Below are 288,358 nucleotides of genomic sequence, written 5' to 3'. Positions count from 1 at the left end.
CTGTCTGTCTGTCTGTCTGTCTGTCTGTCTGTCCCTCTCTCTCTCTCTCTCTCTCTCTCTGTCTCCTCCCCTGCTCTCTGCAAGGTCCTAGCTCACTATATCTTGCGACTATAGCTCAGATGCATTCGAACATTTCTGTCAACTCTGTTCCGATGTGGTGGTTGTATTTAGCAGGGTGGACATTATAATATATAACCTTGGTCGCTCATTGATTTCCCCCTGTCACTTCACTTTTTATTCAACCAAAGGCTTGAGCAAACACCTCTGTACTGGGCTGAGAGTGGTGGAAAAAGTACTCACATTTTATGAGTATATCAATACTGTTACAGATACAGGAATACATAATATGTAGACTATATTATAGTCTGGAATTCAACATTTACTTGAGTAAAAGTACAAAAGTACTGGCTTCAGAATGCACTTAAAGTACCAAAAGTACTAATTGTGCAGAATGTCCCATTTTAGTAGTAGTAAAAGTATTGGAAATACTCAAGTAAACTACAAATACGTAATAATTGTACTCAAGTACAGTACTTAAGTAAATGTACTCCACTGCCTAGTAGTGCAGCAATTCCCATCCGGTGGTCTAGGGCCCATTGCTGGTCCGTCATGATACTGCAAGTTGGGCCCCAAATAGCTGACAAAATTAGATTTGAATGATAATATAAGTTAACATTTATATATATGTTCAGCAATTTATTTCTAAAAATTGGCAATTTTGGCCTAAGTCACAGTCTTGCAATAGGCCGTGTTGGGATGAGAGTGCAGTGCAGATTTGACCAGAGGTGGCCAGTGTCATGAGGAGCTGACTTTGGCCAAAAATATTTTTTTTCTCAAAACATTACTTAGGCCTTACTTACTCATTACTGTTAAATTATTTAGATCAGCCAATAACTCAATTTATCCCGTAATAATTCACAATGGAAAAATGTGTCTGCAGAAGATACTCTTCCAACGGTTTTCCCATGGGATATTCTTCTTCAAATGTAAAAGTGTGGATAAGTGGATGGCTGCGCCTGTGAGAACAGCCAGTAGCAAAGTGTTAACTTACTGCTTACATTAAATCAACAAAAGACAGTTTACCCAAGCAACTGCAGAATGAGCTTAGGCCTACTTTGGAAACTGACATTATAAGCATGCAATGATATTCGTATAATGGAGACCTGATCGACTGATTGGCTAACTGCAAATTAAAAGTGCTTGATTGGCGAGGAGTTCTCATGCTTAGACTCTTTTCAATGAAAGGTTTTGACAGCATGGGAACGTGAAGCGACAGTGGGATTCCCCACAAAGAGAAATGAAAGCTGAGTTAACGCATGAGATGAAAAGATCCTCCTTCGTGAAATTTCGTCTAAAGATTAAATGATGTATGATGTTTTTTGTTATGCCAGCTCATTGTGGTAAAATGCATGCTTCATACTGGTCGGGTATAAAGCTTTACAATTTTAGTCCATTGGTGTCTGTCAAGTCAGGTCTGAGAAACATGTAATAACCACAAAATCAGGTTGAAATGAACATTTTAAATGGAAATAATCTGTTTTATTCTTCTACCGTGGGAATATCTAGAAAGTAGGGGGTGGAAGGTAGGGGCCACACTTCAAAGACAATAGAGACCAAGCGATACACCATCGGAGACAAAAGAGAGTGAATTTAGTACCTCCATTCCACAGTGTAGTCTGGGACAGGTTTAGAGCTTACTCAATAGTCTGAATAGAGCTGGTGTGAATCACTCCTCTTCACCATTCTAAGGCATTCTATTCATTTTATTCTCATTTAATCTACAAGGTTTAGTTAAAAACAAAACTAATTCAATTCATACAGCGTAGCTATGATGTTCTGCTTTAATATGGAATCAAAACAATAAAATAAAATCACACCTGTGTGAATTGAGCGGTGCAACTATACATTTATTGTTATAGTTACTGTACTGTGGTCTGTATACTGTATTGTAGTGCACTGTGCTCTCTACTGTAGTGTACTCTGTGCCACTTTACTCTGTGCTGTACTCTACTGTCCACTTTAGGTGGTGCAGCTTTCCGTGCTTGGACATACATGTATACAGACACAGGGACAGACATACGGACACACACAGCTCCGTAATGGAGCAGAGGCACCACTCAAAAATCCGGAATAAATGCCATGGCATTTGAGCCACTGTTGCTCAGTCATCACTCATTCACATGCATGCACGCACTCTTGCTCGCGCGCACATAAGCTCGCATCGGGCACACACCAACATCAGCTACCAAATCCCCTTTAGCCTCAGCAGCACATCTTCCTCCAACCATCTGGTCCAGGCGCGTTGAGGGGAAGCATATACCTCTGCCAGGTATAGCACGACTCGCCAGTCTTCTCTGACAAATGGTGCTCAATCTGTGGCCCGGAGACCACTGGTGGGCTGTGAGGTTGCATCGCAAGTGGCCCGAATAATTGGCAAAACACAATCCGGGAACACAATCAATTGATTAATTACATTCATCAAGTTTTTTTCCTTCATTTTTGAATTATACTCTGAACGAGTCAAAGACAACACCGGGTAGGTTAACAATAGAAATATAGTCAATTCTTGGGTGAACTACTCCTTTAAAATAAACGCTGAAAATAGATGCGGCCCTGGCCCGGACAACTGGCGGTGGCTACGATGTAGCCTGACATTGTGTCATGGGTTCGAGTCCCGATCCTGACGGCCTTTGCATGCGTGTCACTCCCCATCTCTCTCTCCCCATTTCCTGTCAGCCTACTGTCCTATCCTTAATGAAGACGGATAAAAAGCCCCAAATAAATCTTTAAATCTTTTTTAAATCTTAAAATATTTTCCAAGTAAGAAACTATACTGTCTAGTTAGCTTGATTCCCAGCCAGGTCGATTGCCCATGTCGCCGACCCACAGTGGCACGGCATTAACCCATTCTGACCTGAGATCAGATTCATACGAGGTTTCCACTGGACACACAGCTGGTCTGATGAACCCCATTCTGACCTGAGATCAGATTCTAAAAAATGTCAGTCGTTCTTCGATTTTTCAAAAATAGCAGACCTACAAGCTCGTAGCGCGCCACTCGGTGGCGCGCTATGAGCTTGTAGATCTGCTATTTTTCAATAGCTAAAGCATAACATGATGCCAACACCAAAATGGGTGCCCGGTCAGAATGGGTTAATAATAATAACAATAATACCTTTTATGTGTGCACCGCCTGTGCACAGCTGAAGGATGCTTAACCTAATAAAATGGAGCAAAGTAAAACAATAGGAATGAACGTCAGTGGGGTTTATCTGTCTGTCTGCGTGCATCCGTGCGCGTTTGTGTGTGTGTATTTTGTGCCTTTCTGTTTTGCTTCCATGGCTTTGTGGGCTTGTAGATTGGCATTGGTAATGTTTGGCCAAAGAGATTTTGTGTAGAATGGTGAAAAATGTACAGTTGTATCTCAATTCTGCTTCTCTAAGACTATAGAGGGTTTAAGAGGTTTGGAGTGATTCCTGATGGAACACACAATGCAACAGAATAAATGCTTCACTCACCGGCGGAAATGACTTCCACCACTGCATGACTGCATTGCAGGAGTCCACACCGCATTGGTTGCGGCATGGAAGTGTGTGTGTGTGTGTGGGGGGGGGGGGCAATTGCATAGTGATTGAGATGATGGTTGCAGTATGGTGATCGCGGTCCCACGAGTGCCGGTGCCATGTCATTATAATTTGAGTGGACTCCAGTGCCTTCCTCCTGTGTGTTCCCTCCCGACACACCATGATCCCTCTAGTCATTGCTTACATGTTTCACAACAAAGCACAGCCTGTTGCCGCTACTGCGGCTGAGTCTATAGGGCTGTCAACGGCCTGAAATTCAAATGAAGGGGCACCTGGTGGCGTGCTGTGAGCTTTGGTGGCTGGATATTGGTCCCACGGCGACTCTCGGTGCAACCACTGCCACCACCCCGCCGACTGCGTCTCTTTCCTCGTCACTCATCACGTCCTTCACTCCCTGTCTTTCTTTACCTCTGGCTTCGTGTACAGCGACTTTCTTCACTCCACATTAACTGCAGGACTTCTGACACCATGTCGTGTTAATGAATAACATAAATAACATACGCATGAGTCCGACTGTACTTGTAACGTGGATAATGTTTATTGAACTCTCGCTGCATGAAAAGCTGTCTGTCTGTTCCTGTACTCATCACGCCATCGACTCTGTAGTCTTTCTATCATAACACAATCACACCACATGTAGATCCACTCACCCCAGAACCTCCCTCTGTTTTTACTAAAGGCTCATTCATAGTCTGGATTTTCGGTGGTGAGGTGACCACTGCTCCGGTGGTGAGGTGACCACCGGAGCTGAAATAACGTTGAGCGGTGGTGAGTAAAAACAGAGAGAAGGGCTGGAGAGAGCGGTGGTTTGCTCTTCACTGCGGCTCGAAAATCCAGACTATGAATGAGCCTTAACACTGCGGTGGTTAGGACCGTTATCACCTAAAAACTGGAGTATGTCCCGCTTTATCAGTTCAATATGGGGCACGTCTTTTAGTTTCCAATTAAGTAAGAGATGGTTGGTAACCCCTAGCTGAGTCGCATGTAGAGAAAGAAAAATATAATGTTCATTATTATTATGGAGGCAGGAGGTGGAATCTTGAGAGAAATTCATTAAATTCAAATTCATTCATTAAAAACAATTGAAAGAAAGAAAAAATATATAATATATCTAAAAACCCTGGCCATTGACAACAATACCCACTGAGGAGAAAGTCAAAGGACATGTTTATACATGGTGCCCCTGCATGGCTGAGGGGGAGCAGATGGCCGCTCTGTTTGAACACTGTGTTTTAATCTCTGTAACTGTGAAACTGGCCGGTCAAGCGACCCTGCCTAGCCTTATCGGAGCCGCAGCCAGCGCTAACATTTGGCTAAAGTTAAGGCATTAATTGTGAATCGCTCAGCACCCAACTGAAACCTCCACCGCCCAATACCCCCCCGCCGCCCAAAACCCCCGCCCAGCCGACTCGGCCAGCTCCACTCCTGCTAATGTAAACTGACATCCCATTTGGGGCCAGCTTTGTAATTTAAAGTAGAGCGGGCAGTCCACTCTCATATTGAAATGGACTTTAGGCGGAGCAGCAGGTGGAACAGGGTAGTGGGACGAATTTGGTCGGAATTTATTGAAGTGGATGGCCCCTTGAGATGCAGCATCTCGTTTTATAGGGGGTCCTATACGTAAGTAAGACATTACATACAATACAAATACACAATTTACACATAGGTAAAACATTATATACAGTGAAAATACAGTATACACACGCGTACAGGTACATTGCGTTAGCTTGCTCACTACACCCATCATCCATGCAGTCCTCATTTTCCTCAACTCATTTTAAAAATCTAAGTTTAATCAAAGTTAGAAATAACCGTAAATACAAGCAGTATTAACACAATCAGCGCCGGGATTTCTTTCAAAATAGCAGCTCGGGGTGCCGGGCAGATATGGCAGCTTTTACTCTGAAAGCCGGGGGCTTCCGTTCCGTACAAAAACCGGGAGGCATAATGTTGCTTGCTTACCTTGTGATCATTACGATAAAGTCTCTCTAGAAGCGTTGATATTCCGGGTGAGAGGCATGTTGAAGTCAGAAATGAAGACAGAAGTATACATCTGGTTAAAACCACGGAGGTCAAAACCACATTTATAACGAGTGTTATAATGCCTTGTAAGCCCATTATAATGCATTATAAATGTGCTATAATGCATTATAAAGACGACCTTAATATAAAGTGTTACCGAAAAAAACATTAATTTATGGAGTAACTACTTTTTATTCATTGTTAGTTATTTCTTTCTTTTTTTTTTGGCTAAGAGTACCTTAGCCAACAGAGGCATCTGTGGGTTCATATGCTGCTCACATATTGTCTAAATTTAATCAACATTAAATCAAGCGTCCTAGTGGCTGCCAGTGCCAGGCCAGCCCATTCATCAGTAGCAGCAGCCCCCGTCACCATGCACTGAGCTGTACATCACAGAAGGGCTGCTTAATGTAGAGTTGTGTGCATTTTATTAAATTTCAATTTACAATTTAGGCATTGTTGCAGCACGGTCAGATAGTTGTCCCAACTCCTAACATATGCTCTTATCTTGAGCAACTTACAAAGCACTTGCATTTGACTGATTGATTTAAAACTATATTAGTGAGAAATGGAAACAGCATACTGTATGGTACAGTAATTAATTGACATTAAAGCTAAAAGGATTTTTTTTTTAAGTCACAGAAGTAGTTTGATGTTGTTTCCTTTGTGAAACAAGAAGTTGAAGGATGTTAATGTTGATAATGTTGAACATTATTATTATCTCCACCAGGCCGAAGGCATGGGGAGAGAGTATGTTTTGCACTCCAACGATCTGCCCCAAAATGCCCCCACATGGATCACATGACCGCAGGAAAACAAAAACACTGAGCTACAGCGAGGGCTGGGAAGACGGTACACAATGCATTCCAATGACACGTGCCATTAAAACATGCATGCAGTCCTATGGCTGTGGTTTGGGACAGGATTGATCTTATCACACAAATTCTTTTTTGGAGCTGCAGTAGACCCACGCACACACCTTTTGAGGCAGATCGTGGCGACGCATAATATTCTAGGATTTTTCAAAGGTTAGTAGAAAAACTCTGAATTCCTGGCAGTTGGACAGACAATGTTTTTTATTGGCAGGGCTATTCAAAAATAGCGGATATACAAGCTCATAGCGTGTCACTTCATGCCATGCTATTAGCTTGTAGAGAATTGGCTTTGTATATTATTTTATTAAGTATTTATTAAATCTTAGCTTCTGGAGGTCCCTGGAACAAAATATTTTGAGACGCATGTCGACGGCCAAATGCATACAATTTTGGGTGGGCCTTGACGTGAAAATATTTTAGAAACATACGTTTTTTCAGAAAACCGTTTTTAGAAGACATTTTTTTAGAATCGTCTCCTCAGGTCTTAATGGGTTATGGCATGTCTCAGCCGGCCTGGCTCCTAATTACATTTTAGAGTGATTATCTTTTGAGCCTATATGCACAGCCTGATCTCCTCAGGCAGCGACCTTGCTGAGCAGACTGCTCCTGTAGTGGAGGCTAAAGACAAATGGTGACTATGCCTTTGATGTCGGTGACTCGGTGCCCTTCAGCCCTGAAGCGCTAAAACTGTGTCTTCTTTTGAAACCACTTCTTAAAACACACTTTTATCACAGTTTAATTCCATGAGTTATGTTGTTGTAAATGTTTGATTGCCTTTCTTCTTTTATGATTTGGAAGACTTGGAAGACAGTTTACAATTTACACAATTAGCAGACGCTCTTAAAGGAGTAGTTAAAACAAAAAATACTTTTTTTATATCAATTACAAACCCCAGGATGCCTTGAATTCATGGAGATTTTTTCTTTTTTGTCTCATTACTAGGCCAATAATGTGATGGCCGGTGGCATAGTCTCCTATATTGGATAGGAATGTGTCAAAACAAATGCAAGGCTTCATTGAGTGCATCATTGATTGAAAGTTAGTCATTTTTTGGGTGAACCTTTAATCAGTAATCAAGGTAAACACGAGGTAATGCATCAAATGCATAGTAATCTAGGATTATAATATAACCTATCATCAATCTAAACATTATAATCAGTGAATCATACCCGTGTGAAGTGAGTGGCGCTCTTATCATCGTACATCATCATGATGCAACATGTCTATTTGCTCAGACACTATGACGTGAAATTGTCCATTCATTGTCAATGGGAATTTTGTGTTGGACAAAAATAGACATTAAGCCAATTTGTTCAGACAAATATGACGTAAATTCTCCATTCAATGTCAATCATAATTTAATGTTTGTGTAGGACGAAAACAGACGATTTGCTCAGACACATAATGAGGTAAATTCTCCATTCATTGTCAATGGGAATTTAATGTTTGTGTAAATTGTAAATCTACACTAATAGCTCAATATAGGAGGGATTAGCGCCCCTTGAACATAATGTGTGCATTGAAACTACAAAAATACAGGATGACAGGTCAAGAGGAAGAGGCCACCCTCTGACCCCTACCTCTCTTAGAATCCCCCTAGAGTTGATCCGGGGCACGTTTCCATGTTCTGTATGTGGCGGACATGCCACCAGCATACCCCTCAACCCCCTCAAGGAAAGATTGCAACAACAGGAGCTTTGCCTTCTCATCGTCATTGCTTCTCTTTTCCCTCACCTTTCTGGCTCAATTGCTGCAGCTCTCTCTCTCTCTCTCTCTCTCTCTCTCTCTCTCTCTCTGTGCAAATCTTTGTGCTGTGTTGTGTCTGTGGTGAGTCACCAGGGTCCTGGCAGCATGGTGGGCCGAACTGACAGCAGGTATAACTAAACAAATAGCCTTTGATTAATCGCTGCTTTAAAAAAGACCCATAGAGACAAAGAGAGAGAGAGTCTACACTACAGTAGACTATATTTTATGGAGTCCAAACATCAAGCCTATATGCCTTCTCTCTCTCTCTCTCTCTCTCTCTCTCTCTCTCTCTCTCTCTCTCTCTCTCTCTGTGTGTGTGTGTGCACTCCATCCTCCTTCCCCTGGGGAAAGGGAACCTTCCCCTTTCCTTCGGTAATTCATTCACACATTGCCTTCCATTCATCCTTTTCCTATATCCTTTACCACTTTATCTCTGTCGTCTCTCTCTCTCTCTCTCTCTCTCTCTCTCTCTCTCTCTCTCTCTCTCTCTCTCTCTCTCTCTCTCCATCTCTCTTTCTGTTCCTTCTTGCCTTCCCCCCTCCCTCCCTTCGATCTCTCTCTCACTCCATCACATCACTCCATTCCGTCTGCTGGTCCTTCCAACTGTATCTTCCTTCCTCCTTTCCTTCTCTCCATTCACAACCTCTGCTCTCTATCCTTCTCTCTCTCTCTCCATGATTCTTTATGTCTCTCTCTCTCTCTCTCTCTCTCTCTCTCTCTCTCTCTCTCTCTCTCTCTCTCTCTCTCTCTCTCTCTGAGTGCAAGTAATGACTCTAGTTTGACAGACAACTTACACCCCTGGCTGTATCGACCTCTGGTCACTCTCTCTCTACCTCCCCCCCCCCACCCCCCATCTCTCTCTCTCCCTCTCTCTCTCCCTCTCTCTCTCTCTCTCGATCGCCCTGTATCCTGCAAAGGCACACACACACACACACACACACACACACACACACACACACACACACACACACACTGGCCTTCACGTGTGTCGATGTGATTTCCTTCAGTTTTCAAAATGGAGGAAGAGGGTGGTGGTGTTTTTTTTAGTTTGTTTTTGCATTTGAGTCACGGCAATGCTTTGCCACTCGGTCAGACACACACACACACACACACACACACACACACACACGGCAAAACCCACGTACAGTAGGCTTGTAGGCCTATATGATATGAAAACAATCAGCCAGGAATGGATTAGTACTGAAGTTGACGAACTACCAACAAAACAACAGAGCTCACAGCTGCATGTCTGCTGTAGAAAATCAAAAAAAGAAAATTAATAATAATATTAACGATTACTCGATTTTTGATTTACAGTGTCGACTACCGTTTTTCTAGTCGACTAGTCAACTAATCGATTTTTATGTTAATGCCCTAAGTCACACACACACACACACACACACACACACACACACACACACACACACACACACACACACGCGCACACACACACACACACACACACACACACACACACACACACACACACACATACACACAGCTGTGTAGGTCGGTCAAGGGTGATACACGACAGTGGTGGAAAAGCTTTACTCTACTCTCATTATCACAAGATGGATACAAATACCATGTAAAGGCCTGTGTTCAGAATTGTACTTAGTTAACGTCAGTGTATTCTGGCTACATTGTACTTGTATGAGGTGAATGCAGTGATACTCAACATGTGGGTCGGGACCCCAAGGAGGGGGTCCGCAAATGATTATGGGGGAACCCAAAATGAAGTGACAATTTGAGCATGGATATATCTTTATTATATATTTTCACAATATTTATCTGTGGAACCGATCGTGTAAAACTCCTACAAGTGCTTGTCAAGGTGGGGGGGTGGACAGTTTACATTGAAAATGCTGGTATACCATCCAACAGCTCCACCAGAGTGCTCCAGACTTACCTCTCCAGAGCAACATTAGTGACTTCCTCCTGGGGGATTCCGAGACGCTCCACTTGTTGCACCACTCGGTTCACACGGGTGTGATTTTTTTATTGCCGATGGTGTTTTGGTGCTTCTTGTTTCATTTTTTTGACTTTTTTTGATTTTACACTTGGTTGCATGCTGAAAATAGCCGATCTACAAGCTTACAGCGCATCGCAGAGTGATGCACTGTGAGCTTGTACATCTAGTATTCTCAAAGCACAACCAATCATAAAATGACTTGTCTTAGTTCTGCTGGATCTCTTTTCCACAATTCCCTCCCTTAATTGTCAATATATTACACAAATTGCCAATATATTTAGTCTCAGTTTTAGTCACCAAAAAAAAGGTAGTCGACGAACATTTTTCATCAACACTGGTCGCGACATTGTAAAAATGTCCCAAATGTTGAAGTACGGTCAGATAGTTCTCCCAAGCCTATAGTAGGCCTACCACATGAGACTGAGAATATGGCCTCTGTGAGGTGGAAACCTCACAGGTCCTATAGTCCTATAGCCTATAGTAGGCCTACCACATGAGACTGAGAATATGGCCTCTGTGTGGAAACCTCACAGGTCCAGAATATGGCCAAAACCGTTATCTTTCAGTATTCATGCAAAGTTATTTTTTTAAAGTGTCTGCTCGACAGAAACGCTATGATGATCTTACACTACTTCTGCCTCTGCAATTCCCCTGCATCATCAATAAAGCTCTATCTATCTAGTATAGTAGCCTATAGTATAACAATGTACTACTATAGTATGCATGCTTGCTTCATGCATTCTGCATTAACATGGCCACACACACACACACACACACACACACACACACACACACACACTCACACGCGCACCCGCCCACCAACATGGATGTATGCATGCTGTATCGTAATCAACACTATGGCTTGTATGCAGGCTGTTTTAATCATCATTACCTTAATTGGATTTTGAAAACATGTTGCAGAGGCTGAAGGTAGCAGAGAGGCAGGGTGGATGAAAATACTACTACATACTGCGGAAGAGAGAGAGAGAGAGAGAGAGAGAGAGAGAGAGAGAGAGAGAGAGAGAGAGAGAGAGAGAGAGAGAGAGAGAGAGAGAGAGAGAGAGAGAGAGAGAGAGAGAGAGAGAGAGAGAGAGAGAGAGAGAGAGAGAGAGAGAGAGAGAGAGAGAGAGAGAGAGAGAGAGAGAGAGAGTGTCAAAGAGGCGAGAAAGACAGGAAGAAAGGATGAAGGAGAGGAATGAATGAGACAAACGGAGGAAGCGAGTATGTGCCCCACTCCCTCATATATACTCTCTAGCCATTCTCCACACGGACATATTCCCTGGCCTGTATGCTGCATTCATCTCAGTTTAATATCTCTGTTTCCATTACTGGATTTGGCACCGCCGTTCAGCACAAGCTGCCAGTGCCACTATATAAAATGTACATTTCCCCTTCTTGGTGTTTCTACCCCATCCTTTCGACCGGGAGGATGGTCCTTCCCACCGGGAGGATGGTCCTTCCCACCGGGAGGATGGTCCTTCCCACCGGGAGGACGGGGAGTGACTGAGTTGCATCCCCGTTCCGTTGAAAATCTGCAAAAGCAGTGGTGGGGAAAAGTACTCAAATGTTTGACTTAAGTAAAAGTATGAACTACTCATACTGCAATGTAGAAATACTAAAAGTCTGGGTAATCAAACTTTATTTGAGTAAAAGTACAAAAGTATTTGCTTCAAAATGCAGAATATCCCGTTTCACAAGGTATAATAATGCATTATGTATGACATGTATTGAAATCTTTTGAAAATAGCAGCTATATACAAGCTCTATGTGAGCTTATAAGTTTAAATGGGGCTGAAGTGGTTAATGTATGTTTTGTAATAATAATTAAAATCTACAAAGTAACTAAAGTTTTCAAGTAGTTTTCGAGTAAAAGTACAATATTCATGCCTCTGAGATGTAGAAGTAGAATTATTGGAAAACTGGATATACTGAAGTGAAAATACCTTGAAATTGCACAGTAAAAAAAAGTACTTTCCACTACTGGTTTTCACTCGTGTTCCTTTGGATGTAATCTGCAGAAGTGATGATCAGATATGCATGAGAATGTGCAGAAAGGTTGGTCACAGGGCAGAGGGAGGAAGAACTGATTAACTTTTCACACTAATTGGGGAGCAAGGAGGAACTGATTAATTTCTCATACTGACTGGGGGACAAGAGAGAACTGATTAACCACTTAAGACGTCGTGTGACTGTCGTGGGCCTAAATAGTGGACGTAGCCAATCTGCAAGCATGCACACAACACATTGCGCTGCATGTTGTGAGCGTGTATCAATGCAATTTCTAAACATTTTGGAACATTCCTTTCACCAATAATTTTGTCCCCAAAATAGACATCCCAGGTTGAAACGGCAGTAACATTTTGATACTAATAGGACAAAAGGATGGACCCCGCAGAGGTTCATGAGCGGGGTTCCAGTATATATAATCATGTGTGTGTGTGCATTCGTTTTGGTTTCGTTTTTCTTATGAACATGATTTATGTTTGTCCACCCTGCCTCAACCCCCTCACACTCTCCTTCATAGCGTCATCCTCCTTATTACCCTCTTATGTTGCTGAGTCATCAGGAACAGCTGCGCTCTCTCTCTCCCTCCTCCCTTTCTGTCAATTTCCTTTGTAGTCCACAACCTCTGTCTGTCTGTCTGTCTGTCTGTCTGTCTGTCTGTCTGTCTGTCTGTCTGTCTGTCTGTCTGTCTGTGTCTCTGTCTCTGTCTCTATCTCTATCTCTATCTCTATCTCTCTCTCTCTCTCTCTCTCTCTCTCTCTCTCTCTCTCTCTCTCTCCAGGGCCTTCGTGTGTCTATCTTAATGACTTGGTATTTAGCTGTCTCAAAAGGTTCAACTTTGATCAGAGCTCCTTGTCTCAAAGTGCTCTCCTGGCAGCCACTAATGACAGACGCACGCACGCATGCGCCCAGCCCAACACTTGAGTCAAAACATAGACGCTCCTGTCACATTTGTCACATTTGTACTTGAGTTAAAGCACTTTAGTACGTGCTTTTAAAATAAATACTTAAGTATTTGTACACTTTCGAAGTTACAGACCCGTAAGTTGTTCCAATATGTTCCCGTATAACATCATTTGGCTGGCAGCCCGACACTTAACATCCCCAGTGGTGTGCTCAAGGAATGCCTCCGCCAGCTGCCAGTCCGTGCTAACATCAGACATCTTCAACATCTCCCTCCCCATGCTCCAGGCTGTCGCTCTCGCTTACTTCATGCTTCAAATCAGCTCCCATCATCCCAGTATACCTCCAACTGCTCACTGACTACCTACAGTGCCGCCCCTGTGGCGAAATGACTTTGGTCGTGGCTGGTTAATATAAGACGCACACTTTAATGCCTCTCCATCCCAAATGCACTGGACCCGCGCCACCGATATGCCTGTTGGCTGAACCACTCCACTGGGGGGGAGGCAATAGCATCCACCACCTGTAGCCCTGTCTCACCTGAAGGACGTATTGTATTCAAACTTTCTGTGTTTTTATTTATTTTTTCTCCTTTTTTTCCCTTTCGTATATTTTAACGCCCTACTTTATCACACAGCATCACACGAAGGCATCAAAAGTAGCAGATCCGCAAGCTGGATCTGGAGCACGGCGCGAAGCCACGTTTCCAGCTCGTCAATCTGCTACTATAGCTGCTTTTGAACTTGAATCCTGAAAAGTAACTGTCCCCGACGGAGATGATATACTGCATGGCCGTCTGCTGTTCACTGACGTTACAGCCCAGGATTTAACACCACCTCCACCCCCCAAACTATATGTGACAAATATAAGCCTAAGCTCTCTTGGACTGAGCACGTCCTCAATGTGTGATAGTATCTTCGAGTCTTTGACTATAAAATGGACACAGACGGTACACACACCAGGACATGTTTCACTGCCACTGTGAACACTGGATATGAGAACCCCAGGGATGTGTGCTGAGGCCCCTGCCGTACACACTGTTAACCCACAACTCACTGGAGCAAACACATCATGGAGTTTGCCGACGACACCACAGGCGTGTTGTTGGGGCTTATCACCGTCAATGACCTGCGTCCTGCAATCTTCCGCCTACAGGGACCATAGGGAGACGTACTGTTTGAGATCTGGTTCAGAGACAACAGCCACTCTCTGGGTTTCGATGACATCAAGGAGATGACTGTCACGCTTGTGTGGCGCAGCGGTAAAATGCCTGCCCACCACAGTGGAGGTAGCGAGTTCGAATCCATGCACATGGTGCCGTTTTCCCACTTGAACCCTTCATTCATCTGCTATTTCAAAATTGATAAACAAGCTTGTTGCAATGTGACACATTGTGCGCCCAAATAAGCAACTACTACGATTTCGAAACAAGTCCAAAAAACTGCAATCCGCAACTACTAATATTTACAGGCGACAAAAAAGCCCAAAGCAGACTTGCCAACACTATAGATGTGGTCAGCTGCAGACAGGGTGGCCTTGTAGCGGGTGGTACATCAATTGCCAGTTTCCCTGCCATATATCTACACAGAAATGTGTAAAAGAAAGGCCTTAATGTTTTATTTGAAGACCAACACCAGTAGGTAAACAAAAAACAGTCCGTCCGTCCGTCCGTCCGTCCGTCCCTCCCCCCACGGGCCGTAGTAGACTCCTGAACCATTCCACCTGACCGGTTCAGACAGACTTATATCTAGAACTTTCAAAACTTTAGCAGCCAGAAACTATGATCTACACTTTATTTTATGGGAAGTGTTAAGTTTGCTGCTCCTACTGTTCTCGTGTGTGATCCATTTTTTTATTGCTTTGATTTTTATTGCTTTTAATTTACAGTTTTATGTGCTGCACTATGGCCCCGGGAGCACTATATTCTGTTCTGGTCCATGCTTTTTTACACAAATCTGTAAGGAGAAGAATGACAATAAAACTGTGGGCGCGTGCGTGCGTGCATAGTGTGTACGTGGGTGGCCATTTCTCGCGACAGCCACAGTGGACAAAGTGTGTGCTATCTGTCTCTGTGAATTAATGGCCCATGTGGTTTGTGTTTGTCGTCCCTTGGAGAGGGATTACACCTCCTAACCTCCTCAGACAAGCTTTCTCCACAACTCGGTGGAAATAAAACCATATAAATCGGCAAGCACACTGGGTTTTGATCAATCACGTATGCCATGTGTGCGCTGCGGTGCCTCTGCGGCACTGCTTGGCTAGTTAGAACAGTGGCTATCAAACCTTTTCGTGCCAAGGACACCCAAAGTGATGTATTTGTGCACGGACCGCCCATCTCAAAATGTTTTGTGCCGCGGACACCTCCAGAAGCAACAAATTGAGTTAAAAATGTTCGCTGAAAAGTATATACTTTATTCAAAGATTTGCAAAAAAAAACAATAAAATAAGAATAAAATATTAGTATAATAGTATAAAGTATTAAAGTTAATAAAGTGATCGTGACACAGATGCTATATTAACACAACACATTTGGCTGGGGACCCCTGCCAAAACAAACTTTGACATGGCAAGGCTTTTTTGCCAGGTAAAAACCTGGCTTATGATCACTCATTTTCTTTTAGCGACCTTTTGAGGACCTTGTCATGATGCTGCCCCCGCCTAAGCCAATGGGAGTCTGAACCCATACTCTGAAACGCAACGTAAGCTGGGAGTCTGAACCACTAGTGCTTCTAGTAGGGACCTGGTCATGATTGGCTGCCTCCTAAGCCCTGAAACGCTGCAACGCGAAAGTCTGAACCCATACTCTGAAACGCCGCAGCACGGAGCGAGCTTAGAGTATATATTAATAGAGACGGCACCCGGAGGAAACCCTGAGGTGAAATGGACATAGTGGCCGTTGGTATTGCAGCTTGAGCCAGTGCTGGTCCGTTGACTATCATTGCGCACGTTCATGTTATTGGGGCATTGACATGTGAACACTGTTTAATACGTGAACGCGTGCCTTGATAATCAACGGCCAGCACGTTCACGATTTGGCCCAATCATCCCAGAATGCACTCTGTTCCTACCTGGAAAGAGGAGTGAAATCGCCTCATGCGCTTTTGAGCAACTTAATGCAAGTGGATGGGAGGAGAAATACAGTGCCATCTTTATTAATATACTCTAAGGGAGCGAGTGGCAACAGCAGCTGATGGAGCTATGGAAAGCCAAAACAAAACACAGTGATTGAATCAACAAAAGAACGTCGGAAACTATTGAAAACAACGGCCGGTTTCTCTGTTGTGACAGAGAAACATAGAAAAAAGGGGGGCCGATGCACAACGGAGACAGCATTTGTTTTACCTGGCAGTTAATGATACGCATCTCATTCTTGTTTTTTAAGCTTGTGGTGTTTTTTTGTTATCTCCGCAATGTTGTTTGTATTTCATTGCAAATGTATCTTCCTCATTCTTCTCCTTTTTCATCTCTCTTTTGAAGATGACACTGATTAAAACAGCTGTCAATTGTCAAGTATGTGATACGTGCGTGCGTGCGTAAGTGCATGAATGCGTGCGTGCGTGCATGCATGTGTATACATGTGTGTGATTGAGGAATGAATGAATGAAGGCATATTATACGAATAAACATTACACACTGTAGACAAAACAAAGACAGGCAGGAAACACAGGCGGACGTGGTCATGCATACACAGCTGCACATGAATTATGCAGCATGGCATATTAGCTACCTGTTGAATAACAACTGAACACACACGCGCACGCACCATCCACGCACACACACACACACACACACACACACACACACACATACATACACACACACTGCATCGTGGTTTAACCAATGAGAAAGTCAACTGAGCACAGCGACGTCAGCCAATGAGAAAACCAGCTGGACTAGACTACTAGAGGACTAGCTTGCATGTCGGTGATAGACTCGGCTTGCTATTTCATAGCAGGTGGTAAAAAACATGGAGACAAGTGGTTTCTGTCCGACAGCGACAATTTATTGACCAAGTTGGCCGGGGACCCCCTGGGACCTGATAGAATATTATGACAACCACCTCACCTTCTAGATTAAATATCTGTGGGAGACGCAATTCTCCCAGAGCACCACAGCTCATTTCTCCTCTTTGCTGTGTGTGTGTGTGTGTGTGTGTGTGTGTGTGTGTGTGTGTGTGTGTGTGTGTGTGTGTGTGTGTGTGTGTGTGTGTGTGTGTGTGTGTGTGTGTGTGTGTGTGTGTGTGTGTGTGTGTGTGTGTGTGTGTGTGTGTGTGTGTGTGTCGCTCGTGGGAATAATAGACAGGTACAAGGAAACAATTATCTGTGTCGAAGAGAGAGTTTCGGAAGCATTTCCAAGTCTTCTCTCAGGAAGGAATGCGTGGCCGTTTACTGTTGATGCCTGCTGTTGAAGTGACACTGAGTGACACAGTTCTATTATGTACTGTGACATGTAAGAGAAATTAATTCTTCTTTAAGCTATTCTCAGTGTGGAAACGCTTTATTTCACCATGTCACTTTTTACACTTCCGTAAGTAAAGGACTTTTTTTGCACCTGTCTTCAGCCCTAGTCTTGAGTTTAGAGCGCAAACTTCCCTACCTCTTCATTTTTCTGCCATTATGTTTGCCAACTGTGTGTGGGAAATGTGTTTGCTCACATGTTTGATGGGATTGTTATTTCATGCAGGGAGAAAAAAGCTTAAGTCTGAAGCCCGATTCATACTTTATCACACACCGCTGTCATGCGACTGGGCATAAATTAGGCTTGACAAAATATGGCTTTGCTATTATCTGCAATGGTAATTCTTCATGCATGAGGTTTCCACATACTACGTACGTCTGTGCAGAAGCTCTTTTGATTAAAATGTATTTATCCTCCGGGATGAATGAAGTACTTACCTACCTATTGCTTATTGGCTACTAAATATTTTTTCAACATTTACAGTAGTTTTAGTGAATAACTAAAACATACTAAACGACGAAGCAATTACTGTTTATATTTTTGGAGCTAACATTTTTGGTTGAGGTTGTTTTGGAGGTAAAGTTGTTTTGGGCTTCTTTTTGGAGGTGAGGTTACTTGGGGAGTCAGGGAACAGAGTGACATTCTTCTTTTTGGAGGTGAGGTTACTTGGGGAGTCAGGGAACAGAGTGACATTCTTCTTTTTGGAGGTGAGGTTACTTGGGGAGTCAGGGAACAGAGTGACATTCTTCTTTTTGGAGGTGAGGTTACTTGGGGAGTCAGGGAACAGAGTGACATTCTTCTTTTTGGAGGTGAGGTTACTTGGGGAGTCAGGGAACAGAGTGACATTCTTCTTTTTGGAGGTGAGGTTACTTGGGGAGTCAGGGAACAGAGTGACATTCTTCTTTTTGGAGGTGAGGTTACTTGGGGAGTCAGGGAACAGAGTGACATTCTTCTTTTTGGAGGTGAGGTTACTTGGGGAGTCAGGGAACAGAGTGACATTCTTCTTTTTGGAGGTGAGGTTACTTGGGGAGTCAGGGAACAGAGTGACATTCTTCTTTTTGGAGGTGAGGTTACTTGGGGAGTCAGGGAACAGAGTGACATTCTTTTTGGAGGTGAGGTTACTTGGGGAGTCAGGGAACAGAGTGACATTCCGATGCACTGCCATTCCGACTACGTGGTAAACAGGTTGCTTATTTTGTTTTGTGGGAGTTGGCAACACTGCACTCTAGTTATAACTTTACATAATACCTTCAAGCGAGTGTTAAGCTTCATAAATGTGAGCTACAGCTAAGTTAACGTAATGTACTGTCGGCCAGTGCATAAAATCACACCTGTGTGAACTCTGTGTGGGGTCCCCGGAAGTTCAGACCCATAGGAACGTGGCCATGGTGCTGGCTTGGTTCCGGCAAACCGCCCCATGTCTGAAACGGTTGAGAAATGACAGAGTTACCGTGTGGGGGTCCCCAGGGGGTCCCTCTACTGTACTGTACTGTCACTGTACTGTACTGTAACACCCCAAATCATCATATATACCAGGGGTTCTCAAAATTATTTGGGGGGGGGGGGGGTCGCCAAATTATTTTCAAATAAATAAATAAATAATAATTATTAATATATATATATATATATATATTCCCCAGCTAGGGACCCAGGGACATACATAGCTGTATATAGGAGTGGTCGCACCACTCAAAAACACAAAAAGTTATCTCTATATAAAGGTTTCTGTGCGACAGCGATGATATACTGTTTAATATACTTCCTCTACATGCCGGTCTCATATCGGAGGGCCATGCCCTTCACAACCCCTTCACTGCGCAATTATGATTTCCATACTGAAGCCGGAGTGTGGAATGCTTAAGGCGGATGCTTCCATTTAATAGTAAATTGGAATCCTGCACCGTTCCCTATATATAAACAAGGCAAGGGAGGGGGAGAAAATCAGCTGCAGAAGAATTGGAAGCAGCATGCAACGGGGGAAGGAACGGAATATGGAGTGTTTAACGCCGTTTGGGTGAAAAATTGCTGCGGAGATTTTGCGGCCCCATAAACTAATGATTGGCCTGTCATCAAGATCAATTCCAGTGGCATTTACCTTTTAAATGGCTTAAAGCGGGTCCTCTCATCCGCATTGCAGCCATTTAAGTGTGGAGCCGGAGAGAGAGGAAACAGATTCATCAACGTTCCGCATGATAGAGAACAAATGCGGAATATTGTCTGTTGAGCTGCGGTGTTATTTGCCCTGCCGATCCCCATCCAAGCCTGTCTAGCGCTGCCATTACCTGTTCCATTACCTGCATGACTATGAACTGTCTACTGCCACTTCTACTTCCATTGACCTGTATGTCGCTGCTGTCGGCCAGAATCCTCCTATCTCCCAAGTTTTTATTTTTTTATTTATTTTTTATTAACACTCTACTAAGCTTACTTGATCACACTACAGCGTCACACAAAAGCATGAAAAGTATCAGATTCACAAGCTTGATGAATGTTTAGCGGCGCTAAACAACACGTTTTGAGCTTGTAGATGCTACTACTTTTGATGCTTTTATATTTTAATCCTAACCGTTTTGGACATAGTATATGAGGTTTCCACCCAACAGAGACGATATTGTACAGTATATTGTATGGCAGTGGTTTTCAAAGTGGGGTGTGGGGACCCCCATCCTTGGGGCCGGGTGGTGGTTTCGGGGGGCCCCCAGCATAATTAGTTAATATATCATTTCAACCATATTTTATACCTTGGCTATTCTGCTTTTTTGAGTAGGAAAAAGAAAACATTTTGAACATAAATCTTCACTTCTGGGGATCCATGGCACAAACTATTTAGAAATGTTACTTTTCACGATTCAAGTAAAAAAACAGCAAAAGTAGCAGTTAAAAAATAATCAAGTAATGAATTAATTTCTGTAATATAATTAAGTTACAAGTAAGGCATTCATTTATGAAAATAAAACACAAAACGTTATAGATATGAGGTTTTGATTATATTATTAATGTGAGGCAATTTCTTTGGTTTCACTGTAAGAATTGAACCAATTTGCCCAAGTGAAATAACGTGATTTTGATACACAGGATAGTGCAGGATAGTGAACACAATCTCACGACTCATTTATTAATATTAACCTTCCTCTTTGTCCTTGTGTAGCTGTCAGTCAGAACATCTTTTGACCAGTGAGGCCTGCCGCCTGACCCACTGCATGGCTTGACAAAACCCCAGACTGACTGTTTCTAGGTCAGTGAGAATGCTTCCCTTAATGTGGCTTAAAGTCTAGACACATATTCCCAAAATGCTAATTATCTTCTCTATTCATAACATTGGCATGGATGGACTCATAGCCCTTTGAGATCAAACACAATATGCCTTTGACCTTTCTGTCTTTCTGTCTTTCTGTTGTGTTGTTCTTTGTTCTGAGCTTGATTCATTTTTTATTATAGTTTTTTGCCTCATGTTAATTTAAAATCATCTGTGTTTGCAAACCTTTTCTGAATCCGTGTCCGCTTGAATATCTCAATAATTTGTGGGCATAACTTTATACAAATATTGTTATCTGGAGAAACTCCCACTACATAGCGCCATCAGGTCACAGTCCGGTGGTCACTATCACGTGTAAAAACTTGAATAATTATCTTTCATATCTCACTGTTTCACAAAGCAATCAGTAATCTCATCATGAAAGCTCAGTGAGACAGGAAAGAAGGGACACGAGGGAGGAAAGGATGACATTGTGAGGTAAACTCAGGTGACAGGCTTCTCGCCCAGACCTTTTGATACACTTTATGAGTGAAATAAACATTTTGATTGTGAGTCAGACATTGGCAGGAGTCTCATCTGGGCCTGGGAGGGGAACAGTCGCATTATGAAATATGACATTGGCATTAATACATAAAAATCAACGTTTCCATGGTGATACGAGTGATATAGCACGTGCTATACAGATAAGACAGCCGAACTCTTCTCACATCCCCAATCTTTCCCTGAAAGCTCCATGAAAAGAAACATGTTTCCCTGCTGTTCAAACCTGATTAGCATTTGATAGTGTCTTCCCACACAATGATTCTTTTTACAGATGAATTATGCATGAACATGATCAATAAGGATGTAACAATACAGCGAGAGAGAGGGCCTAACACTATCCGTGTTGCCGTGTTGATACAGAATAAGGCCCCAATGAGCTGCTATCTGTTTGCACTTTCTTCTTGTTATTTTCCGACCTTGCTAGTTGATGCATGGATAACGATGGGAACAGATTTGATGCTTTGAACTTCACATCTCAAAACGGGACTCAAACCAAAGCATCAAGCATAATAGCATAATTTCGGGATGCTCTTGGTTAGGGAACGTGGTAATATTAAGCCATTGTAACATGTTGGTGCAAGTAAGTACTTCAAACCAGTGGTTCTCCAACTATTTCATGTCAAGGACCCCTAAATGTATGTATAGCGGATGTGCAGCGGACCCTCATCTGAAAAGATTTGTGTTAAAAATAATAAACAAAATACAGTTTTAAGATTTCTTTCAAATTTGTAAAAAAGAATATTGTACAGTAACATATCTTTGTTTTCCGACCTCCCGTTAGTCCGACCGATTACTAACACTAACCCTATAACCCTAACCTCAGTCTTAACCGGCCACGCAGGCCTGGTCTTTGGGGCAGGCGGAACAGTTCCGCAGGGTGCCTTTTCTTTTATTATTATTATTATTATTTTTTCTTATAATGCAAATAAAATTAATAAAATCTCTGGTGGGTGCCCAGGCGCCCCCTCCCCATTGAACAAATAACTTTAAGTGGTTGCAACCTAAAGAAAGGGCCGTGTTGTGGCCGAGGTGGAAAGCCTGGTGACGCGAGGTTATGTTATGTTGTATAGGTAGATAAATATGGAAGGACTCCTCGGTGCCTGGATTTATCTAGTTTTTGATCAAAGCAAGCTTTTTTTAACAGCCCAAACTAAATAAACAACCAATGGTCGCATTTATAAAATGTATATTCCAGGTGGAATAAAGACATGCGTCCACATGGCTTCTGCAAGCATGGATCCCTCGTCTGGTTCGACAAAAAACACTGGTGGATTAATTCATATACGTGTCTCACAATCTCACATTGGGTGCCGAGAGGCTCCCAATGCCCAACTCCCGGACTAACGGGAGGTTGGACTTATGGTCAGTCCCCGTATGTACAAGCTCGCAGTGCGGCCGGTAAGTGTAGATCTGCTATTTTTGAATAGCCAACATATGACTGGATAGAGTGGTTAAAATGATACCAGTAACTACTTTTGCTGGACACCCCCCTGGACATCCCAGGCCCCTGGCCCTTACTAGTCTAAACCTCCCTGTCAAACCTTTTGGCTTTGACAGATATTTTGACGATTATGGAGAACTGAAATTGTTCTCCATAATCATTGCCGTCTTGACACAGTATAAGGTCCCTATGAGCTGCTATCTGTTTGCACAAGTCCGTGACAGAGAATGTTGACTTTTATGGAGAACTGAAATTGAATGCGCAATTTGAGGGCAGACATCTTTCCTGAGGTAAAACAAAGCCAGGCCGAGAAACATTTGCATCTGAGTTGTAAAGAAAATGAAATAGCTCTCTTGTTCAACTCTCAGAAATAACTCTGTACGCTTCTAGCTTTTATGGTGCTTATTATAATTATTTTGCCTTCTCTCGAGTGGATCCGTCTATTTCCCCTTCCAAAATATGCAAAATATCCCTATGCTCCTCAACTATTCCCTGCCAAGGTTTCCAACCCTTCAGGCTCCAGGCCTCCAAATTCACCATCTATGATCACAATAATAATAAGTGAGTCTTCCAGGCCAAACCCCCGCTAAAACACACCCTAACCAGTCCTTAATACAGTATCTAGCGGAAAACCCACCAATAAGCCCTTATCCAACACAAATTAACTAATCTTTCTCAAGCTGCACAATTTAACTGGAGCACCCAGCATGAGACAGCAGACACATACAGTCCTACATGTCCCGACCCAAACACTGAGGAAGTAAACTTGTTTATAATGTGCTGGAATGATTCCAATTGCTTGTTATTTCTACGTCGATGAGGTATGTCATATGTGTCCAACTGTCCATACATGATCGCCTCGTTCGGCCAACAAAATATATCTCCCTCCCTCCTTACGCCACTGTACCGGCTCAGTGTTCTGCTGGCCTGCATGGTGTATATTGTGTTGCAGTGCACTCAGTTCTGTGCCTGGGCATGTGCAATGGGATCGATAGACAATGCGTGGTATAGCCTCTTAGTGTCAAACTTAATTCCTCTCTTCAAGTGCCTTAACTCTTACTTCAAGTGCCTTGGCTTCAACACTCAAACACTGAGTGTTGTTTTTCCCACTGGCTGAGTGATCCATGTCTGTATTCATCTCTATCCCATATAGTTACTTGTCGGGCAGAAACCTTATATCTCGTATTTCTAAAATAATATATATTTTTGGGTTATATTAAAGGAGTACTTCATCCAAATATCTCTAATGCAAAGTGCCTGCAGAGTGCTTGGCCACTTGGCTCCTAGCAGTTACACACGCACACATGCACGCATACGCGAGCACAGTAGCACACACAGGGGAAAAGATCCCGCAACCCACACAAACAGTTTGAGTGCGCCTTCACCCACATAGGCCCATATAAAGCATGCCATGTAGCCAACACGCATACACGCGCGGGCACACACACACACACACACACACACCACACACACACACACACACACACACACACACACACACACACACACACACACACACACACACACTCACACACTCACACACACTCAAACGCCCAAATCGAATCAGACCCGTAGGTCCCCCCATTCGATCTGCCTGACAAATCCAACAATTAGAATGCAACAACGTTACTGTCTTAGACCTTCAATCAAACCTGATCAAGGTCTCAGACAGAAAACATTGTTGCAATCCCATGAATGTAATCTAATGTGTGCATTTGAAGACCATGCGAGCGGGAGTTTCTTTTTTTTCTCACCGTTGTGGTTTGGGGGCTTGGGGCCCAGTTTTATGTTCTCGTACAAACCTGTCAATTTGTATTTGTGGCAAAGGCTTGCCTTTCCTCCATCAGTCTGACATGAAAAGACATTTTGGGGTAAATTAAATTGTCTAAATTAAAATCAATGCTCCATCAAGGACATGCGTTCAGCTTTGCTTGTGTCCCCCACCTGTCCCCTGAGCAAGGACACCTTTAACATCAGTGCTGTGTGGCATGTTAAACCAACCTGTACAAAGGACATGCATTGGAGCATTGTCTAAAAAGACTGTGATAGCGAACAACACAACAGGGCCAAGTCACTGTTGGACACAAACCTTGTACAGGATGTACAAAAAAGTGACTTTCTCACGAAATGGAAAGAGTGTTCCAATGTAACCACTGTAGTTTAGAAATCCACACAGACTGCTTAAACACATTTTAATTTCACTTGCAAAATGTATTTGAAATGAAGTGGCTAATATTGCTGATCTACAAGCTCAAAGCTTGTTTGTGAGCTTGTAAAGATCAGCTAATTTAGACACTTCTGTGTGACACTAGCTAGTACAACTGAGTAGAGCATTAATTTATCGTTTCTGTCGGGTGGAATATATGAATAATCTGCTACTTTTGATGCTTTGATGTGTTCATTAAAAAAAAACAGAACACATATACACACCCTGAGAACGAACGACAGTATGTTGTGTCCTTGTGGGTTTCTACTGTTCCTGCCCTTATGCAAATACATCCATACTTACTTACTACAAACCATGGCCTGCTCTGTGGATTCAAAGAGAGAGTCCAATGGGACTACACAGCAAAATAACCTGTTCATGTATATATTGTAAATCCCAAGAGTGTACAAAGTTACATTTGTGTGTCTGGGTTACTAGTGGTGTACGTGATATTATTTTGTTAACATAAAAAAATAACTGTATTTCAATAGCAATCAGCGCTATACACCATTTTGTTCAGTCTCTCCGGCTCTTTAGTAAACAGAACATTCATGTTAAGGTCGGAATACCAATTTTATGCAATCAGGAAAGAGAACTCACACACAGGATGAAGTGTAATTGCATGTGATTGAACGGAAAGAAGGGGGAGTAGAGGGGGGGTTGAACTGGTAGACTGGTACATTTGAAGCCGATGAAGGGTCTTTGCGGGGTACTCTTTCACTCTCCTGATCAGAAAGTAATGGTATCTCCACCTGAAATTGTATTATTTTTGAGGGGTGCTAGCTTTGAGGGTTTGTGTACTGTAAACACAAACATTGAAGAAGAAAGTGTGTCAACACAAGACAAAAGTGAGGACGCAAATTGGCCAGGATGAGATGATGTATGATGACGTATGATGATAAGAGTCCCCGTTACTTCACACGGCTGTGATTTTCTGTATACTAAAGAGCTGGAGAAATGAGAAGACCCCATGCAGTGCTGAACAAACACAGCTATAGAGACCCCACCATTGTAACCTAACCACTGGCCCGCAACATTTTTGTCAGGTACTGATCCCCCATCAAAAAGTGGCTCAGGAGGTAGAGTGGCGCTTGAGAATCATATGTTCCTGGTTCGATCCTGGTCTCCCCTGTGTCACTGTCCTTGAGCAAAACGTTAAACCCCTAACTGCAGGATCCTTGCATGGCTTCCTCCACCATCGGTGTGTGATGAACGTACATTCACCCGTAGGCGCTGTGGATTTAAAATGCACTAAATAAATGTGCCATTTACCCTTTACATTTTGTCCACTTCAACGATTCAAGTTATTCCAGGCCATTATACAAGCATTTTGTTTGACAAAACATGGGAGTGCAGTGATCAATTGCATGATCAAAAAGGAACCGCTTGTCTGAGAAAATAGAACATGGTGTCGTAAAGCCAGTGACCCTGGGGAAGCAGCAGACCATTGCTGGTTTTCATTCCATGCATAATGAGAGAGGCATGCAGCCACACCAGTTGAATGCAAATAACCGCCCGTCAATAGGAGAAAACTATATGCTGGTAAAGCTTTAGGGTAGTGGTTTTCAACCTTTTCCATAGATGCATTATTTATTTGGCATTTGAGCCACATACCTCCATTTGATGAGATTTAGCCGCTCAGAACGAAAGCTTGGATGAGATTATATATATATATATATATATATATATATATATATATATATATATCCTGGGTGTCTGTGGCACAAAACCTTTTTAGATGGCGATCCATGGCCATAATACATATTTTCACATAAAAAAAAGGTTTGAGAAGCATGAACTGATGTAAATGCACAATGGTAAAGGCCAGTGCACACTCACTCTCACATATTTTTTGTTCAACACTGCTGACCACCTGCAGAATGCAAGCTCTCCGTGTTTGTCAGACTTGCATCTCTGACAGAATTCAGAGCGCATCTCATACAGCGGCATTGTTGGATTTTTTCTTTTTTTACTGATACCAAACCAAAACATGTGAGCCAATTTCCAATTGCCACATTTATTTATTTCACAGGAAGTAAAATAACTTTTCTTCATCTAAGTAAAGTATTGATGAATGGGTACATTTCAAACGAAAGCACAGGTCAATACAAAAGCTGTTACTCCTCACAAATTATTAAGCACTCACACTTGTTTACAACAGCATTTTCAATTAATCAGAACATTTTGAGACGTACAAATATACACTTCTATGGAGTGCCACCATACTATACGTTTGCTCTTTTACTCAACAGGGATAATTTCAGGCTTTTTTGGCCTGAAAGTATCCCCAAGCTTTTCTTTGCATAGAGGGGCGGATCAAACTAGCGCTGGAAAACGGATGCCAACATATGTTTTGCTATGTTGATGAAATGAAGGACCACAATTGAAGTCCCATTTTGGTCGTGGGACCAATGGAAACAACAAGCATCAACACTTTTTTTGTGTTATACTTTCAGCCTTAATGACTTGTGCACCTCGTGCTGTAAATCTCTGAATAATGAAGTATTCAATCAATCAAGCAAATGGACTATGGTGTCTCTCTGTAGAGGCAGGCACCGCTGGGAGGGAGGCATACTATGGTCCGACGGAGCATTGGTTCCACGGCAGCGCCTGCTCCCATGCTTGCGGTTATGGTTAAGTTAGGGTTTGAGGTGGGTTGTCGTGTTTCGGACCAATGACTAGTCGGACCAAACACATGCACTCCCGCTGGGAGGGAGACTACCGTAACAGGCATGCAAATGAGTGTACAGTGTAATCAGATCCCAGACCAGTAGTACACAACAGTAGACAGGGAGGGGAAGGGGGGGTCCAAGTCATTAAGCATGCTTAATGTTGTATACTTATTGATGTTGAATGGTACACGGTTTTTGAAGCAAGGGGAGAAAAATCAAAGAACGCTAAATTAATTTCAGGGCGATTAATTATAAGGTATAGCCGGTGGGGGGAAGTGATCAACTGTGTGCAAAGCACTTGTGACAGCTAAATTAACTGGTGCTTATAGAGTGTTTTTGGGCAGAGGACATGTGCTGGATGAGGGATGGAAATGTCTGCGTCAGAACATTCGTTTTTTGTAGTGCCTTTTGCCTTTATTTTATATTTTTTATAAAGGGACAGACAGTAAGCTGACAGGAGAGAGATGGGGCAGTGACATGCAGTAAAGGCTGTCGAACCCACGGCACACTGCCAGACTGGATTACCAGCCAAGGTGTCTGGACCGCTGAGCCATGGCCCAGGCCAGTACATCAGCTATTGAACCAGCCAAAAGTGATCACTGACAGTTCTCTGGTGTGCACTTCGGTATGTCGTTGTCCCAACCGATGTTTCCGTTAGTCCGACCGATTACTAACACTATGCCAAACCCTAACCCTAACCTCTTAACCAGCCACGTAGGTCGCTAATGGCTCATATACACTACACAATATTTGCTCCGATTATGCTGTCGGGGACCATTTTTGGCGCTCGCTGAAAAGACTCCCGATCTGACGCAAGATCAGGCATTGATTGATTCACGCGATCACGTCCAGAGAAGTCCTGTATTACAGCCAACGAGAGCACAGGACAGCTGTGCTCACTGCTCACAGCACTGCTGTCTGTCTGTCTGTCTGTCTGTCTGTCTGTCTGTCTGTGTCGACTGTATCGATAGATGATCAGATGATATATATATAACCTTTATTCCTTGGGTAAATCCCTGTACTGTGTCGTACATGGTAGCTATATTAGCCCAATGTTGCCACACAACTCGTGTGTGTGTGTGTGTGTGTGTGTGTGTGTGTGTGTGTGTGTGTGTGTGTGTGTGTGTGTGTGTGTGTGTGTGTGTGTGTGTGTGTGTGTGTGTGTGTGTGTGTGTGTGTGTGTGTGTGTGTGTGTGTGTGTGTGTGTGTGTGTGTGTGTGTGTGTGTGTGTGTGTGTGTGTGTGTGTGCGGGGAGAGACGGAGAGTTATTTCATGAAAATTAAGATTTAACGTCCTGTCTCATTGCAGCCCACATATGCTACAGTACACACTGTCAGAAACATTTCGACCGTGTAGCCTGGCTATTCCTGTGTGTGTGGCATGCACAGAGAGAGATAGAGGCGTCCTCTGTGTCGGTCTCACGCTCGTATCACGGCATCCTGCATGCGTGAGCTGTAAAAATGAATAAAATAAAAACAAATGAATTTCGGGTCTGGATCACATCTTGGTGAACTCTTGCAGTGTGTGATGCCTAGTCTGCGACCAATCGTTTAGTGTGAAAGCCACAACTATATAATGACAGTGTGAAATACATAACGATCTGATGACTCACAGACAACTTTAAAACTAACCCTAACCATAACCCTAACCTGACACAATCTGAACCGTAAGATGGATGTTAGGTTCTTACTTATGAATGATTCGTGATGACTATTGTCTTTAATTTCTTTCTTTCTATATGTATTTGATGTATTACCAATCGCTCTGGATTAACAGCGTCTGCTAAATGCCTAAATTGTAAATTGTATTTTATAGCATACTGTCACGGTGACAGTGAGCCCCTTGGCATTGGTTGTGGGATCTTGGTGATCTACAGTGGGGATTTCAGCTTGTCCTTGGATCTATCCTTCAGCACTTGTTTTCCTCACCTGGGGATCCTGCACCATTACTGAATATCCCTGAGTCATTCCGGTGACAGACTGTACAGGGATATTAATCACATTGATTGTCAGGTGTAATGACTCTTAACCTTGCATTGATTGTCGTGGGCTTCGTGCAATGTTGGTCAGCTAGCATTCAAGCTTATTGTATTTAGGCACAAGTCCCTTTGAATTAGATCATCAAATAAATGTAATAGTGATAAAATAAGGTTATAGTCAATGGAATACAACCCACCCTAGGACTACTATCTACCGAGTAGACTTACTGTATAACTACTACACATAAACAGAGCTGCTACCTTAAACACATTTGAAATCTAAGGATTTTTTGCATACTATTTAAATAGCTTTGAGAAAAAAGGCCGCTAATTGTCACAACTGTATATACTTTCCCCATTTTCTTAAACTGTTTTTTATTATATTTTGACACTTGCTTTGGCAATGTAAATGTACATTTTCTCATGCCAATACACCAATGCACATGGAAAGAGCTATGAATGGTCTATCTTTGAGCGACACATACTGTATGCGGCATACAAATACAACCTGCCTCCTAACCAACTGATTACAAGCCTTGCGCTCCCATCTTTGCACAAGGCCTATCTCCTAGATGGCTCAGTCAATAAACATGAGGGATGCTACCACCAGAACCACGGAAATATAAGATAACATGATAACATGCCGTTGGAGTGCTGTCAGGGGCGTGGGCTGCTGAAATATCGCTAATCTGTGCCTGCATCACCAACACTGAAGAGAGTCTGGAAAGGTGGATACACTAGAGAGAAGAGGCATTCAATTCAGCATGAGTAAGACAGAAAACGTGTGTCTGAAAGAGGCAGAGGACAGTGAAAACAGTGAGAATGCAATGAGTAGGGGTGGAGAAGGTGAAGGAGTTTAAATACCTAGGGTCAAATATATCCAATGTAGTGGGGAGTGTGGAAGAGAGGTCAAAAAGGGAGTGCACACAGAAAACTGTGTTTTCGTGACAGAAGGGTAACCATGCAGCCAGAGTGAGATGGAAGATATATAAGACGTTAGTGAGACCAACCAGGCTGTGCGGCTTAGAAATGGTGGCACCGACGGAAAGACTAGATTAGCAATTTTTTGGAACCTGTTCTGGTTTTAGAGCTTATAGTTATAGTTTGTTTTGGGGCAGAGGACACAATGCTGGATGAGAGATGTAAAAGCCTGCGTCAGTACAACATCCTAGTCTTCATCCCATAGTAGAGAAACAGGAATAACTTGTCTGAGCATTGTATTCCAGCTACTGTAATCTCTCAAGAGATAGTCATAGGTCTGCTGCAGCTGAATCTGTCGACAACTCCCATTGTAGATTTAATTGTTAGTAGAAATGTAAACAATGACGCACCTAGAAGAGGAGGGCTGAAAGATAATAATAATAAGAAAATATCTGGTGGTGCGGCGGTTCCCTGGGCACATTTAAAGGATATGCCTACAGGTTCTCAGATTTGAAAAAAAAACCCCAACAACTACGATCTCAGGAGTACTCAGGACTCAGGAGGCACACAAAAAGAGGAACAGCCTTTATTTATTAAAAGGCAACTGTTTCGACCTTGGAAAGTGTTCATCGGGGTGGGGAAAAGGCTTCCCAGATTGCTACCGCTGTGACATTGAGCTTTGTGCCCCTTGGCATTGGTTGTGTGATCTTGGTGTAGGAAGTACAGCTTGTCCTTGGATCTCTCCGTTGTCTTCTTCACCTGGGGCTCCTGCCACTACTGTATATACTTGAGTCATTCCGTTGACAGACACAGATTTTAATTGCATCGATTTCCAGGTGTAATGACTCTTAACCTTGCATTGATTCTCATTAGTTTCTTGCAATATTTGCAAATGTCAGCGTTCAAGCTTATTGTGCTTTGGGCACAATTCTCTTTCTACTAGAGAACACATGTAATAAAAGTATAATGTAATATGTTAGTGTCTACCTTCATTTGTTAGATCAATTACATGAGGCATTGTGTGGTGTGCATTGCTTTGGCTGTTGATTTGTTGCATACCATACAGGTGATCAAATTGAGGCCATGCACTCACAATCCAGATCATAAATGAACAGGCCAGGAAATGTAAATGCACAACATGTAACAATAAAACAAAAAATACCATAGAAATATGGCCCAGTCTGACCACTTGTGGGGGAGGCATATAGCTTGGGGATTATACTGTCTCTCCACGCTGTATGCCTTGGAACATCTCAGGACATCCCATGGGAGTAAAGTGGCTAATGTTGCCCTGGAAAGGGAAGTCTAGAGCTCTCTGCTGGAACTGAACAAAGCCGCCGGTTGAAGATGGATGGATGATTCATTGATTGATTGGTCATTGATTGAAAGGCCATCGCTGGAAAGATGTTAACCCATTCAGGCCTGACGTCGACATTTTAAATAAACGTTTTCTAAATCATGACAATTTTTCAAAAATGGCAGACCTGCGCGCTATGAGCTTGTAGATCTGCTATTTTTCAATAGCTAAATTATAACATAATGTTTGAAACACCAAAAGGGGTTCCCGCCCAAAATGGGTTAAGAGTATGTGTATGTGTGCGCTGAATACTTTATTAGCCAGAAATGCAAACAGCATGTACGTACATACAGTAAGAGTAAGACATTGAGGCTAAAAGGATAACAACGTCCTGGAGATATGTTTCCATTGTAGTACTATGTATTCAATTCACCAATATATCATATAACACTAATTCATTTTCCAGTGTTTTAAAATGTATATATTGTATATCTTTTTTACATTAATTATTTGATATTACTGTTTTTTAACACGATGGATGGCAGATCGCCAAACCCGTCAGATGGCGTGTAGTGAGGGTTGTATTAGTACCATGCAGCCGAAGCTCAACACTAACCTTCCGTGCTGCCCAGGCTGCTAGACAGCGCACGTTCTTCCCAAGATCGTGAGGAACAATCGTGAGGATCCACTCATTGTCGTTTCTTTGTTGCTTGTTTTCTCCGAAAAATACTCCAAAGTTGTCCAAACAAGTCAGATGTAAACAGTGATTTCTGATCGCATCGTGCCAGCCATTTCACCGCTTGTTGTGAAACCTTAGACATAGTCGGTTGCTGCTCGAAAACGTTTTTGCGCCTCTACTCATTGTATTGGGCTGTATTGACGGTAATAGAATGGCGCCTATATAGGGGATAATGCTGGCTCCCTGCGGTCATTTCAAATGGCTCAAGTGTTAATCACTGACATAACAAATGGACCCCATGGCCCATCATGCATGCATGGCTGCATGGGAACGGCTGGTCTTCCATACAGTGCAGTAAGTACTGTATGTTGGGGAGGTTGTGTGAATGTGTGTCATAGCTGCCAACGGAAGACACCTTTAACGGCATGAGAATTCCATTTGTGGAGTGGAGCCCCCGCACTCAGTCAGAAGCCAGTTGGCCGTGACGGAAATTAAATTCCATTTCACGTGCTGCATGAGCCTCTTTGTGCATATACAGTTGTGCACATGTGCAGTAAAGAATTATTATATATACACGTGTGTGTGTGTGTGTGTGTGTGTGTGTGTGTGTGTGTGTGTGTGTGTGTGTGTGTGTGTGTGTGTGTGTGTGTGTGTGTGTGTGTGTGTGTGTGTGTGTGTGTGTGAAGATCAACATTCAAATGAAATTAAAATTATTAACAAAATTCAAGACACTTAAAATGGTTAAATGGATTGTGACGCTGTATTCATATATTTAGCTGGGGACTTTGATAACCACTGGAGTATAGGGATTGGGGACTTTGATAACCACTGGACTATAGGGATTGGGGAGTTGCGGTGGGGACTGTATTTATACATTTAGCTGGGGACTTTGATAACCACTGGAGTATAGGGATTGGGGACTTTGATAACCACTGGACTATAGGGATTGGGGAGTTGCGGTGGGGACTGTATTTATACATTTAGCTGGGGACTTTGATAACCACTGGACTATAGGGATTGTATTTATACATTTAGCTGGGGACTTTGATAACCACTGGACTATAGGGATTGGGGAAAATGACTGCGTGACAGTCATGAACCAGCGTGATGGATGGTGTTTTGGCATTCCTCTCTCCCCTGCTGTCCAGCCAAAGCAGCTTCAGACCACAGTGCTACTGTGCTGCCCGCTGAGAGCTCCTCGACACCTACAGTTGGAATGCACATTACTGGTGCATCGTGATTCGTCTCTGTCGAAGGGGGAAACCTCATTGTGTCCAAAACTGTTACTTTTCAGGATTCAAATTCAAAAGCGTCAAAAGTAGCAGTTCGACAAGCTCCAAACGTGTCACTTCACGGTGGGTTTCAAGCTTGTAGATCTGATACTTTTTTAGAGGCTTTTGTGTGATGCTGCAGTGTAGGCCGTTATTAATTTACAAAAATAAAATAAAACTAAAAAAGTTAAAACATGTATTAGTATTGATACATTTACTTAAGTGAAAATGCGATTACTATTTCCATCACTGCAGCTTTCCTATTGCTTCTCGTTGGAGGAGGATAGGAGGGTGTCAGTTGGAGTTGCAGCCCAATGTATGCTCTGTCGTATGATGGTTGATGGTGTCGTGCGCCGAAAATAGCCGATTCACACGCTCACGTATACGATGGCTATTTTTGAATGATGGAGGAATAAGTGGAGCATGCTGTCTGCATAATCACAGTTATATGTCTGACCGCTGGCTGTCATTAGATCATAATCACAGTGTATGCTGACCGCTGGCTGCCATTAGAAAGAGAGACAGTAATTGAACCCTATAACACCCACCTTTTTCCGGGGGAAATAAATATCCAATCTATGTCGCCACACGACACGTCGTGGGCTTGTAGCTCATTAAGTATTTGACAAAGACATTTGGTGTAGCTGCCTCTCTTGTGCTCTTTGTTTCCTCAACACTGTAGAGTGGAAAAGAGCACTCTTAAGTAGGAATAGTGTGCAGCCTGCATAGCTAGTTCAGGCAAACAACGCATGAGTGCATCTACCTGACCAGAGCGGCTATTTAAACTTCTCTGCCTACCTGCTCATTCCTGGCTTCTCTCCTGCTGTGCGGACGTGCGACGCTGCTGCTGCTGCCTCCCTGCCTCGCTTGCTGTTAACCTGCTGCTCATGAAGTTTTACAAATCCCACCGCCTCCCCAGCTTCCACCTGTAGGTTTCTTTCTAGATCCCCCTGCATGGGGGTCTTAATTCATTCCCTGTAATTCTTTTTGGCTTATAACTTAATGATGAGATGAGATGAGATGTACTTTTATTATCCCTGCAGGGAAATTGATACGCTACAGTAGCATGCTTGTGGCCGGACATGTTCTTCAGCCCTTTCCACACCTCCCGTACATTATTCCGTGCCAGACTCTCCTCTACTTTCCACTTTTGCCTCATTTATCCTCTTCTTCAGCTCCCTTTGCACATGCTTCAGTGCCGCCCTGTCACCAGCCTTGAAGGCTCTCTTCTTTTGGTTGAGAAGGTCCTTCAGTGACCAAGAGGGTTTGTTGTTCGAAAAGCAACGTACTGTTTTGGTGGGTACGACATCATCCACACAGAATTGTTCATAGTCAGTAATACAGTATGTCAATCCATCAATGCCCCCCCTGTGCCTCATAGAAAACTCCCCAGTCCGTAGCCTCAAAACACCCCCTCAGCACCTCATTGGCCTCTGGTGACCACTTTCTCACTGTCATAGTGGTCACTGGCAGTTGTTTTACCATGGGAGTGTATAGGGATGTGACATGTGAGGTGGACAAGGTTGTGGTCAGATCCACCCAGCTTGGGCAATGCAGTGCATTTATATGCATTCTTGACATAGAATAGATCCAGTGTCCTGTCCTCTCTCGTAGTGCAGCTCACAAACTGATAGAAAGTGGGCAGGGACTTTGAGAGTGGCGTGTGGTTGAAGTCACCTGACACTGCCATGAATGCACTTGGATGTTGTGTCTGCAGCCTAGCGATTGCAGAGTGAATGACGTCAGACGCTGCTTCCGCGTTCGCTGACGGCGGGAATGTACGAGGACATGAGAATATTCACGGGGCAAGGAATAGGGGCGCATACTAACGATCATCTGTCTGGCTGCCAGATACGCTCCTTTACCGTGATGTGCCCTGGATTACACCACTTGTTGTTGATCATCACCACAAGCCTGCAGCCTTCAATCTTGCGGCATAACTTTGTGTCACGGTCCGATTGCACCGTCAGGAATCCATTTACAGACACCACAGAGTCCGATACATCTCCATGCAGCCATGTCTCTGTGAAGATCATCACGTGAGGGCGGAGGCGTGCCCCTTGAAGTGCAGAAGCCACGCTGTCACTCAAGTGACTACTGGCCAATCACAGCGCGTCTTTTCTGGGACTTGTCAGACCTGACCGTCCACTCTGTGACGCACGGGGAACAGAAGCTGCTGTGAAGCACTGGTCTCGCATGGCAGACTGTTGCCTCTGAGAGGCCCTCAGAGACTCTCGCAATAGTTGTCTGGCTACACAAGACTATCATGAGGCACCAACGCAGAAGCATGCACACATACATGCCCTGCTCTGAACTGGATTTAGAATCCAAAGACATTATTTAAATGAAGACGCACACACACTGCTTTAGGTCAGTAAATTGCACCATATGATATGCTATAGATTATATAAGGAATGCATAGAAGGGTTCAAAGGGAAGGATGATTGAGAGGTGTCGGCATGGGATGCAGTATTTAATGAGTTCATGAATTAATGAATAGTGGCGGTATGATGGAGGACCGTGTGTGATGTGTCCATGAGAAAGTCACTGAACGCACGGCTCCCAAGGTTGGTGCCTTGCATGGTCTGTCTGTGTGTCTGTGTGGGTGTGGGTGTGCGTGTGTGTGCGTTCGTGCGTGCGCCCACAGCAATTGTTTAATTACTGACCACCAACAGTTTATTTCTGACCACCTCTACCACCCGCATGCAAAAAATTATTCTCACATAATCCCACACTATTAGCATCTAGTCCCACTGTAATCCCAAATCCCAAAACCCCAAAAGATTGATTGTTGAAAAGAGAGAGAGAGAGAGAGAGAGAGAGAGAGAGATTCAGCACCATGGACAGCTGGGCACGGCTGGACTTGTTGCTTGCCAGTAGGTTTATGCACAGGAACGTTTCAATATGACGTTCTCCTCTGCATTTAGCCGTGAGATAAAATTGTGTTCATATCAAGCTAAAGTCATTCATTATTCATTCATTAAAAGTCAGTGTGAAATGAAACCCTTACAGGTCCTTTTGATTTCATTTTACGCTCTCAAGAGTACATTTTGGTGAAACAACATCTGCATAACTTAACTTAGTCTACGCAATTAGATAATGTAAAATTGTTATTTTAATCAAAGTTTTCCCGTTATCTCTCCTATGATAGCACATCAATACAGCATGGAATTGTGGACCAAATCTTATCCAACGATAACAAAATATTCTAAGTTCTGGGTCCGAGAGGCTAAATCTCATCAAATGGTGGTCAAGCTTGAACTATTTTCAGCATGCAATCAAGCATAACATGACTGGTCTTCTTCACTATAATCGCCCCCTAACATTTTTGTCTAGTTTTTATTTGTTGACAAAATTGTCAGTATATTTAGTCTTAGTTTTAGTCATCTTGGCTTACTTTTAATTTAGTTTTCCTTAAAACAGACAGTCGACAAACATTTTCTGTCATCGTTTTAGTCGACAAAATCAACACTCCACCCCCACAAGCGAAGACATGGCGCCATGGCTGCCAGCGGTGAACGGGAAACCATGTAGAGGTTATGAAGTCAAACGCGAGAGCGGCCCTCGTTAAACGCGGGCGGGAGCGGTCAGGCGTGTCACTTCCTCTCTCTCTCTCTCTCTCTCTCTCTCTGGGGACAGTTATTTATCTTAATGGACATGGGCTTATAAACCGCTACAGTGAAGTCAGTGGCTAAAATGGAAATTGATTTTGCTGTATCCCTCGGTGGCATTCCTTCTGCACGCTGTTATACTGGAGCTTGATGACTGCCGAGGGTCAAGGGTGTTAGCCTGGAGTGATTGGTGGGGTTATCGTGTGTAGCAAGGAACTGCACAGTGCACTCACAAACACACTCACTCACGCACGCACATACGCACGCACACAGGTTTGTATTATATTTGTGAGGACATCAACATTATAAGATAGTGATTTTATAAATGGCACTTTTACATTTAAGTCTTGCCGTATTTGACAATAAACTTAAGGCCGAAAAATAGTACAACACCAGGACGCAAGTGTAGGAAAAAAAGTGAAGAGTAGTTTCCTATAGCTATAGGCTGCTATCCATTCTCATGCTCGGGAACAGTTTAAAGCTTTTCTGCAGACACAGTACTTCCTCCCATCACCATATAATTTCTGCAGACACAGTACTTCCTCCAATCACCATATCTTTCACCAAGTAACATCATACTCAGTGGCGTTGACATCAAACACAAGGTCCAGCTGATAGGTCCAGTAGTCCAGCAATGATATCTGAGTCTGGACTCACATACACCCCAGACAGGGGGGGGAAATCAACCTAACCTCCGGCCCTCTCAGCTGCAGAGGCAGAGGTAACTAATAGGAGACTCTCTGACACAGATAAAGTGTAACGTCAAGGTTCTTTAACCCATTGCGACTTAGATTTTCACCACTTCAATCATTATTTTATACTTTGGCTATTTAAAAATAGCAGATATACTAGTTCACAGTGAACTTGTAGAAGTCATTAGTAGAATTCTTTCTAAATGAAGGAAGCACACACGAGTCCTATTCATCTCAATCGCTTTGATCATTTTACAGGGTGCACGGTCGGGGAAGTAACTTTGAAACAGAAGAATACCGAGGACAGCACTCAGGGGACTGTCCTTTAAGGCACTTTATTATTATCATTGTAGGTATGGTATGCTGCAAGCAGACAGCACAGCAGTGTACGTGTTTCGGCGTCAGCGTTGTATGCTGCAGACAACCGAAGTGTCACACTTATAATGTCCGTGGTTGCGACACCGTTCAAAGTTCATGAAGTTTATACATGACTTTGCGAATCAATAGGGCACCAAATGTCTTTTTGCCAATATCTAATAATACAATTGTAATCTTCGCATGCGCACCCACGGGTTATGGAACCGAATGTCAATAGTTTACAAAAGGTACAAAAGGGTTTTATTAAATTAATACTATTGATCCGAAACCTCAATCCTAACCTAACCGCAAGCACGGGAGCAGCGCATGTCGGACCATCGCTTTTTCGCATCGCATCACATGTCCCCCCGCTTCGGATCTTCGATGTGTCGGAAAAGCGTGCGCACCCCGAGTGGCTGGATGGAAACTGAAAGGTTCAAACCCAGGCTCCCCCAGAGTTAGTGTAAAAGTGTTCTTGAGCAAGACTCTGAACCCCTAATTGCTCCCGATGTGCAGATTGGTAGGCTACCTTGCATGGTTTCCCCCGACATCGATGTGTGAATGTATGTAATGCACAATCGATGTAAAGAGCCTTGGATACATGCGCTATATAAATGCACCATTTACCATTTGTGTGCATTTGGTACAGTGATTTTAGGGATGATTAACCTTGTAAAGTCCAAATGTAGGGATGACTCAAATTGTTGTCACAGGAGGAGAAGTATTTTCCAGTCTAAATCATTTGAATGCAAATGATTCCCAATCCTATACATGTTCCACACCATTCACACTATACTGTAGGGGTAGGCCAGATGGATTCTATTTATCATACTAAAAGGATGACATGCAAATTGGGTTGGTCGATTCATTCAGCAATAGGGTTACACACCCTAACTGACCCATTATCACCTGTCTGTTTACAATGGGACAGACATCCCCCAAAACATTCCACAACATTCACAAACAGGGTCGTCTAACGCTTTTAATATTAGTATTGGTTTAAAAGAATCACATACAAACGAGACAAAGACATACTTTACAAATATCTGTATCTAACTAGTTAAATCATATCAAGAGTAACTGGTCAATCTGAAAGACATGTTTCATGTAACAACACGTTCAAGGTGTGTGCAGTTTGATTTCAGCATCAATAATCACAATAATACAAAACAAGTTACCATTGCCAACACATAATAATAATAATAATCCATCCGTTACAACATGTGCAGGGCACAATACTGGGTTTAGAAACACAGCTGAAACATGAAGTGGAGTCTGTCGAATCCCGCAATTTCCTTCTTCCCATATTGCGCTCTAGGATGAGCCGCGAAAGTCTAGTAAATACATATAATTGATGTTTGGCAACACATACTGTATAATGTCCAATTGTTTGTCTTATTGCTTTCTGTATGTCTTTGTCTATTCTTGTTCATGAAAAATGAATAAAGTTTAAGTTTAAAAAAAAAAGTTTTACATAAATAAATTAAACATTATTAAATGTGCTCAAAGGGCACAACTGGTTGAGTCCTTAAAGAGGACTAGCAAATAATAGACAACCATAATTATAATGTGCTAAAGTAGCTACAAAAAAGCTTATTATTTGATGAGAAGATAGGTTGAGCAACAAAACACAACTAGAAAACACGTTTAGAATTGATTAATAGAGGGCTTGTCTAAGCCTCTCTTCTCAAGAAATAAATGCACAATGAAAGTCCACCCTCTCTCAAAAGGTTGTCATTCACTCTACACATAACGGGACAAAAGCAGCCTACAAAGTTTGCTAGTTAGGGGCCTTATCCCAATAACCATTAATAGAATGAATAGAAGTAGCAACTCCAGGTTTTCTACTACACACAAATACATCACACCAATTCATAATTAAATGCATGCACGATACATGGAAAAGTCATACAGTTGTTTATAGAAGGGCTACTCGTGTCTTTAGTCCTCGGCTCGGAGTTTCACTATGGTATAATTAGGAATTGGCTGGAAGTTTGATAGTGTTCATAATATATTTGTAGAATCGTCCTCGGGTTTTAGTGGGTTAAGCATTTAGGGAAAGGGGAAGCAGGGTTGAACCTGAACGGAGTGTTCTTTCCGTCCGATGGTCTTTGGTCTTTAGCCTATACAGTTCCATGCTGAGTTGGGTTAAATTGGTGTAAACTGCACTCAACTTGCATGCACGACCTTCTTAGCACTTACTGTAGCATGTAGTCCTTAGTGGACCTAAGGGTGGCGATGACTGCTTGTTCCTTTGTTCTGCCTGATCCTCCATGCTGCTCCATGGTGAGTTTAAAATATATATAAAAAGGATTTGGTCCCTATTCCTTGGCGTGTTTTGTTACTGTATATTTGCACAAATGCATGCAATTTGTCCTCGTGTGACATACCTAACGCATACCCAATGCAAGCCAGAGTTCAGACATGTTATCTTGCAGGGTGGTTGGCTGTACGCCAGCAGGACTGTTTTAATTTTCGGCTGTGTAGATCATTGTATACTTGATGTTGGAGTGTTGTTGGCTCCCTGAAAGATAACTACAAGCCAAATGGCATGCCAACTTTGCCAAGTGCCAGTGGGTTCAACGCACGGCACTTCTGTCCTATATGAGCGATGCACTTTATACCCACTTCAGCATTTTAGCACTTCAAAGCGCTGCAACGGGATGCTTTGCCCCTGTTCTCCAATAATAATAGAAGAAAACGGGCCAGCTGCAGCACAGGGGTTGGCTTGTCCGTTTCCCTTGGCTTGCCACATACACAAGTCACGCACAGCCGAACACTACTCAGTAGTGTGTGTGTGTGTGTGTGTGTGTGTGTGTGAGATAGAGAGAGTGAGCAAGATAATTTTTTCGTTTTCCATTGGCTCTACCTGGATGATTTGTTTGCCCAGGCCAACACTCACTGCTGCCAGCTCTAGGAACATGCTAGCATAGCATGGCGGCTCAGCTAACATTGGCTAAAAGATTAACATGGTCCTCCTGGAATACGATTACCAGCAAATCCAGAGTTTACCTACCTGATCCGCAGCATACCTATAACCTATTCTGGGGGGGACAGAATAGGTTAGGTTTTGAGCTTGCAGGTCAGCTATTTTTTGTGATTTGGTGCGCACTGAAACTCAAGTCCATTTCACAAAGACTACAGGGTTAAAGTGTTTAAAGCATTGGTTCTCAAAGTGGGGTTTAGGTGGGTGGATACGTTGGTTAGACATATTAACAGTCCGACAGGCATTAGTCCGTCAACACCGTCACTCCCGACATGCGTGGCCGGTTTACATCTAACACGTGGCCGGTTAAAACTCACCCGTGGCTCCCGACATGCGTGGCAGGTTAAAATGATGATAGGTTGAAACTAACTCGTGGCTTCCTGTTAGTATAGGTTTAGGGTTTGGGTTTTGGGTATGGTGCATGTCGGACTAATGCCTGTCCGACTGTTAGTATACGTCAAACCAAACACATGCGGGTGGTTCCAGGGGGTCCCCAGTAATATGTGTTTAAACAGCATGACAATCATCGTATCCCGTTCATCCATTATTGTCTACGTCGGCTATTCAAGTTTGAGAAGCACTGCACTGCACTAGAGTGTTTAAGTGGCTAAAGCCTCTACAGGCTTTCCCCAGTGAGGAGGAGTTGTTGGAACATCCACAAATCCCTCTCTGGTTGCAAGCTGGAGGCTGTGTTGATGCTGTGCTTGACTAATGGCCGGGTGCCAGGGATACCACGGCCATCCATCACACACACACACACACACACACACACACACACACACACATGGGACCTTAAAGCTGCATGCAACTTTGAACCAGGTTGGCTTGCGCATTTGCTGACATTTTTACCATTGACCGAATGCATGCTTGCTCAGGGGATAAATGGAATCCAGGTCAAAATGATCAGATCGGTCAGATCCAGAGATCCTGTGTCTAGGTGAGACATGACCTTTGACACAATCTAAATGTCTCAATATGAGAGCAGGGCAACAAAATACAACCACCCAATTGTATGAGTTATATTAACATGCTCTACCATACAGATTGGACAACATTGCATTTTATTTATAAAACAAATAACATGGTGACCCCCCAACGCACAGATTGAGAACTACTGGCCTACAGCAGTATAGCCTCGCATAGCGACCCTAATATCAAATTAGTCTCGTCCCTCTCAGTGTTACATTATTTTCCTCCGTAATATCCTGCCCCATATTTGAATACTGGGCCCTGGTTAGTTATAGTCGCCGTTAACCGTGAAGGCCGTGAAGTCCTCCCACAATTGAGAGGGGCCAGACTTAATCTGTCTGGGGCAATATGCATTGAAATGCAGATGAAGGCTGGCTATACGCAAGGCTACTAAAAAAGATTCATATTTGAACTGACCCCCACCCCGACAAGCACTTGGAATGTAGAAGTTGACGCATGCCATTTTCGGTTCCACAGATAAATATGAAAAATTCAAAAATGTTGCCTCTTTCATATATTATTTGACATTTTGGCTAATGTTTGACCAGTTTTTATATTATATATTTTTTTCACTTTAATGCAGTAATGGTCTTTATTTTCTTTCTTTCTCTTTCTTTCTTTCTTTCTTTCTTTCTTTCTACCAATCCAACACACTCCAGTAGGGGTGCACCGTAGCAGCGTCAGAGCCAGGATGTGGTGGCGGGGTGTGAAGTGAACGAGCGAGAGAACAAATTGAATGAAGTCAGAGTGAGTTATATTAGCGGCTAGCAGCTGTGCCTTTCTGGGCACCCCTCCCAGAGCTCACTGTCAACCAGCAAGTTGGTCCAGCAACAACAGCACAATGTGTGCGTCTTGTCTTCTGCTGTCTCCATTTCACCATACGGTCCGTCTTGTCTTCTGCTGTCTCCATTTCACCACACGGTCCTCTCATCTTATAGTGATTGAGTACGTGTTAAGGCAGGGACGTCGCTGACGATTTGGTTTCCCTTCTCGCCTCCCGACGAGAGTGTGATATGCAGATTGGTTACTTTCGCCGCTTGGGCGTGCGTTATTATGCTTGTTTCGGCTTGGCACTTTTTGTTGCCCCCCTCGGCGTGTTGCCCTACTCACAGTGCGTATTGCATGTCGCTGTGGTAAGGATCAGTGCGCTGGTGAACAAAGTACTCGAACCCTGGCTAATTCTGCCAATTAAAGTATATAGGTACACCTGTGAAAATGCTACTCAACTGTACTGTACTCAAGTGAACATTGCTCAGTCAAATGTGTACTAATATAGTAAAGTAGATGAGTCCATGGCACCGTGCCCTGTAGGCCAGGTGTAGCTAATCAGTGCGGAGGTATAAAGCTGCGCTTAATGGTCCACCTCAGTAATGGCTACGCCCAGGGCACCCCTGGATATAGTAAAGTACAAAAGTAAAATGGGTGTTTTAAATTAATCTAAAATTGTTAAAGTGAGTGAGTTTACAATGGGTTTAGTGTCTGTTAACATGAATATCAAAATTATCTAAATACTGAATCAAGTAACTTAAGAACTGTCTCGGGGGGGGGGGGGGTATTCCAGTATAGGAATGTAAACACACAAACAATGAGTGATTGAGTGTTGACTTCAGTGTAGGGAGCATACCAACTGTGGGTTTGTGTAGGGAGCATACCAACTGTGGTTTAGTGTAGGCTAAAGTGGGAAATTGAGTACTCTAATGTTTATGTTTATATTATTATGTGGATAATTTGTTGAGTAATAATTATGTGAGAATGAAATGTGTACATGAATTGTAAATTACTGTCTCTGGACATTGGGAAATTAACTGGTAAATCGAGGATTGGATTCAGGTTTGGTACAGTCCAGTGTGATGGGATTAGCCTATATTTAAGTAGGGAGACCTGCCACTGCCTGGCAGTCATAGGACTGTGTGACTGGTGAAGTAAGTAAGTACATTTTATTTATAAAGCACCTTTCGAAGCAAAGCTACATGGTGCTGAACAATTGACACAGTACAAACAATAGAAGCACAGAAAACACAGAACAAATACAGTTGTGACAATATAAATGAGCAGAACAAGAACAAAACAAGGCAGAACAAAGACATAGGGCTATAAAATTACTCTGTAAATAGGCCTACTTCTTCTTCATTTTGATGACTTGTCTGTGTAAATAGGTGAATAGAAACCCACTTCATCTCTGCATCACCAAAAGGCAATTTTCCAGTATTTTTCCCATTTTTCACCCTGGCCCTTTATGGGTCCATTTGGTTCCATTTGTAGGAGTTATGGAGGTCCTTGAAGTTAAAAAGCAGTTTGAGAACCACTGTGCTACACAACATGGAACAGAACCTTCATTAGTATCATTGGTACCACCTGTAAAGGAAGTAAGGAAGAGGCCTCATAACTCATTTCTTTCCAATATGTGGCTGCCTGCAGAGCCTGTTTTTGGCAGTCACATAAGAAGAGACTGGACTTTTGGTTCCATGTGGATCCTCGGATTTCTAGGTTAAATGATTTCTTGTGAATTGACTTAACAGAAGACTGGTGGACAGATATATGGTAAGGGAAGACTTTCCTAATTTGCCATAACTTCTGCATAGGGTATGGCCTGGAATCATTTGGTTTATGGACAGTGACAGGGCGCTATTAGAGAGCTGTTGAGCATTTCCCTCTATACGAGCAGTTATCAAACACTGAAGTAGTGTGGTGTGTTTACCTGCAAAATGCTGTATTTTGGTCTTTTCACTGTTGCTTTGGTTGACAGGATGTTTTTGGACAACCAAAACAAACACCAACACACATGTACCGGTACTCAAACCAGTACTTATTGTCCACAAAGGACATTTGGTTTGGGCTTTCACCCCGCTGCAGCCGCACAAAAAACATCAGTGGGGGTAAAAAATAATCACAATTGAACTCCAGTAGCTGATAACTGCCATTATAGAAGGAAATGATTTGTCTTGTTATGTAAACACATGGCAACGTTACTGGCCTGTGCTGATGACTTTGGTCTGCCTTGGATCTTGATGATGATGATGATGATAACCAGTAAGACGCCCTAAGGGACCTGAGAACCTCAAGTGCATGCATCCGCCTGGGTGACGGCAGATGGCAGACTGCTGAGCGAGCGCTGGCGCTTTTACTGGCCGTATATGGGGCGTGTGTTGAGTGTACAGGTTTGGTTGAGAGTGGGAGTTCTGCTCTGGTTTTGGTGAAATATGAAGTAGTTCCGGTCATTTTGTGTGGGGCACAGGGGGTCACGCATTAAAAGTAAATGAATCCACAAAACTAAAGCCATTTGTATTGTTCACCTATTTCTAAAATATTGTTGTGTCCATATCACTACGCCCAAAAAATAGTTCCATGACGTGATAGAGGGGTCAAAGTTGAACGAAAGCTGCGCTAATATTTTAGAAATATATTTTAGATTAAAAGTTGTAATCTGTCAGTTGTTTTCTTTGGTAGGCCAGAAAAAATTGCATTACAGTAAATTACAGTAATCAAGCCGAGAGAAAACAAAGGCATGAATTAGCGCTTTTGCATCGTCCAACGACAGATAGGCTCTGATTCGCGCAATATTTCTAAGGTGATAAAAGCCAATCTTGGTAACATGATTAATGTGTGTATTTAAGTTCAATTTGGAATGAATTGTGACCCCCAAGTTATTTACTGTGCTCTTACTTTCTACAGTCAGGTTGCCAAGTCTACTTATTATTGATTATTCTGTCTCATTCTCATTCAGCTTGAGAAAGTTCTCACTCACCCAGCATTTGAAGCTAGACAGGCCAACAACGGGGGTGTGTGTGTGTGTGTGTGTGTGTGTGTGTGTGTGTGTGTGTGTGTGTGTGTGTGTGTGTGTGTGTGTGTGTGTGTGTGTGTGTGTGTGTGTGGTATTGAGATATATTGTATTGAAAAAGCAATGTGTAGGCCTACTGGGAGCGTGTGTGTGTGTGTGTGTGTGTGTGTGTGTGTTTTATGCATGGAGGACTACAATATATAGAAAAATCTTTGTGCGTGTCTGACCTGTACGTACTAGTCCTCAGGGTATGCAGTCTGACCTGTACATACTAGTCCTCAGGGTATGCAGTCTGACCTGTACATACTAGTCCTCAGGGTATGCAGTCTGACCTGTACATACTAGTCCTCAGGGTATGCAGTCTGACCTGTACATACTAGTCCTCAGGGTATGCAGTCTGACCTGTACGTACTAGTCCTCAGGGTATGCAGTCTGACCTGTACATACTAGTCCTCAAGGTATATGCAGTCTGACCTGAACATACTAGTCCTCAGGGTATGCAGTCTGACCTGTACATACTAGTCCTCAGGGTATGCAGTCTGACCTGTACATACTAGTCCTCAAGGTATGCAGTCTGACCTGAACATACTAGTCCTCAGGGTATGCAGTCTGACCTGTACATACTAGTCCTCAGGGTATGCAGTCTGACCTGTACATACTAGTCCTCAGGGTATGCAGTCTGACCTGTACGTACTAGTCCTCAGGGTATGCAGTCTGACCTGTACGTACTAGTCCTCAGGGTATGCAGTCTGACCTGTACGTACTAGTCCTCAAGGTATATGCAGTCTGACCTGAACATACTAGTCCTCAAGGTATATGCAGTCTGACCTGAACATACTAGTCCTCAGGGTATGCAGTCTGACCTGTACGTATAGTCCTCAGGGTATGCAGTCTGACCTGTACGTACTAGTCCTCAGGGTATGCAGTCTGACCTGTAAGTACTAGTCCTCAGGGTATGCAGTCTGACCTGTACGTACTAGTCCTCAGGGTATGCAGTCTGACCTGTACGTACTAGTCCTCAGGGTATGCAGTCTCGGCCCGACTCTCTGCATCACTCACTCCTCTGTATAGCTATTCCACGCACGCAGGCACAGACTGCGCATGATGCCAGTAGAAGAAAGGAAAAAAGACAAGAAACAAAGCTGGTTTAATCCACATTATACACAGCTATGTAACCAGGACAGCTGTACACACAGCAGGAGACTGTAATGTCTGATATATTTATTCGTTTGCTGGACTGGTGTCTCACATTGAAAATAGCCGATCTACAACCTGTCGCATCGCGATGCATTGTGAGTATGTAGAATTTGTCGTTTCAGTGAGCGACACTAGGACTAATTTTGTACAGTAAATCAGGCTTAACTGTGCTGTTTGTGTTTGCATTATGAAGGATGCTTCTTAAACACTTTAAACCCAGCTAAGCTGCTTGTCAATCTGCTGTTCTGTCGATTTGCTTTCTTTCGGCACAATAACAGTTAACAGAAAAGACACTAGTCTGTGACATTTCTAAATGTACGAAAAATGTATGCATTTTGTAATCTGTGACCCCCTTGAAAATGAGATATTGATCTCAGGGGTTATTCCTAATAAAGAAATTCAATAATTATGCTAATGTAGAGCCCTGATGGACTCCGGCCAACCAGCAAATTTAGTTCAGTGGTATTATAAGTGGTTAAAACCAAAGCCCCCAGAACTGCGGTAGAACAGTGAAGTCGTCGCCTGGTGGTCAAAGCTGAGATTGCAGGACTTCCGCTTGGGAATATTGTGTGGCTTGTGACGATCGGGTTCAATATTTTGTTCAGTGACCACGGGGCTAAAGAAAGGTTCAGCACTCTTCCATTGGAATGAATGCACTCCAAACCTGGCGTTGTCTCCTAACTGACAACGCATTGCATTGTGACGTCTTGTGACCTTGTAGATCTGGTATTTTTTCACTACTTTTGTGTGACACTAATTAATTTAGGGAAAAAAAGTTGAAACATGAAGATACGAGGCTTCTGCCCGATGACAAGGATATGATGGCCAGAGAGTCAGTAGGTGTGTAATTATATCGGTGTGAATAATGCCGCAGTTTAGCCGTTTGGATTCACTCAAGGCCATGGCTGCTCTGCCTGAATTACAGATATGAGGAGCACTGCTTTAATATCTTTTCATTCTCCTCCTCCTCTCTCTCTCTCTCTGTGTCGGTCTCTCTCTTGCCACTGAAAAGATAGCAACGACATGCACATACTCTGCTCCACAATTCTTGCTCATTATGTGAATCTCGATTTTCCTCAAAAAGAATTGAGATCATGATTCTCATTTTCTTTCTATATTTATTGTCTTTTAAAGTCTAATTCTCTTGTAACAAAAAGGGTAACTAAAATGAATTGGACAGCCAACTAGTGCTACACGATTCTTGCTAAAAATGTAGAAATTAGATTGTATCGTAGGATAATTATCTGTGTGATGTTTGGAGCACAAGGCTCTTCTTCAGACTTCATCCTCTCTCAGCATATTGTGGAGCACTAGCACTCTACCGGACGCTATCACTTGGTGTTACTGTCTCTCTTTAGGTCTTGTTTAACCACTTGACCCCACATATGGTTGAGCGGACTTCCTCAGGGCCCTGTGCTAGCGTATTTTCAGTTTTCTGTTATTGTGCTGAAAGCGTTCTCTGAAAATATCCGATCTAGCCAAGTATCTAGTTCTCTCTCTCTCTCTCTCTCTCTCTCTCTCTCTCAATCTCTCATGCTGGTATTATAGCTTCTACTTTCTGTCTGTGGTGTATCCACCAAAAACAGCGATGTGCTCTGAATAATAATTGTCTCTTTTGACGCATGTCTATCGACATCTTCCCTTTCTGCTATATTAAAATGAGCCACAGCCACTTTTCATCATCTTAATCCCTGCCATGGGTCTTGCCATGCATCCCCCTCCCTCCCTCCAAAGTCCCATCACAAGAACGAGAGGAGGAGGGGGGAGTGAGTGAGGCGAGGGTGGGTAAGAGCAGTGGTGGTTTACTTAAGATATCTGCATGTAGAAAAGTATTTACACGACGCTGGTTGCTTCCTGAGGCCCCCACCATAAAAGAATGGATAGATATAGTAAATGATACAGTATATATAATATGGAACAGATCACTTTCTCTCTCAGACTACAGAAGGAGAAATTTATAAAGTTTTGGTCTAACTGGGTGGAATATGTTATACCGTTGCCTGCAGGGACAAATGAACCCCCATGAGGGCCCCTGGGCCGGCAATATTTCGGGGGGCCCCCATAGCGCGTGTGCACGCAGAATCTTCAAGGGTTGGATTGGGGGTGGGAAGTGAGGACGCTGGCGTCGACTGTTCGCCGCTTCACCTCCCAATGTATAATGAATGAACCATTGTAAAGCGCTTTGAGCACTTGGAAAAGCGCTATAAAAATGCAATTCATTATTATTATTATTGTGTAAAAGTACAATAGTATTTCAAGTTTTCTATGTATGTATGAAAAATCTTTTGAAAATAGCAGATCTAAAAGCTCACAATGCAATGTATTGTGAGTTTTTAATGCATGTTTTGTAGTAACTATAATAACTAGTAACTAAAGTTTTCAAATAATGGTAGTGGAGAAAAGTATAATGTTTGCGTCTGAGATGTAGTGGAGTAGAAGTAAAAGTAGAGAACATTGGAAAAGCTCCAGTAGAGTAAAGTGGAGGCAGGGAGACGGGAAGCAATTTCAAATATGTTTGGGGTCACTCTGACACCAGGGTTGTCTTCACCACTCCAGACAGTTTTTAAGTTGCTTGATTCAGTATGTAGATAATATCCTGTACGTGCACCAGTGTGTCCTTGTTCATAACTTTGAGACTCACTTTGTCTAAGCTGGTCTTACTCTGGTCGTCCACGTACAGTATGTCTCCCCGTTGGGGTGTAGACCCTGTACTAGCTCCCCTTCCTCCACTGCAGCAGACCTCTAAATCCAGACTCCTTCCATCCAGAGAGGGATAGTCGGAGAGAGAGAGAGAGAGAGAGTGAGAGTGACGTCAGCAGACTGCTGCTTCAAAGCAGTGACATTAATGAGAAATGTCTGTAAGCTGCCAGTCAATATGGAAACAAGTTTAGGCGTGCGTGCGTGTGTGCGCAAGCATGTGAATTTGAAACTTATGTGGGTTATTGAGTGTTTGGCAAAGCTACTGTGTGTGTGTGTGTGTGTGTGTGTGTGTGTGTGTGTGTGTGTGTGTGTGTGTGCTTGCATCACACCACAGGGCTTGTTACAGAAACCATGTCACACATTCTGAATGGCTGTTTTGCCTATAAAGGGCTTTACATAGCACGCCACGACAGAATAGTTGATCTCATAACTAAGGACATATCCAAACATTTTGCACTGTCTGTGAGAATGTACAAACATTCCTGTGTCAAACCTTCCATGTTTCAACTCTGTACTGAAAATACTGACATTTTTGCACATCTCTCTGCTAACACACCAGATGTTGTTGTGGTTAATGAAGAGAACAAATCAGTTTTCATTCTTGAAATGGCCTGCACCTTTGACTCTAGCTTAGAGGAAGCCTTTATGACTAAGGTCATTAAGTACCAGCCGCTCCTCCAGTCCATCATTGAACTAGGCTATAGGTGCAATCTATATGTGTTTATCTTCGGCAGCCTAGGACATGTACACAGTTTGGTCGTAAGAGGCTTCCAACAACTTGGGATGCCGAAAAAAGCAGCCAAACGGCTTGCGAAATTCTGTGCAATATCTTCCACTATCGGTAGCCGCCAAATATGGCGAAGACGCTGTTACCTGTACCCCTGAAGGGTGTGTGGGTATTTATTTGTTCGGGATTTGCTGACTGCATTCTGTGCGGCACCTTGTAAATATTTGTGTCCTTGTATTTGTATCTCTTATGTGGACATAAATAAATGATTAAAATGTGTGTGTGTGTGTGTGTGTGTGTGTGTGTGTGTGTGTGTGTGTGTGTGTGTGTGTGTGTGTGTGTGTGTGTGTGTGTGTGTGTGTGTGTGTGTGTGTGTGTGTGTGTGTGTGTGTGTGTGTGTGTGTGTGTGTGTGTGTGTACCTTTTTATGGAGTGCTTTCCTGTAAATGTCCTGTAAAAAACACACTGTGTGTGTGTGTGTGTGTGTGTGTGTGTGTGCGTGTGTGTGTGTGTGTGTGCGTGCCTGTGGGGGTGGAAGGGTGGTGTTAATTAAAGAGAGTGAACTGTGCATGTAACAGAGAGAAGAGAGAGATAGAGTATGGTTGACTGATGATGATTGATTTACTACAAGTGCCTTATATTATTCCTTATGTTCATGTACACCAATGTCAACATTTTGACCCACACGCATGCACGCACCTGCACACACATTGCTTTTCTCAATACATCCATTTCACACACACATACATACAGGATACATCCTTCTGTAATTCCTCATTCAGAGACATACAGTACATGTGTTATTGTTGTCCTGGGCTCATATAGTAGGCTACAGGGTCCTCTTGGTCAATGGGTGTGTGTGTGTGTGTGTGTGTGTGTGTGTGTGTGTGTGTGTGTGTGTGTGTGTGTGTGTGTGTGTGTGTGTGTGTGTGTGTGTGTGTGTGTGTGTGTGTGTGTGTGTGTGTGTGTGTGTGTGTGTGTGTGTGTACCTAGTGTATGATGCAGTTCGAAAATATGTGCCATCTAGTGCAGCAATGTATAAACATTCAAGAGTGTTACCAGATTGGTTTAGCTGTGCATGCGATGTCTTTGCTAACATCCCAAATACACCTGATGCATCCAGGCATTCCAAGATAAACATTCTAAGTATCAACCATTAATTGGAAGTATAACAAACCTGGGGTATCTCTGTAGATTTGCCATACTGATATTCGGAACATTTTGCCAAACATCACACACACTCCTATCCTCCTGGTGGAGACCTGTGCCCAGAAGGGCACTTTTTCTAGATTGTGTCTGTGTACCGTACATGAGTTTCTCTGCACACACAGAATGTATACTCTGTGTGCTGGTGTGTATGTGTGTATGAATAGGTTACATTTTATATATAGGCTACTGTATTGATCCCCGAAGGGGAACTTCATAATGTCACCATGCAGTGCAGAACATGCATGTTTTCTTCGAGGTAAGCAAGCAAATGAGATGATAAAACACATCACAATCTTTGACAAAAGGGCCTTTCTGTGTGGAGTTTGCATGTCCTCATGTCCCCTGTAGGTACAGTAGGTACCCTCACAAAAACATGCAGTAATCCTGGTCTCTATACTGCCTCCCCCTGGCCAGCCGGGGCGCCTGATGGAGGGGAAGAAGCTGCTTGGACACGTGTAGAGCCCAGGATTAATAATTGACACTGGGTGAAAAAGGGGTTACAAAATTGTGGGATAATAAAAAATATATATTTTTTTGATCGAAGATGTATGGAGTAGAAGTAAAAGTATTGGAAATTGGAAAAGTACAAATACCTAAAAAAATTACTTAAGTACAGTACTTAAAGGTATATTCAGTGATTTCACTTAATTCAAATATCACATTTTGTTTTGTTGTGATAATCCTCCCTACTATAGAGTGTGCTGACCATATAAGGAGTTCATCCCTGTCCGCAGTTAACCCCTGGGGTAAAAAAAACGTAGGTTTTGTTTTTGACTAGGTGCCTTCATCCAATCAGGATAGTGAGGGGCCTTCCGCCAATCATGATTGAGCGTGTGTGCTGTTGGCCTGTCGCATGTCCCCCCCACTGTAGTGCCTGTGTGCGTGCATGTGCACATCTTGCTGCAAATCACTGAATGCTCCTTTAAGTAAATGCATGTACCACTGCCCATTGTCCACATCTCCTTTTCCGTCACATAATCTCTGTAGTTTATTACTGTATGTTGAGTTCTGTTGCAAGCTCCAACGCATCCTGGGGGCACCCCACTGCGCGCCCCACCGCCTGACTCTAATACACTGCTAATCACAGCAGCAAGATTTTATATCAATTAATTTCACTAATTAGACTTCTGATTATGTTCTGGCTCATCATCTAACATCTCAGAAAAAAAGAAAAAAGGCTCGTACGTGGCCAAACTTTACCCAGGGACCCCATGCCTAGAACATCTTTGAAAGGTTCTTCCCTGGCATTTATAGGGATAAGGATATAATGCAAGAGGTTTCCACATGCCTGGGTGAATGAAAGCCGCTGTAAGACTCCAGAAAGCTGGTCAGAACAGACCTTAACCACTTGAACCTTGCAGTTAATAACCATTCTGTTGGCCATTCAAAAACAACAGATCTACAAGCTCACAGCGCAATACTTTGTACCGTGCTGCGAGCTGTCGTTTGGTATCTTTTGAATATGTTTGAACATAAATCTTCTCTTCTGGGGTCGCTGGCACGAACTCCATTTTTAGATGTATTTGACGATAATATCCTCTACTAATGTGGGTCCGCGGCCAAACATAATTTTGGGGCTCCCACATGAAAAAGGTTTCAGAACTACTGTGATTTCTGTGGACGAGAACCTTTAGTTCGACACCATCTGAGCCTGCAGATTGGTTGACTTTGATGAGTCTTAACTAGTCTGGATCTGAACCTGAATCAACAGACAACATGATGCATTACAATTGCAGACAACTGGGCAAATCTGAACCAAATCTGCTGTTGCACTAATGAGGAATCATGCTGGTCAGATCTACTAAAACACATGTTTTGGCCTCTTTGGCATTTAACCATGTGAATTAGTGATGCACTATATTGAAATTATGACCATAATTTTATCATATCGGCCAATGACGATTCTGATACCGATATATTACAATGACTTACTTAATATTCATTAAAAAAAACTCCCACCACGGGACTCAAAGAATACCTTTGCAACCACTATATTAATGGCAAGTATTTCCAATTAGCATAGCAGTGGTGGCCATTTTCTGGTTCCATTGATCCAGACCCCATACATTTTTCCCATACAGAAAATATTTCCCTAAAAAAGATTATATCAATTTGTTTAAGCCTAGAATCAAGCTATCCAGGATCATGGTGAATCATGACCATGTGAAAATAAGAATAATAGTAATAAGAATAAGAATAATCATTAAACAATAAATGATCACATGATATTTGTCAGGTGAAAGAAGCGCTGTCTCCATTGTGTTCTCCCACCCCCATATTAGTCTGATTGTTATTTTAGGAACGTGTATGTTTGTGTGTCACAACCACACGTTCTGTGTGTGGTTCAATTACTGTGTTTTGTTGTGGCTTTGCATTGGCTGCGCTGCGTTTGTTTTGAAGTTATATCAAGTGACGTTCGATCATTGCAAACGTGTCAAATAACTGTATGCGCCATGTAGTTCCCTGTCTGCTTCTCTGCTGCGTTGCTCTGCACTGTCTGTCTGCAGCCTGTGTGGCTACCAGGGATATTTGCCTCTCTCCTTCCCATTGCCCAGAGGCCGCTTTGCGCACACACACACACACACACACACACACACACACACACACACACACACACTCACTCACTCACTCACTCACTCACTCACTCACTCACTCACTCACTCACTCACACACACACACACACTCTTTAATACTCACAGTGTAGCCTATTGACCCAGTGGTTCCCAAACCTTTGCAGTCTAGACTAGAGACTACGAAAGTAGGCTACCCTTAAGCACCATGGACAGTGACACTGTTATGAAACACACACTATTCAACTTAAAAAGCACAGTGTCTTTGCCCTGTGACTTTCATAAAAAAAACAAGTAGGCCTACATTCTCTCTCTCTCTCTTTCTCTCTATCTCTTTCTCTCTCTCTCTCTCTCTCTCTCTCTCTCTCTCTCTCTCTTTGTTTACTATCATGTCCCTCTATACCAGCAGCTATCAGCCGCTGAAGTAGTGTGGTAGTGTTAACCTACAAAAATAAAGGATGCTGTATTTTGATATTTTCACTGTTGTTTTGGTAGACATGGATGTTTTAGGGCAACCAAAACAAACGTGAAAAGTATTGTTTTTGATGAATTATTAGGTTTTGTATAATTGTTTTACTAAGTAAAACTAAGTACGTTTTTAAGACAGGCGATAACAATATTTACTGTGGGCCAATCAATGTCTCCCTCTAAATGTTATTCATGCTCACAAACAATATTCATTCATTCATTCATTCATTCATTCAAGTTTTATTTATTATCATAATTACACTGAGTAATTAAACTAATTTACAGTGTCGTCGAGTAATACAATATGATATAAAAAACATCACAATACATCAGAAGATCAGGAAAAGGAAAACAAAAGGTATACATATATGAATTACATACGTACCGGTAGGTTACAAATAGAAGCTAAGACAAATTTCAAAACAATCTAAAAACAGTTACATATTGTGGGGCTCTGTATGCTCACCAATGTTTTAAAACGACTCAAGGGTACCAATGTGGTCAATTGTAATGTAGTTTGTAGGTCATTCCATGTATTAGGGCCACAGATGCCAAAAGCAGATCTAACCAAGTTCAGAGTTAACTTGTGGTACCTTGAATTTGGGGAAATGACTTGATCTGGTGTGGTAGGGTTCAGAGTCCCATTTCAGAAACCATGAGATGTATTTAGGACGATCTCCAAACATGGCTTTATACAAGAACAGGTGCCAATGCAGTTGTCGTCTCTCTGTCAGGGAGGACCATCCAACCTTGTTATAAGATGTACCATAGCTAATAAATCGAATCCATGAGTGATAAACAGAGTCTAGGGATTTAAAAGTAAGTCTCTCATGAATCCAAATACCAAGATATTTATACTCTGTGACTCTTTCAACTCAACTGTATTGTTCAACTATGTCAGAAACTAAAATATTCATTTTATTAGGCCATTAAATAGCCTAAAATGACTGGCTGTGATGCCAAATTTTGGCATCACAGCCAGTCAACTGCATTTTCAACTGGTACCTTCTTATTGCTTAAAATAACATTGAGGCCGTTGTCACATCAAAGGCTTTGTGAGACTGGAGTTTTGTGTCACAAGCTATTTATATTTTGTAACCCGCCTGAATTGGCACAGAGGAAAAACAAAAATTAAGCATGATGGAAAGATGTTTGAAAATTGTCAGTGCTTCGAGGGGGATTAAACATTTAAACCATTACAACAACATAACATGTTGGCAACATAATGTTTTTCAGAAAACTCTTAGGATTTTGACTGTGGCTCAGGAGGTAGAGCAGGTTGTCCATTGATCTGTGGGTCGGCGGTTCGAATCCTGGCTCTTCATGTCCACATGTCGACACTGAACCCTACATTGCCTCCAATGAGTTGGTCGGTGCTAACTTGTTCAGCATTTGGCCCTGTCTGGTTAGGTGAGGTGTTTGGGGGATTGGGGAAGTGCTGGGGGGCTTGGGGTAGCCATGGGTATAGCCACCTCAGGCACGGTTAGGCTATACTTTGTCGTAAATTTCAGCACCTACACTGGAGACAGTATATCCTTGTATCCATTCTCAAATCAAAAGATAAATACAACATTATTTTTACAACTCACATTGCATTGAAAATGTGATTGTAGCTGAACCTCAGACCTTATACCGTAAGCACTGATGTGGGATCAGCGTCAGAAGGCAGACGATGCCCAGCAGAACAGCAGGGTCTATTGAAGGGCCTGGCACTCAACACCTCATGCATGTCTCCAGAAAAGTGCCTGGCGTCAGCTGTTGCTCCGCCGCCATCTGTTCCTCAGCCCGTTTTGGGAGTTTTGAGGTCCTGCAATAGGCACACACATGCACGTCAACATGCATGCGTATACATGCACACATAATAAATCTGCCCGAGTTAGAACCACAATGCTCTCTGATTACCTTGTATTTAGATTTTCCCACTTTAAGTTGGAGAGTAATTTTGTCTCCTTATTCTGAGCTTCTCCTTATTATTAACCCCATTAAGAACAGAGGCTTCTTTTTATGATGCCCTGTACCTCACAGGTACACAAACCCTACTGCCCCTGCACTTCCCTTGGTTTCCCGTGAGATTTAGAGGACCTGTAAAGAACGTTTCAGAGCATACTTACTACCTCCTCCACTACGACCACGTGATTTCCTGGTTTCAATAAGATTCAAACGGTGAATCATTGGTTAGCGAAGAGCGTCATCTAGTGTAAAACCACTGAAAACACATCATGACAAGCATCTCGTCTTTGGCAATGTGAGCCTTGGAAGAATTATGATGAGAAATCTTAATGTAGCCATTGCAGCAGGTCTTGGTAAGGCCACAAGACCACAGGGCTTTATTGTGTTTTTATCCTCTGTTATGTTCTCTTTTATATCCAAATACGATACATTAAATAAATCCTCTAATAGTAGTAACCCAGGCTTGTATTTTTCTCAACTGTATTGGATACCAGGCTTTATTGGAAGCAGGCATCTACAGTATAAGAAGGAGGCCTATATTTCAATTTTCAAACCGATCATAATGCATAAAACCACATTTTGTGTCAGTTTGAAGTTGAACCCAGTAAGATGTACTGGGCTGAAACCAAGTACCTCATGAATTATTAAACAGTGCAGTTACAGGTTGTCACTGGTCATTTTAATTTTAATCTGTATCTATAGGCCTACAGTTAGGCTAATAACAGTCAAGTTCAGCTGCAAATAATGAAATAAAAATAAAATATATGGTAGGCTATTTCCTATAATAATATCAATGCGGCTTACATGAACAACAACAGATCAATTTAACGCGTGCAAATTGTAACTTCAACGTTACCCTGTTGAAGTTTTAATTTGCACAAGTTAAAATGAGAGCGAGAGAGAGAGACAGAGAGGTATTTCACACAACATCAAAGCACACTTCAGAGTGCGGATGGAGAGAGAGAGGGGTATAGTTCTCACTTCACAGTGCAGCTTTAGCGCAGAGAGAGAGAGAGCAAACAGTATGCCTCCATTACTCACCGTTTGGTAGATTTCGTTCGCTTTGTTTTGTATAATTTTCCTTGTTTGTTGTCTGTCGCGCATTGTATAAATCCACTCTAAAAGTTGTCTCCACCTCCTCACTAGTTGCTACCTTTATTTCTTCCTCCCTCCTCTAGTTAGACGTTCTCTTTTATTGTCCACAGCCAAGTGCTTTGCAGGCGGCTTTGTTCTTTGTTTGTTCTTTGTTGTGTTGTGCGTGACTGGCGTTTTCCATAATATACGGAAGTATAAAGTTAGGCAGGGGCAACAAAGCGTACTATAACAGATGCAGAAAAATAATTATTATATTAGGAGGATGTTTGTGTGTGTGTGTGTGTGTGTGTGTGTGTGTGTGTGTGTGTGTGTGTGTGTGTGTGTGTGTGTGTGTGTGTGTGTGTGTGTGTGTGTGTGTGTGTGTGTGTGTGTGTGTGTGTGTGTGTGTGTGTGTGTGTGTGTGTGTGTGTGTGTGTGTGTGTGTGTGTGTGTGTGTGTGTGTGTGTGTGTGTGTGCGTGTGTGTGCGCGTGCGCGCGCGGCCATACACATTAGATTTATACGGCTGCCCGTGTGTGCTCTGTAGTCATGTGAGACATAACCATGAATCAGCCCTGGCTGTAATGAATTCTGATGGCTCACAGGAGAGAGAGAGAGGGAGGGGGGAGAAGAGCAGAGAGGGGGAAAGAGATGGGGGAGGTTTCCCATTTGAAAGGATGTCATTCACTGCCACCGTTTACATGAAGTATGCAATGAACCCGTTAAGGGGCAGAGAGTCGTGATTACTGTGGATAGGGAGGTGTATCGATCCATCGGATACCGGTGCTAAACCGCTATTTTTAAAACTGTGCCGATGCCTAAACGGTTAATACTTTTAAATACAAAAATGACAATAAAAAAAAATGAGTAGTTTGTTTTCTTACAGGCCACGGGGACTGTTGAGATTCACAGCTGTCTTTTAGCGTGTGTACCGTAAATATAGAAGGTGAAGATGTAATACAGCAGGAGGCATCAGTGTTGTGTTGCTGGATCTCAGACGACACACGTCAACTGAGCAGGTTTATTCCATCAGACTTATATACAGAGGACTTAACACTTAACACACTTCCGGTCTGTGTTTGTTACCTCACAATAAGAGTCAATACAATATATACAATTTAGATCATAAATCTTAACGGGGACACTGCTTCATTCTGCAAGTGTTGCCGCACCTTTGATTCTAGATCAGCCTAAATCATCACACAAGTTACGCAGCACTGTATAGTAGGCCCTACCATTTGGTACTATACTACTATACGGTGGTAGTGGTACATGTTCTAGTATAGTAGCAGTTCTCCTGCTATCAGTTCTAGCAGTTCTACTATGGTAACCCTATGGTAGTAGTACGAGTTCTACTATAGAGAGAGAGAGAGGGGGGGAGAGACGAGAGCAGAGAAGCTGAAGTCCCGGAGGTTTTGCACTCACACGCACGCGCGCGCGTGTGTGCACTGTCTGCCTCCAACAGAGACTATATCATTTCCCTGTGAAAAAAAGCCCTCAAAGAAATTCAACCTGCATTAATTTAATTTCCATTGCTGCATGTGTGCACCCAGCACGAGAGGAGAGGAGAGGAGAGTGCGGAGGACCGCAGAGACTGATGTTTCATTAACACAACCCTGTACCGTAACACACTAACATGAGGCAGCCCGGGTTATACTGTAATTAATATGTCAGAGAGAGAGAGAGAGAGAGAGAGATTATCTGTAGTATTCTGCTGCAGTGGTTCTCAAAGTGGGGGACCCAAAGGGGTCCTTGAAGCGGTTCCATTGGCTCCGCCTCCCTATATCAAACATATTTTATATACATATTACATCTATATATATCAGCTATTTGAAAAATATGCAATCTACAATCAACAAGTTATAAAAAGTACTTTTCTGTCTTTCTATTTAAGTGCAATTTCTATTTAGGCTACAGATACCGTATATATAATCTTCAGTGCACACCATTGTGATTCTCATCATTTAATATTCACATTTATTCTGTTCAATTGATTTATTTGTTTTTTATTGACATTTGACCAAATAAAAGCATATGCCTTCTATATTCTTAGTCAGATGTGATGACAAAATTGTGTCATCAATTGTTAGAGATAATTTTGTGCATCTGGCAGTAATGAGTCATTCTTGTTTTCTACTCAGATCTCGGTAACAAATGAAGTTAGTACAGCCCGACAACGCTTCCCACTCAATTTAAGCAATGTGTCATTACATAATTATGTTTGCCTCTCTAAAATGTCATACGCCACTGTGCAACAGTGTTTATTAGTGTGGTTTCCCAAAGGGCAAACAGACAAATAGTTATTGTCACACTTTTTTATTGTTCTTCCGGAGGAACCTACCACTGTGATTGGCCGAGTTTTGCATAGTGTTTGTAGTAATTGGCTGTTGTTGGTTACGTAACTAATCTATGTTTTACAATCGTTTATAAAGACATGAATTCCCTTTCAGGGGCAGAAGACCAAACTATTCAAGCGTTATAGAAATGTTCAAATTAGGGAGGGACGGCACAGGCGGTGGCGTAACCGTCTGGGCACCCGACTGGTAATCCAGTCGCATTGTGCCGCGGGTTCGACTCCCGAGCCCGACACGGCCTTTACTGCATGTCTTCCCCCATCTCTCTCCCGTTTCCTGTCAGCCTACTGTCTGTCCCTTCAAAAAACCAATAAAAGGCGTAAGCCGCAAAAAAATATAAAAAAAAAAAAAACATTTTGCAATTTTTCAAAAATTGCAATTTTTCTAGTTATTATTATTTAGACAGCAGGTCGCAGTTAACTATGAAATTGTGCATTTCCCGTCAGTCAGTCACGCCCCATGGTCATGTCTCGTGACCTGTTCTGACATTCCATATGTTGATCTGACCTCATCAAACCCTGTACACTCAAGACACGCTCCATATATGACCAGTACAGAATTCATTCCATTATGTTGATTTGACCCCCCCATGCCAAATGCCAGCCCTCGCCCAGTGGCCTGCTGTCACCCAGGCGGTTATGTTGATCTGACCCCAACTTTTTCTTTTTTCAATTGTGAAATACAGTCTTTCGAACAATATGAGTTTCCACCTCGACTGTGTGATGGTATCAATTTCGGCACACATGAGAATGTGTGAGAAGTGAGAGGCAACTGCTCTGCACTGGGATGGTTTTGTGGAGGAATGCAGTGAGCTGTGGCTGCCTGCTTGTTGCACTGATGATTAGATTGACACTCTCTTCTCCTCTCTCTCTCTCTCTCTCTCCTTGGCCCCCTCCCCCTCCCACTCCTCTCTCATTGAGCGAAATTCGCTCCATTCCCTTTTGCCTTTATTGGACTCTTATGTACCATGCCCCACCTCTTTACTCCGTCTCATTGCATCTCTCCCTCTATCCCTCTCTCTCTCTCTCTCTCTCTCTCTCTCTCTCTCTCTCTAAGCAGTTCCTCTGAGCATTGACGGAGCACTGATGGAGACCATTATTTCCTATTACCCCCACAACCAACTCACGTGCGCACACACACAGGCGCGTTTAAATGCACACATTCGGTACACAGGACGACAAAAGTGGTTACGCCATAACCTTGCACTCGCAGATGCACAGAAATTGCACGTCACGTGTGCATTTAAACGCGCCTGTAATCACTATACATCGCGTGTATGTGCATTGTGCGCGCACGTCTGCAATGGGAGACGCATGCGGGTGGTGCAGCTACACCAATGTGCATGTGGACACACACACACACACACACACACACACACAGCTCCAGGTATGACGTATTTCACGGGCCGTGTGCCATGTCTCCGGGCAGCTGCATCCTGACGGGCGATCAATCAGCCGTTAACTAAGAGCTCTCGTTGACAACTGGAGAAAAATAAATGAAAAAAAGTTAATCAACCTATAGCTGCAACGCGCACAACACTACTACTACCAGGCCAGCCCAGTATAATCAACCAGCATGTCTGCTCAAATTGGTTGCAGGAGTAACCATACAGCTGTGTCCATTACACTGATTCACAAACTGGGGGTCAGGACCCAAATATTTGTTTTGGGGGGAGGGGGTGTTCCCAGATGATTTGCTTAATGTCTAACATTGTTTTCTCACTCATCTGTAATAACCAAACCAACATACAGTATACAGGGTATGTGCACATTTCTAAAGTTGGAATTTAATGGCCTTTTTATCACCAAACCTAATTGTCAAATATTACATATAAGAAAGAGGCAAACGTTGTTAAAATTGCTTGCAGAGGGAGCACAGTGGTACAGTCGGGCGTGTTCTCTCCTCCATGTCATCAGTGCTCATGCCTCATACCCTATGTGGGGTTGACAAAACCTTCTGTGTGAAGTTTGCATTTTCTCCCCATGTTGCCTAGAGTAGGTACAATCACAAAAAACATGCAGCAATCCTGGTCTCTAAACTACCTCCCGCTGGCCAGGCGGGGCGCCTGATGGAGGGGAAAGGAACTGGTTGGAATAACATATTCCTTCCACGCGCTACATCCAACCGGGTAAACTCCCCCCTGTTAGGTTAAAATAAGCGGCTTGGACGCATCCTTCAAAAGCCTACCCCAGCAGGCACGAATTAGTGACATCTCGATTGGCGCCAGATCAAATCAAACCAACACTAGTCAGATCTGGCCCAGCATATCACCTGATTTCAACCAACATAAATTCTGCCCACTAAGACGGACGTCCCTGGATGAATCAGAGAGAGTCCGATCGAGGCCAGATCAACTTAAGTCATATAAGATCTGGCCCAGAATAAGCTATATTATTTCAACTGGTGAAGACGTCCTGGAAATGACGTAAAGATCATCCCAATATGGGCTGTCATCTGGCCTCGTCCTGAATGTCACCGGACGACGTTGTCATAACGTCATCATGACGTCATTTGGCTTGCTGGGACACGGGTTGTGCACAGACGCGCAGTGATTGGCCAGTAGCCACTTTGAGTGGCAGACGGGGCAAATGCTCTCACAAGGAACATTATTTACTATTCTCTGCCTATCAGGTCGGCCACAGAAGCCGGGTGTGGTTATAAGCACAAACCCGTGTAGGATTTAGAATGTCGCGGCTTGGACTCCTCATGCAGAGAAGGAAGCATGAGGTCATTCCGTTGCTTTCCCGAGGTTGGCAGAGGAAGTGGTTCTATTACATGCGTGCCTGGTCTATCTGGCAGTCGTCACCGCCACCTAGCGACTTGGCTGGTTTCTGTACTTGTACTGTAACATAGACATCTTGACAGTCATTTGAGGCCGTGGAGCTGCTGGGATTAATGTGACAGACATGCTGAGAGGCAGAGAGGCTTTGTGTTTGTTGTTTTTTCCCCACAACTATCAGGCTGTTCTGGGGAATGTGTCCACCACCCACAGACATCTAATCTCACCTAAATACACAAACACAGAGAAACTTTACGAAAAAATAAAATAAAGTAAAGCGGTGGACCTCAAAGTGGGTCCTAGAAGGGGCCACAGCCTTATATATCACACATCCACAAATATTGTGTAACGTTGCTGTCAGGCAGAAACCTCTTATCTCTTATATTTTTACATAAGTATAACTCTTGATGCATACTACAGCGACAAACAAGTATACGCAGACCTACAAGTGCGAAACAGGTGCAAACTTTTTGGAAAAGTAACAATGTTGGACATAATGAGGTTTCCACCCGACAGACGATAACTAATTCTGGACCCTTCCGGTATCCAATGAAAGGACCCCTTTTGGTGGTCCCCGGTCTCCACTTTGAGAGCCACTGCCCGACATAATTGACAAATTGTATCAAATATTCCATGCATAGCAGCTGTGGTCAAATCAACCTGTATCGACCAATGACAAGAGAGAGAGAGATTTCACTGGTACCTCCAGTACGAATGACAGCTCAGATATCTGCCCATGCAGTATCCAGGCAGCTGCCAGGCTGCTGGTGCAAGCAGACAGGCAGTTGACTCACATACTGCCCACGCACACTTGGAAATGCCTCCAAGACGGGCCAAAACCTTTAAAACAATTATGCACATGGTTAAAACCAAAAAAAGGCCCCTGTGGGTCCATTTACTTCCATTTGTACACTCTTTAGTGTTATATAACACCAAAGAAATGGACTGTGTGTGTGTGTGTGTGTGTGTGTGTGTGTGTGTGTGTGTGTGTGTGTGTGTGTGTGTGTGTGTGTGTGTGTGTGTGTGTGTGTGTGTGTGTGCGTGTGCGTGTGCGTGTGCGTGTGTGTGTGTGTATTGAGGTATGCAGAAACTGCATTTTTGTACTTCTCTCTTTTTTATTATGACCGAAATCCTATTTACAGGGTCATATCGACCTATGCTGATACCAATATATTACATTATTATATATTGAACTATTGCTTATTTATTACATTTTCTAAATTATATAGCGCCTTTATCCAAGGCGCTTTACATAGATTGTGCATCAATTCACACATTCATACACCGATGGCGGCGGAAACCATGCAAGGCACTAGCCAGCACATCAGGAGCAATTTGGGGTTCAGTGTCTTGCTCAAGGACACTTGGACAGTGGACACTAATTCTGGGGGAGCCCGGATTCAAACAGGAAACCTTGCAGTTACCATCCAGCCACTCTACCCCTGAGCCACCACCGCCCCCGAGCCACCGCCCCCGAGCCACCGCCACAGCAACTAACCGCTGACGCTCTTAAAGAGCAGACTGCAGACAATCAGACTGCTCTGCGAATACAACGCCATTGGCGGTCACATTATTATTGCGCCCTCAATATATATTCAAAATTCTGTACCGATCAATAGGCTACTGATTATACCGTGCATCTCTACTTCTTTTCCCCCCTTTACCACTTTTTCTCCCCAGTTTAGTCATTATGCCAATTATTTCCTCCCCAAACTCATTTATGTGTGTTGTCATGGCAGTTGTATCCTACTTATTCACCTGCCAGTGAGGAGCCCCCACCAGGCGGACGTAGGGCCTTTGTCCTACTCCTCCCTTTCAACACTCCCTGCTGACAGGTGCTGCTGGCCAGCACGTAGAATTACGCGCTCGTGTAGACACTCGACAAAGCCGGATGCACCACGATGGATTTGAACCTACGACCTCTGTGGTGGTGGGCAGGGACTTTAGTACTGATCCACCCAAGGTGGTCACAGTCTGCTGAGGAGAATGTCCTTCAAATAGAATTGATGCTTTAATCTACAGGCATCTCCCATGAATCATCCCACCTTTATTTTCTCCTTGTCTCATCATTTGGATGAAAAAAAGGATTGAAAGAAAAGCATGAAATAGAACCATTTCCAAAGTGCTCATCTAAAGACCATCATTAGCCCCTGAAGAGTTCATGAAAGTCATTTCCTTTCTATCTTCGTTTTCTCTCCTAATTTTAAAAGCTGTCACCCCATATTTTAATAATACAATGATTTTCCAACTAATCTTTGTGTTAAAGTGTATTAAACTCAAACTAGTTACATCTGGCATGCAGTGACTGGAGGTGGTCTCGAGACTCGAGGTGGTCTCGAGATTGGGGGTGGTCTGGTGTAGTGGTTCTCAAAGTGGGGCCCAGAGACGCCCAGGGGTCCTTGAGCGGGGTTCCAGGGGGTCCCCAGCAAAATGTGTTAATGCATTTAAACCCTCCATATTGTACATGATGGCTATTCAAAAATTGCAGATGTACAAGCTTGAAGGCCTATATCTGATATTTTTTTAGCATTTTAGAAAGTGTTTGAAACATTTTTTAACCCAATTCTTCTCTTCTGGGGTCCCTGGCTCAAAACAGGTCTGCCAAATGCATATGACACAAAAAAGTTTGAGAACTATACTGCCCTTGTCGACACCTACAGTATATCAAGGTTCTTTATTATTTGTCTCCCGAGGAAGAAATGTGTCTTAGACAAGGGGGTGAAGGGGCCCGCATGCAAGTGTAGCCCTTATGCCCATGTCGCCGCGGAGCAGTGCCAAAAATGGTTGTCAAGTTGTCAAATGGTTGTCAAGTATCCCCCACCTGAAGCTCATATGTCAAAACACTAGTTCTCATATGATGAATAGTGGAAATAGTCGATATACAAGATCACAACATGTCGCATTGCGAGCATATTGTGAGTTTTTTTTCTTTTTCACGTTTTTTGACAACACAAGTTTTGACCTTTCCAAAAAAGGGGATTTCAGGTTGAAAAGTGGATGAAATCAAGTGATGGTTTTTGTTCAATGTGGTTGCAAAATGTTGTGTTATTACCTCCAAACAGACACGGCCTCATGCTGTGTTCACACTGGTCAGACTCAAAGCGTTGGTTTTCAGTGAAAGCCATGCAGCAACATGACGATAACAAAGCGACACCCCACGTTTGTAGTTACTGGTAGAAACATCTACAAAGCTACAATTGAAGCTGAGCTGGCGTCAACTGCAGATACAAAGCCACACGATGACACAGTACGCTACAAAATTGTTGTTGCAGTCGTACTCTCGTCCTGCTTGTAATGGAGGGAAAACTAATGGGTTCCATCTGCTACTTACATCTTTTTAACCCGAGGCTTGTTTTTCTTTATATTTGTCTCGCTCGTCGGACGCACACTTTATGACCTTTTAATGAATGTCACTTTCGTCGACTAAAACTATGACAAAACCTTTCTGACTATACCTTTTTTCACTGACAAACTAAATATAAATTAAATAAAAACTAAGCTATAATGACTAAAGTATGACTAGGATTGACAATTGACAATGACAATTTCGTCAACAAATAAACTACTAGACTAAAATGTTAGGGAGGGACTAGTGGAGAAGAGATTCAGTAGAATTAAGACAAGCCATTTTAGTTTGTGCTTGGACGAAAATGGCAGATCTGCAAGCTCACAATGCGTTGCATCGCAAGCTTGTAGATCTACTATTTTCAGAGTGGAGCACCCTGTGTAAAATCAGGCATTATTATGACGAACATCCGGCGAAAAATGGTCTGTCGGCTTGTTATGATAATCAGCACCAGTGGCCATGACAATGCGATACAAGATCCGCCTCCACGAGGTATTGTAGTCCAGACCACTTGCATTGGATTCAATTTCCCAGAAGCCCTAGCAGCCCAGCGCATGGGTTGATTTCCGGTTTCGTCATCAGAACATGATGGCCTCGTCAACAGGTCCGCGGCAAAGCCGGAGTTTCTTTTTAATTATTAAAATACGGCGAGTTAAACGCATTAAACAAATGTCGGGTATAGCGTATTAAGCAGAGTCGATCGTTTGAATAAACAATTAGCGGCCGTCAAACTGTTAAAATTATGACTAAAATTAAATGATTTTTTATTTAAAAGAATAACATTTTAATACAGCCAGTGGGTTGGTAAAAAAAAAAGAAAAAAAAGATGCCAGTGTTAACACAGCAACACGCCCCCGCTGTGATCTTTGGCAGCCCCCAAGTACATCCCCTGGACGTGATGCATGTCACAGGGACTTAACCCCAATCCAACCCAGAAGGAGCGAGTGCATGCAAACACGACCAATCGCGTCTCAGGGCGGCCACTCTAACCACAAGATCGCTGAGCTGGTTAATCACTGTTATATTTGATAAACATTGTGGTTGCCACGGAAGATGACACACTGGGCTGTTTTTGTCATTAGAAGACGGTGAGAGAAAGGGGAAGCGATACTCTGTCAGATATTGACCGCTGGGTTTATTAGCTTCCACCATGCAACAATGACAGCGGAAATGAGGGGAAGACGTTTCGATTCCATCTCTCCAACGTGTTAGCAACACCTGTGTGGACTTATGCACACCTCAATGGTACTGCATGACTCGCTGTGTAATAATGGCAATGGTTCTCAAACATTTGCATGTCAAGGACCCCCAAATTATTGTAAGTAAGTTATATGTTTTGACAACGGGTTTGTTGTGTCCAAACTGCCCGGACACGGTGGTTGTTCTTGTTCTGCTGGGTGCTGTGTTCCAATTATTGTGTCTGTTCATTTTTTTTTGTCTTCCAATTGCACTTGTTTGATCTGTGTCCTGTGTTCTCTCTCCTGATGGAATGACATTTTTATACCAAACTGAAAATGCATTTTCTGTTTATTTTCTCAAAGTGCTACAGCAGTGAATGAAAGCAAAAGAAACAACACACCATTAAAAACATCTAAAAGAACAGGAAAAATGCTTTGGTAAAAAGGAAAGTTTTGAGTGCTCTCTTGAAAGCGTCTACCGACTGTGGGGCTCTCAGGTGGGCGGGGAGAGCGTTCCACAGTTCGGGGGCGACCGAGCAGAAAGCCCGGTCACCCATGGTCACCCATGGTGACCGGGCTATATATACTGTATATATATATATATATATATATATATATATACCGGTATATATATATTCTTTCAACCTTTTCATTGAGTTAATTGATTGAATACTGGGGGAAAAAGCACAGGAAAGTACAGTTTAATACAAGGTCTGCTAAGAGGATTTAAAACCCATGAAAGCCGATATACAGTAGCTCCCTATATATAAGTAGTTATATTATAGCTCATTCAGCTGGTGAACCCCTGGGAACTCCTCAAGGAACCCTGGGGGTCCTCGTGCTGTATGGGTTCCCTGCATGTGTTGTTGTGCATTACACTTCACAGGTCAGGATCTGGCACTGTATGCACGCACATACACACACACACACACACACACACACACACAGCAATTTACACGCTAGATTGATTTTGGTCACATACAGTATCCACTAGTCTGCACATGCCTCTCACACACTGGTACGCACGCACGCACGCACACACGCACACACACACGTGCACACACACACACGCATGCACAGCAATTTACACGCTAGATTGATTTCGGCCCCATACAGTATACACTAGTCTGCACATGCCTCTCACACACATGTAGATACACATCTCCACGCACACACGCACGCACGCGCACACACACACACACACACACACACACACACACACACACACACACACACACACACACACACACACGCACACGCACACGCACACGCACACACACACACAGCCTCTATTGGTTTTCTTCACTTACATTATCTGTTCCCAATGCAGCTGGTCTCTCGCTTGTTTACCCTCCTCCCTCTCTCCCTCTGCTCTCTCTCTCCCCCTCCATCACTCTTCTATCTCTCTCCATCCATCACTCCATCTCTCTCTCCACTTCCACATTCTGCTTGTTCTGGTGCATAAATTCCCTGTAGTGCTGCTCCTATAGCTATCTCATTCTTTCAGGGTCCAGCCAGACCCCAGGCAGGGATTTGCTCTCAAGTAGCCTACTGTACGTCAAAAGAAATTCCCTTTTTTCACTCGATACTTCTACTTCTATAAACTTAACTTCTGTGTCTACAAGCTCACAACATGTACTTATTCCACCACTAACAACAAATGACCCCCATGCAGACCGCGTCCATATTGCCAGCAATTTCCCATTGACAGCCCATTCATCCAAACAGAAAAGTCCTATTTGTAAATAATGTCATACCACCAACATTGCAGCTGTATGAAATTGCTTGAATTATCCTCTTTCCTTGCACGTGATTTGAAGAGTTTGGAAGTGCTCATTGGATATCACTCAACATCCATCCGAGAAAACAGGCTTGAAAGGTTCACTTCTGTGGTCTCTAACATTACACCTATAGCTACATGTTTAAGCATTTATTTCAATTTTACATGTCCATTTCAGATTAACATTTATTTCAGACATGCTCTAGTATGTGAAGAGTCTGCCTGTGCTATTAACTCATTATCTCAGTTTTTCTCCTCTGGTGAGAAGCTGGAGGCTGCACAATGGCAGCCCCTCAGTCAAATCTGGTCACGTATGACATCGTCAACTTGTGACGGGAGCGGTCCCTATTGAGTGAAAGGCAAACTATTTCTAAAATAAATAATATTTAAGGTGTTTTTAGTTTCAAATTGTAATTCTATAAGGAAATCATGATGTGTTACGGCATATTAGCCAGGGATCCCCTTTTTCAATGTTAACAAAGTGGTCAGATGGGTGGGCTATGCACAAGCACTTATGCGATATTCGAGTGGGCCCTCGTCCAGAAAAGTTCAGGAGCTGCTGCACTAGCACTATTAATACACTCCATCACGGTTTTATGCTCCTCTTTTGGTGGTGTCTTGCTTCACGGGATGGCTCGGCTGCAGCGATTGATTTCCCCGCATTATTCTAAAGTGGGGGAAACGGTCTTGATGTGATGTGTACCAAGGGATTTATGGCTTCTTCTATTTTATGCATAGGTCATTATGGGTCTATTGCAGTGGTACTCAATTTTGCTCTGAGGGAAATTAAGGCACATTGGTTCTGCACTTGGTGCTGCATAATGTCTGCTTATACCTTTGTTTGCCATTTTATGGGGGGAATTGCTCTAGAAAACACAAAAATGCTTGCTATTTGATATTAATTCATTAGCCTTCATCAGTGCAATTTCTGAGGTAGCATTTCTGGTTGTCAATACTTTACTCCACTACATACATCTCAGATGGGCCGAGCGACGCCACCACATTTTGTTTCTCATTCCAGCTGAAAAGGCCCAAGAAAATGGCTCACTAGAGTGGATTTTTCAGTTAAAACCTTTTAATACACGTTTGAAGCACAACAATAAAGACTTTTAATGTTTGTAAAAACCAGCATGTCATGAAACCTTTTAGTAAAAATGTGTTTCCACCACGGTCCACTGTCCAACATCCATGCTAGTTGAGGACTGATGTTCTGTCATTAAATTCCTGTTGGAATGAATCAGCAGCAGGCCTTCATGAGGATGCATGGTTTCATGAACCATGAGTTTTCACACCCCCAAAACACCCCCCAAACCTGTCATGGGGCATAAAGAGTGGAGCCTCTCCACAGCCAATGAATCACAGAGGATGCTGAAGGTGACAGAAAGCACCCATGGGTGGTTTTCCAGGGATATGGGGAGATTTTCTGCTTTACAGCGGCATTGTAGAGGAGAATTAAAGGATGAAGTCGTGGTGTGAAAAATCATAAAGTTCTGTTGATCCGCACAAGCGCCTTTGCACATTCTCTGCTGAGCAGATATACTTATTATCATTTCCCTCCTTTGCACCCTTATCCCCTGCATCATTAACCAGAATTACTTCAACTTTCTCCGCTAGGAATTGTCTTTTTGTATGCAAACTGGAATATTCCTTGGACTCTCTGTGATTTTCCCTTTGTGTGTTTAATTAGGTCTTTGGGTCTACTCTATTAGGGCAGAAAATATATCATAACCAACATTTAGAACCAAATAACGCAGAGCTTTGTGTGTGCGTCATCTGGCAGCTAAATCTATGGACTTTTTATATTTGCTTTTGTGCGTAACGTCATATTTGTTCATGCCCCAAAGGCGCCCCTCAATTCCCAAGCGTAGTACAAATAACAATAAACATAAATTAGTGTGATTACCTACTGTACTTACTTAAGCCACAACAGCTAAAATAGCCAATCTACAAGCTCACAGTGTTGTAATGCCTTGTGAGCTTGTAGATCAGCTATTTTCACCATTTTGTTTGTAATCATTAAATGATTACTAATCATTTAATCCATAATAGTTCATCACAGACACAGAAGGCAGGAGGTTCTTCTAAGTATCTCTCCCCGGACCCCCCCATTCATTCTGTAATAGTTAATCGTTAGTTAGTCATATATATTATATAGTACCTATACCACTAATCATTCTCATTTGCTTGCAAGCTAACTCATTCACGCCCACAATACAATCAGGTGGTCCTTTTAAGCACTACTGTACGTGCTATCTGAGTTGACACAGTGGCTATACGTTATTCAGATGTCCCTCCCCCTCCCCGGCCTCCTCCCTGTGGCATTTAGTTCCGTAATGGGTGATTCTCTGATTATAATGTGATTTATCGATTGTACTATTATGTGGTATCTAGTTCTGTTATGGGTGATTCTGTGATTTTAATGTGATTTATAGATTGTACTATATGTGGGGGTTATCAGATTCTGTGTCCTGGTGCACAGGTAATCTGTGTGAGCAGAGCCACACCTGCAAACTAAATGCAATAGCTTTGCAATAAATGGCAATGGACAATCCTGACCTGAAGAGTCTTAATGAAATCGTATCACGACTGCTTCTGATTTTGGCTAATTCCCATAAGGGGTTGCCAGAGCATATCATCTGTTCTGTTTACATATGCTTCTGTCCTCTGCATCCTCCTCCTCGGCCACTCCTCCTCCAGAGCATATCTGTTCTGTTTACATATTATGCTTCTGTCCTCTGCATCCTCCTCTGCCACTCCTGTTCTGTTTACATATTATGCTTCTGTCCTCTGCATCCTCCTCGGCCACTCCTGTTCTGTTTACATATGCTTCGGTCCTCTGCATCCTCCTCGGCCACTCCTGTTCTGTTTACATATTATGCTTCTGTCCTCTGCATCCTCCTCGGCCACTCCTGTTCTGTTTACATATGCTTCTGTCCTCTGCATCCTCCTCGGCCACTCCTGTTCTGTTTACATATGCTTCTGTCCTCTGCATCCTCCTCATCTGTTCTGTTTACATATGCTTCTGTCCTCTGCATCCTCCTCATCTGTTCTGTTTACATATGCTTCTGTCCTCTGCATCCTCCTCATCTGTTCTGTTTACATATGCTTCTGTCCTCTGCATCCTCCTCATCTGTTCTGTTTACATATGCTTCTGTCCTCTGCATCCTCCTCGGCCACTCCGGCCACCTGCATGTCCTCTCTCGCCACATCCATGAACCTCCTCTTTGACCTTCCCTTCCTCTATCTTCAGCTCCCAATGTTCCCCTCACCACATAATGTCCAAACCATCTCAACCTCCCCATATTTGTTTTATCCCCAAACCTTCTCACCTCTCATGTAATCATATCTGATCTTGTCCCTCCAGTCATAATGGGAATCATATGTACATCTTCACTATACTGCCAGTGCCACCTCCAGCTCGGCCTCCAGTCTTTCTGTCGGTACCACTGTTTCCAAACTGTTTCCAAGACATACAGTCTCACTACTCTTCTGTCACAAATCCCTCCTGACACTTTCCTCTGTCCGTTCCACCATGCCTACTTCACCTCTCTTGCACACTCCCCATTACTTTGGATAGCTGAGCCAAGGAATTTATGCTCCTTCAAGGACTAGTCCTATTGTAATCAAGCCAAAAGTTTATATAATCGTATTGATATGATGTTGATATGAAGTCACACATCACTCAGCCTTCTCTTCTCTTCTCTTCTCTTCTCTTCTCTTCTCTTCTCTTCTCTTCTCTTCTCTTCTCTTCTCTTCTCCAGGCTCTCCTCTCCTCATCAGGAAGTGAAGTGCAGCTAAGCCACCATCCCACCTCTCTCCTTCGCCCCTCCGTCCCAGGAACTCCAACCCCCACCCTCTCCGGGGGGCTACGCCCTCCCTCCATTATCTCCCGTAGAACCCAGCCAGTCTCCTCCACTCTGCAATCCCATCACCAATTCCCCCGTCTGACCTGCCGCTCCCTCCCCATAGACGGATGGCGGGCCCGCGGCCAGCCCTCTCCCTCCTGCTGGCCGTGCTGGCCTGCACGGGGCCCGGGCGCCCCTCGCCTCCCCTGCTGCACCGGCCCCGGGACAGAGAGAGGGACTCAGGCGGTGTCAACATCGCCGTGGTGCTCTCGGGCTCCTCTCTACTCCCGGAGACGGCGGTGGTGGGCGGCACGGGGGCCGGAGGGGGCGGAGACCCCCCGGGGCTGGGGCCCGGTCCCGGGAGCGGTCCGGGCGGAGGTGGGGGAGGAGGAGGAGGAAGGGGTGTAACGGCATCAGCGGAAGGAGCTCCGGTGGCGGCGGAGGGTGGTGGTGGTGGTGTGGCGTCAGCGGGCGGAGGGTCGTCGTTCACCGCCTCGCTGGTGGCCCTGAAAGGGGAGCAGGTGTCCACGCCGTCGGGGCCGGCCAACGTCATCTACCTGTCCGTCAACGAGAGCAGCCCCGGCAGCCTGCTGCTGCAGCTCTGTGAGCTGCTGGCCACCACGCCCTTACAGGTACAAACAGCAAATAGACTATTTTAAGTCATGATGATGTGCGATGATAAGAGCGCCCCTCACTTCACACGGGCGCTAGCCCCACCTATATTCAGCTATTAATGTAGATTTCCGTCCTACAAACATTAAATTCCCATTGACAATGAATGGAGAATTCTTTGTCATAGTGTCTGAGCACATTCTTTTTACGTCATGATGATGTACGATGATAAAGTGCCCCTCACTTCACACGGTGCTTTTTATTAATGCATTTAGCGGTGGACCCCCTGGAACCGCCTCAAGGACACCTGGGGTCCCCGGAACACTTGAGAACCACTGCACTGAACCATGCAAATGAAACATCAATATGTATCAACTGAAGAATATCTAATAATTGTGGATTCAAACAAAAGTCTTGGAGGATCATTTAGTATTTCTAGTATTTTAACCAGGTAATTTAAAGTCATGCGTGATCGACACAATAATTCTCAAAGGGCTACATTTATTTTGAACTGAATCAAAGTGAGATATCAAGTACTTAATATGAGTGTAAAGGTGATTGATGAGCATATTTCCATATCAAGGGTTTACTCTCCTCCTCTGATCTAGAATAGATCAGCGACTAGAGAGATGAAAAGAGAAGCATGCAGTTAACAATGGATCCATGGATATGTCCTGTAATACAGGGGTTCTCAACCCGTGGGTCGCGACGCCTCGGGGGGTCGCCAAATTATTTGGGGGGGTCCCCTTTTTTCTTTATTTTCTTGCAACTGAATGCCTGGAGAATGGAAATGAAGAGTTTACATAGTACACATACATTTCCTTAATGATAATATCTGGTTTCAGTATTCATTTATGTAGAGTACATGCAGCTCTTCACGGGTCCCTCGATTCCAAACTCGCGTACAGGTCTCGGACTCGAGACATGTACAGTACGCGTCCGTTTCTGTGTTTTTCCATAATCCCTCGGACCCTGGTCAAGTCCGGTTCTATTATCTCTAACCTCGGGTCTGTTCATCATTGTGTGCAATACCCGTGTGGATCCGAGAAGACCCGTGCTCATTGCTGATCGGTAGAGAAAAACATGAAGTGCTATGATGATTACACTGACCTGGAATCAGATTACAGCAGCGCAATATATACAGGGAAACAAAGTCTGCGCATGCTGTCATTTTTTTTTCTTTTCTTTTTTTTAAACATATGTTTATTCATTTTCTTTATATTGCACATAGGTATTTTCAACAATTTACATATATTTTTCCCCCCCCCACATCCCTCTGGCAGCACAAATACAAACAAAATCTTATCACGAAATGAATTGACAATAATAATACAAAACAAAAATAAATAATGACAAAACGAAAAACGAAAATAAAACACATTACATACAGTTAAACAAACAGATTCACAATGTCCATCACAGTTCCCTACCCCCACCCCCCAGCTGACTACTCAGTTAACCACTAATACTATACATCCAAAGCCTCTTCAATATCACCTCGCTTAATGAAGTCCAAGAACTTCTCCCATATCTTATAGAATACCTCAGGTTTCTTCCTAATTACATAAGTTAGTTTCTCATGTGCCAAACTGGTTGTTAAATTCCTCAGCCAAAAGCCGATCGTAGGGGCATTGACATTCTTCCAACATAGCGCAATTGAGCGTCTGGCCTGTAACAGGCAAAGGTCGGTCATTCTTTTTTCATTACTATTTAGTGTACAATTTAATGGATAAATACTGAGTATACATAATTTAGGACAAAGAGGAACTGGACCTGACGCAATCTGAGAGACATAATGGACCACAGACCTCCAAAATGTTTTAATCTCCTCACATTCCCATAAGCAGTGGAACAGTGTACCTTTATGTTCCCCACATTTATAACATAAATCAGGAATGTTTGGATCAAATTTATTTACTTTCTCCGGGGTTATGTAAGTTCTCATTATCCAATTATACTGAATTAGTCTTAATCTAGTATTGATAGTTTGCGTTTGTGCCTTGGAACATATTAAACCCCAATCAATTCATGCTGTCATTTTAGTATGAGCGGAGAGTATTGCGCACAGACTCGGAGCGCAAAATGTACAATTCAGTGTCATTGTCTGTTATGGTATAGGCTCCTATGTACTGTAGCTGCTATGGTTTCATTATGGGGTATAACTGACACCTTTCTTTTTTCATATAAAGCAATTGGTTAGATACTTTGTTACTTAAAGCAATAGGTACCTCATGGGTCCGAGTCCGTCTTTAAAAAAATAACATTGGGTCCACTCTGAACCAGTCGGGAAAAAGTTCTACTGTAGATCTATAGACGGTAGGGTTATAAATATGCAATAACACAGCATAGGCAGATGGACACCTTTAATAATCCCGCAGGGGAAATTCAGGCGCTAGAGACAGCACAGTGAAAGTTGCAGATAGACGCAGGCACAGTATACTGTAGGTACAGAAGAGTAACAACATCACATCAAAGACTAGTTTAAACAAATATGAATAAAAGTAGACTAATCTATCTATGTCTATGTAATCTATCTATTTACGGTACCATTTATTTACTATTTCAGTCTGTTGCAGGTACACAAAGACACTGTCAATAAAAACGGCATGCATACAGATGGATGGGTTCATTGATGGATTGATTGATCATGCCTGCAGTGTAGAATGCAGAGTGTTGTATTGGTTGTTGTGGAGGTTTGAGATCATTATCGTCTCTGTCGGGTCCTAAACTGTTATACTTTCCAGGATTCAAATTCAAAAGATTCCAGATTAGAGTTAATTGATGAATACGCACCACGGCATGTTTGCAATGTGTTTTATTGCCGAAAGCAAATTAACGAGTGAAATGAACAAATGCACGGATGAGTGAATTTATGAATGCGCAATTGCCACAAATAAATTAGCGGACCCCACGCCAACAGCTAATAATAATAACAGTAATATTGTGCCTACGTACATGGATGTATGGCCCTCGGGACCTCAGACAATGGAATGAACAAGCCAAGCATGCCATTACCCATTGAAAATGAGTGCATTGACATGCACACAGTCATTAAGGAAATGCATAATTCATGCAAATGGATCCTCCTCCTTACACTGTAAAAATCCTGAGTGTTTATCAAACTCTGAGATCGTACACATGGAACTGAAAGGGTTCATTTGTTTAGTTAGTCCATAGTTGTTAGTCGGGTGGAAACCTCAGTCATAATGTCAGAAACAGTTCAGGATTCAAATAAAAAAACAGCAAAAGTAGCAGATCTACAAGCTCGAAACACGTCGCTTCGCACAGCGTTTCAAGCGTGCAGAGCTAAAACCTATGCTTTTGTGTGACGTTGTAGTATGTGATCAAGTACAGTTACGAGAAAACTAATTTTAGATAAGAGGTCTCTGCCCGACAGCAACGATTGTTAATTTAACTCTCAGAGTTCAATTAAAGAGAGTGTATGACAGGTGCGCTGTAGCGTAACTAGGAAAACAATTGTTGTGCTGCTGATGAGTTTCTGGTGACGCATCTCAGTGTAATCATGGCCTAGCCCAGTGGTCTTCCCTTTTCATATGAAGGTCCATTATTTATTCAGTATTTGAGCCACAGACCACCATTTGATGACTTAGAATATTTTGTCATTGTTGAATACAATTTTGTACACAATTCCATGCTGTATTGTTGTGGTACCATATACATTCTCTTCTCAGTGTAGACTTGTAAATTGCCAATAATTTAACTAGAGCGTAAGATGAGGTCCATTTGGTTTCATTTTACACTCAAGAGTTAAACATCTACAAGGGTCCATTTGGTTACCAACTCTTCATCTTTTAGCTGGGGACCACCTGGAACCCCCTCAAGGACCACTGGTGGTCCCCGGACCACTGGTTGAGAACCTATAGGTGCTCAGCCCTATGTGGTCACATGGTCTTTTTTTTCTGCCACCATAAAGCCAAAGGCTCATTATGTATGAATGAATGCATGCATGAATAAATGGATGGATGGATGGATTGGTGGATGAATGAATGGATGCACCATCTATTCTATTCTTTTTACTTTAGTACTATAGTAGGGGTGTAACAGTTAGTCTAATTAATTGATTGTATCTAATATCTGTGTCTTCTCCCAGGGTTTGGTGTTTGAGGAGGAGAGGCCACCACCCCCTAACCGTGCCCCCCTGGCCCCCATGTTGGAGTTTGTCTCCGCCCAGACCGGCGTTCCCGTGGTAGCCGTGGGAGGAGGGGCCAGCCTGGGACGAGAGCCACAGGTAAGAACTCAAACATCATCCACGTTCAGGCCCGCTGATGGGAAGAGCTGGATGGATACAGCATGTGGCTGAAACTGCGGACATGTTTTTTATTTAAGACAAAATAGCACAATCAAACATGTTAACATAATTAATGAATAAAGAAAACAAGTAATACACATACAACAGCGAAAGAAAAGGAACACAAAAACAAACTACAAACAAACAATCCCACCCACCCCTCCCCCCCGGGACCAAAGATGTCACAAAATGCACACCCGTGCCAAGATTCCTATCACTGTGTAATAGGAAAATACAGTTATAAAGTAATAAAGACTAAATCATGTCCTTGACCATATCTGCAATGCTAGACCAAATATGAATGTTTTCCTCTTTTTCTCCATGTAACCTTGCTGTTGACATCTCCAGATAGATTATAGCCTCGGTCCCAGGCTTACTTATCTGCGAAAAGAAAAGCCTGGTCACAACCTAAGGCTGAGAAGCTATCGGCGGTTGTATCCTCCGGAATATCCGTCAGATGTATTTCCCCCGGATACGATATTTTCCCGACACTTGTTTCATTCGCGGAGAATGTAAACTGATTTGTAAAGCATCAACGTCATTTCTTTCGGCGATACTTCCGCTAAAATCCTGCACTTCCGCTGATAGTCTTTTCAGTCGCGGTCTTGCCCAGGGTGGATAGATTACATCTAGAAAGGTTAAAGCCCATTGGCGAGATGTCAATGTATGAGGAGGTTTCCAGCAACCATCTTTTTCAAAGAAGAAAATAAGGCCCGGGCGAGACATAATGCCATTAGAACTGGTTGTATTTTCACTAGCCAATAAGAATGCAGAGGGGGTGTCACTCCAAATGCGGTGACGTCAGTGTTCTCCGCTGTGTGAGGTTGGGAGCAGAGGGGGAGAGAGGGCGCGGGCACATAGCTTAGAGATGGTTCCACCCCTGAAAAGCCCAGAGAAGCCTATAGGTCTCTTCCAGGCTATGTGGCTGAGGACAGCCACACGAGTTTGAGAACTGTATAATTATAGGCCCCCTGAAAGGGCTACAATGGACATTTTTCTCCCGAATTTAGTTGTTATGCCATTTGATTCCTTCCCACACACATTTTGGTATGTTGTCATTGCTGTCCTGACTCACCAGCCAGTGAGGAGCCCCTATCGGGTGGACGTAGAGCCTTCGTCCTACTCCTCCTGCAGTGGTGGGTAATTCTACCACTGCGCCACCGGAGCGCCTAAGACGATAAATAACTATCTTAAAAAAAAAAAAAGATATTAATTTGATTTACACTGCAAAGATGAAACGCAAGTCGAGGGTCGAGGCGGGCATGCTTGGACCGTTGCATGGCAGCTTCCGACTGTATGACGGAAAGCGGAAGCGGATGGAAATTGTGTGAGGCGTGTGTGTGAGTGTGCGCGTGTGTGTGAGAGAGAGAGAGAGAGAGTCAGAGAGAGAGAGAGAGACTGCCTAATAAGAAAACAGGTCACCCTCTCACATGGACGAAGAGATTTTTCTGAGTGGCATGACACCTCAGGGCAATTTCAGAAGCATTTCAAAACTGTGGCAACAATTTGGCAATGGTGTCCTGAGAGACTATACCTACTAGAAGAATACTAATATGCTCCCTGAATGTATACTGCAGGAAGTCCTTTTAAGCTTGCTGACACCCTCTGGCTGTCAATCATCATAGCTCACACGCACACTTTGCATTAAAGCCCTTTTACGCCTTTTTTTTTTTTCAGCACGCCCCATTACCTTGCTACAGTATATCTATGGAGGGAAGGGAACTCCCCTTTCTTGCCTTGTGTTTATAGGACTGCGTGCTTCACAAGATCAATGTTGGTGTAGGTTCACAAAAAAGCAGAGATTTTGTGGTTGAGCAGACTTTTAATGATTTTGGCTAGATGGCATTCTTTCATGGAATCATGCACAATAATGCACATAATGCACATCATTTGTCAACAATAGCAGCTCATAACACCAAAGCTCATACACAGCGTGGCGCTGTGATGCATTGTGAGCTGCTGGTAGAGCGGATTTGAACCTAACGCTAAATCAAATGGGTTCAGATCTGAGCCAAGACTCATGCAGGATGCATGTCTAAAGCCTGTTCTGGGCAGGAGTGAAAAAAGTATACCCTGTCTACCCTGTAGTAGTGTAGTAGTGCCTTGTTTTTTGTTTTGTTTGTAACAATACCATCATATCATAAGCATTAATGCATTTATCCATGTGATTGTATCAATATTCTTGCCATAATAATTATTCTTATTATTGAGGCTCGAGTGAAAGACATAATAAATCTTTGTTCCTGTGGTCCCCACAATGGCGTCGATAAATATTAAGTGTGCTTTAATATTCCGTTTGACTTCCTAGAGGAAGTGCAGGACCAAATGAATACACACTGACAGACAGCCCTGGGATTTTGTGCTTAATTACTTTTGGGACGGCGTGCCACGCACGTTTCCCCGCACACACCAGGAATCAATCAACCTTGTGTCAACAGTATTTTTCAAGCCAGTGGGCCTCGGGAGGCTGAGCGAGTTGCGGGCGATATCTCTGCTGAGATCCCACGTGAGCCGGTGTGCCAAGTAAGAGAGTGGCTTTTGAAGAGACTGAATAACGTTCAACCCCTGTCTGCCGCTCGCACTACACTACACAAAACACATACACACAAAACACATACACATCAAATGTAGAAGAACACACTGGAGCATCTCAGACAATTACGCCTCTTTATTATGAATGTGCTAAGTATATAATACAGCAGACTAACTTTCAATGCTGCTCCATCTTCCTCAGACTCATGAATGGCAATGAAGATGCATGCAGCAGTACTGCAATCTTGCACTTTGTCTGTGTGTGTGTGTGTGTGTGTGTGTGTGTGTGTGTGTGTGTGTGTGTGTGTGTGTGTGTGTGTGTGTGTGTGTGTGTGTGTGTGTGTGTGTGTGTGTGTGTGTGTGTGTGTGTGTGTGCGCGCGCGCGCGCGCGCAGGGAGTACTAAGAGGTGATGACTCAGCACACAGCCCTGAGTGGATCCTAGCTGTGTTGAGGGTCAGAGAGTGTGATGTAATCTTGTCCATTCTCACCAGGTTGGGTGCAGGCCACTGAGCTTTGTGTCGAGCTTGGCAGAAACTATTAAGTTGAATGCAGACCTACAGTATAGGCCACAAACAGCATTTGTGCATCTGTTTGCCACATCCATCTTCTTCTTCTTTTGCATCTTCCAATTGCATCTGTTTTGACGATATGCAATTGTTCAGCGAGGTAGCACAGTTGCAGTCTCTCACCAACAACCCCTCAAGGCACGATAGAGTTGTGGGTGACAGGACTCCAGTCATTCAGACCTGGCCTCATGGGGACCTCAGCCTGCGAGAGAGAGAGGGAGAGGTTGAAAATATCTGAAAAGTTGGTCAAAGCACACGCTTTGAGGAATGCAACAGGACCCACTGGATCGGCCGGCCTGGAGAAGAAACGTCCAGGATGATGAACCGAATATCTTATGCCATGTTGAAGAGACAACAGCGCAAAGCCAAGAAAGAAACTGTGCCTGCCCCTCAGGGCTCTGCATCCTCTCTGACCTGTCATGTGTGCCACTGAGGATTCCAGGCTCAAAGAACGAGCATGAGAGAGAGATGGAGAGAGATGCAGTTTGATGTTTCCGTGTCAGACAGTGCAGGTATAATTATTGGGGCATGCCTCCTGATGGAGATTTGCACTTCACTGAGCACACCTTTCTAGTTCAGATTGCAATCAAAGTCAAAGTTTGTGACGAAGAAGAAAGCAAGACGCCACGGCTCAGAAAGGCGCAAACTTGCAATCTCACACCACGGCGACAAACAAGAAGAAAGCAATCCTTGATCTGAGAAATAAGCCACAAGGAAAGTTTCTTCCAGCAACTGAGAATATGTGACAGTTTGCCAATTTGATGACCCCTAACGCTGTGTTTACCTGCATGCGACTGCACTAATTTCCACCCTCATCCATATCACTTGTCTTCATTATACAATATAATCAACTGATTATATGAGTAATTATAATGGGTTGGTCATTATGGAAAATGTACTTATGCCTGACACCCTTACTAGGGTATAGGCCGTTGACAATGTGCCAGGTGTGTCCCGGACCGGTCTCTTGGTGTCTGCCTGGACATCCTGCCACCAGGTGTTTCTGGTCAGGCCTCTGTTTCTCCTCCCTTGAGGGTTCCAAGTCAAAGCCTGTCTGGTGGTGTTTGACACTGTCTGGTTTGCTTTTTAGTTTTTGAAGGGTTTTGCCATGTCGTATGTACTGTAGGTAAGTAAGGCTGCTGCATTGTCCTGTATGCCATACAGCCTCTGGGCTCATAGCCAACTGTTTGAATGCTTCAGGGAAGATAAATCAGGTCAGCAAAGATTTGTGCATGTAGATTAAACTTAAACTCTTTTTCAATGAAGTTACACTTTGGCTTCACTGCATGACAGTCATTCGACTTATTTTTCTTTTCTTTTTTTGCGGCTTTTTGCCTTTATTGATAGAAGTAGGCCTTCAGTAGATAGACAGGAAACGGCAACGTTTGTCGGGTTCGACGGGCTTGATACTCGAACCTGTGACACGCTAAGCCGGCCCAGGCCATCATTAGGCTTTTATAAAGTGAGCCTCTCTATTCATGCAAAATCAGTCCATATGATTATGGTGGTGGTTCCCAACCTTTTCTGGATCAGGGCCCAACATAAAAATCTCAGAAGTGCTATATTCTTTAATTGTAAAGTATAAAATATGGATAAAGTGGTAATGGTTGTGATGCTGTATTAAATAATTTTGCTGCTGACCCCCTCTGGAACCTCCCCAAGGACCCCTGAGGGTCCCCGGCCCCCACTTTGAGAACCAATACAACAGTGTCCATAGCGGCAGGCGGAGGTATAATTTCTGAACAAATGAGGGGTGACAGGCCACCCGCTTCCAATGTTATCAACTGATAATAACCAGTATGTTCTTATCAAGACCATGCAATAGAGGCAATATGGACATTTCCTACGTACTGCATACCGCACGTAGATGACTAGGAAACGCGGAAGTGAAATTACTGCTGCCGAAGCCAAAACATCGCAAAACTGCACTATACAACTTGACTTTATGTTTACTTACATGGCCGGTTAAGACGAGGTTAGGGTTAGGTTTAGTAATAGGGTTAGTAGTCGGGACAATGCGCCAAACGCGATGTCGGACATTGGCTGACAACGTCAACATAAAACAGAAAATGTCCATACTGGCTCCAATACATGGTCTTGATAAGATGACGGATATTAAATCATCTGATAACATCCAAAAACGCTAGACAGGCTGCTTACAGCAGCTAAAAACCTGGAGACGGACGAGCACATTACTAGGAGAGATTTAAGTGTCTTCTTCCTGGCAGAGAGACATTTGTACCACTTAACAAATGGATGAAAATTCTTCAGAGATACCTTTGGTAAGTAATGTTGGCATGCTGGCTTTAGAAGTTGGTAGAAGTTCGGTTCCCCATTTTCATTGTATTTAAAACAATTGCCATTGATCAGTATCGGTATTACTACTATGAGTTGCCACCTTGTGATTTTGTAGATTTATTTAGCTAGCTGTAACCATATCTCTTATATAATTGCTTTTAATCATACTTTTCCTCTACCCAATGGCTTTGATAACAGTTAGCTATAACCCTTGTTCAGCTGCTGTGTGAAACAATACCCTCCAGCGAGCCATATCAATCAAATATAGACATAGATTTTAATTGCAGTTGACATTGAATTTATTTTAGAGTTTCATAGAAACTTCTGCTGTAGTTTCTTAGTTACCGGTTCACTCTCCTAGTTGCTATGTCTGTTTATTGAGCTTATGTTGTCTCTGTTGAGTGGAAAACAGTTACTTCTCAACACTTCTCAACATGTTTCGCGACATGTTTCGCGACACCTTTTGAGCATATCTGCTACGTTTGCTGCTTTAGTGTGACACTTTATACTGTATGTCACAACGTGTGAGGGGCCTGGGAGAAGACAAAACACACAGTGAAACATGCTCAGATCCTTTCTTCCTTCTGCAGGCTCCAGTATAACTGACAGCAACAACAGCTTCCAAGAAAACCAGGGCGGAGAGCGTAATAATTTAACCACGGCCTTGCCTAAAGGTGGTGAAAAGCCCTGACCACTGCAACATCAGCTGGCAGTGAAGAAAATCTGATGCCGTCCTTGGAGTGCTGCCCATACACGTAAACATAGTGTGACTATTAAGCCTATATGATGCTTTAAGAGCTTCATTACTCTCTCTGTTCCCTCAGTCTGTGCAGAAGAACTTGGATTATTGGCATTAGTAATTTTAATCCTGTCTCTGAATTTAATTCTGTAACTTTGTTAATGTTGCTGCTGTTGGCTATTTTTGAAACATTTTGAAAGTGTAAGTGGTTGATTGAGTCTGTTGGTTTCATGAATAGTAAACCAATGAAATATTAACAAGAGCTTGTGTGACTAAATAAAACCAGCAGTGGATCCATTGGAACACAGCTTTTGAACATACAAGGTTTCCACCCGACAGCGATTCTTATTTGCAACTGTGGGCTGAAAAAATGAAAAGAAAAGAAAAGGGAAAAAAAGCAGCAACCAAAGGCCTCTTGAGGGACAGTTGAGCAGTTGAACAGAGCAGACGCTAGATTATAGGGGCAAGAGCCGAACACTGACAAGACTGTCGTTTAGTGTAAAAGTGTGTCTGGGTGCTCTCAGTCATGTCTTATGTATGCAGCTGAGTTTTCCGTCTCTATTTGGGGGGGGAGAAAGCACTACGCCCTGCAGGAGAGAAGGACACTTTACAGAATAAATTGGCTGACATGCACCACTCCAGAGAGGTGCCAGAGGCTAAACTGCACACCGTCACTTCACTGAGGAACCAAGGCTGCGAACAGTGATTGTGCCGTCAGCACGTGGGAGTGGGAGTGGAATTTAAGGGCATGGATCTTATGAGTGAACTGTGGGCCTACGCATGACATTGAATCACTGCTGTCAGACTGAAACAATAGTTTAAAAACAAAAATAAAAAAGGAAAAAATGCCATACTGTATACTGTACTTCGTCACACAAGATTGCGGAAGCAGCAAAAAGCTTGTCGGTCGGCTATTGTTGGTACCTTTGAAAGAAAGTCAAAGTGGTTAAAACGTTTTTTTTTTTTACTTTCCTCTTATAACCAGGCCCGAATACGCGGCCGCGGTGTTCAGATGAAAACTTCAGATGAATGAACACATTCATGTTGTAGTTTATTTTACCCTGAATTTGTGTCAGATCCTGTGTTTACATGTCTCAATAGAAGAGCAGGGAGATAAATTACAACCACCCTAAATGTAAAAGTTATATTGTATTAACATACATACAGTTTGGACAAATGTATTACTTGGACAAAATGTTTATATGTTTAGTGTTATTCTAAAAAGAAAAAATAACAAAAAAAACATAGTGTTTGTGGGTTTTATGAATAGTATCTAATAGTAGGCTATCTAATACAAACAACATTGGAATGCTGTTTATTTTTGTTTCTCCATTTCCTGAAAAGTTAACATGTTTGAACTGGAAGTTTTCGATACGACATCAACAATAATTGGTAGGTCTACTGGTTTATTCATTATGCTAACCCAGTCAGTGCAAGGGTAGATGGCTAGGTCAGAATTTAAGTCCACCGGTTTGGCAACCCTTCATTTTACGGTACAGTAATTACCAGGTAACTAATTACCTGGTAACTACCGTACAGTAATTATGAAGGGTTGGTAACCCTTCATTTTACGTTACGGTGATTATGAAGGGTTACCTGGGGTAAGTTTTCATGATGAGACTTTGCAGGATTCTAGATGTCATAGTGTTGCTGTTGGGCAGAAACCTCTTATCTCCATAAATTAACGGCCTACAATCTTGATCATACAGTACACAAAAGCATCAAAAGTAACAGATCTACAAGCTCGACGCATTTGAGCTTGTAGATCTAAGAAGTAACAGTTTTGGACATACTGTATGATGTTTAGGAGGAGACAATATAATAGGGCCTTGGTCTGTGTGTCTGTATTTCCGGAGCTAATCTCGCAAACCGGTCCACCGATCAGTGCCAAATCTCTTCCACACTGCCAGTAAGCCAGTACAGAAGGACTGAAATATTTCATTAATCTTTGTTGTATCTCTCTTCACTCACCTGTATCTGCCAATGTTTTTCTTACTGTAGTGCTGTGATGACACCTACAGTACAATACAAGCCTATCCAAATGGCATGCAGGGAGAGATAATGGATCCCTGTCACACTCTCTCTCATATATAAAACAAGAAAAAACTATCTGACAGGAATTTCTGACAAAAAATTGAAAATGTCTTTGATGAGAGAGCACCATGAAGGATGAAACTATTTCATCTTTTTGACAGGGAAGAGGTGAAGCCTGTTTTAACCAAACATTCATGCTGTGACAACTGTGACAGAAAATGTGACTGTGAGGCTGCATGCAGTGGAAATGCTGGTGCAAAAAGTCATAATGGAGAGATCAAAACTGTGTGTGTGATTGGAGAAAATATCAGGAGATATGGCAGAGTCACCTTGCACCACTGACCAAGATGGCTGCTGCCTAAAGGCTGATCTCTCGAGGAAGATAGGCTGGCAATACATTTACTCATGAAAGAACTAGGTTTAGTGGACATTTGGAGATTTTGATAAAATAGTAAAAATAATAACGGTCATAAGCATAAATCCCAGTCAAGAATAGATATATAATTTTTAAGTAGGATTAATTATATTGTTGAACGCAACATTGGTGTCATGCAACAGTGACATTTTGTCTAGCAGCAGCAACTGATTTTCACAATACATTGATGGAGGCAGCTATTAACAATAGCATTTGACCAGTTATTATCTCAGGACTTTTTACATTTATAAAAATAATAATGTCATATCCACAGAGACAATACTGTAGGTGCAGTGAAGTCTGGGAGGGTAAGACTATTGTGTATTCCAATGAGAATAAAATCTCAGCTAAAGGGAAAAGAAAACAATCGGCAAATAGTTACAGTGACTTATTACGTGTGCATACTTCTGCAGCAATTGAATGAATTGACTTGAATGAGATTTATCACAAAAAGGCTGAATATATCTCTATGGATAATTTTTTTAATGGACGAATATAAGGCACAAAATGTTGGTCAAACAGCTCAAAGAGAAAGAGGCCAGCTAAGTAATTCCTATGTTATTAATCAGTTGGGTAGTTAGATGCCCCATTTAAGAATAAAGTCAGAGGAGCTATTTAATGCATGAAACCTATAGACAATCTCCAGAATTAGATTGCTTCCCATAAGCCTTTCTGGATGGATGGAAGGCTGGATGGATAGATTCATCCACGCTGGCACTATTCAGAGGCAATTTTAAAAGGGCAGCTACCAAATATGCATATTATGCAATATATTATGATATGAAGTGAAGTCTAGTCGACACCAACCATTAAATAGGTTTAATGCAGCTTTAATATCATTATATCACCTCAAAAAGGATAAAAATCCACGCCTGTTAGTTTAGTCAATGTGGAAAAGCTTACTAAAGTCCTGGAAATATGGCTTGAGAATAATCTTTCCAGATATTATTGAACACCAGACAGGATATCATCACGTATGCTGACAATGGCATCGCACAACCTCTTCTCCATTGACAATGTCAGAATCGTCAGGGTCATTGACTTCAATTTCCTCTACATACAGTACACATCTTTGAGGATCTCGCATGTACTACATATCCCGAACCTATAACCTATATGTCCTGACACTTAACACCCCAGCCACAATCGGTTCACTCTGCTAGCACCATGAAGGCGGGCAACACCACAGCATCAATGTTGCAGAAGCAGCGAGTGCATGCTGGGGGGAGGACCGGCAGCTGCCGGAGTAGGTGGATGGATTATGACAGGTCCGTTCCGCTGCTCTGTCGGTCCGTTCGGCAGCCGTGCTCCAGCCACCGCAACAGCCTGCCCAGGCAGATGGTTGAGCTAACCGTCCGGGCCTATACGTTTCTATTTTATATCATGGCTTTTGGTTTTTATGTCTGGATTTATCAACTGGGTTCAAATGATCTATACAGTGCCGAGAACATTACCTGTCACCAATGGACAAAATTTCACCTTTCAAGAGGAATAAAGCAAGGACATCCAGTCTCGTCTTTATTACTCTCTTTAGTAGAAGCTCTTGCAATAGCAGTAGAGGTGGAAGAGCGAATCAAAATGAGTAAAGCCAGGATGCAGAGAACATTGATTGTTTTTTGTATGCAGGGGGCATTATTTGGCTATCCACAGGCCTTGGACACTCTGAAAAAGTGCTCACTGATATGGCTATAAAAACGTATTGGCAGTCTGAGGTTATGCTGCAGCAGTTCTGATTTAAATGCATACCATCACGGATGAGTGCTGACATGAATAAAATAATACGACTTAATATGATCCTGTTGCTTCATAAAATAAAATATAATCCACACAAATGAAAATCATACTCCTTGGTTGGGAAAAATATATTTCCACAAATTAACTTAATTTCCATTTTAAAAGGCAACTGATATTGTGTGTAAATATCAGAAGTTGCCCCGTATCTGTTGCCCTACATTACTTTTTGTATTCAGTATTACTATTGAAGATGTATGGAAACTTGGAAACAATGGATGGTTCACTAGGGATGTCCAGAGTATACTTACACCTTGTGATATTTTTTTGGACTTTTTTGTGTTATCCTTTTAGTCTTAAAGGGATAGCAGATTTTTTTGCTATCGATTACTCACCCCATGGAGACTTGAATGCTTTTGTCCTAAGCCAATAATTTGACGACTAGCAGTGGTTCCAGTAGGAGACACGAGACACAAGAGACACAAAGAGTCTTCTTTGTGTCTCCTACCGGAAACACAGCAGGTAATCAAATTATTGGCTTAGGAAAAAAAGACTGAACAATCTCTATGAATTCAAGTCTCCATTGGGTGAGTAATCGATAGCAAGAAGTCATTTTGGAGGTGAACTACTCCTTTAATCACTTGCTGTACCATGCGCTGTTTACATTTCTGACGAATAAAGTATTCAAAGCTTGGAAATGTTGGAAATTTAATTTTAGAGGCCTCCTTACAGTTATTACAGGATAATATCTCTTTGTGCTTTTTTACCTTTCTGGGAAGGAGCTATTGGGAAATTGGTTGAATGGCTTTAAAAGCTTCTTACCAGAATTGCCACCATTGTGTTTACTTGGAAATGGATCAAAGGAATATTTATAGCATAATAGCATGACAGTCAGATGATGTAACTAAGTACATATTTTTGAGGTAGCCTACCTTTACTTTACTGTAGTACTTCCAATTTTCAATGCTAAGTCTACTACGCTCCACTATATCTATAGGCAAATATTGTACTTTTACTTTTTAAAATATTGAACCAATGAAAAGTAGTAAAAAGCGCTTTGGACAAAACCTCTTAACTCCATTGGACCCTCAAACTGTCTGCTAAAGCAACTAACGCCAACACCTCTCCCCCTGTCATGGACATAATTGACAATAGGCTATATAAAGTCACAACACCAACTTTGATGAGGCAGTATATTTCTTTGTTTTCAAAATACTGCATACGTTTTTCTTCATTTCCTGAAAAATGTGTATTTTTTTAAATGAACATTTTGGAGTTAGGTGGTTTCTTCCCGACAGCAGAGATATATAGGAGAAGGATGTCAAATGGAATACAATGGAATACAAGCACATTAAGGATTAGGAATACAAACCATTGTGTGTACACTGTTTATCAAAAGCTAACGTCTCCTGGATGTATATTGTTTAACTATCTGACAGAAAATGCACAATCTTTTTTATATTTTCACAAGATAGTATTACCTAAAGTAAGGGGTGGCTCGTATCAATGGGCAATGGGGGCTCAGCCCTCCCTATCTTATGGAGTAAAGATGATAAATTATTATTAAAATGTTTTAGAATAGAAACTTTTATATTCTGGTATAATCTAAAGCAGCAACAGCATCAAAAAACACAAAATACGGTAGGTCAAAATGGGCAGATTTTTTACAGCCCAAAAGGCTTCCATTGGCTTTCATTGCGTTGAATGATTGACAGCTGCCAAGACACGCCTGCTTGGTTTAAGCCCCAGAGCCAGCCCTAATGCCCGCCTCAGACCGTGAGGTCATTGGCTATTTACCAATCACAGCACCTGCTCGTGTGTGGTTGTTTGTGATGAGGAAGAATGGCTGGTGGAAGTGTTTTAAATGAAATAAGTTTATTAGTTACTTTATAATACGTTTCGTCCCGTGTCCGTGGAGGGGAAAATTAAGTTAAGAGACTGGGAGCATGTATAGTCCGTTTTGGATATAACAAAAGGAAAGGAGACAAAGTACGTTTTCGTTTTGTGAGTTTGAAATTCTTCCTTGGGGCAGACAGCTGACCCGACCCGCACACCGGACCCACAGAAAGGTATTGTTGTCTGCTTGAATTCATTCATCTCACAAAGTTAAGAAACATAATCGCTGGTTTAATCACATTGAAAGGCTCGAGGCCTCGAGCTCTCATTGAGTTGGGAGAGAGAGAGAGCGAGAAGCTGTGTTTGTGTGCTGTGTTATTGTTGTTTCGGTGCCGTGTACGTGTGTGTGTACCTTGCAAGTTGCTTGCATCTTTATTCCATTTTGTTCGGTGCCGTTTGCGCCAGTTGCGCGCGTGTGTGTGCGTGTGTGTGTGTGTGAGTGTGTGTTGTTTGATTCGTCTCGGCGCTTGTGTGTGCGTGCGTGCGTGCATGCGTACTGTCATTAATGACAGTATAAGAGCTAGCTACATACAAACAATGTTCAGTGGAGTGTTTGTTGTGGGCATGCACTTTGTGGAGCACTTGCTGTAACAAAGTCTATAGGCCTGTATACTTTGATATCTGCCTGGAATATGATGCTATTGCTGCAGGTTGAACTAGTGGCATACAGCAGGGGTTCCCAAACTTTTTTGGACCAGGTACCCCTTTTGGGGTAGATATTTTTCCAGGTACCCCCTCATCCTCGCAACACGGATAACAAATAAATGTATACGTCTAAATGTAGACGTCTAAATGTATACAGACGTCTAAATGTAGACGTCTAAATGTAGACGTCAATGTAGACGCTAAATGTGTACGTCTAAATGTAGACGTCTAAATGTAGACGTGTGTACGTCTAAATGTAGACGTCTAAATGTAGACGTCAATGTAGACGTCTACATGTGTACGTCTTCTCTTATGGGGGTCCCTGGCATATCTTTTCAAATGGGGGTCCACGGGCTAAGTAGTGTCAATTTGGGGGTCCTTGACATGAAAAAGTTTGGGAACCACTGCTTGAAACACTTTAGCACTTTATGAACATGAACAAAATAGATGGGTCCCCCCTGGAACTCCCTCAGGTACCCCTGGGGGTCCCCGGACCCCACTTTGGGAACCACTGGCATACAGTATAAAGTCTTATAGCCTCCCCACCAAAAATCTCTGCCAGCCGCCACACAGCTCTGTTTACACCTTTATTTAATTCCAATTTATATCCAATATTTATTTCTAAATACATTGTTTTATTTTGATGTCTTGTTTGTTCCACTTCTGCTTTGGCAATGTAAACGAACAATAAAGCTCCTTTGAATTGAATTGAATTGATATATTGCTGTTATTTAGAATAGAATAGCCACTATTTCAAAATATAGTGGCTATATCTTGTGAAATGGGCTATTCTGCGTAATGAGTACGCTACTTTCTACTTTTGGTACTTTAAAGGACCACTTTTCAACCTATCTTCATAATAGGTCCTCACTAATAATCATGAAAAAATGGCGCAATTTATTTTTCCTACTCTGTGGGCAGTTTAGAAACCGTCCTCCCGTGACATCATCTATGGGGAATACAAGCTAATAGAAACTGCAGGCTTTCTAGTCCTGAAAAGTTGCAAAAAAGCCATCGTTCTCATGATAATGAAAATCTACACATTTTTGTAAAAAATCTTGTTTAAAAAAATATCTGCCTAATGATGATGTCACTGGAGGATGGTTTCTAAACTGCCCACAGCCCTTTGATTGATTGATTGAAATATTTATTAACAGTTTGTAGAATTACAGTACATTTCAAGCACAAACTCAATACAAAGACTGTTAACTGTGAGTGGACGACCCAATTAAGCGTTACACTTGTTTACAACAGGGTCCACATTGTTCAATTCATCAAAACATTTAGAGACATACAAATAGACACTTCTATGTAAACAGAACAGGAATTCATCATATAGGAAGCAAAAGGGGAAAAGATACATACAGTGAGGGGAAGGGGGGGGGGATTCAGATTTTACAGAAGCCAGTTTCGAATTGCAGCCATCCGTAGGTGCCCTTTGAGAGCGGTTTTGAAGGAGTCAAGGGATTCACATGTCTTAATGACTGTTGGTAGGGCGTTCCACATTTTGGTGGCATAGGAGCGAAAATAATTTAGTCCCTTGTTTGTGCCGAATCTGGGTTGTACATGGTTTGTTGCACTCCCTCTGGTGTTGTGGGTGTGGACTTCGTTTGCACAGCCACACTTCACCCGCCCCTATTGCATATGCACCCAGCGCATTGGTATATTAGTATCGCAACGTGAGGCTACCACAGCCCTCCTATGAGACACAGACTGAGTAGAATCTTTTTTTGCCATTTTATCATGATTACAGGACCTATTATATGAAGATAGGTTGAAAAGTGGTGAAGTGGTCCTTAACCCATTTTGACCTGAGATCAGATTCTAAAAATGTCTTCTATATCAGGACAGTTTTCTGAAAAAGCTATGTTTCTATGTCAAATCAAATCAAATCAAATCAAACTTTATTTATAGAGCACATTTTAAAACAACCAAGGTTGACCAAAGTGCTGTACATCAGTGGCAAAAACAGAGAACAGGCAGGAGGAAACACAGAATATAAACGAGAAAACACAATAATAAAAATGACAAGTCGTTCTTCGGTTTTTCTAAAATAGAAGATCTACAAGCTCGTGAGCTTGTAGATCTGCTATTTTTCAATAGCTAAAGCATAACATAATGCTAACACCAAAAGGGTTTCCCAATCCAAAATGGGTTAAAGTACATTTTCATTACCAAGCACATTTATAATTCCAGACAGAGCACTTCTACATTGCAGTATTGGTGCTTTTACTTAAGTAAGACATTTGAGTACTTGTTCCACCACTGATGACAGGTTTCAACAATGCAGCTAGAATTAGTCTATCTGCCACTGGATGAGACAGACTGGGGTGTGGGGCAGACTGTTATGACAGGGTTGAGCTGATATGACTGATAATGCCTTCTTTAAAATGATGGTAGCTAGATTGAATTATAACAAAGGGAGAAGTTTAGGGCCATTATACTGTATAAAAGAAGGCAATAGGTGCCTATTCGGTCCAATTTGTTTAGGCCTATCTCTCTCTCTCTCTCTCTCTCTCTCTCTCTCTCTCTCTTAATGTTGAGTAATTGCATTGATTTGGCTTGGCTCTACTGTTTTTGCTTATACCGTGTTTCCCGGATAATAATTGGAAAAATGATATGACAAACAAGAGCAAACATTTAATCGTTTGTTTAAGTTGTTTATTTTTTTTTCCTATTCATTTGACTTGTTCTTACATTTTCTGTACGTACGCCATTTTCTGTAGATTCATCAAAGTAGGCTACTCTGTTCATCATTGAGAAATATTGCTGCAGACATCTAATCATAATCATTTTCTTTGTCTTTACTCTGAACATAATGTACTACTGCTATGAGAACCAGAGCAAAGGTATTGTGTTATTAAATATACAGTAAACACTGATGCATATTTGTTATCCCTCTCGTGCCTTTTTCTGCTGTAGGTTCATCTGACTTTTATGTGATTATTTATCCATTTTATGAGTTATTTATTCAGTCTCTGTTGTAGAGGGTCATGTGTGGGTTTTTGTAAGTTATTGCAAGACCCTCGAGTCAGGTTGAACACCTGTTGCTCCCAACGAACCCTAACCATTGTCCTGATGTCTTCCTGACTTGGGGCTCATTTGGCAGTCCTCAACAATCTTTCATTAACTGTTTTTTAGGATTCCAATGGTCCTGCACATCTGTTGTGCAATGTTGAATTGGACATTTGCTCCATGCTCTAAAATGTGTTTGCTTTTTACCACACTTGGACTCTGAATTGCCTGTACATCTAATTGCCAGACTTAAGGCTTTACCACCTCATGCCAGCCATTTTAAAAAGCCGGCCATGTAATTAAAACGTCTGAAGTCTGTAAATTCTCTGGCCATCACTTTCCCTAATGGCGTCCTGATAGTTTTGCTCAACTTCATTGCCGATTGTCACAATGAACTGTGGCTGCTGAACTGTTGGGTTATTATTATGGCTCCCTGTTGACTTCATTCCTGCATGGACTCATAATTTCAGTTCCCCTAAATACGCACGCACGTATCCTTGTTGTCTCTGCCAGGCCGAAGGCCTTGCCAAGACTGTTGTTCCCCGTCTCTGTCCGTCCATGTGTCCGACCTGTGACAAACTTATACCTATTTATTGTATAATGCTGCTTTATTTGTATGATGCTGCTGCTATTCGTGTGAGTGAGCACACTAAACAAAAAGGTAGGAGCGCACACCAAGAGTAGGGAGGTGCTGATCACGGGAGATAAACTTTAAAATAGAAAGGAGACGCCGCATAACTCGTAGTCCCGATGCCAAAACACTTTTTATTTAACAACATTTCGACAAACAGGTTGCCTTCTTCATGGTATGATATACTGAGTACTGCTGTAACTCAATTATTTTCTTAGTGATTATTCTATTGATTTACTTTTTCGATTAATTGCAACAAATCTATTAACCACTTAAGCCATATTTTAAGTCTGTTGAAGATCTAATGGTCTAATCATCCCTCAGATAAGCCTACTCTGCCACTCCACTCCACCACCACCACCATTATGAACATCTGAGGTATACGGTACTCTGTGTCATCACAGCACTGTTGTTGTTGTTGTAGTTATGGAAATCTGAGGCACCTTCTCACCAATTGCACTTTATTGTCTATGGTCTAAATCACTGTATTATTGTTATATACAATGAACGTGAAAAGATACTTTATTCATCTGAATGCCAAAACTGCTTGAACTTGAATTATGTTGCAAGCTAAGGCCAATAATTCTCAGGTGGGATCATGTTCCCATGTCAGTCTGATGTAGCGTTAATAAATACGTGTTTTAATCCCATCTGTGGCCGTTTCTGTCGGAAGTTTGAGGCAGGGGCGTAACTACCGTGACGCAGACAACACAACTGCGTGGGGGCCCAGAGGCAAGGGGGGCACACGTCCGCCCACCCATGCCATCTGTAAAATAAAATTATTGTATACAGAGATGCAATGACAGTTGAGTTGAACAACGTTTGGCGGGGCCTGGTGGTGGCTGCTGCTAGCACACACAGTCACACACCATACCATATGCATAGGCACACATTTGACCTGCCTCCCAACAGCTCTCCTCTAGTAGAGTGTAGCCTCTGTCCCAGGCTGTAGGCTAATAACGTGAAGGAAGTCAGAACTTCAGAAGTGTCTGTGGCCAGTGTGCATTGGGCTTTCCCAGTCTCGAGTCCCGACAGCCAGGTACAGTGCCCCGCTGTTTATAAACCAAAATGCAGTTTGGGCTTGTTTTTACAGTCTGCAGCTGCTGCTGTTCACAAACGCGACAGGTACCGTCACAACTGTTACTACACAGTGCCCCGCTGCGCTGTTAAGCCAAAACTGTTGGGTCTAGTGTCGGGGGAACTTGCTGATCAGGGCCCACTGACATCTAGTTACGCGTCTGGTTTGAGGCTCTCCGGTATAGTAAGCACCTTATATTTTGTATTTGTCCATGTTCGGAGAACTGTGGGCTTTATGGGTGAGATTCCAGGGAGGGTGGAGGTGGGGGGACATACACTCATAGATATATAAAGGTCAACATCGAATAAATTAATCGCAGATAGTCTTGATCTAAGGCTAAGTCTGATGTAGTCTTAAGTAGGATATCGCTTGAGCATCAAGTCATTGACATTTATGCTGTAATGAAAATCAGCCTTCTGGATCGAATAATTCAATTTCTTCGTGGCATTTCTCATTGTTCTGAGGGTGGTATCACCATAAAGAGTGTATCGTGATAGACGATTGCCATCAATCTGCTCTTCATTTCAAACGATGATCATCCAGTTAGTATTTATTTTTCACTCCCTAATTTATCTGTGTCATCCGGTGTGGATTCACACCTCGTTGTCAATAGTTATGTATTAGAGAGAATGAGTCAACCAGGTGCTCACCGAAGACGTAATAATATTGAAAAAGTTAAAATGGCATTAGTAAAACCATAACCCAAAACATGTTGGCTTTGTTAGGGGCTATTATAGGGGCTATTCCCTCTTTTAACTTTGAGTGGCCGGATGTCCCATCTTTTATCTTGAGTTATCAGCAATGATGCAGTGAAACAAAAACAAATGTTAGTTTGTCTTTTTCAGTAATGGTACACACTTTCTATCTAATCTTTGCACCATATTGTCGCAGTCTTATGCTGGCATGCAGTATAAGACTTCCCCCCCGCCCCCCTGGCTTTGGCAGGTCTTGATGAAACGAACAAAGAAAGTTTTCCCAAGACAAAAAATGTCTTATACTCTCTGCAGCTGCTCGGATTTATGAACATTGCTCACTGTATCCAGTGCTGGAACAGCCAGTCTTTTTTTTTACCACAGATATCCTCTCTTTTTTTACACCAATGTCCAACGTTCTTTGACATAATTTGTTTCTGGCGACAGACACAGTAGACAAAGTCTGTGCTATCGCTCTTCGATCTGGTTGTGTTTGTAGTCACTCAGAATAGGATTATAGGTGTTTGCGTCTGGGGTGGATGGAACATTGCTGCACCACCCCAGACAGCATGGGCACCACCCCAGGCAGCATGTCTGGGGTGGATGGAACATTGCTGCACCACCCCAGACAGCATGGGCACCACCCCAGGCAGCATGTCTGGGGTGGATGGAACATTGCTGCACCACCCCAGGCAGCATGTCTGGGGTGGATGGAACATTGCTATGGAAATAAAACATCAACGACATCAATCACGAGCAAATTGGGTGATCCTAGCACACCAGTTAGTTTTACAACTCTCTAAGGGATTTGGGAAAAATCATTCGACATAAACAATGAGTTTTAAAGTGCTGTCATTTCCCAAATTCAATGTAATATGCATTGATCCTGTATTTACAGTAGATGGCTGTTATGACAGATGACACTGCTTGATATTTGAATATCATAATCCTTTTGTGTTTTGTCATAATTAGCGGCCTATTGATTATCCCATTATAAGGACAGGAACCCCTGGTTGTTGTTGTTACATACAGTATACAGTGTATAGCAACAAATTGTTTTTGTAATTTTTGAATAAATATTTGAAAAAAATCTGAAAACTTAGCTCAGGATTTAGAAGGCGCCTCAGGTCTAAATGGGTTATACTACAGCCTAATGAAAGCATTAAAAGTAGCAGATCCACAGTTTATGTTTTTCTGGACATATGAGGTTTCCACCCGACAGAGACGATATGTTACAAGGCCTAGGCTACTTGTATCCTAACCTAATGTATGTATACATTGATGTCTTTTACTATCATGCTCAGTTATGATAATTTTCCCATGTCTTAATTGTCAAGTCATTGACATTTACGCTATGATGATGATTGGCCTTCTGAAACCAAGCCTCCAATTGTCTTGATGGAGACGTGGCGTTTCTCTTCGATCGGAGGGCGGTATCAACTGCTTTACTGTACTGTACTGTTCTTCGTAGTACTGTACTATACTGTTGTGAGCTTGTAGATCTGTTATTACTGTACTGTACTTCATACTGTACTGGGATGTACTTCTGTTGAGCGCCACTTTGTCACGTGTTGTGCACGGCAACACGTTGTGTATGGAAGCATCTGAGAACAAAAAAAGATACTGTACTGTACCTGTGCTGTACTGTACTGTACAGTACTACTGTACTACTATATACGCTGTACTGTACAAGCCCTCCTCCCTGGCCTCTGTGTGCGAGTGTGTGCGTGTGTGCACATGCGTGCATGCATGTGGTAAATTAAATGGTGCATTTATATAGCACCTTTTTCCAAGGCGCTTTATATAGATTGTGCATTACTGTACATTCACCCATTCGGCATTCACACACCGATGGCAGAGGAAACCATGTAAGGCACCAACCTGCACATTTGGAGCAATTAGGGGTTCAGAGTCTTGCTCAAGGAGTAAGGACACTTCAACACTAACTCTGGGGGAGTCCGGGTTTGAACTGGGAACCTTGCGGTTGCCATCCGGCTGCTCTACCTCTGAGCCACTGCCACAATGTTCTGTGTGCGTGCGTGCGTGGTTTCTACTCCTGTTGTGGCTGAGTTCTTTGTTGTCCTATCGTCCAATATTCTTTGTCTTGTCCCATGTTTTTCTATTTATTTATTTTTTCTTTCTGGCCCCGGGCCAGTCCGAATAATTGGATTGGAGCGCACCTATGAACCTACAGAATGAACCTATTAATGGTTTACAATAACTTCTACATATTTATTACATGTTCTTCTGCTCTCCCGTCCTTCTGCTAAATGAGAGCACAAGGTTCAAGGTTACCTTATTTGTCCCATACAAACATTTCCCCCTTGTGTTTGATTGGTAACCCTGTAGCATCAGTAATCAGTATGATTGTGCAGCAGGTTGTGTTCTCAACTCAGGCCATGGGAGAGGTCAGTCAGTACGTTGCTAGTCTTCCTCAAATAGCATTTGCAGGAGGTACGCTACCTCTGTCCCTTCCCTTTCATTGCTGCGTTAGACCAGTCTATTTTATGTTCTGTTATTGTGCCTTAACTGTGATAGAATATCACAGAATGATATCATAACAGCAATACTTCTGTCCAACACCCTGAGTCACTCTGCACCAGAAGAATCGCTGTTGGATCCTATAGTGCATCCAGAGTACACTAGACAATATGTACAGAATGAGTTTGGGTAATACAACAGTTATGGAGCGATAGTGTCCAGATTTCCAGGATCCAAGAATATGTTTTACAAATGTTTTTGCATTCAAACTCAGTCATTTTGAGTGTATGATCGTACCAAATTTTCAGAACATATGTTTTGTTTTTTTCCTTTGTTTTCTGGTCATGAATCACCGTGCAGGAGCCTGGATTGCTTGGTTCTAGTCTTAAAATAATGACTATACATATTTTCGGAATTCTCTACGGGAACGATGAATGGAGTTTCTGTGTGTGGAACAACAAAATGGCCACCACTCCTATGTATATACAGTAGTAGTCATACAACATATAGTTTGAATAGTCGCATCGCTCGTAGAGATTCATAATCCTAGCTGACATGATGGTATGCTCGGTTGAAAGTGGTTGATATACTTCTGCCTGAGTACACTCTTGATACTCTTGATGCCTTCATCATCATCATCTCTCTAAAGTAAACCCATGCTTAACCTTTTATTGGTTTTAGTCCTGGGACTTCAACTATCCTATCTTACAAGTCAGAAGTGGTGCGGGAGTGGCGCCGTGCCCCAACTTTCCATGTTTGCATTTATCACACATCAGTAGCCACCAGGTCCATAATGCTCTCCAGCGTTGTACTGTGCCATTGACATTGCTCCCTGCAGTCCCTAACATTTCTATCTATAGACCGGTGCCCGGCTGTAGAGCACCGAGTCATTGCTCCCTGCAGTCCCTAACATTTCTACCTCTATAGACCGGTGCCCGGCTGCAGAGCACTACAGTCCCTAACATTTCTACCTCATAGACCGGTAATGGAAGTTCCCGCCCGGAAAATGGCTTCGGGACCCGTCGTCCCGGAGGTTTTTCTTTTTTTCTTGTTAGAAATTACACAAAAGGAGTTTGCACACAGTGCGCGTTTTTCCCCATATCTGTGAGTGGGTAAATAATAATATCCAATCTGAACCCAACCCTCCCATCATTTTTGATTTGAAACATGTTTGATGATATTTATATGGAATTATGGATCACACTCGAGGGCTGCAACAAGAACGGGAGCCAGCGGGACCCAATATAAATGTTGGCGGCGCGGGCGGTATTTAAATACATGCGGGCGATAAAATCAGCGGGACTCCGCGAATCCTGCATCCTCCCGCAATTAACCAGATACAGAGCTTATATAGGCTACACTTTAACCAAATATGAATGTCTGCGGAGAACGTATAATTTCCTCTCTGCGCTGGACAAGCACTCTCTCCAACAGACATCTTCAGGCACGCTCCCAAAGCTGCTGCGCCTGTCAATCATTAGTAACCTAATCACTCTGTGGGAAGTGTGTTTTTTACTGACGGAGCGAGGAGTTTCCTTTCCCCGTGATGGACATTGTCGCTTCTAATGGCCTTTTTGCTCTTCCATGCATGTGCGTGTCACTCAGCAATAACGTGAAACACAAACAAAGATGAGTAGGCTACAATTTGTTTTATAACCAGTAGGCCTATAACCACCAGCACGCAGCACCTCTCTCTCTCTCTCTCGCTCTCTCCCCAATATAATCAGTGTGTTGTGCACTGGCCGTGCTGGCTATTTTCACACCCAATCTGACTTTTCATAAAAAACAAAGCGAGATGATCACATTCTCAGCGGAGAAGGCGACCCTCACCCAGGCCCAGCACTGCTCAAAGGGTGAGACCATATAGCTAATCTATGTGAAAGACGTGAGGTTGTTTATTTATTTTTTCCGTGCTTCGACAGTCACATTAGTGCAAACTCCTTAAGTGTCACTTTTCCTGAATAGCGTAGTATAAAATTATTAATATTTTAATTACATTTTAATTTTAAATAGCTATATATAGGCCTACGTGTCCATGATCAGAACAAATCCATTCTCCACATGGCATTCAGACAGATGACAGTGGGATGATATTAATCTAAAAGACGGAATTAATCAATGCAGCTCTGATTAAAAAATAAATATTAGATATCTTTTTATACCTCTGCAAAGGTGTGAGTGAGCAATTGTTCAATAGAAAAGGCTTTATAATATAATTGCCAAGTAGCCGTGGTCCCAAACTTTAATAAATAAAAGACCAAGAGAGTTTGTGTGTCCAACATTACATTTTGTAGGTTAGGTTAGGGCAGCGCTACTCAACCATTAACATTACATTATGTAGGTTAGGTTAGGGCAGCGCTACTCAACCATTAACATTACATTATGTAGGTTAGGTTAGGGCAGCGCTACTCAACCATTAACATTACATTATGTAGGTTAGGTTAGGGCAGCGCTACTCAACCATTAACATTACATTATGTAGGTTAGGTTAGGACAGCGCTACTCAACCATTAACATTACATTATGTAGGTTAGGTTAGGGCAGCACTACTCAACCATTAACATTACATTATGTAGGTTAGGTTAGGGCAGCACTACTCAACCATTAACATTACATTATGTAGGTTAGGTTAGGGCAGCACTACTCAACCATTAACATTACATTATGTAGGTTAGGTTAGGACAGCGCTACTCAACCATTAACATTACATTATGTAGGTTAGGTTAGGACAGCGCTACTCAACCATTAACATTACATTATGTAGGTTAGGTTAGGGCAGCGCTACTCAACCATTAACATTACATTATGTAGGTTAGGTTAGGGCAGCGCTACTCAACCATTAACATTACATTATGTAGGTTAGGTTAGGACAGCACTACTCAACCATTAACATTACATTATGTAGGTTAGGTTAGGGCAGCGCTACTCAACCATTAACATTACATTATGTAGGTTAGGTTAGGGCAGCACTACTCAACCATTAACATTACATTATGTAGGTTAGGTTAGGGCAGCGCTACTCAACCATTAACATTACATTATGTAGGTTAGGTTAGGGCAGCGCTACTCAACCATTAACATTACATTATGTAGGTTAGGTTAGGACAGCACTACTCAACCATTAACATTACATTATGTACGTTAGGTTAGGGCAGCGCTACTCAACCATTAACATTACATTATGTAGGTTAGGTTAGGGCAGCACTACTCAACCATTAACATTACATTATGTAGGTTAGGTTAGGGCAGCGCTACTCAACCATTAACATTACATTATGTAGGTTAGGTTAGGGCAGCGCTACTCAACCATTAACATTACATTATGTAGGTTAGGTTAGGACAGCGCTACTCAACCATTAACATTACATTATGTAGGTTAGGTTAGGGCAGCACTACTCAACCATTAACATTACATTATGTAGGTTAGGTTAGGACAGCGCTACTCAACCATTAACATTACATTATGTAGGTTAGGTTAGGGCAGCGCTACTCAACCATTAACATTACATTATGTAGGTTAGGTTAGGGCAGCGCTACTCAACCATTAACATTACATTATGTAGGTTAGGTTAGGGCAGCGCTACTCAACCATTAACATTACATTATGTAGGTTAGGTTAGGGCAGCGCTACTCAACCATTAACATTACATTATGTAGGTTAGGTTAGGGCAGCGCTACTCAACCATTAACATTACATTATGTAGGTTAGGTTAGGGCAGCGCTACTCAACCATTAACATTACATTATGTAGGTTAGGTTAGGGCAGCGCTACTCAACCATTAACATTACATTATGTAGGTTAGGTTAGGACAGCGCTACTCAACCAGTGACATTACATTATGTAGGTTAGGTTAGGGCAGCGCTACTCAACCATTAACATTACATTATGTAGGTTAGGTTAGGACAGCGCTACTCAACCATTAACATTACATTATGTAGGTTAGGTTAGGGCAGCGCTACTCAACCATTAACATTACATTATGTAGGTTAGGTTAGGGCAGCGCTACTCAACCATTAACATTACATTATGTAGGTTAGGTTAGGGCAGCGCTACTCAACCATTAACATTACATTATGTAGGTTAGGTTAGGGCAGCACTACTCAACCATTAACATTACATTATGTAGGTTAGGTTAGGGCAGCACTACTCAACCATTAACATTACATTATGTAGGTTAGGTTAGGGCAGCGCTACTCAACCATTAACATTACATTATGTAGGTTAGGTTAGGACAGCACTACTCAACCATTAACATTACATTTTGTAGGTTAGGTTAGGGCAGCACTACTCAACCATTAACATTACATTATGTAGGTTAGGTTAGGGCAGCACTACTCAACCATTAACATTACATTATGTAGGTTAGGTTAGGGCAGCGCTACTCAACCATTAACATTACATTATGTAGGTTAGGTTAGGGCAGCGCTACTCAACCATTAACATTACATTATGTAGGTTAGGTTAGGGCAGCGCTACTCAACCATTAACATTACATTATGTACGTTAGGTTAGGGCAGCGCTACTCAACCATTGACATTACATTATGTAGGTTAGGTTAGGGCAGCGCTACTCAACCATTGACATTACATTATGTAGGTTAGGTTAGGGCAGCGCTACTCAACCATTAACATTACATTATGTAGGTTAGGTTAGGGCAGCACTACTCAACCATTAACATTACATTATGTAGGTTAGGTTAGGGCAGCACTACTCAACCATTAACATTACATTATGTAGGTTAGGTTAGGACAGCGCTACTCAACCATTGACATTACATTATGTAGGTTAGGTTAGGGCAGCGCTACTCATTAACATTACATTATGGACAGGGCACAGTCGGTATATTGTCGCCTCACAGCTAGAAGGTTCTGGGTTCGATTCCCGCTGGGGACGCTGTGGGTGCTGGGGGCGTGTTTTCTCACAAAAAACATGCAGTAATCCTGGTCTCTAAACTACCTCCCCCTGGCCAGCTGGGGCGCCTGATGGAGGGGAAAGGAACTGGTCGGAATAACGTGTTCCTTCCACGTGCTACGTCCGACCAGGGAAACTCCCCCCTGTCAGGTGGAAAGAAGCAGCTTGGACTCCTCATACATAGAAGGAAGCATGAGGTCAGTCCGCTGCCCCCCAGGTTGGCAGAGGAAGTGTAGCGCCCAGGATTACATTAGATAATTGAAATGGGTTACAAAATCGTGGGATAAAAATTATATTAAAAAACATTATGTAGTTCAGAGAAACAAATAGTTGAATGTGAGTTTTCGCATTTTCCCATTCAAGTGAATGGGGAAAGTTAATTCACAAATGAATTAATATCAATTTAACTATACAACGGATGTCTTAGCAAAATGATAGTACACCATTCCAGATGAAGCTGGTCAATTCGAGATATGGCGTGCGACAAAAACTGTGGGAAGAGTAGCAAATCTAAATAAGGTTTATACAGAAAGATAAATAAATAAATAAAAGGTAAGGGGAACAACAGTATGGTTGCCCAGCAGTAATATATATATATAAACGTGAGACTCTTATCGTGCGATAAAAATAATATCGGCCATAATCTATTCTCAAAGTTGGTCATGGGAGCTGGGTCTCACTTTGCACAGAGCCTCTGGGCAGAGAATTGACTTTTACCAAGGTCTAGCAGGCTTTGTTTCGTGAGTAGTTACGTTGTTTTGTTTATTTGCTGGGAATTGTAAACACTCGCACAGGAGTGAGAAAATCGCTAGAGGGCTGCGGAAGGGACTTCCACAGGGCGTCAGAGAGAGACTTGCTGTAAGCACTGGACCAGGGCTACAAGGCCAGGTGCATGATGGTACTACCATTATGGGATAATGGGAGGGCCGCAAAGCGCCAGAACCTCTAGTGAGAAAAAAGTTTAAAAAAAGAGAGGAAGGAGCGCATCTGTTTGGCTGAAGTAAACTCAAGTTTCTGTATGAGAGAAATTGGACATGTGTCTTCTCTCCTCTCTTTCACTGGACTGTCAATCTGCACTCTTATTGGCTGCATGCCTCTGTTCCTTCCTGAAGTCCATCTGTGTAGATGATGGCTGCTGAGTCTCTCTCTCTTTCTCCCCCTCCCCCCTTTCACACAGTTTGTGTGTGTGTGTGTGTGTGTGTGTGTGTGTGTGTGTGTGTGTGTGTGTGTGTGTGTGTGTGTGTGTGTGTGTGTGTGTGTGTGTGTGTGTGTGTGTGTGTGTGTGTGTGTGTGTGTGTGTGTGTGTGTGTGTGTGTGTGTGTGTGTGTGTGTGTGTGTGTGTGTGTGTGTGTGTGTGTGTGTGTGTGCACATTTTGTGTGTAATCCTTCTGTTTTCAGCTGCTCTTTCTGTGGCAGTGTTTCACAGCAGTGAAAGTTGCTCTACTCACTCTGTGTCTAAGCTCTGGTTCTTATCGTTCATGTAGCCCATCTGATTGTTCGGGGGAAGAAGCTATTTCCAGTGGCTTTGAGACTGAGAAACGTTTTCCATGCGGGAGCATGGGATGGCTTGGGTCCTTCATAGTTCCACGAGCTTTGCCGACACAACGGTCATCATACAGGGCTTCAATGGGGGAGATCACATCTGCTGATGCATTCGGCTGTGCGCACAACCTTCTGCATTGTTTCGCGGTTGAGGTCAGTGCAGCTGCCATAGCAGGCCGTGAAGCAGCCAGTCAGGATGCTCTCTGTGGTGACTCGATCTGTAGAAAGCTTTTAAGACTTTGGGGCCTATGCCAGCTTTCTTGAGTCCTCAGGGAGTAGAGGCGTGGTTGTGCTTTCTTCACCACCCGCTTTGTCTGTACTGCCCAGGTGAGATCCTCAGTGATGTTCACCCCAAGGAATTTGAACTCTCTTATCTGACCCTTTCCACTGCAGCATCCCCAATCTGGATGGGAGAGTGGTCTCTGGGAGGTCTCCTGTAGTCAGCTCTTTTGTTCAGCTCTTTTGTTTTGTCGATGTTGAGTCAGGCTGTTCTCCTGGCACTATTGCCAGGTTCTCCACTTCTCTCCTGTAGGCTGATTCATCATCGTCTGTGATCAGCCTATGACTGTGGTGTCGTCTGCAAACTTGATCACTTAAGATGAACGCAGTCATGGGTGTACAGGAAGTAGAGAAGGGGGCTCAGAACGCAGCCCTGAGGGGCTCCTGTGCTGAGGGTCAGAGGGACAGTGTGTGTGCGTGCAAAGCGGGTGCAAAGCGGGTCGTGCAAACGTGCGTGTTGCGCAAGAAGGGTCACACTATTGATGCTAATCGCCTTATGTTTACTAATGCACCATCCCTTGAGAACGACGCAAGCCTCTCTCTCTCAACGATCTGATGTGTGAGAGACAGAGAGGCAGAGGACAGTGCTTTGCTTGCTCCGTGGACCACTCAAAATGCATGTATCAAAAATAGGCTATGATCTATCTTCGAACGGTTAAGGACTAGTATAACGGCATGAAAAATAGACTGCGCAACACTGACATTATACACAACTTCTGCCAAGCAAATATTTCACCATCTGATTGCTGCCCATGCAACCTGAGAGAGGGTGAACTACTGTAATCAATTGAATTAAACAGTGTTTCTGTCTGTCTTAATCACAGCTGTCCCGATAAGACACAGTCACAGTTGTCTCATAGTCATCTGTGTGGGTGATCGGCAGAACGCCACTGGCCTTTTTTCCGCTCAAGCAAATTATATTGCACACAACAGAGAAATGAAAACAACAACATATAAGAATACACTGGAAATGTTGTTCTACCTCCAGAATTCACCGTTGCACAAAAAATACCCATAGCATGCATTTCTCTCTCTCTCTCTCTCTCTCTCTGCACACCAACGCTGTGAAAGAACCCAGCTAAATTTTAATGCATATAAAACGTGGCTAAAATAAAGGCTGTAACAATTTTTTATTTTAGATGAAAATACTGCTATGTTATTACATTTGTATTTAATATTTCAAGGAGAGTAGCTCCAACTATAATAACACCCTGTCTCTTTCTTTACTCCAATTCCAGCTATGAATATAAAACTGGCTCAGCTAGATTTCCCTGCATTTAATAAATCTAATATAAGGAAATTGGAAATTGGGGTAGTTTTACATTTTTCTAATATTTATTTTTTCCTGCGGGTGTCTGGTGGCTCAGTAACTCGGTGCACCCATCATGCTAATGAGTACGAGGACCAAAGTTTGAATCCGACTCCTGTCTGGTCTCATGTCTCTTCTCTCTCTCTCTCTCTCTCTTGGTTTTCATAACGGTATTACAAGAGGGGCCCTCAATGATACTCAGATTTGAATGATAACATTGATATAATTTTTTTTTTACCAATAAACAGGAACTTAAACTATACCGTTATTTGTTCCATTGATCCAAGCTGAAACCTAATCGATAGATAATTAGTCTTGTGTAGCCAGACAACTATTCCACAATCTCTGGATGATATATTGTGTGTGTGTGTGTGTGTGTGTGTGTGTGTGTGTGTGTGTGTGTGTGTGTGTGTGTGTGTGTGTGTGTGTGTGTGTGTGTGTGTGTGTGTGTGTGTGTGTGTGTGTGTGTGTGTGTGTGTGTGTGTGTGTGTGTGTGTGTGTGTGTGTGTGTGTGTGAGACAGTGCACTCTGTGTAATCTGTGAGAGGGTAAACGGACAGCAACACGTTCTAAAGAAATGTAAGCAGCGCCAAGTCCATATCCATAAGTTCTGGGACATAACATTGTACTAAATACTGTTAAACATGACGGCCTCCTCCTAGCGGTTGTGTGCTAAGCTAAATTATCATCCATGCATCACAACCACGGAACCACAACACCGCTTTGACCAGGGTTGCTTATTCAGACCAAAAGGCTGAACCGCATACACACACAAGTTACATACACATACAAGTTAAACACGAAAGGGCATCAAGTACAGTATGAGTGACAACTATATACAGTAGGACACATTTTACATGATTAGACCTGTACGTGCCCGTTGGCCACCGGCCGACTTGAGAAGAATGCAACAATGGAACCTAATAATACCCGTTGTCAACTTGTCATAGCACCCGTTTTAACTATCCGTCTGTGTCCCTTTTGTGCCCATACTGTATATGGAGATCTCTGTATCTGTTTGTCTGCCTGTGCCTGAAGAGTGCAAACTGACTGTGAAATTGGCTGAGGCAGAGACTGGAAATTGCACAGGTGAGGGGACTTGGGCTCATTAGGTCCACTAGCAGTCGCAGAGCCTGACCAGACCCGCAGTCCCTGTGGGGGTGTGGAACGTGCATGTGTCAAATTTGCAGAAATTGTGTGAGTCAACACACAGCTTGAAAGACCATCATTAACATAATCATGCTTTGAAAATGGACCACCCACCCACCTGACCATGCACTTAACGCTGCAGCCTGCCATTTTAAGTGGTCAGATGGGTGGGCAGCGAACACTTTTGAGGTTGGGAACCACTGCTCTACACTGTATCCTATCTGAAACACTGAAACACACCCTAAGCCACATTTATTCTGTCCTTCGGGTTCTTCTCAAAGGAGTTATTCCTTCTGCCTTCAGTCTGTATAGTTGCATCAGTATTATGATACTCAGATACAGCCTGTGGTTGCTTAAGGGAGGGAATTAACTTCTCCGTTGCAAAGTGTGCATACACTGTACCATAGGGGCCAGGGTATGTGATGCTACGATGGGTTTGAGAATTCTCTCAGAGTACAAAGACATCAATGGTGGGTGTTGTGCTCTGCTGAATGCTAATGCTATTGTTTCTGTGTCGGGCAGAAACCTGCAATCTACATATTTCAACTTTACACCTACTGTACTTAGCTCAATACCAGCTTGGTGACTTGGTTAGAGTGTTTTATGAATATTGAACCAATGAAAAGTATTAACAAGAGCTTGGGACTAAATAATAACTACATTGGATTGCATTGGAACAGAATTTCAGTTTTCTGTAAACATTAATACAAGGTTTTCTCTATCTCCTGATTGATTCCAACTTACTGTACCTGCAGGCCAGGTTGTAGTGCTGCATTTTATTCTGCAGTTATTACTCTGAAACACAGTGCATCTGTGCTTGAATGAATAATAGTTGGACACTCACATACACACATCGTCTTTGCGGGTGTAGAAGATGAATTAACATGCACTGGCTCATCGCCGCAGTTCCAGCTAGGAAATGCAAAATGGGACGTTGCTTTTTACGAGAGCGTCTCTGTACACACTGCACAGCTAGAATGGCATGACTGCAATAATACTTAACATAAGGCTGTATTTTCGTCTACCGAAAATCTCAACCCATCTTTTCGGTGGTTGCTCGGAGAATGGTTCCATTAACTTCACCTCCCCAGTAGCTTCAACTTGGCGTAAACAAGGCTAAGAGTCAACCAGGACAAAGTGGTTTGACCTTCCTGACCAATATTGTCATTTTAGAACCCCAAAAGCTTTAAAGAGAAAGTACCATACATACATAAAAAGGTGCTTTCAAATGAAAACAAGTTGACGTTTTCCTGGTGTAAGAAGAAAGTTCATGGGGTCAACAACATTGGTAGGGTTCACAGCAATCCAATCGAGCCAGTCGATTGTGAGGTATATTGTTTGGGAACTGGTGGATGAACAGACCAAACATCGCCATCACCATCTTTATAGAGCGAAAACATAATGGTGCATTGCTGCCCGGCAATTTATTCCTTTGTAATATTGCTTTGGTCTGACGAGGCTATTCTTTTTTAGAAGGCCCAGGTCCTTCTTTGTGTGCAATATAGAATGTTGCAGATATTCTCAGTCTGTAGTGTCCCTTTTTCCCTGCTGGGACCACAACCATCATTGTTTTTGCAGTGGTGTAAAGTAACTACAGTATGTACATTTGCTTAAGTACAATTTTGAGGTATTTGTACTTTAGTAGAGTATTTACAATTTCCAATACCTTTACTTCTACTCCACTACATCTCAGATCCAAATATTGTACTTTTTGCTCCTATAAGATTTTGATTATTATAACAAAACATGCATTAACCACTTCAGCCCTATATGCATTTTGGCAATTTGAAAATAGCCAATCTACAAGTGAGCTACTATTACATTTCAATGGGAGTCACATGGTTTTGGCTACTATTACATTTCAATGGGAGTCACATGGTTTTGACGAGACAGCCTTGCTTGATGGGTGGAGGGGGCAGAACAGAGACACGCTCTGTCGCTGTTTCGACAGTTCTGGATATGGGCGACAGCAATGTAAATGAACATAAATTAACTCCCTGCTCTCTCTCTCTCTCTCTCTCTCTATCCCCCCCTCTACCAGGAGAGCGGCTCCATCTACCTGCAGTTCACATGCTCCACGGCGCTGCAGCTGGAGGTGATCTTCGAGGTGCTGGAGGAGTACGACTGGACGTCCTTCTCTGTGGTGACCACGCGCCACCACGGCTACGAGGACTTCCTGGCCATGGTGGAGGGCTTGACGGACGGCTCCTTCATCGGCTGGGAGAAGAAGAGCGTGGTGGTGCTCAACGTGTCCGACGACACCACCGGCACGCGCACCAAGCGCCTGCTCAAAGACAACGAGGCACAGGTAGGCCTTTTTTTTGCAACCTGATTTTATTTTAATGATGTTTGGGAGACAAGAAACACTTTCCTGGGGGGTTTTATGTGCGTAACAGTGTTTTTAGATATTTTAGTCTAGGGTCCATGATGTCATGGACACTGGGCTCACTTCCTTCCTGGACTAAGGTTCCCCTAATACTTTGGCGCACTGCTCCTCCTTGTGGATAGGGGGAGGGGCTGTTTTACTGAGACAACATGTAGTCCAGGAAATAAGTGAGCCCAGTGTCCATGACATCATGGACAGACACTTGGAAATACAAAAATATCTAAACACTTATTACCCACATAAAAATGCAGAAAAAGTGTTTCTTGTCTCTCAAACATCATTAATACGATTTGGTTGCAAAAGTGTCCCTTTAAATAAAACATTCATATGTCTTCACTGTTGCCGGGAGAAATCGCTTACCTCCATCTATTTGCTTTTTGTGTTGTTTTTCCCCCCCGTAAATGAACGCCCTACTTGATCATACTACAGTGTCACAAAAGCATCAAAAGTAGAAGATCCACATGCTCGAAACGTTGATCAAAAGAGACACGTGTGAATTTGAATCCTGAAAAGTAAAGTATGATTACAACCAATGTTGCCATCGCCACCGCTGTCTACCTATTGCCCACACTGGGCTTCTGTGTGTCTAAACAGAAGTACTAGAATTTGGCGCAAGTAGTATACGTTGAGCTTTACAGATCTGTTTACATTATCTGTGCATGAAAGTGTTGTGATAGGTCGAAAAAGATAATAATGATGGAAGTCCCGCCCTATAGACACACTTTGCATTAGGACCTTGTTGCCTCGCACAATTTCCAAATAATTGTGTCATACAGCCTGGAGCATGGAAACTCTTTATCAAGAGATAAAGTGAATGTTTCCTCCCCGCCTCCTCGTCCTAATATAAATCAAAAATAATAGCTGCTTTTCAGAAATTGACATTCTAAAATTAAACGTTTAAAATGTATTTTGGCAAACAGATCTGACAGCTTCCACTGTGTAGTTCCAGACTCTATATAGCATTGGGATATTGTGGAATAGTTGTCTGGCTATGCGAGACTGACCAAGCTTTTATCCTCAGACTTTCAGTCTGGTCTCCTAGCTATAGCTTAAAAAGCAGATTGAGAGAGAGAGAGAGAGAGCAGAATTGTGCAGGTTTATTATTCATACACTGTTCAACAGCTCAATTTGAATGAAAACATTTTTGCTTTAATAGCAAAACAAGGTGACCCTCATTTTACCTAAGATCATGCAATTTTATGGTGGGGTACGCAATAATGTTGGCTGAAGGCTCCCTCCACAGTTAAAACTTGAGGGCTAATACATATTAACCCATTCTGACCTGAGATCAGATTCATACGAGGTTTCCACTGGACACACACTGGTCTGATTAACCCATTCTGACCTGAGATCAGATTCTAAAAATGTCAGTCGTTCGTCGATTTTTTTCAAAAATAGCAGACCTACAAGCTCGTAGCGCGCCACTCGGTGGCGCGCTATGAGCTTGTAGATCTGCTATTTTTCAATAGCTAAAGCATAACATGATGCTGACACCAAAATGGGTTCCCGGTCAGAATGGGTTAATAAATCAGGGTCATGTACAGTATACACTCTCAGAGTTGAACTAGGCCTACCACTCAGCATTTTAATACATGTAATACATAATTTAAAAAAAGAATGTTCAGAAACGTAGTTACGGTAGTCATTTTGACAGTAGCTTATATATTTAATTATTTATTTTTGAAAGTAGTGTCTTGAAGAGTCTTGAATAAAGTGGATAGGGACATCTGTGCTGACCTCAACATTTCGCCCACTTTGCCTTCTCATGTAAAACCTTGTGTGAAGCCCTTTTCACTAACATTGTTGGCCTCGGAGTGCACTGCATAGTAATCCATTTGTCAAGGTTTTAATCCATATTTGCTGTCGGGCAGAAACCTGGTATCTCTTATTTCAAATGAAAATAACAGATCTACTTTAATATCAACTCTGTCAGGTAGAAACCTTTTATGTCCAACTGTTACTTTTCAGGATTCAAATAAAAAAATAGCTAAAGTAGCAGATCTACAAGCTCAAAAGGTTTTTGAGCTTGTGGATCTGCCATGTAAGATTTTTTTTTGAAAGTCAGTACAAAGGAAGTGAACAGCCAGACAGAAGGGACATCTGCTCAGGTCAACACAGTGTGTCACCTGTGTGTCCCTGTACTGGCACATCTGATAGGAGACACAATGAATCACAAGGCACTGTGGGATCTCTCCCTCTCTCTCAATTCAATTCAAAGGGGCTTTACAGGCGGGAGCAAACTCAAGTTCCCTCAGCCTTATGTTCCCTCAATCCTATGTTAGAGAAAACATACTTTTACAATGCAGAGACAACACAGAGACATTATTATATGATCTTACTCATTCCATTGTTCCCTCTCCTGTTCTCTCCCTTCGCACACTATGCGATCTTGTCTTTTCACACACCCTTCCGTTCCGCCCCTCGTTCTCGACCCGTCGCCTTTTGTGACCAAACAACCTTGTTGGAAATGGAAGCCTGCAAAAGCAGGCAGAACTAAAATGAGGCAGAGTTGAAGAACAGACCTTCAGGAAGAAGTGGCAAGGTGTTATACATGATGTAACATAAAGAAACTACTCTGAGAGACTGACATACTGCATGGCCTATGAAGTTGTCTGGAGAGGAATTATGTATGAAGGTACAAGAGCGTGAGTGAAAGAGACACCCTCTCTTTGTACATGAATTCAGTTCACTCTCAATCTCTCAAGACTGCAGGAGAAAACATATTGCAGGTTGCATGAACCGTAGTGCCTTCCTGCTTTATGGGGTCGCGACCCCATACACATTGTGACCTCGTACATCTGCTATATTTTAGAAATATGAATTTGAAAGTAAAAGTTCTGGGTTCCCAGAAGAACTCGGGGTGAGCAGGGCGGCAGGGCCCAAATTAAGTTCTGAGAACATACTGTTAATCTGAGACAGAGTGCCGAAGCATAATACTGTATGAAAACAAATACAGAACGTTTCACCGTACAATTTGCTTAGTTCTTGTAGTCAACAAGAGCCATTATTCTCATGAAGTGAGATCATGGCCGTGCGCTACCCATTGAGCAGCACTGTAGCACAATACGTGAAAACCCTAACCCTAACCCCAACTAACAGCTTTGGCTGCGATGGTACCGTTTTCTACCCATTCTACCCGTTCTCACCGTATACCTGAATTGTAAATATTGCAACTGTTAGGTTAGGTTTGAATATGAGATGCATTGCCCACCTTTTGATCCGGCTCCGGTTGGCTTGGTGTCAGATTTGCCAGTAATTTGTGTAATTATTTCAAACAATCAGCCAGTGATCTATGAATGAAATATAGTCGTTAACAGAAAGTAATTTTGGGTAAGGATTTGGCTCGGGATTTGTATTGCCAGTTATTACAGTGGCACGGGGCGCAGTTCGAAGACAGGGAAGAGACAAAGAAAAACAGTAGAAACTAAACACACACCAAAAAAACAACAAGCTACTGTGTATGCCTAGACTGCAGTTGTATGTGTGGTATTGCAAAGTGGCTAGAGGGAATACAGTTTGTAACCAGAGTGTTGGGAGTTGTTTTGAGTTCCTGTGGTGTTCAATCGTGAATAAATATACTGACTGTCAGCACTGCCTCGTGTCCTGCATTTTGGGTCCTACTGTATAAACCTTGTTGGTTTCTGACAACGGGGGCCAGTTTTGAATTGCCACCCATAAGTGCCCTTTGAGAGCGGTTTTGAAGGAGTCAAGGGATTTGCATGTCTTAATGACCGTTGGTAGGGTGTTCCACATTTTGGTGGCATAGGAGTGAAATTAATTTAGTCTCTTGTTTGTGCCAAATCTGGGTTGCACATGGTTGGGTGTTGTGGGTGTGGACTTCGTTGAAGATAGGTTGAAAAGTGGTGAAGTGGTCCTTTAACTGAACTGACATTTACTTGAATCGAACACAATGCTACAACACATGTCTATGAAATATATCGATGAAATCTATGAACAACACATTTTTATACAATATGGTCCCTGCTACATGTATAACTGCATTACTGCAGAGGTATTTGATTGAACAAGGAGGAGGGGGAACATACTGCAGAACAGTGCATATATACATTCATTGGCCACCCTGCGTTATTAACCCCCCCCCCCCCCCTTCTCTCTCTCTAGCTCCTCTCCTCTACTTACTGGTTTCTCTGGGTCTTTCTCACTATTACAATCTCTCTTTTTCCCTTAATGGCTCTCTCTGGGTTCTTCTTCACTCCTTTCAACATTTACGATTGGCACGTGCGTGTGTGTGTGTGCGTGCGTGCGTGTGCGTGTGTATTTGCGTGTATGTCTGCACCTACTCTTCAGGGGGTCAGAGTGTGTTTCATTAGAAAAGGGAAAGGCTTTAATGTATGAACAAGCGGAATGTGTTGCATAAGTCTTTTGTTGTGAATGCAGGCAGATGGGGAGGAAGAAGTATTCAGATATATTTTTTACGTACGTATAAGTAGCAATACCACAATATAAAAATACTGTACTCTGTTACAAGTACAGTAATAGGCCTAGCAGTTTTCACACTATTTGGTGCCAGGGAGTGGGACCCAAATTGGAAGAGTTGTGTTAAAACTAAATTATTCAACATTATGTCAGTGGATGAAATAATTTTGATGCTATTGAAGCTCCTTTCATAATGTTCCCAAATTGCACATTAGGACTCTGCAATACAAACATTTTCAGTCGTAAGATTTTATTTTGCTTTAATCCATTCTTCTCTTCTCTTCTCTTCTCTTCTCCACCATCCCCCCTTGTACTGTAGACTCCTCCCTCATGTGTCCTGCACTCTGTGTCCCTCAGGGGGACAGTCACAGGGAGACCCTCAGGCTGTGTGACAGGCAGATACATATTCAGCTGTCAGAGGAGATGCTGTCCCTTCACCCATAGTCTCTCCTCTGGGGGTTAACATGACAGGACATTTTCCATTTTCTTTGCTATCTCACTGCAATAGACGTCTACCTAGCTAGACCTGTAAGCCCCCCGTGTCCAGTGGGCTCTTTATTCTCAGCTGAATGTGCCAAGGCAGGCGCCCGAGTTGAGAACATTTTAGCTTTCAAGCCTCATGTGTGAGCGGCGCAAGGCAAATTCGCCAAGCTGCATGCTAGAGTTTCCAAAAACGTGGAGCTCTAATGACCATTTACATTATATTATACACTTCACTTCACTTCAGAGTTTTTCTGAAACAGTCTGTGCACATGACAGCAATTATTTTTTTTGGCATTTATACTAATCTTTCAATACTTATACTAATCTTTATTTAGGGGGTGGCAGTGGCTCAGGGGTAGAGTTTCCGGATGGTAACCGCAAGGTCGCCAGTTCGTGTCGAAGTGTCCTTGAGCAAGACAGTGAACCCCTAATTGCTCCTGATTTGCTGGTTGGTACCTTGCATGGTTTCCGCCGCCATCAGTGTATGAATGTTTGTGTGAATGTAATGCACAATCTATGTAAAGCGCCTTGGATAAAGGCGCTATATAAATGCACCATTTACCATTTTACCATTTACTAGTCGTCTTTCTCAAAAGAAAGTCAAGAGTCTCTACTCTCATCGGGGTGGAGGGGGGTTTGTGTCTGCCCAAAATGTAATTCCTGGAAACGCCACTACCCTGTAGTCTGTTTCTACTGCCAAGTGCCAAGTTGAGAGGAGCTGAGCCTGTTTGGTCCAAATCATTCTCTGCTTCATATTTCTCTGTTCCTCTTAAGATTATATCTTCTGCATGTCTGCTTAACTTTTGAGTAAAAGTGAGAGAGACAGGAAAAAAAGTCAGAGAGACGGGATGGCATGAAGCAAAGTGCCTCGGGATGGACATTGTAAGGGCTGTTTTCTGTGGTATTGGAAAGTGGACATATACTCTGCCAATTGATATTCTCTGCATGCCTCGGGTCAAAATAACAATTTGGTCTACTTTGGGTTTTTGTTTCATCTGCCCAATGTGCTAAATATAGAAGATCTTGACTGACTCAGTTTTAAATCAGAGCTGATGGGTGCCTGCCAGTTGGGTTTACTGAACAGACAGCAAACTATAAAATGCACAAAACAGACTTTCTCGCACATAACTCAAGCTCTGTCTGGTCGATTTACTTAATACATTGTCTCTGTTGGGTGGAAACCTAAATTACAAACCTAATAAAAACCAAATAAAAATCGTAACAGGCAACATGCCATGTTGCCGGTTACAAATCACCCGTGACTCACGACATGCGCTGCCAACACTCCCCACTGACAGGTAGTTACCCCCCCCTTTTGATTTACATCAAAAGGGCATGTGAGCTCAAACACACAATTCAACATTTTGGTTTTAAGATGTTGATATTCATTTTGTATTCATCCTTAGGATCCCAAATCACACCTTAGAAAGCATGACTGTCTATTTCAGTGTTTTTTGACTGGGGTTGTCATATTTTGACAGGAGGAATTGCCTGTCATAATTTGACCCCCCAGTATTAGGATGTATTAGGATGTTGATATTCATTCATCAGCCAACACTCCCCACTGACACCCCAGGTAGTACCATGACATGCGCTGCCAGTTACAACTTCTGTTCAGGCCAACGCTTGATTAACACTGCAGCCAGTGCCAGTGAGTGAGGGAAGATGAGCTCTCATAGACACTGCCATGAGGGGCCTGGCTTTCACGTTCCAGGCACTGCAGAGACATGCCGTCATCACACTGCGAGTGTGGAGTAGGAGTAATCTGGATAGAAACGGCAAAGTCACTGCTATGGGAATTGAAGCCACGTCAGGTTATTATTTTTAAGCATGTCTTCCTGCCTTGTCATAACTCGACTGTCTTACTTAACCATTATGGTTGAGCGGAGTCCCTCAGGGCTATATGCTAGTGTATTTTCTGTTTTCATGTTATCGTGTGTATCAGTGTGTGTTCATGAGGCACTGCAATGGATGTTGTCATGTTGACATAAACTTTAAATGTTGTCGCTATCGGGCAGAAACCTTATCTCCATCAGATGAAGAGGCGCTGCATGGGACCGTGAATATCGCAAACTGCAAACAGGTGCTCTTTGAAAGGGTTAACTTCTAAGTTAAATTCCTTTGTAGGCGTCACAGTGGAAAACTATACAGTATAAGGCAGAACTTCAAGAGTGAAGGACCAAGGCAGCTCTGTTCAGTTCAATAGAAAATATTTTATAATTATTTCATAAAAAAGCAAGGGTTAAAACAAACAAACACACATACAAAAACATATCTCTGCCTGCAGAGTGTTTTCTTAGTGCGTGGAGTGTTTTGGAGAGAGGATGTATGCTTCCTCTTAACGTCTGGCTTTTGATCTGTATATTTTTCACGGGTGACTCACAGCTTCTCGGGGTTCACACTAGGTTTTCTTAAGCGCTGTCGGGGTTCACGGGGTGATTGATGAGAGCTCTCTATGGCAGCAGCCAACTCGTGGCTGGGTGTCATGGCCGGCAGTATAACGACAGATGTGGGGGTTTTAGAATAAACATCTGCCACCGGCCACAGTATCAAAGTACCACTTTGACGTGGAATTCTCGGCCGAAGGGTGCAATTTGACGGTTGTTTGGTGTGAAAAGGACAGGTTGAACATTGCATTTGTTATGTTTCTGGATTCAGCTGACAAGGTCAATGCTGTTGAGTGTGGAATATTTTTAGAATGACAATTTCCCTCCCGCTTAATCCTGCAAAGAAAATCAACTTGTCTAACTTGCCACCATTTTTTATGGGAGCTGTCAAGTGATTGTGAAACTGTGTCAGTGATGAATAATATGCTCTCGTCAGCTTGTACTGTAAATCACATTGTGTCTTTTTAAAAGACACAAGATGTAGCAGCATACACGATTCATAAGAATGACCATGTTGGCCTGCATGGCTTGATTCTAGGCTTATATTGTTATTATTCTTAATATTATAATATTAACAGTTTAACTGCGGTAATTAAACAATTGTGTTCAAGATCTCCCTGCCTATTTTTCACTCAAGATTCAAGATTTCAAGATTCAAGATTGCTTTATTTTGTCATCATTTCCAACTGTAGCAGCAGAAAAAAACGAAATTACGTTTCTCCTAGTTAAAAGACAGCACAGGCTCGTACAATAATAAATTATCAGTGCAAGACATACTAAGTATAAATAAATAAGTCCTAAAAACTACAGGGATCCATAAAAAGATTAATAGAATAAAAAACCATAAAATAACCTAAACATAAACTAACCTTTGAAGAGCCACTGCGCCGACTTGATCGTTGCTTTTCATGAAAATCCGCTTTAAAATGGTGTAAACGCTTGTTGTAGTGTTGAAAAATATTCCAAAGTGGCGATCACAACAACAGAGCAGAGAAGGAACACACGCTGCGTGCCACCGCTGCCATTGCAATGCATTGGGCCTCAATTTCCCAGAACCCTTTGCATGCCAGTGTGACTGATGTTTTTGCAATGACGTCACTATCCCACACTGTCCGATAGAAACCCTGTACAGTATGTCATAAATACAGCATAGTTTTACTATATAAAAATTAGATGTGCACGCTCGCCATTTTCAAATGCCCCCTCAGTCATTTCATACTTTTATAATAATTTGTGTTTTGCCAGTGGACAGCTAGTGCACCTACCTGTAGTGCGTATGTCAGTGCTTCTCAAAGAGCGGTCCAGGGACCCCCAAGGGTCCTTGAGAGTGTTCCATGGGGTTCCCAACAAAATGTTCTTACATATACTATAGTAACTATACTAATTGAAAATAGAAGATCTACAAGCTCACAGCATGTTGCGTTGTGATGCATTTTGAGCTTGTACATCTGCCCATTTCAAACAATTTTGAATAGCCTGGAAAGATTTTTGAAAAATCTTCGAACACTGAAAATGATTGTTGATGAGTTAAGGAAAAGTGTAAAGGAACGATGAAACTCTGATCAAAGTGTTTAACACAAAAAGAATAAAAAGGGGAAAAACCAAAGAACATGCCGTAAAGGCAAAGGCAGAAGATGAATTAGAGGATTTATTTCACTCTGACAGTGAACGAGAGTCTTCTTATTCGTCTTGCACTTTTTTTCAAATTAACTAAGGGGGGAAAAAGGCAAGTAATTATGGACGATTTCTTTCTCGAATCGATCTTTGCATTGATTTAGGTAAGTGGTTGATGAGATAGGGAGGTGCTGATGGTCTGAACAGAGCTGGATTAAGAAGACGATGGTGATCGGCTTTAAGACCCCCTTCCCGCTGAAAGTTAACACCAAATTATTTCCACACGCATGATGCACACACACGCATGCACACGCATGCATGAAAAGGCCAGCATAGGACTAGTTTGCAATGGGAAAAAAAGAAAGAAACGGAGCATGATTGATTGGCACTTGCGGGCTGTTTGGAGCTAGGGGCCCCGGGGCTATAGAGACATGCTAGTCTGTGCATACATACTGTATGGCTTCTGGTTTCTGAAGGACACATCGGTTTATATCGCCTTAGGGAATTAGTGCAGAAGGTGAGATGCATCAATGGGACCCAGTGCCTCCCTGCTTGGCCCTCAACATCAAGGTTGAGGGTCCCCAGGACATACTGGCGTCATGTCCTGGGGGTGTACTTGTACATCATGTCCAGGGGGTGCACGTGTACATCAAGCTGCTTCACGCTACAGAAACAGGAGATGGCTTGGCAAGGCTTACTTATCTGTGTGTGTGTGTCTCTCTCTGCTTTCTCAGTTTCAGCTGGACTCAATCACCTGTCCAGAAAAGCTGAGCACTTGAACTTGAAAGTGTGATGTCTCGATATACTTGTTTCCACGATCCTGGCCAGTAAAACTGGAAGACTTGTTGTTCTATGTCCGTGGAGGGGAAATAGTAGTATCAGTGACAAACCTTTTACTTACTCTCTTTTAAATTACTCTCAGTCAAGACAACTTAAGGGAGAGCAGGCAAAGAGTGCTATGAGCATTAACTGACTGATCAACACAACATTAATATTCAAAGAATGCCTGTACCTCTTCTTTGCCAGCTAAGAGACCGAGACAGATTACTCTCTTCTTTAGTACCTTAACTTTGCCTCATTTAGAGCACATCAGTGTCCTCTGCATATGATGTTTTTTATTCATTTCATTTCCCACTGCTAAATGCCCTGGACTAGATGGGGATTGCAACTGCATGAGTTAAATTAAATGGCAAAAAAAACAAAAAACAAACACAACTTTCTCTTTATGAGGCAGTTGTTGGACAAAAGGACAAAATATCCCATCAATCCTTCAAAATAATTGGCTGCTAGAGTGATGGTGATGACGTGCACTGATCGAGCGTCGCTCAGTGCTCCTGATGCAAAATAAATAATGAGTGAGGCTCATGTCTGGTGGACAACTATTATGTCCTAAACTGTTACTTTTCATGATTAAAAAACCGCGACTGCAGTGGGAAGCGCTATAGCCTTATTTATGTGGTATGCACTAGTCTTTCCGGCCATCGTAGTGCCAGCAATGACTTTATCTATTTGAACATTTAAGGAGGCTTGTATTTGGAAAGATTTTGGTTGAATGGATTGAAAGGATTTACCACGCTGCCTAAAGGTGGTTAGGTGACCACCGAACTAAAACATGACGTCACGAGTCGCGGTGAAGAGCAAACCACCACCACCGCTCCAGCCCTTCTCACTGTTTTTACTCACCACCACTCAACGTTATTTCAGCTCCGGTGGTCAGCTCACCACCGGAGCGGTGGTCACCTCACCACCGAAAATCCAGACTATGAATAGGCCTTAAATCTTCTGTCATAATAAATAATATCTCATCAGAGCCATTTAGTAGCGGCAGTGTGACAGGAAGATTACCTGCCCCGTTTGGTATTTAATGTAGCACTAAAACCTTTTTGGCAGTGAAGTGAAGTCTACATTATGGCATTCACAGAATACCAGTTGAGTATTCGTCAAAACACTATTCGACACTGTACATCAAAGGTAAATTATTCTAAATAAATTCATTTATTTTTCTACAGCAGACCTCCAACCAAGTACTAATCCATTCATGATGCATTGTTGGTTGGATGTTTATCAGCATTCAAGAAAGATTTTCTTAGGATAAAGCATGCCTCTACGCTCTATGGGGACAACACTGTAGACTGTAGAGTGTGTAAATACTTTACTTACTATTGGTGAGTTCATTACTGTAGTTTCTTCAACAAGTTAGATTGGAGATGTGACATGCCGTGATGACATTGTGGACTTGCAACTCTGATTCTAAACAGCTGTGAGTTTACTGTTTAGTCTAATCATAGTCTCCTCTCGCAATTTCCAAATGCTTCCGACATACTCATACAGTCTGGAGAACGGAAGCTCTGATGATGAGCAAGTGATAAAGCGGAAATGTATCCTAATATAAATCAAAATAATCTAAGCATACTGTGTAGCCTATTGCTTGCTGCCTAGCAGAAATTGAATTTAAAAGAAAATAATATATTTTCGAGAATGGAAATGGCAGCTTCCTTGCTCAGATTTCGGGGGGTGTAGTTCCAGACTCTGTATAGGCTACCATTCTGAGATTCTTAGAGTATATATGAATAGAGACGGCACCCGGAGGAAACCCTGAGGCCAAATGGACATACTGGTAGTGCAGCTCGAGCCAGCGCTGGTCCATTGACTATCATTGTGCACGTTTCTGTATCGTGAGGCGTATCATCTGTACATACATGACGCTATTATGTTGCAGGGATTTACCCCCCAAATTGAACCCTTGATGCTGAAGTATAGCATGGAATGGCCTTCCTCTGCGTATAAGGGATTGTGCTACATTTCCCTCTTTTAAATACAATCTGAAAAAATGGTTGCTTGAAAACCAAAGCTGCAACCATTCATGATTATTTTAGGTGTATTTATTTTTTCATGCTGTGTTCCCTATGTAATGTTATGTAAATGTATTCCACTGTTTGATTGTCTGTTTTTGTGTTTCCTGTGAGGACTGCGGATGACAATTAGCAACTGTGTTATATCCGGTGTAAACAAATACAGTAAAGTAAAGTGCCAAGCAGGGATGCGCTGGGTCCCACCTTTAACCTCAACAGGTGTCTGTAGTGTCAACCTCCCTAGTAGTCGATGTGCAAATGCACCAGAGGGTCAAGCGGGAGTTCAGTCATCCCAATGAACAGAACAGCATGGAACACATGGGGTGACGGGTCGGGCTTGATTGTGGAGCCATATGGCTTCTGGTACAAAGGACTGAGCAGGCCGCTTTGTTTTGTGCTGGGAGGGATGATGAGCATACGTCTGAATGTCCTTCCCCACTAGCTCATCATGGACGGGATGAGAGGGATCAGGGATAGCGGATAGAATTGACACATTTGTTCATTTATTTTCCAAGGATTCTACATATATCTATCAAATGTATTATGACAGCTTGGGAAAGGGGACATCAAGGCTGTGTTGCCCGATAAAATAAAATAAATATCCCATATTCATAGTTCACATTAATTCAGTTCAAAGTTATTCACCGGTTTTCATTATAATAAGGTCATGTTATTCTCTATTTTGTGTACTCCGATGTCAGGTTGTCTGAGTTTTAGGATTGTCTGGCAGGGACATGGCTCTGTGGCTGGATGCTCAGAGGGCCCTTTGAGTCTCCCGTGACTCATTCAAACAGCTGTATTGATGGGAGTAGTACTAGCAAACAAACAAACAACTGGAAGATAACAACTCCACCGTGCTTCAGAAACTCATTCTATGGATGAGTTTTGGTTATCCCCTTGCATAAACTTTGATTTATTAATGTAAAAGGTCAACATGAAACTCCTGTGACCGTTGGACTAACTATAGTAGTGCATTTACCAGTAGCTTGTGTGGGTTGGAGCAATATACTTTCTGAATGTCGTAGGCTACATTTCAAGTATTTAAGTGCTTTTTACATTTCTGTCTAAAGTATTCAATCAACGTAGCTTGACAAAAGCTACCTACGTCACTAACTCACTATTTCAGTGTCACAACAGATGTGGAATGGCACTCGTGAGTGACTTTGAGTTTGTCCATCATCACATTAAAGGGAGATTCTCCATTGGCTTCCACACAGTCATGTTTTATTCAGTCACTCAGGGCTGTATTTTGCGTGTCTTAAGTACCAGGTCTTATTACCTAACTTGAGTAAACTAAAGACCTGGAGTCGTGATCAATGCTCTTTGGCCACTCAGAATAGCCAAATGGCATTGAACACGCCTCCAGGTCTTTAGTTTACTCAAGTTAGGTAATAAGACCTCGTACTTAAGACACGCAAAATACAGCCCAGAGTGTCCTCAGCCAAATTACCAACCCCGTCAGAACACCTGTGTCTTGGTATCAAGCAGTGGTTTAAAGTAGAATTTACTCAAGTACTGTACAATGTTGTGGTATTTTCTTAACTTTTACTGGCCGGAGTATTTCCAAATATACCTATACTTCTACTCCACTACATCTCAGAGGCAAATATTGTACTTTTTACTCCACTACGATTTATTGAAATCTTGAGTTACCGGTACTATAGTTACTGTGTAGATTTGGATTAGAATTAATTACAAAACACACACAATTGACCCTCTTCACATGCACTCACACAACACATCGCATTTCTCACACAATCAGGTCAAATCACCCCAATTAGGAAACTGCATCAACACATGCACCACTGAGAAATCCACTTCAGCCGGTATTTGACAAAGGGAATGAAATGATTGTATCTGAATAGCCCCGGCCCCCACCCGTTAACTGTAGTGAAAACCAGAAATGCACGTGTCTGTCTTCTCCCATAATTATGTCAGGAACGCTGCGTTTAAGCACATCATTGCTTCATTGGTTATCATTCAGCATCATATGCTGGCTATCATTTTCTCTTGCCGTTTAAGCATAACATCGTAGGGCCTGCTCAAGGACTACAGATGAAAATGAGCTTCTGGCTAACTGGCCCATTTACATGGATATGAAAACTGACGTGTTGATTAATGCATTGTCCCTGATAAAAAAAAAAGTAAAAAAAATGTTCATGTCAATAAGGGAAACATGATGAGAAATGACTAATGAGCAAAGTAAAATAATATGGAAATGCAATTTATAATGAATATTATATATGAATATGAAACTAATAATAAAACGATAAGCTTAAATACTAAAATAGACATGATGGACATGTATAAATAGGCCAAGCATGTAGGCACTGGCTGTGAATAAGGAAACTTTTTATAAAGTGATGCAAAGTGTCATGAATGGCGGACTCATCTAAAAGTGCTGTCCCATTCCTTTCACAACAATTTGGAGCCCAATCACTTACACTGACGTCACTAAAGTCAATGAGAGTTCAGGGCTCAGGGCTTGAGGGAGGCAATTGGGATTGATCAGACCAAAAACAGGAAGTGGCAAGTATGTGATTAGCAATGAGCTTTAGACATTCTGTTAAATCAATATGTGTTAGTTTCAACCATGCTATTACATTTCTGTGTATCATTTGTAACCTGAAGTAATTGAAATGTATCTGAAATTAAATATGTAAAATGTAAATTTGGTCAGGATGTGAAAACAAAGTCCCTGATGCTATGTAGCTAGCATACTAGCATTCACATTGTTTGCTGAGTGCTGACCATGTGAGGCTGAAAATATAGTGAGAAAGTAGTATCTGTCTTTCTTTACCACACATGTATTTACCACTTCAGCCCTAAATACATTTTGGGCCTTACAGAGACACAAAATTACAGATGTATCACTAACAGCTGTGTGTTGTGATGTGGCACATTGTGAGCTTGTATAGCTGCAATTTGCAACACTAGATTTATTTTTATAATGGGATGAATCTAGAGTTGCAATACCCTCCATTGACAGCCATTGATCCAAAACGAACAGCTTGACAACTTACAAGCGTTACAAGCTGGTAGATCTGCAATTGTATTGTAGTTGTGTGATGCTATAGCATGATCAAGTAGTAGGCATTATTTTACAAAACGAAAAAAGAAACAGAACATGGAGGTGAGAGGTTTCTGCCCGATGGCAACGAAATGTACAGTAGAATACATTTCATCTGATTAAATGAATGAGTTAAAAACTGTCTGTGTGTGTGTGTCTCTCTCTCTCTCTCTCTCTCTCTCTCTCTCTCTCTCTCTCTCTCCAGGTGCGTCTGCTGTACTGTTCCCAGGAGGAGGCGGAGATGGTGTTCCGTGCGGCCTGGGCTGCTGATCAGGCTGGTTCCAGCCACATGTGGTTCGCCGTGGGGCCGGCACTGTCGGGTCTGGGCCTGGAGGGCCTGCCCAAGGCCCTGTTCGCCATCCGACCCCAGGGCTGGAGGGACGAGGCACGCAGGTAGGGTGGCGGGGTGGGGTGGGGTTTGGCTGACTGATGGGATGGATGGATGGAGCAAGAGGGGGACATGGGGAGAGAGTTGGGGAAACATATTGTTTCTGTCAGGCAGACACATTTTCTTTATCTCCATTTTTTTACTTTTTGTCTTTTTGGGGGGGGACATTATTTAACCCATTCTGACCGGGAACCCATTTTGGTGTTAGCATCATGTTATGCTTTACCTATTGAAAAATAGCAGATCTACAAGCTCATATCGCGCCACCGAGTGGCGCGATACGAGCTTGTAGGTCTGCTATTTTTGAAAAATTCGAAGAACGACTGACATTTTTAGAATCTGATCTCGGGTCAGAATGGGTTCATCAGAACAGCATGTGTCCAGTGGAAACCTCGTATGAATCTGATCTCAGGTCAGAATGGGTTAACGTCCTACTTGATCATACTAAAGCGTCACACAAAAGCATCCGAAGTAGCAGGTTGACAAGCTCGTCGATCTGATACTTTTGATGCTTTTGAATTTGAAATCCTGAAAATTACAAAGTTTTCGACATACAAGGTTTCTACCAGACGGAGACAATATTGACGTTGGCGTGTTTCTCTCGCTAGTTTCTCTTTTTAAAGATCGACAAGCTCAGAACGCGTCGCTTTGCGCTACATTTCAAGCTTGTAGATCTGCAATTGTTTTATACAGTAGCTGTTTGATCCTGTAGTATATATTTTTTTTTCTTTTTTCGATAAAAAACAAACGTAGAATATGGAGATAATGTACAGTAAGATGTTTCTGCTCGACAGCAATGACTTGTAGAATAATTTGTAGAATAATGTTTCCATCCCTCTCTCTCTCTCTCTCTCTCTCTTATGCTCTCTCCATTGTTCTCCCTATCTGTCTCTTTATCTTAAACATTCTGTATGTGTGAATCCCAAAGCGTTCTATATGGTTTACAGTCTGGAATGTTGCCCGAGGAGCTGAGAAATGTTTGAATTTATTATGCAGTGTAGTTTGTGCAGCGTAGTAGTATCTACAGAGAGTGCATGTCACTAATCTATCTGCTTAGACTCCAAGCAGCTGGAAAGAACAGTATGCACCTTGAATCTTTCAGGATGACGGGGCATACAACAACCCATTTGCCAGAGAATGTTACCGTTTAATTTTTCGCCAAACATCTGATGTGTTGAATGTCAACTTTGCAAGGCAGCTGTGCCGTCAGCAGGGGGCTTGATCCCTTCATGGTGCCCCCTGAGCGGGCCGTTGGCCAAGTGAGTGGCCACACTGTGTGGGGTGGAGCAGTGGTGGAAAGGCATGATTCTAAACTACGTCTGTCTCTAGACAAAGACCCGTCCATGGTGACGCCCGCCTTCATCAGGTCTCAGAGACCTGATACATTTTGCAAAGTTCTTAATTTGTCACTGCTGTTTGATCTGCAGCACTGATTAATGTAATTGCATGTGTAAACTTGAAACATTATTGTACTGGAAAAAGGTCCCTTTTCCTACTTTATCCTTTATACTTATAGTATAGTAGTATTAGTTTACTATAATTAGATAAATTCACGATAATCAACACAAACACTCATATTACAGCGTACGTGTTCAAACTATTATTCAAGCAAAGCAAACGGCCTAAACAATATTAGTAAAAAGCCTCTGTAAAAGTTACATGGCTGCATTCTGGAACGTTATCTGTCGCGCATGCCAAGCTGTCATTCTCTGTCCCTTGTATAATACCGTACTTAATATTTCCCACCACAGAGTAACCTCGCATCAGTGTCACCATAGCTATCCACATCGGAGGAAAGTCTGGTAAGACGGGCAGTGTCGGTAGGCCAATCAGAGGTAGGCGGGGTGTTACCATGTCTGGAGACGGACGTAGTTTAGAATGATGCAGTGGAAAGTACAGTTACTTAAGTACTGTACTTAAGTAAAATGTTGAGGTCCTTGCACTTTACTTGAGTATGTACTTTTACTCCACTACATTTATTTGACAGTTTAGGTTAGTAGTTGTTAGGTAGATTTGGATTAATATTACAGTAGTACATTAACCACTTCAGCCCTATACATTTTGGCCATTTGAAAATAGCCGATCTAAGTAACTATATAACTCTAGCAACAGTATTTCTATATAGTGCAGTATTGATACTTTTACTCTAATACAAAGACTCCTACTTTTTCCTCCACTGTTGTGAAGCCCGCTGCTACTGACTATTATTGTTAGATACCATTAAGTGAGTTAACAAACGTAAAATGACTTAATTCTACTGGATCTCTTCTCCACTAGTCCCTCCCTAACATATTAATTTGTTGATGAAATTGACAATTTATTTAGTCTTAGTTTTAGTCATCATAGCTTCGTTTTTATTTAATTGACAATTTATTTAGTCTTAGTTTTAGTCATCATAGCTTCGTTTTTACTTCGTCAGTGAAGAAAGGTAGTCGACAAACATTTTTCATCATAGTTTTAGTCGACAAAATTAGCACTGCTGGTGGGCAGGGCCAAATTAGCCATTGGGCCAGTGGGGCCATGGCCCAGGGGCCCTTGGCTCTCGGGGGCCCTTCAAGGAAACTGGAGTGGGGCGTGGGGGTTAATCCGTCCCTGCTGGTGGGCTGAGGTCGCCACTGGGAGCTTTCTCGTTTTTGTGAGGCCTTGAGATGCCTCCCAGCCCAAGGGCCCAGGGCCTTGAGATGCCTCACAGCCCCCAGGGGCCCAGGGCCTTGAGATGCCTCACAGCCCCCAGGGGCCCAGGGCCTTGAGATGCCTCCCAGCCCCCAGGGGCCCAGGGCCTTGAGATGCCTCCCAGCCCCCAGGGGCCCAGGGCCTTGAGATGCCTCCCAGCCCAGGGGTTCAAGGCCTAGAGAGAGTTGAAATAGAGAAAACGATCCGAGCACTCAAAAAAATGAACGGAGCAGAGGGCGTGAAATCAATGTACTTTAATCATATATTGCAAGAAAACTTTGGTCGAAATGTTTCGACCAAACTGGTAAGTAGCACAGAGCTTTGAGAGATCCCCCCCCCTCCCCCGACTGTCAGAGTCGTAAATGAGGACGTGTTAAATATATATATATTGTGAGCACTGAGCGGACACCAACACACAAGGCAGGATCAGAGTGGGCCACCACGGCCGTTTATTATGATAAGTGCGCTTCAGGCGTGCGGCATTAAGAGCAAACTCAGAATGTCTTAGAAATCCTCCTCTTCCCTGCCGTCTGTCACACAGGCAGGATCGGGCGGTCAGTTAGGGTCCTTTTCCCTAACTGGGCTTAGTGCGCCCTAATATAAATCACACTCAGAATCCCCGGGTTTGACATGTACTTCGTTCCCTGCATGTCAATATTCCCCCGGGGTAGTGGAACTCTCTCTCTCTCTGTAATCGCTATAGATTCGTCCGGGGCGGCGGGTTACCTATAGAGGAGGAGAAAGACGGACTTTAATATGATGCTCATATTAACATGGATGGCTGGTTGCCTAGAGACACCCCACAACACACACACACACACACACACACACACACACACACACACATAATGGAATGGAATGGAAAGTGACTCTTTTTTCTTATGAACTTATGACTTGGCACGGCTGCTGAAGATAGATGCAGGATATTTCATGCCTCTGCTTGTGCACTTTGTGACACAGCTGCTAAAAGACAAGATATCTGTATCTGGACGTTGCACCTGCACATTTGTGACACTGCTGCTTAAAGATAAGATATGCTCTAGGACAAGAAAGACTTGGACAAGTTCCCCAACCCTAACTTTTATTTTGATCGCATCCAGTATTTCTTTTATCTTTATTCATGGTGCTTATCGTTATGTTTATTCTTACTTTTTATTTATGTTTTGGGGATAAAAAAGCAGAGTCTCAATTTCCATTTTGCAGAAATGCACAGTGCATTATCTCTAGTGACCACCAAGCCCCATAACAATACACAGAAAAGAAAAGGTTGCTCATTATAAAATACAAGCCGCAACTAACCAGTGATTGATGGGCCACTGTATAGGGAGCAGACCAGACATCCACTCATAACAGCAGGTTAGAGGCTAGGTGGCCACTGAAACGGCTCAATCTGGGATATTTTGTCATTATTTGATGACTTGCCTTATATCGGGACATAATCTCAAACAGTGCTGCATTGGCTGAAGCAGACTTTGCAACGCTCAGCACGGCGAATCTCTCGCCTGACGGCTCACTCGGCGGTGTCTCTTTTGGAACAGAACCATCATCTTGAGTTTGAGAACGGCATTTCTGCGTGTCCAGGACGTGAGCATGGAAATGCTAACCCTAACATCCCATGGGGCAGCACACCTAAACCTAACCTTGACCCTCTCCCAACCCTTAGCGCACCCCTCAAGCGCACCCCTCACCAACCTTAATCCGGTCGTTTTAACTCACCCCTCACCAACCTTAATTTGGTCGCCTTAACCAGGGGGGCAGTCAGACAGATATTTTGTGAAGCCACAAGGAAATCGGCATTTCCTGAAAGTTCATATAAAGGCCTGTTGTGGCGCTGGCCCAAAAAAACCCCATAGCCCCATAGAAGTCCATGTATTTGGGCCCAACTTCACCTAGACTGTATTACCTTAATAAACATGGTCATGAATACTTTCTGCTTCCAGTCACTAGTTTAAAGTCTCATTTCTAATGTCATAATATTCTTTTTGGAAAATTATGGTCCCATTTATTAAAAAAATGACCATAAAGTCGCGCATGTTCTGAGGGGCGTGGCTACCGTTACAGTCTATGATCGGGATTCCCCACCCACTCGAGACAAAATAAAAACCAACTAAGAAGGGGGGAAGTCCCGCCTCGTTGTCTGGGCCAGCCAATGGGCCAGCTGGGCCCAAACGGATCTAGAAAGATGGCGACTTACAATTCAAGGACTGACGGGCTTCATTTTACGTTCATGTTAGACCCGGGGAACGCTTTGTCCATATTTTTTACAGTCTATGGCCTTAACGCACCCCTCAACAAAGCTTAATCCAGTCGGACAAATGCTATGTCTAACCAATGGTATTTCAAACCAAAGTATGCCTCCTGCTGGGTTTGCTTAAATGGTCACGCCACTCTCCCCTCCTACTAGTAGTATGGGATAAAGTATAGTTTTAGACAGCGACGGAGGGGAGGGGTGCCGTCGGGAGACACCACAGAGCACGCTAAAGCGTGCGAGTTGCCTTGTCGAACGTCGGCTTAGCCGACTCAGCCCCGTTCGAGTTGCGACCTGATATGGACTGAATTGTAAATCCTGTTATTCTGGCGAGAGAGTTTGCCCCGATTGCCACTCAAATGGCTACTGGCCAATCATAGCGCTTCCTTGCACAAATGCACTGGCCAATCACAGCACGTCCTTACGCAAACCCGGCCCCATTTCCCTGATCGTGCCCAGAATGGCACCAGCTGACTGGAAGGGTACCCCCTTCCAAACGTTTGCTCACATTTGTCCATAGAATTCACGGTAGGCCGTTTGAGGGGTGAGAGTGTGTTGCTTTTAATCTTTTAAACCTATGACCTCTTCCTTCAGGAAAGGATTCCATATAAGCCTTCTGGCTTCTTCCTTTCCTTGCATTGTTTTTTTGTTTCTTTGATATGTTATTGTCTATTTTTTGTACTTTATGCTAAATAAATAAACCTAAACCTAAACCTTGCTTTGGAAAATGTAACGTTCTCGATTCTGACCTCCGCCACCCAACCCCCTCCCGTGGGTTACTGTGTTGAAGTGTCCTTGAAGACACTGAACTTCTAACTGCTCACGATGAACGGGTTGGTGAACAGAACAGAATTCATCCCCCACCACTGGTGGAATGGTGGATGAATGTACTGTGATGCACACATTGTAAATCCCTCTGGATAAAGGACGCTATATAAATGCATCATTTACCATTTTTATCGGTGGTGTCCAGATATGGACTGTGTTAAACAACACCTGGAGTGTCCGTTCCGAAGATTAAAGGGTACCTTGCACATAAAACATTAATAGGCTACATACTGTATCTCATCCTGTCATTTTGCAAGACCCTTGTTATGCATACAGGAGTGACGCATACTTTGAGATGACCCGCAAGGTGTGCTTAAGATAACAAGCATGCTGCTTTTTCCCGGCTGGTGCGCCTGTTTGATAAATAACGTGCATATTTCTATCTGCAGAATGCATTCAAAATGAGACGCAGAAGGCTTACTAAAACTGGCCCTCTGTCTCGATTTGTCTGTTCTCATTTCACTCTGCACTGAAATACACCAACAGCAGGCTCCAGTTATTAGAATTGCAGAAACTGCTGTCGGGCAGAAACCTGCATGTTTCAACATATTTTTTTGCGTAAATTAATCTTCTACTTTGTCATTCTACACTACAGTGTAGACGCTAAAGTAGCAAAAACCAGTACGAAAACAATCGATAGTTGCAGCCCTACCCATGTCTGTCTGTCTGTCTGTCTGTCTGTCTGTCTGTCTGTCTGTCTCTCACTGTTTTACAACCCCGTTATCCTGAGCAGGAAGCTAAAATCTACCTCGGTTGAAAGAATATTAATAAATGCAGGACTGGTGAAACTAGCTGATCTGAGGCTGGAAAACAGCGGAAAACCTCAGTGAGCAGACTGATCTGAGGTCTGTTCGGTTCCTGCAGTGTCTGTTAAGTGAGGTGATCTGTTCACTAACCGGCCCACTCAGAGAGACATTGGGAAGAGGACCTGAGGGTGAACAGAATGAAAGGAGTTTGGATCTCCCAATCCAGAGGTCTCTGCGGCAGTAGAGGAAGGAGAGGAAGAGGAGGGTCTACTCCTCTCTTTTTCAATGCCTAAGCTGGGAGACATACGTGAACTGTCCAGTAAGACCCTATATGCTGTGAGTGTCAAGGTCATCAACAAGGACACACTGGTGGGAGTACAGGAGTCAAAGTGGTCAGAAGTGCTTGCACCAGGCTCCTCCCCACGGGGCAGCTGGAGGTCCATGTACTGTACAAAGCTCCAGTGGAGAAACCCACAGCGGATCTACAGTGGAGAATAGTGCATGGGGCCTACAAACAGACATGTGGCACACATTGACTCTAGGGCCAGTAGAAGTTGTCCATTCTGTCAGGAGGAAGAAGTCTGTTTGCACTGCTAGTTTAACAGTTTTAATGATAAAATGTTTATTTTTGGGCCAAAGTACAAAGCATCACAAAAGAGACGAGTGGGACTGCAGGTACAAATTAGCATCTGGCTCACTAGGAGCAGGAGGAACAAAATGCAAGGAGCAGGGACCCGGAACTCATGGCAAAAGGACTGATGGCAGCTCGTCTCAGAATCCAGTTTGCCTACTATAAACTGATTTCCTGTCTAGAACAGTTTGTTGAGATGTGGAGGCATGAGAACCTCTTGTGTAGCATTGAGAAAGAGTCCCTTGTTTTATCTCTTTAGAAAAGGAAAGACAAAAAATAAATAAAAATTAAAAATAATGTTTTTTTACATTATCGTGAGTACCCAAAGCATGTAATTTCTAGAAATGTCCTGAAGATTTTTTGAGTGTACACAAAATATTAAATAAAGGTGTCTCTCTCTCTCTCCCCCCCTGGGTCCTCCCTCCCCCTGGTTCATTGGGTTGTGTCATTAGCACACTAAGCAGCTAGTACACATTTAGCAGATGTCAGCCATTCTGGACAGAAAGTACAGAAAGCATTAAGGCATTAAGCATTTATGCTCTCCATAAAGCACAGTGACCATGTAGCAGTATACCCATAAGGCATGCCTTATATGGAGATGACCCCCGCCGTCACAGGCACTTTGGTTAAATGCTAACGTACCCTCTCCTAAACAGCTGTCGCCAATTCGTATCCTGGCACAGCATGTAAATTAGTTATTGCGCTTTAGATTATCAAAGAAAAATACTGCAAGTAAATTAATATATTATAAATGTAATGGCCAGCTGTATCCCTGGCATCAATAAAACAAACCCATCACTGGATGAAAAGAGTGATGGATGGGAAGCTGTGGGTGAATGTCATATTTACTGGCTGTTTTTTAATGTGTTTGGGAATTTGCTGTTGAAAGAAATCTTTGGAGAAATGTGTCTCACTACATTTTGAACATTGTGATTTCACCACCAGCCTAGTCCTGCTGGGCTTGAAGCCTTTGACATGCAAATGCCATCTTTGTGAAAATGGCTACACTGTTTGACTGTTGTTCTTTTGCCTCCATTGCTGGAGACATTATGCTTCTGGGTTGTTTGTCCGTTTGTTCATCAGTCTGTATGTGTGTACAATACTGTTAGTGTACAGTACTCATGTCTCTCCCATCAACCTTGTGAAGACAATATCTCACTAACGCCTTGAGGTGAATCTCATGACATTTGGCACAAACATCCACTTGGACTCAACTATGAACTGAGTAGAAGTAGGTGGTCAAAGGGAAACACTCAAGGTCACATGTGACGTCACATAACATGAAATTCCTTCAAATTAATTCACTACATTATCGTCTGTCGGGTTGGTCCAAAACTGTTACTTTTCAGGATTCAAATAAAAAAAACAGCAAAAGTAGCAGATCTACAAGCTCAAAAGGTTTAAGTGACGCACGGCATTTCGACCTTGTGCGACGCTGTAGTATGATCAAGTACAGTAGTAGGGGTTCGACTAGAAGCCACTTTAGACTAAGAAAATGGGCTGGGAGCTACAGCAGATGAAGATGAGTTCTGGGATGTTAGTTTAAGGAGTAATCAAATCATTTATTTTTGAGAGGTCTGTAGCTTTGTTTTGGGTTATAGGGGTGCTAGAATACCAGGAAGTGCATGCATATAGTCGAAATGACATTGTACTAGCACTGAGGCTATAGTATTTTCAGGACTCTTTGTTGATTTACATGAGTCGAGACTCTAACAAGAAATTTGTGAGTCATCTGTGAAAAAAAACGAATCAGTCACAGGCTGATTTCATTTCATGCATGTAATAAAAGCTGACCTAGTATTGGCTGGGAATCGATGATGTCACTGGTAGGCGGCTTTCTGAACTGTCCACAGCCCTCCTCTGAGACGCCTCTGAGATACATGTACAGACCAATTTGACAAAAGTGGTACCACTTTATAATGAGTATTTGTAAGGAGCAGTTATATGAAGATAAGGGTGAAGTGGTCTTTCCACCACTCATGTAAATACGTTACAGTATTATATCAGGACTGAATTCACCTCTGAGTGAATATCCTATGGACATCCTGTCCCTGTTTCCCTGGGCTTCACTGTCCAGCAGCCATCTAGGGCTGTCAAGATGATGAACCATTTGTCTCTCCCGCTGCATGCTTTACAGGACACTTTATTTTATTTTTAGCTCAGTCTGATACATCCCCAGTTGTGAAATTAATTTCTGGGCATGGTGATCGTGAGCTGTTATTCTATTGATGTTAGCTGAAAACCCCAAAAACTACTTATTTTCTATCAATTGCACACCTCATGAAGCCTTGAATTCATGGACATTGTGTCATTGATAGAAAATAATAATAATTCTTTAGTGCAACAAGCTCAATATAGCTTGTCAAATACGGTCTACTCACCCTGTCAATAATGATTAATGAATCATGATAATTATCCTGATTATTACACGGCTAATAGAAATTAATAAATTGTTAATTGCAATTATTGGACTGCCACCCCAATAGCAGCTTTTCAGTGCCTTTTCATATTTTGAATTCATCATTTTAATGCCAATAGAAAAATCTGTGAGATACAACTATCTCATTTTAACACGGTAATCCTATAGTATTAGAGACCCAGTCCTGATGGTGGCGGTAACTTCACCATTATGCTGATTTTGACCGAATAGAGCCCCCCCCCCACATTACTCTGAGAGTGTACAAATGAAAACAAATGGAAAAATCCACCCAAGGAACCACTGACATAAATATTTGATGCCAGACATTATATTGTGGCAACGCATCTCAAATGGAGCTTTGACTGTTTGTATAGCCTGGCTTCAAATAAGCCATGAGGGAAATGAGTCATAAACCTCTCTCTCTGTCTGTCTCCACCCATGCTCTCTTACTACCTGTATTGATGAAAGACATTTTTATCCCCCCCCTCTGCAGACGTATTGCCAAGGGCGTGTCGGTGCTGACCCATGGGGCCATGGCGCTCCGCAGGGACCAGGGGCCCGGCAGCCGTGGCCAGTACGCCGGCAACTGCCAGACGGACGGCAACCAGACCCACAGAGTGCCAGACAGAATCAGGTGAGCCAAGCCGGCAGGTGGGCAGGCTGGGAAAAATGAGAGGAGATGAAATGGTGCCTTTGAACTTCTGTACAGTTCCCCCGCCACAATATTCATCCACCTTGTCTGCAGAGAACCAAAATGCATGCAGCGACTGTTGTGTTATGAGATCCATTACGTTTAATGTTGTGTCAGTGAGAGAGGGGGCAGGTACACGCCACAGAAAAATAATGGCTTGCTGTCATAGCGTCGGCCTCTTTTCTACATGGATCTGACACTTTGGCAAGAAAGAACTTTCAAAGGGTCAATCCATGTGATTTACTGTATGACGTTGCAATCGCTCAAGCTTAAACAACACGCTTGATTCATCAATCACATCAAACAGAGGATAGATCAGCAATGAACAGCAATAATCACCTTGACTGGTTGCTTGAACTTGATACATCTCTCATTTGTTTTGTATTGGCCTGTTGCTGTGTAATTTGTATTGCCTGTTGTTGTATGGTGATTGATTGCGTAAGTCATATCAAAGTAGGGTGGTATTCATCGCACAGCCTATTGTAATATCTGAGCTAAAAGGTGGAAAAACCGAAATAAATATGTAGACCGCTTATTATTATTTCAGGTAACTGAAATATAATTTATTGCATGCGCCAGGATTGCACTGCCTGGCTCATACCCGATTCCAAGCCTAGTACCCCACAAAGACATTCTGGCTCCGCCACTGGGGGAGTCACAGTGTACTGTATGCTGCGAGCATGTGATGAGACGAGTGGAGATGAAATATGCAAGCTGAGGGGAATGTATAAAAGAGATTTGTTGTGGATGTTGTTGAGGTGGAAACATTATGTCCAAAACTGTTACTTTTCAGAAGTTCAAAAGCATCAGAACTCAAAAGTAGCAGATCCACAAGCTCAATGTGTCTCGTCTGACACAGGTGACACTGTAGTAATAGTATGATCAAGTAGGGCATTAAATTACAAAAAGTTAAATGGAGATAGAAATCAGTCACCCAGAGGCAGCACAGCCATTAATTAAGAGTTATAGTCAGAGTTCCAGGTGGAGAGGTAAAGTGTAAGGAAAGACAGTGCTGTCGTATTCAGCAATAGAAGTCAAGAAAAATAAAACAATTAAGAAGCACTGTCCAGTGTCCATACAGAATAACAGCATACAATGCCTGTACAGCTGCCCTGCACTATGCAGGAAAAGAAACAACCCGTCTCGATCAGTCTGTTTGAATTTCCAACCATATTTAGTCTGGACGACACTAATGAAATAAGTGAAGGGTTCGGCGGCATGGCATCGTTCCTCCCTCGTCCTCTGCTCTTGCGAGCAGGTCATGGTTCATGGGTAATATATACGCTTTGACAAGACCTGTGCAGTGTAACTGTATAGAAAGCTCTTATGGACACACACCAGCAGGATCAAACACAATGTATCGTGGCAGAAACCTCTTATCTACCGTAACATAACTTTAAGAATAAGAATATTAGATGTATCAAGGACATGACCTCCAATGGCAGTCTTGGGTTATGGTTATTGTAAACAAGAAATCCACTGTGAACACTGTCACTTTCTTTCACATTGCACTCATTGAACTGGTCACTATTTAGTTTTAGGACGGTATACAGTGAGACACTGTAACCTTGTGTTCTCTAATCCGTTATCTTGTGAAGGTGAAGAGATACATTTTGGGGCCAGATCTTTTCTCTTCCCGTCCTGAGCACTCTGTCACGCTCTGAAGCGCCAGCCTCTCAATCGGCTCATTTGTCAGCGTTGGCCGTCTATCACTCTGTCTGCCACTCCACTTGGTGGGACTCGCGTCGCTGCAGTCAAGAGTGACAGTCCTTGGTATGGCGTGTGTGTGTGTGTGTGTGTGTGTGTGTGTGTGGGGGGGATTTAGGATCATGAAAACCCCCTAGTTTACTGTATAGGTTGTTAATGTTACCCCAACTTTCAACAGTTGTCACAAATTTGGGTTGGAACAAATTGAGAGGTGATACTAGACACCTTTATGCACACATCTGTGAAGAAAGCTATGGGTAAGCATTCATTTTGCAGATTGGTCACACATTTGACTAACTTTCCCTAACTAATATGCACACACACTTTACTTTTATCTTTATGTACTAAAGGACTCTCATTACATAATGATGGTCCAAGCAGGGAGACAATGGCACTTCAAAAAGTGGTGTGGCATGGTGTTATCAGCAGTGGACTAAGAACATTTACTCAAGTACTATACAGTAGGTACTTGAGATATATATTTTTTCGATACTTCATTGTACTTGTTACTCCAGTACAGTCTTTTGACAACTTTTAATATTGATACAAATCATATAGACTGTAATGTTACTGCGCCGCTAGACCCCTGTGAGAGGGACAGTGCATCACATTGCATCACCTGCAAAACATTGTGAGCTTGTTAGATCGGCAATTTTCACTCAGCTTGAGTCAGCTAAGATATTTAAAAAACAGTTTGGCTGCCAGGATTAATGAATTTGCTGTAATTCAAGCTGGATTTCCCCCTGTTTTACGACTATTTTGAAGAGCCAAAACCCACGACCGGATGTTACTTTTGTTACTTACACTGTGTGTGTTGGCGGACCACATCCGGATCTACCGCTCAATGATGAGAAAGGACTACCCTAATTAGCAGTGCAGTTTTATAGTCCACTCAGGCACTCAGTATAATGTGTTCCCAAAGACTGCAGGTCTTTGGGAACATATAAAAATAATCACCTGGTTGTATTGCAGCATGAAATATTGAAACCCAAAAAGTAATGATCTGTTCCAGGGTATATTGGATGTTTAATGTGAAGTTAATTTACACAGAGGACTGTATGAAGCTCTGGCTGGTATTGCTGTGTATGATTATAAACACACTGATGACACAGTGCCACTAAAGTCCTCCAGCACTCTCACTGTGGTGCCAGCCGGATTCAGGGAGCTTTTATTCTGAAACTTTCCCTTCAGTTTCCCTATCCCCAAAAATCAGGAAGCGGAATCCACCAGTTCTACATAACTAATAACTTAGATTTTTCTTCATCTATTGTACTTCTACTCCACTACATCTCAGAGGTGAATATTGTACTTTATACGCCACTACAATTATTTGAAAACTTTAGTTAATATACTTTGTTGATTTTTTATTACAAAACATACATTAACTACTTCAGCCCTACAAGCTCACAACGTGCGGTGTGATGCGTTGTGAGCTTCTAGATCTGTTATTTTATACACTTTTATGCATTTTAGACTTTTGAAAACTTGTGAAATGGGACATTCTGCATATTAAGTACTTTTACTTTTGGTACTATGAGTACTTTTACTCGGGTACATTTTGAATAACGAACTTTCACTTGCAACAGTGTATTTTGTGGTACTGATACTTTTACTGAAGAAAAAACACGCGAGTACCTTTTTCCACCACCGGCGGGCAGCTACTCTGCTGTGCCACCCGACGGTCCCGAAGCTATAGTAGATCATTATGTTGCTAGTTTTACCACTGCCAGTGCTACTGATGAAATACATGTCAATGCATCTTTCATCCTTCCATTTCCAGGGAAGTGTTGTGTCTAGCATCTTCTCTCCCTCTCGCATAGCCTACAGTTTGTGCAATGCCGGTGAGGTGACACATTTTAAATTTAAATCTTCAGCAATCAGCCAACTCCCCATATTATGCAGAGTGAAACGCTATAAGTGCAAACATGAGGATTCGTTAACAGTCATGAATAACCATGATTACAAGTTGGAGCGCCGCCATTTGCTGTATCAGGGGACGACGATACCGAGGAATAACTGCATGAAGAATAGAGGAATGGAATGGCTTTTTCTGCCATAGTGCAGTTTAGTGTTAGAACAAAGCGCCGAGCACCTCTGATCGCGTTGCGTGATAGTCGCTAGAATTTCTAGCGACAACAGCATAAAATATTCAAATTCCTGTCTGCATTTCTACAGTTTAAGCAGAGAGGGCACAGAACAAAGAGGGGGAGGTGGATGGAATGCTGCAGGCAGGAAGGAAAGAGACGGTATTCTAATTGATCCATTCACGTGCAGTGACATTTCTCTCTCTGTTTATTATGAGATGCCTGCTCGCCTGCATTCTAGTTGTGGGTGGCATGATAGACAAGTTATGTTCTGACAGAATACTAAAAAGAAAAACGGTCCCATAAATTGCTGTTACAAAATAGAACATCACAAGAAAAGGAAAATGTCAAGATATAAAACAATGCAAATGTACCTAAGGTGTATAAAAAGCAGGCTTCTTGCCCTGAAAAAGGCCTGTGAGGCCGACACATTTTTAATCATAGAGGTGTGCAAATCAAGGTGTGAGGGGGGAGCGGCGGGGAGCTCCGCTCGTATTCCCTGCTCTAGATGCTAGTTAATAAAATATTGTTGCTGGCGGGAAGACACCTCTTATATCCATATTTTAACAGTTTGTGTTTTTTCGTAAATTAACGGCACAGTGTTACAGAAAAGTATCAAACAGTAGCAGATCCACATGCTCGATACGTGGCACGATGCGTTTTGAGCTTGTAGATTTGCTACTTTTTTTATTTGAATCCTGAAAAGTTTCGGACAGATGCGGTTAATTTCCACCCGTTAACACTCTAATCGTGTTAGTATTTATTTCCCCATGTTTTCTTTAATAGGGTTCATGGCATTTACAGTGATCTTGCACTTTGTAACTTTGCACGTTGTAAGTCACTCTGGATAAGAGTGTCTTCTAAATGCCAAATGTTGAAATTGTCTAAATTGTAAATCGCAGTAAGGAACCTGTTGGGAAACGGCCAACAAGCAAGCAGTACATCGGCCTGGGATAAAGACGGGCTGCCCTTTGAGTGATGTGAATGTCATCTAAGCCATTAATCAGCGTATAAAATATTACTGAGGAGAACAACCTATTTAGTCTTTAGTCAATGTTAACCATTAAACCCATTTGGTGCCCTTTATTCCTCGCAAAGCGGTGTAAAGTCACTCCCGCGGCACTGCACAACTGGAACATTGAGTTGGACTGGACTGAAATGCACTATGCATTGTATGCAGAAAGAAAAACACATGTAATCTTCATGTACATCCCGGTATGCACATGCACTGCCGATACAAACGTGACGCATGCATGTGGGTGTGTCATGACTCATGCAACAGGCCTGATTGCTTGACAAACAATAATTTCCTTAAGCTGAGACACAACCGGCCTCCATTTCACAATAAAGGTTGCAGTTAGCGATCAGCATATTGGAAATAAAAGGGACTGACTGTTTACACTGGTGTATAAATAATTTAATTGTATCTATACTCTGTATTTATACATATGATAAACTAGAAAAAGTGCCCCTCAGGGCACAGGTCTCCACCAGGCCAGGTCAGGTTGTGGCCTCCTGGTGGCGCTATAATAGGCCAATGTGAAAAGGGTGCCATTTGTTCTTACACCATTGATGGCAATTGGATGATTTGAGGCATTTTGTTCCAAAATGGTGTTTTGCAAAAATCCACATTGGTGGCGCTATGATTTGAGGCTTTTTGTTTCAAAACTGCAAACTTTGAAAGCCAATGTTAGCCAATTAGGATGTAATAAAAAATATCGGACAGATCCATCTTGAACACATGACTATAGAGATAGTGTGTAATATTAAAAAATTAGTTTTTCAAAAGTCGGCCTCCTGGTGGCGCTATAACAGGCCGTTCTGGAAATGTTGGGGCACAGGCTCATCGTTGGCATCCAAGGAGTGTGTGTGTGCAAAATTTGGCATCGACTGGGTTAACGGTGACGGAGATTAGCTGTTCACGGACGGACGGACACACAGACGGACGGACGGACGGACGGACAGAGTGCAAAACATACTCTCTCCCCATGCCTTCGGCCTGGTGGAGACAATAAACCTGAACCTGACAGGTACAGATATGGGCATATTAGTTTGGTCGGCAGTGCCACATGAGGGCCAAAAGGGGGCATGCCCATATATGGGCATACCGATGACATCAGTGATCTCTGTATATGGGCGTAAAATGAACAAGGGACAAGGACAGATCTAGGTCTATAAACTATCTGTAACAGGAAGCAAGGCTGTGTGGAGGAGAAGATGCTCCTTGTATCCTCAGTTGAGCTGAAGACATTTCTTATGGGTTTTCTGATCGCTGAAGTCATTGGATGGATGAATTGCAATTAAGTATTCAAAGGAATACGGATAAGCGGTTGAAGATGGATGGATGAATGAATGAAAGTATTTGTTCTTTTTTATTGTATTTATTTATTGTATTTTTCATCTATGCTGACTGTGGTTAAATTGAAAACAGAGAGGACGTTGATGGAACAGAGACAGGATATGAAGAGTACAAGTCAATTGTAATTCAATAAGGGTGTCTGCAAAACACACACACGCATGCACGCCCGCACGCACACACGCACGCATGCACCAAAACAAAGGGGCTGTGGCTGAATGATGGAATGAAACATACAGTACAAAGAATAACAACAAAATAACTGAAAGACAGAGCACAGAACAGAGGAGGTTGGTGGGGCAACTGCTCATCTGGAGCGGAGGAGTGTCGTGTCTGTCTCTCTCTATCTCTCTCTCTGTGATAGATATTCTTCCTCTCCCCAAGCCATTTTCTGTCATCATCTCCACTCTGCTCTTCTTGTCTTCAACAGTAGTAGTAATTCTACCTAGTCTAGTCTAGTATTCTAGAGAGGCAACGGTTGTGTGTCTGAGCTGAAGTGAGATGGATGGATGGATGGGGCATGGCAGAGCAGATCTGAGGCTGGCTGGCAGAGGATTATAGCTCTGGAGGATTGGCAGGTGAGAGGAGCATGCAGGCACGCCAGGTGACCCTGAGCAGGCAGATGAGGTGAGCACAGGCAGGCAGCAGGGAGTCCATGTTTGGTTTCACTGCTGTGATCTTGAACAGTTGTAGTCCTCAAACTTCAGCTTGTCAAGGTCCCCCAAATGAATGTGAATTTTGCCACGGACTCCCATCTGCAAACATTCTGTTACAAGGACCCCATACAAGATGTGTGGTGTTCCAAAGTGTCAAACATATTCAAACATTTTCAAGATTTTATTTACAATGTTTGTGTAAACACAAACATTGTATTTTCTACTACCGCCTATAGTTTTAATTGTTTGTGTAAAGAACCTAGAGTGTAAACACAAACATTGTTTTTCTACCGTTTCTTATGACTATTTTTGAGGCTATTGTGTAAACACAGGCTAGTGTGGAGGTGGTGCCATTGAGGATACTGTTGCAGTAGTCAATCCGGGATGCGATGAATGCGTGGATGAGGGTTTCGGCAGCAGGGAAGGTCAGAGAGGGCCGGAGACGGGCGATATTATCATATTCCTGAGGTGGAAGAAGGCGGTTTTGGTGATCTGGTTTATGTGGGGGAGGAATGAGAGGGTGGAGTCAAATGTGACACCAAGGTTACGGATGTGGGGGGAGGTTGTAACAGTGGAGCCATCGATGTTGAGGGTGAAGTTCTGGGTGGAGCTGGTGAGAGAGTTAGGGCAGATGAGAAGGATTTCTGATTTGTTGCAGTTTAAAAAAGTTATTTTGCATCCATATTTTAATATCATTGAGGCAGATGGTGAGGGTGGAGTGGGTGGAAGCAGTGATGGTCTTGGTGGAGAGGTACAGTTGTGTGTCATCGGTGTAGCAGTGGAACTGGAGGTTGTGGTGACGGATGATCTGCCCAAGTGGTAGAATGTAGATAATGAAGAGGAGAGGACGCCGTGGATGACTGGGGCAGTGGAGGAGTGACAGTTGTTAATGGATACATTAGCAGCTTCGAGCTGCGGAATTAGAGTGGCTGCGGTGTGGCGTTGTTGTTTATTTTTGGACCACAATGCTTATATGCAGTGGCGTAACTACCGTGACGCAAACAACGCGACTGTGTGGGGGCCCAGAGGCAAGGGGGGCACACGGCAGCCCACCCGTGCCGTCTGTAAAATGAAATTATAATACAGAGATGCAGCCACCACCAGGCGGAGTCTGGTGGTGGCTGGAACTGCTGCTGTCGGGGGCACTCGCTGGTCAGGGCCCAGTGATGTCTAGTTACTCCCCAGCTTATATGAAACGATTTTAAGATGACCCCATGTTATTCTCCATAGAGAAATGACTGCCGTGAACCAGGGGATGAGTGAGTGACGTCAGGACTTCGGCGCTCTATAGACGACGCTATCATCTTGCCTTGACAACTATAGTCATTTGTTTTACCTTAAAGAGTAGTTCAGGGTAATGTCACTTTAAAGCACGTCTGGTGACATTGTCACAGCTGGCTTTTGTCCCCAATTTACACAGTGTACATTTTTATCTAATTAAAATACTGGGCTCTGCCAACCTGGGGAGAGCAACGGACTGACCTCATGCTTCCTTCAATGCATGAGGAGTCCAAGCTGCTTCTTTTCACCTCACGGGGCTATAACAGGCCAAGCCCCCCCCCCCCACACACACACGTTTATATTGCTCCTAAACATTTTGCCAAACATCACACACACACACACACACACACACACACACACTCCTATCCTCCTGGTGGAGGCCTGTGCCCAGAAGGGCATTTTTTTCTAGTTTTTGGCTCTGAGATGTAGTGGAGTAAAAGTAAAAGTTTTTACAGTACTTAAGTAAATGGACTTAGTTACTTTCCACCACTGTAATTTGTATTCATTGTAAACTTGCTCCGATGATGTAAATAAAGAAATTGTCTTTTGCAAAACCTTATTTTGGAGTGCTTCCACCTCTGTGGATCTTTAATCTAAGTCCCGGAGTGATTCACGGTAGTTGAAAACAACAGTCTTGGAGAAGAGTGTATCGAGGACCAGAATTAGATACTGTATACTATGAGCGATGTAAAGGGAGAGTGGCGATCGCCGATGACATACCTGCTAACAATAGCTTTGAAAAAGAGGGAGATTACATGGGATATAATATTGGCAAATGGCCTATAGTATACCGTCAATTACCTGTGTGTGTGTGTGTTTGTGTGTCTCTCTCTCTCTCTCTCGAAAAATGATGATGATGGTGTGTGTGTGTGTGTGTGTGTGTGTGTGTGTGTGTGTGTGTGTGTGTGTGTGTGTGTGGGGCTATATAGGGGTAGAAAATGGAAGGTCTCTCGCAACGAGTGGACTGACATTTAGAAGTGTATTTCTCCATGGGAACGGTTTCATCCATTTTCACCTCTCAACTGAACAGAGGGTTTAGACGAGTGATTGCTCGTGCAGACAGGGTTGTGTGGGCATGTGTGCTGTGTGTAAAATCCCGATTAAAGGGAGAAATGACCAATCACAAGCATGGCGTCATGCACTGCAGCGGTCTGTATTCTGCTGCAATACCTGCTGAAGGAATTCATGCTCGTGCCACACGCGCACACACACGTAGGTCATTTGCCGATATTATCCCATGTAATCTCCCTCATTTTCAAAGGCTATTGTTAGGTATGGGGGGTGTAACTAGAGTCTCGGCAAAGCTGTGAAGAAGAGTTAAGAAGAGCTGTGTTTTGTCTTAAATATATATGGTATATATTGGTATACATATATACCATATATATATGGTATATATTGCATTTATGGTATGCAAGGTAGCAGATCTGCAAGCTCGAGTTCGAAACGTGGCGCCAAATGTCACATTTTGAGCTTGTAGAACTGCATGCTACTTATGCTACTGTAGTTTTGAATGAGGTTTCCACCCGACAGACGATATCATTTACTCTGACCTTGAAATTCCCTCATTGCAATTCCTTTTACTGTTTCCCTCTGCAACTGTCTTTCACTTACAGATAAACTCAATTAATTTTACTTCATTTGCATCAATGTTTGATGAACCCCAGATTTCCCTAAAGCATATTAACATTTAAAAATAAGGATAACAAGACTAGGTCAAAAAACATGCACTTCGGGAGCTTTTGAAGATACTTTTTGTTGTATTTTTATAGTCTGGAGGGCAAAGAGAGGTCTGTATGTCTGTCTGTCTGAACTCAACTTAAATTTATTTATATAGCACAGTCAACCAACGTGCTGCACAGGTTAAAATAAAACAAATCAATATAAACGGACATTAAAAGACAAATATAAAGCGGCATTAAAAAACAAGGAACACTCTGTCGCTCAATCAAAGCATTACATTTGTAATTCACGTCTGCAACCCTGCAGTCTGCGGGATGCTCATTCATTCATTGACATTCCTTAAATCATTCATTGACATTCTGTAATTCATGCATTGACTCATTCAGAGATTCATTCAGATAACAGTGAGTCGGTTAGACTCGCCCTCTCCTTCAATACATGCACAAACCACGTCACTGTTTTCCTGCACTCTTCACTCTCTCTCTCTCTCTCTCTCTCGCTCTCGCTCTCGCTCTCTCTCTCTCTCTCTCTCTCTCTCTCTCTCTCTCTCACTCTTTCTCTCTCTCTCTCACTCTTTCTCTCTCTCGCTCTCACTCTCACTCTTTCTCTCTCTCTCTCTCCACTCTTTCTCTCTCTCACTCTCACTCTCTTAACTCATTTAGGCCTGACATCGGAAAAAAAAGATTTGAGGCACATTTGAATGATTTTTCAAAAATAGCAGACCTACAAGCTCGTGGCGCGCTATGAGCTTGTAGATCTGCTATTTTTCAATAGCTAAATTATAACATAATGTTTAAAACACCAAAAGGGGTTCCCGCCCAAAATGGGCTAATTAATTCCCCCCGGCCCTATACTACCCCTACTCTCCTCTATCTCTCGTTCCATCGATGCGTCTATCTCAGGTCTTCCACCTCATCTCCACATCTCCTGGCTCTCCCACCGGGTGCCGGTTCTCTCAAAGTGCACCGGGTGCATCCTTCTGCAGTACATGTAATTTGGATAATTGGATACACACATAATGCGAAAGCACACAGAGGGAGTATAGGTAAAGGAGATGGAGAGCTGTATGTATTGAAAGAGACAGCAGTAGCACACTGCCACGCAGGCAGGCAGGCAGACAGAGACATGCTTGATATGCACGATAAGTTGGAGTCACACTCGATGCATTCATGCAAGCGGAAATGCAGGCAGGCAGGCACGGTATAATACGTGACCTGGCATCCTGGCTGAGAAACTCGACTGATAGACTAACGTATACTCATACACACACATGTTCGTTCGTGCGCGCACACACGCGCGCACACACACTGCACACTAAAATAAACAGCTGGTGTCTTATGCCGAGTCGTAGCTCTGTTGGCACACTGCTCACCTGTCAGTTCTCTGGGTTTAAGAATCCTCATCTGCCCTTCTTTGGCAGTGCTTGAAAGTATAACGCAGACACGTTTATCACACTTTGGATCGACACATTGAGGACACCAGTAGTATTGTCCCCAAATGAGATGCCATCTCCAAGCATTTGGTTTTAATGGTCAACATTTGTCCCCAAATGGCCTATGCGAGGAACGCACGCACGCACGCACACGCGCGTGCGCGCACTATAGAGCACACACTATTTCTACCTTAGGGGCCTTGTTGTTTACCAGTCAGTGGTTTTTCGTGTCAAGGACACGTATTAGCCTGCGGGCTCCCATTTGAAAATGTTTTGTGCCAGGGACACCTATAGAAGAGAAGATTTATTTAAAAAAATCTAAATTATTGTTTGTCCAAAAAATTTCAATATGTTGAAAGACTAATTCGAATTGTTTCCATTGTGGTCCTATGTGTTCAATTCAAAATTAAATTCAAAACATAGCATGACAATAACAAAGATTCATATCATAAACAAATACAAAACACTTAGATAAAAGAAGAAGAAGAATCGCTGCGTTGGTCTGTGAATATGGAAAAGTGCAAACCGATCTTTTTATGGGGAAAAATGAGTTTAGCTCCCCTTCTCCTGATACATGGATTTTAACCAATTTAGACCTGAGGCCGATTCTAAAAAAACATCATGTTGCTATTTACTGTACATATAGTGCGTTCCCGTCTTGAAAAGCAAAAACACAAAGAGGGTTTCCTGTCCTTGGTCTGTTTTGAAAGAAGCCAGTGATCCAAACAGTTTAAGGGATTGTCTCAGAGCATTCCACATGTTGTTGGTAGAGTAGTAGAAGGAGAATGTTCCCATGTTTGTTTAATAGCTGAGTGGTACTAGACCATTGCTCTAATACTGCCATGCAGTTGACAATGAAGACCATGTTTAATAGCTGAGTGGTACCAGACCATTGCTCTAATACTGCCATGCAGTTGACAATGAAGACCATGTTTAATAGCTGAGTGGTACCAGACCATTGCTCTAATACTGCCATGCAGTTGACCATGAAGACCATGTTTAATAGCTGAGTGGTACCAGACCATTGCTCTAATACTGCCATGCAGTTGACAATGAAGACCATGTTTAATAGCTGAGTGGTACCAGACCATTGCTCTAATACTGCCATGCAGTTGACAATGAAGACCATGTTTAATAGCTGAGTGGTACCAGACCATTGCTCTAATACTGCCATGCAGTTGACAATGAAGACCATGTTTAATAGCTGAGTGGTACCAGACCATTGCTCTAATACTGCCATGCAGTTGACCATGAAGACCATGTTTAATAGCTGAGTGGTACCAGACCATTGCTCTAATACTGCCATGCAGTTGACCATGAAGACCATGTTTAATAGCTGAGTGGTACCAGACCATTGCTCTAATACTGCCATGCAGTTGACCATGAAGACCATGTTTAATAGCTGAGTGGTACCAGACCATTGCTCTAATACTGCCATACAGTTGACCATGAAGACCATGTTTAATAGCTGAGTGGTACCAGACCATTGCTCTAATACTGCCATGCAGTTGACCATGAAGAGAGCTGTGCCACCATTTGGCTTTCGAGTCCTTGACCAATAGCCTGTTTGCTTGTTTAACTTCTTCCACCACTGTTCATTAAACAGGTCAGGTCAACATTATAGCACTGTGTTTGCTCAGACCAGAGCTGAGCTCACAGTGAAGAGCTTTGTTCAACAATCCCACTGCCCTTAATATGTCTCTGAATGTTTCCTCACACCTCAATAGACTCAATCAACGCAGACACGTTTATCACACTTTGGATCGACACATTGAGGACACCAGTAGTATTGTCCCCAAATGAGATGCCATCTCCAAGCATTTGGTTTTAATGGTCAACATTTGTCCCCAAATGGCCTATGCGAGGAACGCACGCACACACGCGCGTGCGCGCACTATAGAGCACACACTATTTCTACCTTAGGGGCCTTGTTGTTCCACATACTCTGCTAATGAAACAAGTCACCTCAACGTGACGACAAGTGCGAAGAGTGTGTGTGTGTGTGTGTGTGTGTGTGTGTGTGTGTGTGTGTGTGTGTGTGTGTGTGTGTGTGTGTGTGTGTGTGTGTGTGTGTGTGTGTGTGTGTGTGTGTGTGTGTGTGTGTGTGTGTGTGTGTGTGTGTGTGTGTGTGTGTGCGCGCTTATCGCTGTGTGAATGAAGCATCAAACTGAGACATTGTGTTGGTCGTGCCAGTGCTGTTTAAATTCCAGACCTCTTTTCTCCTCTCCGCTGTGATCCTCTCACTCTCCTCCTCATCTCTCATTCTGTCCTCCTGTCTCTCTGCCATCCTGACCGCCACCTTCTCTCCATTCATCCCCATCTTGTTTATTCCCGCCTGTCCCTCTTTCACCCGTCTTTCTGTCCTCTCTTTCAGATGTCCTTCCTTTTCCCTAATTTGCTCTCCTCCTATTACATTGCATTAACCACTCAAGCCCTGGAAATCCTTGTTCAGAGCGGAACATTAGCCAGATCTACAAGCTCACAATGCCTCACGACACGAGGCATTGTGAGCTTGTAGATTGGCTATTTTCGCCGAAGAGGTTTGATGTAGAGGGGACAAAAGAGCAGACCGAGTGCAGAGTCAAACGTCAAGTTTTACTTAGTATTGAATGGTTACGTGAAAATGTATAATCGGGCTAGGACTTAAACTGATTAATAATTAATGAATTTGATTACTGATTAAAACAAATAATCTTATTAAAATCATTAACGCACTTTACTTAGTTCTTGCTCACTGGACGAGTTCAGGCCTACTGATCATACCGGTGCACTTGCTTGGCCCAGTGGATACTGATTCACTTGTATACCAAAATCGGTTTTAATTGAAAAAAATAAAGCTTATCAGATCAAATGTGATTAAACATGCAATTCATTTTGATTAATTAATTTCAAAGCCTCTCATAATTAGATTATTATTTTCCCCAGGCTGCTTCATCTCTCTCTGCAGTTAAGGGGTCCCAATGCATTTTTCCCATAGACATTTCAAAACGTATTTATTTAAAGACCTTTTAAGCGTCGTACGAAGCTTGGACCAAACAAATAATTACAAAGAAGAAAAACAACAAAAAAGTGTTTCTACTTTCTAATTCTTTGTTTGACCCGGAAAAATTTGTTTGTTGTCATGATTTGTCACGACAAGAGTTGGCTTTGGTCGAGGCGTAAATGTCTTCAAATAAATACTTTCTGAAAAGTCTATGAGGAAAATTAACAGGAATTTATTTTCCGGGTCTCTCGAGGGGGCGGGACTGCGACGCTCTATAGTAACTGTCCAAATCACCGCTGCGTGTTCAGATGTTGGTGCTGGAGGCTTGTTGTCGTGGCCACAGCTGGCGCACACTGTCCACAAACACACACATCGCCATGACAACTGGGAGAGAAAGATGCTCTTAGAACTTAGCTGTCTTCTTCAGATTTGTGCTTGATGTGTATTGAGCCATATTTGTGTTTGTTTTAATTTGTATATTTTAGCAACACATGCTTTCACGTGTCATGCCATTGGTGGTGGAGCAGTGGTAGAGGGGAAACAGAGGTTGTTTGTAAAAGTGTCTGTGATTATGAAAAAGATGTCTCAACCACCAATGTTGCAGATGTGTCATTGGTTGTCTCATCACACTTTGGCCGGAATAAATGTTTAGTCAAACCAACCTTTGCCTTAATAATTGGGTTTAACTTGGCTACATAAACAAAAATGCAGCTAAACAGTACAGTAAGTATATGTGCCTGAAATCATTTGAGGCGAGGAATAGGCAGTGTGGCAACATAATCCTCATTCATGTTCAGCACTATATACAGTAGTTTGATCCAAGTATTGGTTGACGTCCACATGCACCATAGACCTCGCCCACTCCACTGAGCCATACTGCTTCTCTGAAGCAATTCAGTCTGATAATCAGTGTTGTAAATTAACTTAAGTACATTTACCTATAAGTACTATACTTAAGTACAATTTTGAGGTATGTGTACTTTACTTGAGTAATTTCAATTTCTAATACTTTTACTTCTACTCCACTATATCTCAGAGGCAAATATTGTACTTTTATTTGAAAACTTTAGTTACTAGTTACTTTGCAGATTTGGATTATTATTACAAAACATACATTAAACACTTCAACCCTATAGACTTTTACATGTAACGGAGTAGTTCTACATTGCAGTATTGATACTTTTACTTAAGTAAAACATCTGAGTACTTTTTTCCACCACTGCTGATAATCGGGCTACCAAGGCAACCAATGCAGGGACTTTAAAATTGGTGTAATGTGTGCTCTACGTTTGGTCTTTGTCAGCACGCGGGCAGCTGCGTTTTGGACCAGTTGTAACCGACCAATGGATTTTTTAGGTAAGCCAGACAGGAGAGCATTGCAATAGTCAAGCCTGCTGGTGATAAAACAATGAAACATTGGATGAGCTTTTCGGTGTCATTTTGGGACAGAAATGGTCGGACTTTGGCAATGTTTCTCAGATGGTAAAATGATATTTTTGTGGTGTTTCTGATATGAGCCTCCATGTTCAGGTCACTGTCAAAAATAACACCAAGGTTTTTCCCCTGGTCCTTGGTGTGAAGTGCTTTTGTTTTTAGGTATGGGGATAATTTTTCCCTTTAGGCCTTTGCAATGGGGCCTAAAATAGAGCCCTGGGGGACACCGCACGTCAGCTCAACGATATCGGAGGAGCATTCACCACCAACTATTGCCTTTTCGCATTGGCTTTATGTACCAAGCGTTTTGTCATTTGCTGCAACATATCAAACAAACGGGCCATCGTTTCCCTTAACATAAACAAATTAGCTGGAGGCGTTGGGATGATTACTTGACAGCTTGTTTCCAACGACGTCTCCAGACGCTTTGTTTGAGCATAAACGCCTCCGTCTCAGCAGACACTTTTCACTCGACGTCAACAGCGGTCTTATGATATTATAAAACAGCCTTCAGGGAAAGACAGACCAGAGCAGGGAAAGAGAGACAGAGAGTGTTGGGGAGAAGGGGAGAAAGGAGAGTGCTATGGCAGAGAGAGAGAGAGAGAGAGAGAGTGAGAGAGAGAGAGAGAGAGAGGGAGAGAGGGGGAGAGAGAGGGATTGTGTTGAATGGGATAGTTTCATACATGTCCTTCCTGATGTCCATTAGTCCCTCCGGGGGGGAGAAAAGAAATGAATGCAATTACTTGATCCTCAGCTCCACCATGCATATTGCATTCAAAGGCTGCTCTCTGGATGAATAATTCTGTATTTGTCAGCAGGAGCTCTCCACTCTTTCTCTTGAGGACATGAAATAATGATTGGCCTACAACTCGGGCCAAGGCTGATTCATCTTTAAGTTCTTTATCTTTAACCCACCGCTTTCATTTCTATTTCATTCATACTGTATGTTGTACTTCTATCTCTCTCTCTCTCTCTCTCTCTCTCTCTCTCTCTCTCTCGCTGTGTGTGTGTGTGTGTGTGTGTGTGTGTGTGTGTGTGTGTGTGTGTGTGTGTGTGTGTGTGTGTGTGTGTGTGTGTGTGTGTGTGTGTGTGTGTAATTACATGAAAAAAGCAGACCCGTCTGAACTAAGTGGTACTGTACTGTACTGTAATGGACAGTATTAAGATGTTGATATTGATTTTGTATTCATCGCCCCAAATCACACCTTAGAAAGCATGGGTGTCTATTTCAAACACAGGGGGTCATATTGTCTATTGCTGCTCAACAGTGCCATCCAGTGGTTGAAGCGAGGCGTTTCAGCTGTCCGTGCTTGGACACATACACATACAGTACATGCATTCCGTGCTCGGACACATACATTCATAGGGACACACATAGCTGTTTATAGGAGTGGCTAGCACCACTCAAAAATGAAATTAACGTTATTCCAGCTCAGTTTACGACCCCAACCAAACGTCCTCTCCCTGGCGGAATGGAAGTCAACCCCCAGCAGACGGTATAGTGTACGCAGCACACCAACATGTAGCTGGGTGATGCATTATGAATGGTGTTTCATGTAGCAGATGATGAATTATGAATGGTGTTTCATGGAGGAATCAATGAGCACATGAAGTCCACCAGGAGCATGAGGGGAAAGTAACCGAGCACATTCTGAGTGTTTTACTGGTAACATAGTAGCTACTTTTATATTCTGATATTGCTTGACCAGGAGACAGACAGACAGACAGACAGACACAGGCAGACAGGCAGGCCAGGCAGAGATGGATAATTGAATTGAATTGAATTGAATGAGAGAGTGTGCAGGATGGCAATTGGATGATTTGAGGCATTTTGTTCCAAAAATGTGTTTTGCAAAAATGTACCTGTTGGTGGCGCCATAACAGGCCAATGTGAAAAGGGACTAAATATATTATGAGCAACTACTCAGATCCAACAACATGACTGGAAGTGAGAGTCTTCGTTACAGCCACCCCAGATTTCACGTTGAAATCTATACCGTATCCAGAAGACTTGAACAATTTTAATTTATTTCGGATAAGTTCTAACAGGCCAGGCCTGACAGTTATCCAGCAAGGGAAATCCCTCAAGGATGTTAATATCTCTCCATTAGTCTGCTGACGATCTGTGAATGCTTGCGGCAGGAGATACCTCGGAAGATACAGCCACCCGTGCATGATTCTGATACGCAATTCTTCAGGTTGACCCTTCAATCCAACCTGCTTGGCAACTGTGTGTAACATTACTCTGCCACAATTGCAAATTAGAACTTTGCACACCTTTAACATGACATGTCTCCCTTTAGGTGGTGGATAGCCCACATGCAAGGACTCTCCTGCTATAGTCAAGATTGTAAAGGCTGGCTGCGGTAATTCCTCTATAAATCCTGTCCCATCTCGATCTTAGGTGTCCTAGGGTTCCGCAAATGTTCATCTGCTCTCCGGTTCAACCGGGTCCGGCTCATATTAATACTGTGAAAAGCCAGAGGGTGCCTTTTACCACAGTTCACTCCTAGTCTGTAGTTTACAGTCTCTTGCCTTGTTTCGTCTGCCCATGCAGTCAGCCTGGACCAAATTCGTATTCAGGCGTTTAAACTTGTCACATACCCCCAGATGGTGTGTACCGCAATCACAATAGGGCAATGCTACTTCCTGAGCAGAATACGGTCTCTCTGTAACCTCTATTCTACAGATATATTCCTTATTTTTCCTTTAAATAACCTGAAGAGTATTTACTTGCGCAAGCAGAGCGCGCAAGTAATAATTTCGCCCGGTCTCTTCAACGTGACAGCCGTCAACCATTTGATGTGTATGCAAAAGAAACAGCAAGTCTGTGCCTGGTTTGCTGGGACCAGACTACACAAATGACCATATGCCTTACGTCATCATTTAGATACGTATACTATACACATAATCAGTAAAAATAAAATAGCAAATTGTGCCTGATCTGCTGGGACCAGAGTACGTGGTGTGTATATGCTTGCGCACTAGTTGGCCATTTATGGCCTACTAGTGTGCAACAAGCAAGTATGCACTCGGCAGAGTGCAGTTCTAGTTTGAAACTATTTTGACAACAAATAAAATTATGGTAATTCATTTTCAACAATTAAAAAACATTCTTTCGTTACGTAATTAACACAAATCAATTAATTAATTAATAAGTAATGGAAATGCCTCTATGTCGAGATACATGTCTATGTAAATGTAATTTGTGAGTTGATTAGTGGTGTCATATGGGTGCTGCTTGTTGTCTTCTGGGTGTAGAGTAGTTTATAGGCGAGTTGTTCATCGCCCTGTTGCTTCTGTAGGATATGCGCAGGGTGCAGTCGAATGCGGTGTCTTTCAGGCTCTTTGCAAAGGTTGAGATTGCTGCTTTGCAGATGTGTACGTTGTCCCACAGGCTGCTGCCGTCAAGGTCTGGGTGTTTTGCAAAGTAGACTTTGTGCTTCGTGTCACAGATTCTGGAGATCTGTGCATTGATGGTGTCGATGTCATCATCTTTGATATCCCCTCTGGGCAGCAGTGCAGATATGAGTACTTTTGAGGTGGGAAAACTCAAGCTGGCTTGTTCTATCACTTCTTTGATAGACTCAACCAGTTTGTGTTCTCTTCTGTGCGGTTTCAGACCGTGTGTGCCTGTGTGAATTATTATGTGGCTGGGGAACCCCAGTTCATCTTCAGTCTCTCTCTCTCTCTCTCTCTCTCTCTCTCTCTTTCTCTCACTCCTCTATTTCTCAACATTTCTGTACATGTCTTTATATCTCCCTCGCCCCTCTCTCTCTCTTTGTCTCTCATTTGACCCTTTCTCTATCTCTCTTCTGTCTCGTTAATGTCTGTCTCTCTCCATTTCTGCTTCTGTGAATGAATGGGGCTTTCAGTGTGCACTGCTGTTGTCATGGTGACACAGAAAGCTTCTCTGCAGCAGTGTGCAAAATGCTGTGCGTCTTGAGTGACACGCACACACGTGCAGCCGTGCACACTGCACACACACAGACCAACTGGCCCACGCACGCACACCAATACAAACTGATACACAGACATGCTGATTGGCTATAGTGTGCTCCAAAATGAATAAATAAATCATATAGTCTAGAAAAATATGTACTTGTCTTGCATATTTAGTTTTTTGTACTGTATGTTATGTCTTAGCCATTGAGTTCTCACAGATGTGTACCCAGATATCGTAGGCTATTATTATACTACCTCCTTGCCACCCCCCAAAAAAGGCTTTCTCGTCGTTCCGGAGGCTGTCTTTGATGACTTGTGTAAGTAGTGCTGTACAGCACCTGGTCCACTGTCGACCTTACCAGATGGAAACCGGCTTATTCACTCTGTGTAGCCGTAGGTCCACCACTGGGTCGATGTGGCTGTGGATCATCCTCTCCGGAATCTTGATTGGGGAACGCAGAGCAGCGAGATAAGTCTTATGGACCCCTTGGGGTCTTTCGCAGGTTTGCTTGCCTTCAGAAGGGCGATAGATACAACTATACGACATGCGTCGTATCGTTTAGATCTCCGGAAGTGCGTCAAGAAGAACAATGGGGCGCTGGTGGATGATGAACTGCTTGGATGGATGATGATGTCATACACAAACATTTAGAAAGATGAGCATTTCGCTGTTGTCGGGCAGAAACCTCTCATTCCCACACTTATACAGACACATACATTTATAAACATGCACCCACGCACGCACATGTACACATAGACATACATTAATAAAGTCACACATTTATATTTATACAGATAGACACATTGGTTAAAAAAATATTTATTTAATATTTATACTGACACACTGCTGGTTTGAGCTTTTATGCTGTTTTTTGGAGGATCTTTGCGTCATTAGTCCCTGGCTGCCCACACTCCCTCCCTCACTAAAAGACACGCACACACGCGCACACACACGCAAACATACGCACAAAACATGCATGCACACACACACACACACACACACACACACACACACACACACACACACACACTTGCTTGTGGTTGTCCATTGTGTCCGATGATGAGCATCTTCTCCTATTTGTGAGTCTTCTGGTGGCTGTATTGTCCGATCCTGGCTCCACAGTCAAGGTTGCAGAACCGGGCATATAAAAGGGGGAACAGGGTTGGCTTTGCGGGCATGCCTCTGTGCATGCCTCTGTGCATGCCTCTGTGCATGCCTCTGTGCATGCCTCTGTGCATGCCTCTGTGCATGCCTCTGTGCATGCCTCTGTGCATGCCTCTGTGCATGCCTCTGGGCATGCCTCTGGGCATGCCTCTGTGCATGCCTCTGTGCATGCCTCTGGGCATGCCTCTGTGCATGCCTCTGTGCATGCCTCTGTGCATGCCTCTGTGCATGCCTCTGGGCATGCCTCTGTGCATGCCTCTGTGCATGCCTCTGGGCATGCCTCTGTGCATGCCTCTGTGCATGCCTCTGTGCATGCCTCTGTCCTGTGATGCCGAGGATCTTCTGGAGACATCCAAGGCCTCCAGGCTTCTGAGATGGTGGCTGTAGATGGTCCATGCCTCACATCCATGCAGTAGTGTGGGCATGCATACTGCTTTGTATAGAAGCACTTTATTGTGGAGATTGATGTCTCTGTTCAGAAACACCCTTCTCCGTAGAGGCTTGTTTAAGGCGGTTTTGGATCTCGTCATCCATCGTGCAGGTGTCAGCCATTGTGCTTCCCAGGTATTTAAAAGTGGGAACTGTAAGCAGCTGCTGCCCTCCTGCTGTGAAGGTTGTTGGCTGGCATGGGAGGCCAGCACTCAACTGACAGATGATCTCTGCTTTCTGGGCGTTGATCGTCAAACCCATTCTGCTGTATGCAGTTACAGCTGCAGAGAGAGTGCTCTGTAGGGCCTCTGGTGTGTGGACTACAAGGGCACATCGGCATACTGCAATTCGATGATTTCTTTCAGAGGTCAACTTGGTGGTTGCCTGCAACCTCCTGCTATAGAGCGTTGCAGTCCCTCCCCCTTTCAGAACAACGAGTGGCCCAGGAAATGAATCCCAATGATTTTTTCCCATAGGCATTTTAAGCGTTGTCGTGACAAATCATGACAACACAAAGAATTAGAAAGTCGGAAAAAACAGCAGGTTACAACACACATTTTTGTTGTTTTTCTTCTTTGTAATTTTTTGTTTGGTCCAAAATATTGTGTGTGTTGTCATGATTTGTCACGACAAGAGTTGGCTTCGTACGACGCTTAAAAGGTCTTTAAATAAATACGTTTTGAAATGCCTATGGGAAAAATGCATTGGGATTCCTGGGCCACTCGTCGTTCTGAAAGGGGGAGGGACTGCGACGCTCTATTGAACATGCAGGTTACCATCCATAACCCCTCCAAATTAATTGGCGAGCCCTCTGGGGGTCACGACCTTCAGGTTGTGAACCACTGCTCTATTATAACACAAAGTTCTGTTTTCATGATGCTGTTATTTGGTTTGCAACCCAATCCGTTTGGAAAAGATGATGGCGAGGTGCTCTGATATTTTGACATATTGACACTGAAACAAGCATTTTGGTTTAGTACTCGGCTCTATATATTGTAACTAAACTTGTTGACGAGATTGCTTGAAGGTGATAGGGCATGTTTTGCATTTTGTGAAGCTAATTGAAAATGACTCTGAGGCTGCCCAACTCAAATGAGATTTGATTGAAATGTTTTTTGGAGTCCATTTGGGGTCACCTCTGCAACCGAAAGACATTTATTTATTTTATTATTCATGTATTCACACCTCCATTATGTTTGGAAACAAAACATGGATCTTCAGAGCATGCCGAGCAATATAACCACGCATTTAAAAAGCACTGGTTCATGACACAGATTGATTATTGTTGTTTCTTATCTGAGTTGACTTTTCAACAATGTAGTTTCCACTCCCACAGAATGGCTTCTGGCAGCTTCAATAAGCCCTGTTATTGCCACCAATTCAATGCATATTGTAATGGCAGATATCGAGATATCGTCTGCTTGAAAAGATCATTACATGTAGTGTACTGTATATCATGGTTTCCCAAACAGTCGGTCGTGACCCAATTGTGGGTCATACTCATGCAAACTTTTGTGGTTCGTAGGTCCATATCCCTCTCTTACATCATGATTACATCCCTCTCTTACATACATTGAAAATATGTACTGTACTTACAATATTTACAAATAATTCACACCCATGTGAAGTGAGGGGCACTCTTATCATCGTGCATCATGACGTGAAACAAAAGATATTTGCTCATCGCACATGCTCGTCCACATAATGATGAAAGTTCTCCATTTATTGTCAATGGGAATTGACAACCCTTTGTGTAAGATGCAAATCTACCCTAATAGCTGAATATAGGAGGGGCTAGCACCCCTCAAGAATATATAAAGAAACATGTCTCGACCAAAACTGGATCTCATCCAAAAATGCACTCTCGTCTCATCTTTAAACAAAATCCCATCAACGTATAGAGTAGTATTTTCAGTATTAAACTGAAAAGCACCATTCCAGGTCAATTATTCTCACAGCGTTACCAGGGCCTTATCCGTCATCTTGTCCAAGAACATTGGGTTGTAATCGAGTCTGTGCAAATCTATAGCGGATGAAAGCATAAGCTGACACACCACTCTCAGTATGGAGGCAAAAGCCAGGCTTACTGTATAAGGAAGGCGAGGGTCATGCAGCGAGTTCACTGTCACAGCACCCTCCGGCGTATGTATGCCACCCCCCTGACAGTGGCAGAGACGTGGCCATGTTGGACGCTGTGGTATGTCTGTGTACAGATGTGTACTGCTCATAGCAGATAAGCTACAAGCTGTCTGGAGGAAGCCAAACAGAAAAAAGTTTTACTCTTACAGTATGTAGCTTACCTGTACACAAGATGTGACAATAAAGTACAACCTTGAACCTTGGAGCTGACTGTTACGGGTGTCGAGCATCGTTGATTTTGACAGAGAACTTTGATTTATTTTTACTCATAGTCTTTTGAATAAAATTCCATTTAGTTTTAGTCATATTTTAGAATCAAAGGTTTTAGTTTGAGTCTAGTTTTAGGTCCCTGAAGAAGGTCAGTAGACCGAAAGCTTGCAAAAGAAATACTTTGATTGTGTGCAGATCTGAGTGTGCGGAGCTTCCCTTTATTTTTCTCAGGTCCAACCGACTGAAATGTTGCATTAGAAATAGCATTAAATCAGTTGAAAGAGTTTAAAGTGAGTTTAAAGTAATAAAGTGAAGACAGTGTGCGGGACTGTGATTCCCCATAGAAAGGTTGATTCATTCATAGTTTTTCCCCATAGTATTTATAGTTTGTATATGTTGATGACATTGTAGCCTTAATGCCTGACTGTACCATTTTTGACTAAAGTATTCAAGCAATGCATCAAGCAATGCATCAATCAATCAGGTCTAGGGATCACCAGACCCTTATTATAATTGTGCAACATGGTTAAGTGAAAAACAAATACTACTGCACCAGTGTTCAGGGCCAGACTGGAGGAGAACGTGGCAAGAATGGTTGGTTTTGGCCTGGGCCATGGCTCAATGGTCCAGGCACCATGGCTGGTAATCCAGTCTGGCAGTGTGCCGCGGGCTCGACTCCCGATCCCGACGGCCTTTAGTGCATGTCTTCCCCCCATTTGTCAGCCTTAAAAATAAAAATAAAAGGTTGGTTTTAAGGTCTTTGCATCTGTAGCCGATTGCTTAGGCACCGGAACATTGCGAGCTGAATATATAGTGAAGTAATTGTAATTTTTGTCCACACTCTGGTCAGGTTTCACCTAACCATAATGAAGCCTGTGTCATTGGCTTTGAAGGTTTTGTATTGCATCTGAGCTCTGAGCAGATTTAGAAATTCATTGTTGTTCTAGACTCTAGCCTATAGTCTTTTGTTATTAGGGAACCCACCACTGAGGTGTTTGTCGGAGGAAGTGACAATAATGTCCACAGAGCTGTTTATGCATGATAGGACATACTATTATGCCCCGAGTCTTCGGTTGTCTGAATTACAAATAGGTTTCTCTTTTCTCTTTCACATTCTCACTGCATCTCTCCCACTCAAATTGTATTGTGGCATTCTCTGTTTTTAGCAGCTCACTTTCAGATGCTGCTCTATAAACACTTCGAGGAATGTATATATATATATATATATATATACAGTATATATACACGTATATATGAAATTGCAAAGAACAGAACAGTGGTGTAAAGAAGAGATTGTTATTCAGTGCTTGTGGTAGATGGCTGAAAGGGTTAGCAGGGTTTCAAGCCAGTAGCTAGGTTGTGCAAGAGTGTTTTAATGCAAACAAGGAGAAAATATTATAGGATAGGGGAGGGGAGGGAGAGGAGAGCGGAGAGAAGCTTGGCATCCACACAACAGTGAGTGTATATGACTTATGACCACTGCATTGCTATATGTCTTATATATCATTTCTGTGGGTGAAGGCTGGGAAATGGGGCTTGAAAATGAAATCAGCTGGAAGAGAGGAGATCCGCATTTCATGGACACTGCCACTGTGTCTGTAGGTGTGGAAAGACTCCTCTCTTTCCTGCATTAGTTCACTAACCAAGGCTGCGACCCACCAAAATAATCATATTTGAACTGGGGACCCCCCAACCCTGACAAGCACTTGGAATTGTAGGCCTTACATTTAGTCCACAGATAAATATTGTTAGAATAGTCGAACTACAAGCGTTGTGAACTTGTAGATCGGTTATTTGCCTATTTTCACAATGTAAACTACCGTAATTGTTTATTCATGTAACTTTTTCATTGCATGATTTGTTTATTTATTTAAAAAACACACACACACACACACACACACACACACACACACACACACACACACACACACACACACACACACACACACGAGTACACACACTTGAGTATTCATGACATTTGAGTGCAGTACATGTGTTAGGTCAATGCTACACAACTTACACAAGAACCTGACACTGAAAAACATGCTCTGTGCGAGGGATGGGCTTTTTCGTGCCTGCGTGTGCGTGCGGGGGGGGGGGGGGGGGGGGGTATTCTGACAAGCTCAAAGAGCATGTCAACATGTTGTTTGACGTGGCTTAGCTGCAGGCAGGCAGGCAGGCACTGTGCGTAGGACGATGATTAGAGTGGTGCTTTTTCCAGTTTTTTGTTTAGCTGCCGGGGCTTGAAAACCAGTTAGCACGCATCTGACTGCTGGCCTTGAATCTGATTCATTCAGCACCTGTGTGTGTGTGTGTGTGTGTGTGTGTCACTTGACAAGTCCACACCCCGCCCCCCCCCCCCCGTCCCCTCTCTCTTTTACCATGCTTTTACTGTCTCGCTCCACTGTACTGGCTAATAAAGCAGAACTGCCTTAAAGACAAAGAAACGTCACCTCTAACAGGTTGGAAAGAACAGCCTCGTTATCGGGGGTTATATCAGCTATAGGGTCAGCCTAATGGAACTGTGGGGATAAAATGGCTGACAGGCAGACGCTTTTCTCCTCACCTCAACTTAACCCAATACAAGCCAAGGAACGACAGGGTACGTTTTAAGCACTGTAATTATCCCCCCTGTGCCAGGACGTAATTTTGCGTCTTTTTTTTCTTCCTTTATACAGTGTATATATACAGTATATATTCCATGTCGAGCATAGACATGTAGCCCCGCCTGCCTCTGATTGGCCTTCCGACACTGCCCGTCTTGCCCCCACGGTCTGACCAGAATGTCATCCGAGACGCTATAGTTGTAATACATTAAAATACTTTATATTGTATTATACTTATTTCAGTTCTAATATTATTACAGTAATTAATATTGTAGTTAAAGGTGATTTGCATTGTATATAGGACAGTTTACCACTCATCTACATTACATTGTTAGGCAAGAAACAATGACCTCCACCCCTATGTCCTTACATTCCAAAGGGGCGTTGATTCTCTCCAGGAGGGGAGGGGGGCGTGCGAGGGGGTACTTTTTTGATGCAGTGTGGAGTGTTGTGATGTAGTGTGGTGTGGTGCTAAAGTTGCAGTCGAAATCCAGCTTTACTGTTAGTGAGAGTGTTAGTTAGGTGCACATGTGGGAGTTTTATTAGAAAGCTGTGATGTTCTTTTAAGCTTAATGTTTAATTAAAGAAGGAGAGAGAACCCTGTGATTATTCTTGTACAGTATTCTCTCATTGGACGTATTTAACCTCTATTTAATCATAGTCACTTGAGTTCAGAGATCTCTTTTTCAAGTAAGACCTAGAATGAACTTCTTTCTAGCCTGTGAAATTTAAATTAATCACTCTCCACAGTGCACGTACAGGAAGAAAATATATCTAGAGGGTCACAATAGTCACTTCACGACACTAGGGTGTATAGGCTAAGTGTCTAAACCGTTCCTAAGTTTTCTTGCTACCCCATATTCATGGAACCCCTGAAGGACCCCTGTGTTGTGGAAGTTGTGTTTTCTTCTCTTACAAAGCAAAGCAAAGTACTTTGTTTACCCAGGGAAGTGGACTAAGCCAAGGACTTGTTTACAGCCACACCCTGCTCATAGAACATTTCATGGTAGGGGTTCAATGCCTTGCTCAAGGGCACTTCAGCGGTGGTCATTTTAACGTGCCGGTCTGGGGATGCGAACTAGCGACCTTCCAGTATCAAGACCGCTCCGCAAACCGTTCGGCCACCGCTACTTCCTGCTCCGTTTCACTGTGTGAGCTATTGTTATACAGCTCAGTTATTTTCTACAAATCTCTCTTTCCATTCACCTCTTTGTGTCTCACCTCATTTCTTGCACCTCAACACTGTGACTTCCATTCCCATCAGGGCAAATGTGTTCTGTATTGAAGAAAACCTGATGTTTGTTTCCTGCTGAGGAAGGTCTCGGTTCCATGAATTGGATTTTGTCTTGATTTATTTTCTATTCTATGTCTCTGTATCGTGTTCTTTTATTTCTTTCCTAACAAAATGCAAACACTGCAAACTCGACAAATGATCCTTGATAGTATACGCCGGGGTATTTTATGTTAGCAAATCCAGCAAATGACTTGCTTAGCCTCACAGCGGATTCAGACAATTTGAGCTTGGATAAAGCTTCTACACAATCGATATTAGACAAAGCATCATTACTTTCTAAAGACAGCTTTGTTTCGTTAGTTATTTGGTGGTTTTGCTTACCGTCGTCAAATCTGGTTTAAAAGTAACCTTTTTCTCATTTAAACAAACTATTTTATGCACACCTTCCCTAGCACCAGAATTTTCCTTCTTTTGACATCAAGTCCATCAATCACTGTGCGCGGGATGATGATAATCCCAGCTACATGTGTTTGGTTGGTGGTGGTTTTCTTCATTTCGTGTAATTATAAAAGCTTTTAAAATTAAACAAACATGTACATTTTTATTAGGATCAACTGCTTACGTGTATGCTAAGGTAATACATAGCCACGCTTATGTGCACGTTTGGAAAACACCTGCAACGTAAGGCAGCCTTCGTAGCAGAGCCTTCGTAAGGGCTACAAGCAAGCCCATGCACAAGTTCTCTTTGGGAAACGTGCCCATTATCTTCGTGCTGTGTACTGTATTTGTGAAACATCAAACCCAGTTTGAAGTGATGGTTTTATTTCATTGAGCTATACAGCAGATTAACTAGAGAACCAATGTTAATGTCTTTTCAAAGATCGAAACGGCAGGTTGCTGCTATAATGTGCGCTGTGCGTGCATGCGTAAGTGTGCGTGCATGCGTAAGTGTGCGTGCATGCGTAAGTGTGCGTGCATGCTCGCTGTATCTTTCAGATTGTTTGTGTGTGTAGAATCACACTTTGTGTTCCCATCTGTGTTTTGAACAGTTGCAGGAGGACATCTCATGCTCATGGAGACTTATACAGTACACACATTCAGTTGTAGAAACGAGGAGCATCGCTTAAAAATATACCGTTTATACAGTGGTAAATTATATATTAACCATGTACTAATGTCTTATCTTCTTTCCCAGGTATTTTACGAACATATCCATCGGTGGGCGGGACTATTCCTTCAACAGTGACGGCTACTTGTCCAATCCCCTGCTGGACGTCATCTCCTACACCAATGGGAAAGGCTGGGAGGAGGTGAGTGACCCAGCTGCACATAACAAGCATTTACTCGAGTACAGTTTTGAGTGTGTACTTCACTTGAGTAGTAAAGTACAAACTAGGCTTTCATTCGAACAAAATAATATAACTGTAGTATTTACTGAATTACAAATTTGACTGAGAAACTTTAGCATGTACATATAATATTTTTTGCCCAGGAGGAATGCACAGGTATCTATAGCCTAGCCCTACTTTGAGTACTGTGGTTGAGTAGCTGTGTCCAACACTGAACCTGACACTAATTATATTAGCGAGGTGGCTAAACCCGTTTAACCGCAATTTCACACCCCATCAAACATGCTAACTCATCGCCTTTCCGTTGCCCTTACCCAATCCCCCACTGGGTTTATCTCTCTCTCTCTCTCTCTCTCTCTCTCTCTCTCTCTGCATTGATTACTGCATGTTTTTTGTGAGGGTACCCATGCTAGGGGACACGGGGAGAACATGCAAACTACACACAGAAAGCCGCCCCCCCCCCTCTCTCTCTCTCTCTCTCTCTCTCTCTCTCTGAGGTACAGTAATCTTGGATCTAAAGTCTGCTCTGAGAAAGGCTCATTCCTCATTCCTCACCACTCTTGTGACCTCAGTCGAGCAAATAAACCTTAAATTAGCCTTAATGACATTTAGGCGACCTTTGTCACAACTCAAAATGTCTGTCCCTGGCCCGGCGCCTTACGGCCTCCCATGTTTCCAAGCGGTGGGACATAAATTAATGCGCTTGCCAACAATATGTGTCCGAATGCAGTAAAATCTGATGAGGGTCATAAGAAAGGAACTGTAAAGTTGTCATACGGTATTCTTTATTAGGATCCCCATCCACAAGTGGTTCCTCGCTAGTCTTCCTGGGCTCCACAACTAGCAGATACTGCAGCGATGTGTAATATTCCAACATGAATTTGTATGCAGAGGTTGATTTTGTATGTGCCATGTGCAAAATCAAGGGAATGAGATAGATGTGAAACTCAAATTCATTTACTGTTGGAGGTTCTTGACATGGACATTTTTGAGAACCACTGCTATAGCATAAACATAAACATATTATATATGTATAACATAAACATATACAGTATGATTTTCAGTAAACTGTTAAGATTTAGAAGACATTTGTAGAATTGGCCTCAGGTCTTTCATTAAGGTCAGTCATGTTTAGATATTCCTCAATTGCCAGCTCATCTGAAATCTTCCTTCATCAGCCTTGAACCTTTTAAGAAAATGAACAGCTGCTCTCAATGCAAATCAAGACTTTGATGGCCTAATTTTAATAGTCTTAATTATACATTACAAGACGTGAATAATTTATTTAAATTAGGTGGCAGTTTTCTGCCGAATTTGCGTTGTCAACAACATCTCCCTGAACCACGTGGTGGAGGAAATGTACTATTTTTCTTCTTCTTCTTCTTCTTCCTGAAGTAAAAGTATCACTACCTCAATGTAGAAATACTCTGTTACAAGTAAAAGTCTGGAATTCAAAATGTACTTGAGTAGTAAAATGTACTCGAAATTACCGGTACTCATTATTCTAGATCTACATGATCTACAAGCACACAATGCTTCGCATAGCAACACATTGTGAGCTTGTACCGTTTGTACTCAAAAGCTGATACACAGACAGACTTTTGGAAGCAACTGAAAAATATTGTCTAGTTTTTTTGTTTGTTTGTCTGTTTTCATGGCAACTGCTTAAAAAAAGATTCAGTATCATTTCTGGAGAGCTCTGACTGATTTCATCATTCTTGCAAGTATCAGTCTTTTTTGGCACGACACGTATTTGTTTTCTTTTTGTTTGTTTTGTTTTCACTCAAGAAGTATATCTGGCCTGCATTTGTCAGTCAGGAGACATTATCAATGTTTAACGCTGCATGGTGTAAGCGGCAGGAAACTATCGCTGCCTCATCTTCAGGGAGCATTGGGTTTTGCTTCCTATCGTCTCCCCTATGCTCTTTCAAGGCTTTTCCACTGGATAATAGAGCAGTACAGGGTATTTTTGGGAGATTGGCAAACATAGTTCAATCCATTAAGCCCCAGCTGAAGCCGATTCTAAAAGCAGATATATCTAAAAACCATATATAAAATAAACTACGAAAGTAAAAAGACTAAAATCTCTCAAAATGTCTACAATTGTTTTGAAAAGAGCAGATCAAAAGAAAAAGAAAAAAAAACATGAATAAAAATAATAATGTGGTGAAAATATCTGATATACAAGATCACATTGTGGCGCAAAGCAACGCGTTGTTTGCTTTGGATCCGGGCAAACATTTAACTTTCTTTTGAGTCTCAACCTGAAGAGTTTGTGTACCACTGCTATAGGGTGCTTTGTATCAAGTTCAAGTTTTATTTGTCTACAGTATCAGGGAATACAGCAGCATTGGAAATGCTTTTATAGCCTTCTTCAAACTCCCATCTTTGCTTCCAATCGGGCTTCAGGCCCTACATTGTTTTTAAAAGCCTCATTGAGAAACATACTTTGTATCTGTCTGAGGTCTTGGAAAAATGAGAGCTGCACAAGATCTAATGTCTTACTTTTACTTAAAAAGCTGTGTTGCAAACGTTGGAGTTGGCAAAACCTCTCTTTCTTTGCATGTCCACGACTCTTCAGTGTGTTTTGAAGCTTGTTTCAATGCCATTGTTTGCACAGTTCAAATCCATGCACGCTCAAATGCAGTATTCTTGTTTAAAAATGTTCTAACGTGTTGACCCTTTGAAAGATTCCCCAGAAAACACTGATTGAATCTGCAGCCTTCGACATCACAAAAGGCTTTTTCAGCTTCACATTCAAACACAATGATTATATTTTATTCTAAAACCTTTTTATTTCGGCTTGTTACCAACATTGCATTTTAAGGCCAACATTGTCCAATATCAGAAGCAGAATCAGAAGCCTTTATTGCCATACATGTAAAACATTTTAGGAATTTGTAAATTGTTAGGGAGGAACTACAGTGGAGAAGACATCCAGTAGAACTAAAAGACGAGTCAGTTTGCTTGCACTTGGGGGTTGCACTCTGAATCTACAACAGATCTACAAGCTCAAAACGCGTCACAGAGGGACACGTTGTGAGCTTAATATGACTAAAAATGTTATTCAAAAGACTTTGACTTAAAGTAAAAAACTAAATTGCTGTCAATATCAACACTGCTGTCATGGGAGAAAAGAAGAGACTGCTGACTCATTGGTGTAGCAGAGAAAGACCTACATCCTCACACAGCCGGCCTCGTGCCAGCTGGGGGTGATGGGATTGACATTGACAGGAACCGCAGAGCACATGGGGGAATTGGCAACGACAAAATTAGGAATGAAAACATTTAATAAAATGAGACTTTTCCTGGCACGGTGAGATAAGACACCCAACCTAAAAAGTAATCACCACGCACGCACACGCACACAGTCACCGCACTGAGTCACTGGTTGGCCTTGAACCCAGGACTTGTTGCTCCCACACAGCTGTTTCAGTGTCAACGTCACTGTGTTTCAAAAGCAGTTCACCAACTCACAGCATGACCTTTTGCATAAGCTTTCCTCCACTGAGCTCAACACTTCTTCAGGGCTTCAGAGTGCTACTGAGAGAAGCCTTCTGTCTCTACATGAGCCAGCTGGATGGATGGATGACACTGTCTCTATGGGTCGGTTGCACACTTAACCTCTTAAAGGAGAATTCCCGACTAGCCGCTTTCTTGTGTGTGTACGGTTGTAATGCACGTAACTCGAGAACCGTTTGCCCCACCAACTTCAAATTTAAAGGACCTATAACATAAAATTCTACATTTTCAATTTATTTTGTGTTTTTGGGGCTCCCATAATGTGTTTTCTATCCCCACAAATAACCAGTTTTGAACAATCAGGCTTTCATATCATATGGGTTCTTTAATGGAAATTGCTCTCAGGAACAGCTCAACTGATTTTGTCAGTTTCTCATCGTGATGCAATGCCACCCTACTTTGTATAATTCCTCCTCTGCTTCAGTCTTCAGTTCCAAATTTGCATTTCCGTCTGCCATTGTTGATTTTCCAAGCTGGCATGGAATGGAAACAAGCCTGGTTTTATAGTATCAGTATTATACTGATTAAATAATCTGCATATCAGCACCCCCACCACCTCAGGACATTGTGGTATTGCAGCTAAAACTGCTTTCAAAGTCCAGAAAGAAATGGGGACTGCCATTAGAAATAAGTTTGAGGGACATAGACAATATGATATTAAATATTAAAAACAGTTTAAAAATGCAACACATGTGCCTTGAGTCGGTGGCATACACCGTCCAGAAACACCACAAAAGGGTGGTCAGGCTCTGCCAGTGGACCTAATGAAGCCAAGTCCCCTCACCTGCCAATTGATTACTTAACCAGTCCACTTTTCACACTCAGTTTGCACTCGTCAGACACAGACAGATACAGAGATCTCCATGTGGGACACAGACAGACAGTTAAAATGGGTGCTATGACAACGGGTATTGCATACTACAGAGATCTCCATATACAGTATGGGCACAAAAGGGACACAGACAGATAGTTAACTTCCACATTGACACAGTGACAAAAGACAGGAACAAATGCTGACGTCTTTTATAATGCGTCATTTGAAATATTGATCATGAATACTTTGCCACTAATTATTAAGCTAAAAGCAGCATATGAGCAGCACAGTTCTAGATCCCATCTTGCACCGTGGAACCTGGAGTTCTAATCTCCTGTCCTGGCCCTCTAGCCACACTGAAATTCTCATTTGTCTGAAGCCCAGCTATTTCCCAGGAGTGTAAAACTGCCAAATTGAAGTCCATTGAACTGAATCATGGAGTGTGTTTGCTGATCGCTGCTGAACATGGCTGTCTGAACAAGCTGTGGGTGCTCAGCTGGAGGTGGAAGAGGAACTCAGGTTGTTTTAACCACTTGAAACCCATACATATTCTACGAAGAACATCAGCCAAAAATAGCCGATCTACAAGCTCATAACGCTTCGTAACACAATGTAATGTGGCTTGTAGACCGGTGTACCGGCATATTTGTTGATTTTAAATTATCACCTAGTGTCGACGTCCGTATATACAATACGTACCAGGGGGAAAAAATAGTTAAACAGGTGTATAGAGACCACAGAAGTGAACCTTTCAAGCCTGTTTTCTTAACTCGCTATTTTCTGCAAGACATTACTCTATATAAGCCATATCTCCAAAACTGGTGGGTCAAACTGAACAACCAATGTGTCAATTTGAAGCTATGATTCCATGCTTTCATATGACACAAATGTGTCCGTGGCAAGACTTGACCTCGTTATAGATTTAGTCTTCACACACTATTATGTTCTTATTTTGATCATGAGACCCATGACACATTAGGAGTCCACTAGGACAGCTTTTCTCAAAAGGACTCTGAGAGTGTACAAATGGAACCAAATGGACCCTGTACAGTTACAGACATGTAATGGTCATTTAAGGCTAGCTCTTTGTGTTTGTCTACTCATTTTGTATGTCCATGGCAAACATTTAATTTCGACCAAAAATGTCCGCCACAAGCCAGCATGACGATGACCCCTGGGAGTCACTAATTATTCAACCTAGTTCTCTCCTGTCGTTCATCACAGAACTCACCTGAGAGCGCTGCGAAGGGCTAATTCAAAATTGTATTAATCAATTTTAAAATGCAATTAATCAGCATACTATATTGAAATAATGAGCTTCTTGCCAGACTGGAGAGAAGGCACTGATCATCACTTTGCACAAAATGTGACCCAGCACAGTTTGAAATGGGTAAAAAAAAAGAAAGAACAAGATAATCAGCTGAACACTGATTAAAATGACATTACCTAAACGTAAAAAAAAATGTCAAACAATATGCAGTAAAATATAAGTAAGTATACACTGTAAGGCTTAATTTGTCTAAAAGTTTGGTTGTGATTAGTCTGCAATTTTATTCTTGTCTCCAGTGAGACGTGTTTAGTTTTGTCTTAGAGAGGGGCAGTGGGAGGTTCATTCCCCTTCAGCAATATTGTACTCTGCTGAAATGGTGTCACAATAAGTAGCCTACTATAAACAGAGAAAATAAACAGTAGTATTTGATCCTAGGCTGCGATGGTGCGAGCGAGGCGGTGGCTTTTTGGCCTGCAGAGTAACTTGAACTTCGGGTCACTTCCCTCTCTCTACTCAGACTGGACATTCTTTATTCAGATGGACCCACATTAGCTGCCACCGAAGTAGAAGCTACTCTTCCTGGGGTCCATGACAAACAATACATGGAACACAACACAATAAAAATAACACAATTAAAACATGTACAATCTTGCAAAAATACATTCAGAATACAAATTTACATTTAAGACATTAAAAGTACAGAGAAATAAAAACAATAAACAAGACATCCCCTTAAATTATGTCAGCTAATTAAAATGAAAATTAGGGTAATTGATCAGGTGTCTTTTAAGGAGCCTCTTAAAACTATCCTTACTGGGTGCTTCCGTGATTAAAGTTGGTAACGTGTTCCAAATAGCCCTGAACATTACAGATCTGCAAACCACATTTGTTCTGGGTTTTTCTTTGACCATGTGGCCACTAGAAGCCTGCCTGGTAGCATGACTATGACGATCTCTCACATACTGTATTTGTGAATACAGACAAACTGGTTGTTTACTATGACAAATATATAAAGAAACTCACTAAATTGCATGCCAACCTCTCCTCTACTCTGAGCCATGAGAGACTGGCATGCAAACTCTCCGTACTCTGCCTCACACCCACTGGACAGTGCAGTGCAAGCCTTGCAGCTTTATTCTGAGCTATTTGAAGCTTGGACAGATGTTTTTTGTCTGCACCCGACCAAATTGTAGAGCAATAATCAAGATGAGATAGTACTAGTGCCTGTGTCAATAGCGATGAACACCTTTTGATGCATGCTATTCCTCTGCCCATTTTCTTAACAATATTTTCAATATGTTTCTCCCATGTTAGCTGTCCATCGAGTGTGACACCCAGCAAAACTGCCTCTTGAACCTGTTCAATATTTGATTCCTTAAGGGGTAGGCACAGCTGAGTAACCTCCTTAGTAGCATTTCTAGCAGTGAACATTATACTTAGTTTTGGCTACATTCAGAACAAGTCTGTTCTCAGATATCCAGTCAAGTAATAGTTTCAGTTCAGATTGAAGTGTGTTTTTTATCTCAAGTAAACTGTTCGATGCATAATAAACAGTCGAATCATCTGCAAATGCTTCACTAAAGTCTAGTAATACAGCTCCAACCATCTTTTTTTTTGTCAGTATAACCATTTGTCTACCATCTCTGTCAGGGCTGTGCCTGTAGAATGATCAGATTTATAGGTATGCTGAACATCTGAGTTTAATTGTTCAGTACTGTTCCAAACAAACAGCAACCTTCCCTGTGTTTCTTCACTGGTCCGATCCAGAAGAGCGCAGTTTGCCGGCCACTGCTACAGAGCTGTTATATCTTCCCTTCTTCTCTGGAGTCCTGCCTCAGGGGTAGAAAGCTGTCGTTCCCTGATGTCATCGCTAGGGACACATGCTTCAGTAGGCAGGAACTGGGGCCTATTGGATGAAATACAGTGAGCATGAGGCTGGGAGAGAGATAAGGGGTGATGGAAACAGTGAAAAAGAACAAAGACAGATGCAGAGATTAAGTGAGGTAATGATGAGACAGAGATTTGTGGCCTTGGACTTGCTGGCTGATGTGTTCTGCCAAGTGCACTAACATTTCAATTTGGATGCTTGTGTTAATGTGGTCGTCAACAGATGACTAATGAGTGATATAACGATGCAGATTGAGCGGGTGGGTGTGTGCGTGCAAGTGTGAGTGTGTGTGGAGACTGTATATGTGCTCTTGCGCTTGTTAAGGGCCAAATGCCCTCGCGGGAAATGACGCAAGATTAACCCATTCTTGGCAGGGAACCCCTTTTGGTGTTAGAATTATGTTATGCTTTAGCTATTGAAAAATAGCAGATCTACAAGCTCGTAGCGCGCCACTCGGTGGTGCGCTATGAGCTTGTAGGCCTGCTATTTTTGAAAAATCGAAGAACCGCTGACATAGAAACATAGCTTTTTCAGAAAACTGTCAAGGATGTAGAAGACTTTTTTTTTAATCTGATCTCAGGTCAGAATCGGTTAAGGAAAGTCCTGCAAAGTGATGATATTTTCCCAAAGTGGGATTTTTTGTGATCTCACTTCTGTGTTCCCCCTTTTATCTCCCAGTCTAATCACTATTATGCCAACTCCCTCAGATCCTCTACAGCAGTGGTTTCCAGGTCACCCCTGGAAATAACTTTTTCACCCAAGGCACTTTACATTAATGTCATTACGATAAAGATGTATGTATGTATCACGAGGAAAGCTTAATAGTAACGACAGACTGAAAATACTTACTTGACATTTCCATACATTTAAGCAGTTGAGACGAATAACAGTCTAAGTCCATAATTTGTGTGTGTGTGTGTGTGTGTGTGTGTGTGTGTGTGTGTGTGTGTGTGTGTGTGTGTGTGTGCGCGCGCGGGTACTCTCCAGGTGGGCTGGTGGGAGAACGGCCAGCTCCGGCTGCGCTACCACCCCTGGTCTCGCTACGGCTCCTTCCTGAAGCCCCTGGACGACACGCAGCACCTCAGGGTGGTCACGCTGGAGGAGAGGCCCTTTGTCATCGTGGAGCCGGCGGACCCCGGCACCAGCTCCTGCATACGGGACTCTGTGCCTTGCCGCATGCCCGTCAACACCAGGTACACAACGCCGCCCGCAATGCTCCGTGCATGGCCCCTTTTCCACCAAAAGAACTTTGGTTCTAGAACTGGTTCCGTTCTAGATTATTGGAACCAAACCGGTTCAACCCGGTGGAAAAGGCGCCATTCTGACTTCTTGGGATGGATATCCCGAAGAAGTCAAACGGTGACTGGAAGAAGGGGGTACCCTTCCAGTCAAACACCGCACTGGTGTGGAAGTGCAGTTATCAAACCCAAGACGTAAAGAGGGTGATGGGTCTGATTAAATAAAGAAATGCTAATTAAAACGAGAGCCACAAGATGCGAGCTGTCGCGACATTGCGAAGGCCGCTTGAGCCGACTCAGTGCCATATGCCCCGATAGGAACAGAATTGTAAATCATCGTCCCCCGGAAGGAAGGAAGGAAGGAAATATGTTGAGAAGTGGGGTGACATGAATGCCTCATGTTACTATACCGTACAAAAGAAAATATCGCACACAATAATACGTGTACATCTAATATATGGCAGAAATGTACAATGCAAACCACTGGATAGACACTGAAGACAACAGAGACCTAGTGCATGAGACACTGACACACCCGAGGATTCACTTGAATTTAAACCCCATTGTAACACTTTTGGTGTTCTTGATACCATATGGGTGATTATCCGACGCAGGTTTATTTCAGTCAGGCACTTTGATCAAGATAAGCGATTTATTGCAGCGATATCGCATTACATTTGGCAGCGGGACTCCGCTCCTGTGATATAGATTTTTATCTGTGCAGGCATAGCGCATAATCTGAGATCACAAACACCCCTTGAATCAGAGCCTTATGAGATACAGAGTTGTTACATGGGCATAACATTGAACCCTTCAAGGGCATTACTTAAAATACACAGATAGCATCATACATTCCACAGGAATCCATACATTAACATATTGACATAGTGAACTGAAGAACTAATTGCCACAAGGACTAAGCTGGGAAGGTATAGTAGTGGAGGAAGAAGTACTCACATGTTTTACTTGAGTAATACCACAATCTAGAAATGCAGTTACATGTACAATTTCAGTATTTAGAATTTATCTGAGTAAAAGTACAAGTATTGGCATCAAAATATGTGTGTAGGCGAACGGCAGGCAACATTTTTACTTCTGTTTAATTTCCGGTTGTGTCCGTTGCTTGCAACCTAGAACCATCAAAACGTTGGCGAAGAGCGCTATATCTATCATAAACCACTGAGCAGACAACATGACGGAGATCTCCGTCATCATCGGTGAAGCATTGTAGATCTCCGTCAACGGCAGGGAATGACTACGCTTGGCGCCATTGACGGAGATTTTCGGCAATTGGTACTTTTATAGTACTTTTGATTGATCAAGTCGTAATGCTACTCACGTTAGCATTGGGCTGCTAGCTGGTGTTGTCAATAACACTGGAGCGTGCCATCTTGAACTGCGCACGCACCCACGTCCGTTCTATCTGTTTCTTTCAATCGCCTTTATCGCCAATTCCTTGTTCCAGATGGCATCTCTGGTCAAAACTAGCTTTGGCACAGTCGGTAGTGCTGTCGCCTCACAGCTAGAAGGTCCTGGGTTTGATTCCCGCTAGGGGCGCTGGGGCGTGTTCTCTCCTCCACCTCATTAGTCATCGGTGCCCATACCCGAGGCGGGGTTGGCGAAAGGGCTTTTCTCTGTAGAAATGTTCTCCCCGTGTCCCCTATAGGGTAGGATTAGGTAACCTTACAAAAAACATGCAGTCATCCTGGTCTCTAAACTACCTCCCCCTGGCCAGCCGGGTGCCTGATGGAGGGGAAAGGATCTGGTAGGAATAACATGTTCCTTCCACGCGCTGTCCAACCAGGGAGATGCATAGAAGGAAGCATGAGGTCAGTCCGCTGCCCTCCCCAGGTTGGCAGAGGAAGTGTAGTATAGGGCTGAAGTGGTTAATGTATCTTTTGTAAAATAATCTAAATCTACAAAGTAACTATAATAACTAAAGTTGTCATGTAAATGTAGTGGAGTAAAAGTTCAATTCCTCTGAGATGTCGTGGAGTAGAAGTAAAAGTATTGAAAATTGTTAAATACTCAAGAAAGTAAAAAAAATCTATCCTCAAAATAAGTAGGCTACCTGAGTACATGTGCTTAGTTACTTCACACCACCATTAGGATGGAGGGCGTACGTGTTAGCTTGTTAGTGAATGAGATCCGAGGGTGACTGAGTGTGAGGAACAGCCTGAGTGCCGTGACTGTCTGAACTATCACGATGCTCCATTAAGCTAACACGAGTAAATGGACCACATTTGTACAATATCAATGCCTTATTTTCTAGTCATTGCGACCCCTCTAAAAGCTCTTTACGCACGCACGCACGCACGCACGCACGCACGCACACACACACACACACACACACACACACACACACACACACACACACACACACACACACACACACACACACACACACACACACACACACACACACACACACACACACACACACACACACACACAAAGACATTCAGTGAGGTGGCAAAAAAAACACAACAAACGGAACGCCGTGACACATTGTGTGTTATATTCAGTACACATTCAACGAACCAGCAAAGGGGGCAACCATGTAAGGCAGTGGTTCTTCCAAACCTTTTTCAGACCGCGACTCCCTAAAATAATCATATTTGAACTGTCCGGGGACCCCCCCAAAATAATCATATTTGAACTGGGGACCCCCAAAATAATCATATTTGAACTAGGGACCCCCAAAATAATCATATTTGAACTGAAGCACTTGGGATTGCAGGACATTAGATTTTGTTTGGCTTGCACGGTTCCTTATTGATTGTGACTGTAGGTCACGCATCCATATATGGTCACGCCTCGTGACATCACACCTCCATATATGGTCACGCCTCATGAAATCACGCCTCCATTTCTGGTCTCTATATGGTCACTCCTCGTGACATCACGCCTCTTGTCACATCACGCCACCATATATGGCCGTCTCTAGTATATATGAAGATCATGGCACTGACCTCAGAGGAAAGTTAGTAGTCATCAGCCAGGAGCCACGGATCCTGAGCCCCTGCCGGCCCTTATCCATGCTCATACACGTTTAACCCATTTTTGGCGGGAACCCCTTTTGGTGTTAGCACTATGCTTTAGCTATTGAAAAATAGCAGATCTACAAGCTCGTAGCGCGCCTAGGTCTGCTATTTTTGAAAAATCAAAGAACGATTGACATAGAAACATAGCTTTTTCAGAAAACTGTCAGGATGTAGAAGACATTTTTAGAATCTGATCTCAGGTCAAATGGCCGGGTTAATGGCTCGTTTGCGCTCACATTTCAGTCATTTGTCACTCTTGTCTAGAACAAGACGCACTGCGAGCGAGCATAGGCAGGAATGGGTTTTTGCTCAAGGACACGTTGACATTTTCAGTCATTTTTTAGTTGTGTCGCTATTATCCAGTCAAGAACACCTTTGTAAGTGACAGTGGGGGGGAAGCCCTATATTTCAGCAATTTGGAAAGAGCCAATCTACAAGCTCACAATGTGTCACGATGCGACGCATTGTGAGCTTGTAGATCTGCTTTTTTCAAAAGGTTTATATACATTTTGAACTTGTGAAATGGGACATTCTGTGCAATGACTACAATATGGTACTTTATGTATATTTTGATGCTAGTACACCTACTTGGAATTTACAAGTACATTTTGAATACAGGACTTTTACGTCTAACAGAGTAGGCTATAGGTAGTATTGATACTTTTACTTAAGTAAAACATAATGAGTACTTCTTCCATCACTGGTATACAGTAGACTGTACGTTTCACTGTAAAAAAAAACCGTGTCTTTGATGATCAAAAGATTTTGTTTCCAAGACGTAATAATATACATCAGCACTAGGTGTGTGTGTGTGTGTGTGTGTGTGTGTGTGTGTGTGTGTGTGTGTGTGTGTGTGTGTGTGTGTGTGTGTGTGTGTGTGTGTGTGTGTGTGTGTGTGTGTGTGTGTGTGTGTGTGTGTGTGTGTGTGTGTGTGTGTGTGTGTGTGTGTGTGTGTGTGTGTGTGTGTGTGTGTACATTTGTGTGCGTGCATGCGCACATTTGTGCTTGTGTGTGCGTGTGTGTGTAGCCTGGGCTTCTGGTATGTCCCTGATAAGCATGCCAGCTCGCAATCTGGCCAATAACGAGATAAGAAGCAAAAATCCATCAACTTTATTGGCCGAGACCCAGGCTCTCATGCTCGTCAAACTGTTTCTTTTTCTGCTTTTTCTCGCTTGCTTCCAGTATTCTCAGACAGGTTTATCTCTATCAGTCCTTTTTCTCATTTATGCAGCTGCGTGTTCTTTCTTATAGTTTTTTCTGCTACCTTGTCCTTGATCCTTAATGTACAGTAATTGATTTTCTTTTTGTCTTAATTTAATTTTGGTTTAGGTCTACTTATTTTCTTTTTAAAAGTCTGCAATTTTAAATTTACTAAATGTACTTTTTAATTTATAAAAGTATTGGTATATACTTAACCTCTTAAACGCCACGGGGGTCCGGGAGGGAAAATCTAAAATATCGGAGTTGGAACCTGAGACCTTGACCAGCCCCATTTACCCGCTGAGAGCTGTTCATGAGGTGGACAGCCGTCCATTTTTGGGCTCAAAAGGGGCCCAAAATTTGAAAATACTCATTATGCAAAATCACCAGAATGTCCCATTTCAAATGTTTTCAAATGTGTAAAATGTCTAAAAATCTTTTGAAATTAGCAGATCTACAAGCTCATTGCGAACTTTAGATAGGCTATTTTCAAATGGCCAAATGTATATAGGGCTGAAGTGGTTAATGTACAGTATGTTTAGTCATAATACAAATCTATAAAGTAACTTACTTAAGAAAACTCAAGTTTTCAAATAATTGTAGCGGAGTAAAATGTACAATATTTGTCTCTGAGATGTAATGTAGACAGTAGAGTTTTGTTTTGGAACTTCGAAATACTTTAGTATTAGACTAAGAGAAGTCCAGTCATATGTGGAGTGCCAAATCTTTTGTATTTTTCCAGTTTATTTTTATGTGGTGGGTATGGTGCGTTTGTTTGGGTTGGGTTGTTAACTCTAAACCAGTGGTTCTCAAACATTTTCATGTCAAGGACCCCCAAATTGACATGCATTCTGCAGACCCCCCCCAATCTACAAGCTCAAAATGGGCAGTAATGGGACACGTTTGTGAGCTTGTAGATTGGCTATTTTCAAAGTATAAAATGGGATTAAAGTGGTAAAATGTTCCATATTTTGCTGTGGACTGCCTGGAACTTCCTCAGGGACCCCTTGAGGTCCTCAGACCAAGTTTTGAGCATCATACAGAGGGCGCTGCTTTTCCTTTATGTTTTCAGATTGCACTTAACAAAAAAGGCACCCTAAGAGTGCTCCACAGTGTGCGTAGATTCTGTTCTTACCTACAAACAAATCACAGCTAAGAAAACATTAAGGGATCCCAAAACCTTCTTAAAAACTTCCTAAGTGGGTCTAAGAACACATTTCCTCTTAAGAACTTCTTAAGAATGGTTGGCACATCCAAGATCCCTTAACTTATCTGGTCATATTTGGACAGTATGTCCATGGCAAAAATATCATTTTGACAACAATGTCCACCACAAGCCTGCATGGCGATGAACCCTCTAAGGGACATTTTACACAAGCAGGCCATTAGGCTGCTTCTCACTTTGTGACAGCAAATACATTCCCTTTCACATACGTACCGTACATTTTATGCATGCATGATATCTGCTGCCAGCGTATTTGCGAGAGATGGAGGCACTCTGTCTTTATTACACAATTTATTTATATTTGATATTTGTTGTTCCACAACTCTTTCCGTTAGTTGCAAAAAAGCCGGGCCCCGTTGAGTTGCTAATCTAGTCTTTGGAACAGAGAGTAGCAAATCTGTAAGACTCTGTACCGCAATCTACATCTTGCTGCACAGGCAAAACAACACGTTATCAAGTATCCACTTAAGCTTCAAAGATTAGCTGTTCACAGACAGACATACACACACACGCACGCACGCACGCAGAGACAGTTCAGACAGACAGACAGACAGACAGCAGCTGGTCAGCACGTGTTCCACAGTTTGTAGTCGATCCCCACATTCGCAGTTGGCGCCGTCTGTGAGACACTACTTTTGCATGGCTGCACCAAAACGGCTCCCCACTAGACACGGAGTCACGGCTCTACGGGTTGTGCAGTTAACAGCGTTCACACAGTTTGTGAACTCATTCAACATTCAACAACAAACCACTTACAAAACAAGCTGCAGTGTGTTTTTTATTTCACATCTTAGTGACGTTGCTAGGGAACTAGTGCCGAGGGCACAATAGTTAAGTGACTAACAGACCGCCCGCTACTGTTAGGTGACAGTGGGTCTAACATGGCACGTAGTCTATCGACTTGTCCAATACTGACTTTTATAGCTTTATTAAATTAGGGAAAGTCAACTGAAGCATGGGCAGTTTTGTCTTTTTTTTTACAGCAACTCTGTTAAAAGAGCCATCCATTCATGCTGCAGGCGATTCCCACATGGGAGTCCGCTCAATACATCCACAATCTTCTATTGTCAGCTACTGAGCAGCAAGTGGAGCTTTGACATTAGCTGCTTAAGGATTATAATAAATCCATAAATCTGAGTTAGACTTGGTTGTGGTCAGAAAGTACTCAACTCCAGTAGTTGAGTCAAAGTGTAGAGATACTATACTTTAGTGAAATAGGCAATATATGAGAGTGGCTTTTTCACATAGGCTATTTATATTTATATATCACTATAAAAAAATCAAACTTAAAATATGACCTTTGCCCTTCCTAGAAATGCAGTCCAGACAAAAACTATCCCGATACGCCAAAATTATACTTAACACTTATGATGACGTCCACACACTAAATAAAACCGCGGGTGGACATGTCTTTCGGTCTTTTTTTATCAATATAAAAGGTGATCGCTAAAATCCAATGGCACAGTCGGTAGTGCTGTCGCCTCACAGCTAGAAGGTCCTGGGTTCGATCGGTCTAAAATTATTCAGGACCAGGGGACAAAGGGAGGGTTTCTTAAGTAGTGGTTGGACCAAGGCCTTCTTAAAGCTTGCTGGGAAAGAGCCAGTGGACAGAGAGCAGTTCATAATAGATAATATGTCTGGACCAACCGTATGGAGAATCTCTTTGAGGAATCTGGTGTGATTGGTGTCGAGTGGGCAGGAGGTGGCGCTCATGTGAGAGATTAAATCTTCTAGGATTGTCAAGGAAATCTGTTGAAACTGGAGAAATGTAGTCATTAATAGGGGACAATCTGGGGAGACTGTGGGTGCAGAGGAGATTTTCAGCCCTCTATTTTTTCCACAAAGTGGGAGACAAACTTGTTGACCATTTCTGGGGAGGCTTCTAAGGGCTTGGAGGAGGGCCCATTTCAGACTCAATTGTCTGGAACAGTACTCTAGGGTCATGTGGTTGTGAGGCAATGAGCTTTGAGAAATATTTGTTTGCTCTTTTTATTCTGAAAAAGATTCCCCAGCACCATAAGTGTTAAGTGTCATTGAATCAATCCCCCCAGTAGACACTAGGTTTATCTCACTTTGGCCGAGGTGTTCAGTTGGACACACACCAGCCTTATTCCCCTCATTTATTGGCATGCAGGGGCTGCATCTCACTTTGACTTCTCTTATCTTAGCCCAAAATGAACCCTTAGCTCGCCTAGCTCACTCAATAAAATGGCCAGGAGCAGACCGCCAGACAAAATACATTTGAGCCTGTCGTTCCCCGCTGAGCAGCCAGATAATCAGACAAACCCCTGCTGCCGCCCAAAATCACCACACACACACACACACGCACACACGCACACATGCACACACGCACACACACACACACACACACACACACACACACACACACACACACGCACACGCACACACTCACACATGCTGGCCCCTATACATCACTACATGGACTACCGCTGACCCCCACATCACCGTACGGACTCCCGCTGTGCCTCCAGATCGAATGTTATCAAAGTCTTCTCACTGGGCTGGGCCGGCCTAGCGGTCAGGTTCTTGGTCCTGACCTCCAAAGAGCCAGGATGTAATGCTGTTTCTGCTGTTTCATTGACAGAGTCTCTGCCCTCCAAACACAACAATACAACACTATGGGTGGATGCTGATTTCGATCACACTCTTGCATCCTTTTCCAATAATTCATATTGCCCTTCTCTGTCCCCTCAAACACTCAGTGTTTGCTGTGAACACGCCCAGCCGCCCACTTCCTCTCTTGAACAATATTTACAGTATACATCTCAGTCTGTTTATGACAAATCCCTTTCTATAATTCTCCCTCCTTAGTCCTTAAGTCTTAGTTTCCCACTACCTTCCCTCTTATGCTTCTGTCTGCTTGCATTTTACCTCATTCGACCCTCGCCGCTCATGCTGTCCACGTCTTCTTTCCTTATCCCCCCTCTCCTTCTTTAAATGCATCCTTTAGACAGGTTCTTCTCTCCTTATAGCACAGCCCTTAAGTTTTTACAAAAAGGTGGCTTTAACTACAGTACAGACTCATGTAGGTAATGACAGGAAGGCAAACAATCATGCACACACCACGCACGCATGCACGCACGCACGTACACAGATTCGGATTGACAGTCAGTGATTATAAATAATCCCTAGCCTTTTTGAGCTCATACATTTCAGACGTGAATATGCCCTTATTTACATATTATAGAGAGTGTGTAGTTCACTGTACTTAGAGCAAACAGACAGTAGGTAGGTATGTTGGTTACTAGGGGAGAATACTGTGGCATGGAGACAGACAGTAGGTAGGTAGGTTATTAGGGGAGAATACTGTGGAATGGAGACAGACAGTAGGTAGGTAGGTTACATGGGGAGAATACTGTGGCATGGAGACAGACAGTAGGTAGGTAGGTTACTAGGGGAGAATACTGTGGCTTAGAGACAGACAGTAGGTAGGTAGGTTATATGGGGAGAATACTGTGGCATGGAGACAGACAGTAGGTAGGTAGGTTATTAGGGGAGAATACTGTGGCATGGAGACAGACAGTAGGTAGGTAGGTTATTAGGGGAGAATACTGTGGCATGGAGACAGACAGTAGATAGGTAGGTTATTAGGGGAGAATACTGTGGCATGGAGACAGACAGTAGGTAGGTAGGTTATATGGGGAGAATACTGTGGCATGGAGACAGACAGTAGGTAGGTAGGTTATTAGGGGAGAATACTGTGGCATAGAGACAGACAGTAGGTAGGTAGGTTATATGGGGAGAATACTGTGGCATAGAGACAGACAGTAGGTAGGTAGGTTATATGGGGAGAATACTGTGGCATGGAGACAGACAGTAGGTAGGTAGGTATTAGGGGAGAATACTGTGGCATGGAGACAGACAGTAGGTAGGTAGGTTATTATGGGAGAATACTGTGGCATGGAGACAGACAGTAGGTAGGTAGGTAGGTTACTAGGGGAGAATACAGACAGACAGTAGGTAGGTAGGTTACTAGGGGAGAATACTGTGGCATGGGGTTTGATCCAAGACCAGCAGGTATATTTTACATTTAATTTTGCTCGTAGTGGAAAGCATTCTTAACCACGAGAGCTTTCTCGGAACCAGCTGGCGTTTCCAGTGTTAAGCAGAACCATTGTTAGAGTTAGAGAGCACGCCTGTGGAGTGGTATCCCCAGTTGCCAAATGCTATGCCTGGCCAGCGATGTGTCGAATTAGACCGGTCAAAATTTCCCTTTTAATTAATTTTTTTAAATGATGATATTTCACTCGCTTTTGCCATTGTCTGTATCGCATCTGTATCTTCCAAGCTGTAGAATACATGTCCACTTTAGTTCCCAGTTCAGGGTAAGAAACCAACTTTTAGGGTTCTGAACCAGTTTGTGTTCAGTGGAAACACAACATTAGGTAGGCCGGTTCAGCGCAGGTTGTGAACCACAGAGGGTGGGTTGGGTGATTTCCTATATTACCCACAGCACCATTGAGCTAGCTAGCAGATGGACAACTTTCGTGTTCACTTGCCAGTGCCATACAGTAGGCCTATATCCCTCATTTATTCCACTTAGTAAATCCTGAAAGGCATTCAAATCTAGCCAAGTTCTCTATTTCTACCAACAGAAGCTCAGCAAGGATTATAGTATCACCGGGGGAGCTCTGGAAGTATAATTTTCACCGTGGATCAATGCGATTAATTATTGCTACTGCTTCTGCAGCAAACTGCCACTTACCCTGACAGTTTCATTTATATTTGGATCGACAGTTGGTAATTATAAATCATTTCCGGCCTTTTAGAGCTTGTAAATAGCAGAAGTGAAGCGGCCCTTCAATGGGGTGTGAATAAGGTAATATATAATTCTCTCACACAGGGACAGGATGGTCGTTTAATAAACGCGTTTGTCAATGTTTTTCTAATCCAAAATGCTTAGTGGCAGATCAAAGCAGTTTTGACTGTTGTAATAGGTACTTGTCAGTGTCAGTGGATTCATATATGTTTTATTTAAAGGACCACTTCACCACTTTTCAACCTATCTTCATATAATACGATAATAAGACCTATTACATGAAGATAGGTTGAAAAGTGTCAATATTAGTAAGTATGTAAAAGTCCTGGATTTTTCAAGTTTTCAAATGTATATTAAAAATCTTGAAAATATCACATCTTTGAAAATGTCCAATCTACAAGCTCACAATATGCATTGTGAACATTTTCAAATGGCCGGAATTTATATTGGGCTGGAGTGGTGAATATGGTTTGTAATAATAATACTACCAGTAAGACGCGTTAACGCGGGAAGCGAACGCAGCTGTTGTGGCAGTCTGACACACACACACACACACACACACACACCCACACACACATACACAGACCTTTTTTCATTTTTATTTTGCGTGCATGCTTATTTTGTGTGTGTGATACAGCTGCGCCCTCTGGTGGCGGGCGGGTGGTGTAACAGCGGGACAGACAGACAGACAGACACACAGACAGACAGACATGCTCTGCAGGGTCTCAAAGTTAGTGCTCACTGCGTTCGCAATCACTGCGTTCGCAACAACTATTGAAAAAAGTAACTACAAGTAGTAAGTACAAGTAGTTTTCAAATAATTGTAGTGGTGTAAAAGTATAATATTTGTCTCTGAGATTTGCTGTAGTGTAGGCCTACAAGTCAAAGTACAGAACACTGGTAATACTCCAGTAAAGTAAATACAAGTACACATTCTACTTAAGTACAGTACTAAATGTACTTACACCACTGCATAGTGGCAGATCAAATCAGTTTTGACTGTTGTAATAGCATACTGTCATGGCTATACTACACACCAGAAGACTTTGAAAAGACTAAAGTCTGACACCCTCTCTACATCTAAAGAGTAAAGACACAATTATTCTTCAGGAGTTGTTTCAGCTTTAATAGCCACCCTCTGTGTAGTATGAATGGGATCTGTCTGTATATTAATAAAACTGTCCAAAGATGTGAAATAAATGTATTCTTGGTGTCAGGCTTGCCCGTAGAAAGATTAATCAATAGAAGTACACAGAACAATGGTGTAATGCTAATAACCACTTTATTAAAGAATCCTATTTGCATCGTTTATCAGACTATAAATCACACAGTGGAAGCAACGCAGCACAATAGATGATTGCAAGCATGGATCATTTCATCTCTGTGAATTAATCGAAAAGGCAATTGCAAATAAACCACTGATGCAATGCTTATGATCACAAACCTATGAAACCCAAATCTATCTATCTATCTATCTATCTATCTATCTATCTATCTATCTATCTATCTATCTATCTATCTATCTATCTATCTATCTATCTCTGAAATGAGATACTGTTTGGGCTTGTTTTCATAGACTTAGGGGTTGCTTATTTTATTTTATTTTCCTCCACTGTCCCCTCCCTCTCTCTCTGCCAGCGTGGTGGTGGACGGCTCCGGCCCCATGAAGCACTGCTGTAAGGGCTTCTGCATCGACGTCCTCAAGCGACTGGCCAAGATCGTGGGCTTCACCTACGACCTCTACCTGGTGACCAACGGCAGGCACGGGAAGAACATCGACGGAGAATGGAACGGCATGGTGGGCGAGGTCAGACTTTACTCTGTACTATAGTGTACACTTTGCACGTGACACAGTAAGAACTATGTTAACTCTGAAAGTGTGCAAAATGTAACCAATGTGTTACTACACATTAATACATGAGCCCATTTAGACCTGAGGCTGATACTAAAAACGACTTCTATGTCCTGACTTTAGTTTTCTGGTAAACTTTAGATTCCTGGAAAACACGGTATAGTTACGTATTGGGGTTCCCGGTCTAAGTGGGTTAACACTGAGGAAGTTTACTGTGTACCTAATACAGTACATAATAGACTAAAACAGTGGTAGAATGTGTATTTCAGGTCCAATGCGTGGTTTTCAGAAAAGTGAAAACATATTTGTAAAAATTCTGAAAACATTAGTTCCCTCATCTCAGTTTTTAAATTATGTGTTACAACTCGAACCCAGTATTATTATTTTTTCTGTTATCCTGTCATCCTCGCTGTTCCAGCAATTAGGCCTATCTTATGTAGATGTCCCTAGATTTATCTGCCATCGTCTGGCTACAGAGCGTGAGAGTAGTGCATTGTGAGAAAGGTATTATTTTTTATCTGCTTGTGTATTTCACTTCCACACTGTGTCTCTTCTGTCCTCTTTCTACGTTGCACCACTCCCCCCCCCCCCCCCCCCCCCACACACACACCCATTATCAAATCCGTTCAGGTCACAAGAGCAGTACCACATAATGCAGTCCACAAAAGAAAAAACGCTCACTTTGATATAGATTCCATAACATGCATAATGTATCAAGTTCCAGAGGGAGAAGTGCCGCATACACATGAACCCAGTAACAAGCATCAAAAAGGGTATTGTTGCTTTCATATGGCTGCAAATGAAATGAAACATTTACATTCAGGTTTTATGCATATCTGACAATGGGAAATAGAAACCTGCAGGGGAAGAGGGGGCACGACCATGCTATATGGGACTTGCTGTGGCCCCATGAAGCCCAATTATGTGGAATATGTCTTGGAATGCATGACTGGAGCTGTCATTAATAATGAAAAAATTAAATAATGTTTGCAACGAACGGACTGCCCTTGAGAAAGTAAAGCAATGTGCTGTTTGTTCAGTGTTCAATCTCTTGAAATCCTGTCAGTGCATCCTCTCCCCTACTGTGCCTCCGTTGCAGTGTTGGAAAGTAGTATTTAAGTACTGTACTCAAATTCAATGTTGAGGTACTTTTACTTTACTGGATTGTTTCCAATTATCAATACTTTCACTTCTACTCCACTACATCTCAGAGACAAGTACTTTTCACACCACTGCAATTATTTGAAAACTTTAGTTACGAGTTACGTGGTAGATTCCCATTATTATTGCAATAGCCTATGTTTAGCCTAAATTATCCACTTTAGCTCTATATACAGTATACTCTGACTATTTGAAAATATCCAATTTAAAAGTGACGAGTTGACGAGTTGTGAGCTTTCAAAATATTGTTATACATGAACCTGTGAAATGGCATGCATATTTTTATGCCTTTTTTACTTTTACTCAAGTACATTTTGATCACCAGACTTAAAATGTATTTCTACATTGCAGTATGGATACTTATACTTAAGTTAGAAACATTGAGCAGTTTTTCCACCTCTGTACTTTAACTGCCTGCATGCCTCCTCCTCCCTCTCCTGCCCACATTTGTACTTAAACTAAATGAGAGGAACAAACACAAGAAAAGACTATGAACCGAGACTCTGCAATAAAGCGAAAAGTGCTGCAGAGTCAATTAAGATCCACAAACCCAGGCTGCCCTGAAGGCTATAGCAGTTAATGCGTGGTAATTGTAATTTCCTTGGCTCACTCAAGACCTCTGTTGCATGTCATCTCCATTATCTACCCTGTGCCGGCTCTCTACAATAATGGCTCTATCTTAAACAGAAGAAAGAAAAGAAGTAGCTTCAGGTGACGGTATAAGCACATTGACATAATTACTGATACAGCAACAAGTTAAAGCAACAATCTGGAACTTATTTTACGGTACAGAAGATACAGAAGGCTCTGCCATTGAGAACTGTATACCTGTGGTTCTCAGGTCACCCCTGTAAATAAACCTTTCCTCCACATACACCAGAGTTACATCATTCATTTATAGCACTTTACATTTATATTATAACAGTATGTAGTGTTGTGGTATATAAAGCCTGGTCTCGACTCCACGTTTTAATTTACTCAGTCTCGTCTTGGCCTTGCACATCATTTGACGCGGCCTTGACTCGGTCTCGGACCAATGGACTCAAGACTCTTCCCCCACCGAGTCCGCTTGAGTCATATCACAGGTCAATATCCAATCAAATGATACCCATATTATGAGGAGCCCATTCACATTAACATTTTAAGAGAGCTGTCAGCTCTCGCAGTGTTTTCTGTACCAGAAATTTATTTTTGAGCAGCGGGCACACCATCTCCATCAAGTAGCTTTGTGTGTGTCTGTGTGTGTCTGTGTGTCTGTCTGTCTGTGTGTCTGTCTGTCTGTGTGTCTGTCTGTCTGTCTGTCATGACAAAAATAGAACCACAGGTTTAAACAAATGTCAAACATGCCATACTGCATACTGTAACGAGCGAACACGGATACCGCTATAAGTTGAAAAGATGTGCCAAAATGTTTGACTCTGAGCGAGTTCATTTCCGGACCCATTCGGTACAGTGTCAGAATTACAAATGGATAGGTTAAATTAACATTTTTTCTTTACTGTGTAGCAAGTACGCACAGTTTCAGAAATGGAAGCTTCAAATATATGCAGAGAGAACGAAGTGACTCTGGCTACAGTTAATTGCGTTTGAGTTTTTTTTTCTTTTTTGAGTATAACAAAATGCTGTGTGCCTTTCCAACTCACTCATTGGCACATACAAAATCTGTTTTATCTGAGCGCTGCAGTGAGGAGAGGAGGAGAGAAGGACTGAGAGAGAAGAGTTAGAGAAAGTTGAGTTAAAATAGCCTACAGTACATTACAACAAGTTGAGCTTTTGAGCTTGTAGATCAGATTTTTTGGAGTATAATGGGAATTAAAGGAGGGGGCCTAGTGTCGTGGACATTCCACATCTGTACCCAAGTGTGTGAGATTATGTGAGGAAATTGTGTGAGAAAAGCATCTGTGTTGGCTATTCAAAAATAGCAGATCTACAAGCTCACACAGTGTGTCACGTTGTGCCGTGCTGCGATGTAGATATAGAGCGCTGTTGGTAGAGGCAGTAGACTGAGGAGCTGTCCATCTACAGGGGTGCTGAAACCAATAGTCTGAGTAGCGGGTGCTGAAATTGTACTACTGAAGAACTGTCCTTATCGAGGGTGCTGAAACCGATAGTGTGTGTGTGTGTGTGTGTGTGTGTGTGTGTGTGTGTGTGTGTGTGTGTGTGTGTGTTGCCTCGTCCAAGCCCATGTTAAACAGGCTTTATTAATCCAGCCACCCTGGCAGCCTGGAAATTACACAGCATGCGTACTGCACACACACACACACACACACACACACACACACACACACACACACACACACACACACACACACACACACACACAGTAGTGTGGATTTGTTGTTTACCCAAACATTCAGCATGCAGGTGGCCTTCCATTCTCTGTCTCTCTCTGTCTCTCCCCCCTCCCCCCTCTGTTCCCTATAGTTGCCTCCTGTCCAGCCTTTGGCTGCTGCAACTCATTAAACGTTTAATCGCACACACACACACACACACACACACACACACACACACACACGCACACGCAGATGGCAGCTGACTGCATGTGAGAGCTGATATGTTTAATTTTGTCACCGTCATACCCTCGCAGGTCACCCTCTGCAACTCCAGGCAGTAATTACTTCCATCTAAAAGTATCTCTCTCTCTCTCCGGCCTCCAATTTACTTTTCACAATAAGATCCTTCATTATTTGCTATGACTCTCATTCTTTCCTGGATCAGGGACTCTTGAAAGCGTTTCGCGGCCCACCCAGCTGACCTCTTAGCGTGGCAGACCACCGGCTGGTACTGTACGTCCTCCCATTGGGGGCTCCTCACTGGCAGGTGGGTCAGTAGGAGACAACAGCAGTGACAACACAGATATGTGTGGGGAGGAATTCATTGGCAATATGGCTACAATTGGGGAGAAAAATGGGTCAAACCAAAACAACGAATTGTGTTAATCACTAAATATAAAATAGGACCTACTGCAAGTTATATGTTTTGTATTGGAATAATGGACATAGTCAAAAGTTAAATAAATTAATATGTGACCGCTCCCAGTGATTTCAACCACAAGTCGGCAGTAATGAAACTTCACAATAGTCCAAACTACTTTATATTTTATATTTTTTTATTTTTTTAGCCACATAAACACAGTTGGAATGTTATAGAATGTTTTTATTCCATCAGAAAGTCGTTTTAGTGTCATTAAGTCGTTGCACATTTTTTTTCTCTATAATTACAGATAATTTTGCGTATTTTGCGGCAAAGCAAAGTTCTTTGTTAATCAATGCTAACTAGAAATACAGCTTCCCTATTTTGTAAAAAGTGTGTTTATTTTCGGTCCTCCTAAAGCTAATTCATGCTAATGTTCCAGCTAGGGGCACTGGTCATCAAAACAATGGAACATGTTGAAATGGCTTGCTATTTTCAATAGCAGAAGAAGATGACTCGAATGTATTTTATGTAAACGTAACATTATGTCACCATAACGTGGTTATTATTAGTTGTTTTGGAATGTACCTGCCATGAAAATTAAGGTCATAATAACGCAGATCACTTGTTTTAGCTACAGGATTGATATCAATATATTAGCTTATGTAGCTAACAGCTATCGTTGCGGGGTTGCCAGATTCTGCGAGAGAAATAAGCAACCCGGTATATTTTTCTTTTAAAACTTTGCAGGGCAAATTCTATACTTTGGGATTTCGGGTTCAACAAGGTTCAGATGGTCATATCTTCTTCATTTCTTTTCCAATTTCAATGAGCAATACATCATATGAAAGGTTACAGTGTGCAGTTTCATAATATGTAAAGAACTGTCCCCGGTCACATATAATAAAATAAAAAACTCAAAAGTTCACTAAGTACAGTACTTTAATGGATGTAATTAGTTTATTTCTCTCTCTCTCTGTGTCTCGAGTTCCAGTTTGCACATTTAATAAACACTATATAAACACTAAGCATTCCACTGTGAACATTTCACAAATGCAGTCAGTGCACGTTTTATTGTATTTATTTTTATTTTCTTTACCAGGGAATACAATTCTCCTCTCCTCTCCTCTCCTCTCCTCTCCTCTCCTCTCAGTTTTGTGTTTTGGCTTTTATCTCATGCGTGCGTGCGTGCGAGCGTGCACACTGCAGCATAATACCCTTGTCTCTCTCCCATGGCCATCCGGTGGTCGGGGTGTGCACGTGGTCGGGGTGTGGACGTGGTCGGGGTGTGCTGCGTGTGCACGTGGTCGTGGACGTGGTTGCATAACTTTGCGTCCTTCACATTCTTGTCCAGATGTTGGTCCTGCTGTTTCATTTAGCTCCTTCCTGATAGGACATCACAGTCCAGTGAGTTAACGCTTCCTGGCGAGGGAAGGTGAACAACACATAAAATCACAGACGCTGATACTGACCTGCTTGAAATAATGCTTTTCAAGCCTATAAAGTAGATAAAGTGTGTGTGTGTGTGTGTGTGTGTGTGTGTGTGTGTGTGTGTGTGTGTGTTTAAAATACTCTGTGTTGAGTTCTACTTTTCTTTCTTTACACTGTAAAAATCCAATCCATTTTGTTAGATAACTAACTGAGACTTAACTCCAGTCCGTGTGTTCCAGGTGGTGAACAACATGACCATAGTAACTCCAGTCCGTGTGTTCCAGGTGGTGAACAACATGACCATAGTAACTCCAGTCCTTGTGTTCAAGGTGGTGAACAACAGAGCGGACATGGCCATTGGATCTCTCACCATCAATGAAGAGAGGTCGGAGGTCGTGGAGTTCTCTGTTCCCTTCGTGGAGACGGGCATCAGTGTCATGGTGTCCCGTAGCAACGGCACCGTGTCGCCCTCCGCCTTCCTCGGTGAGTTGACATGGCATGGAATGACATGGCACAAGTAGAGATGAAATAGAGTTGAGTTACGTTGACTTGAGTTGAGATGAAGGTGCTAGCTTCTCTTTTCTGGGCATGCATGTCAGGTGAACATTCAGAGTCGCCATTGGTATAGAGCAGTGGTTTTCAACCAATTTCATATCAAGGACCATTATTTATTCGGCATTTGAGCCACGGATCACCGTTTGATGAGATTTAGCCTCTCAGACACAACACTTTGAATATTTATGTTGTCGTTGGATGAGATTTTTTTCCTGTGGACAAAGTTGCTGCTGATTGATGTGGTACCATAGGAGAGATAACAGGGAAACGTTGATCAAAATAACAATTCTTCTAAATTCTCTAATTAAGTAATGCCGATCTTTAACAATACTTTTAACTCTTGAGTTAAAAGAGTAAAATGAAACCCAATTTCACGCGCTCAAGAGTTAAAGATCGGCCTGGGCCGTGGCTCAGTGGTCCAGGCACCTTGGCTGGTAATCCAGTCTGGCAGTGTGCCACGGGTTCGACTCCCGATCCCGACGGCCTTTATTGCATGTCACTCCCCCATCTCTCTCCCCATTTCCTGTCAGCCTACTGTCTGTCCATCTATAAAAAGATATATAAAATAAAGACGGAAGCGACAAAAAAATAAACCACGCGACACCACATAATTTGGGTTTTTGAGGGGCTAGCGCCCCTCAAAAAGGAGCAAACTCATGTGCCCACTGTAGTTGCCTCACTGTGTTTAGTGCCCTAAACAAAGCGTCCATAGACTTGGCTGGCACCCTGATCCATGAGTTTCGTTTGTGACTTGTGAGCGGCTGTGTGTGCACTCAACTGCATCAATGATCGAATGCCATTTGTTCAGCTTGTTTGGTTGATTGCGTATTGCCCATTCATCAGCAGCAGTTGCTACATTGTCCACATTTGTGCAACAAGAGCCAATATTCTATATTAATATTAGAACTTTTTAAAGACAGATTAATTGACAACAATGCAGCTGCGGGCGCAATGGGGCATCATACTGTGTTGCCTGCAGTGCAGAATGTAGGGGGCATCATACTGTGTTGCCTGCAGTGCAGAATGTAGGAAGATAACTTTCATATGATTAGCAATTACTCACCGAGTGCTGACATCGTGAAATGGAGGATGTCATGTAAGAACACACTTTTGTTGGTTACAGACCAGGGTAAATATGAAGTTTTGCCCCAAAGTCTTGTTTATTATATTATCCTTATGTCCAACAGTGGTGTGTTGTTTTTAAGCAACGTAACGTCAACGCACGTTGGACATGTTTGAGGGGGCCTCCGATGGATGACCGTCGCTTCAAACTGATGGGAGGAGGAAGCGACGCCCGCACGTCGTGGGCCCCTTCAAAACGACTGTCTACTTTTACTATTGGGAGGAAAAATCAACTGCTGTGTAGTTTGTGTGGCGGGGCATCGAGCGAGAGGGGAATTATTTGCTACATTTCAGTTCAGGGCGGAGAGGGCACTTTTCTCCGACGGCAGGGGCTATAGGGCCCCCTTTCATGTATTACTGTGCACTGGAACCCCAAGGAGGACCAATGGTGGTCCCCGGACTACTGGTTGAAAACCACTGGTGTAGAGGGACAAAAGGAGGAGACCATGGGGGCTGGCGGCCAGGCAGGCAGACAGACAGCCACTCTCCCACAAATGTGTGCACCCACGCACGCACGCATGTACAAACACCCAGCCACACTACTAGTAGTGGAGTAATATGTACAATAGTTGCCTCTGAGATGTATTGCATTTTAAAATGGAAATACTCAGTACTAGCCTGCTTTATTAATCATTTAAGATATGTCAGATCACTGACATCATTTAGCATTGGCTCTCACTATGCGCTTTATGAGAACAAGAGCCCATAACAAAGCGCTCGGCATTGCAACAAAAGGACATGAAAAGCAGACGCCAAACACCGAGAACACGAGGGACCTCTTGTCAGCACCACAAAATCAAAGTGTGCCTTTCGCCAACCGCCTTCTTTTACATGCATAACCCTGTGCCGTCGCTGTGTTGCCAAATGATCCCCAATTATGCCACGGGCCTTGATTTTCTCCCATCGCTTTTGTCTGTTACTTGAAAAGCATGATTTCCCTGCATCGACTTAGATCCACGTCTCAGTGGAGAACCCGTGGGTGAGGGCGAAAAAAAGCTTCTGTTCTCTATATTCAAATGAGCTACTATTCTTTTTATGGTATTATCCACACTCCATTATACTGGCTCAACTTGAATCAAGTGGACTCTCATCTGCTACTATAGGTACTTTGCTTAATCCTGCAGATAGTACACATCAATGCTCAAGGTTTCTTTATGTGTTACTGCTTGTGTATGAGTACAGAGGAGTACAATTATTTTGTTCTAGTTTCCATAAACCACTCGTCCCAGCCACCAGCTTAGTGGCCTGAGACATGGGGCCTGGGAGGTCGGGGTTGGATCTCCGGCTGGGTCATACAAAAGACTCTGAAAATTGTACCCAATGCATCTCTGCTTGGTACTCAGCATCAAGGGTTGGATTGGGGGTAAGTCCCTGTGACATACTAGCATCATGCTCATGGGGTGTACTTGTACATTAAGCTGCCTCACGCTACAGAAGCAGGAGATGGGCTCTGCTTTGCAAGGCTTACTTATTCTCCCCAGCACAGTGGAGGCTTATTCAGCTCATCCATCATTGACATTAAAATGCCTTCCGCTTTCATGAGAGTAGTGTCCTGCTGTCAAATGGACTCAAGTCATTCACTGCTGTCAGACCAAGAGGTGAGCTGTTTTATTAAGGTCGAACTGACCATCACTGATGATGAGTCCGTGGTTCATGTCGACAAGTGTCCTGATCAAGTCTCCGCAGATAATTGCTCTGATACTGTATGTCTGCGAGTCTGTTCCAGCAGTGCAATCCCGGATCAAGAACAGCTCAGGCACAGCTTGTTGTCTCGCTCCCTGGATGCATTGGTGCAGCTTGTCATTGCTGGCAGTGGCCTTGTGGAAGTGCCTGGCAATCTGTCGGATCCAAAGCAGGCTGCTGCTTGTACCCTGATGAGCTGATACTCTTTGACTGACCGACTGACTGACTGTTGTCAACTGGTCTAAATCTACAATCCAGGCAATTAACAAATGATTATCTTTAGCATGTTTCACATTTCTATAGTCACTTGGTTTGAAAACGTCAGTGTTCTTGCTTGAATTGCTACATAATACTGCACGTAACACTCACATTTTTTTGACACTTGAATACACAAAGACCAATCCCGTTATTAACGAAGTAATGTGACACACACACACACACACACACACACGCACGCACACAAATGGAGCAGATGGTCATTAAGGCCGTTTTTCCTCCATGTTACTCCAACGCTTCCTTCCAAAGGTTCGCTTTGGCAAAGCTGTTTATCTCAGGTCCGTGCTAATCAAGCAAATTGAATTGAAGGTACATATGAGAGAGAGAGAGAGAGAGAGAGAGAGAGGGAGAGAAGGCAGGGATTAATAAAGGATATAGAGTTATTAGATATAGAGGTTTTAGTCTGCTTTGTACTTTGTATGAGGTTTCCACCCGACAGAGACAGTTATGTGAAGCTACTGTATGTGAAATAGTAGTCAGCTACTTTTGATAATTTTGTGTTTTTTTGTATGGTCAAGTTAGAATATGTAGCAGGTTTCTGCCTGACAGAAACTATGTTTTAACATTTAGATTCTGCATGCATAATGACTACTTTTGGTACTTTAACTCCATTTTCATGCCAATACTTTTGCACTTTTACTCAAGTAAACACTGTGTTAATGTAACTAATGTACACATTAAGCTTGCAACAGTTAATCTAAATTAACCTATTCAGTTTTACTTTCAAAAATGGCAAAACTAAATTACAGATCTATAAGCTCAGCTCAAGCAAACAGCATTATCGTATCGTATCGTTTTGCAATGGAAATAATCAGTATCGAATCGTTTTGCTATGCAATTAATCGATTGTATCAATACTACGTTTTTGTGTGTGGTATTTAGCAATCTTTTGAAGAAAAATGAAAAAGAGGGGTTTAATTACTTAATTAAAAATAATGTCAATGTATTTTAAATAGTCACTGTATCGATTTCAAATCATTGAATCGGATCGCCATAATGAACTAATATCGTCCATGTATCGTATCGTCAACCATGTGTCGTGATACGTATCGCTGTTACACCCCTAATTTATATGTTTCACCTTGTGTTGTTCTTGCTTACTGTAAACCGCTCTGGATTAAGAGCGTCTGCTAAATGCCTAAATTGTAAATTGTAAGTCTACAAATGGATAATTGACCCCCCCCCATACATTTGAAGGCAACATGACATTAATTGCACAGTGCACAATGTATTTCTTCATCAGTTACTCATATAGTTACATGGGTGACAAAGATATTACACCATCTCATGTGATTGAAAAGTCACTGTCATTAACCGTCCATCATAACACCCCCTGGAATGTCACCTGTCTCCGAGAGGTCTTAGATCAAGTGTCATCCGAGTCTTTATTCTGTAGCTCACGTCTCCATCTTCCTCTTTCATCTCATGCAAAGGAGATATGCGCACATCCACATGGTTCAGATGCTGGTGCGTTGGATAGTGATAACATCAGCATCAGTTTTCATTCAAACTTGTCACGTTGAATACAAACTGATGCTGCTGAACAAGAGCAGCGTGCGGGACTTTTTGTTCATGGAAGATTGTCTTATGATTGCTTCGCCTTTTTCATCCCAGGAAAGAAAGAATGACTTTGAAAGGAGAACCACAAAAGGAATGAGGAGATCACTCTCCATTTGAAAACAAACTAACAAACAAACAAACCAAAAGTATATGGATCAAGCTCTAAACATTTGTATTTGTAGCCTCTTCTGGGCACTGTAGTTTAACCCATTAAGACCTGAGGCGGATTCTAAAAATGTCTTCTAAATCTCAACGGTTTTCTAAACATCAGTGATGCTATCGGGTCGCCAAAAATGATATGTATTTGGCTGTGAACCACCATCAAAAACTATTTTGTGACAGGGACCTCCAGAAGCAAAGAGTTAAAAATGTTTGCTTTAAATTAATAACATATATTCATATATTATGAACACAAATAATTTTCATGATTTTCCTAAAAGAGCAGATAAGCTCATAGTGCTTGCATGTCTGCATCATCATACCCAAAGGTTATACGGGAATGCCTACTGAGTGGCAAAAAACTACTTTCTGGCCCTGACAACCCATGCATCCAAACAGAAATGTCCTATCTGATTGCATTAAACTACATTAAACTCACTTTGCAAATTCTATGCATGTGCATAGCCTCTATAGTCAAAAGTATTAAACAATAGTTCTAAAGTGGTTAAAATCTAAAATGACAGATGCTTTCCGGGTTTCGCTTACAGCCACCTTAATAAGGGGAACATATCAGTTCCATTGTCTCTATAGCCACTGTAATACACTTATCCATCTGTCAGGAGAGATTTACGAGACTATCAGAAACATGTCATGGTTGGCTGCTGACAAGGGGGAACTCCCCATAGGCGGGTAAAGATATACCAAGGCTGTTCTATCTGACAGACAAGGAAGGAAAGATGGGGTGTGTATTGGAGAGGAGAGAAGCAAAAGGTTATGGGCGGGCGGAAGGGCGTGTGTGTATAGGAGAAAGGTTTATGATGATCCTCCTATAAAGTGTGGGAGGCAGGCAGGTGATTTTGGGTAGAGGAGGCACAGGTGAAGGAAGGAAGGAAGATAAAAAATAGAACAATGTGCAAGGTGTAACTGTAAAGTGTGTCTCCCCAACACCGATTTATAGAACTAGTCCTTACCCGTTCGAATATATGAACACCACATTATGTACAGTGTGGGTAATGCAATTTAATAGATCATGTTATTGATCTGAATGTATTTTGAGGCGTAATCAGTCTGGTCTCAGAGGCACTTGCCCGTCGGCCAAGTAGTAGAGGAAAGGTGCAATTCTGGGGAAATTGAGATTGGGACAGAATTTGTATAGGTGGACGAGCAAAGATTGTGTTTTGAAGAAAATTCCAAATGGCGGGAAATTTGGATTTGACGACCTACGGTTCAAGAGCTATGAGGCGAAATGTAAAGTTGGCTGTTCTAGTGCCACCATGAGGCTGACTGATGTAATTATGTATTACATTCATTTAATCATTATTAGCCTATGAACTGTAGCCCTTACGATTTCTGAGAGAAAAATACTTGAACATGAGTTTTCGCATCTGTCGTATACAGCAATCCAAGGCACGAATAACAGTACGAAGCAGCGTCAATACAGAACAACAGTATACATTAGTGTATACCTACAGTATACAACTATCCTGCACTATGCAGGAGAACTACAACAACGCAAGGTTACAGTTTCCTTTTTTTTTTAATAAATTTTTATCCCACGATTTTGTAACCCAGTTTTCTTTTCACCCAGTGCCAATTATCTAATGTAATCCTGGGCGCTACACTTCCTCTGCCAACCTGGGGGGGCAGCGGATCTGACCTCATGCCTCCTTCTATGCATGAGGAGTCCAAGCTGCTTCTTTTCACCTGACAGAGGGGAATTTCCCCGGCCGGACGTAGCGCGTGGAAGGGACACGTTATTCCGACCAGTTTCTTTCCCCTCCATCAGGCGCCTTGGCTGGCCAGGGGGAGGTAGTTTTAGAGACCAGGATTACGGCATGTTTTTGTGAGGGTATCTACCCTAGGGGACACGGGGAGAACATGCAAACTCCACACAGAAAGGCCCTATCGCCAACCCCCGCCTCGGGTATGGGCACTGATGACGCGGAGGAGGGAACACACCGCCATTTTAAAAGCCTCATACTGTTCCACCCCACATACAGTGAATCTGTTCATGTGCTGATAAATGAAATGTGCTGTAAAGTACCTCAGTGGTGCTGCCTGCGGATGAAAAGGTTATTTACGGTAGAGTCTGCAGCATGGCCACCACATTCACTACACCTTCAGTTTTATACATCCCATGTGTGCGTACAAATCTGCTTATCCTCACCTTCTTAAACTAATGGCCTTAGTCATTTTTTAAGGAAAATGATTTATTTATATGTCAGCTAGTGCTTTAATATCATATTGCTAAGCACTGAGGTGAGAGCTTATATAGGCCTCGCTGGCGGGGTGCATGCATAATCACACAACCAATATCCCCACAGATCCTCTAGTCAATGTCGACAGCAGCTCTCAAAACACCCTGCGCCGTTACCTCGCATTATAGTGCAATGCTTCTCCCAGGAATCCAGAGAGAGAGAGAGATAGATAAACAAATAATAATTAAATGTGTGTTTTCAGCAAACCACACAATACCTAATGAAGCTGATCCTCCGAGGCTATTTTAAACCAAACGGTAAAGTAAATTATGTAAATAAACCAAAACACGGCCTAATGCTTTTTCCCAGTTCGGGTTTTTACCTGCTGAGGCGATTTAGACGGGATTATGGTATATCTGGAAATTATTTCCCAATAAAGTTGGCGCCAAGCAATGCTTTATTTACATTGGCCACCTTGGGAAACTGGCAGAGACAAAAACAACCCAAACTAAATACTGTAAACAAGTAGAAGGCTATCTAAAATAAAATACATATACAAAATAAAAGAAGAAGAAAATGAAACTACCAGTATTTCTTCTGGGCATAGTCCAGCAGATGGCTGTTGCTAGTGGTTAGAGAGGCTGGTTAGATCCCTGCAGCACCAAGTAGAATGTCTATAACTTTATTCCTACCATCTGTCATACATAAAAGGCAGCCCCAAAGTGCTTTGCATAAAAATTGTTGATGGGTGAATGTTAAAAATAGTACGTTTAACTGTAGAGGTGGCTGGCTGCTCGCGGCTACAGATACAACTAAATACAAATAAATAAATAAAACAAAGTGGAAAAGGCGGCACTCCAAAGTAATACATGCAAGACAAGCTCAGATACACAGTCTTATCTATTACTTTGGAGTGCCACTTTTTCCACTTATACTTGTAAGCATGAGGGCTATAAGTGTTTTTCAGTAAAAGAACAGTGAACAGAAATAAATGTACATGAAAGAAAAACAAACATCTGTGGTGTAACACAATAGATAGACCTCCAACCTTATCATTGATTTTACAATATAAATCCGGGTCCCAGAGATAGAAATGCCATTAAATGGCGGTCCGTATAGCCTAATGCATGTCAAACCAGGGGGTCCTTGAAATTAAACGGGTTGAGAATCACTGCTAGAGCTGTAAAAATATTCACTTATGGGGGTCCCTGGCATATCTTTTCAAATGGGGGTCTGCGGGCCAATTAGTGTCAATTTGGGGGTCCTTGACATGAAAAAGTTTGGGAACCACTGCTCTATGGTTTATGTAGCTCAGTGCTTCCCCAGACAGTGTTCCAAGGCAGGTTTATGTAGCTCAGTGCTTCCCCAGACAGTGTTCCAAGGCAGGTTTATGTAGCTCAGTGCTTCCCTAGACAGTGTTCCAAGGCAGGTTTATGTAGCTCAGTGCTTCCCCAGACAGTGTTCCAAGGCAGGTTTATGTAGCTCAGTGCTTCCCCAGACAGTGTTCCAAGGCAGGTTTATGTAGCTCAGTGCTTCCCTAGACAGTGTTCCAAGGCAGGTTTATGTAGCTCAGTGCTTCCCTAGACAGTGTTCCAAGGCAGGTTTATGTAGCTCAGTGCTTCCCCAGACAGTGTTCCAAGGCAGGTTTATGTAGCTCAGTGCTTCCCTAGACAGTGTTCCAAGGCAGGTTTATGTAGCTCTGTGCTTCCGCAGACAGTGTTCCAAGGCAGGTTTATGTAGCTCAGTGCTTCCGCAGACAGTGTTCCAAGGCAGGTTTATGTAGCTCAGTGCTTCCCTAGACAGTGTTCCAAGGCAGGTTTATGTAGCTCAGTGCTTCCCCAGACAGTGTTCCAAGGCAGGTTTATGTAGCTCAGTGCTTCCGCAGACAGTGTTCCAAGGCAGGTTTATGTAGCTCAGTGCTTCCCCAGACAGTGTTCCAAGGCAGGTTTATGTAGCTCAGTGCTTCCCTAGACAGTGTTCCAAGGCAGGTTTATGTAGCTCAGTGCTTCCCCAGACAGTGTTCCAAGGCAGGTTTATGTAGCTCAGTGCTTCCCTAGACAGTGTTCCAAGGCAGGTTTATGTAGCTCAGTGCTTCCCCAGACAGTGTTCCAAGGCAGTCAGGTGAACTGGCCGTTGAGCACCTGGTTAGTTCTTCTTTTTCCCACATTTATTTAAGTACTTTACATTTTGTATATTTGTACTTTACTTGAGTATTTTCAATTTCTAATACTTTTACTTACTAGGAAATGCGCAATTCCATAGTTATCTGCGACCTTTGGTCGCAACTAAATCGCAAGATATCAGATCTACAAGCTCCTAATAACACTTCCCAAGGCGACATCTTCTGAGCTTGTAGATTGTAAAGCAATTTTCACTATGAATACAGGTGAGAAGTTGTGGAAATCACTTGATTTATATGACCTTCGTCTAAGCACACGGTGCCAGCTGCTCCAGCAAAGCTGGACAGCTCCCAGGAGGAAATATGTGTGATTGTGTGAAGCCAGGAGTCCCTATGAACAGCATCTGTGCTCACTCAACTTTCCCTGATTAACTTATTAAAACCGGAAAAGCATTTGTGTCATTTTCAATTTTAACCACTTAAAACATCATGCTACAGTATACTTTGGCTATTCAAAAATAGCAGACATACAGTACAAGATCTTTTAAAGCATTTTTATTTTCACTAAAATCTTTGCTTCTGGGGTTCCCTGGAACAAAATATGTTGAGATGGACGTCCGTGGCCAAATATAGTACATATGATTTTGAGGGTCCTTGACATGAAAAGGTTTGAGCACCACTGATATAGAAATATACATTTAGACATTTTGTAGAATCGGCCTCAGGTCTTAATGGGTTAAATGCAGGTTAAAATTACAGACGTTAAAGTCTTCAATTATGCACCAATTACAGTCTGTTGTCGTCTTGGGGATGCTAATGGCTCCTATGGCCTTCATTTCTCCAACCTTTCGAAGATATAGCCGGTATAGTATATCCCATTGAAATTCCTCTGGGCAACTGAGCTGTGTAGGTGAGTTGGTGGATAAATAAATGAATTAATCATAGAAACAATGCCTATAAGCTAACAACTGTCAATGTGTCCCCTGCTTCTCTGTGACCCAAGAGAAAAATTGCGTGCGTGTGTCCGTGCCTGCGTGCGTGTGTGGTTGTGTGTGAGTGCGTTCGTGCTTGCGTGTGTGTTTGTGCATGCAGTGCTTGCGTGTGTGCATGTATGGTATCACTGTTGAACTTTGAAGCAGGGTAGTTGCAGGGTAGGAGTAGGAGTAAACAACATTCACTGGGATGTGAAAAAAAATAGTAATATATATAGTATGGACCAGCAACTGCTGAATTCAGCAGAATGTCCAAAAAAAATTGCTGACAATGATGCAATGCACAAAGGTGGAGGTGTTGATGGGTTCACGCTTTCTCCATGGCAAGAGCTGATTAGCTCTTCAACTGCTGCTGTTACCGTTAGTTGTTTCTCGACAATAGCAACAAGTCCCTGACTAATGAGACAAAGTGCCGTCAGGTCCCCGGTCCCTAATATGGATCAGAAGGGGGCCACGGGGGAAGGGGGTAGTCGCACGGTATTCGCACAATCAGGTGTGAAACCCAATCGTACCAAAACAGAACAGTATTTTACTGGAAGTCAATGTCTGGCTGCTATTTCTATAGTACTATATCACTACATAATGTTATGTCATTGACCTAAAATGGGAGTTATATCAACAAGGATAGGATGATTGAAAAAGGTTATTTCTGTATCATAAATTACTTTGGACAGGAGGAACCGTGGAATACTTTAGTTAAACTTGCAGAGTGACGCATTACTTTACCTGGGTTACATCTGTCCTTGAATTTTGACTTGGAAAAAATAATTGACTTTTATTAGCCCACCGGTGTGTGTGTGTGTGTGTGTGTGTGTGTGTGTGTGTGTGTGTGTGTGTGTGTGTGTGTGTGTGTGTGTGTGTGTGTGTGTGTGTGTGTGTGTGTGTGTGTGTGTGTGTGTGTGTGTGTGTGAGAATGCTATACACCAGTGGTTTCAACCTATTTCATATCAAGGCCCATTATTTATTCGGCATTTGAGCCATTTTCCTCTCAGACCCAAAACTAGATAATTGTTATCGATGGATATTCCATTCTGTATTGTATCTCTAATCTCTAATCGTGTATGCTTCTTAATGCAGATGTTTAACAAACATTGAACTCTTGAGAGTTGACTCTCAAGAGTCAAAGATCTAATGGTCTACCTCGACATAGCCATAACCATTAGATCTAATGATCTAATGGTTATCAACTTTTCCATCATTTAGCTGGGGACCACCTGGAACCCCCTCAAGGACCACTGGTTGACAACCGCTGCTATAACACCTGTGTGTGTGTGTGTGTGTGTGTGTGTGTGTGTGTGTGTGTGATTGTGTGTGTGTGCGTGTGCGTGTGTGTGCACGTGCGTGTTCCAGAGCCCTACAGCCCAGCGGTGTGGGTGATGATGTTCGTCATGTGCCTGTCGGTGGTGGCCGTCACCGTCTTCATCTTCGAGTTCTTCAGCCCCGTGGGATACAACCGCAGCCTGCAGAGCGCCAAGAGTAAGATTGAGCCAAGAGACTCACACTACGCATGTCGGAACAGCACCAGCAGCGCATCCGTCAACACTGTCTCACTCCCCAAAAGGCATATTGTGACTTAGTGACCGAACGTCAACATGTGCCTTGACTTCAGGAAGTCCAATTATCAGCGTTTTTTTGGTGATCCATCAGAAATCGGTTAAAACGTTGTACACGCGGACTTGAGCCATGGGAATAGCCATTACAATATCCGACCGTAACAAGTAAACATAAAATAAAACATTACCTCTCAAATAAAAATATATATAATCCAGAAATTGTAAACGAAAGGCATTTTGCTTCTCTTCAGATTGAAACTCAGATGTGAAAACACGAAAAAAAACACCACCCGACCGTAACATGAATGAACTCTTTATTTTTTCTTCTCCTCTTGCCGTAAATAAAGCGTCATTTAATCGAGGCCTTATTACTTTTGATAATTGTAATGCTTAATTGGGTCGTCCACTCACAGTTAACAGTCGTTGTATTTAGTTTGTGCTTGAAATGTAGCCTACTGTAATTCTGCAAACTGTTAATACATATTTCAATCAATCAAACTCACAGCAGCAATGACGACTGTCACTCTACTCACTGCTGTTGGTTTGGATCCGATTTTCGTCCTTTGCTCCGCGAGCTGCATGCGTGCGCGTCGGAATTGCGGCTGTGAGTTTTGTTTTCGTTATGTTATAAGAGAAGTAATGCCTCTGTTCATATTTTCTGTATAGTGTTGCACTGATACTATTGTGTTTAATAACTCAATTCCTCCTTTGCTCCGCAAGCCGCATGCGTGCGCCTCGCAATTGCTGCTGTGAGTTTGATTGATTGAAATATGTATTAACAGTTTGCAGAATTACAGTAGGCTACAGATGAACCATCCAGATTTATCGCATGCACCTAAAAACATAATGATTTACAATTAGCCACGTGTCTAACCTTACATTAGCCAGGGGTATTATGTTTCGCCTCCGAAGCACATTTCGTTTATTATAATACTTGTTACAAGTGATTTTTCAAACTCGTCGTGGACTTGTGATACGCCAATTTCTTGTCCCATATTTGACACACTACTTGTTCTTTGTTGTCTTGGCATATTCTAAAATGCAACCACACTTTAGATTTATTTTGTGGCGGCATGACTGCAGGCTGCAGCTGTTCTGTGTGTTGACTCCCGTGCGTATCGATTGAACATCGATTAGCGTTGCGAAGTTCACTTTGAGCCGACTCGGCACCATCCGAATTATGTCCAGATAGGCACAGAATCATCCAAAAGTCATATTGTGTCTTTATTTTTGCCTCCCCTTCAAAGCACATGTTCACGTTTGGTCAAAATTATCCCAAAAGGTCAAAAGTTTTGTCTGTGAGACAGCGTTGCGTCTGTCTGTCAACACCACACACCTGTCAGTCTGCCATGTCACGTCACCGAACACGTCTAATACAACAGTCTCTCGATGCCTTGCATTCCTTATTTTGATGCATTTTCATCCAACTGTCAGCTTTCATCTTTCACTTACTTGGAGTGAATCCAACACTTTTTCTATAACTTCACACACTCTCGCGCGCACGGTCGCACGCACGCACGCACGCACGCACGCACGCACGCACGCACGCACGCACGCACACACACACACACACACACACACACACACACACACACACACACACACACACACACACACACACACTTAATACAGGCCAGCTGTCAGTCTTGCCATGGCTATGCGTGCAGATGATGTGCTTGAATTGGTGGGGGTGGGGGGAATTGGGGGGGGGGGGTTAAGGGGTGTAAAAATGTCTTGGGTTTCAGATGAAATTATGCAAATCGTGCCCACCCACATGTTAAAGCGACGTGACCCGCTCTACCCACATCAATCAAGATGTCGCTGAGAAGAAGTCGTTTTGAGTTATGAGCGCAGTGGGAACGAGGGGATTGTGTGAGCGTTGGAACGAGGCCCTGTGCCGCCACGTCAATCAACTCACTTACTGTACTGTAGCGTAGCGCCACTAGCAGTGATCCATTTCACACACTGACACTCCACTCTTACTGTACAGTAGCGTAGCGCCACTAGCAGTGATCCATTTCACACACTGACACTCCACTCTTACTGTACTGTACCGTAGCCAAGCGTAGCACCACTAGGTCTGTGTCACACACTGACACTCCACTCACGCTACATAGCGTCACTGTCGGCGCAGAAACCTTGTATCTCCGTATTCCATCTTTTGATTTTTGTTTTATTTTTAATGTCGTCTTCGATACTACGCATGAAATTAACTAAAACAGCATATCTAAAAAGCTCACAATGTGTCGTGGTTCAATGCGTTAATTGTTGTGAGCTTGTGCTGTAGATGTTCAGTTTATTAATTGTTTTGCTGCTTTTGAAAGATGATTGATGATTGATTGATGATGATTGATTTTCTTTATTTAAGCGTCATGCTTCCAAGGAAGCCCAGCCCAATTGGACTTTTACTTTCATTTTAGATAGACAATGACAATGAATCGACATGATAGTTCACAAACAATGATCAAATTAATAACAATCTAAAAACAGAAATAGAAAATACAGAAAGATTTTAAATGTGTTTTTTTGGCCTTTGAAAGTTAAGTAAATTCTGTCTGTGAGTGAAGGCTCATAACAGTTGCCTGAAAAGTAACTGTTTTGGACATACAAAGTTTGTACTAAAGTGAGGAAATGGCAGCTACCTCTGAGTGGCGGTGGGGTTGCAGGACGACAGGGTGAAGCATGGCATTGATTGGCCATGACAGACAGACACACACTCTTTGATTTAGATTATTCATGTATTCCTTGTGCCAATCTGGAGAAGCATAACACTTGATTAGCCATGACAGCTGGGAACACTCCCTCTTTAATTATTATTATTCATTTATTTCCTGTGTGAAATGTTGACAATAGAATAGCCTAATAAACTGGAACTTCTTGTTTATTAACCAGTTTTTTAACAGGGTAACATGCATCCTTTGTTAGAAAAAACTGGAAAAAGTACTCTCATTTTTACTTAAATAAAAGTACTCTGTTACAAGTAAAAGTTTGGTATTCTGAATTGACGAGTAAAAGTACAAAATAATTGGTATATGAAAATGTACTAAATTTTTTAAAAGTAGGCTACGCATTATGCAGAAATGTACCATTTAAAAAAAATCTAAATGATTAAACATTTCAAATAGCTGAAGTATATATTAAGCCTGAAGCCTGATTAATGCATATTATTCTGATTAATGCATATTATGTTGTAATAATTTTGTAGTAATACAAATAGTAACTAGTAACTAACATAATTGTAGTGGAGCAAAAGTACAATAATATTTGCCTTGATGTAGTGGAGTAGAAGTACACGTATTGAATATCGGAAATACTCCAGTAAAGTAAAACAATAAAAAATAAATAATAATAATACTAATAATAATGAGAGTAAATAATTAGAGTAAATGTACGTATAGTTACTTTCCACCACTGGTAAAAAATGGTGAATATGTCTAATATTTATTGTGAATCTCTCCAGCAGGACATAATGTGCACAGCAAAAACTCTTTCAAGCGGACGCTTTTCTTGGCCTCTGTGTGTCAGTCAAACCAACTCTTCTCATTAAGCAGCCACTGCTTAGTCTGTCAATTACAGAAGTGCTCGCGACAGGGGGGGAATTCATGCAAAGCTCAAATTATGCAAATCAACCCTGGCCATGTGTCTTCAAATGGGTTGAACATGACTTGGGACGTTAAAAAGCCTATCCCATGTCACATATTAGTGCACTGGCTTGCATAGATACTGGCGCAATGCCGCGATGGCGTGTTGTGTGTACATCATTAATAGATTATTGTGCAAACCGACCCCTCCCGCTAACTCAGATCAGCTAACACACGGGGAAGCTGTCAGAACCTTCCTAAAACATCCGTTACACCACTCCACACATCTCGGACTCTTCTCAATTTACAATGTAGGCATTTAGCAGACGCTCTTAATCCAGAGCGATTTACATTAAGCAAGAACAAAAGAACAAAAGCATGGCAATACATCACATACATAAAGTAGTTTTTTACAATGTAATTATAGTGCTGTCTACATCATATGCTATAAGTCTGTATAAAATGCTATCTAAGCCTACAAAAAGTGCTATCCAAGGGTCTAGGGTAAGTGCTACGGGCCATGATGGAGTCTGAAAAGGTGGGTTTTCAGACTACGGCTGAAGATTGGGAGTGAGGCTGCAGTTCTGATTGTAATGGGAAGTAAATTCCATAGTTTTGGAGCCAGAAGGGAGAAGAGTTTGGGACGTGTGGAGCGCTGTCCTGGTGTTTTTAGTGAGGGTTCTTCCAGCTTCCCTGTGTTGGCTGATCTGAGTGTGCGGGAGGGTTTGTAGGGTTCGATCATACTTGCAAGATATGGGGGAGCCATACCTTTGGTTGCTTTGAATGCCAGCATCAGAGTTTTGTATTCTATGCGGGCAGCGACCGGGAGCCAGTGGAGGGAGCGGGGCAGGGGGGAGACATGTGAGAATTTTGGCTGGTTGAAGACCAGACTCCTGGATGCGGAACAGTCTAATTCGTCGTATGTTATAGAGTGTGAACCTACAGGATCGAGTGACAGCTGTTATGTGTGTTTTGAACGAGAGCTGACAGTCCAGGACAACATCAAGGTTCCTTGCTGTTGGGACAGACGTTACCAGAGCGTTGTCTATGGAAATAGTTAGCTCCCGCATAGGGCAGGACTTTGCTGGGAAGAAGAGAAGCTCAGTCTTGTCTGGGTTCAGCTTGAGGTGGTTGGAAGACATCCACTGTGAGATGTCAGCCAGGCATGCAGTGATGCACTCTTCCACCTGAGTGACAGCTGATAGGTCTAGATTCTAGAAGAATCAGGACTCCCCTTTCTGGCTCCAAAACTGTGGAAGCCAACTCCCTCATTTCAGTTAGAACTGCAGACTCACTCCCAATGTTCCGTAATCTGAAATCTCACCTCTTCAGACTCCACTTTAGCCCGAAGCACATGCCCTAGCCTTGACAACCATGCGGTATTATGTAAACGTCAAAATGTAATTTAGATAGAATGTTATTTAGACAGATTCTAGGTTGATTTGTTAACCTGGCTATAGTTTGTATAGTTTCAACATACATATTCTCTATTTTTATGATATCGTAATGTTTAGACTGATGATTACTGAGGCACTACACGGTCTCCATGGAAGCCATTGCTCTCGCAATAATAAAAATACAAAATGTGAAATATTGTTTGAAAAAGAGAAGAAAAGACCCTGCCTATGATGATGTTCACTGGTTACAAGTGTCCGCAGCCCTCCTATGAGACCCAGGCAGATTAGGAAAAAAAAGTAGCATTTTATCAGAATTAGTGAAGACCAATTATATAAATTGTAAATTGTATCGGGGTGTAAATTCTCTATCCTCTCTCACCTGTCCTACCAGAGACCGGTGGCTCAAAGTTCACCATAGGGAAGTCCATCTGGCTGCTGTGGGCGCTGGTCTTCAACAACTCCGTTCCTGTGGAGAATCCCAGAGGAACCACCAGCAAGATCATGGTAAACCTCAGATATTTGCAGATCTGACATTTGGATTTATATACAGTAACAATTCATCAAATTCTCATATCCCACCAGTATGTATTTGTATCATACTAAGCAATATTTTGGGAGCGTTAATCGTCATTTAAAAAGAAACAAATACAAAATGTTCTACTTTAAAATAATTATACATATACATTTTTTATAGAATATTCGCCAAATGTGAAACTTTGTGGTTGATCTCACAACAGATGGGAAAAAACAAACAAACAAATGAAACAAAAAGCCCCATGAAGAAATTGTGTTTGCTGACCATGTTCCGAACTATGACGTGACCATGTTCAGATGTGGAAGATTGTCTATGACCTTTCCAATTGCTGTTGCTGCAGTCGTTCTGGATGTGGGGGAAACGGGTGAAGAGTCAGATCTTCTGTTGTCTCGGGGTGAAGGGGTCCAGCTGGTGAAATCAACCAAAACTCCCAATTCCACCTTTCTAAGAGCCTTTCCATACCAATCGATCAATAGGTGCTGCACAAGGCCTAATGAAAGGCCAAGAGTCACTTATTTTTACGTTTCTCCTGAAGAATGAAAGAAAAACTAAAACAAATAACTTTTAGTTCCCTTTATGAGAGAGATATAGTAGGAATTCTGAGAGGCAGACAGTGACAGAAAGACATGCCACTAAAGGTTCCATTGACACGAGACTTGATTCTTCCAATGAGGCGGGTTCTGCCAATGAGGCGGGTTCTGCCAATACTTTTCAATGGGAATGCAGTGGGTTTTTTTGCGTGAATCTCTAGGTCGTCCTCAGACGAGCCCTCCATCGTTGCTTCCAGTCATCCCAGTTCTCCATACATCTGGCCAGCTCGTTGGTGCTTTGCGCTCCTGCGTCTTTCTTGAGTACATGCACATAAGTTTATGTGGGACGTCCTCGTGACCGGTGCCCGTCGGTTGGTTCCCACAGCACTAGTTTGCTGGCTGGTAGCTATTGATTTCTTTGGCAGTGTCTTGCTAGTCTCATTCTCCTGGCTGCTATTTTCTGGCTCACCCTTGGCATTCCATCATACAGATTATTTTTGGTAAAATGTGTACTCTTTCTGGTGTAGCAGAAACAGAACAGATTCTACCGATACATAGAAGAAGCCGAGTTTGGTTTGACGGGGAAGGTTGGAGTTCTATTGGCCATGCTGTCACACTCAGACTCCACTCTGTTCAGGAGCTCCTGCATGAGCTTGTTCCACGTGATCGGGGAGCAGGCTGATGTCGTCTGTGTAGTCCAGGTCTGTAGGGACTACTGTGGGGTGTTGTCTCCACCTCCTTGGTGTTAAGAGTGAGGCCAAGATCCAGCTCCCGTCCATTGATAGCCTTCCTTAACGCATAGTCCAGGACTATGGCGAAGATGAAGGGGGCTAGGGTGTCCCCTTGCAGTACCCCGGCCAAGATGTTAAACTCCTCACTGTTGTCATCTGGGGTCACCACCTTGGCCCTTGTTCCGGCATACATGATCTCTATTGTAAGTTGGGAGGGACACCATCACACAGCATGCAACAACCCATTGAAAACCATTGGCAGAATCTGCCGCATAGACAAAATTAAAGTCCCCAACCTATTACACATTTGCACTATATTGCTTGTGAGCGGTTTTTTGTTCAGTTATCCAGTCAGGTCTTATCAAAATCTCCAGCTAATAGTAAGATTGGATTGCATTGCAATTTGATATATTGAATGAGGAGTAGCATGGTCCCAGCAATGCATAATTTACAGTGCCATACACATTGCGGAAAAATAAACCAAATTCTCCTCACTCATTTTATGTGCACAGCATAAAGCTTGCAATCCAAAACAAGTGCATGTTTGAACCACAGCAAAGATGGCAGTAAGAAAAGAAAGGGTATGAGAACACCAATATATTATTTACGACTAATGGAATTACTTAAAGTTACTAAAAAATTAATTAAGTGACCTTTGGGCGTTTGGCCCCTTCCTACATGATAACCCCCTGTACGCACCAACACCCCCCGCTTCCACGCACAGACACCGTTGGGCTTCCTGCCAGCTGTACCCAATCACCTTTGTGTGTGTGTGTGTGTGTGTGTGTGTGTGTGTGTGTGTGTGTGTGTGTGTGTGTGTGTGTGTGTGTGTGTGTGTGTGTGTGTGTGTGTGTGTGTGTGTGTGTGTGTGTGTGTGTGTGTGTGTGTGTGCGCGATATTATTTGTGAAAAGCAGAAGTCATTAGAGAATGTAGGTAATAGTTTGTATTAATATTTTTGAATGACTGACTTATAGGCTAGACAGCTCGCAGTATAAACAAAGTTGTCAGTTATTCCCTGCTAGCGGTATCTCCCACTGTCAACATTAGTGGTGAAAAGTAACTAAGTGCATTTACTTAAAGGGAAACTTCACCCTTTTTGCCAAAAAAATATGTTAATGACGTTTAGAAGTATTTTAGAATTTAGCATTGAGCCCAGTGTCTCTGATGTCATGGACACTGGGATCACTTACTTCCTGGACTACATGTTGTCTCAGTAAGACAAACCCTATCCACAAGGAGGAGCAGTGCACCAAAGCATTATGGGAATTGTAGTACCACATATTACACACATAAAGACCCCCAGGAAAGCGTTCTAAATCTTCTAAACGTCATTAACATTTCTTTATTTTTCGAGGTATTTCAGACTTTTACTTGTAGTATGTAGTATTTCTATTTCAGCATTGATACTTGTGTGTGTGTGTGTGTGTGTGTGCGCCTGCGTGCGTTCTTTCAGGTGCTGGTGTGGGCCTTTTTCGCTGTCATCTTCCTGGCATCCTACACGGCCAACCTGGCTGCCTTCATGATCCAGGAGGAATACATAGACACTGTGTCAGGGCTGTCGGACAAAAAGGTACTGCTTGGGCGGACGGAGGGTCGGACCAACCGTGGGTCCGACCAACTCGACACCGGGCACTGCACTCCCTGTGGCGGTGTGGAACGTGTGTGTCGAATTTCAAGTCGGTGGTGCAAACGGTGTACCCCAACCCACCCCCTCCCCCCCTCTCTCTCTCCATCTCCCCATAGCCTTTACTGTCTCTTCTCTTCGTTAAATGGTGTCAGTATAGACCCAGCTGCAGAGCCTGTTTGACTGGTGAATTGACACTGCAACAACTCATCACTTATCCTCCCCTTACTGCCACTTCTCTTCTTAAAACAAATCCTTTCCTTGACAAATAATCTGCCTCAGAGTGCACCACTCCTCATAACACAGCCTCCTTGCTCCCTCTTTGCCTTGTCTCCAGTGGAAGGTCTTTGTATTCTTTCTTTTCGGTGTTGATTTTGACAGCACATTTTGATTTAGTTTTTAGTCATAGTCTTTTGAATAAAATTCCATTTAGTTTACTTTTAAGGATTCTAATTTAAAAGTAGCAGATCCACAAGGTCGCTTCAAGCTTCAAGCAACTCTCTCTCTCTCTCTCTCTCTCTCTCTCTCTCTCTCTCTCTCTCTCTCGCCCCATGCAGTTCCAGCAGCCTACGGAGCAGTACCCGCCCCTGCGTTTCGGGACGGTGCCAAACGGCAGCACTGAGGAGAACATCCGCTCCAACTATCCCAAGATGCACCAGTTCATGATACGCAATAACCAGAAGGGTGTTGAAGAGGCCATCGACAACCTGAAGACTGGGTGAGGAGGCGAGGAGAGAACAAACAGATATCTCCGTCTTTTCAATCCCATCTGTTGACTGCCCAAAATGGAGATCTCAGTCTTTTAATTGCTTTATATTTGTTTGAGATCGGCAAGCGACACACTACAGTCTGTAATGAACAACATTCAGAACCGGAAGTCGTTGGTTGGTCGGCAAAATGATCCCCCCTCCATTATAACACAGATTACGATTCTAATCAAAGACGTGTTTTTGACGGCCCATCATGGTCCCGTCGCTCGTTGCGGTAAAATAATCCATGCCTCGTCGGTGATCGCACCGCAAATGTTTTGGTTATCCATTTGCCGTTCGTCTGTATAGGCTATCACTAACCAAATCAACCAAATAGCTTTAGGCTAAAGCTAATGTGGCGATCGTAATATTGGAACCGCGAGGCAGCAACGACTGAGTAATGAGCCACTAACATCAACGTTCTGTTCAAACACCTCACGCTGGAGGTGTTTGAACTGCTAGACGCGAGACCATTCTGAATCAATAAAGACCAAGAACACGTGTCAACGGCAGCACAGTAAAAGAGTTAATGGGACTCTTTCGTCCGCTCTTTCACTTGTAAACCATAATTGCTCACTCTTACCCCCACAGACAGGCCAAGAACTGAAAACAGCAGGCGCGCCAAGAACGATGTTACTTTAATACTGACACTAAAACAAGCAGATTTCTATTTCCTTCATCTCTCTCTCTCTCTCTCTCTCTCTCTCTCTCGTTTCCACTTTAATTCCAATATCCCTCGACATGGTGCGTCAATTAGCAGATGTTGTTTACCTGCTTGCAACCTGTTGGCACATATGACGAGCACTTTGCCTTAGACGAGCTCGGCTAACCGCCTGCTGTGCTTCCCAAAAACCTCAAGATCACGGTTAGCCAAAATAAAAACATAAATACTGTACAAATAAAGTGCAAGAGAAAAACATAATTTTTTAATAATGCATGCTATAGCAACAACAACCGCATGCGTTCGTGCACGTGCGCCATTCGGGTATCGCCTCATGTCATTTTACACACACGGTTTATTATGCACTCATGTCATCAGCAAAGTAAGGACCCCCATAACTCTGAGAGTGTATAAATGAAACCAAATGGATCGACCCATTTGATTTGTACACTCTCAGAGTTACAGACCTGTAATGGTAATTTAGGGCTAAAGCTCCTGACTCAAGTCCACTCACTAAAAAATCGCATTTTGACAAAAATGTCCACCACAACAAACCTAAATGGCGATGACACCCAGTGGTGTAAAGTAACTAAGTAGATTTACTTAAAGGGTAAGACCACTTTTGTAGAGGTTTAGGTTGTGTAGTTACCTTGCCGTGATCTAACTCCACATGTGGACAAGAAATTTAAAACAATTGCTCCAGTGATTAGAAATTGATAATTCAAAATATGCTCCTCGTTGACTTACATTGTACGCTGTAACAGCTCTCAAAGTCACTCTTTTAGTACGTAAACAAACACAAAGTTCATTCAGACAATATAGAGCATCACTACAACTCATATGTTTTTTTTTTCATAAAATTGTTAACTTCCTGTGTGAGCTAGTCATCTGCTATTTTGAACATTTGAACATTTTGTACAACTTTTTGGTACTTTAAGTACATTTTGATGCCAATACTCAAGTACATTTTGATTACCGTACTTTTACTTGTAACGGGTGCAGTACTTAGTTTAGACAGTACTTGGTTTAGACTAGTCATTGGTTAGACCAGTCATTAGTCCTACAACTACAACCTATCTCAAACACTCACCCTAACCCTAACCTCCCACGGGGCAGCACACCTAAACCTAACCTTAACCCATGTCTAACCAATGACTAGTCTAAACTAAGTATGCACCCCCTTGTAACGAGGCAGTTGTGCATTGTAGTATTGATACTTTTCCTCAAGTAAAACATTGGAGTACTTTTTCCACGACTGATGACACCGGGGCAGGGAGAACAATGAAAATGGAGAGGAGGAGTGAGAGAGGAAGCAGTTGGTACATAGAGCTATAATATATTTAGAGGACGGATTGAGGAGCGTTTGCCCCGCCCCCCGCTATTCACTTCAATGGAAGTTGCTCAGTGGCGTTTTGAAGCCATAGAAGAACGAGAAAGTCTTCCGAGTAGTACCCCTCGAGTGTGGATATGATTGGTTGGCTCCTATCATATAGTACCCCTTGCACTGTTCTTATTGTACCTCTACGTCACGTTTCATTCATAAATGTAACCTGGGCCCAGACATGAACTGCAGTACCACGTTTGACCAGTAGGGAGACGGCTTCAACGTTGCCCAGGCATTCTGAGGGCTTGGCATTCTAGGGAGAACTAGAACTGCACTCTGCCGAGTGCATACTTGCTTGTTGCACACTAGTAGGCCATAAATGGCCAACTAGTGCGCAAGCAGAGCGCGCAAGTACTTTCGACCGCTGTAAACTGTCACATCTCAGTATCTCTGTGAAGGAACGTTTGAAATGTATAATCATTAGGTGTAACTATTTGCTACCTACCTACTTTTTTACAGAAAAAACTAGAGTACTAGAGTACATGGTGTGTATATGTATGACTAGCTCTCAGTGATGACGTAAGAGAAAGGGTCATCTGTGTAATCTGTCCCAGCAGACCAGGCACAGATTTATACAAATTACAAATTTCAAATTACAACTACATATAGAGTATGTAGTTGTAATTTCATTAGCAGTATACTGTGGTTACTTGGTGCCAAAAAGTGACAGCCGTCTTTTTCAACCGTTTTTATGTGTATGCAAATCTGTGCCTGGTTTGCTGGGACCAGATTACACATTACGTCATCGTTGAGAGCTGGGACCAGAGTACCTGGTGTGTATATATTAGACTAGCTCTCAGTGATGACGTAAGAGAAATGGTCATCTGTGTAATCTGGTCCCAGCAGACCAGGCACAGATTTACAAATTACAAATTTCAAATTACAACTACATATAGAGTATGTAGTTGTAATTTGATTAGCAGTATACTGTGGTTACTTGGTGCCAAAAAGTGACAGCCGTCTTTTTCAACCGTTTTTATGTGTATGCAAATCTGTGCCTGGTTTGCTGGGACCAGATTACACATTACGTCATCGTTGAGAGCTGGGACCAGAGTACATGGTGTGTATATGTATGACTAGCTCTCAGTGATGACGTAAGAGAAATGGTCATCTGTGTAATCTGGTCCCAGCAAACCAGGCACAGATTTGCATACACATAAAAACGGTTGAAAAAGACGGCTGTCACTTTGAAGAGACCGAGCGAAATTATTACTTGCGCGCTCTGCTTGCGCAAGTAACAATGAAAATGGAGTGGATGAGTGAGAGAGGAAGCTGGTTGGTAGGGAGAGGGAAGGGAGCCATTGAGGGGAAGTGAGGAAGTCGATGTGGAGTCGATGCAGATGAGTTGGCAAAAGCTTAATGGGGCAAGCGAATGTGCTGTACATGAGCATGCACGCACGCACGCACGCACACTATTACTGAGAATCTGTGTACATAGCTCTAAGTTGTATTTGATGTTGCAATTTGTCTATCTATAGTATCTGTCAGGAAATGGAGCTAATGGTAAAACATATGGATTGCAGGTTTAATTTCACTCGGGGTGCTCACAGCAAGTGTCCACGCAAATAAGTTTACAGCATTTCTTACTGGGGTGTAAGAAATGCTGTAAGTGCACGCTAGTCGCTACTGCCTACCACCATCTCTCTCTCTCTCTCTCTCTCTCTCTCCGAGGGAGTGCCGTGTCCAGCGCTGAGTCGAAGAGATGGGCGGTAGTCCAGAGCCGCTGGTCCGACCGATATGCCCACCATAGACATATGGAGATCCGGTTGTCCAGAACTGCCGATCCAACTGATCAGTCAGACAACTCTTAGAGTGAATTCAGAATATATATTGAGCATAATTGAGCATAGATATATGAAGCATAGATTGGAGTCAGGGCTCTGTCCCTATTCATTCCCTGTGACATTAACATTTTAGTTAAATCATAAGCCAAGTAGAATTACAGGGAATGAATAAGACCCCCATCCAGGGCGATCTAGAAACAGGTGGATGCTGGGGAGGCGGTGGCATTTGCATAAAATGCATGAGCAGCGGGTTAGCAGCAATATATATATATATATAAAATATGGGCATAAAATGGACACAGACGGACGGACGTGTACCACAGATATTGCATAACTGGGTGGGGCATGCATTTTCAACTTGCATCGTTCCTGACTTGACTTGCAATGAGTTGTTTAAAATGATCAGACCTGATTTACATGCCAGGCCACATGTAAATGAAAGTCATTATTTCTCTTCACTATTATGCAAGTTGCATCTATTCAAAAAAGAATAAATTGCAATTGCGTTACTTCCCACAAATATCTCCCCTTTATCAGCAACTGCTCTTTTGCTTCTTCTTTTTTTACATTGATAATGATGCATTCCTTCACTCCCTCCCTCTCTTCCATCGCTCCTGCTCCCTCTCAATCCAATTATCTCACCTCTTCCTTCACGCTCTCCTCTTCTGTCCTCATCTCACTCTCACCTCTCTTTGTCACCCTCTCTCTGCCACTCGCTGTCTCTTCACCTCCGTCTCATCCTGCTTGCCTTTCTCAGCTCTCACCTCTCACGCATGCACACACATTTTGTATTTATCAACAGTGACATCACGCCCAGTACATTGACAGTCAGTGTGTTGGAGGAGTAGGATATGGCTCCTTTTTGTGGCTCGGGAACTTGAAAAACTAATTTTCATGTTGCAGCTCCCTGCACTACAATACTTAACCATAGTTTTGTGCTGGGACAAAACAAGTAAATAAATCATTCATCACTGTATACTGTACAAGTGTACAGTGATAGGAGACATCTCACAAACCCAACAATGCTGATACCGGTTGTATGTGTACCTCCAAGACAATGGCAGACTCGACCACGCCCCCGAACACCTGTTTCAAAGGATCATGGTTTCTTAGCCAGTTGTTATTCATTTGATATCTGTTGCTTAGGTGGCGCAGTGGTATAAAGTATACCTACCCACCACTGCGAAGTCCGGTGTTGGATTCCATTGCGGTGCAATCGGCTTTGTCAAGCACAATTGGCCCATTTTCAGGGGAGGGAAGCCGGGTGGGGAGGGTGATATATTTGTCTACGGGCTGGGGCAGCACCTGTCAGCAGGGAGTGTTGGGCGGGAGGAGTAGGCCGGAGGTGCCACGTCCTCCCAGTGGGGGCTCCTCACTGGCAGGTGAGCCAGGAGTACCAACAACAGTGACAGTGTGTGTGTGTGTGAGGAGGAAGCACTTGGAAAGCAGACTCAAATGGGGAGAAACCGTGCTGCAAACCAAAATTTAAATATGAATTAATTAACTGTTTAATGTAATTAATAGCTATGCTTTTTTTTAAATAGGCAAAATATTAGCGTAGCACCTCATTCTTATACTTGAGCCTACTCATAAGAACTGCCAGGAAAATAATAATGTCTTGAATATCTTGGAAGAACAAGAACTCTCTTTCATGTAATAATGATCTTCTTGACCTTGTAGCCATAGGGACATGTGGTTTTGTTGTAGTGGGAATCAAACAAATTGTCGTTGGTTTTGTGCTTATTGTTACTAATAAGTGGACCCAAACACAGACACAAAGGACACAAAGAGTGGAATGGAATCAGATTTTATTTAAAGTGGTTATTGTAGGAATAAAGGGGAACATAAATTATGCCAACAGAGTGGCAATTTAATTCTGTTGAATGCTTGCTTACAATGACAATAAAGGGGATTCTTATTCTGAATGAGGACAGCAGACATTGGAGAATATATATATAGCAGGCAATGGTTGAGGGCTGAGCTGGATGGTGGATGGATATGGCACGTGGCTGGCTGAGGATTAGTGTTTGTGATCCTGGGGCACACAAAAACACGATAAATACTTGTAAAGCCATAACACAAAAATAGCTCACAAAGTACTACTGCAGAGTTTCTGGAAGCAAGAGACTGCAGCAGTAGTTGAAGCAGCAATCAGGCGATGAGTGGGTGGAGGAACGGATGTACTATTTGAGCTGAGGAGTTGATGGAAAGCAGAACTCGCACTCTCTAGGTGATTAAGGAAGGTGAATGAACCAACAAACAAACAAACACACAGGGAAACAGGAGACACGAGGGAAGAATGAAACACAGAAAGACACGTGAGTGAGTGGTTGATTTAGACATGGGTGCAGTGGTATCGCGTGCTAAGAATGGCAGATCTACGTTTAACACGCTGACACGGCTCCACAGCGTGTTGTGAGCTTGTAGATCTGCCATTTTCGGCCTCTTGACACTGGCGCCCATGTAATTACAGTATATGTCAGGCTTAGAGGCACGGTAGGGCTGTGACACTTCTAGATAACTCAATGAGTGCTGCAATCAGGAACTCCAGTGCTGTTTGGCAGAAAGCACATGCTATTATAATGTCCTCTCTCTCTCTCGCCATTTCCCTTTCCGATTGCGTCATGCATAGTCTCTCCTTTCCTTTCGCTCACCCATCATTTCCCTCTCTCCTCTTTTTCCTTGTTCTCGCCATCTTCCCAGATTCCGCTCTCGGTGCTCCTTTAACAATGATCAATGTTTAACCCCACTACCCCCTCTCTCTTTCTATCCTGCCCGCCCTCCCCTCTCTCCCGTAGTAAGCTGGATGCCTTCATCTACGATGCTGCAGTTCTGAACTACATGGCGAGGAAGGATGATGGGTGTAAGGTAGAGTACAATATCCGTCACCACAAGGCTCTGCAGTAGTGTATTTTTAATACAATTCCAGTTCCATATTTTCACCAAGGGCGAACTCCAAACGTGGTATTGAGCTCGCCCTCCCTTCATATTTTAGTTATGTGAAATGTTTTACTTTTAGTCTCGTTTTAATCCACTAAATATCACAAGATTTTAGTAGACTAAATCTACAGTTGATTTTGTCGACAAAAATGTATTTTGGCAGGCATATTTTACACTTGGTTGCATGCTGAAAATAGCCGATCTACAAGCTCACATCGCATCACGCATTGTGAACTTGTAGTTCGGCTATTTTCAATAAAGCTCAACACCCGAGCGCATCCAAACCATAGACTGTAAAAAATATGGACAAAGCGTTCCCCGGGTCTAACATGAACATAAAATGAAGCCTGTCAGTCCTTGCAATGGAAGTCGCCATCTTTCTAGATCCGTTTTGGTCCAGCTGGCCATTGGCTGGCCCAGACAACGAGGCGGGACTTCCCCCCTTCTTCTCCGTTGGTTTGTATTTTGACTCGAGTGGGAGGGGAATCCCTATCATAGACTGTAGCGGTAGCCACGCCCCTCAGAACATACGTGACTTTATGGTAATTTTTTTAATTGATGGGACCATCATTTTCCAAAAAGAATATTATGACATTAGAAATGAGACTTTAAACTAGTGACTGGAAGAAGAAAGTATTCATGACCATGTTTATTAAGGTAATACAGTCTAGGTGAAGTTGGGCCCAAATACATGGACTTCTATGGGGCTATGGGTTTTTCTGGGTCCAATGACAGCGCCACAACAGGCCATTATATGAACTTTCATTTCCTTAGTGGCTTCACAAAATATCTGTCTGACTGCCCCCCTGATCCAAACATAAAATGACTTGTCTTTTAGTTCTACTGGATCTTTTTTTCCACTAGCCTGAAAGAGCCCTATTGACGATATGCACGCGCCAGCAAAGTGCTAACTATAGGTGCAACTTCCCATAGACCGCCCATTCATCCATACAGAAAAGTCCTATCTAATTGTATTAAATAACGTCAAACTCACCAACATTGCAGCTGTAGGCTACGGAAAGCTTGAATTATCCTCTATATGCAATGTGTTTGTTTAATAAAAATCCACTATAGACATGTTATGAGCTATACTCCCTTGCAGATGATTTTTTTCTAAGTACTTGAGTTTGGAAGTGCTCGTTGACTATCACTCAACAGTCCATGTGTACCACATCAGCAGGAGGTTGCTTTACTGATAAAGAGTGCTTCCAAACTCTGACACTTGGAGAAATAATCATCTGCATCCTTGCAGATGATTATTTCTATAAGTGTTAGAATTTAGGAAGTAGCTCATAACATGTCTACGGTGGATTTTTATGAAACAAACACTTTGCAGATATAGTAAGACGATAATTCAAGCTTTTCGTACAACTGCAATGTTGGTGTGTTTTACGTTATTTAATACAATTAGATAGGACTTTTCTGTTTGGATGAATGGGCTGTCAATGGGAAGTTGCACCAACTGTAGTTAGCACCTTGCTGGCAAGATGGCCACCGTGTGCATATCGTCAATATGCTTTTCTGGGCATAGAGGGGCGGAACAAACTAGCACTGGAAACCGACGTAGAGTTCCTATTGGTTCACCAACTTACAGTATGAGCCCGTCTCCCCTCCTCCTCAACTCCCAAAAACATCTGGCACTGCGTTACATTTTTTTTATGGGACTTGCGTATTCTCATGTTAATGTTTGGATTGGATGGATTGGATGTCTGTCAACAGTTGAAATACTGCAGCAGTTTGGTTAATTGTTCCTGCTGTAGCCCTAAGCTTTCCAATGGCCCGTCTTCATTCACAGAACAGTGTCGGCTAGTAAAATAAGATAGGTGCAGGCCGGGGGGAGAAGTTTAATTTAACAGGTTTGGAAGCAACTTTATTCACAGAGGTCCGGTTGGCCGTGACCTACTGCAGCAGTGAGGCAGGAGGGAATACTTCGACAGAGTCAAGAGAGTGAAAATGTAGGCCTCCAAACAGAGACGAATGTTTTTTATAATCATCATAGGGGCCCGCCTGACCAACCCTTTTTTCCCGTTTCACACTAAACCCAAGTGTTTAGGTTCTAAACACTTATTTGTAACACTTTTTAAACGTGTCACAGTGTTTAGATTATAAACAGAAGAGCATGTTTAAATGCCATGATTGCAGGCTAGTCCTGTCCGCCTCGGCAGGTTCTGTAGAACTGTCGCTGGGACGGCGGAAGGTTTCAACAGCAGGCTGGCATCGCTGTTGCCAGCCAGGGTGTTCTTGCTGGTGGTGGTTTCATATTGTGAACAAGTAGCCTAAGCAGAGTACAGTACTGTATGCATGCATTACCCTTACCTACCTGGCAGGTGAAAACAAGCACCCAGATTAGCATTTCAATGCCTGATCTGCATGTGTACAAGGGACAGGCAACGTGGTCCACCCCCCACCACCCCCCGTCCCGGACAGTGAGGAAAAAAGAGGTGTTAAGGTTCCAGACTTGGATGGTTAGAGCGGCGCGATTACATACAAAGTCAATGCAAGACGAGAATTGCGCGAACGGGCGCGGCGCGACCTGGTGCGGTACAAACGTGACGAACCGAGGCGAATATATATTCAGGTCCTATTCCTCATGGGGGCGGAGATCCCTGGTCCAATTCCTCATGGGGGCCCTGGCCCCCCGGCCCCCACAGACTCTACGTCACTGCCTCCAAAGCATCGGCAACATGCAATCAACACACTGGTCATCTCCACTGCAGAATCCCAGTATGACTTCAGCCAAATTAATGTTATTATATTCCCTCCCGAAATACTGTTGACGAAGGCTTTAGTGTTTAGTTGTTGCTCCTGGAACTTAGTGTCCTATAGGTTGTACAAGTACTTCCCGAGCCTGGCCTGAAGCCCAACAAATAGCTACATGTATACATACTACAATAGCCTACATGATCCTTCTGACGGGGGTCAATTACTGATACTCCATGAAATACATTACATACTGTACATACATACGTACGTACATACATACATATCCATTTTACCATTGGGTTTTATAGGACAGTTTCGGACCATGGTTTAGGTATGCGGTCTAGCCTAACTTGGACTCAGGGGGGTGGACACCTCTGCCTTGCATAGTCCCCAGTGAATAGGCATTTTGCCCTTCACTGGTAACCCTATTTTGGAGTAGTTTTAAATAAATGAAGGTATGGTGGGCTGGGCTCTTTACAAAAAAGCCTACACACATACATACATATCTACATGCATACATTTCAGAAGTTTTAGCAGTTTTTAAGGACCCACTTTTAGGCCAGTGCACCAGAGCAAGCTCTTGCCTTTTTTTAAACCCTACCCATTTTAACCAAATACCTACATACATACATAAGTTGAAACGTGCATTTAATGAACTACACAATAATTTATTTTCTCAGCATGACTAGAGCTAAATTATCGTATTGTTTTCTCCTGGGCCCATGTTGCTTTATTTATAAGGGCCCCGCGTAGAAATAATTACAATTATGGACAGTGCTCATTTGTTACATTGTCCTTAGGAAAGTAACTTTTCATGAATGAATTATGAATTTGCCAGTACCACAGTTATTATTACTGGTGGGTGCTTGTCCATATTAATTTCTGTACTGGAACGGATTATTTTGCTGCAGCGCCTGTGTAGTTTATGAAGGGAGCATGTGTGTGTGTGTGTGTGTGTGTGTGTGTGTGTGTGTGAGTGTGTGAGTGCGAACGCCTTCTGTTTCCGGACAAAACTTTTTTCTATAATATAGAAACAGTGGTTCTCAAACAAGTTAAAAATCTGCTGGCCCTGACTGCTGGCGTTGTGGTTTTAATGACCAGCAGTGGTTCAATTTGATGAACGACTGCTGGTCATCAAATGGCTTTTAGAATGTGACAAAATCGTAGTCTCCAAGGGGTGAGTCATCGATAGAAAAAAGTCATTTTGACACAATCAGACACATTAATTTCGTCTGTCAGCATGACTAGAGCTAAATTATATTAAAAAAAAAAAAAAATCTTTCTCATGCGGGCCCAAGTTGCTTTATTTATGAGTTCATATTTGGCCCCCTGTAGAAATAATTTAAATTATGGACAGTGCCATGCCAGTCATTTGTTACACTGTCCTCCACAAAAAAACAGGTAATGGTGTGTTCTGATTATGTTGTGATATGATTCTCTCCCTCTCTTCTCCCTCTATACAACCACTCTATCCGCCTGCGACCCTATGTGTGCCAGGTCATGACCATCGGTTCGGGGAAGGTGTTCGCCACCACAGGCTATGGCATCGCCCTGCACAAGAACTCTCGCTGGAAGAGACCCCTGGACCTCGCCCTGCTACAGCTGGTGGGAGACGGTGAGAGACCGCGGGCAAGGAAATTATAGGGAGGAGGAGGAGTGGGGAGGAACAGAGGGTGGAGGTAGCACACAAACAATGGATAGTCATTGGGAAAACAGTCAGAGGAGAGGAACGTTAAAGCAGTGGTTTCTGACCTGGTCTGGACCCACATGATTTGTGTGTGTGTGTGTGTGTGTGTGTGTGTGTGTGTGTGTGTGTGTGTGTGTGTGTGTGTGTGTGTGTGTGTGTGTGTGTGTGTGTGTGTGTGTGTGTGTGTGTGTGTGTGTGTGTGTGTGTGTGTGTGTGTGTGTGTGTGTGTGTGTGTGTGTGTGTGTGTGTGTGTGTGTGTGTGTGTGTGTGTGTGTGTGGGGGGGCCCAGATGACGTGACAATTGAAGTGACAATTACTGCGTCAAATGTAATCAACAAATAATTATTAAAACCTCTGCAAACATTGGCTAAATTGTCAAATAATTAATTATATGAAATAGGCAAAACGTGTGAGCTTGTAGACCTGCTATTTTCACAATATTCATCTGTGGAACCGAGTCAAAGTAAATGTAATTTGACTCAACTCCTACAATTCCAAGTGCTTTTCAGGATGGCAAATGGAATTATTTTGGGGGTCACGGCCTGAAAAGGTTGAGAACCACTGTGTTAAAGGACAATCATGGAGGAGTGTGTCCTCTTTAAGCCCACAATGGGTCACATTTGCGACGCCTTGTGAGCTTTATGGATTAGCTATTTTCTGTCGTGGTCGCCCTCATGTGTGATGGAGCATAAATGTGGGTATTTAGCCAAATACTTTTGCACATACCTCCTGTAATGAGTCATCTACAAGTACCCATTCCAACTAAAATAATTAGTAGTGTAGTCTATTAAGCAGGCCTAGCTCGCCAGATTTGTAGTATATTAAGTGTTGATAATGGTGGATATATACCAGGCAGGTTTTGTCCTTTGTTTCTAATTTAGAGTTTGACTTTGTGTGTGTTCCTCTGGATTTAGGAATGGTATGACCTATTTGATCCGCTGGCTCTCCAAAATCACAATGCCATGATTATAACCATGTGCTGGCATAGGCCGATAGACTTCCTGTGGGGGCCAACCACCTCTTTGACCTGTTAACTCTGGCCTCACCCTATTGATCACTCAAGGCTCAAGCCATATCTTAAGAACATGGGCTCACTTTAAACATGGACTATGTGAACCTACATCTAAACAACAACTCCTTATATTGCACTGTGAAATACATGACATTTTGATGTGGATGTAAGTACAGGTTTTTCTATATGTGTATTTATGACTTGATGAGAACAGAAAACATCTTAAGACAGACATCCATACATGCCCAATTTAAGTCTTCCCAGATGTTGGTCAGAGCAGACAGACCACCTTGGGGCCTCTCCACATATCTACCCCAGATCTGTATATATATATATATATATATGTCTGGGCGCCAATACACTACAGTAGCAATGGATGTCATTTTGGCGTCTGGGGAGCGGTAGGGGTGAGACGTCTTGCTCAGGGACACTTTGACTGGGTGAGCCGGAGGGTCCAAATGGTGATCTTCCAATTCCCAGACAGCATCTCTACTCACTCCGCTATGGGTGATGAGTGTAGGAGGGTGGGGGGAGAGAGAGAGAAGGACAGAAAGAGGCCAAGACAGAAGAGAGGGAGAAGGAAAATGACAGTTAAGATTAAATGAATCCTGTGTCCTCTTACCCTCTAGTTTAAAAACGAATCAGAAGACAGACAGAGAGAGAGCCGGAGCGGAGGTCAAATGTTCCACAGAGACTTTTACACAAGTTCAATTTTGTAAAGTAACTTGTGGAGCAATCAAGACACAGCTTCACCCTTCCCCTTCTCTGGGGTGATTTCACCGGCTATACCGGAGAAATTCATTTGCTGAGCTTCATTTATTGGCGGCTCTGGGACACTGTGGCTTCTAGGCAATTAGTGAGCTTAAGAGAAGCGAGCCATGGGTGAGTGCTGCTGTGGACAGTGGATCCCTGGGGATGCTGGAACCAGGCCGGTTCTTCTCAACTCCCAGCAAAGTCTGTTTGCACTTTTACACTCCAAATTTAAATACAGGCAAATTTAAGCGGAGGGGAGGGTGCATGCTGCTCTGTGCAGCAACACTATGTCTACAAGTACAAGTCTGGAATTCTAAATGAGCTGAAGTCCCCTCAGGTAATAGCCCACTATAGTCCCGTGTGAATAGGGCTTAAGAATCAATTACTGGCAATGTGGCTTCTTCTGTCTTGAGATTCCTCAATAGGGAACCACAGGATAAACAGGGAACCATTAGCTGCTAGGAGGGCACAGATGAGGACAACCCGGGAGCACACATTTTAAAATGAGGACAGTAAGTTAAGTCCTGCTCAGGGACTTACTGTACAGCTGATGCCAAGTATACAGGGTCCTCTTTCACAACAGCACAGATTCTTAGTAGGGCGGTGCAAAATAAACAAAAACACTTGAATGTATGGGCGAATCAGAATGCAAGACAGCCTTTGGCACTTTCTTTGTATAGGCTCAACATTCCATTATGCCTTGAGGAAATTGATTTGTGTGGTTTCTGTGGAGGGTCTCTTTGTCTGAAATACTTCTGTAGCTATGTTCCTCTTGGTGTCTTTACTTGCTATAAACTTGCGTCACACAGGCTAAAAGAAAGAAAGAAAAAGCCTGTAGCCTGTGTTTAGTTTAGTTTTTCACCTTGTCCATGGTTCATATTTTAAATAATGATTGATTTGATACAGTAGCAGACGTCTTGAAAATTCCTTTCACAAACTGTGTGCTGCAATGTGCTACAGTAGCAACTATTCCTTTCTCAAAAGTAAGGCAAATGAGTTGAGTTGTACGATCCCTGCAGCTCCTCCTGGAAGCATTTCGACAGGAGTTAAGTGTACATTGCTCAGCGACGGAAATGTACTAGAACGGAAACAGACACGAACACCTGAATTAAATTGAAATTAAGCTGCACACACACACACACACACACACACACACACACACACACACACACACAAGGGTTCTGTTTTTAAACCACCTGCTCCAAAAGAGTCGTCCCCTTAACTCCCCTGCTGTTTTCCACCGCCTCTGGAAACCCACTTGTGAGGAGATGAGAGAGGAACGTACTGTACTTTAGTATGTGTCAGATGATTAACACACTCGCAGAGGGGGAGGGAGGGGGGGAGGGGGAGAGAGAGAGAGAGAGAGAGATAGAGACACCATGACGCTCATTGAAAAATGATGAATTGGATAGCGCAAGAGTGCCATGCACTCGCTCAACATGAATATCAGCGCCCCTCCGCCGAGACACGTCGAAATCAGCACTGAGCACCCCATGAACCGCAGGGGGAGGGGGCAGGGGGGGGAGAGAGAGAGAGAGAGAGAGAGAGAAATGGAATGATTCTGCACAGACATGCAGTGGAAGAGTCGAGAGTATCTAACACAGAACACCTGGTGGGGTTGATACATGACTGTCAAGGAATGTTGCAATCCTTAGCAGGGAATGTGTGCATGTGTTAATTAGCCGTTTGCTAAGTCCCACCCAAGCCCGTTCTTGGCCAATACCACGTTAGCGACGGTTACTAGGTAAGGATCCTGGTCACGCTTTCAATGCTGTTCAAAATAGTTAAGCAGCGTCAATAAATATTTTTGTTGTAGCATGTTTGGACCTCAGAAAGAGGGTTTGTTTTCTTACCTTGTTATGAGCAAACTAGTCCATTCCATTAATTATTTCGCTCCGTTTTGCAGTTTAATAGTAAATATTAGAAATAAAAATAGGCTCTCATTGACTTCCATTGTAACGGGGAAACAGCCGTTAATTGGCCGTCTCCATAGACTGGATCATCACCTAAATCTGCATATATGGAGCCGGCCAGCAACTCTACATCTGACCTCAAACCTCCATACATGGAGCTGACCTGTTTGGACATTCCATATGTTGATCCTCCCCACCTGTCCTTCCTCTTCGATGTCTCCTTTTGACTGATACCTGTCCATTCAAACTCTAGACGGGCCCGCCCCAAAGTTATTACTGCAAAATTAAGGCCCGGCCCTACCTGGGCCCTCATCAAACCCTGTACACTCAAGACACTGCCCCCACTACCACCCTTACTGTAGATCTCCGAGCTGACCTGTTCTGACATTCTATTATGTTGATCCGACCTCATCAAAACCTGTACTCTCAAGACACTGCCCCCGTTGCCACCCTTAGATCTCCATATATGGAGCTGACCTATTCTGACATTCGGCATGTTGATCTGACCTCATCAAACCCTGTACACTCAAGACACGCTCCATATATGGCCAGTACAGAATTCATTCCATATGTTGATCTGACCCCCCATGCCAAAGCGCCAGCGCTCGCCCAGCAGTCTGCCGTCACCCAGGCGACCTCGCCGGGTCGCACGTGTGTGTGCACGTGTGCGTGTGTGTGCACGTGCTTGCTTGCATGCATGTGTGTGTGGTGTTTGAATGCAGTCGTGTCAGTCTACAAACGGGCCCTATAATCACGTGTCAAGGCGGAAGCCAGCTATAGGTTGGGGCTTTACAAACGCTTGTTAATTAACCCAGGGGCCAATGAATGTTGTAACTCTGAGCTGGGAGGATTTAGACCCTCGTTCTTTGACTGGATGGCCGCGTTGCGTCATGCAGGAGCATGTGTAACGCTGATTGCTCTGTTGTGCTGGTTGTGTATGGGCGTGCGTGCGTGCGTGTGATGGCATTTCCTTCCCTGAATTCATTTGATGAATGCATTGATGCTCTATAGCACTATATAGAGTCCCATTACACACATGCCTGTAGGCCATGTGTGTGCGACGTGCGTACAGTATATATACGCACATGTATGCTGTACATTTCTATTCCAGTGTGTAATTAATATGCGCTTTCTGCATGTCTATCTATCTGCCTGCCTTCCTGTGAGCGTGCTTGTGTATCAGCCTTTCATCTGCCATGCCTTGTCCTACCATCAAGTCTCAATGCAGCCAGCTCAGAGAGACATTTTACATGATGCATCAAAGCCCCTCTCTCTCTCTCTCTGTCTCTCTCTGTCTCTCTCTCTCTCTCCATTGCAGTATCAATGCTAATCGCGCTAGGAGTGAAGGTCCTTGCAGATTTTTTTTTGCTGAAATATAGCCTACAGTATATAGGTCTGAATTAAGTGGTTAATCTATGTTTTGTAATAAATCAAAAACCACAAAGTATAATAACTAAAGTTTCCAAATAATTGTAGTGTAGTAAAAGTACAATATTTGCCTCTGAGATATAGTAGAATAGAAGTAAAAGTAGGCCTATTATAAATTGGAAATATTCCATAAGTTAAGTAAAAAATAAAAAATAAAAAATTGTTACTTAAGTACAGTACTTGAGTACATGTATTTAGTTACTTTCCACCACTGGGATTCAAGCTTTAAGATTGCTCCACTCATGTTGTTTTTCATCACCCCTGCCCCCCTCCTATCTGTCTCTCATTCTCAGTAACACAATAGGCTCAGTCAGACTGGCCTCTCCTGCACCTCTCCTGCTGTTAGCATCTCTCTCATCTTTTCCCTCCGGGGATGAAAACGCCTCCCTCCCATAGCAAAGTGATGATAATCCCATATGGAGACGTCAATCCCTTCTCCTTTTCTTTTTTCCCCTCAGTTATCCCTTTTTATACCTTATTTCCACACCTACTTGCTGTCTTCTTTTATTTTATATTTTAAAATGTTTATTTTTTTCAGAGTTCCGAAGCAGAACTCAGTGCAATTTACAATTTAGACATTTACACTCTTAATCCAAAGTGATTTACAGTAAGCAAGGTAAACACGAGGCAATATGAAATGCATAGGCAGGATATAAAATAAATTGATGCTAATTAACGTGCTAATTGTCGGCCCAGACCCCACACAAAGGTTTCCCCCACTTACCACTTACACCCTGTATACTTTGATTGATCGGGGTCTGCCCGGAACCAATTTGAAATTTGGCACAGACTGCCAAAATTGTACCACTCCCTAGAAATTAGACATCTGGATTCCAGGACTATATACCTTTAAAAATAAATAATGATGTACGGATATAGGTCTATTTTTAAATACATATTTTTGCTTATATTTGAAGAGTAGAGAGGGCGAAGGACTTCCTCTACAACTGGAGTCAAACTGTGGGTCAGCGGTGTAAAGTAACTAAGTACATTTACTCCAGTATGGTACTTAATTTTTAATAATACGTAATTACGCCCCACGTCCGAAACGGTTGAGAAATGACAGTTACCGCGTGGGCGTCCCTCTACTGTACTGTACTGTACTGTACTGTATTGGCGCACCAGAAATCATCCAGCCAGCCAGCCACACACATATTGCTCAGACCCAGCCAGCCAGCCAGCCACACACAATCATACTGTAGTGCTCAGACCCAGGCAGCCAGCCAGCCACACACATAGCTCCGTTGCACCACTCAAAAATAGTATTTTTTGTTCCACTACGTATTATTATTGATGACATGTTTTCTCTCTCCTCTCCGTCTCCTCTCTCCTCCTCCAACCTCGATCTACTCGCAGATGAGATTGACATGCTGGAGCGACTGTGGCTGTCGGGCATCTGCCACAATGACAAGATTGAGGTACGTACACAATATGGATCTGCTGAATTCTGTGCATATCAGGAGGCCCACTACACTTTTGTGAAAGAAGATTGCAGTCTTTGTTCACCCCATTTGCTTGAGCTAAGAGTGCAGCACACAAATACTTTACTCACAAAGTCATGTACAGTTATGAGCTTGTAGTAGTCCACTGAGATTAGCTCTGTGCCAGCAAAGAGAGTTAGTACTAGTCATCCACTGTCTGTAAGGGAGAATTGTGTACTTGTTTAAGATTTAATTCAACCTGGCTGTCAACAAATGAAAGAAACAGTCACACATGGCTATAAAAGTGTCCTGGAGATTTACAGTAGTGCATGCAACCACATTGCCCTGCAGCAAATGGATCATGGTATGCATTTAAATATATGACTGGGTGACATTAAAATGTTCTCTGCCTTATGTCTTCATTAGCCAGGGTCAAGCTGTTTGGCTAACAGCCAGTACGTGTCTCCATTGTCTTCATAACCATGCCTGGCGGTACTGTGACCAGATTCCATAATCTTATTATACACAAGCTTCATTTTTATAACGCCATTAAAAAAGTCAATAAATGAGCCATGGTGTGTGTGTGTGTGTGTGTGTGTGTGTGTGTGTCTGCGTGTGTGAGTCGCTTCTCGCCCTCAGGGCGTCTTACTTGTATAGACTGTGTGATTCATTACAATAGGGGTTGTCCCAAACATTGTTAAAGCTATAGTCATTTTGAAACCGTTACATATCAGCACTCACGCCGGCGCTACGTACACAGTGTTACTTTGTTTTGAGAGAGTTTTGCCAAGTCCTGACCTGACCCATGGAGTACATGCAAGTATAAGGCTCTGACTGCCCATATTTGGTTTCTGGGCTATAAAGATTAGAATAAAAAAAAGAACATCCAAAATCCATTTGTCCGCTAATTAGCAAATAGTTGACTTTCAGTCCCTAAAGATAAAGAAGTGTTGTGCGCCAGCTGTTGTTGACCTGGTCGATGCAGGGGTAGTGAGAGGGCAGTGGTTCCATAAAGATGGTACCGATAATGAAAACGGAGGTCTGCGTTGTACTTGTGGACGTAATTAACTTCTTATCTCCTGTCTCCGAGACAAATCGCCCCCCTTAGTAATAATAAATATCCCCGTTCTCTCATTTATTTTCCCTTCTCGGTACACCCTCTTCCCATTCCTCAACTGGTATATCCTTCCCCATCTCTTTCCCTCTCTCCTTCCTTTGATGCCATATCTCCTCCACTCCTTTTCTCTTCCTTCTCTTCACTTTCATCCTCTTTCCTTCCTTCCTTCCTTCCTTCCTTCCTTCCTTCCTTCCTTCCTTCCCCTGTTCTCTTCCCTCAACTGCCTCCATGCACCCTCCTCCATTCCCGCCCATCCATCATTTTTATTTTATCTGTTCTCTTTTCCTCGACTTGCTATTTTCTCGCTCGTCTCCATTTTGCACCTTAATAATCCCATGTAGAACGCACTGGCTTTTTGTCTTTTTTGTTTGTGTTCTTAACCTTAACTATAACGTCCATAATTATCATGCACAGTAGTCTATACATCTGCTGGTCATTTTCTTTGTTTGTTTTTTTTCTTTTTCTTATTTGAGCTCCTTTCCCACTCCCCCCCTTCTTCTTCGCTTTCTTCTTTTTTCAATGAAAATAACGACACGATGAGAACTATGCATGAAAACAAATCTCCTCTCCTCTCCTCTCCTCTCCTCTCCTCTCCTCTCCTCTCCTCTCCTCTCCTCTCCTCTCCTCTCCTCTCCTCTCCTCTCCTCTCCTCTCCTCTCCTCTCCTCTCCTCTCCTCTCCTCTCCTCTCCTCTCCTCTCCTCTCCTCTCCTCTCCTCCAGGTGATGAGCAGTAAGCTGGACATAGACAACATGGCGGGTGTTTTCTACATGCTGCTGGTGGCCATGGGCCTCAGCCTGCTGGTCTTCGCCTGGGAGCACCTGGTCTACTGGAAGCTGCGGCACTGTATGAGCCGCAATGGCGGAATGGACTTCCTCCTGGCGATAAGCAGGGTAAGTGTGTGTGTGTGTGTGTGTGTGTGTGTGTGTGTGTGTGTGTGTGTGTGTGTGTGTGTGTGTGTGTGTGTGTGTGTGTGTGTGTGTGTGTGTGTGTGTGTGTGTGTGTGTGTGTGTGTGTGTGTGTGTGTGTGTGTGTGTGTGTGTGTGTGTGTGTGTGTGTGTGTGTGTGTGTGTGTGTGTGTGTGTGTGTGTGTGTGTGTGTGTGTGTGTGTGTGTGTGTGTGTGTGTGTGTGTGTGTGCGTGCGTGCGTGCGTGCGACATTTAAGAGACAAAACAGCTGTGGGGATCGAGGCATAGGAAGGAAGTGCCGATGCAAACAGTTTGTAAAGGAATGCTTTTACTAGAGTAAAAGCATGGCAATACCACAATGTACTGTAGAAACATGCTTAAAAGTAGGACTATTCATTATACTCAATGCCCCTCATTTGTTTCAAAATCAGTTGGTGACGCTTAATCTGTAACAGCAACTATGTGTTTTGCAATGATAATTACTAACCCAGGCGAAAAATATATATATATTTAGTATACTTTTTTAAAGTATACTAAATGTACTTATTTGTACTTGAAACTATTTGAATTTAAATTGTGCTATTTTGAAACTACTTAAGTTGTACTTTTTATACTTAAGTTGCACTTAAGATGTGCTAAAACATATCTTAAATATATTTTTTCTATACTTTTTAACCCTTTTGTGACCAATTTTTTTTTGTTAAATTGAAAATATACTTCCAGTATCCCAAGTATACTTTTGAAAAGCATACTTAGATTATATTTATAGTGTATTTTCTAATATATCGAGTGTATATCAAGTATTAAATAAATGCATTTAAAATATACTACCAATGTGTTAATAGAATAACATTATGAACTAATGTGCTTAAAATATACTTTGTTATCTCGAATACACTATCAGATCTACTTAAACATATCTTAAATACATTCTAATATTCAAATAATAACACAAATAAGAACAATAACACACGGTCCTTGGCGCCCCAGTGTATGCTGGGAAATGGACTTCCTCTAGCCACTCCCATTTCACCTGGCAGTATTTATAGCACATTAGTACTTAATATACTTAAACTTAATATACTGAAAGTTTATACTTGTATTGTATTTATAATGTATTAAAAATACAATCTACAAATATATTTACTTAAATATGCTAAGAGTGCATTTAAAAAATACAATCTACAAATATATTTTTTATTATTATATTATAGTACATCTTACAATAAATGCATGTTCAGGTTAACTTGCTATGAATATATTGCTAATGGACTTAAAATATAATAATCACAAATGTATTTTTTATTATTATATTAAAGTACATCTTACAATAAATGCATGTTCAGGAGAACTTGCTATGAATATATTGCTAATGGACTTAAAATATAATAATCACCAATATATTTTTAATTATTATAATTAAAGTACATCAATAAATGCATGTTCAGGAGAACTTGTTGTGAATATATTTATAAAGTACTTAAAATATAATCATCACAAATGTATTTGTGATTATATGTATTTAAGTTAGACAAAAGTAAACATAAAATGAATGCACTCATGAAAAGCATATTTTCATACTATTTGAAATATATTTCTCATTTAGTACACAAATGTGCTAAATCACAAATTAATTTATGTTCACCTATATTATATTTAGCAAAAATGTACTATTAATATGAGAGAGACACTACAAGTATACATTTAACATACTTTGTGCTAAAAGTGTACTTAAGTATGGAATAAATATGTTTATTTATCCCCTGGGAACCAAAGCTGTCAAATATTTGTAAAGGAAAAGTAAATTTCTACCACTGGATGCAATGTGAATTTCCAGACAAGGAAGAAGCACGTAGGCCTATGCAGAGTGTGACGGGGGATTGTTGAATCATACTCTTGCCGAGGTTGAGGTGTAGTCTGCATGAAGAAGTTTTCAGACGAATGATGAAGGATGAATAATTGGTTGTCCCTTTTCAGTCTCTGACTGACAGAGGGAGCTCATCACAGCTTGGGAGACTATAGAAAGGGGTCACCCGGAGGCACTGCCCTCGTTGTCGACCGGTATTAGCTAATGGCAGTTTGCCGATGGGGTTTAGAAGGGCTGGATCATAGCCTGATGGCAGTTTGCCGATGGGGTTTAGATGGGCTGGATCATAGCCTGATGGCAGTGTTCAAGGTTTCAAGGTCTCCCGAGGGAGAAATTTGTCTTGGACCCCAAGGATCCGCTTTGCAAAAGTTGCTGCGGAGCCCTTGTGTCTGTGTTGCCGCAGATTACATCTCCCTTGCAACATCAAAGGGGGGGAAGGCGGCATGTGGTGCGGGGTGCTTGTGTAGTGTCTTTTTAGTTAGTGTTTATGTTTGAGTATCCTGATTAGCTCTCTCGGATTTGTGTCCCAGGTCAGCGTTATCTCATGTCCATGGTGGAGAATGGAAAACATAGCCGGTTTGCTATGGAGATGGCCTTGGTTCCCAGACCGAAAACCGAAAAACACCCTCAGTTGTCTATGCCTTCTTGAAGTGGCAAGACAGAAGGGCATAACCCGATGGCAGTGTGCCGATGGGGTGTAGCAGGGCTGGATCATAGCCCGATGGCAGTGTGCTGATGGGGTGTAGCAGGGCTGGATCATAGCCCGATGGCAGTGTGCTGATGGGGTGTAGCAGGGCTGGATCATAGCCTGATGGCAGTGTGCCGATAGGGTGTAGCAGGGCTGGATCATAGCCTGATGGCAGTGTGCCGATAGGGTGTAGCAGGGCTGGATCATAGCCTGATGGCAGTGTGCCGATAGGGTGTAGCAGGGCTGGATCATAGCCTGATGGCAGTGTGCCGATAGGGTGTAGCAGGGCTGGATCATAGCCTGATGGCAGTGTGCCGATGGGGTGTAGCCAAGGGCCAGTGAGGTGCTCCAACGTTGAAGCACTGGGCCCTAGTGGTAAGAGGAAGGACTGTAAGCGGACCCGTGGATTCATGACGAGGAAACCCTGTGCAGCTGGGCTTTAACATTGAGCGCTCGGTTGCACTTCCGCATTTTTGGTTGGCAAATTTGGACCGCATTCATTTTTCCCATAGAGATTTCCCCAAATATCAATTGTTGTAAGCCTAAAATCAAGCCTAGAATCAGAGCATATGTGCGTGAGATCATCATCATGCCCGGAAGTTATGCGGAAATGCCTTGAGTGGTAAAAACTACTTTCTAGCCTTGACAGCCCATACATCCAAACAAAAAAGTTCTATATATAAGATTGCATTAAACAACGTTAAGCGATGTTATGCACTCTTTGCCACTCACTTTATGCATGCGCATACCCTCTATAAATACCCATTGTTCAGCACTGTTTTCCAAACAGTGGGTCAGGACCCATTTTAATGGGTCACGAGTACATTTCCCTTTATTTCATGAATAAATACAGAAAATATAAAAAATAACATAATAATAATAATATATACATCCCATAAATTAGAAAACACATTTTTAAGAAGTAGTGACACGACACTGTGATCTTGTAGATCTGATATTTTCACTAGTTTGGGGAAACATCAAATTCTTCTTTTGGGTCTCGAGCTGAAAAGTTTGGGAACCAGTGAACAGTACTCTGCAGAGGGCCTACAGGGACCCCTAGTGTCTGGCTGACTGATGGTTCAATTACCATTTAATGGAGTTATTTTGTCAAGTTATCAGCCGGGAGATGAGAGAATCTGGAGAAGACAGGGGGCCTGTTACAATGACTTGCTGGAGCTATCAGAATGAAAGGAGAGGTGGAGGGAATAGGCCAGGTGAGAGGACGGGACAGGACAGAGACGGGCATGAGAATGATTTAAGTTCAGTTCAGTGTTGATTTTGACGGCAAATTAGTTTTAGTCTTTTGAATGAAATTCCAGTTATTTAGTTAGTAGTCAAACATCGTTCAAAATCATAATAGTGCGTGCGTGTGTGTGTGCGCACACCTGCATGCATGCGTGTGTGCGTGCGCGCACACTTATTATCTATACACTTCTATGAGAGGTATGGACAACAGCATGGACAATTACAGGCCCATTGCCCTTGCCAGTATCCTATCAAAGGTGCTAGAAAGAATAATTTTAACCAGGATTGAAATGTATGTCTTAACTACTGACAATCAGTTTGGTTTTAAGAAAAAACACAGTACAGACCTCTGTATCTATGCTCTTAAGGAGTTGATTGCCAAGTATGAAAGTAATAAATCCTCTGTATTTTTATGTTTTATAGACCTCTCAAAAGCATTTGATAAAATCAACCATGAGAAACTATTCAGGAAACTTATTGCCAGAAGTGTCCCCAACTACATAGTCAGGATTCTTATCTATTGGTATGCTCAGCAAACGTTCCAAGTAAAATGGGATAATGCTGTCTCCACCCCATTTCACGTGGGCAATGGGGTCCGTCAAGGTGGGATTTTATCCCCATTCCTATTTAATGTGTATATGGATGACCTATCTAGGCAGCTAAATGACTGTAAAACAGGTTGTATTGTTGGGGAAGGTATCATCAATCATCTTATGTACGCAGATGATTTGGTCATACTTAGCCCATATACTGCAGGGCTACAACAACTGCTGAAAATATGCTCACAGTATGGCAAAGAGCATGATATAACTTTCAATGCCAAAAAAAGTTGTATCATGATCGTTCGCTCTAGAGAGGACAGGAAATCCACCTTTCCAGTTTTTTGTCTCGCAAATGCCACTCTAGATGTGTCCAAGGAATTAAAATACCTTGGACACATCCTCTCTGAGGATCTCAGGGATGACAGTGACATCCAGCGACAGTGTCGCAAAATATATGCTCAGGCCAACATGTTATTAAGGAAATTTTCTATGTGCTCAGCAGATGTTAAATGTGCACTGTTCAGATCGTATGTCACCCCTCTGTATACAGCCCATCTATGGTCCTCATACCGAGTAAAGAGCATGAAACGGCTCAGAGTGGCTTATAATGATGCCTTGAGGCTACTCCTACGTGTTCCCAGGTGGCACAGTGCCAGTCAGTTGTTCACCTCTGTTGGTTTGCCCACATGTGATGCGTTACTAAGAAAACTCATGTACAAATTTATGCAACGCCTGGAGGTGTCCAGTAACAGCATCATAGAGGCACTAACAAACCCTGTGAAGAGCTGCTACCGGGTCACGTCCAGGCTGCGCAAACACTGGCTCAGCAGCCTGCTGCTGATCAGATAGGTCAGTGCTTGAATATGTTCCACTGTGACTACTGCACTTTGAATTGTATTAACTGCTCGCTTTTACCCCTTTTTTCATGTTGTTTGTCTTTTTGGTTTTTTGTACGTTGATCTCATGTATATGGACTATTGTCTGAAATAAAGATTATATATATATGGATCATTTAAAAAAGCTTGGTGATTTAGGGAGTTGCACTTTAACCCTTTTTGATGGGTATAGGGATGGACTGAGGGTGGTGGTGAGGAGGGATGGACAGGGGGCTTAGGTGGGGATGGCCATGTAGGAGGTAAAGATACAGGAGGGAGGTTGAAGGCAGGGCAGACTATCGGGAGCGGGAATTCAGCAACTATATAGCAGAATAATTTGATCAATTCAACTGCATTATTTATTCGCGCCACTCGCCTGACTTACTTCTACATCACTGAATTTGATTTAATCCAAAATGTACTGTATATGTTGTATACTCGGAATTCTAAGCTTTTGCTTTGCATTAAGGAGCTCACACCATAGCCTTATACAGGGGCCAGCCTAAAACCCACTCCACGAGTCAGACAGCTTCCAATTTCACACTGTACTGAGTCCACTGCTTATACCCGCCATGCCACACAGCTTCTGCTGATACTTTGAAATGAAATCTTACATTCAAACAGTTTTGCTCAGTTGTTACACCATGGAGTAGCTCCAAGCTGTATACCTCGGGACGCGGTCACATAGCATTGCTTTCCAGGACTGGGGCTGCTGGGCAAACAGACATTCAAATATCAAAATAAATTTAAATTGGAAAAAGCCCCCCCGCGCCCCTCACACATTAGAAGGACAATATCACACTAGAGCTGAGTCTAAAAGTGAGTAGACATTAAAATACACCTTGAAGTAGGCTATATTTAAACATACATACTGTACTTTTGAATACCTACAGTAACTTAAAATTTCAAAGCAAGTACACACGTCCTTAAAGCTACTTTAGTAATATTTAATATTATAGTAATGTTTGACCAGGAATATCTATGCTTCGACGTACGTCTGGGGTTGCGTGGTACATTGACCGCCCAGTCATGATGTGTCACAGGTGTGTCTTAACTTTCAGGTCTTCACTGGCCTCGGCTGCCTCTGAACACCTCTAGTATGGCCATCATTGCTCTCTCTCTCTCTCTCTCTCTCTCTCTCTCTCAGCTCACTGTCCTGTGTATGGTGAGCAGAACAGAGATTTACTGGAGCCCCGTGGGCCATTTGTCATTATGGGGCTGATATTGATGGCTATAATGAATCATGTCCACATACTCTATGAGGGGTAGATAATAAAAAAGCTCTGTGATTTACATGGGTACTCCCTGGTCCACTGCTCCCTTATTACAGTCTAATAGGCCTGAAACACAGACATACTGTACTATACACACTAGGCCTATAGGCATGCACACGGACAGTGCAGTGGAGTGATGCAGTGAGTAGTGACACACAGGGGCAGTTTCAATGCATACATAATACGTACATACATATACAGTATATGCCTCCTGTGCTTTGTTAATTAGGGTCCCACGTGTGTGTGTGTGTGTGTGTGTGTGTGTGTGTGTGTGTGTGTGTGTGTGTGAGGGGGGGGGGGGGGGGGGTCTATATTTTGCCCCCTTCTTTTTTCTACCCCTATACCACCTTATCTTAACCAAACGTTTGCCTACAATGACATGCGGTGAATCAATTTGTGTAGAAGTGGTACTGAATTTGCAGCTCAACAAAAGCTAATTCCTATTGTGTGACTGAGGACAATGTCACCATAATTAAAAATGTCCACAATATGATTATTGTGAGCAGGATTCTTCTTTACCACAATAAACAATATTACTGATTATACCCTATAGCTCATTACCTTCAGTATTTGACAGCCTTCTGCTGGCCTGTAATTGCACATCTTCTCTTATCCTTCTACCCAGGGAATGTACAGTTGCTGCAAGCAGTTTGAAGATGACACAGATCCTGGATCCCTGCCCCAGTACCACACGGTTCCCAGCATGCCCCCTGGCATGCAGATGCAGCAACACCTTGTGTCGGCCACTGTGACCAACTCCGCCGCCATCGCTATGGTACAGCAGCAACAGCAGCAGCAGAAGCACTACCAACAGCAGCAGGGGCAGGGGCAGGCCTATACCACTATGCTCCCCGGATCCCCTCCCACCACCGGCCACTCCGCCATGGCCCTGGGTCCCTCGAATAGCCCCTTGTTAGAAGGCCCTATGCCTTGTTCCTCCTTCCTGCCCAGACACGATCGAAGGTTGGCTGTGGTCGATCGCTGGAACAGGTCAAAGCCTGACAAAACTATGGCCGGAAGTGCTGGTGGGGTGGGTATCGGGGGCATAGCAGGAGGCATTACAGAACTTCAGGCCCAGCAGTACCAGCAGAATCTGGGCCAGCACTGGACCTTGCCTGGAGAAGGCGGTACTGGTGGTGGTGGAGGAGACACTGGGTTGGATGAGTACAAGCGCTACTATGGTCCAATTGATCCAGAGGGGCTGGGGGCCAGCACTGACCAGCAGGCAGTAGGACTTCAGCAGACACCCAAGATGAACCCCCGCAGCTCCAAGGTGGCAGGGATGCCCCGGCCGCCCCCCAAAGGGCCCCCACAAGCCCCGGCACACTTAATATCCAAGCAACCGCCAATCCAATCCTCCCCACACCGAAGGCCCTCCTTCTTTAGGCGAGGCAGCCTGGGGGGCATGGCGATGAGAAAGGGCTCTGGTACCCCCCTTTATGAGAACATCCTGCCCCTGGGCAGGCGGGGAGGAGGGGGAAGGTACGGCATGAGGGATGGGGGTGGGGCGAGGAGAGGACGCCGCCCCCCGTCTATCCCGCTGCCGGTCTCCCTGTCATCCCCGACGCACACCCCGACCACTCCCTCCTCGCCCTGCCGCCTCTACTCCTTTTGTTCCAGCGCCTCCTCTTCTTCCTCCTCCACCTCTTCGACATCTTCCTCCTCCTCGTCGACATCTGTCTCGCTCTCCCGCTCCAACTCGCCATCCTCCTGCTCCAGTGACAGTTCCTACAACTCTTCGCTGAGTTTCCGATACCGGGCAGGTGACCGCGACTTCATGGTGGATGAAGACTATGACTCAGACCTGCTGACAGAGGAATCAAGTCTTTTGGCCTTGCGCCGGAAGACTCGGTCGCGCCGCATGTCTTCGCGCTCACTGCCCTGCAGCCCTCCGCCCCCGCCCGTCCCGCCACGCAAGCCGCGACCACAAAGAGAGTACGGAAGGGACCGGAACGGGAGCCAGCTGGCTCAACTGCAGGAGTGGTGGGCCTCGTGGGCGGAGAGAGAACGAGGCAGGACGACGGGACGTGCAGTGGGAGGAAGTGGAGGGTTGAGGGCGGAGAAGAGGCACCATAAGGAGAGGGAGCGCGAGCGGAAGAGGCGGAAGAAAGGGCGGAAAAAGAAGAAGAGGGAAGACAGGGAGCGTGAACGTGAGCGCAAGCGCCGCAAGGGCAAGAAGAAAAGAAAGAAAGAGGAGAAGACAAGGAGGACGGATAGAAAGAGATCAGAGCAAGAGGACGGAGACACAGAAAAGAGGGAGGAGATGAAAGTCGCTGTGCCAGACTACCCGCCCTATCCCCCGCTGAGACGAGACTCCTTCCGGAAGAAGAGTGTGGGCTCCATCAGGAGCTATGGCTGGAACATCACGGGTGCTGCTGATGAAGAAATCGGGAGGCGGGAAAGGGAGGAGAAGGAGAGGGATGACGGGGAGGATAGCAGAGGGAAAGAGAGGCACCACAGACGACGGAATAGCAAGCACTACCAGAGCTCCAGCAGCAAAACGCCAACATCTGTCAAGTTCTGGGGAGGTGGGAATCTGTCCTCGGACACCATTCCCTCCGCCTTCCTCCCCCTGCTTCCTCTCTCCTCCAAACGCAGGAAGAGCAAAGGCTCAGACCGGGAGACCGTGGGGAGGGAAGGTGAGAGGAGGCCACTCCTGGGGCGGAATGGCAGAGCCGAAGTGCATTCTAAGGAAGGACTGTCCTTCCACGAGTGGGAATCAGAAATGGAGGAAGAGGATGAGGATTCTGAGGAGGAGAGGAGGAAATCAGAACGAGGCAAGCGGCGAGGAGGAGGGAGGACATTAGAGGAGGAGAGGGAACGGGATAAGGTTGTCGGGATATACTCTGATGATGACGGATCCTCAGGAGAGTTTGGGAAGTTCGAAAGGTATTGGGAGGGCCATGAGGGAAGGGCGGTGGGGGGCATAGGTGGAGGAGGATGGTTCTTTGGCACGTACCCCTCCAGGGATAAAGCTGGCAGCATCAACAGCAGAGACGACCTATTTCTGGGGCGAGGGGAGGGCTGGGGTGGAGCTGAGAGTGGATGGGGATCTAGTGGCGGAGGAGGTGGAGGACGAGAAAGAGACTGGGGGTCAGGTTCCCGCTGGCCCCCGCCTCCCCTCACGCCTCCACCTCCCAGAAGATACTGGTCTGTGGACAAACTCCACATACAGGATGAGAAGAAGGGAAAACGCAAGTCCAAGGACAAAGGCAGAGGGTATTCAGGCACTTGTGCCTCTTGCCAGTCTCCCCACCATCGCCACGGGCACTCCAAATGGGCCCGGGTGACCTCCAGGAGCCAGGAGGAGCTGTACCAGCACTGCCAGAGTTTCAGTGGCACCCCAAAACCCAAACGTCACTCCTCATCTTCCTCCAAACCTGACCACTCACAGAACAAGTCAGGCAGCCAGTCCAACCTGAGCATGCAGCGGACGCAGAGAGCTGAGCGGGACAGAGACCGAGGAAGACAGCAACAATCCTCCCCACCTCCCACCTTAATTCCAAACCTGCCACCCACTCTCCCAGCACTCCCGGCACCCCCATCTTCCTCCCACCCGATCCACGGCCCTCCCCCTACCTCTTCCTCGTCCGTCTCGTCTCCCTCTGTGGTATCATCCACCCTAGGGGCAGCTCAGACTTCCGCAATGGCCTCAGCCAGCGCCAAATTGCAGTACCAGAGGCTGCGCTCAGTACCCCAGTCCCAGAGGTTCCCCCAGTCCCCACACTTACCACTCAAAGCCAAGAGCCTTTGCTCTCGTAGGGGATCGGCACACTTCTCAAGCGTGGAGAGTGAAGTGTGAGGTTTAGAAAATCTTTGAAGCTCAAACCAGGTGTTGAATTTTGCCTGTTGAAATGAATGGACCATTTGTTGCTCTTGTTATAATTCGGCAGCAGAAAAGGCAGCACACAGTATAGATTTCATATAGACCTCTTGCACAAAAATAGAAGCATACAGACAAACAAGCGAACTAACTCAAAGCCAAACAAAACTTCATGGGGTGAGTGAAAGACACGTGACAGAGATCAGAGAAGTAACATTGATTTTCTTTTACTTTTCTTTCAGTTATTTGAAAGACTACTGCCACAATGAAATGTGCTGGGAGGATTTATCTGCTACTGTAAAAGGTAACAGGAGTTTATAGAAGCGTTAATACTACTATGGAAGATACCTTGGCTTACAGACCACACAAAGGGAGGTGTTCTTGAAGCCGAGTGGTAGTTTTTATCCATGGGAGTCAAAATTCTGAGGATTCTACATTCTTACTGAGGGCTCAGGAACTTTGTAGTACTGTATATATACCCGCTGCTCTTGGAATCCTCTGACGCCGTGCCGTGTTCCCCGATAAGGAACACTTGTTTTTATTTTCCCTTAAGACACACTTTTAACCACCTTACTGTACTTTCCGTTCCCCTAAACAAACTTGTTTACATCCCTGCAGATCTGTGTCTCCCTCCCCGAGGCACCATTTGTGTACGATCCATAACTTGTCTTCTAGCTATGGAGGATAATTGCTACAGTATGTCTTCTGTTTTGTTCTTTGCTCTTCTCAGCACTGTTCTTCTCCATCTTATTCTCATTCTCCACATATTCTTTCTCCTTTCTTCCATTGTTATGTCCTCTCCTCTGTTCCCTCCTCTCCATCGTTTCTTCTCTTCTCTCATTACACTCCTATCCTTGACGTGATTATTCTGTGCGTCTGTGCTTTTCTGTGTTTGTATTCTTGACAACAGGGTAAGTCAACCGTGACTGACATCGCGCTGGCTTAATGAAAAGCTGAGTGCCAAACTTAAGTGAAGTTTAACCATCCGTATATAATGTTAGCTTCTGTATTATTATTTTCGTTTTCATCTCAGCTGACATGCTGTCATATACCCAACATACACGCACGCACGCACGCACGCACGCATGCACGCACACACACACACACACACACACACACACACACACACACACACACACACACACACACACACACACACCTCTAATAACATACATGTGCACACATAAGAAATAAGTTCACCTACCCTCTATCTTGAGCAATACATTAGCCACAGACCACATTTCTTGTTCAACCTTTTACATTTAAATGGGATATTTTACTTCTCTGTCTTATTGTTGTTGTTATTGCTGGTGTTATATATTATATTATGATTATTTCTAATACCATGTAAGCACTGTGCTGTACTACTTAAACCGGGGGGAGTGCACACAAAACATTCAGAACTACCTACAACAACAAAGGAGGAAGCCCCTCGATCATTTCCCACCTGCTTTTGACTGAATGTAAAGTTAGCCACAAACCGTGTGCTATCATGAAACACTTGATAACGGCACTGGTAGCATTTATTCGAAGGGGTGGTGAGTAAGGATACAAGATATTGATTTGGCTGCAAGACAAACAAGTGTACAAATCATCAAATGTACTGGAAAAAAAGGATTTTGATTGCGTGTGTTTGATGTTCCCTGACACACAGGCGAAATGGAGGGATTATCAATACCATATGGCGCTGTGGGTAAAATAATAATGAATAGTTTTTGACCCACGTTTGCCTGCAGCCAAGCAGGGCACCTGTGTGAGTATGAAATAAAAAATAGGGCTACATGGTTCAATCAGGCAAGATGACTATGGTGCAGGGAACTAGCCTATATGTATATCTAGCCTTATGCTGGTCCCTTCGGCCATTACGTTTATTTGATGTTTGCGTGGGGGGGGGAAAACAATATATAAAAAGCTATTATGTTCTCCCGGATTAGCCTTATGCCAGAACTGTGTGATTTTACAGGAGATTATTTAGTTTCCACAGTATGTACGGTGAGACCTTGTCCTGTTGTGTTGTACGCCAACTGTGATGGCATACTCTGAGAGGCAATGCCAATGTTGACAGTTGCTAGCAGCGTGAGATGTTCTTTGAATGATGTGTGAAAGACAAGCTGTCACACCTCACGGTTAAGGCTTTCTGTTTATGTCCTCCTCTCCTGGCAAAACGTGTAACCAAGAGCTATAGCCTTTTAACCATGACCATTTTTACAGTTGAGCTGACACCAGCACTCCCGGCGGCAAGCACTTATAAGCTAGCACTCCAGAAGCCTTTTTTTCCCCCTTACGACTTTAATGTTAGTGTCTGGAGATTTTGTACCATAATAATATTGTTGGCACTTTGAGATTGCTGGAGTTTTTAAACGTAGAGTATAAAACTACAAAGTCGTTGCTGTTGCCACTAGGCCAAAAAGCCTGCATTATCATCCATCTCACGATAGGGTGGTCAGCTCCTGTTTGCCTAAAACTGCATCTGAGCCATACGTTATTGTACTTACGGCAGAAGATGAAAGGGGGAGAAAACAATACTGTTCTTTGTTTTGTTTTTTTAGTGTAAAGTTTGTCTGCCTTTCTTTGAAAAGAAAAGAAAATCTAGATATAGTATACTTGTGGAGGTGGGTAGCATTAGGAAAAAAAAAAGTTTGACTTCTTGATATTTGGGAATATTGTTTACCATTCGAGTTTCATTGTGCTGATAAATAGTAGCCTATATATTACCTGTGTTTAGGGGGGAAAAACACATGGTAATTCATCATTCCTCATGTCCAGTCAACAAATGACTTATTTTATACCAATTAAACACCCCATGAAGCCTTGTATTCATGGAAATTGGTTTGTTTTTCCGCATTCCTGAGCCAATAATTTGATGACCGGCATAGTCTCCAGTAGGAGATCCAATAGAGACTCTGACTCTGCACGTCTGGTTACATTTCTTATTTTAGATTTAAATTACTTTAAAAGGATACCTGTACTAAATCAAGTTTGACATGTATTAATAACGTTTAGTGCTATGCTCCTTACAATCAACAGCTTACAAGAATCCCAAAGTGTCAAATGTGGAATACATGTGCATAGCATTTGCTCTCACCACAAGCAACTAAAGAAATCAGCATTAAAGCCCAGTCTTGCCCAGTATGGTGAGAGAAAGGATCTGTTACTTTTTGGCCGTGGTTGCCTCATTTCCTCACCTGATGGTGTGGAAAAGCTTGACTGAACATAAAGGTCCGTCTGTAAACAAGCATTACTGATTGCCTATAGCTACAGTAGCAGCCATAGGAATGATAGGATGTTGTCACCTGGTTTACCGGCCGGTGGCTCTGGAAACAAAACATTAAATTCAGGACAAATAATGCCAAATAAACTAAAAAGTGGCGCGCACACACACACACACACACACACACACACACACACACACACATGGCTTGCCACTGTGTAAAATACATAGATAAATACATAGAATTAAATTACTGACTTGATTAGTGTGAATTAAACGTAATTATGAATTTTCATTAAATAGAATTGCATAATATGCCATACCTCAAACTATTAGCAGCCATCATCGGTCAGCTGAAAGAGCACATTTTGAGGCACTAGCTTTCACAGGGTCAACTTACAAGTAATGCAAGAAGTTGGTTGGGTTAACTTGCTATCGACCATTCTACATTATAGTAAGATATTGATCGTGATTTTTGGTTGCTCGTGGTAGGATATTTTCTTTAGAAAAGGTCTGTACATTCTGTACAGGGTTGGGATCCTTTAACGACTCCGGTTCCTTAATGATTCCCTCTCAACGGTCCGATTCCTTAACAGTTCGCTTGAACAATTCCTATAGGGGGTTCCAAATGGAACCAAATGGACCCTTACAGGTTAACCTTAAATAAATAAAAAACGCTTGAGAACCGCCTTAAAACCAGTTACAGAAAGTGTTCCAAGGGTTCTTTTAGGTTGGGTTCCTCCGGTTCCGGATCCCAACCTGTGTGCCCTACATCCCCCACACCCCACCCCAGCCATCCAAACCAATCTCCTCTGTCCTCATGTCACCTCGTTGTTGATGAGTCTGCAATTGTAAAGCTAGTTCTATTTTTTGAAAAACAAACTATCTGTATCTGTGGATATATATTTCTTTCATCTCAAATAGAAGCATATATATATGATGAGTATATTTCAAAGCGCAAAGTGCAAGATCTATGTTATATAAGTTTGTCAAAACTAAATTTTACAGTGTTATCTCTATGAATGTCTTTTTTTGTCCTTTATGTCTGTCTCCTCCTCCTCTCAGCTCCTCCCTCACCCACCCCCACCTCCCCTCTCCCTAGCGAAAACAAGAGACCTGTATGTAACTGTGTTTTTGCTCACTTTAAAGACCGACCATACGCCACCATTAGCTGATGTCGACTGTAGCTAAAAAAAACCTTTTAAAAACGTTGACTGAGGTGACCACGCGGAGGGGAGCACGCGTGTCTTACGACCGTGTCACTGTAGTGCTGCTGTGGTGCGGTGGGGTGATGTGTGTGAATCCAGAGGGGCCTTTACTTTTATTTTACTTTAACTTAATAATAATAATAATAATAATAATCTTTTATGGATAAATGCAGCTTTTACCATAATTCTTCACTCGGCAGATTGATGATTACCTCCAAATATGACCTTTTAATCAATGTAGCAAGCAGCACAGGCTTGATTTGTATTTGTACCCTTTATTTTTAGTATAGCTTTATAGCCACATGCTGCACACACAACCCAACCGACGCGTATACAAGGAGGACTTTGATATACCTTGCAGTTCGCATTACACTACTATCTTCTACCAAGATGCCATGCTGTGAAAGATGTAGTCAAATAACAGAACAAGCGCTGCGTTTCTGTACTACATGCCGGCAGTGAATCTCACAGGTCATCTAATAAAACCACTAAAAGCCTGATTTATACTTATGGTCCTATGATGGTGTCCCGCACGGACAATTGTCAAGTCTACAAGGTCTTAGGCTATTTCTGGCATGGGACACTGTACGGTGCACTACTGACTATAAACAAGGTTTTACAGCTTGGTTTCCACTACTGGGCTAATAACTTAATATCCAATGTAATATCGCTCCCCAAAATACGCTGTACTGTACCTGGCCATTTTACAGATGGGCTAAAGTTGAAGATCACATTATGGAATACTTTTTAAAATGTTGGTCTTTTAAAAGCAAAATGTATGAACCTAAATGCCATTGTTCTGATGTGAGGAGAGTGTTGGGCAACGGTGCTTTCCAGCTGTCCATGAGAAACACAGGCATGGTGGTATTTTGGAAAAGTTGAAAAACAAAAGTCTAAATAAAGCTGACCTTCTGTACTTTTGGTTCTCTTTCAAATATTTCATCTGGTGTCTCGCTAGGGGGAACGTAGGGAGCATTCCCCTTGTAGTGAGAAGCCTCACTCATTATCAGAGAACCGGGGTTTACGCAAGTATACTGTAAGTTAAACACTTTTTGGCTTTCACTTCCAGATAAGGTATTTTCATATGAACTCTCAGTCCACAGCCATGACCAGGTTTCGTTTTGGCCCTGATCCAGGCCTGATTTTGGCCCTGATCCAGGCCTGATTTTGGCCCTGATCCAGGCCTGATTTTGGCCCAGCAGTGGAAACCCAGCCACTGAGAGCCCTCCCCACTGCCCGCGTCTCTGTCTGTACACTACTATGGACAGTGTGTCATGGCCTTGTACCAATAAAACATACAATACACTACTGTACTGCTATACTAATCCACTGTATGGTTGCTTTGTGCCATACTCTCTCTCTCTCTCACACTCATACACGCACGCGCACACGTACACACACACACACACACACACGTCACAGGTAATGCCTAATTAGTAATTTATGCTCCATCGTACAATGGTGTGGCGCACCGAATATAGCCTGCAAGCTAGTTAGTTTGTAGATATGGGCTACATTGGGCACGAGGCACCGCCACACGACAAATAGTCCTGTGACGAACAGTCAAAAAGTGCTTTAGTTTTCGAGATACCCCTACCGGAGTTAGGACCAAACACAACATAGTTTTTCCTCATCTCTAAGGTCTCCCAGACATGAAATAGATTCTTGTATAAAAATATTTTACTGCAAAAGTGGTGAAATTGATATTTAAAGTTATACACCCCAAACTAAAACAAGGACAGGAATGGGTTTCACATGTGTGGGGACATATGGTGTGATTAAGGATCTAGTGTTGATTATGGCTATTTTTGGTGGATTTATGTAGGGGGGGCAGGGTGGATGAATTAGGTTGTTAAACTCAATTCCGTGGGATTTGGGGTTATAGTGCGGTCGTTGGCCGATTTGAACAGGTATTGAATACTGTGTGTGAGTATTTATGGAATTAAAAATGATGGGTGAAGGTAAAGCGAGAGTGGTAGGAGGACCGACCGGCCAGAAGGGGGCGATATAGCGGGTACGGGTTGTCAGGTGATGGTGGTGATGGTGAGCCGAGGCAATGAGTCAATGTTGTTGTTGTTGTGAAAAGTTGTTGTGGGCAGCTACGGAACGGCGAAGGTTACGTTTGAGCATTTCACAGCCAAGTTTGCTTGGATGTAGCCCGTCAACATAAAAGGAGGGATGATTGCAGAACAGAAAAAAGTTATGGACGTAATGGAGGTTAGCGGCGAGACAGGCAGATTGTAACCAGTAATGTAGCTGAAGCAATCGGCTGAGACGCAGGTCGCCACGATTCCAGGTGGGAAGTGGACCGGAGATGTGGATTGAAAGACCAGTGCTTCTGAGGAGTGTGAAAATCAATTTGAAGTTGGAGCGGGTTATTAGCGATTGCGTGTCATTTGTTCCAACGTGGACGATAACGTTGGTGACGGTGGATGGGAGAGAAGCCAGAAATTCGGGGAGTTTAGTGAGGATGTCGGCGGTGGTCGCGCCCGAGAGAGAGTGGGTAATGACGTTCGGAAAACGGACAAACTTTATCTGTGAATCACCGATGATGGCCACCGTGGGGGTGATCAGGGGAAGCGGAGTGGACACGGGACGCTGCGACAAGGAGGACAGTGGTGCTGTTGTTGGGAGGCTGCTGGCCAGCGTGGGGGGGTCAGTTTGTCAGGGAGAGCTGAGACCTCTCGAGTGCCTGGCGACAGCCGTCCTCAGGAGTTTACGACGACTGGAGGGACCAGAACCAGACTCCAGGGGGGTGTCGATGCGAGGAGGGGGTTCGGGGACATCGGCCAGGAGGGAGAACCTTTTTTTTTTTTTTAAGTTAATGCTGGTGGACGAGGACGGGGCATCGTATCCCGACCGCGACCCCGGCCAGCTGTTCTCCACGCCGGGGTAGAGCTGGCCACGGGCGGGCGCTGAGCATCCTTCCGGACCCAGTCCAGAGGGACCGGAATGGTGTCGTTCAGTTCGGCAGGGCGCCTGGGGACGTCTAGGACGGGCCCAGGAGTATCCAAGCATGCCGGAAGAGTGTCGTCATACACAGCCGCCACTGGAGCGGGTCCAATTGAGATCTCGGAGGGGTCCGAGGTCGGTCCTTGGGTGATGTGGAGTATGGAGTCTATGAAGAGTTCATTGTCGCGGATTTTGTACAGACTGGAGATTCTGTCCTCGAGTAGGGACACCTTCTGGGTTAAGCGGAGGCAGCTGTCACAGTCGGAGGATGATGAGGTATGTACTGTTGTCATGTTGTCTCTGGGGATTAAAAAAAAAGAACTATGGCCAGTAAAAGTGATTTTGATGATGAAAATATGCAAGTTACAGTGAGGTATTGGGTGACAGGCAGAGTTTTAGTGCGGGACGCACCGGCGAGGGCCACATACAGTGGCCCGCAGCGTTGAATTGGTATGACAGTAGGCAGTATAGTAGTTCCCGTTGAGGTTCGGAACTTACCCGCAAGGCCCAGAGTCTGGGCCTGCTGCGTTGAATTGGCGTCGGCGTAAGCCGGGAGGTGGTTTCTCCTCTCTGGTGGTTGGGATGACTAGTCAAGCTGGGTGGCTGTCAAACTAGCTGTCAGGCTGTCATTGCAGGAAACTTAAGGCATATAAGGCATATAAACTCATGTAGAGTCACAATGGAAGCTCTGAGAGGTTTACAACTTGGCATACTTGAAGCCAGGACATCCCTCTACATTCTAAAAAAAGAATAATGTCTATGTGAATGTAAATATGAGATATAGACATTTGAACACATACCTACAATAGGCGGAAATGTAAATCTATGTAGAGTGTCTTCTTTACTTTGTAGTGACTCTGACATGGATTGTCATAGCAACACATATGAGGGCTTGAATGGAAGGTGTGGTTCTGCTGAATCGAGCAATACCAATTGTGTAACTGTAGCTTGAATACTCATGGAGTTATGGCACTAAACGCATATGGTTTCCCAAATGGGAGGAAATAAAGCAGTCCTAAATTAAATCTACAGTATCAAACAGATTAGTTTTATTTTGACTTCACTTATGCAAGGGTGGGGAAATTATAACAAATTCACTTGAGTAGAAGTCCCTAAAATATATGAAATGAGAATATAATATAAACAAATGAGAAATTGTGAAATATATGCAGCTTAAACAATAGTAGGCTACAGAGATAAATGCAGCCCTACTATAGAACTACCTAACTATTATTTAGCACACCTGGATGAGGGAAACCAAGCTCAATGCTCAATGTTATCCTCATACCAGCAAGTCATTCATTCATGTAGAGTTGATATAATCATTTAACATGTTTGCTTAAGGTAAAGTTGTATTTAGCTCCACCACATCTGCATTGTATTGCCTATGGCTTTCTTCATAAACCGACAGGTAAATCATTGCAAATATTTTGGAATATGAAAAGATTGGAATAATGGCAAATCAAGTAGCTATCTGACCTAGCTTTAAGTTCCATTTAGTGTAACATACTAACAGAGCATGTCCAGTAGCCATTGACAATAGTAGAACCCTGACACTGTGAAAAAAGGGCGAGGTCACGTGCACGCATCGGCCTGGGTGACAGCAGACTGCTGGGCGAGCGCTGGCGCTTTGACATGGGGAGTCAGATCAACATATGGAATTAATTCTGTACTGGCCATATATGGAGCGTGTCTTGAGTATACAGGGATTAATGAGGTCAGATCAACATACAATACGGAATGTCAGCTCAACAGGTCAGCTCCATTTATGGAGATCTAAGCATTTGAGGTCAGATGTAGAGTTGCTGGCCAATATTGATTACATTTAGGGATGTCATCAATCAGGGCATTCCTATATATGTGCTTAATATTGATGAGGGATCTCCATCCCTGATGATGTCACGTGATGTCATCAGGGCATTCCTATATATGGGCTTAATATTGATGAGGGATCGCCATCCCTGATGATGTCACGTGATGTCACAAGGTGACTAACTGACTGACAGGACATTCATGTTTTCATAGTAAATGTGACGTGCGGTCGCTATTACAAAAAAACATCCAAATACAAATAGAAAAAGAAAAGTGACACGGTCCATAATGTCAAAACTTCCGCAGTAGAAGGCCTTCAACACTAAATGTTGCTCAACAGAGAAATGATGATGTTCATAAAACCCTGGCTCCATATATCAACACTATGCTCTCGTAACCAGATGGTATGAAGATAAATATCATACAATACAGTATATAACCTCTGACTGGGAGTTATAATGACATACTGAAGACTCTGAGCTCTGAGGAAGATGTGATGATGGTCTAAATACAGATCCTGGAAACTGAAGGAAAATCTCATACATTACAATTTGAATTTTAGATTGAGCTGAAAGGTCTGATGTGGTATGCTCTGAAAGTGTGCCCAACACTGCCCATGGAATATGCACTGATAGAAGCTGCACGTCCAAGAAAAAACGGAGAGCTTCAGATATATTGATGAAGAAAATCATGGACCATGTGTCTTCAGGATGTCATCATAACGCTTAGTTTAGTGTCATCACTTTCATTTAATTAAATTAAAATAGGTGAACATTTGGTCTGCTGTTCTGATTCTTTGTTTTGTCTGGCAGCTGCTTTATTTCCTTTAGAGGTTTGAGGTAGCTTTTATGATGTTTATATAATACAAGAGCAGCCGACGATACAACTTCATCAACCTTCCTCATTGTCTCTGTTACTATTATCAACCTTATTCAGTCTTCTTGATGAGACGGGTGCAGGCATACTCTCACTCTCAACATTTGCAACTTGTTCTGACTGGTGTAGTTTGCTCAGCAACATGATACATGATAAGATATCTTTAATTTGAAGGAAAGTATATTTTCTGTATTTGGAGCCAGGGTTTTCATCATCATCATCATCATCTGTTGAGCACCATTGCATCTTTACTTTCTAAATGTTTACCACAGATGATACAAATATTTGGATCCAATGTTTGTACATTCACACTCAAAAAAGAAATACTTCAGGTTCAGGTTCAGAATTCATCAATCAACTATGTTTTAACTTTTGACCCGACCGTACACTATTGTTAGGTACTATGCACAGTAACCATGCTGTTAGAAGTGATACTAATTAACCATTCTGGTGAAACACAGTCTGGGCTTTGCTATTAGGCTACTGGACAGGATCTGTTACTCTAAATGGAGCTTAAAGCTAGGTCACTCCAGCTAGCTAAATAGCTACTAGACTTCACAAGGTTCTTCTCATCTTCACATTCCAAAATATTTGCCATGTCAGTTTATGAAGAAACCCCTATAGGCAACACGCAAGCAGATGGACCCAAATACTGTAAAAACTTGACTGTAACCAAATTATTATGGAAAATGATATCAACTCCTACATAAATGAATGACTTTAATTGCATTGTTCCATAAGTCTTGTCTTATTAATACTGGTAGAACTTAAGAGGGACACAGGACATGGGGAAAATATCAGAATTGATTGTGTTTGTTTTGTATAAGGGATGTGAAAAGTTACTGTACATTGCTTTTCTAAATAAAGTAAACAATAAAAAATAAAAAATGTGAAAATTGTGGAGGGCAGAGATCCAGGAATCCCGAGTTGGTGTTTGCTAGACTCTCGCAGTAACTAATGACTTGCTGTTATGAGGATAACATTGATCATTGAGCACCCTCATCCATTGGTGCGCTATCTAACAGTAGTTCTATTGTAGGTCTGCATTTCTCTGCAGTATTGTTGCAGCTGCAATATTATTTTCACAATTTCTCAAGTTTGGGATTTCATACATTTTTGGAAATTCTACTCAAGTCAATTTGTTATAATTATTCCACCATTGAGTGAAGTCAAAATAAAACTAGAAAGGTGCAATTCTGGGAAATTGGAAGTGTGGTTGCACTGACGTGACTCAGTCACAAAGCATAGGGACCTGGGAACTGAATTCCGTCTTACCGTTCTTTATTGTGATGTCATGTGAAGCATGACAACAGTGACAACATTGTGTGAAGCATATGACAAAAAGCTTCACTTTTCTGTTAACAAAAGTTAACAAAAATCACACCTGTGTGAAGTGAGGGTAGCTAATATATTAAAGTCTAACTCATGTTTATTAGGTGATGTAATGGTGATGTAAAACGGTGCCAACACATTAAATGCCATTAACAATAAAGAGCCAATATGATGTAATGACAATATGCAAATGTGTTGGTATTGCTGGATACAGGAGTAGAACCACACCATTCCTACAAGCCCTCATGTGTTGCTATGACAATCCATGTCAGAGTCACTGCAAAGTAAAGAAGACACTATACAGATTTACATTTCGCCTATTGTAGGTATGTGTTCAAAGTCTCATATTGACATTCACATATTGACATACTTATTTTTTTAGAATGTAGAAGGATGTTCTGGTTTCAAGTATGCCAAGTTGTAAACCTCTCAGAGCTTCCATTGTGACTCTACATTAGTTTATATGCCTTAATCCCCAGACGGACAGGCTGTATTATTAGTTTAAATATCAATTTCACCACTTTTGCAGTAAAATATTTTTATACAAGAATCCATTTCATGTATGGGAGGCCTTAGAGATGAGGAAAAACTATGTTGTGTTTGGTCCTAACTCCGGTAGGGGTATGCCGACTTCTGGGGGCCATTGTCACATAGTACTAAAAGTATAAATCAGCAGGTTATGCTTGGTTCAAAAATGGTACCACACTGTTCTGCTTTTTAGGCACTCTGTCACCACCACTGAACAGTGATGATCACCGTACTGTGCTGTAGCTGTTATTGCAAGCAGGACAGGAATAAAAGATGATTTTAATAAGGAGTCGTCTCGCCTCTCTGGCTTTTATTTGCATTTTGTCTGTTGTGGATCGCTGAGTATGATGATGAGATTGGGCAGAGTGGTGTCGGGTGCGGATGGGGGTGGGCGAAAAGGGTGCAATAAGATTGGTGAGGGTTGGAAGTACACAGTAAAATCTTAAGTGCTCATTAAATTCTGAACAATGTTAAAAATAATTACCCAGATGTCCCCGCATGTTTCCGTCCTCAATCTACCTTTATCTAAGCTCCGCCCCCTACAGTTAGGACAAGCACTAACGCTGGTTTACATTGGGATATAAAGGATTAAACGCCTCCCTCTGGAGGTGTGAAAAAATGTTTCGTTTTTAATCTAATTCCTAGTCTGGATCCAGCCATGCCAAAAAAATATGTTCTGAAGTGAAATGAAATGAGTGAGTGTCAAGCTATCTAATTCCTGTCCTCAGTATCATTGAATTCCCCCTCCCACCCTCACTTGACTGTTCCAATGTGTTCCCTGCATCTGTGATTCTAGAAGATTATAAACAGAATGGTAAAAAGGAAAAGGTAAAAGCACTGGAATACAATGCCGGATTCTCTCACCCATTTGCTTACTATATGTGGGTCAAAACAACCACATAAAAATGCCAAAAACGCACAACACCGCCAAATGCGCCAATATTTCCCACGCGCGTGCAACGTGCATGCACAGATCTGCATGTGCATGGGGGCCCTTCGAGCTTCAGTGCCCAGGGGCCCTCAGAGGTGCTAATCCAGCCCTATTAAAGTGACTCAGATGCCACAATCTGTGCCAAACTGTGCCAACCTAGAGATATCTCTTGAATAGCTATTTAATCTGTGCTAATCCAGACTTTGTAAGAATATTTTACTTATATTGACCCTATAAACAATTTAGTATTATTTAGTATATGTAAGGTACAGCCGTCTGCTGTCCAGCCTCTCCCACCCCTAGGAAAACTCTGGGAGGAAAACAGAAACGGGGTGAGTTGTCTGAAATAATGCTGGAAATAAATTAATGGCATCCATCTACTATAGGTTTTATAACTTTTAAAACGGAAATAAATTAATGACATCTATCTATATTCTATAGGCTATAATATAGTTTTTAAAAGGCACAAAATCTCGGCGTGCGTGCGTTAGTACTATTTTAATATTTTCCATCAGGCACACATTATATAGAGGGTATGCGCATACTTAAAGTGAATGGCACATCGAGTGTCAAATCGAGATGCAAAGCAACATGCAAAGTGAGTTTAACATTGTTTAATGCAATCAAATAGGACTTTTCTGTTTGGATGTATGGGCTGTCAAGGCCAGAAAGTAGTTTTTTGCCACTCAGTAGGCGTTCCTGCATAACTTCCGGGTTTGATGATGATGTCACGCGCATACCCTCTATTGGCTAAGAAGGACCACAGCAACGAATGGTCTGCTAGCTGCTAGGCTAACAGGCAGCTGAGAGTATGACTATGAAAGAACTAACTAACTGAAACAGAAGGGAAGAATATAAGTTTGGCGTGGGACTCGGTGCCATATGGGACTGCATGGGAGCGAGGGCTGGATATGCCACATGAAAAGACGTTCGTTGCGATGTGCGAACGTGACCGACTGAACGGACGGCAGCCTTGTTGCCATGGAAATATACAACCGTAACTTTGGTGAACTGTCGGCAGTGGTGAGTGACAAAATTTATAAATAGCCGATCTACAAGCTCACAGTCACAACGCGTCGCAGCGAGCCAGCGACCTTGTGAACTTGTAGATTGGCTATCTCTGCAGCGGATTTCGGGTGGTTGCGGATATATAAATTGGATTAATTAATTCATTAATGTGTGGTCGGATAACGGTCGGATTATAAATATGCACACTCGGATTCGGGTGACAAAAAAGCTTATCCGCTGATCTCTATTACAGACTAAAAGCAGTGTGTGTGTGTGTGTGTGTGTGTGGAGCGGTCTTGATGTCGGAAGGTCGCTAGTTCGTATCCCCGGACCGGTACCACCGCTGAAGTGCGCTTGAGCAAGGCATTGAACCCCTACCATGAAATGTTCTATGAGCAGGGCCTGGCTGCTGTAAACAAGTTATTGAGCTTAGTCCAGTTACCCTGGGTAAACATGGTAACTTTGCTTTGCTTTGTGTGTGTGTGTGTGTGTGTGTGTGTGTGTGTGTGTGTGTGTGTGTGTGTGTGTGTGTGTGTGTGTGTGTGTGTGTGTGTGTGTGTGTGTGTGTGTGTGTGCGCAGTGATGGTAACACACTGCAGTGACCGCACACAGCCATGAAATGAAAAAGAAAAATCTGTTCCAATGGACTAATGGAGTTATACGACTCTTAGTTACAAGCTCTAATTGTTGTTTTGAATTGTCGAATTGTTTTGAATTGATTTTTAAAGTTATTTTACTTGTTTATAAAGCTTTAAAATAGTCCTTCCACGTGCCATAATTTGGTTCTCCCAGTCCCGGCAGAGTAGTTCCGGATATGTCCCAGGTGCATCCATGCGATGTATTTTTTGTATACTAGTAGTACTAGTAGTATGAAAGACAAATTTTGTTGAATGGCTATAGAGAGACAATTTGCCTGATGTTTGGACAAAATCTGTAGGTGTAATGTCAAAAACATGTTTTAAAACATGTTTTATAGGCAGCAGATGGTTGTGATTGGATGAGGGTGGAGTCAGGTAACAGGCTGATTGGCAGATGAGGTGACTTCAAACCTGCAGAGAATGATAGAGTAGACTAGGGAAGGACAGACGGGAAGAATACAGAGCAAACATACACTCCATGGCACGTAACAAAGATGAAAATCACGAAAAAAAAGGCATAGTCCATTGTTTTGGACCACATACTATAATATGCCGTTTTTCATGATTTTGGAGGATTTGAGATAAAGATGAAAATCACGAAAAAAGGGCATAATAGTCCATGGTTTCGGACCGCATACTAGGCCTATGCTGTTTTTCATGATTGTGGAGGATTTGAGAAAAAGATGAAAATCATGAAAAAATGTTATGGTTTCGTTCATGGTTTCGCATACTATAGTATGCCGTTTTTCATGATCTTACAGACTAAAAGCAATGTGCGAGCGTGCATGCGTGCGTGCATGTGTGTGCACGTGTACTTTTATAATCCCTGTCAAACCACGTCCATTAAGGATCTTTAATGGGGGTCCAGGGAGAGGTCCTTGTAATGGTGACAGCATGGAGCCTGTCCAGATGGCTATCACTAGCCTCCATCTTAATAAAGTGGACAGTTAGCCTATAGCCTACGTTTTATGGCCCTCCAGAGGGCAGCCTTTAAATTTAAGACATCGCGGATGCACATCCACACGTGCACTGGCAAATTGACTAATAACACTCATGCAGGATTGTACTGTGTGCATGCATAGCCCCAGTATGTTCCCTCAGCACTACGCCCACAAGGAACGCTTCTTACCCTTTTCTGAGGGAACATACTGGGGCTAGTGCATACAATGACCTGTTCTGTTGACACTAATAGACTACATCTTATGAATGCGAATGTGGGTACATGTGCAATACTTAATTGTACTGTATGTACGTCGTGTAGGTATACTACTATATGCGGCAAAATTCCTAAAGTTTGTAAAAATGCAAGGAGAGTATAAGGACCGTCTCAGAGTTAACTCAACACGGGAGGATTAAGCAGTGCGCACACACACAAACACACACACACACACACACACACACCCTTTTACAGCGGATGGTAAAAGCCCATTTAGAGGGAACACGACTGAACCCCTGAACCTCCCGTCTAATTATAGCACTTTAACGAGCTGACAGGGGAAGTGTGTGTGTGTGTGTGTGTGTGTGTGTGTGTGTGTGTGTGTGTGTGTGTGTGTGTGTGTGTGTGTGTGTGTGTGTGTGTGTGTGTGTGTGTGTGTGTGTGTGTGTGTGTGTGTGTGTGTGTGTGTGTGTGTGTGTGTGTGTGTGTGTGTGTGTGTGTGCGTGCGTGCGTGCGTGCGAGGAGGAGGAGGAGGAGGAGGAGGAGGAGGAGGAGGAGGAGGAGGAGGAGGGGAGAGAGAGAGAGAGAGAGAGACATTCCCCTGTCTCCCATAGGCAGCAGTGCTCAGTGATGGCCCATTCATTGTGCGTCCAAATGGCAGAAGCTTCTATCTCCTCACAGCCCTGACAGCATTACTGACACCAGGCCCCCACCTTCCCATCTGTCTACCTTCACCCCCCGCTTTCTCTCTCTATACCCCCCCCCCGCCCATTCTCTCAACCCTCTTGCAATCACAGTCTTTTAACTTGCCCTCGTTCCATCACTTGCCGACGTCTTCAACCGGCTCCCCATTAACCACCTCCGGCTTTATCTGCCATCGGTCCTCTCTCTCTCTCTCTCTCTCTCTCTGTATTGTAGCTCTGTTGTATGCAGTTTGTCCCTGACTCTGCAATGATTAAGTCTGAGTTACCCTCTGTCTGCCGTGCTCCTTTGCACATTTTATTTGTCTGCCTGTCTCTCTTTTCTTCTTCTTCTTCTTATTATATAAATAAAAAAAATAATCCAAAGCAAAATCTTTGGCTTGGGGTTGTGATATAAATCGCCCTGCTCTTAAATGGTTATCTTCAAAAAATGTGCTGAGGAGGGAATAGCAGAGCCGGAGCACCAAGATCAAATAATAATATTCATGCAAATAATAATTTCAATCTATCCGTGAGTAACTCACGGTGAGTTATCTGTCTGAACTGACTTTAATGTCATATGCGTGACCAATCTGTCTCTTTGCAGATTGTCAGACATGCACACATGCACGCACACGCACGCACGCACACTCAGAGAGATCGGAGGACGTACTCATTCCTGAGACTATATGTTACGGTCTGTCACCTCAGATATATAGATGCGTATGTCTTATTCAATATACCATTAGTTTTCATTACATATCAAGAACAATTTACTGTCAACCTGTGACAGTATAGTGACATTAACCTTTCAAAGCATTAACCTACAGTATCCTTCACTGACATGCAGTAATTGACTCGGATAATTGACAGTCACACTTTAGAGCAGATTAAATATCACTGAACTGAATGTTCAGCGCTATCGGCAATATGTGCGGGATCTACTGACATGGGAACTGAGATAATTGCACACTCATAATTGCAATTCATAAGTTTGTTCTAGTGACAACCTCAGACCATTGTCATCACATGCCCACATGCTCCAAGAAAAAAATCACACCTGTGTGAACTGAGTCGTGCAATTCCTCCCCTCCTCTCTCTCTTGCATTATCAGGCAGCAGGCACATCACTATCTCTCTCTGTTTCTGGCGCCCCCTACTGGTACTAATAAGTCACATACTCGTGCTCATGACGGCCACTGATACATAGATACGCACAGACATTGCTGGTTGTAGGAGTGGTTGCACCACTCAAAAATGTAGGTAACTAGAATTTCATGCCCGCTTCGCAGGCATTCATTCCAGAGTACGTTGCCGCGCACTATGGGAAGAAGGAAATTGCCTGCAGGCTATTCCTGTGTGTGTGTGTGTGTGTGTGTGTGGTGTGGCGTCCCAGGTTGATATAATACACAATCCTCTGTGATCACCAACTCACCAGAACATCTCACATTAAAAACGTTTGGATTGTCATGTTTGAAAGTATTCTACATGCAACACTGAGCCTGTAAGCTGTGTGATGCTAACGCGCTAACACCGTTAGCATGGTCTGTCTTGGTCAAATAAAAAACGGGCAATCTAGACACACAAGGTTACATGAGTTTATAATGTTACATCGTGTGTTTCTGTGGTAAACAACTCACGTTAGGTCTGCGCACACTGTACGTTGCTATGGCATCCTGTCATCAAATGCTGCTAACGTTGTGGTCACCACTGTTAGCATGTGTGCTATCAGGCAAAAGCTGAGATAGATATAAAACTACTGGCCAAAATGTCATACAAAACACAACACCTAAAATCGGAATGTTATTGTGACCTATTAATGAAAAAATGAAAAAAAAATAGCCCATGTTTTTTAAAATTTTGGAAAAAAAAGTTATCCTCGTTTCTCATCATTTTGGACCATGGGCTATAGCCTATATCGTACGGCATACTATAGCGCGCCGTTTTTCATCATTTTTGATGATTTGACAAAAATGAAAAAATAAAAAAAACGATGGGTTATAGCCCATGTTTTTTGAAAAAGAAAAAAAAAGTTATCCTCGTTTCTCATCATTTTGGACCATGGGCTATAGCCTATATCGTACGGCATACTATAGCGCTCCGTTTTTCATCATTTTTGATGATTTGACAAAAATGAAAAAATGAAAAAAACGATGGGTTATAGCCCATGTTTTTTGAATTTTTGGAAAAAAAAGTTATCCTCGTTTCTCATCATTTTGGACCATGGGCTATAGCCTATATCGTATGGCATACTATAGCGCGCCGTTTTTCATAATTTTTGATGATTTGACAAAAATGAAAAAATGAAAAAAACGATGGGTTATAGCCCATGTTTTTTTAAATTTTGAAAAAAAAAGTTATCCTCGTTTCTCATCATTTTGGACCATGGGCTATAGCCTATATCGTACGGCATACTATAGCGCGCCGTTTTTCATCATTTTTGATGATTTGACAAAAATGAAAAAATAAAAAAAACGATGGGTTATAGCCCATGTTTAAAAAAAAAAAAAAAAAAAAAAGTTATCCTCGTTTCTCATCATTTTGGACCATGGGCTATAGCCTATATCGTACGGCATACTATAGCGCGCCGTTTTTCATCATTTTTGATGATTTGACAAAAATGAAAAAATGAAAAAAACGATGGGTTATAGCCCATGTTTTTTGAAATTTTGAAAAAAAAAGTTATCCTCGTTTCTCATCATTTTGGACCATGGGCTATAGCCTATATGGTACGGCATACTATAGCGCGCCATTTTTCATCATTTTTGATGATTTGACAAAAATGAAAAAATAAAAAAAACGATGGGTTATAGCCCATGTTTTTTGAAATTTTGAAAAAAGAGTTATCCTCGTTTCTCATCATTTTGGACCATGGGCTATAGCCTATATCGTACGGCATAATATAGCGCGCCGTTTTTCATCATTTTTGATGATTTGACAAAAATGAAAAAATGAAAAAAACGATGGGTTATAGCCCATGTTTTTTGAAATTTAAAAAAAAAAAGTTATCCTCTTTTCTCATCATTTTGGACCATGGGCTATAGCCTATATCGTACGGCATACTATAGCGCGCCGTTTTTCATCATTTTTGATGATTTGACAAAAATGAAAAAATAAAAAAAACGATGGGTTATAGCCCATGTTTTTTTAAATAATAAAAAAAAAAGTTATCCTCGTTTCTCATCATTTTGGACCATGGGCTATAGCCTATATCGTACGGCATACTATAGCGCGCCGTTTTTCATCATTTTTGATGATTTGACAAAAATGAAAAAATGAAAAAAACGATGGGTTATAGCCCATGTTTTTTGAGAAATTGAAAAAAAAAGTTATCCTCGTTTCTCATCATTTTGGACCATGGGCTATAGCCTATATGGTACGGCATACTATAGCGCGCTGTTTTTCATCATTTTTGATGATTTGACAAAAATGAAAAAATAAAAAAAACGATGGGTTATAGCCCATGTTTTTTGAAATTTTGAAAAAAGAGTTATCCTCGTTTCTCATCATTTTGGACCATGGGCTATAGCCTATATCGTACGGCATAATATAGCGCGCCGTTTTTCATTATTTTTGATGATTTGACAAAAATGAAAAAATGAAAAAAACGATGGGTTATAGCCCATGTTTTTTGAAAAAAAAAAAAAAAAAGTTATCCTCTTTTCTCATCATTTTGGACCATGGGCTATAGCCTATATCGTACGGCATACTATAGCGCGCCGTTTTTCATCATTTTTGATGATTTGACAAAAATGAAAAAATAAAAAAAACGATGGGTTATAGCCCATGTTTTTTTAAATTAAAAAAAAAAAAGTTATCCTCGTTTCTCATCATTTTGGACCATGGGATATAGCCTATATCGTACGGCATACTATAGCGCGCCGTTTTTCATCATTTTTGATGATTTGACAAAAATGAAAAAATGAAAAAAACGATGGGTTATAGCCCATGTTTTTTGAAATTTTGAAAAAAAAAGTTATCCTCGTTTCTCATCATTTTGGACCATGGGCTATAGCCTATATGGTACGGCATACTATAGCGCGCCGTTTTTCATCATTTTTGATGATTTGACAAAAATGAAAAAATGAAAAAAACGATGGGTTATAGCCCATGTTTTTTGAAATTTTGAAAAAAAAGTTATCCTCGTTTCTCATCATTTTGGACCATGGGCTATAGCCCATATCGTACGGCATACTATAGCGCGCCGTTTTTCATCATTTTTGAGGATTTGAAAAAAATGAAAAAATAAAAAAACGATGGGTTATAGCCCATGTTTTTTGAAATTTTGAAAAAAAAAGTTAGTCTCGTTTCTCATCATTTTAGCCCATATCGTACGGCATACTATAGCACGCCGTTTTTCATCATTTTGGAGGATTTGAAAAAAATGAAAAAATAAAAAAATGATGGGTTATAGCCCATGTTTTTTTTTATTTTGAAAATTTCTTTTGCCTCGTTTCTCATCATTTTGGACCATGGGCTATAGCCCATATCGTACGGCATACTATAGCACGCCGTTTTTCATCATTTTGGAGGATTTGAAAAAAATAAAAAAACGATGGGTTATAGCCCATGTTTTTTGAAATTTTGGAAAAAAAAATTGCCTCGTTTCTCATAATTTTGGACCATGGGCTATAGCCCATATCGTACGGCATACTATAGCACGCCGTTTTTCATCATTTTGGAGGATTTGAAAAAAATGAAAAAATAAAAAAACGATGGGTTATAGCCCATGTTTTTTGAAATTTTGAAAAACAAAGTTAGCCTCGTTTCTCATCATTTTGGACCATGGGCTATAGCCCATATCGTACGGCATACTATAGCACGCCATTTTCATCATTTTGGAGGATTTGAAAAAAATATATATATAAAAAAACGATGGGTTATAGCCCATGTTTTTTGAAATTTAGAAAAAAAAAGTTAGCCTCGTTTCTCATTATTTTGGACCATGGGCTATAGCCCATATCGTACGGCATACTATAGCACGCCGTTTTTCATCATTTTGGAGGATTTGAAAAAAATGAAAAAATAAAAAAACGATGGGTTATAGCCCATGTTTTTTGAAATTTAGAAAAAAAAAGTTAGCCTCGTTTCTCATCATTTTGGACCATGGGCTATAGCCCATATCGTACGGCATACTATGGCACGCCGTTTTTCATCATTTTTGAGGATTTGAAGAAAATTCAAAATTTCAAAAAACATGGGTTTATAGCCCATCGTTTTTTGAATTTTTGAAAAAAATGTTATCATCATTTTTGAACATGGGCTATAGCCCCTACCGTACGGCATACTATAGCACGCCGTTTTTCATCATTTTTGAGGATTTGAAGAAAATTCAAAATTTCAAAAAACATGGGTTATAGCCCATCGTTTTTTGAATTTTTCAAAAAAATGTTATCCTCATTTTTCATCATTTTTGAACATGGGCTATAGCCCCTACCGTACGGCATACTATAGCACGCCGTTTTTCATCATTTTTGAGGATTTGAAGAAAATTCAAAATTTCAAAAAACAGGGGTTATAGCCCATCGTTTTTTGAATTTTTGAAAAAAATGTTATCCTCATTTTTCATCATTTTTGAACATGGGCTATAGCCCCTACCGTACGGCATACTATATCACGCCGTTTTTCATCATTTTTGAGGATTTGAAGAAAATTCAAAATTTCAAAAAACATGGGTTATAGCCCATCGTTTTTTGAATTTTTGAAAAAAATGTTATCCTCCTTTTTCATCATTTTTGAACATGGGCTATAGCCCCTACCGTACGGCATACTATAGCACGCAGTTTTTCATCATTTTTGAGGATTTGAAGAAAATTCAAAATTTCAAAAAACATGGGTTATAGCCCATCGTTTTTTGAATTTTTGAAAAAAATGTTATCCTCATTTTTCATCATTTTTGAACATGGGCTATAGCCCCTACCGTACGGCATACTATAGCACGCCGTTTTTCATCATTTTTGAGGATTTGAAGAAAATTCAAAATTTCAAAAAACATAGGTTATAGCCCATTGTTTTTTGAATTTTTGAAAAAAATGTTATCCTCATTTTTCATCATTTTTGAACATGGGCTATAGCCCATACCGTACGGCATACTATAGCACGCCGTTTTTCATCATTTTTGAGGATTTGAAGAAAATTCAAAATTTATAAAAACATGGGTTATAGCCCATCGTTTTTTGAATTTTTGAAAAAAATGTTATCCTCATTTTTCATCATTTTTGAACATGGGCTATAGCCCCTACCGTACGGCATACTATAGCACGCCGTTTTTCATCATTTTTGAGGATTTGAAGAAAATTCAAAATTTCAAAAAACATGGGTTATAGCCCATCGTTTTTTGAATTTTTGAAAAAAATGTTATCCTCATTTTTCATCATTTTTGAACATGGGCTATAGCCCCTACCGTACGGCATACTATAGCACGCCGTTTTTCATCATTTTTGAGGATTTGAAGAAAATTCAAAATTTCAAAAAACATGGGTTATAGCCCATTGTTTTTTGAATTTTTGAAAAAAATGTTATCCTCATTTTTCATCATTTTTGAACATGGGCTATAGCCCCTACCGTACGGCATACTATAGCACGCCGTTTTTCATCATTTTTGAGGATTTGAAGAAAATTCAAAATTTCAAAAAACATGGGTTATAGCCCATCGTTTTTTGAATTTTTGAAAAAAATGTTATCCTCCTTTTTCATCATTTTTGAACATGGGCTATAGCCCCTACCGTACGGCATACTATAGCACGCCGTTTTTCATCATTTTTGAGGATTTGAAGAAAATTCAAAATTTAAAAAAACATGGGTTATAGCCCATCGTTTTTTGAATTTTTGAAAAAAATGTTATCCTCATTTTTCATCATTTTTGAACATGGGCTATAGCCCCTACCGTACGGCATACTATAGCACGCCGTTTTTCATCATTTTTGAGGATTTGAAGAAAATTCAAAATTTCAAAAAACATGGGTTATAGCCCATCGTTTTTTGAATTTTTAAAAAAAATGTTATCCTTCTTTTTCATCATTTTTGAACATGGGCTATAGCCCCTACCGTACGGCATACTATAGCACGCCGTTTTTTATCATTTTTGAGGATTTGAAGAAAAATTCAAAATTTCAAAAAACATGGGTTATAGCCCATCGTTTTTTGAATTTTTGAAAAAAATGTTATCCTCATTTTTCATCATTTTTGAACATGGGCTATAGCCCCTACCGTACGGCATACTATAGCACGCCGTTTTTCATCATTTTTGAGGATTTGAAGAAAATTCAAAATTTCAAAAAACATGGGTTATAGCCCATCGTTTTTTGATTTTTTGAAAAAAATGTTATCCTCATTTTTTATCATTTTTGAACATGGGCTATAGCCCCTACCGTACGGCATACTATAGCACGCCGTTTTTCATCATTTTTGAGGATTTGGAGAAAATTCAAAATTTCAAAAAACATGGGTTATAGCCCATTGTTTTTTTAATTTTTGAAAAAAATGTTATCCTCATTTTTCATCATTTTTGAACATGGGCTATAGCCCCTACCGTACGGCATACTATAGCACGCCGTTTTTCATAATTTTTGAGGATTTGAAGAAAATTCAAAATTTCAAAAAACATGGGTTATAGCCCATCGTTTTTTGAATTTTTGAAAAAAATGTTATCCTCCTTTTTCATCATTTTTGAACATGGGCTATAGCCCCTACTGTACGGCATACTATAGCACACCGTTTTTCATCATTTTTGAGGATTTGAAGAAAATTCAAAATTTAAAAAAACATGGGTTATAGCCCATCGTTTTTTGAATTTTTGAAAAAAATGTTATCCTCATTTTTCATCATTTTTGAACATGGGCTATAGCCCCTACCGTACGGCATACTATAGCACGCCGTTTTTCATAATTTTTGAGGATTTGAAGAAAATTCAAAATTTCAAAAAACATGGGTTATAGCCCATCGTTTTTTGAATTTTTGAAAAAAATGTTATCCTCCTTTTTCATCATTTTTTAACATGGGCTATAGCCCCTACCGTACGGCATACTATAGCACGCCGTTTTTCATCATTTTTGAGGATTTGAAGAAAATTCAAAATTTCAAAAAACATGGGTTATAGCCCATCGTTTTTTGAATTTTTGAAAAAAATGTTATCCTCCTTTTTCATCATTTTTGAACATGGGCTATAGCCCCTACCGTACGGCATACTATAGCACGCCGTTTTTCATCATTTTTGAGGATTTGAAGAAAATTCAAAATTTCAAAAAACATGGGTTATAGCCCATCGTTTTTTGAATTTTTGAAAAAAATGTTATCCTCATTTTTCATCATTTTTGAACATGGGCTATAGCCCCTACCGTACGGCATACTATAGCACGCCGTTTTATATCATTTTTGAGGATTTGAAGAAAATTTCAAAATTTCAAAAAACATGGGTTATAGCCCATCGTTTTTTGAATTTTTGAAAAAAATGTTATCCTCATTTTTCATCATTTTTGAACATGGGCTATAGCCCCTACCGTACGGCATACTATAGCACGCCGTTTTTCATCATTTTTGAGGATTTGAAGAAAATTCAAAATTTCAAAAAACATGGGTTATAGCCCATCGTTTTTTGATTTTTTGAAAAAAATGTTATCCTCATTTTTTATCATTTTTGAACATGGGCTATAGCCCCTACCGTACGGCATACTATAGCACGCCGTTTTTCATCATTTTTGAGGATTTGGAGAAAATTCAAAATTTCAAAAAACATGGGTTATAGCCCATTGTTTTTTGAATTTTTGAAAAAAATGTTATCCTCATTTTTCATCATTTTTGAACATGGGCTATAGCCCCTACCGTACGGCATACTATAGCACGCCATTTTTCATCATTTTTGAGGATTTGAAGAAAATTCAAAATTTCAAAAAACATGGGTTATAGCCCATTGTTTTTTGAATTTTTGAAAAAAATGTTATCCTCATTTTTCATCATTTTTGAACATGGGCTATAGCCCCTACCGTACGGCATACTATAGCACGCCGTTTTTCATCATTTTTGAGGATTTGAAGAAAATTCAAAATTTCAAAAAACATGGGTTATAGCCCATCGTTTTTTGAATTTTTGAAAAAAATGTTATCCTCATTTTTCATCATTTTTGAACATGGGCTATAGCCCCTACCGTACGGCATACTATAGCACGCCGTTTTTCATCATTTTTGAGGATTTGAAGAAAATTCAAAATTTCAAAAAACATGGGTTATAGCCCATTGTTTTTTGAATTTTTGAAAAAAATGTTATCCTCATTTTTCATCATTTTTGAACATGGGCTATAGCCCCTACCGTACGGCATACTATAGCACGCCGTTTTTCATCATTTTTGAGGATTTGAAGAAAATTCAAAATTTCAAAAAACATGGGTTATAGCCCATCGTTTTTTGAATTTTTGAAAAAAATGTTATCCTCCTTTTTCATCATTTTTGAACATGGGCTATAGCCCCTACCGTACGGCATACTATAGCACGCCGTTTTTCATCATTTTTGAGGATTTGAAGAAAATTTAAAATTTAAAAAAACATGGGTTATAGCCCATCGTTTTTTGAATTTTTGAAAAAAATGTTATCCTCATTTTTCATCATTTTTGAACATGGGCTATAGCCCCTACCGTACGGCATACTATAGCACGCCGTTTTTCATCATTTTTGAGGATTTGAAGAAAATTCAAAATTTCAAAAAACATGGGTTATAGCCCATCGTTTTTTGAATTTTTGAAAAAAATGTTATCCTTCTTTTTCATCATTTTTGAACATGGGCTATAGCCCCTACCGTACGGCATACTATAGCACGCCGTTTTTTATCATTTTTGAGGATTTGAAGAAAAATTCAAAATTTCAAAAAACATGGGTTATAGCCCATCGTTTTTTGAATTTTTGAAAAAAATGTTATCCTCATTTTTCATCATTTTTGAACATGGGCTATAGCCCCTACCGTACGGCATACTATAGCACGCCGTTTTTCATCATTTTTGAGGATTTGAAGAAAATTCAAAATTTCAAAAAACATGGGTTATAGCCCATCGTTTTTTGATTTTTTGAAAAAAATGTTATCCTCATTTTTTATCATTTTTGAACATGGGCTATAGCCCCTACCGTACGGCATACTATAGCACGCCGTTTTTCATCATTTTTGAGGATTTGGAGAAAATTCAAAATTTCAAAAAACATGGGTTATAGCCCATTGTTTTTTGAATTTTTGAAAAAAATGTTATCCTCATTTTTCATCATTTTTGAACATGGGCTATAGCCCCTACCGTACGGCATACTATAGCACGCCATTTTTCATCATTTTTGAGGATTTGAAGAAAATTCAAAATTTCAAAAAACATGGGTTATAGCCCATCGTTTTTTGAATTTTTGAAAAAAAATTTATCCTCCTTTTTCATCATTTTTGAACATGGGCTATAGCCCCTACTGTACGGCATACTATAGCACACCGTTTTTCATCATTTTTGAGGATTTGAAGAAAATTCAAAATTTAAAAAAACATGGGTTATAGCCCATCGTTTTTTGAATTTTTGAAAAAAATGTTATCCTCATTTTTCATCATTTTTGAACATGGGCTATAGCCCCTACCGTACGGCATACTATAGCACGCCGTTTTTCATAATTTTTGAGGATTTGAAGAAAATTCAAAATTTCAAAAAACATGGGTTATAGCCCATCGTTTTTTGAATTTTTGAAAAAAATGTTATCCTCCTTTTTCATCATTTTTGAACATGGGCTATAGCCCCTACCGTACGGCATACTATAGCACGCCGTTTTTCATCATTTTTGAGGATTTGAAGAAAATTCAAAATTTCAAAAAACATGGGTTATAGCCCATCGTTTTTTGAATTTTTGAAAAAAATGTTATCCTCATTTTTCATCATTTTTGAACATGGGCTATAGCCCCTACCGTACGGCATACTATAGCACGCCGTTTTTCATCATTTTTGAGGATTTGAAGAAAATTCAAAATTTCAAAAAACATGGGTTATAGCCCATCGTTTTTTGAATTTTTGAAAAAAATGTTATCCTTCTTTTTCATCATTTTTGAACATGGGCTATAGCCCCTACCGTACGGCATACTATAGCACGCCGTTTTTTATCATTTTTGAGGATTTGAAGAAAATTCAAAATTTCAAAAAACATGGGTTATAGCCCATCGTTTTTTGAATTTTTGAAAAAAATGTTATCCTCATTTTTCATCATTTTTGAACATGGGCTATAGCCCCTACCGTACGGCATACTATAGCACGCCGTTTTTCATCATTTTTGAGGATTTGAAGAAAATTCAAAATTTCAAAAAACATGGGTTATAGCCCATCGTTTTTTGAATTTTTGAAAAAAATGTTATCCTCATTTTTCATCATTTTTGAACATGGGCTATAGCCCCTACCGTACGGCATACTATAGCACGCCATTTTTCATCATTTTTGAGGATTTGAAGAAAATTCAAAATTTCAAAAAACATGGGTTATAGCCCATTGTTTTTTGAATTTTTGAAAAAAATGTTATCCTCATTTTTCATCATTTTTGAACATGGGCTATAGCCCCTACCGTACGGCATACTATAGCACGCCGTTTTTCATCATTTTTGAGGATTTGAAGAAAATTCAAAATTTCAAAAAACATGGGTTATAGCCCATCGTTTTTTGAATTTTTGAAAAAAATGTTATCCTCATTTTTCATCATTTTTGAACATGGGCTATAGCCCCTACCGTACGGCATACTATAGCACGCCGTTTTTCATCATTTTTGAGGATTTGAAGAAAATTCAAAATTTCAAAAAACATGGGTTATAGCCCATCGTTTTTTGAATTTTTGAAAAAAATGTTATCCTTCTTTTTCATCATTTTTGAACATGGGCTATAGCCCCTACCGTACGGCATACTATAGCACGCCGTTTTTCATCATTTTTGAGGATTTGAAGAAAATTCAAAATTTCAAAAAACATGGGTTATAGCCCATCGTTTTTTGAATTTTTGAAAAAAATGTTATCCTCCTTTTTCATCATTTTTGAACATGGGCTATAGCCCCTACCGTACGGCATACTATAGCACGCCGTTTTTCATCATTTTTGAGGATTTGAAGAAAATTCAAAATTTCAAAAAACATGGGTTATAGCCCATCGTTTTTTGAATTTTTGAAAAAAATGTTATCCTCATTTTTCATCATTTTTGAACATGGGCTATAGCCCCTACCGTACGGCATACTATAGCACGCCGTTTTTCATCATTTTTGAGGATTTGAAGAAAATTCAAAATTTCAAAAAACATGGGTTATAGCCCATCGTTTTTTGAATTTTTGAAAAAAATGTTATCCTTCTTTTTCATCATTTTTGAACATGGGCTATAGCCCCTACCGTACGGCATACTATAGCACGCCGTTTTTTATCATTTTTGAGGATTTGAAGAAAAATTCAAAATTTCAAAAAACATGGGTTATAGCCCATCGTTTTTTGAATTTTTGAAAAAAATGTTATCCTCATTTTTCATCATTTTTGAACATGGGCTATAGCCCCTACCGTACGGCATACTATAGCACGCCGTTTTTCATCATTTTTGAGGATTTGAAGAAAATTCAAAATTTCAAAAAACATGGGTTATAGCCCATCGTTTTTTGATTTTTTGAAAAAAATGTTATCCTCATTTTTTATCATTTTTGAACATGGGCTATAGCCCCTACCGTACGGCATACTATAGCACGCCGTTTTTCATCATTTTTGAGGATTTGGAGAAAATTCAAAATTTCAAAAAACATGGGTTATAGCCCATTGTTTTTTGAATTTTTGAAAAAAATGTTATCCTCATTTTTCATCATTTTTGAACATGGGCTATAGCCCCTACCGTACGGCATACTATAGCACGCCATTTTTCATCATTTTTGAGGATTTGAAGAAAATTCAAAATTTCAAAAAACATGGGTTATAGCCCATCGTTTTTTGAATTTTTGAAAAAAATGTTATCCTCCTTTTTCATCATTTTTGAACATGGGCTATAGCCCCTACTGTACGGCATACTATAGCACACCGTTTTTCATCATTTTTGAGGATTTGAAGAAAATTCAAAATTTAAAAAAACATGGGTTATAGCCCATCGTTTTTTGAATTTTTGAAAAAAATGTTATCCTCATTTTTCATCATTTTTGAACATGGGCTATAGCCCCTACCGTACGGCATACTATAGCACGCCGTTTTTCATAATTTTTGAGGATTTGAAGAAAATTCAAAATTTCAAAAAACATGGGTTATAGCCCATCGTTTTTTGAATTTTTGAAAAAAATGTTATCCTCCTTTTTCATCATTTTTGAACATGGGCTATAGCCCCTACCGTACGGCATACTATAGCACGCCGTTTTTCATCATTTTTGAGGATTTGAAGAAAATTCAAAATTTCAAAAAACATGGGTTATAGCCCATCGTTTTTTGAATTTTTGAAAAAAATGTTATCCTCATTTTTCATCATTTTTGAACATGGGCTATAGCCCCTACCGTACGGCATACTATAGCACGCCGTTTTTCATCATTTTTGAGGATTTGAAGAAAATTCAAAATTTCAAAAAACATGGGTTATAGCCCATCGTTTTTTGAATTTTTGAAAAAAATGTTATCCTTCTTTTTCATCATTTTTGAACATGGGCTATAGCCCCTACCGTACGGCATACTATAGCACGCCGTTTTTTATCATTTTTGAGGATTTGAAGAAAATTTCAAAATTTCAAAAAACATGGGTTATAGCCCATCGTTTTTTGAATTTTTGAAAAAAATGTTATCCTCATTTTTCATCATTTTTGAACATGGGCTATAGCCCCTACCGTACGGCATACTATAGCACGCCGTTTTTCATCATTTTTGAGGATTTGAAGAAAATTCAAAATTTCAAAAAACATGGGTTATAGCCCATCGTTTTTTGAATTTTTGAAAAAAATGTTATCCTCATTTTTTATCATTTTTGAACATGGGCTATAGCCCCTACTGTACGGCATACTATAGCACGCCGTTTTTCATCATTTTTGAGGATTTGAAGAAAATTCAAAATAAAAAAAAACATGGGTTATAGCCCATCGTTTTTTGAATTTTTGAAAAAAATGTTATCCTCATTTTTCATCATTTTTGAACATGGGCTATAGCCCCTACCGTACGGCATACTATAGCACGCCGTTTTTCATAATTTTTGAGGATTTGAAGAAAATTCAAAATTTAAAAAAACATGGGTTATAGCCCATCGTTTTTTGAATTTTTGAAAAAAATGTTATCCTCCTTTTTCATCATTTTTGAACATGGGCTATAGCCCCTACCGTACGGCATACTATAGCACGCCGTTTTTCATCATTTTTGAGGATTTGAAGAAAATTCAAAATTTCAAAAAACATGGGTTATAGCCCATCGTTTTTTGAATTTTTGAAAAAAATGTTATCCTCATTTTTCATCATTTTTGAACATGGGCTATAGCCCCTACCGTACGGCATACTATAGCACGCCGTTTTTCATCATTTTTGAGGATTTGAAGAAAATTCAAAATTTCAAAAAACATGGGTTATAGCCCATCGTTTTTTGAATTTTTGAAAAAAATGTTATCCTCATTTTTCATCATTTTTGAACATGGGCTATAGCCCCTACCGTACGGCATACTATAGCACGCCGTTTTTCATCATTTTTGAGGATTTGAAGAAAATTCAAAATTTCAAAAAACATGGGTTATAGCCCATCGTTTTTTGAATTTTTGAAAAAAATGTTATCCTCATTTTTTATCATTTTTGAACATGGGCTATAGCCCCTACTGTACGGCATACTATAGCACGCCGTTTTTCATCATTTTTGAGGATTTGAAGAAAATTAAAAATTAAAAAAAACATGGGTTATAGCCCATCGTTTTTTGAATTTTTGAAAAAAATGTTATCCTCATTTTTCATCATTTTTGAACATGGGCTATAGCCCCTACCGTACGGCATACTATAGCACGCCGTTTTTCATAATTTTTGAGGATTTGAAGAAAATTCAAAATTTCAAAAAACATGGGTTATAGCCCATCGTTTTTTGAATTTTTGAAAAAAATGTTATCCTCCTTTTTCATCATTTTTGAACATGGGCTATAGCCCCTACCGTACGGCATACTATAGCACGCCGTTTTTCATCATTTTTGAGGATTTGAAGAAAATTCAAAATTTCAAAAAACATGGGTTATAGCCCATCGTTTTTTGAATTTTTGAAAAAAATGTTATCCTCATTTTTCATCATTTTTGAACATGGGCTATAGCCCCTACCGTACGGCATACTATAGCACGCCGTTTTTCATCATTTTTGAGGATTTGAAGAAAATTCAAAATTTCAAAAAACATGGGTTATAGCCCATCGTTTTTTGAATTTTTGAAAAAAATGTTATCCTCATTTTTCATCATTTTTGAACATGGGCTATAGCCCCTACCGTACGGCATACTATAGCACGCCGTTTTTCATCATTTTTGAGGATTTGAAGGAAATTCAAAATTTCAAAAAACATGGGTTATAGCCTATCGTTTTTTGAATTTTTGAAAAAAATGTTATCCTCTTTTTTCATCATTTTTGAACATGGGCTATAGCCCCTACCGTACGGCATACTATAGCACGCCGTTTTTCATCATTTTTGAGGATTTGAAGAAAATTCAAAATTTCAAAAAACATGGGTTATAGCCCATCGTTTTTTGAATTTTTGAAAAAAATGTTATCCTCATTTTTCATCATTTTTGAACATGGGCTATAGCCCCTACCGTACGGCATACTATAGCACGCCGTTTTTCATCATTTTTGAGGATTTGAAGAAAATTCAAAATTTCAAAAAACATGGGTTATAGCCCATCGTTTTTTGAATTTTTGAAAAAAATGTTATCCTCATTTTTCATCATTTTTGAACATGGGCTATAGCCCCTACCGTACGGCATACTATAGCACGCCGTTTTTCATCATTTTTGAGGATTTGAAGAAAATTCAAAATTTCAAAAAACATGGGTTATAGCCCATCGTTTTTTGAATTTTTGAAAAAAATGTTATCCTCATTTTCATCATTTTTGAACATGGGCTATAGCCCCTACCGTACGGCATACTAGCACGCCGTTTTTCATCATTTTTGAGGATTTGACAATATTGAAAAAATTTAAAAAACGATGGGTTATATTGAAGCGTGCACATGCGTATGCACACCTGGACCTGTAAATGAACAACACAAAAACTAAGGCACTGGTGTCGGACTTCTGGTTTACCGGAACGGGGTTCAACTCCCTGCAGTGCCCTGCTCAATGTGTTATATTTACCGGAAAGGATGGGAAACATTAGCAAATATCGGAGGATGGGAAACATTAGCAAATTGCGGAGTGTTTAAAAAAAAACGATGCGTTATTGCGGAGTGTTGCGGATGAATTGCGGAAAATTGCGGAAATTGCGGAAATAGAAATTGCGGAAATTGCGGAAATGGGAATTGCGGAAATTGCGGAAATGGAAATTTCCATTTCCGCATTTTCCGCAATTCCGCAATTTCCACAATTACCGCAATTGCGGAAATGTAAATTTCCATTTCCGCAATTTCCGCAATTCCCGCAATTTCCATTTCCGCAATTCCCATTTCCGCAATTTCCGCAATTTCGCAATTTCCGCAATTTCCGCAATTTCCATTTTCGCAATTCCGCAATTCCGCAATTTCCATTTCCGCAATTTCCATTTCCGCAATTTCCGCAATTCCGCAATTTCCACAATTTCCGCAATTTCCGCAATTTCCATTTCCGCAATTTCCATTTCCGCAATTCCGCAATTTCCGCAATTACCATTCGGTAAACCATCCGGTAAACCAGAAGTCCGACACCAGTGCCTTAGTTTTTGTGTTGTTCATTTACAGGTCCAGGTGTGCATATACATGTGCGCCTGTGCGTGTGTAGGTGCACGCTTCAATATAACCCATCGTTTTTTTCATTTTTTCAATATTGTCCAATTCTCCATGAGTAGCTGTCTGTCTGTCTGCCTGTCTATGAGTAGCTGTCTGTCTGTCTGCCTGTCTATGAGTAGCTGTCTGCCTGCCTGCCAGCCAGCAAGTTGGTTAACAGAAAATAAATTGTTATGGCTGAGTAAAATAAAATACAATATCCATTTCCACCATTTCCGCAATTACCATTTCCACAATTTCCGCAATTTCCGCAATTTCCGGATAACTTTTTTTTTCAAAATTTCAAAAATTGCGGAAATTGCGGAATTTTGAATTTTGAAAAAAAAAAGTTATCCGGAAATTGCGGAAATTGCGGAAAATGAAAAAAAAAATGGGATATAACCCATCCTTTTTTTTCTAACACTCCGCAATTTGCTAATGTTTCCCATCCTTTCCGGTAAATACAACACATTGAGCAGGGCACTGCAGGGAGTTGAACCCCGTTCCGGTAAACCAGAAGTCCGACACCAGTGCCTTAGTTTTTGTGTTGTTCATTTACAGGTCCAGGTGTGCATATACATGTGCGCCTGTGCGTGTGTAGGTGCACGCTTCAATATAACCCATCGTTTTTTTCATTTTTTCAATATTGTCCAATTCTCCATGAGTAGCTGTCTGTCTGTCTGCCTGTCTATGAGTAGCTGTCTGCCTGCCTGCCAGCCAGCAAGTTGGTTAACAGAAAATAAATTGTTATGGCTGAGTAAAATAAAATACAATATCCATTTCCACCATTTCCACCATTTCCGCAATTACCATTTCCACAATTTCCGCAATTTCCGGATAACTTTTTTTTTCAAAATTTCAAAAATTGCGGAAATTGCGGAATTTTGAATTTTGAAAAAAAAAGTTATCCGGAAATTGCGGAAATTGCGGAAAATGAAAAAAACATGGGCTATAAGCCATCCTTTTTTTTCTAACACTCCGCAATTTGCTAATGTTTCCCATCCTTTCCGGTAAATACAACACATTGAGCAGGGCACTGCAGGGAGTTGAACCCCGTTCCGGTAAACCAGAAGTCCGACACCAGTGCCTTAGTTTTTGTGTTGTTCATTTACAGGTCCAGGTGTGCATATACATGTGCGCCTGTGCGTGTGTAGGTGCACGCTTCAATATAACCCATCGTTTTTTTCATTTTTTCAATATTGTCCAATTCTCCATGAGTAGCTGTCTGTCTGTCTGCCTGTCTATGAGTAGCTGTCTGCCTGCCTGCCAGCCAGCAAGTTGGTTAACAGAAAATAAATTGTTATGGCTGAGTAAAATAAAATACAATATCCATTTCCACCATTTCCGCAATTACCATTTCCACAATTTCCGCAATTTCCGCAATTTCCGGATAACTTTTTTTTTCAAAATTTCAAAAATTGCGGAAATTGCGGAATTTTGAATTTTGAAAAAAAAAAGTTATCCGGAAATTGCGGAAATTGCGGAAAATGAAAAAAAAAATGGGATATAACCCATCCTTTTTTTTCTAACACTCCGCAATTTGCTAATGTTTCCCATCCTTTCCGGTAAATACAACACATTGAGCAGGGCACTGCAGGGAGTTGAACCCCGTTCCGGTAAACCAGAAGTCCGACACCAGTGCCTTAGTTTTTGTGTTGTTCATTTACAGGTCCAGGTGTGCATATACATGTGCGCCTGTGCGTGTGTAGGTGCACGCTTCAATATAACCCATCGTTTTTTTCATTTTTTCAATATTGTCCAATTCTCCATGAGTAGCTGTCTGTCTGTCTGCCTGTCTATGAGTAGCTGTCTGCCTGCCTGCCAGCCAGCAAGTTGGTTAACAGAAAATAAATTGTTATGGCTGAGTAAAATAAAATACAATATCCATTTCCACCATTTCCACCATTTCCACAATTTCCGCAATTTCCGCAATTTCCGGATAACTTTTTTTTTCAAAATTTCAAAAATTGCGGAAATTGCGGAATTTTGAATTTTGAAAAAAAAAGTTATCCGGAAATTGCGGAAATTGCGGAAAATGAAAAAAACATGGGCTATAAGCCATCCTTTTTTTTCTAACACTCCGCAATTTGCTAATGTTTCCCATCCTTTCCGGTAAATACAACACATTGAGCAGGGCACTGCAGGGAGTTGAACCCCGTTCCGGTAAACCAGAAGTCCGACACCAGTGCCTTAGTTTTTGTGTTGTTCATTTACAGGTCCAGGTGTGCATATACATGTGCGCCTGTGCGTGTGTAGGTGCACGCTTCAATATAACCCATCGTTTTTTTCATTTTTTCAATATTGTCCAATTCTCCATGAGTAGCTGTCTGTCTGTCTGCCTGTCTATGAGTAGCTGTCTGCCTGCCTGCCAGCCAGCAAGTTGGTTAACAGAAAATAAATTGTTATGGCTGAGTAAAATAAAATACAATATCCATTTCCACCATTTCCACCATTTCCGCAATTACCATTTCCACAATTTCCGCAATTTCCGCAATTTCCGGATAACTTTTTTTTTCAAAATTTCAAAAATTGCGGAAATTGCGGAATTTTGAATTTTGAAAATAAAAGTTATCCGGAAATTGCGGAAATTGCGGAAAATGAAAAAAACATGGGATATAACCCATCCTTTTTTTTCTAACACTCCGCAATTTGCTAATGTTTCCCATCCTTTCCGGTAAATACAACACATTGAGCAGGGCACTGCAGGGAGTTGAACCCCGTTCCGGTAAACCAGAAGTCCGACACCAGTGCCTTAGTTTTTGTGTTGTTCATTTACAGGTCCAGGTGTGCATATACATGTGCGCCTGTGCGTGTGTAGGTGCACGCTTCAATATAACCCATCGTTTTTTTCATTTTTTCAATATTGTCAAATCCTCAAAAATGATGAAAAACGGCGTGCTATAGTATGCCGTACGGTAGGGGCTATAGCCCATGTTCAAAAATGATGAAAAATGAGGATAACATTTTTTTCAAAAATTCAAAAAACGATGGGCTATAACCCATGTTTTTTGAAATTTTGAATTTTCTTCAAATCCTCAAAAATGATGAAAAACGGCGTGCTATAGTATGCCGTACGGTAGGGGCTATAGCCCATGTTCAAAAATGATGAAAAATGAGGATAACATTTTTTTCAAAAATTCAAAAAACGATGGGCTATAACCCATGTTTTTTGAAATTTTGAATTTTCTTCAAATCCTCAAAAATGATGAAAAACGGCGTGCTATAGTATGCCGTACGATAGGGGCTATAGCCCATGTTCAAAAATGATGAAAAATGAGGATAACATTTTTTTCAAAAATTCAAAAAACGATGGGCTATTACCCATGTTTTTTGAAATTTTGAATTTTCTTCAAATCCTCAAAAATGATGAAAAACGGCGTGCTATAGTATGCCGTACGGTAGGGGCTATAGCCCATGTTCAAAAATGATGAAAAAGGAGGATAACATTTTTTTCAAAAATTCAAAAAACGATGGGCTATAACCCATGTTTTTTGAAATTTTGAATTTTCTTCAAATCCTCAAAAATGATGAAAAACGGCGTGCTATAGTATGCCGTACGGTAGGGGCTATAGCCCATGTTCAAAAATGATGAAAAAGGAGGATAACATTTTTTTCAAAATTTCAAAAAACATGGGCTATAACCCATCGTTTTTTTTATTTTTTCATTTTTGTCAAATCATCAAAAATGATGAAAAACGGCGCGCTATAGTATGCCGTACGATATGGGCTATAGCCCATGGTCCAAAATGATGAGAAACGAGGCTAACTTTGTTTTTCAAAATTTCAAAAAACATGGGCTATAACCCATCGTTTTTTTATTTTTTCATTTTTTTCAAATCCTCCAAAATGATGAAAAACGGCGTGCTATAGTATGCCGTACGATATGGGCTATAGCCCATGGTCCAAAATTATGAGAAACGAGGCAATTTTTTTTTTTCAAAATTTCAAAAAACATGGGCTATAACCCATGTTTTTGAAATTTTGAATTTTCTTCAAATCCTCAAAAATGATGAAAAACTGCGTGCTATAGTATGCCGTACGGTAGGGGCTATAGCCCATGTTCAAAAATGATGAAAAATGAGGATAACATTTTTTTCAAAAATTCAAAAAACGATGGGCTATTACCCATGTTTTTTGAAATTTTGAATTTTCTTCAAATCCTCAAAAATGATGAAAAACGGCGTGCTATAGTATGCCGTACGGTAGGGGCTATAGCCCATGTTCAAAAATGATGAAAAAGGAGGATAACATTTTTTTCAAAAATTCAAAAAACGATGGGCTATAACCCATGTTTTTTGAAATTTTGAATTTTCTTCAAATCCTCAAAAATGATGAAAAACGGCGTGCTATAGTATGCCGTACGGTAGGGGCTATAGCCCATGTTCAAAAATGATAAAAAATGAGGATAACATTTTTTTCAAAAATTCAAAAAACGATGGGCTATAACCCATGTTTTTTGAAATTTTGAATTTTCTTCAAATCCTCAAAAATGATGAAAAACGGCGTGCTATAGTATGCCGTACGGTAGGGGCTATAGCCCATGTTCAAAAATGATGAAAAAGGAGGATAACATTTTTTTCAAAAATTCAAAAAACGATGGGCTATAACCCATGTTTTTTGAAATTTTGAATTTTCTTCAAATCCTCAAAAATTATGAAAAACGGCGTGCTATAGTATGCCGTACGGTAGGGGCTATAGCCCATGTTCAAAAATGATGAAAAATGAGGATAACATTTTTTTCAAAAATTCAAAAAACGATGGGCTATAACCCATGTTTTTTTAAATTTTGAATTTTCTTCAAATCCTCAAAAATGATGAAAAACGGTGTGCTATAGTATGCCGTACAGTAGGGGCTATAGCCCATGTTCAAAAATGATGAAAAAGGAGGATAACATTTTTTTCAAAAATTCAAAAAACGATGGGCTATAACCCATGTTTTTTGAAATTTTGAATTTTCTTCAAATCCTCAAAAATGATGAAAAATGGCGTGCTATAGTATGCCGTACGGTAGGGGCTATAGCCCATGTTCAAAAATGATGAAAAATGAGGATAACATTTTTTTCAAAAATTCAAAAAACAATGGGCTATAACCCATGTTTTTTGAAATTTTGAATTTTCTCCAAATCCTCAAAAATGATGAAAAACGGCGTGCTATAGTATGCCGTACGGTAGGGGCTATAGCCCATGTTCAAAAATGATAAAAAATGAGGATAACATTTTTTTCAAAAAATCAAAAAACGATGGGCTATAACCCATGTTTTTTGAAATTTTGAATTTTCTTCAAATCCTCAAAAATGATGAAAAACGGCGTGCTATAGTATGCCGTACGGTAGGGGCTATAGCCCATGTTCAAAAATGATGAAAAATGAGGATAACATTTTTTTCAAAAATTCAAAAAACGATGGGCTATAACCCATGTTTTTTGAAATTTTGAATTTTCTTCAAATCCTCAAAAATGATGAAAAACGGCGTGCTATAGTATGCCGTACGGTAGGGGCTATAGCCCATGTTCAAAAATGATGAAAAATGAGGATAACATTTTTTTCAAAAATTCAAAAAACGATGGGCTATAACCCATGTTTTTTGAAATTTTGAATTTTCTTCAAATCCTCAAAAATGATGAAAAACGGCGTGCTATAGTATGCCGTACGGTAGGGGCTATAGCCCATGTTCAAAAATGATGAAAAATGAGGATAACATTTTTTTCAAAAATTCAAAAAACGATGGGCTATAACCCATGTTTTTTGAAATTTTGAATTTTCTTCAAATCCTCAAAAATGATGAAAAACGGCGTGCTATAGTATGCCGTACGGTAGGGGCTATAGCCCATGTTCAAAAATGATGAAAAATGAGGATAACATTTTTTTCAAAAATTCAAAAAACGATGGGCTATAACCCATGTTTTTTGAAATTTTGAATTTTCTTCAAATCCTCAAAAATGATGAAAAACGGCGTGCTATAGTATGCCGTACGGTAGGGGCTATAGCCCATGTTCAAAAATGATGAAAAAGGAGGATAACATTTTTTTCAAAATTTCAAAAAACATGGGCTATAACCCATCGTTTTTTTTATTTTTTCATTTTTGTCAAATCATCAAAAATGATGAAAAACGGCGCGCTATAGTATGCCGTACGATATGGGCTATAGCCCATGGTCCAAAATGATGAGAAACGAGGCTAACTTTGTTTTTCAAAATTTCAAAAAACATGGGCTATAACCCATCGTTTTTTTATTTTTTCATTTTTTTCAAATCCTCCAAAATGATGAAAAACGGCGTGCTATAGTATGCCGTACGATATGGGCTATAGCCCATGGTCCAAAATTATGAGAAACGAGGCAATTTTTTTTTTTCAAAATTTCAAAAAACATGGGCTATAACCCATGTTTTTGAAATTTTGAATTTTCTTCAAATCCTCAAAAATGATGAAAAACTGCGTGCTATAGTATGCCGTACGGTAGGGGCTATAGCCCATGTTCAAAAATGATGAAAAATGAGGATAACATTTTTTTCAAAAATTCAAAAAACGATGGGCTATTACCCATGTTTTTTGAAATTTTGAATTTTCTTCAAATCCTCAAAAATGATGAAAAACGGCGTGCTATAGTATGCCGTACGGTAGGGGCTATAGCCCATGTTCAAAAATGATGAAAAAGGAGGATAACATTTTTTTCAAAAATTCAAAAAACGATGGGCTATAACCCATGTTTTTTGAAATTTTGAATTTTCTTCAAATCCTCAAAAATGATGAAAAACGGCGTGCTATAGTATGCCGTACGGTAGGGGCTATAGCCCATGTTCAAAAATGATAAAAAATGAGGATAACATTTTTTTCAAAAATTCAAAAAACGATGGGCTATAACCCATGTTTTTTGAAATTTTGAATTTTCTTCAAATCCTCAAAAATGATGAAAAACGGCGTGCTATAGTATGCCGTACGGTAGGGGCTATAGCCCATGTTCAAAAATGATGAAAAAGGAGGATAACATTTTTTTCAAAAATTCAAAAAACGATGGGCTATAACCCATGTTTTTTGAAATTTTGAATTTTCTTCAAATCCTCAAAAATGATGAAAAACGGCGTGCTATAGTATGCCGTACGGTAGGGGCTATAGCCCATGTTCAAAAATGATGAAAAATGAGGATAACATTTTTTTCAAAAATTCAAAAAACGATGGGCTATAACCCATGTTTTTTGAAATTTTGAATTTTCTTCAAATCCTCAAAAATGATGAAAAACGGCGTGCTATAGTATGCCGTACGGTAGGGGCTATAGCCCATGTTCAAAAATGATGAAAAAGGAGGATAACATTTTTTTCAAAATTTCAAAAAACATGGGCTATAACCCATCGTTTTTTTTATTTTTTCATTTTTGTCAAATCATCAAAAATGATGAAAAACGGCGCGCTATAGTATGCCGTACGATATGGGCTATAGCCCATGGTCCAAAATGATGAGAAACGAGGCTAACTTTGTTTTTCAAAATTTCAAAAAACATGGGCTATAACCCATCGTTTTTTTTATTTTTTCATTTTTGTCAAATCCTCAAAAATGATGAAAAACGGCGTGCTATAGTATGCCGTACGATATGGGCTATAGCCCATGGTCCAAAATGATGAGAAACGAGGCTAACTTTGTTTTTCAAAATTTCAAAAAACATGGGCTATAACCCATCGTTTTTTTATTTTTTCATTTTTTTCAAATCCTCCAAAATGATGAAAAACGGCGTGCTATAGTATGCCGTACGATATGGGCTATAGCCCATGGTCCAAAATTATGAGAAACGAGGCAATTTTTTTTTTCCAAAATTTCAAAAAACATGGGCTATAACCCATGTTTTTGAAATTTTGAATTTTCTTCAAATCCTCAAAAATGATGAAAAACTGCGTGCTATAGTATGCCGTACGGTAGGGGCTATAGCCCATGTTCAAAAATGATGAAAAATGAGGATAACTTTTTTTTCAAAAATTCAAAAAACGATGGGCTATTACCCATGTTTTTTGAAATTTTGAATTTTCTTCAAATCCTCAAAAATGATGAAAAACGGCGTGCTATAGTATGCCGTACGGTAGGGGCTATAGCCCATGTTCAAAAATGATGAAAAAGGAGGATAACATTTTTTTCAAAAATTCAAAAAACGATGGGCTATAACCCATGTTTTTTGAAATTTTGAATTTTCTTCAAATCCTCAAAAATGATGAAAAACGGCGTGCTATAGTATGCCGTACGGTAGGGGCTATAGCCCATGTTCAAAAATGATAAAAAATGAGGATAACATTTTTTTCAAAAATTCAAAAAACGATGGGCTATAACCCATGTTTTTTGAAATTTTGAATTTTCTTCAAATCCTCAAAAATGATGAAAAACGGCGTGCTATAGTATGCCGTACGGTAGGGGCTATAGCCCATGTTCAAAAATGATGAAAAAGGAGGATAACATTTTTTTCAAAAATTCAAAAAACGATGGGCTATAACCCATGTTTTTTGAAATTTTGAATTTTCTTCAAATCCTCAAAAATTATGAAAAACGGCGTGCTATAGTATGCCGTACGGTAGGGGCTATAGCCCATGTTAAAAAATGATGAAAAATGAGGATAACATTTTTTTCAAAAATTCAAAAAACGATGGGCTATAACCCATGTTTTTTTAAATTTTGAATTTTCTTCAAATCCTCAAAAATGATGAAAAACGGTGTGCTATAGTATGCCGTACAGTAGGGGCTATAGCCCATGTTCAAAAATGATGAAAAAGGAGGATAACATTTTTTTCAAAAATTCAAAAAACGATGGGCTATAACCCATGTTTTTTGAAATTTTGAATTTTCTTCAAATCCTCAAAAATGATGAAAAATGGCGTGCTATAGTATGCCGTACGGTAGGGGCTATAGCCCATGTTCAAAAATGATGAAAAATGAGGATAACATTTTTTTCAAAAATTCAAAAAACAATGGGCTATAACCCATGTTTTTTGAAATTTTGAATTTTCTCCAAATCCTCAAAAATGATGAAAAACGGCGTGCTATAGTATGCCGTACGGTAGGGGCTATAGCCCATGTTCAAAAATGATAAAAAATGAGGATAACATTTTTTTCAAAAAATCAAAAAACGATGGGCTATAACCCATGTTTTTTGAAATTTTGAATTTTCTTCAAATCCTCAAAAATGATGAAAAACGGCGTGCTATAGTATGCCGTACGGTAGGGGCTATAGCCCATGTTCAAAAATGATGAAAAATGAGGATAACATTTTTTTCAAAAATTCAAAAAACGATGGGCTATAACCCATGTTTTTTGAAATTTTGAATTTTCTTCAAATCCTCAAAAATGATGAAAAACGGCGTGCTATAGTATGCCGTACGGTAGGGGCTATAGCCCATGTTCAAAAATGATGAAAAATGAGGATAACATTTTTTTCAAAAATTCAAAAAACGATGGGCTATAACCCATGTTTTTTGAAATTTTGAATTTTCTTCAAATCCTCAAAAATGATGAAAAACGGCGTGCTATAGTATGCCGTACGATAGGGGCTATAGCCCATGTTCAAAAATGATGAAAAATGAGGATAACATTTTTTTCAAAAATTCAAAAAACGATGGGCTATTACCCATGTTTTTTGAAATTTTGAATTTTCTTCAAATCCTCAAAAATGATGAAAAACGGCGTGCTATAGTATGCCGTACGGTAGGGGCTATAGCCCATGTTCAAAAATGATGAAAAAGGAGGATAACATTTTTTTCAAAAATTCAAAAAACGATGGGCTATAACCCATGTTTTTTGAAATTTTGAATTTTCTTCAAATCCTCAAAAATGATGAAAAACGGCGTGCTATAGTATGCCGTACGGTAGGGGCTATAGCCCATGTTCAAAAATGATGAAAAATGAGGATAACATTTTTTTCAAAAATTCAAAAAACGATGGGCTATAACCCATGTTTTTTGAAATTTTGAATTTTCTTCAAATCCTCAAAAATGATGAAAAACGGCGTGCTATAGTATGCCGTACGATAGGGGCTATAGCCCATGTTCAAAAATGATGAAAAATGAGGATAACATTTTTTTCAAAAATTCAAAAAACGATGGGCTATTACCCATGTTTTTTGAAATTTTGAATTTTCTTCAAATCCTCAAAAATGATGAAAAACGGCGTGCTATAGTATGCCGTACGGTAGGGGCTATAGCCCATGTTCAAAAATGATGAAAAAGGAGGATAACATTTTTTTCAAAAATTCAAAAAACGATGGGCTATAACCCATGTTTTTTGAAATTTTGAATTTTCTTCAAATCCTCAAAAATGATGAAAAACGGCGTGCTATAGTATGCCGTACGGTAGGGGCTATAGCCCATGTTCAAAAATGATAAAAAATGAGGATAACATTTTTTTCAAAAATTCAAAAAACGATGGGCTATAACCCATGTTTTTTGAAATTTTGAATTTTCTTCAAATCCTCAAAAATGATGAAAAACGGCGTGCTATAGTATGCCGTACGGTAGGGGCTATAGCCCATGTTCAAAAATGATGAAAAATGAGGATAACATTTTTTTCAAAAATTCAAAAAACGATGGGCTATAACCCATGTTTTTTGAAATTTTGAATTTTCTTCAAATCCTCAAAAATGATGAAAAACGGCGTGCTATAGTATGCCGTACGGTAGGGGCTATAGCCCATGTTCAAAAATGATGAAAAAGGAGGATAACATTTTTTTCAAAATTTCAAAAAACATGGGCTATAACCCATCGTTTTTTTTATTTTTTCATTTTTGTCAAATCATCAAAAATGATGAAAAACGGCGCGCTATAGTATGCCGTACGATATGGGCTATAGCCCATGGTCCAAAATGATGAGAAACGAGGCTAACTTTGTTTTTCAAAATTTCAAAAAACATGGGCTATAACCCATCGTTTTTTTATTTTTTCATTTTTTTCAAATCCTCCAAAATGATGAAAAACGGCGTGCTATAGTATGCCGTACGATATGGGCTATAGCCCATGGTCCAAAATTATGAGAAACGAGGCAATTTTTTTTTTTCAAAATTTCAAAAAACATGGGCTATAACCCATGTTTTTGAAATTTTGAATTTTCTTCAAATCCTCAAAAATGATGAAAAACTGCGTGCTATAGTATGCCGTACGGTAGGGGCTATAGCCCATGTTCAAAAATGATGAAAAATGAGGATAACATTTTTTTCAAAAATTCAAAAAACGATGGGCTATTACCCATGTTTTTTGAAATTTTGAATTTTCTTCAAATCCTCAAAAATGATGAAAAACGGCGTGCTATAGTATGCCGTACGGTAGGGGCTATAGCCCATGTTCAAAAATGATGAAAAAGGAGGATAACATTTTTTTCAAAAATTCAAAAAACGATGGGCTATAACCCATGTTTTTTGAAATTTTGAATTTTCTTCAAATCCTCAAAAATGATGAAAAACGGCGTGCTATAGTATGCCGTACGGTAGGGGCTATAGCCCATGTTCAAAAATGATAAAAAATGAGGATAACATTTTTTTCAAAAATTCAAAAAACGATGGGCTATAACCCATGTTTTTTGAAATTTTGAATTTTCTTCAAATCCTCAAAAATGATGAAAAACGGCGTGCTATAGTATGCCGTACGGTAGGGGCTATAGCCCATGTTCAAAAATGATGAAAAATGAGGATAACATTTTTTTCAAAAATTCAAAAAACGATGGGCTATAACCCATGTTTTTTGAAATTTTGAATTTTCTTCAAATCCTCAAAAATGATGAAAAACGGCGTGCTATAATATGCCGTACGGTAGGGGCTATAGCCCATGTTCAAAAATGATGAAAAAGGAGGATAACATTTTTTTCAAAATTTCAAAAAACATGGGCTATAACCCATCGTTTTTTTTATTTTTTCATTTTTGTCAAATCATCAAAAATGATGAAAAACGGCGCGCTATAGTATGCCGTACGATATGGGCTATAGCCCATGGTCCAAAATGATGAGAAACGAGGCTAACTTTGTTTTTCAAAATTTCAAAAAACATGGGCTATAACCCATCGTTTTTTTATTTTTTCATTTTTTTCAAATCCTCCAAAATGATGAAAAACGGCGTGCTATAGTATGCCGTACGATATGGGCTATAGCCCATGGTCCAAAATTATGAGAAACGAGGCAATTTTTTTTTTTCAAAATTTCAAAAAACATGGGCTATAACCCATGTTTTTGAAATTTTGAATTTTCTTCAAATCCTCAAAAATGATGAAAAACTGCGTGCTATAGTATGCCGTACGGTAGGGGCTATAACCCATGTTCAAAAATGATGATAACATTTTTTTCAAAAATTCAAAAAACGATGGGCTATAACCCATGTTTTTTGAAATTTTGAATTTTCTTCAAATCCTCAAAAATGATGAAAAACGGCGTGCTATAGTATGCCGTACGGTAGGGGCTATAGCCCATGTTCAAAAATGATGAAAAATGAGGATAACATTTTTTTCAAAAATTCAAAAAACGATGGGCTATAACCCATGTTTTTTGAAATTTTGAATTTTCTTCAAATCCTCAAAAATGATGAAAAACGGCGTGCTATAGTATGCCATACGGTAGGGGCTATAGCCCATGTTCAAAAATGATGAAAAATGAGGATAA

The 288,358-nt window shown here is 42.0% G+C and overlaps 1 protein-coding gene across 1 annotated transcript; it reads left to right on the top strand.

The window, feature by feature from the left end:
* Nucleotides 1-73,903: 73,903 nt before the first annotated feature.
* Nucleotides 73,904-242,511, top strand: grin2da (glutamate receptor, ionotropic, N-methyl D-aspartate 2D, a; the record flags this gene model as incomplete). The annotated part of the gene is made up of 19 exons (XM_080787099.1): nucleotides 73,904-74,027; nucleotides 78,119-78,256; nucleotides 110,302-110,568; nucleotides 125,695-125,882; nucleotides 135,916-136,056; nucleotides 164,650-164,764; nucleotides 173,285-173,490; nucleotides 185,423-185,591; nucleotides 191,471-191,624; nucleotides 203,156-203,281; nucleotides 208,728-208,840; nucleotides 211,587-211,703; nucleotides 212,315-212,475; nucleotides 219,134-219,203; nucleotides 223,476-223,593; nucleotides 230,128-230,189; nucleotides 232,030-232,200; nucleotides 239,335-240,191; nucleotides 240,429-242,511. The coding sequence occupies exons 2-19, from the start codon at nucleotides 78,176-78,178 to the stop codon at nucleotides 242,509-242,511; spliced, it is 5,199 nt and encodes a 1,732-aa protein (XP_080643225.1). The 5' UTR covers nucleotides 73,904-74,027; nucleotides 78,119-78,175.
* Between the last annotated feature and the right edge of the window lie 45,847 nt (nucleotides 242,512-288,358).

The sequence above is a fragment of the Protomyctophum bolini genome (assembly GCF_963924005.1).
Source record: "Protomyctophum bolini genome assembly, chromosome: 17".
NCBI lineage: Eukaryota > Metazoa > Chordata > Actinopteri > Myctophiformes > Myctophidae > Protomyctophum > Protomyctophum bolini.
The sequence above is the reverse complement of the archived record's forward strand: the minus strand, read 5'-3'. Positions and strand labels throughout refer to the sequence as shown.